Raw genomic sequence first — 220,465 nt, forward strand, 5'->3', positions numbered from 1 at the left:
AATACCTTCAGAATAAAAGTAGTGAAATTTTACCAAGTTTGCGTCACTAACAAAGAAAACCAAACCAAAAATATTGGTTGACTGTAGTTTCCAAAATAGCCAAGATATAGAGAATTAATCAGAGACTTTATCATATACTTTGAAAGCACCTAACCAGCACTTTTGTCACTTCTGATTCATCTTATCAAAGTATGTAAGATTTAGCGCATTTAATCTGTGAGACAGATAATGTCTAAAAAACTGCAGATCAGTGTAACCAATCCTTTTCAAATGTGTACTTTTCCAAGTCATATAACAAACTCAAGTCAGAACATTACACATAGCATCACATTTCACATCTGTGCACACATTTCTACATAATGTTAGAATGTAAATGTTAGCCTGGACCTTTAAACTGCAGCCATTTCTATTTATATAATTGTACAGTTTTAATAATTATGTACCTCAAATTTACAGACTGCAACTAACAGTGATTTTATATGCATATCCTTTATTTTTAGTAATTCATTTATTGTGGTTATTGTTTATTCAAGGTAACTTAAAAATAGTTAGTTGCCCAATGGATAACTTTTTTCAGCAATGGTCCACAATCTAAATATAACCTGAAAGGGGCATTAAAAAGGATGAAATAAGTTTACAAGTGTACTAGAAACAAATGTAATTGTATCTTTTTTTTTTTTTTTTTTTAACCTCAATGTTTTTGCGTGACTGACTCAAGTATGGAATTTTTGTCCATTGCTGCAATCACATTATTACTATGAACCAAGGCAACAGCTTTGAATATACATGTTTTTTTTTTTTTTTTTTCTTTTGACCACGGAACACACTATTCCAAAGGTTCACACACATAAAAAGTGGTGTGAACAGATTAGCAGCCACCCAGCTACTCCTCCATTCTTCAAGCCTGAAAACTCCCAATTCACAGAGCTGAGACGTAACAGCAAATTGAGCTTGGGGAATGTGGCTTTGGTTTTGTTTGCTCTGGCCAGGAGATGAGCTTGACTGCTCGTTGCTGCTTGCTAGAAACCAGAAGAGTGAGCGAAAGGAGGGAAGAGGGAGAACGGGAAAGAGAGGCAGAGACAAACAAGCCTGTCTTTTGTTGTCTGAACGTCAACACACTAAAGTAAAAATAATAATGACTTGAGGATTGACATATTAAATTTCAAGCATGATTCAAGCATGTATTATTTTCAATAAATTATGTAGATCACATACAAAGACTAATGGGTGAAAAGCATATTTATTTAGGATTTTAATGAAAGCTACATCTGAAATTTGAAAGCATCATCTCACATTAACCCTTTCATGCGCAGTGGTCACTCCAGTGGACAGTTATTCTACAGCTGTTCTCTTGTATATTCATGGATTTTTGTTGTTCTTTTCGTTGTTGGTTTTTTTTTTTGTTTGTTTTGTTTTTTTTTAGACATATCTTTACTAAAGTTTTAAGACACTCCATATCTTTTCTGACATGAATTGGTATCATCATGTAGATCTCTCCTGAGCATAAACCCCCAGAATCACAAATCCTCCCCATAGTTTTCACACAATTTATCAGTAAATACATGTTTCTGTGCATCAAAAATTAAATGTGTGGTGTCCAGCTGCCAGTTTATGAAAAATAGGTTCATAAGAAATTGTTTTCATTATTAGTTTTTTTAATGTATTTTTTTTTTACATTTTTTAAAATTATTTTTATTTTATTTATTTATCTTTTTTTTTTTTTTTTTTTTTCCAGAAGAAAATTTTCAATCGCATTGTTTTTTTCATGCCTAAAGAGGAATAAAAACACTCAGGAAAAAAATTTTGAATAAGGTTCTCACAATTCATGCATGAAAGGGTTAAAACTGAAATGTCAAATATATTTAATTGGAACTTTTGTAGCATCACCTGTCCTAGTGTTTTAGATTTTAGACTCCTTCTTTGTAGGAGCACTGTGAGTATTGCCTTGTATTATAAAAATCTTATATGACAAATGTTAATGCTTTTGAAAGCATGAACTTACAAGAGTTCCTTTGTGTTTTCTGTTTTCCCTCATCACCCGTAAAGTTTACAAGGTGTTGTCAGTGTGCAGGTGGCATCCCCCTCTCTTCATAAAAATGGGGATCTGGCAAAAAAGTGAAGCTGCAATAAAAGTCAACCCGAAGCACTTGCACTCACAGAGATTACTGAATGTCTGGTTTTCTACACATCACTGATGTGTGTGAGACATTCCACACAACTAAACTGGGGGAATTTTGGCACTGGTGTGACTGACAAGACACAAATATGCCTGATAATTTAAAAAGATGGCTTTAGATGATAGTGTCTTCTTTTCTTTTCATAAGAAAGGCATGGCAGCAAACTCTGCTGTAGGTTTTTCTACTTAGAAAGACAATGCTGTAATCAGTTGCATATGGTTTTAAAGAGGGAGTGAGGGAAGTTAGCGGGCAGGGACACACTGCACTCTACTTTTTCTGTGGGAAATTAGGAGAACAGAAAAACAAGCTTAACATGAGAGTGCGAGACTTCACAGGCAATTGAAAGCCATTCACCCTTCTTATTTTGCATATTGTTAAATCCTGCCTAATTTGTCAAATAAAGACATCTATGCAACGACACAGAGAACACTTGAGCTCTTACAGAGAAAAGTGGAGATAGAAGCAGATTGAGATAAGCACACAAACAGACGCAAAGACAAGTGTATGGGTCTAGTCTCAGAGTGACTTGAAATGGAGCCCTATGATTTCCTCTGATTTGCTCCTTCCTCTTTGGCCTTGTTGCTGCGTCTTGTAAATCATTCTCAATTCACTGAAACAAGCCAGTTGGATTAGCTTGGTTTAGATCATAAACATTTGCAGCACGGACCACCCAGGGAGAGAGCAGAGCGGGGCGACCGACCCAGTGTGTATGTGGGCGTGTGTGTGTGTGTGTGTATACAGCCTCCCTCTACGTTTTAGAGGTGGGCACTGCAGCACATACACACTCAGATCTCATCTCACATATATGCATTTGCACACACACATACACTTATACCGTGGTTTGTGTTTGCGCCACTTCCAGGGCCAGTACACTGTGGGGCCCTCACCGCTGCTATGGAAACCAAAACAGGCCTGTTCACCCAAAGTCAAAGATTAACACACATACACTCACACACACACGCTCATAGATAAAGATGTCTGCCTTTATTGCTGCTTAACAACATTACATTCACTGGTTACTCTTAATAATTGTACTGATTGTTTTGTCCGTGTATTAAAGGTTTTGCTATTTGATAAAACTGACCAATAAACAATCATCCATTTGATATGTGAGACTTTATAAGATGTGTGTCTGGAGTAAAACCCCAAAAAACAAATTGGTCTTGCTCCTTTAGACCAGCTGTAAAATGTTAACCATTATAGGCCCAAACAACTGCGATACAAAGCATGTTTTCCAGAGACTTTGATAAATAAATGCATTTTTTCTCCTTTAAGTTTAACAGTCTGCATCACCAGACCTTGAAATTCATTCTTTTTCACTTGAGCACAGTTGGTGTAATTCTTCTCTTGTTTCCCTCCACATGCGAGAGGATTTCAGAGCCAAGCTGGTGTCAGAACCAGGAAATATCTGGGTTGGGTTTTGAGGAGCCAGAGTGGGAAAAGCTGGGCAACTCCCTGCTACAAGGCGCTGGCACGTTATACTATGAGCTGCTTGTCGAAGGTTGTGTCTGTTCGATCCTCTAACTGTGTTATCCTTTGTACCTGTTGTTTTATTCTATTTTTATCCGAACATATGGCTACCAAGATCATCTTTCGGTGTGTTCTTCTGAATTCATGGAAAACATCTAGCATTGTATTTATTGCAATAGGATCTTATGATACAAATCCTTAATCCATAAAGACCCAGTGCTACTTTTATGTCCGTTCCCACATTAATTTTTCTCTATATCTAACCTTTCTAAAGTGATTTATCACCATTGATTAAAATATTATCCTCCGTATTTTACATTTCTCACTGTGAATCATGTATTTTCCTATGTTTAATTTCTAGTATTTCATTTAGATGTTCATAAATCCCAAGGTTATTATATCTCATCAGAGACAACTGAAGAAAAAAATGACTTTTTCAGTAAACTGTATCATTAACTGAATATAAAACAAGTGCCTCCATCCACTGTCATTGATTCAACTCCATAGGTTTTACTGGTGAATCAATGTTGTAGAAGATGATGGTGTTACCACATTCACTACAGAGCCTCTGAGTGTCCAAATGGGTCATATTTGATGACCATGAAAAGATGACAAACTGTATTTTACTCCACTTATTTACATGGGTTGATACAATTATTGGATCAACAGGTATTAAACAGTTTAGATGAATAAATGACTTTGGACGCCAGTGGATATTTGGGTCTTTATGGGTTACTCAAAGTAATGTAATTCCTGCGTAATTGTATTATTCATGACAAACAGGTGTTTCAAAATGCCTCATATTAGGCTGTCTGATATTCAGGCTCTGCTGTTAGTGTCAATTGTGTATTAGTGTGGGAATCAGACTCACACAGTTTGATAGATGTAAGGAATTCAATGAAGAAGGAAGAGAAGGGAGAACACATTATGAGAGTGATTTGATGAAGAGACGAAGATGTACAAGCGTAACTGAGATAGGAAAATAGAGGAGAGGAATCTTGGAATCGTGGCTTGACCACACAGCAGCAGCAGCTTCCCGGACTTCAGTGTGTGTGTGTGTGCGTGTTTGTGTGTGTTTGTGTGTTTGACCACAGTGGTCGTGGGACCTCCCAGATAGTGGACAGTCGGTCAGACAGAAAGTGACCACAGAAAGACGCACACAGTCTTGTTGTACAGATAGATCAATATAGTGGATGCAAACTATAAACATGACATTATTTTCATTTCTAAGCTTCTTTTTATTATTATTATTATTATTATTATTATTATTATTATTATTATTATTTTTATTTATTTATTTATTTATTTATTTATTTTTTGGCAATATTATTTAAATCCATCATTTACAGTGAGTCACAACAGTAAAACTTGCTGACCTGCTCAGTACATCATAGTATTGCTGATATTATTATCTGTTGGAGTCTGCTTTTGTTATGCAATAAAACAAGCATTTATTTTAGTTATTATTTTCTGTGTCAAAATCTTGATAATGATACTGCCAAGGCAAAACAAAATTAACTGGAGAATCAAAATGCCAGTAAATGAGATGTTATTATGAAGCACGAAGTGGAAAAAACCTCTGAAACCCTAAAAGAAAGTCTTCTTTTGGGTCTAGCATCAGAGAGTTAAGACCCTTCAATAAATCACCTCTGTCTCCTTTTGAAATGTTTCATGGGTAAGCAATGACTCAGCAATGGGTTTCGTTCATTTTATATATAAACCTGTCCTGTTTTATGGACAACACACCCAAAATATTTGGTCATGTTTGATCTCTTTCTATCTGGTGGCCTACATGTGCAGTTAAACTTTCCTTCTCGTTCAGCAAAAACACTGAGCGCACACGTACGTACGCACACAGAGACTCGCATTTGTGCGCGTACGTATACACGCGTACAAAAAAAATCTTCTTTTCAACCGAAATAAATGTTTATAGCATTCCAAACATTTTGTGTGTGAGACAGTATGTGTGGTCCTGTCTGCACCTAGCATGAGGTTTGAGGTTAAGGTGTTTGTCTGCTGATGTGTGAGCTGAGTGTGTGTGCGTGTGTGTGTGATGTGTGTGCGTGTGTGTGTGTGTGTTAAAAAAGAGAGAGACAGAGAAGATGGGATGACCTGAGGAACACCCATGTCTACCTCTGAAAAGTTAGTCTCTTTAAAGGAGAAAGACATTGAAAAAGGAATTGAAAAGTGGTGTTAGTGGATTTGATGTGTTTGGACACTGTGACAAAGTGCTTAGAACACACTTGAGGTGCTTATGGTCGACAAAATGTGTTTTAGAAGAGAAGCGTGTAAAAAACAAAGTAATAAATTTAACAAATTTTTTCAGAGTGACAGTACAAAATAGTGGCAACAATCAGAACTGTTTTTATAGAAACAATAGAGAAAATTATACAAATTTAGGGATAAAAAAATAGAAAAGAAAAGGTATTTCTTCATGCTTCTCAGGCTTTGTATCTCTACTGTTGATGTTCATGTACAATATATTTATGCTTTGTTATTACTTTGAAACCTGGTTAACTGTGCATCTGCCTATTAGAACTGTCAATGCGTCTTTACTGATTAAATAAAAGTTTAAAAAGTTTGTCATTAGTTCTACACACCAATATAAAGTAAATTAAGTTTATTCATGTAACACTTTTCACAGACAAAAGTTCCACACAAGAGACAAAATACAGCATCAAAGACAAGCACACATAATAAAAACATATTTTTATTATTGAAAGTTTGTTACCCATCATTTCTTACCAACTCTTATGGGCATGAGTAAACCCAAAGTGAACCATGTGACCAGTTTTCCCTTCACTGGAAGCATTTATCGTAAACTCTACCGCAACTACAGCTACGAGGCCACTGACAGACACGAACATTCACAAATCCGACGGACGGAATTTAAGATGTGGACATCATATAAGAACCGTATAGGGCCATATATGGAGAATGTTTTCCTGTTTAGTGAATATAAAACAGTTTCATGCTGTAAAGCAATAATAACCCTGCATCTGTAACAGTAAAGCCATTCACTAACAAACAGCAACACCTTTCCAGAGTTTTACAAATCTCTGTTATTTCCCCAAAGGACTGTTACTCCAGGCTCTATAAAATGTGTGGAAACAGTTGTTTGCAGTTAGAGACCATTATACCAGTAAATGCCACTACAAACACACATACATGTGGGCATATTCGCATGCACAAGACCACACACACTTAATGCAAAGACACATAACTTATTACAAATGATACAACTGGTATAACAAATGATACAAGTACACCGCTCAGCTACCCCAGCTGCTTGTGCCAACATGTGATCCAAAGTGTGTAACATAATTTGAAGACTTTACGCCAGGGGTGTCAAACATACGGCCCGGGGGCCAAATGCCCGCCAAAGGGTCCAGTTCGGCCCCTGGGATGTTTTTGCCAAGTGCTAAAATTCCACAGTCTTGAACTGAATTAAGCAAAAAAAAATAAATAAATAAATAAAAAATAGCTTGAATCGAGGAAAAAATCTTGAATTAAGCCAAAAAAAAAAAAATCTTCAATTAAGCCAAAAAAAATCTCAAATTTAGCAAAAAATCTTGAATTAAGCCAGCAAAAATCTTCAATTAACTTTAAAAAAAATCTTGAATTAAGCCAAAAAAAATCTTCAATTAAGTTAAAAAAAAAAATCTTGAATTAAGCCAAAAAAATCTTCAATTAAGTTAAAAAAAAAAAAACCAAAAACTTGAATTAAGCCAAAAAAAATCTTCAATTAAGTTAAAAAAATATATATATATCTTGAATTAAGCCAAAAAGAAAAATCTTCAGTTAAGTAAAAAAAAATCTTGAATTAAGACAAAAAAACTCAAATTAAGCAAAAAATCTTGAATTAAGCCAGCAAAAATCTTCAATTAAGTTAAAAAAAAAGATGTTGAATTAAGCCAAAAAAAATCTTCAATTCAATTTAAAAAATCTTGAATTAAGCCAAAAAAAATCTTCAGTTAAGTTAAAAAAAATCTTGAATTAAGCTAAAAAAAAATCTTCAATTAAGTTAAAAAAAAAAACTTGAATTAAGCCAAAAAAAAATCTTTAAATAAGTAAAAAAAAAAAAAAATCTTGAATTAAGCCAAAAAGAAAAATCTTCAGTTAAGTTAAAAAACAATCTTGAATTCAGCCCAAAAAATCTTCAGTTAAATTTAAAAAAAAAACAACTTGAATTAAGCCAAAAAAAATCTTCAATTAAGTTAAAAAAATTAAAAAAAATCTTGAATTAAGCCAAAAAGAAAAATCTTCAATTAAATAAAAAAAATCTTGAATTAAGACAAAAAAAAAAAAAATCTAGAATTAACAACAAGTATTTTTCTTTGTTTTAGTGCAAAAAACCCCCATTAAATTATGAAAATGTTAACATTTACAAACTATCCTGTAACACTAAAATGTGAATAACCTGAACAAATATGAACAACCTGAAATGTCTAAAGAAAATTAAGCACAATTTTAATAATTTTTCTCCCTGTTCCTCAGTGTTTAGTGTCTTTGTAGATCTGATGCATAATGCACATGTAGAAATGATAAGTTGAGGAATAATATTGTTGAAATTGCACTAAATTTTCATATGTTTTTTTTAATTGAAATTTCACTTTTTTCAGGTTTTTTTTTTTTTTTTTTTTTGATCGTTTATAAAAATAAGTATTTTCATAATTTAATGGGTTTTTTTTTACACTAAAACAAAGACAAAAATTTGGAGTTGTCATTATTTATAGGTTATTATGTTATTATTTTACTGGTCCGGCCCACTTCAGATCAAATTTAGCTGAATATGGCCCCTGAACTAAAATGAGTTTGACACCCCTGCTTTACGCTCTTTCACATTCTATTCATTTGAAGCTAAAAGGTGTACGTTTCTGAATATTTGTTGATGCTACAAATTAATTAGCGATGCCAAACATGTGTTTTCTGATTATTTAGCTTATTTTTGTGTGCATGTCGGTGATTGCTAGTGTGTGTTCCTATCCACATCTGCATTCCTTAGGTTATTAGTTAATCAGATGCAATTTTAATCATGATATTCTGATGGGAAAATAAATAGTTTGAGCAACGTGGGCTTTGAGATATGGAGTGAATGTAGCTGTAGCTGTCAGTTTTTCTGTACTAAACACATTGAATTGGCCCAGTTTTTTAACACACAGTTTGGTTTGTAGCTCTTCTAACGATGAGAGACAAAGGGAGGAAAGAACAACATCTAAATGAGTGCTTGGTTCTTGTGAGAAATAGTGCCACTTTCTGTAAAGGTGGGGGGGACTAGTCTCATTTTAAGGCTTAAGGAAAAGACAGTGCATATGCCTGCACATACACACACACATACACACATACACATCTGGTCCAGATGTTGGGAGGATTTTGTTTCAGTAAAGGTAGTGCAGCCTCACATCGGAGAGAAGATAAATCACAGCCCCTGGACAGCAGTGAAGACACTTTTAGAGGCCTTCGTAAACCCACCGCATGCACTTTGTTCCCATATGGCAATATTCACAGATGCTGTTTGGAATGACACTCATACACACAGCAGAAGGACGCGAGTAGTACACATGGCCAATTATTTTCAATGCTACCCATCAAATTTTATTTTCTTCTCTGAGGGAGAATATGAAATAGAAATGCTGCACCACATTAAAACACAACATAGGTCTGAGAGTTTTTCTAAAAGTCACAAATACAACAGAAGTGACAAACATGTAATTTGTTATACACTACCGGTCAAAAGTTTTAGAGCAGCCCAATTTTTCCAGTTTTGTATTGAAATTCCAGCAGTTCAAGTCCAATGAGCAGCTTGAAATGGTACAAAGGTAAGTGGTGAACTGCCAGAGGTAAAAAAAAAAAAAAAAAAAAAAAAAGGTAAGGTTAAACAAAACTGAAAAATAATGTACATGTCAGAATTATGCAAAAAGGCGAACAACAAATGGGTTAACAACTTAAAGCAGTTCTGCAGCAATGAAGGTTGATCAAGCCTCGAAAGTTGGTTGACTCTCGGAAATTTGTCTTCTGATTCTGTTGTGTCTTTGGGTCTGCCAGACCTCTTCCTGTCAGCATTTCCCCCAGTTTCTGAATGCCTTTGGATGGTGAAGGAAACTGGACTTACTGACACCTTGACTTTCTTGGCAATTTCTCTGCAGGACAGACCAACATTTTTAAGTGTTATGATGGTCTGTCTCTCTTCTATCGCTAATTGCCTTTTCAGTAACACACTACTTTGTGCAGTCCAATACTGTTCAATTAATGCAGTCACAACGGTATGGTACCAAAGTGTGTTCCAACACTACTTTTATGCAGACAGAGGAGGTTGGAAGTAATTCAGAAACGTTGGGACACCTGTAGGAATTGGTAGCACCAACTTCCAGGCTTGATCAACCTCCATTGCTGCAGAACTGCTTTAAGTTGTTAACCCATTTCTTGTTCGCCTTTTTGTATAATTCTGAAATGTACATTATTTTTCAGTTTTGTTTAACCTTACCTTTTTTTTTCTTCCTCTGGCAGTTCACTGCTTACCTTTGTATCATTTCAAGCTGTTCATTGGACTTGAACTGCTGGAATTTCAATACAAAACTGGAAAAATTGGGGTGTTCTAAAACTTTTATAGTGTATGTGCCACACTACTGGCAGACCATCTACAAGTGGGTTGCAGACCTTAGAGTGGTTTCTGTACTTCTAGAGCCACATCATTACAAAATATAGCTTTATATCCTGTTTTTATTGAAAGCACATTTGGTTTGTCTGTTACTGTTTGATTTACTTATTAAGTTTTTCATCACCTGGCACTTGGACTTGGATTTTGCTACATCATAGATCCAAACAAGGTCTCAGCGGTGATGAGACAAACATTTGTATGGAAGTGTACACAGTAACTACTGTGGCTGTCTGTGGGTTTCTGTTTAAGTCATTATTTAAAATGAAGTGTAACCACAAAGCCATTTGAATGAGGTGCATGACAGTAATTATTATAGCAAATTATTTGTAATTTAATAGCACTTGGAATGTGAATCAGTTGTGAAAGATTAATAAAAGGGAAAGATTTTTATGTTGAAATATGTTGATTAACCCTTTCATGCACGAATGATGAGAACCTTAATCAAGATTTTTTTCCTGAGTGTTTTTATTTCTCTTTAGGCATGAAAAAAACCCAATGCAATTGAAAATTTTCTTATGAAAAATAAATAAATAAATAAATAAATAAACAAAAACTATATAAAAAAACAAAAAATAAAGTAAAAAAAAGACATACAACTACTACTACTACTACTACTAATAAAAATGATCTTATGAACCTATTTTACATGAATTTGCAAAAATGTCCATTCAGCTGGACACCTTGCATTTAATTTTTGAAATGAAGAAACATGTATTTACAGATGAATTGTGTGAAAACTGAGGGGCTTGTAGTTCTGGGGGTGAGAGTATGCTCAAGGGAGATCAATACAATATTACCAATTCATGTCAGAAAAGCTATGTAGTGTCTTAAAACTTTAATAAAGATATAGGCAAAAACAAACAAACAAAAAAATCCAAGAATACGTAAAAGAACAGCGGTAGAATAGCTGTCCACTGTAGTGACCAGTATACATGAAAGGGTTAAATGATTCTCTCAGGTTTGTGGCGTAGCAATGTGATATTTTTACCTGAAAGTGCAATGTATAAACTTGAGCTTTGCCTCCCAGATGTTCCATAGTCTGATACATGGGTATACAATTGGACAAACAGACCCCAAGTTGTTAATTGCTTTACCATTTTGGTGTGATCAAAAGTAAGTGACATCCTTTTATGTATTTTTCCACACTATCGGTACTTGCAGGTGCTGACATATCACTCCTTCTACTGAATATTAGTTTATAGGAGACACCATAGTGGACCAGGCTCAGGTTTTCATTCATGTGGCCGACTCAGACTCACCATTGTGGTTTGGTGACTGGCAGCAGTTTCCTGGTTTTGACCACTAATATAGTTGTTCCTCCTCATCTTGATATGCAGCCTTTTGTGCAGTGGAGGGGTCATTAATCATATCTTCAAATGTGGTTATTCACACACGTGCACACTCATACACACAGCTCCTACGTAGCTTAGTCTAATGCAAAAAAAAAAGGAGTTATTTCCACATATAGTCATTTCAGTGTATTTTTAAGGAGTACATTATAATTAAGACAATGAGAGAATTACGTCACTGAACTTTTCTCAAGATTATAATGATATAACATGTCACATACGCAGTGGATGCTAATTTTAATCCTATGTCAAGTACAACAAGAATTTATTTTTACTTCTCCCTTAATTCTGCCCAAATTGAACCTAAGGGTGAGAACTTTTGGTAACACTTTACTCATTCTCTCTACCACTGATGAAAGTGTGAAGTTACATTTTCAGAGGTGAGGGACACTTAAAGTCTTGGTAGAGCCAGTGAATGATCCCCATCTGCTGGTCCAGGGTAGGTACTGACAGTCACTGGTACTGACTCAAAAGAAAATAGTCAGACTGATCTCAATTCTCAGTCCTTACAGACAGGATGGAAGTAAAGCTCAGATGCAGCTTTATGTATTTTTTATTATATCATAACATATGTACATACTGTAATATTGTAATAACTGTCAGATGAGGATGAGATGAAATGTGTTTAAGTTTTAGGAAATGTAATGAAGCAAAAAATATTTCATTGAAAATTAGTTTTCAGTCCTGAGTCAGACCTCTTGTAGTTCAACTAAAGATTTATTTATTTATTTATTTTTAATAATTTTCCAGTAACTCATTGCCTTGGGGGTTGTACTGATATAGCACCATTTGCAGGAAAAAGATTTGCATTAATTTTCTGTGTACTTCCTATTTTCCGAATTCTGAATTATGAAGAACTGAAAGAGAAGAGTCACATCGTATTTGGAGTATCAGCTGCTAAACAACCCTTAAATACACACAACACTAGCTTTCAGTAATGATTTAGTTTCAACAAATTAATGCACACCTTCAATGTACAAAATGTTTGAATTAGCCTGCAGCAAAAGAAAAGCTCACTGGCTAATTATTAAAACGTGTGTCCTGTCTGCTCCAAGGGGGATTTTCTCTGGACATGATGTGACTGACCTTGTTGCTTTCAACCCATTCACACTCCTGCCTTGCTTCACTGGTGGATGTCACAGTGTCACCCACAGGGATGAGGGAGAAAGAGAAAGAGAGAGATGGTTGGTAGACATTCCTGCACTGGCTGCTGCTTACAAGTTCGGCATAAACCACACACACAATACCCTCCTCCCTCCAAACACACACACACACAAACACACACACACACACACACACACACACAAACACACACACACACACACACACACACACACACACACACACACACACACACACACAGCAAGTCATAGCATCCTCACGTAGATCCCTGGCAAAGCCAAAGCGATGCAACTGCTGCTCCATTGTCAAACTCCTTAACTCCCTCCCTCCTTCGACCACTCTTTCTCCTTACCCCCTCCCTATCTCTACCCCAATCCCTGTTTGCTGGCCCCACTCTTTTCTCCTGGTTGTCATGGAGATGGCTAACAAAGCCATCACTTTTACCAATTTCCTCAGAGACAGGTGCTGGCACAATGACTGCTTCCTCGCCGGCTGAAAGGGGAAGGGGCAAGAGGGGTCCATGGGAACTCCAGGCGGACACTCTGAGGGCTGTCCAAGTGTCCTCCTCCCCGGGCCCTGCCGAGAAAAGAAGGCTAATTTGTTGTCCCTGTTTTCCCAGGGAGGGGGGATGCAGGAGGAAGGAGGTGGGGAGATGAGGCTGGGGGGTGGAAGGAGGGCGAGCGAGTAAGACAGAATAAGATGGAGAAAGAGAGAGAGAGAGAGGGAGTGTATGCAGAGGGGTGTCCACCAGTTTTCAAAACAGACCGCCTAATATCGGTCTCTTCTCGCTTTCTCCTGCCAATGGGTGGTGAGGTCCTTCTTTCTCCTCTTGTTCCTTTATCTCATCTCGTCTCTCCCATTCTGCTTCTACAACTCTTTGGGCGTGGAAACAATGGCGAGTCATGGCATCATGACTGCAAGATGTTTCAATTTAGCTTTCAGCAAGCAGTCACTTTCCTCTCAGTGTGGGGCTGTGTGTCTGTGTCTGTACTTGGATTTTAATGTTTAGTGACAAATGAGCTGAGCCGTTCTTCAGCAAAATGGTTTCTTTTTCTTCCTCTCCATTTAGCTGACTAGAAAATCAAATCAGATAAAGTTACACCAGCCTGTGAAACAAAGTAAAGTATACTGACTTAAAAAAAATATTTATCACACTGGAAGAAAAATCCATGGCACTCTCTTTAAACATTAAAATGCCTTTCTTACCATGGCATTGTCATATCTAGACCTAAAAAACACTTCAATGCATTTCAGCTTCAAGTCTTCATCAGGAAGTCAAAGAGGAGCCTGAAAAACTGTAGGTTCTTATATAGTAGGGTCTAACCAATAGGAACATGTCATGGTAATAAAGGCATTTTAATGTTTAAAGAGAGTGCCTCGGATTTTTCTTCCAGTGTGATAAATACTTTTTGAATCCCTTTTTCCAAAGAGCACCTCGAACAAACTCTTTTTTGGTCCAAGAAGCATTCCTTCCCAAAAATTTTTGATATTGACTTAAATGTAGACTTGCCTTTTTGACATTACAGATGTGACAAGGATACAAACATCTGGATACTCATTTAACCTTCTGAATAATATATGTAAATGAAGTTCTGAGGTAGATTTTCACATCTCTGCTTGATAAGCTGATGTTTCCTTTGTTTACAGGTTGCATTCAGAGCCTCGCTGACACTTTGAAAGAGAGGGATGTCTGTTGGCACAGCTACAAAGTATTTATTGACCCTCTGAGGAGAAAAGCCATGGTCTTTCAGTTTACAGGAGGTGAATGTGCGTGTACGTGTTAACATGTGTGTCTATGCGTCTGCTCATGCCATTTTGCATGTGTATGTGTGGGTTTGTGTATGCAGATGTAGGAGCCGCCGTTTGAATAGACCATACAAACTGCTTTGTTGGTGGCACAAAACTTTTTGAAACAGCATGTAAAGCACTTACCTTGTCTAAAGGGCATGCCATTCAGCCCTAACGGCTGTTATACTGCGCTCTGTGTCAGAGTGTGTGTGTGCAAAGTTTTATTCAGGGATCTGCAACAGACTAGTGGCATATCCAGGCTGTTTCTATACCTCTTACCCTGTGTATGCATGTTCCCTTTATGAATTTTATAGTAGGTACTGGAGGGTCAGCAAGTTTTACTGTGAAATAATAGTTGATCTTCTTTTATTACTTTTTATTTATATTTTATTATATATTTATGTTCCTGCATCCCCCCAAAGGATTAAGTAGTGACAGAAGAATGAAGGAATCAATCAATTACGTTTGTGGCTCATTTCAGAATTGCGGGTACATTTCACATGGAAACAGAAAACAAAAATTGGGAGTGTTTTTTTTTTTTTTCATGAAACTTTTGTATTTCATAGAACACACTTTAAATTTAACTTTTCTAGTATTTGCTGAGCTTAAACCTGTAACATTTAAAACTTTTAATATGAAAAACAATGTAGTTGCAGAAAAATCTGTCAACTCTGTTGCAGAGAAATTGGGTAGAATACATAAAATTAACAAATGTCAAACAATTTAAAGAATTGTTTTTCCTTAGAGATACTGTGTCTCTAAATCCATCAAGTAAATTTTTGGTCTGATTAGATAAAAACTTTTTGTTTTGGAGTAAAAATATCAACACATTTAATTGACATGTTGCCGCGAGGGCGTGCATTTTCTGTAAACATACCTGTAAAAATGAATAAAATACTTTGAAATTTCATTTAGGAAGAATGGTAGTTAGGGCACAGCTTGCAATAAGTTTGTTAATGATAAAACATATTTGATAATAATTTTTTAAAGCAAAACCTTAAACAAACAGAGTTGACATTTATGTTAACGGAGTTGACATGAATAACAGAGTTGACCACCCATAGTTAAAACCAACAACAATAACATTTCTGCCTGACTCTGAAACCTTTAAAAACATTTAAAAATGTAGAAAGGATTTTAAGTATCTTTCCTGACACAATACGTGATATCATATGACGCATTCACTCTTCTTTAGTTTCTTGGTATTTTTGTAATATTCTATATCAGCACATCATGAAAAAATAGGACCAATGGCCCTGTAGTTTACCAGCCAAATGAAAAGCTTTGGGAAATGTATCCAGATGCCATTTATTATCACCCAGTTATGTGTATTTATTATATTACAGAAATAGCCCATGTTTTGGTCATATTCCAATCAGATCTGTAAAAAATTCAAATTCCGACTTGATATCATTGATACTGATTTATTGTATCAATCCACTTCCTATCTGTTATAATGGGAAAATTTTTCAAAGTCGCACCAAATCCAGAATCAGATCCAGATCCAAATAATTTCACTAACTTTGGTTGACATCATCATAAAGAAGCTGAATGCCAAGTTTGAAGTCAATCGGAATTGTAGTTTCAGAGAAGAAGACGATTGAAATTTTTGTAACAGACAACAGACGACAGATGACGACGACGCCGGATGCCGCATGACGACAATAGCTTATGGCCGGTAAGCTAAAAATAGGACCAATGGCCCTGTAGCTTACCGGCACTTCCTATGTCTTATAATGGGGAAATTTTTCAAAGTCACACCAAATCCAGAAACAGAGCCGGATCCAAATAATTTCACTAAGTTTTGTTGACATCATCATAAAGAAGCTGTATACCAAGTTTGAAGTCAATTGGAATTGTAGTTTCGGAGAAGACGACGATTGAAATTTTTGTCGACAGACGACGACAGACGACGACAGACGACGACAGATGATGACGACGACGGAGGCCGCATGACGACAATAGCTTACAGCCTATCGGCCGGTAAGCTACAAAAGAGTTTTTTGAACCACTGCAGGAAGTTTATGTCTTCGTATTTGTTTCTGCATTTTTGATCAAGGGGAATCGGACACATGTGACAGTCTCTGGAGGCATTCTTGGTATTTTCTTACAGCGGTTGTTTTCTTTGTCAGCAAAAACTTTAATACACTACATCATTGCAAATACTTTGTAGATATCTTTAAATTTTATACTTAAATCTTTATACTTTAAGAACGTTTATTTCCTTCCTCTCTTTCTTTTGCATTGTTTTTTTTTTTTTTTTGCATATTGCTGCTGTATACTATTAAATTTGCCAATGGTGGGATCAATAAAGTCTTGTCTTGTCTTGTCTTATCTTATCTTATCTTATCTTATCTTATCTTATCTTATCTTATCTTATCTTATCTTATCTTATCTTATCTTATCTTATCTTATCAGTCAGAAGTTTGGACATTTTCATGACTATTTACATTGTAGATTCTCACTGAAGGTATCAAAACTATGAATGAACTCATATGGAATTATGTAGTTAAAAAAAAGTGTGTCATGACTCAAAACAAGTTTATATTTTAAATTCAGCAAAATAACCATCCTTTGCTTTGATTATTGCTTTGCACATTCTTGGCATTCTTTCAAAGAGCTTCATGAGGTAGTCACCTGAAATGGTTTCCAGTCTTGAAGGAATTCCCAGTGATGCTGAGCACTTGTTGGTCATCTGTGGTTCATCTCATGTCATTTAAATGAAAAGGTGAGTCCAAACTTTTGACAGGTAATGTATATTTATATTACAGATAAATTATTAAACAGAAGACAGAATTAGGGCTGGGTATTATTTAAAAAAAAATTTGATATCAAACTATTTACCAGTGTTTAAATGGTTTAGCTGAACTTGTCTGTTTCAGCGACTACCCTGGCATCTTTTCATTCAAAGTAGTTTTACAGCATGAGTAAATTAAACAAACAACTCAGATAAGAAAAGGTAAGGGTGGTATGAAAAATGCAAATCAAAACGGAAAGCAGTGACATTAAGATTTGCATTCAATGTATTTCATGTTTCATCAGGTCAGCTTCATTTCATTTGTAAATATAAATCCATTCATGATTACAATGAAAGTCAAAGTAGCTTTTTTGAGTTGCATTTTCCACACTGTCCTAACCTTGTCTTATTTGAAACTACATCTACCACAACTTAAATTTATCTTTGAACATGATGTCCTAAAAATGACAGGTGTCAAAGACATATCATAATGATTGTTTAACCCATAAAGACCCAAACAGCCACTGGTGACCAAAACCATTTACTGATCCAAAATGTTTAATAACTTCTGAACCATTGATCTTATCAATCCATGTAAATAACTGGTGTTTGTCATCTTTTCATGGTCATCAGATATGAGCTGTTTGGACGTCCAGAGGCTCCATAGTGAACGTGGAAACACTGTCATCTTCTACAACATTGATTCACCGGTAAAACCCATGGAGTTGGATCAGTGACAGTAGATGGAGATCCTTGGTTTATATTCAGTTAATGATATACAGTATTTGCTAAAAAAAAAAAAATCAACTTTTTCTTCAGTTTTCTCTGTTTCTGATTCAATAACCCTCAACTTTACTCTGAGCTTTAATGAACATCTGTATGATCAGTAAATGAAATATAGGAAAATGCATGATTTATAATGAGGAAACTCAAAATAAAGAAGATAATATTACAATAAATGGTTAAAAATCACTTAAGATGGTTAAATATAGAGAAAAAAATTATTTAGGAACCTCTACAAAAGTACCACTGGGTCTTTATGGGTTAAATGAACTAGTTTTCATGCAAACTATCTATAATTGACCTTTAGCTTGAGGACAGGACACATTTGCTGTGACATCTTTTATGCTCAGCAAGGCTTATGCAGTGTCAAAATAAACATCACAACATTATTTAATGTCTAAGGTCGCATTAATTTTGACTAATATCCTGTTTTGATGATGGCAGACTCAGATCAGTGGTTAAAGTCTGCTTCATCACATCCCAAAAATGCACAATGGGGTTCAGGTCTGGACTCTGTGGTGGCCAGTCCACAGGTGAAAATGATGACATGAACCACTATACAAATATTATCCTGATGAATCCTGGTCTCATCATCTTGAAGTATTTCTCATGTCAACAGGGAAAAAAAACACTGATGTTCAGACCTGGTGATCCAGTATATTCAGGATTCAGCTGACCTCATTACATAGACACATAACATTAATGAATCTAGACCTGACCAAGTGGACTAACCCCAGATCATAATAGAACACCGCCCCCATGGGCTTTGTACTGTAGGCACTAAGCATCATGGGTACTCCATCCACTTCTCTTCTCACCCTGCAACCAATGTTCTAGAACAGGGTCAGTCTGGACCATGTGAGCTTTTTCCATTGAAACACAGTCCAATCTTTATTTTCTCTACCAGTCTGATGTTTTTTTAAGAACTGAGAAGTTACTCGCTGCATCAGTTAGAATTAAGATTCAAGATTCGATAAGTTTATTGTGATATACACAACAGTACTGAGCAATGAAATTCTTACTTTGTGAGTTCCCTTCACACAACTAATGTAAACAGTTAAGCTAAACTAAAATAAAATAAAGGAAATTAACTTTACAGGGTGGGGAAGCAAAATTTACAATATTTTGAGGCAGGGATTGAAAGACAGTGTATGACCCGTTAGTTTATTGAAAGTCATGAGAATTTATTTGCCACAAGAAAATTTACATAATAGAAAATGTTTTTATTCTATGTGTCCTCCTTCTTTCTCAACAACTGCCTTCACACACTTCATGAAACTTGCACAAGTGTTCCTCAAATATTGGGGTGACAACTTCTCCCATTCTTCTTTAATAGTATCTTCCAGACTTTCTCGTAATAGTTTTGCTCATAGTCATTCTCTTCTTTACATTATAAACAGTCTTTATGGACACTTCAGCTATTTTTGAAATCTCCTTTGGTGTGACGAGTGCATTCGGCAAATCACACACTCTTTGACGTTTGCTTTCCTGATTACTCATATGGGCAAAAGTTTCTGAAAAGGTATGGATAATAGTGTTAGGTATGATTATGACATCAATATATGTTTGGTTTCAAAACAACTGACGTAGTGCCTGCTGAGAAAAACAACTAAATGTTCATTGTAAATTTTGCTTCCCCACCCTGTACAGTTAAAACAATTTAAACTAAACTAAAAAACACAACATAGGAAATAAAATTGTACACTAAGCAAGGAAAAATAAATAGGGAAAATAAAATGAAGCAAGTACCCTGTGAAAAGAATAATTGTATCAAGGTGCAAAGAAAAAATAAAGATTGATTGATAGTGAAAGATACAAATACTGTCACAGTGCTAAGACGTTGAGTGAAAATATTATTATTATTGTTGTGTAAACTTGCAGGTTATGATATGAGGTATGATATGAGTTTCGGTCAGACAGTGCTTCAGTATGCTGATGGCCTGTGGATAAGAACTGTTCCTTAGTCTGGTTGTCTTTGCTTTCACGCTCCTGTAGTGTCCTGTAGTGAACACTTTATGCAGAATTAAATAATCTGTTCCAGCTGAAATATATTAATCACTGTGATAATTATCCAATGGGAGGATCTAAACCCGGGGTGTCAAACTCATTTTCTTTCAGGGGCCACATTCAGCCCAATTTGATCTCCAGTGGGCCAGACCAGTAAAATAATAGCATAATAGCCTGTAAATAATGACAACTCCAAATTTTTTAGTGCAAAAAATAACATTAAATAATGAAACTATTTCTATCCAAAACAAAAAAGATGTGAATAACTGGAAAAAAACTGAAATTTCAGAAGAAAAATACGTACAATTTTATCAATATTATGCCTCAACTTATGATTTATACATGTGCATTATAGATCAGATCTACCAAGACACAAAACAGGCAGAATATTGTAAAAAAAAAACTGCACTTATTTTTCTTTAGACATTTCAGGTTGTTCATATTTGTTCAGGTTATTGACATTTTATTGTTAAAGGCTATCAGAATTTAATGTTCTTTGCAATACATCAAAGAGAAAAATTGGTCTTGCCACTATTTAGAGGCATAATATCACATTATTTTTCTCACATTAAACCAAGAAGAAAATTTGGAGTCATTATTTCTAGGTTATTATGCTGTTATTTTTTAGTTTGATGCCCTTGACCGTTCATATCTTCAGGGTAATTTTTGCATTTTGCACTTTGTAAATTCATCTCGAGGGCCAGATTGGAACCTTTGGCAGGCCGGTTTTGGACCCCAGGCCGCATGTTTGGCACCTGTGATCTAAACTATTAGCTGTGTCAAATTTAGGTAGATAATTTATTTTATTCAATTTTGTTTTATTTTTTGACTTGGCACTGTCTTTACAGCTGTCACTACAGTTATTCTCACAGAACTTGGTTTATATTTCCACAGTGCACTTTCTTACAGTTTTGATAACACTAGGGGGCGCCAAATTCAGACTTTAAAGTTGATCAGGTTTCACTTGCAGCAGCCAATAGTTCTTACTTCCCCTACATGGGCAGAAGTGGGTTTCATTTAATTTATTTGTTCAGATGTGTTTTGTTTTGGCTGACATTCAGAAATTCTAATGATTCTTCCTCTTCTAAAAGGATGATATGTATCGTCATGGGATGTTTATAACGGGTGGTAAACTGTTTACATGAGAGACCAGTAGGAAGTTCCCTGTCTATGGGGGGAAATCCTTGTATGCCATGCTGAGATCTGTGCACATTCATCAGTATGACATGAAGAGTGAAATACTAGACTCCAGGGGAGTCACTGCCAAGGCAATGGGTAAAACATGAGGCCATAGTTTCCACAACAGAGCCATTAACAAATTTGACCTTCTCTGTGATAACTCTATGTAAAAAGTTGAACATTTTAAGACAAAGTAGAAAGTTGTTTCATAGACAAAACAAGTAAAAGTAGAACTGAGAAGCAACAAATAATCAAATTACAGACTTGAGCTTATAATATAGGTAAAATTTCAAGAATTAAAGAGCTAAGATACAGGGTGACACAAAAAAATGGGAACTTTTTAACAATCCAATAAAACCAAGAGTGATGGAAGAAAAATATTTTGTTCATAGTAATTGAAACCTTAAAACATGCCATTTAAGAAACGATGGAATTTTCATTTTTTAAAAATTACTTCCTGTAGATGGCGTCCTCCTGTACGAATGCATTCTTGAAATCTGCTGTTGAGATTCCTCATTGACCGCTGCAACATCTCAGCTGGGATACTGTGAATTTCATCCTGAATTCTCTGTTTTAACTCATCCAGAGTTCTTGGTCGAGTCGTGTACACTTTACTCTTGAGATAGCCCCACAAGAAAAAATCACAAACGGACAAATCTGGCGATCTAGGGGGCCAGGGAACGTTACCGAATCTTGAGATCACACGGTTACCGAACACTTCTTGCACAGCCGCCAATGGTTACTAAAATGGGGGTGTGTTTACTTGCTCAAGGTCACTGTCTCGCAGTGCTGCCACTTGCTCATGTCTGCCAATACGCACTTCAAAAATTCCTGTTTTTTTGGGTCACCCTGTAATTTAAAAAAAGAAAGAAAATTCCATCATTGTTTCTTAAATGGCATGTAAGGTTTCGATTACTATGAATAAAATATTTTTCTTCCATCACTCTTGGTTTTATTGGATTGTTAAAAAGTTCCCGTTTTTTTGTGTCACCCTGTACAAATAATTTGTAAGATATTTAGAGTAAAAAAAATTCGCATAAGCATGCTAGATTTTAAAAAAAAAAATATTCCAAGGCACACTGTAGGATTTGTGTAAAAATGAAATGCATTTTTTACTTCATGGCAATCTTTTAAAATACAGCCAACATGTTGCGACCTCTGGTCTTCATCAGGGCTTTTTTCACTAGTGAGTTACACACCTTCATACAATCACTTTAATGACCTGAAGGAGGGAGGCATGAGGGGAAAAAAAAACAAAACTATTTATATGCATACATACACACATACGAACACACACATACATATACATACACACACACACACACACACGCACACACACACACACACACACACACACACACACATACACGTACATACATACACACATACAAACATACATATATACACATATATATGCACATACACACATATATACAAAAAAACAATAATAAAAAAAAAAAAAATAATAAAAATAAATTAAATTAAATTAAATTAAATTAAAAAAAAAAAAGTAAATAATAATAAAAAATTTAAAAAAATCCCACACTCCTAAAGTTAGGTCCCACTATTAGTACCACATGCTCAAACACAATACACTTTAAAATCTTGTTTAATTCATGTTTTCTCATTACCAATCCCACATAACCAGATATCCCTCATGGAATAACACTTTACAGAAAAGGAGAGAGGTCCTTATCTCCATTGAGGCCTGGATATTTTGTTGCTTGCAGTTCTATAATCCAGAAAGTCTCCTGTTGGAGTAATCTTCTTACACGGTCACCTCCTCTGATGTCCTTTTCTACAACTTCCAGAATGACCGCTTTCAGTGTGTTGGGGTTTCCATGTCCCACCTCCATATAGTGTGATGCCATAGCATAATCAACATTTGTTGTATTTTTTTAAATCTAGCATGCTTATGCAGATTTTTTTTTTTTACTCTAAATAGCCAGACACACCACAAGTTTCCAAAGAGCACCTGTGGATAATCACCAAGAAGACCCAGCAGCACTTCCACTCTGTTGGATTATAATTTGTAAGATATGTTTTAATTAGTGATTTTAACTATAAAGTGACTAATCTCAGTCATAAAATTTCAAACTTTCATGGACTGATCACCCCCGTTCACAGCTGGTATTCACCGTAACATCACCTCCAACCATGTGACTCATAGTTCACTGGCATGGTTGTGACATCTTCACATATTTTACATTGTGTGAAAGGTCATCTGCCGTAATACCACTGAGCTGTCACTTCCCCTAATAACCTTATTATAGCTCAGCTGTGGAACGGGTGTCATCAGTGCCATTACAGTGTATGCCATATTTAGATACACTTCCATGTGTCTTTCTCTTTGGTCTGTGACTTTTTGGGATTACTGTAACACTCACATGGCAGAGTTTTATATGAAAACTGCTGGTAATTTCAGGTTGAAATTAATTAGAGGCTAAAATTACAATAAACCACATATTCAGAGCAAATTACTCTAAAATAATTAATTAAGACATTATTCACACTTCTTTTAGTAGTCCTAAAATAATCTGTGGTTCAAAGATGATTCAGTAATGACTCATCTGTCTACACAAAAAGGAATAAAAAAAATGACAGATTGATTAATGACTCTCTTCAAGAAATTCTCCTACATTTTTTAGGAAATAATTGAGACAAAAATTACCCAATGGACAGATTTAAATTTAGTCCATTAGATGTCAGTATATCACCACTGAAAAAATCTGCTGCCAGGTTTGCCATCCAAACCTCAGAAAATGGCTTACTTATTATTTATTTATATATTTTTTCAATCCCAATCCAAAATTTATATTATTCCAAGAAACATGTTAATATGGACATCTGTGGGTTTTGCTAATTTATAGAATAAGAATTTTTCTCTAATGGTTCAGTCATTTAATATAAAACCTGAAAAATGTATTTATGTGTTTTCTAATATTATAATCCATTGTACAATTGCTAAAGTTTATTCAAAACACATAAATGAATGTAATGAAAATCTACCCCATTGTTTTTAAAAACCACCCTGAACTGTTTATTGCTGTTGTCATGCATCATTTCTTTTAGCATAACTTCCCTAAACCAACTATGAGGAAACCAGTCATATGGCTCATGTCAGAGGATTCAGGTCATGAGGCTCTTTTTTGTCCAAACATTTATCCATGACTATTGTAAAGCATCGTTAAATCATGAGCTGTGTATTTTATATTGTTTTCAGGTCATTACTTGCAGACTGTAATTAACAGACTCTGATGTAAATCCCAAAGTGGGAAATCATGCACAGCAGGAAGACGAAAAGGAAACTAACAAACTCTCTGATGCTTTTCAAAGGAACTGCTTCAGGCTTTTCCTATTCATCATGTAAATGTAGACTACCCATGGTAATAGAGGAAACAGTTTGTTTTTTATCCATTAGGGGGAACCATTGTGTTAGTCACCGCCCTGTCTGGCCAAGTGTACAGCTGTGATCCATCCCTCTCCTCCTCTCTTTCTCACTGCTTCCTTTATTGACAGAAGAAACAGAGATGGTCTGATCTGAGCTGGACCCCAGATACACACAGAGACGCATTTGTAACAAACAACAGTCACATGTGCAAACACTGACTCTTTGGGCTGGTGCACATCCTTTGGTCCTCTGTGGGTCTTGTTCCAAAAATGTATTTTATTTGCTCCAGTGAACCAAAGTCTGAAAGGGCTCACCAGCTATGGCCAGCTGTTTTTATCTACAGTAAGATGACAGAGTCAACTGGGAGACCAGCACTGAAACATGTGGATCATCACTTCATCAGTTACTATCTCATTATGACTTCCCTTTATACTTTGTATGCATTTTAATGAGTCTCATGAATGCTACCACTGCAGCTGGCCTACATACAGTTTGCCTTGCATGCTTGATCACTCTCAGGCAATTAATATTCACGAGTTCACTGTTTTCGGTAAGTGACCTGCCAAACCACAGAGTCAGATAAATAAAAATAAATACCCACTGTCAGCTTGTTTCATATAAAGACACAGGAAACAATAAAAAGATGACAGTTCTGGGTTATATTTTAGGTAATAAAGTACTCCATACACTCATAAAGCTGAGTTTCTGTGCAAGTGATTGCACACATCCCAGAATATAACAAAGAATTTGAAACAAGCCGAATAATACTAATATGTAATACGAAACAGACACAGAGTGGCATCCATTACCAACACTAAGAGCAGATTTTCTGTGGATATTTATATATTTGTGGTTGTAAGAAAAGAAGATTAGTGAAATATCTCTTCTATGCTTTTATCATGACATAAGACATGAGATCCATTGACGTCACATGCATTTGCTTTAGAAGATACAAACAATACAGAAGAGCTAAAAAAATAAAAATAAAAAAATAAAAAAAATTAAAAGCTTTGGCTTGAATATATGTCATTATATTGTTAATGTTAGAACTATTGCCTTCTTTGCTCTGACCCTGTAGAGTGAGTCATTGTTGGAGACAGTGCAAAGCTAAAATAGCAGCATTTAGTCAGTCACCCACAAGAGACTATGTGGATGGCTGACAAGACGGGGCAGAAGTAGTGTGCACTCACCTTTAAGCATATCTTTCAGTTTTACCTCTATTATGTGTAAATGCGTCTCCAACTTTACTAATCCTGTATTAGCCGAGCATCAACCCATTACTGTTTCATAAATTTAATTGTGGCTTTTTGGCACATTGAAAGTGACTTAAGTAAAGAATGGCAGCAGGTTATCCACAGGAAATTGGCACTTTAGTAAAGTCCAGATGCATTTACGCCTGTGGAATAATCTGCAGACTTAGCGAGGTGATGTAATCAGTGATGCACTTGATGCTTTTAATGTGAACATCTGTGTTTCAAATTTACCTTTTTACTTTCTGCTTTTAATCTATTCATATCCTGCGTCAATGTCCTTCTTTTATTTATGCATTGTACTATTCCGGAAAAGTACACGGCAGGCAAGGGATTCACACACAGGGAAGCAATAACACACACACACACACACATACACATACACACTTGTGGAGCACACTCTTGATATTCACAGTATTAAGCGCTGCAGATGTGTCAGGCAAAAATAGTCAACGATGGAGAGAGGAACAGGTTTATTTCTGGGGAGGATTTTCTTCCCGGGAGCTCTCTGAAGGGCCAGTGCAATTTGTCTGGCCCAGAAACAAACAAATTTATAACAGAAATGTCTTCTTAACCCCATTTCTTCGGATGCTGTAATTGGGGGAAGCTGCCTGATGCACATACTCTTCACAAATACACATTGTGAAGCATATAACTACACAGCTCCTGATGCAATAGCAGTGATTAAACAGGGTAGGGGGAATCATCATAAAGCGGAGAGCATAAATTAATCATTCAGTATGTGACATTCTGTTTCATATACCAACAGGATACAGACTTGCTGCAGTGAAGAGTAACAAAGCAAACAGGAAGTCAGTGCTTTATTGTCTGGAAATTTCAGAGAATTTCACTGCTTTACAGTTTTCACCACAACTGCTGTTATTGCACCTCTATCAGTCAACCGGGGCTTTATTTGTACTATATGTATTGTATTTGTATTACTTTTTTTTTTTGGCATTTCATTTCTGGGAGTTGGAACACCAAGCATTTATTTGTGTTTTGTTTAGGTTTGCCCTAAATATGAGCTAGTCCTGTGTTTGATATGTAGATTCATTCACTGTATGCTTATTCTACTGTTTAAAATAACTGTTTCTACCCGTCAGAGGATTCCACCATACAATGATGCCCCTGTGTATGAGGGAGGCCCTGCTAACACATTAAATGTCTACGCACATGTATACAGCCTCTCTCTCTGTCTTACTCTGTGTCACTGTCTCACACATACACACAAACACACACTGCAATCGTTGGGGTAGATTGATCAATCTAACAGCTCTGCTCCGCCATGCTCTCTCCTCTATTATCCAACAACTGCAGCAGTGAATAGAGTGCGTGTGTGTGTGTCAGTGGGCTCTTTATGTTTGTGTGGATCCTCATACGTATCTTTGTGCCTTATGTGCATCTAAAACAACTGAAAGTGTTTTATCTGCACTCTTCTCTTTTACTTTCTTATTATAATGTTTTACTGATTATGTTTCACCTGTAATTGTGTGTTTTTAACCCTTTCATGCATGAATTATGGGAACCTTAGTCAAGATTTTTTTTCCTGATTGTTTATATTCCTCTTTAGGCATAAAAAAAAAAACAATGCGATTGAAAAATTTTTCGATTACCTTATTTTTCAGGGAGTTAAAAAAATGTCCACTCAGCTGGACACCATGTGTTTAATTTCTGAAGCAAAGAATGCAATATCAAAATGTGATATTCTGTGAGAAAAATATGAAATAAATACATTTTTAATGCTGCTAATCTGATGTTTTCTGTCATTTTAACATACTCTAATACTAGTTATTACTCACTTCATGGAGATAATATGCAAAAAAACAAACAAACAAACAAACAAACAAAAAAACACTCAAACATATCACTGCAGATCAGGTTTATCAAGAACAGCAAAGTTACTGTAATGGTATGAATGTCAGTGTACAGAATGATGAATAAGCGTCCAGTGTGTTGGCTGATATGGAACTAAAAAAACAAAACCCATGAATATGTAAGAGAACAGGTGTAGAATAACTGTCCACTGTAGTGACCACTATGCATGAAAGGGTTAACTTGTCTCTTCCATTTTTGTTAAGCACTGTGAATTGCCCTGTGTATGAATTGTGCTATACAAATAAATCTGCAAAGTTATATTATGATATGTAGTATTATGTTCACAATTCCCATGGTAAAATACTACTTGGGGAGTGTCCCATAAAAGGTGCAGATTTGGGACAGTTGCTATGCGCTTCCCGGAGAGTTACAAAATCTCAAATCTGTTGTTTGAATATATTAGTAGCAAATCCTTTGCAAGATTACATTCACAAATTTCAGAGAAACTGTGACAGAAGGATTTTTCACGGGAGGAAATAAAGCGTAATAATGCCGTCATGCCTTTCGTAGCCTATATTCACTTCATGTCACCGATTTTTCTTCTAAAACCGTGGTTATGTAATCGAGGGCAAACAATTTTGTCATATGTCCTCATACAAATGTATTAAAGGCTTTTTGCAATGCTCTAGGGAAGGTTTAGCCTGCCTCTGCGCCAGCACTGTGTTCATAAAGCACAGCTTTCACAATGTCCTATCTGCTGTCATTTTCCATTTTTGGATGCACCCATTCTGCTGTTATTTTACATAATGCTACACTCGTGTTGGGTAACAATTTAATTCATTACAGCACATCCGGCACTGCTGCAGCTGATTTTTTTTTTACACTGATGTATTGAATATTAATATAAATCTGTTCATCTCCATAGTTGGTACTTGATTAAAAATGGTGCTGCCAAAAATAATCCTCTTTTCTTCAATTCTCCCTGACCTCCATCAGGTGATGACTTACCATATAGAGTAGCTGAGGCTTTCCCCATGGGATAATGGTGAGAATACAGGCTGCAATATGAAAATCGATCCAGCATCTTTAATTTCAGTTTTCCGTGTAAAATACATTAATAAGCCTAAACAAAAGTCAGTTCTACTGGATAATTATTTCAGTCATTAATATGTTTCAGCTGCAGGTTCTTTAACCTTAACTGCTGGAGTGAGTAGCTTCTCATTTCTTAAACAACCATCAGTTTGATAAAAAGCATAAAGTTTGGACTGTGTTTCAATGGAAAAAGGTAATGTGAGTGATGGGTGCATTGGGGTGAGATGACAGGTGGATGCAGTGATTACCCATCATGCCTTTTGCCTGCAGTACAAGGCTGTGGGAGCAGTGTTGTGATCTGGGTTGGCCAGATAGGTTCAGCAAAGTTATGTGTCCAACAGGTAGTGATGGCGCGAAATTTGGAACTATCCCCAGAAAGTAGAATGGAAGGAGTATTATAGAGCATAAGAGGCCATTTTCATCATAAAAGACCTTAACCCTGTTGAGAATCTTTGAGATGTTCTGGAGAAGACAACGTTTGGACTCTCCCATCATCAACACAAGATCTTGGAGAAAAAAAACAATGAATTTTGGATAAATGTTATGACATTTATTATGACATTGCATGAGGTTTGTGTGGCTTAAACAATGTCACAGCACAGTGAATGTGTTCTGAAATCAATAAAAACTGTGTGTGACTTTTGTTTTGGCTGGCTGGTATAGAGACTTTGAATTATTTCTAATAAATATGACATATACCTGATATTTGGCATCATTTTCTTTCTTCACTTAGAACATCAAGTACATATTTCAAATCTCAGACTTTGTAAAAAAAAAAAAAAAAAAAGTCTTATGATGATTTAGAAACAGTGTTGATCATGATGACGCACCACTTGTTGTGATTATTATGTAAGACACTGATGCTTCTGTAGAAGGTGTAGTGAAAAAAAATTTTGAAAATTACCCATGCACAATTGCTCAAACTCATATAGACATTGATTCATGCAGATATGCACCTGACGTCTGTAGTCAGTTTCAGGCAAGGCAATGCAACATGTTGTGTTTCCTGAGAGCTTTCTTTTTTGTTTTTGGTTTGAGATTCAGTCCTAACGGTAATTGCAGAGCACAACTGTGAGGAAAATTACAGGAATTCGCTAAAAAAAAAAAAAAAAAAAAATTGCAAATAAAGTGGACACATATGCCGTGCATGAGTGGATGACGCCTTTGAGAGTTAAATTATATGGCTGCAGTCAAATGAAAAGCTTGTGTCTTTGACTTTCATGGTTTCTCATGGGGTTTGTCTAGCGCTGGAGGAACGCTGACCCACAGGGGACATTGACGTAATCATTGCTTGAAATACTCCTCATCTCACTCACCTATTTGTAGATACTCATTCAACAGATCTGCACTGAATAGACATCTTAGGGTTCGATCCATTTTCTTTAGAATGCCACAAAGATCAAAGAAAGATGAAAAGTCCTTGGCCCTTTAAATACCAATCTAGTTGTAGCTGTCACTGATCAAATAATCATATACCACAATAAACTCAAGCACAAGGCACAAAATCTGTCAGCGTGCAGGATCTTCCTTATTTTTAAGATACACAAACATACTTCAGAGGTCGTAAGGATGATTCCATTGCAGTTTTGGGCGGTTGCTCAGTTTGCCTTCTAATCTCATTGTCTCTCCATTGGCCTCTGATCTTTGGCATTTTTGACATTCCAACCATCTGCCGGTCTCTCATTTGGCTGGCAGTTACTCCAGCAGTACTAAACCAAACAGAAAGAAAGAAAGAAAGAAAGAAAGAAAGAAAGAAAGAAAGAAAGAAAGAAAGAAAGAAAGAAAGAAAGAAAGAAAGAAAGAAAGAAAGAAAGAAAGAAAGAAAGAAAGAAAGGGTAGATCTACTCTTGATTTTACTAAAAGTGTGTTTTGTCACTGACTTCTGTACTAAACTGTAAAAAACACCACACTGAAACATGAACAGTCATGTGGTGGGTACAGTGACTTGTCATTTATGTTCCTCCAACACCGTGTCAATGCCAGAGACTGAAATTCCTTTTTTTCTGAAACACAATGTAATGTAAAAGCGAGAGTCGGTGGGAGGATTCGAAGGTGGAGGGGCAACAACAAATAGTTAAATCTCATTTCTAATGCGTTGCCAATACAAACATCAATACTCTCGATGAAAATAAAGAGTGATGAGTAATGACACACTGCTGTAGCGTCATACTTTTTTCCATAGAGAAAGGTTATGTTTGTTTCCTCTCTGGTTTGTTGAAGGTGAAAGCAACACTGTGGTTAAGGGAGGGGGGGGGCAGGATGTCTGTTCTATCACTTTCACAATCTCTCTCTTTTTCTGCTTTTATGATTTCTCTTCCATGATTTCATTTTTTTTTCTTCATATTATCTTATTAGAAATATTTTCACCCCATCTGACTGATTAAAATAGTGCTTTTTGTTTTGGATTATTGTCTGAATATACTGTATATGATCACAAAATACTAAGGCAAAGACAACATTTCAACATAAAACATTAAAACAAGACTATATAGGAGAAACACTTCCAGCAGCTATAAAAGCAACTCTGGAATCTAACCATTTAAATCTTGACTTTTATGTGTGTATCTAAAGAGGTAATATGTAGAATTGATATTTCAGCAGGAGACTGCACACCAGACTCACAACTACCAAAACCAACAACGAATCAGCACTATGTTTCCGCAGACTGTATTACTCACTACTCACTACTATAAAGCTCATTGTTTCCACACATCTGGATTACGGGATTATCAACTTTTCCTTTTCAAACAAAAAAAAAAAATCATAGTTGGTTATTTTGACAGTTAGTCAAACTAACACTGGGTCTTATAATGGTAAATGGACTGAACTTATATAGCGCATTATCTACACCTTAACAACCGTAACTTTACAATTCCTCACATTCACCCATTCACACACACATTCATACACCAGTAGGCTGCCAGGCTCTACTGGGAGCAATTTTAGGGTTCAGTGTCTTGCCCAAGGACACTTCAACATGTGGACAGTTGGAGCCAGGATTTGAACCACTGACCCTTCGGTCAAAGGGTTGTGTCAGCTGATAGTTTACATTATAGCTCTGTTAGCTTAGCTCCGTTTTTAGACAAACCACAAATCACCTCCATTTTCTGTACAGTTTGTGTTGTCAATAGGTGCACTAAACACCTGTTTAAAATCATTCAAACAAGGTCAGAACTGTTACAGTTTAGTCTGAAGATAATAACATCTCTTTATCCTGTCATAAGCCTCATAATAATTAAAGTCAGGGGTGCCGCTACCAATTTTGGGGCCCATGAAAAGTAAACATTGTGGACCCTTCATAAAATTCAATATCTTGTCAATCTGTCGGGGGGGGGGGGTATTCTTGTCATTTAGAGCTGTGTCCAGTGGTCAAAACAGCAAAACACCAACAGTGCTTCTAGTTTTTATCACTTGGTCACTTTTTTAGACTCTACGCATCTTTTCTTATTGGTTTTCATTCCATCACTTTCTGATGCTTTGGTCAAGGGCTCCGTAATGTTAGTTTTCGTCATCATGGCCGGCAGAGTGACTCACTACTCCCTCTAGAGGTCACATTAATCCATCAGACCGCTGATAATATTTACAGTTCATATCTCTACAATCCAATACATATTTGGCACAGTATTTGGCACAGTTTCATAGGTCCTTATTCTCAACATGCAAATGATCATTTTAGGCTATTTTTAATATTAATATTAAGGAGAAATATTGCTTGCAGCCCCTTTACTCTTTAGCAGGCAAGTGACTATTTTTGGTCATTTCTGCATACATTACAAGACAGTGACAGCAACAGTTACAGTGAGGACAGTGAGTCAACAATCTCAGGTCCAGTGTGGTCTACAGGGTCTGTAAGGTCCACCTCTGCATGAACAGTGAGTGTAACTGCTTTGTTAGGTACCATGAAGTAATGGTACTAATGTAAGGAATGATGTTCAAAGGGAAAATGTGGACGTGGGAGGTGTCTGGATCAGGGTCAAAACACAGTAATGTTGCCATTCCAACATTTATTTCAATATAAAGTAGCTCATTGTTTTGGACAATCCGTTACGGTCCAACCAAAGCAAAAATGAATTTAAAAGTAAAAATGTGGGTCTTTTAGCAACACTAATCTGTCAAATTGTCGCTAAAATATCCTGTCGAAGAGATTTCAAATACCGTGTTTTAACCCATCAGTACTTATGTTGTTGTAATGTTCAAAAAGTGATGTTCTAATGTTCTAAAATACAAGTTCCTTTCACTTTACTTATGTTTTTCTTGTATTTTTAAATATACCCCCTGGATTTTTTTATTGCCACATATGGGAAGGACCCAAATATGGTAACTTTATTGACCTTGATTTTCTACATGACAATAAAAATTTTGAAAAATTTCAGAAAAGTAATAAAGTCTTGTTATGTCCTCCAATAACACACTACAGTTTAAATGTTGAATTTCAGAGTAATTCTATGAGTGAACTATAAAGGCTTACCAAAATAAAGAAGAAAAACTGTTGGATGATTAAAAAATTAAGTAGTAGGAAAAATGTTTAGGGTTGTGAAGGATGTTTTTTTGTTTCTTGTTTTCTCATTCAAATTAAATGAGCTGGAAAATGCCATTTTAGGATGCTGTGGTTGTAAATGTAGCATTTTGTGATTCACTTCTAAGTACTGAAATCCTCATGTAACACCTAGACAGAATGTATTGTAATGAGTATTCAGATATCTATAAAGTACAAACCCGTTTTTTAGACCACGGGCGTCAAACTCATTTTAGTTCAGGGGCCACATTCAGCTAAATTTGATCTGAAGTGAGCCGAACCAGTAAAATAATAACATATAAATAATGTCAACACCAAACTTTTCTCTCTGTTTAAGAGCAAAAAAAGTAAATTTACATTAGGAGAAGGTTTACATCTACAAACTATCCTTTCAAACAATGTGAATAACATGAACAAACTGAAAAAATAAGTGTAATTTTAACAATATTCTGCCTCAGTTTATCATTTAAACATGTACATTATAGCGTACAGATCACAGTGGATCTACAAACACAAAACATTTAATAACAGGCAGAATATTGTTAAAATTGTACTTACTTCTCTTAAGACATTTCAGGTTGTTCATATTTGTTCAGGTTATTAACATTTTTTGCAAAATTATACTTTGTTTAAGTGTAAATACATGAAAATATTTACATTTACTAAGAGAAAAATTTGGAGTTGTCATTATTTATATGTTATTATGATAGTATTTTACCAATTTGACCCACTTGAGATTGAATTTGTCTGAATGTGAAATCTGAACTAAAAGGATTGTTAATATCTTAGTGTAACTCTTGCATTTCACACATTCATGCCAAGGGCCAGACTGGATCCTCTGGCGGGCCGGATTTGGCCCCCAGGCCGTGTGTTTGACACCTATCTTTTAGACAGTAGCCAGGATCAGTTTATCTCCACACACCTATATGACAAACCGTCTGATCATTTCATCTGGTAATAATTGTTAGAAACGCTATCAAAGGTCAGTTTGTGAGGAGTGTTTTTATACAGTAATCCTAAATGACACATTTTTATAGCGGCACTTTTAAGACAACCAAGACAATGACTATACACATGCACAACCCTGCAAGTGCTGAATCAAACCACAGGGCAGAGTCTGACTTCCTCTGTTCTGTTTACAGTGGCAGACAAACAGATTGCAGCACATTTCAGTAGCCGCATCAAGTGCATATTCTTAGTGTGTTTTGCATATTTGACTATAAGAGTGAAAAGTGAAGAGAATATTACAACGACAGAAAAAAGGAAGTGAAAAAAGCACCAAAAAAGGCACCCACTAGCTGTAAGCATAGCACCTATTTACAAGAATTAAATGATATAATGTGAAATGTGTGAGCGTGACATAGTAAGACTCAGACTGAAAGACACAGAGACAGAGAGATAAAGTGGAGGAGGGACAGGAAGAGAGGGAAGAGGAAAAAAAAAAAGGGCTGGGGTTTCCTTGCCTCTCCCTTCAGCAGTCTAATCAAGGTAATGACGCAGACACAGACGATACCACACAACACACACTCTCTCTGACACACAATGCGATCGCCCCAAACCCTCAGCCAGCATTTTACCGACCGCCCACGGCTGCTAGACTGCATCACACTCTCCCCTTCTTCCTCCTTCCCTCTGGGCTAGTTTCTTCGCATCTCTTCGTTTCTGTCATTTCATCCTCTCTGCTAACCTTTTGTATCTGACTTTCTCCCTGCAGTATTTCTCTTCCCCTCCATCAGCTGCCTGTGTTATTGCTTGCCTCTCTTTCAGTCCATTACTGCATTCATTTATCTTTTATCAACTCAGCCTTCTACTTCCTCCAAAATGGTTTAGGTGTGTGTTTGTGTGAGCTGGTTCTTTTTATTTCTGGGGTTATTCATTACAGAATAGCAAGTAACTGCAGTTCTTAAATGTACCTGTTAGGGAACATACCATTAAACATTTTGAGACTCAGACATCAATTAATAAATGATCATCTGAGAATATGTTGACCTTAGTAATACATAAATCATTTGTTTAATTTGCCGGGTGATGAAAAAGAATTTCAATGGACCAGATATTTTTCATTTGGTCACTTACTGCTACATCACCTTTAACCTTTAAAGGTTTTTTGACTCATTTCTGTGCTTGACACAGTTAAATCTCTTTGTATCTGGTCGACAAATGGAAAAACTCAAGCCTCTGCTCTCCAGGATGGAACATTTTGAGGTAACAAACAGGTCATGTGGTAGTGTGGTGGTACAGCTCGTCTCATAGACTATTTCAGCTGTAACAGTGTCATATTTTCCTCTTTATCAAGGAGTTACACCACTATTCTGGACACAGGAGAAATTTTCTGGGGTCAAAATTTTCTAACTGAGGTTTATTATTCCTATTGTTGATGAAATATTATTAGTGTCCACATAATCAGAGCTAGTGACTGTGTAATGGCAGAGATGCTGTAATCAGAATGGGTTTGTATTCTTGCAACATACTCTATGTAGCCACACAGAATGCTTTATTGCTGTTTTGGGTGTGTCAGATGATGAATGGTTTTTTGTGGTATGCCTCATGTTCTAATTCAGTGAATTTATTTTCTCCAAGTTGAGTAAGAAGCGCACACCAACATTATAATAACCTTCATAAGAAATCTTTTCATTAAGCAACTTGAATGTCACTGTAATATCTTGTCCAGTACATAGAGACTTTAAAGGGCATGTGATATTTCTACTTTTAAAATACTCAAATATAAGACTACAGTATCATTAAAGTGTTCAGAATAAAGTTATGTCAAAGAAGCCAGTGTATTGGAGTAGAGATATGCATTGAATCTGCTCATGTTGACCGTCCAGTGCATTTACGTGACCACTAGAGGGAGTAGTGAGTCACTGCCAGTCCCACATGGTGAGGAAAACTAAAGACTGGTTTATACTTTTCGCACGAACGTGACGTGCGGAAAATAGACGCGGGGATTCGGCACAAGAGTACGCGTGGTGCGTTTATACACCGGGCAGCTCCGCACGGCATCTATTCCCAAACTGCAGGGGGCAGTGTGCCACAAACGCATGTCTATCACAGTAAAATATTAGAGAAGAAGAAAATTCATCAGTTCGTTTTCTGTTTTCACATAGTTATCAATAAACTTACTTCCTCCAGAGGGAAATTTGTGTCTGTTTCCCTGTGTTTAATAAAATTCCAGAGCCAGCTCAACTCTTTCAGAATCCGTGGGTTTAGTGGGCTCCCCCCTGGGTCTCCACTTCTCCCTTTGGTGGTCTTTTTAGCCTTTACATATCTGTCCCGAATGTTTTTCCAGTTTTTCTTTGCCCATTCCTCCTCTTTGCCGACTGTAGCTGCAGTTTCCCACCATGAATTGTTCACCACTCGGCTGTCGCGGTGGTCCCGGTGTGACGAGTCATACCAGTGCCTGTACTTCTGTACTTCTACCACCAGGAGCTCCTGAATGTCGGCCATGTTGTCTGCGCGTCTCTTACAAATTTTCTGAGGTGCGCAACGTGGAAAGTTTACGCTTGAGATGAGCCGCGCAAAGGGGCAGGGCTGTGAAAATGACGTCAGTTGACCGTGTGAAGCCGCGCAGAGCTCGCTGACGTGGTAAGCATAAACCAGCCTTAACACTGCAGGGTCTTTAACCAAAGTATCAGAAGATGACAAGTTCCAACCACAAACCATATGGAAAATGGGGGTGATTTGTGGTTTTCTGTCCAAAAACAGGGATACCCTAATAGCTATAATGTAAACTATCAGCTCACACAGTAACCTGAGTGTTTTATTAGAAAGAGAAAACTTGATAATACGATATTACATTTGTGTTCAGTGTTAAACATTGAGCTTTATAGTTTATTCAGTGAGTGATATAGTCTGTGGATACATAGCATTGAGTCACTGGTGGTTTTGGTAGGATTAAGTGTGTTGTTGTGTGACACCTCCCATCTACTGATATTTAAGAATACCAATATGACATACAACCCCTTTAAAAACACTATTATTTAGTAAGTGTTAATCATGATGACACACCTTTTGCTGTTTTTACTACCCTGCCCCCTGAACGGGAGGCAAGGAGTATTGTTTTTGGTTTGGGTTTGTTTGTTTGCTTGTTGTTAACACTCTAGCAGCAAAACTATTGGTTGAATTCATACCAAATCAGGTTTATAGATTGCCAGTGACCTAGAATAGATGTCATTACATTTTGGGAAAAGTAGGTCAACGTTTAAATTTTGTATGAATTTTTCACATCTTTTTTTTTCCCCATTAACTTATAATGGGTGAAATTTCATATGTCTGGATCAGCAAAGCTTTTGGTTGGATTCATTCCAAATTGGGTTTATAGATTGCCAGTGACCCAGAATAGATGTGGTTACATTTTGGGGAAAGTAGGTCAAAGTTTAAATTTTTCATGAATTTTTTCAACCTCTCCCATTTACTTGTAATGGGCGAAATTTCAAATGTCTATAAAAACATCTATTTTGTTTCAATTTACTTCAAATTTGGCACATATATAGAGGCAGTTGATATGCTGACATCACAGAAATGATGATATCAGCTAGATCGATGCCAAAACAATCTACAATACAAGCGAAGGGCAGGGTTTGTTGTGCCTGGCACCACTCGTTTCCTTTAGTTATTAACACTCCCCTCTTGTTACATTTCAGTTTCTATCTGACAATGTTTAACTTCATTTAATACTAGAATTATGTTAACCAGTGTATAGTTTATCTTATCTATCTTTGGATTGTTGAACAATACACTGTATATAAAAAATCTGTCTGCATCTGTGTGTTGGTGGTGTGGGTTGTTTTTTCTGTTTATTATGCCATGAAAATAAAAAGAGGCTCTTTGACATACATCACCAGGGCCAAACGGTTCTTTATGTGTCAAGCCACTCCACAAAGCTTGTACATAGCATAAACAAGTGCCACTTTACCTTTTTGTAATGACTGTGATGTTGCTATTGTTGTACATACAGTGTTATTTACAGTACACTGAGAACTTAGAGTTGATCATTACCTTGGAATAAACCATCACTGATGTCACAGTCATAATAAACTTTGATAAACAATGTCATTAAAACAAACCTGTTTGTCTGAACTTAGATTAATATTCTTCAAAGATCTTCCTACAATGTCCGATATAAAGTTAATAATTATAATCCACTTCCTAAGATGTCATATCTTTACACAAGCAATAAAAAAAGATAACACAAGTTTCTGTTTGACATCATTGGCTTTTAACTTATCAGCATGTAGGCAGTGCCGCCGCAACACGGTAGGCAAACTAAGGGGGGCCCCTCAGGACGGAGAGTAAAATACCAGATATCTGTCCGATTTAAATTACAAAACAAGGAAATGCAGTTGTGTAAAGAACATGCACGGTAACCTAGGAACAACATAAGAACATCTTTAGATGTGCGAAAAGAAAACAAAAACTCCAGTTGAACAAAATCAAAAACAGTTTAAATCATGGACTCTGATTTTCCTCAAAATTCAGAAATGCCCCCAAGGAGATTCACAAAAGACAATTACATGATAACCATGAAAAATGGAGAAAAAATCAAGAGGTTTATTGCTTATTGCTTATTGTACTTATTGATTATTGCATTAGCACAAGCTAAAATCCACAAGCACTTCTAAATATTCTAACACTGTTATTCTTGTTGTGTTGTGTTTTATTATTTTCTTTATTTTTTATTTATTTCTTTAAGTGAATATCTTTAATTGTGTAAAGGGTTCACATAAGTCTTTGACATATTTTTGATTGCCACGTTTTTATAAATCCTAGATAATATTTTGTTACATATCTTTATTTGCACATTATTAACCAAACTTGAATGAATAATCATTGCTTATATAATCATCACAGTACGTGCTTTTATGTTTGGGGTTCAGGGTGGGATTCCCAAAGAATTTAATTGCTCCTGGGGCCCCAAAGATCCCTTTTTGCCTAGGACTCCAACTGTGTCAAACAATGGCTCTGCATGTAGGCTGCAACAGAAAAAAGGAAATTAGACTTTTAAAACGCACCTAGTCTAAAAACCTAGTTACACATACTATTAAATAATAGTGACTATGCTGGCCTACTGTACAAGTGCTTAACCCCTGTAACCCTCTTTTAATCTTTTATCGCTATTTACAGAGTTCTAAGTGGGCGAGACACAATAGATTATGTGTTTACATGTGATCCTCAGTAATCACACTGAGAAAGCCTTTGTTTTCTGGCTAAATACTTTTATATAACATTACTGCATTAGTTCAAATCTCTCTCCCTCTCTCTCTTATTTTATCACAGTCTAAACTAGTTACTACCTGTCAAAGTGTTTTATTGGCCTGCTGACTGCTCTGCGCTGCGCTACTTGGAATACATTCAAAGTGTCTTCAGCCCTGATAAGATCTGAACCATACAAATCATTCACAGTAATATTATATTGTTGCACATATTGTAATTCCAAAGGAATGTTTGGACAGTTATGTTGTAAAAAACCTTGAACTCGTGGGGATTTCCAACTTAATATCCCCGGAAATGGAACAGAGAATATGATATAAAAAGGGAATTTGTGAGTTAAGGAACACACTCAGTATGAATATCACAGAGATTTTGCCCAGCTTTGATAGAGATTATTGATATTTTACATCTGCAGATATGAGTCCTTTCACACTAACTGAAACAACAAATTCAATTTGGATAGATTTGTGGGATTTTTACATAACTGATAACACAAAGATACATAACTTATCACAACGCATAGGATAGAAATCCACCCCACACAGTTTTGTTCATCTGGTTATGTTTTGAGAAGAATTTCTGTTTCCATTTGGTTCAGGCCTGACTGAACACAGGGTGATTTCATGATTTCAATGTAGGCCAAAAGAGGGGGCTATGGAGATGTCCAGACACTGGAAAACCTCAAATCACATGGAAAATGCAGGGACATAACTCATAGCTGACAAAATAAGAAAAAAAAAAAAAAAGAAACATTTACCATAACATAGTTTCCAGAAATGAATTTACCATGGAATCTAAATGATCCATAGAGGGTTTTTACATCCCCTATTTATAGACTCATTACCATGATGAATTATTTATTTACTACAACAACTCAAGACTGGTGAAGCTTTCAAATGTAAAGCTTCTAATTAGCATGATCAAACGATTTGCAGCAACTGTTCAGGCGCCTAAAGTTGGACACACAGTAAAAGAAATAAGAAAACATAGTAAGACTGAAAAGAACACATTCAGTTTCCACTGACCGGAGCAGATTCTGTCTTAGACAATCAGATAACAGCACAAACCTAACAACTGAGACTTCTACAACACAACACATTCAATAATGAGTGGTCGGTATCTAGGAAAATCTGTCAACTGTTACTAGTACCAAAACAAACATAGGGGGATGGAGAGATTGTAGTAAAACCTGATGCTGATGTGATGTATCTCCTGTATCTTGTTTCTGTATATGTAATATTTTATAGTTGTTCATTCTCCTGTTCATCATGTGTTTACCACTGCTCACCTGAGTAATACCATCAGTCGCTAGCATCCATTGCAAATTTGAAACATGTCTAAAAAAAACAAAAAAAAATATAAGTGTAAAAAAAACTAGCATTTGGCCGGATCTTAAGACTATATATTTAGATATTTTACATAGCATGACTTTATGTGCCAACTGTAAATACTGTCTAAGTCTGACTGAAACAGACTGAGTCCAATTTTGCATGATCACTTGTCATGTCAAAATCCATAATCAACCAGACAGTTGTGTGTGCCCAGACAGAAAAAAAATTTTGATTCTTAATAAATCTGTGACATAATACCTATGTAGCATGTGTTAGACTTGCAAAAAACCCATTAGAATAGCAAATAGGCAAAGTGCTGAATAGGCAAAAGCACTGCATTGTTGTACGAGATACATGACGCACACGTGCACGGAGGAACTTTTACCCAAACAAGAAAGGCCGTACATGCACACGCTAAACACACCAGACACGGTCATGAGGGGTGTCTGCATTTAAAACAGCCGTATCCCTCAGAAGTGTGCCAAAGAGCTCGAGAGAGAACAACAGCAGAGATTAACGGAGTGAAAAGAAGCTTCTCTCCTCCCTCTCCGCACACACAACCCTGAGCCCTGACCTTTGAAGGAAGGCGACAGATGGGTCTTTTTCTTTGGCCAGGTCCCTGCTGACAGCTGTCCAGGATATGGGGAGGTGAGGTAGGCTGCAATTTGGGGCGGGGGCTGAGGGTTGCAGGGAGACGGTCAAAGGTCAGCCATTCCCTGGAAGAAAGAACTGAAGCATAGGCAAATTTATATGGACGTGTACAAAGCACACACGTGCAGGCCGGCCTAATCGTACATTCATGTAGACACATCCATATTCATTCATTTCAGTCTGTCTCTGTCCACTGTTCTCTGTCTGTCCATCTGCCTGCCTCCTTGACTCATAATCATCATCATCATCATTTCGCTCTCTAATCAGGCTTTTGTTTTGCCTGAAATTAGTCTGGGTCCCTCCCCCATGTGCTCCCAAAATACAGGGTATATCCAGTACTGATTATCGGATTTGAGCCTTGTAACTTATAGGCCAGTGTTTTTCAACTTTGGGGTTAGGACCTCACTTGGGGTCACCTGAAATTCAAATGGGGTCGCCTGAAATTTCTAGTAACTGATGAAAATAAAAATAAAAACTTACTTATAAAAAATATATGGTGAGTACATAAAAGACATGACAAACTCTGAAGCTGAAACTGAAGCACTGTGGTACTGTTTATCTTCCAAATGTTCATTGTGGTCAGTTTCAGATGCTGCAGCTCTTTCATAATTCACAGTTTGAGTTCTTGTTTGTTCAGTATTAATTGTCAGCCTTGTAAATCCAAGCTGGACTGACCGTACATATCCTGACCAAAGAAAAAAAAATTCTCACTTTGTGCAGTAATCTACACCTGGCTTTTCTGCCTCCGTCCATAATAATATACATTATATAGACTAAATTTTGTCTAAATTTATAAAGTTTATTTGCAACACACTATAGCAAACTATTACATGATCAAAAACAAATTAATTTTAGCAAAAAAATGTCTCAGTTTTTAATGTCTGGTGTCGCCACAAATTTGTGATGTTAAAATGGGGTCACGAGCCAAAAAAAAGGTTGAAACCACTGTTATAGGCCTTTGTGTCTTCTCGGACATTCAGGTCATTCCTGTAATTCAGGATGCACAGAGCTTCCCCATGTGCAGGGATTTCCCTTTTCTCCGGAGTGGACATGTCTGAGCATGTATAAGAGGGAGAGAAAGGGGGAAAGAGAGAGAGGTCCTTATAAGGAAAGCCTTTGCCTTAGTTATTGTTGGAGCTCTGCTTTCAAACCGTTCAGTTGTTTGCTGTCAGTTTATACCTCAGAGGATTTGTGTTTCTTCTGAGTCTTCTGACAGATAGGCAGCTTCAGTTTACCCTACCCTGCGGTTAAAGGAGGTTTGATAAGCACTAGACAGAAAAATATAAACATATAATACTTCTCACATGTTGAATACGCTAAAGCCCTATTCGCATGAGACCAATATTATCCGGGGACTTCTGGTAATTTGTAATAACAGCGGAGGTCATCTGTTATCTTAATCCAATGAGAATCTGTCATGTTGTCAAAAAGAGGCCATATTAGTCTGTATGAATCAGTATTGAGACACATTGTCGGCATACTTTGCTCTATTGTGTACTATTTCAGTATTGTATACAAACAGAGAGGGAAATAAAGAGAACTATGAAACCAAGCAAATGAAATTATAGTTTGCAGTAATAATGTTAGTCAACTGTCAGTTCAAAGAAACTGATTAATAATTAGAGAAGAAAATGAAATCAACTGTAAGTGAATCAGAACAGTTTAACTCTGGCTTTTACCAAAACTGAATAATTCATTAGTTTAAGTTATTTTTTAAAGTTACTCGGTGACTACAGCTGCTGCCTCTGAAAAATGGAAAACCACTTTTATTTAAAAAAAAAAAAAAAAAAAAAAATACTGCACAGGGACTAGCTGAGAACTTCCTGTGACCCAAATACTTTATATACTGTACACTGTTTGTTTTTTTGTTTTTTTAACATAACTTCTCAGTATGTCAGACACAAAAAAAGCTGAAATTAATCATTTTAGTAAATTCTGTGCCCTCTTTCTTGCTTTCACTATTCTAGGGCCACACCACTTCCTGTTTCTGTTTTTGCATTCTGCGTAATTCATGACACTGATCTACAAAACAGCTTTACACTGAAATTTCCATCCTATGTTGTTAAGAAGGCTAGACTCAAACAGGAAAGAACAGAAAAACACACTGAAAACCTCATGCGAGTGTTTCTAATCAGAGACACAGATCCTCCGATGACTGTTTTCGTACTCACAATATCACTTAAAATCAATAGTCACTTTTGTATTAAGCCTGTTTTACACAATTTGTGTGGTGAAGTGTGAACATAGTCTATCACTGAACCTGTGTTTTTTGCACCTGGCAACAGTTTCTCCATAAGAAACTCTGATAGGCCCACTTCCCTCTAGCTGCATTACTAATATATCTGCAGTGGAAAGTAAGCCAACAACTCTGCAGATATTCTGGTTAAGACTAAAGCAAACTTACAAGAAGTCTACATACACACAGGACTACACTGCTTCCTGTATGGCAGTCAAGTCGATAGTCCCTTTTACACAGCGCTTCTGTTCCGGGAATATTTCACCTATATTCCAGAATGACGTCTGTGTAAACAAAATGATGGGATCATTTGGTGCCACCCAGGGGCGCCGCTACCAATTATGGGCCCCATGAAAGCATAATCGTTGTCGACCTTACAGAAATTGACTATCTTTTCAATTTGTCGGAGCGGGGCAAGTGAGGGTGGGGGTGTGATCCATAAACAACATCACTTATGATACAGTGAAAACAAAAACGAACCTTAACATGCTTTCAACATTCGCCTCCCGACTTCTACACTTCTGTTATACATCGGATCTTACATGAAATTTTCACAACTTCTATATTCACTGGGCCCCCTCCACTGCTCTATGGGCCCCCACAAATACTTGGCCCCATGAATTTGTCATGTTTACCCTCCTTATCAGCGCCCCTGGTCCCACCTCTGTCACGGCTCTGTAACACCTCTAGAAGTAGTAACAGAGCTTTGATAAAGGTGGAATTATGATTCCGGAACGCTATGTAAAAGGAACACCTCTCATTCCACAACCAAGGTGTGACATTTTGACAATGTTTTGCATGTGCAACCCCTGCACCGGTGGGAACGAGTGTGGGCTGTGTACAGTAAACAAACATAGCAACACAACCAGAAAGATGTCGAACTGGGGAGATGCCAAGTTCCGCAAACTGTTGTGGCTCTGTTCATCTTCCATTGTTGCTTTGAAGGCCAATGCCACAATGCTTGGGGTATTTCCAACGCACATGCTATATATCACACTATACACTGTGCTGTGTCACTGCCCCTTTCATTCCTGAATGCAGGTCCTCTGTGTAAAAGTCCAACCTGTCTCACCTCTGTTAGTCCTTTGGCTTGGTTGTGGAAATCAGTCAGTGGTGGGTAAAAGGTGGAATCACCATCCTACCTTTTTTCCAGGATCACTGTGTAAAAGTGGCTAGTGTATGCTTGCTGGGTGACTCATTAGCCATACAACTGACTGCCTGTTCCACCTCATCCACCCTCATCCACCTTTCTCTCATATGTTTTCTTTTCTGTATCTGTCTCTGTCTTTTTGCTTGAGTATTTGTTCTTTGTTTGCCCTTTTGTATTAACTCCGTATCTGTTTTTACAACGTTTGTTGTGTGTTTGTCCCTTGGCTATTTATTGTAAAGTATGTTTGAGTACTTAGAAAAGTGCTATATACAACCAATGTCTTATTATTATTATTATTATTATTATTATTATTATTATTATTATTATTATTATTATTATTATAACAAATGAAAGTGGGTGTCTCATGATTTGTGTATTGTTTTTAACAATATGTTGAAAAGACAACACACAAAGACGTGCACACAAATTTTGCTGTTCTGTTTCTGCTCTGTCCAATGCCACACAGCAAGACTTTCACTTGAAAACACCTGTGATAGGTTTGGTGGTATAGTATATTAGTTTAGGGCTTTATCTCATAAAGCACTGTGTATGCCTGTGTGTTAGACATGTATTAGTATTCGCATGTGTTTTCAAGGTGTGTATGTGTGTGTTTTGTGGGTGTGGAAGACGGCCTTACTAGAAGTGGATTTCACTTCAAAGGCCTGAGATAAAACAGGAGGTTTATATAATAGTAAAAAAAAAAAAAATCCAGAGGGAGCACATAGAGAAGGTCAAACAAGGTTCTTGCTGAATTTCTTTCACCACAGTGTTGATGTTTTAAAACTGCCTGACAAGGATGAGAGAGATAAAGCCTCTAAGACATGTAGGAAGACAGTGAAAGCAACAATACATCAACGTTCTTACTGAGAAAAACAGCTGCCTCAGTTGCCAGGATTATATAAGTTAATGACTGATAATAGAAACACAGAAAGCTCACATCCTATTTGTAAAAATGCATGGTGAATGGACTTACATAGATAATGCACTTATGTAAGGCCTCTCTACCTTTGTGGTAATGATACTTCACAGTTTCACATTTGCCCATTTACACAAACACACATATTCACACACTTAGGGATCAGTGTCTTGCTCAAGGACACTTTGACATATGGATAGGGACCAGGGACTGAACCACCAACTATCCAGTTTATGGACGCCCTGTCTACCTACTGAGCAAGAGCCACCCCAGCACCTACGTGCACTTATTACTGATTACTAAAAAAAACCCAAACAAACCTAACCCGTATATTTAGTGTTTCACTTTATTTACCATAAAAACTACTTATGTCATACTATCCTCTTGAAATCTTAATTGGAAATATTTTGATGCCTGTTAAAGACACAGATTATGTATTTATTGATGAAAAAAACCTCTGCAGACTCCTTTTTTTCATATTTAAACTGTAATACCATTTCAATACCATTGCTGTTTCTATTCAATGTCATCGCACTTACATTATAAAGCAAATCCAGTTTTTGTTCAACATCTTTTTTTTTTTTTTTTTCAGTGACCATTTGCTGACTAGAAAAGCTCTTGGAGAGCGCAGACTTCTGCCAAGGCTGATCAAACCTGCCCCCCACCTCTCATCACCACCAACATTTATTCATTTGTTCCTTGTGCCAGTATCAACATTTCCTGAAAATTTCATGAAAATCCATCAATAACTTTTTGAGCTATCTTGCAAACAGATAAACAGATAAACCCCAATCAAAACATAACCTCTGCCGTTACACTTGGCTGAGGTAATAATTTAAGCATGGGACCTGTTTTTTGTACCAAACTGCGCGACATGTTTAACTGATATTTATCCGACAGACGCTTGGTATTGATTGGCCTTGATCCCCTGTGAACCTCTTAAGGCTTGTCCTAACCTGGAAATCCATATCAGAACCAGTGTGCCACACACATAGATAAATGAGATCAGAGTCATGATTAAAGAATCTGCTAATACTGAAAACAGAGAAGAGTTTAGCTCTTAAATAGTTTTATTTGAACAGGTGGTTTGCTATCCATTACAATGCAGGACTGTTTTATGACTGGGCTGAACAGGGATTCACATAAACACACAACAGTAAGACAATAATCACCCTTCTCCTCTGGCAGTACAACAGATGGGAAACTACAGACGTCTCTCTCATAGTACAGATAAAAGTGATGATTGATATACATCCTATGCATCCTCCACAGACACAGTTCCCACAGAACACCAATAAGCCCTACCTGTCACTGTAATCCTGCATCCTTGCTGAACATAATACTTCTTGTAATTGATGCACACTTGAGAGACATACACATCTTCTCAAAACAAGTCAAGGAACAGGTGGCCTTTCAGCCAGCATGCAGTTAAATACTGACAAACATGTGACCTTCAGGACCGTAGTGAGGGCACAGGAGCATGGGTTTGTATTTTCACTTTCTTTGTTGGGCAATGTAACTTATCTCTATGGTTAGTTTTATAATAAACTTTGCAAATTGAATTCAGGTTTTTAGCTATTTCTGTTCCAAGAATGCCCAAAGGGTTTATTGCAAAGGTACTGCATTAATACATATTCATATGTGCAGAAATAACAATGGTAGTGAAAGGAAATTAACCCTTTCATGGATGGTGGTCGCTAGTGGACAGATGTTCAAAGGTGTTCTCTTGTGTATTCATGTGTTTTATTGTTTTAATTCCATATCAGCCAACACAGTGGACACTTATGCATCATCCCATACAGTGTAATGCATAACATTACGGTAACTTTGCTGTTCTAGATAAACCTGATCTGCAGTAACATGTTTGAACGTAAAGAAAAAATCCTAATTCCTAATTTTAAACAAAAAGTTGGTGTTTTTTTGCATATCATCTCCATGAAGTGATTAATAACTAGTATTAGCATATGTTAAAATGTGAGAAAACATCAGATTAAAAGCTTTAAAAATGTTTTTATATCATAGTTTTCACACGTATATCAGTAAATGCATGTTTCTTTGCTTCTAAAATCAAACGTGTGATGTCCAACTGAATGGATGTTTTTGTAACTCCATGAAAAATAGGTTTATAAAAAAATTCAATCGCATTGTTTGTTTGTTTTTCATACCTAAAGAGGAATAAAAGCACTTAGGAAAAAAAAAAAAACTTGATTATGGTTCTCATAATTCATGCATGTAAGGGTTAAAGTTAAAAAATGATTTGATGCCTTTTTTAGTCAAAATGTAAAAATAGCATTTCAGAAGCAAAAGTATCACACTCGGCAAAAAGCACACTTTACCATCCATTGAGTTAAAACAGCTGGTTTAGTAGTGCATCAACACATTCCTCTGCCTCTCCCCCTCTATCTTGTCCTCTCAGTCAGGCATACTAGGAAGACAGGTGTGAGCCTATTGCCTCCACACATGCACACAGCCGGGACTGGGATTTCAATAATGTCATTCAGTGGAGTTGAATAGGAGTCAGTAGGGGCCCTGCTCTGTCCTGTGCCTCTGGTTGACAGACGAGCAGCCGTGTCTTTGTGCAGAGCCGAGGGGCCCCGGATCATTCAGCAGCAAGGCGGAGGTGGAGGAGGAGACGGTTGGTGGGTTTATGGGGGTTTTAGCAGTGGCAATCACCGGAGCCTGTTGTCACTTAGTGAAGACAGAAGGAGGAGGAGGAGAGAAAGGAGGAGGAGCAGCGGCGGTTACGGTTTCTAGGACTGAAAAAGTGGCAGCCGTCGAGGCTTAAGGTCATGTGTCAAGTCGGTGTTCACTGGTTTTGCTGCAGCAGATGGAGTTTTTTGGTGTCTCTACTTTGTCAACTTTGTCTACTTCTGCTGTTCACCGATAGTTCATACATTAGCCTGTTACTTCCCCATTTCTGTTCACTTTGAGTCAGTTTAACCCTTTCATGCATGAATTATGAGAACCTTAATCAAGATTTTTTTTTTTTTCCTGAGTGTTTTTAATTCCTCTTTCGGCATGAAAAAAAAAACAATGTGATTGAATTTTTTTAAAAATCAACCTATTTTTCATGGAGTTACAAAAATGTCCACTCAGCTACACCATGAATTTTATTCTTGAAGCAAAGAAACATGTATTTAAAACCCAATATCATAAAGTGATATAAAAACAGTGAAATGAAACCATGTTTAATGCAGCTAATCTAATGTTTTCTCACATTTTAACATATTCTAATACTAGTTATTACTCACTTCATGGAGATAATATGCAAGAAATAAATATTAAGAATTGATTTCCACTCAAGAACCAATCAAGAACAGCAAAGTTACAATAATGGTATGAATTGCAGTTTATGAGATGATGCATAAGTGTCCACTGTGTAGGTTGATATGGAACTAAAACAACAAAACTCATGAATATACAAGAGTAAACCTGTAGAGTAACTGTCCACTGCATTGACCACTATGCATGAAAGGGTTAAGGCCATCTTTGCCCACTGGCATCTATAAGTGAGTTTGTGTGTGTGTTGTGAATGTGTGTGTGTGTGTGCAAAGTAGGGGAGGGGTCTCTTTTGCTGATCCCACCTGCTGAGGACTATACAAGGCTTTGCAGCGTCGAATTGCCACAATGCCCTAAAGCTGCTGCTCCTGCTGCTGCCTTGCAGCCTGTTTCTTTCAGGGATCTTTTTTTTCAGCCTTTCTGCTGCATTCCAAATACACACTCCACTAAAAGGATCCTAAACTCAGTCTGTCATGGGTCATATGAATATTAATACATGGCACAGGCGACTGCTGGTGCTTCTTGAGCAGCTCCAGTGCATCCCCCCATTACAGAGCTTAGAATGGTTTAGTAAATCCTTTGCTGCTTGTGGTAAAGCCTCCTATTTAGTTAAAAGGTCAGTGAATTACAGCAGTTGCCAGTGCTTCCACATGAAATGTTTAATGATGGCAATCGCACTGCAAATTACAAGACACAAATATGGTAGATATTACCTAACAATAAAACTGCACACATATAAAATGTATCACTGGGGTTTTTTTTACACTTCCTCTGCCTGGTGATGATGCAGCAGTTCTTCCTATTAAAGCATTCATGCATTTGGTTGTGTAATGCATTTCTGTCAAATAGCAAAATAAAGCAGTTTAATAATGAGTGACGTCTCTATTTAATTGTGAGATGTAGCCTAATCTTTTGTTCTTAGTCATTTCATTAACAGCTGTCTATACTAAGCCTCACAGGTGATTCACAGGATGAGTCATGAAGCTTTAAGGAGTGACTAAAAGCAACAAAATGCAGCAGCTGTGGAGGTCTCACTTTTTAGAAATTGTTTTATTAAAGATATGAAATATTTAGACACCTGACTGAATGAGGGCTTTGCCTGCTGAGAGAGGTTAAGTAAAAGAAGAAAAGCAGCACATCCTGAGCAATCAGTGGAACAAGGACAGCTACTTGACAGGCAGCCTCTGTTCTTACTTGTGTTAACACAATCGCCTGTGTGTGTTTGTGTGTACATATGCAGACACAGACATCAGCTTTTGAAGATGATGACAAAACACGCAGTAAGTCGGGCTTGTTAATGGCTCTAATGTCGGGATCAACTGACATAAACAGGATGTGCATTTAGACGTTGATGGACTTACGTATATGTGTTTTCTGTAAATCAACTGACTGCAGGAGTGAACACTTAGTCCTGTGCTAAAATAGCACTCAACTATGTTTTCAGTCATTTGTGTTTGTTTTCTGTAGCTATTACTTTAAGTACTGAATGAATTATGCAACCATAGGTGAATCAAGTGCACTGAGAGCAAACTGATCCATTAGCCGAAGGATGATGATAGTGAGGATGACAGGTGTGGCGGTGGTAACCCTGTTATGTAGGCAGATCACGTCTGAGCTGTGACATCATTGCACCGCTCTCCTTCTTCCTCTCTCTCCCCTTTCCTTTTCTGTCTCCACAGCTTGCCCTCTACTTGGTATTCTGCTGCTTCCTCTATTCAGAGAGACACAGCTCTATTCCCAGCTCACTGTGAGTCTGAAGTGGGAATGAGGGACGGAAAAGTGAGAGTGAGATAGGGAGAAAAGAGTGAAAGTGCATGAATGAAGCAAGATTTGGCAGTGGAGTGAAGGTCAAATCATGACAAAAGTAGTGAAATGATGAAAGAAGGTTAATGCAGAGATGGAGAAAAATGAGAAGAAGCAATGTAAGAAAGAAGAGAAATGGGAAATAGAGGGATGGATGAGAGACAACAGTGCACCGTGGCCTCTTAATTTTATTCACCAAAGAAATACCTCTGGGAACTGCCTGTCTGTGTCTCAGTGCATGGGTAGTCAGCTGACTGCTGGTTAAAGAAGCCATTACACACCTCTTGTCTCATGTATCTGTCTCTCTCTTACTCACAGCAGTTGGCACAGCAGATTCTCTGAGCTGAAAGAGGCATGATGCACTTTCGTTCGTACTGTCCTCTGTCATTATTCATGCATTCCCTTTCATTCTACATCCACTTACACAAGAGTACTAATAGTTTTCGCTACTGTGCATCAAGTGTGGTCTTACAAAAGTTCAACCACAAGTAACGGACAACAATGTGAACTCTAATCTTAACCCATAAAGACCCAAACAGGCACTGGAAACCAAAACCAACAATTGATCTAATATGTTTAATACCTGTTGATCCACTAATCCTATCAATACATGTAAATAATTGGTGTAAAATGCAGTTTGTCATCTTTTCATAGTCATCAGATATGACCCATTTGGATGTTCAGAGGCTCCGTAGTGAACATGGAAATGCTGTCATCTTCTACAACACAGGTGTCAAACATGCAGCCCTGGGGCCAAATCCAGCCTGCCAAAGGGTCCAGTCCGGCCCTTGGGATGAATTTGTGAAATGCAAAAATTACACCAAGATATTAACAATCTTTTTAGTTCAGGTTCCACATTCAGACCAATTCAATCTCAAATGGGCGGGACCAGTAAAATACTATCATAACAACATATAAATAATGACAACTCCAAATTTTTCTGTTTGTAAATGTAAATATTTTCATGTATTTACACTAAAACATAGTATAATTTTGCAAAAAATGTGAATACCCTGAACAAATATGTACCACATTAAATGTCTTAAGAGAAGTAAGTACAGTTCTACAATATTCTGCCTGTTATTACATGTTTTGTGTATTTGTAGATCCACTGTGATCAGTAAGTTATAATGAACATGTGTAAATAATAAACTTGAGACAGAATATTGTTAAAATTACACTTATTTTTTCAGTTTGCTCATGTTATTCACATTGTTTGACAGGATAGTTTGTAACTATAAACCTTTTCATAATGTAAATTTACTTTTTTCGCTCTAAAACATAGGGAAAAGTTTGGAGTCAACATTATTTATATATTATTATGTTATATTGTTATATATGATATATTATTTTACTGATCTGGCCCACTTCAGATCAAATTTAGCTGAACTATAATGAGTTTGACACCCCTGTTCTATAACATTGATTCACCAGTAAAACCCCTGGAGTTTGATCAGTGATTGTGGATGTAGATGCTTGTTTTATGTTCAGTTAATGATAGATTTGACTGAAAAAAATCACTTTTTCTTCAGTTTTCTCTGTTTCTGATATAATAACCCTCAACTTTAATGTGAGCATTTTTGAGCATTTACATAATCAGTAAATTAAATATAGGAAACTAGCTGATTTTCACTGGAAAAATGCATAATATAGAGAATAATATTATAATAAATGGTGATAAATCACTTAGGAAAGATGAAATAGAGAGGAAAAAATGATTTGGGAACTGACACAAAAGTTGCACTGGGTTTTTATGGTTTAATTCAGTTCAAGACACAACATTTTTTTGTGTGTGTGACCCAAGGCAGAGCAATATTTACACATTCAGAAATGCAAGGATGTAATAAATTGTTACTCTCCTTCAATATTTGTTCATTCAGAAATACAAGGAAAGCATTACACTCATTCATTAAGGAACAGTGAGATACTGCTGTACTGTTACCAGTAAGGGAATGTGTATTGGCCGTCATAAATCATTCTAACCTAATTTTCATCCTGCATAGATCCACTGTGACAACAGATGCATGACGTACTTTATCCTGGGTTTTTATTGATTATGTGTCTGCTGTTCCCCTCAGACTATTGATCTGGGTGGGGAAACTCATGGCATTTCTAAATTAACATGTATGTTGGGAATTTAACTCAAACTGTTGTATTCAGCCAACATGTAAATTACTTACAGACAATAAAAGGGATTGTGACAAATGCGGGACGTTATAGGAGCAACTGGTCATGTTCAGGGCTGTCATTACAACATAGTATAATTAAGTTCCGTGTAACCAACCAACCAACCAACCAACCAACCAACCAGCTTAGTGAATTTTGTTCGGTGAATGAATAATAGGAATTCTGATTAAGGTCAAAATGAATAAAGTCAGGCTGAGAATTAAAAGTTGAGTGCTGAGTTTTATTGGGGTCACAATGTGAGGAATGGTTTGATCACTCAAGCATAGCTAACAACATTATGGAGAATAAAATTGGCGATTCATTAACCTCTACAAATCCTAAGTTTGAGATTAATTAGAAAATCTTCAAACACACTGAAATATGATAAAATGCATTGTATTGTATGGTGACTACCCCTTTTTGTTCTCTAAATCTAAAACATGTGCTTGCTGACACTTCAAATAGTTATACTTGTGCTAATATTTTCTGTAGGATTCAATTATTGAAGAAGGTCTGTGTACTTGTTAGTGAGGTGTTTTGGTGCAGGGGAAAAGTACGGTGGCCCAAAGGTGCAACAGCCCAAAAAAATGATCCACTATAAGAAAAAAAAGAGAACAGCCCAAAAAATGATCCACTATAAGAAAAAAAAGAAAACAGCCCAAAAAATTATCCACTATAAGAAAAAAAAGAGAACACCCCGAAAAATTATCCACTATAAGAAAAAAAGAGAACACCCCGAAAAATTATCCACTATAAGAAAAAAAAGAGAACAGCCCAAAAAATTATCCACTATAAGAAAAAAAAGAGAACAGCCCAAAAAATTATCCACTATAAGAAAAAAAAAGAGAACAGCCCAAAAAATTATCCACTATAAGAAGAAAAAGAGAACAGCCCAAAAAATTATCCAATATAAGAAAAAAAAGAGAACACCCCGAAAAATTAGCCACTATAAGAAGAAAAAGAGAACAGCCCAAAAAATTATTCACTATAAGAAAAAAAAGAGAACAGCCCAAAAAAATATCCACTATAAGAAAAAAAGAGAACAGCTGAAAAAATTATCCACTATAAGAAAAAAAGAGAACAGCCCAAAAAATTATTCACTATAAGAAAAAAAAGAGAACAGCCCAAAAAAGTTATCCACTATAAGAAAAAAAAAAAAGAGGACAGCCCAAAAAAATTATCCGTATAAGAAAAAAAAAGAGAACAGCCCAAAAAATTATCCACTATAAGAAAAAAAGAGGACAGCCCAAAAAATTATCCACTATAAGAAAAAAAAGAGAACATCCCAAAAAATTATCCACTATAAGAAAAAAAGAGAACAGCTGAAAAAATTATCCACTATAAGAAAAAAAGACAAAACATCATCCACCTTTTCAGTTAAGGGGGCACTGTTTACCTGAAAGGTCTCTTGTTTTAAAATTAAGGCCACCACAAAAAATACAATCATAGGCTGAAAATTTTTAAGGTCTTCAGCTAATGTGGCTAATGCTAACGAAGTAACCAACCGGAAGTGGAGGTCGGTGCGCTAAAAATAAAGTTATTTTAAAATAGTGGATAATTTTTTGGGCTGTTGTCTTTTTTTTTCTTATAGTGGATCATTTTTTGGGCTGTTCTCTTTTTTTTCTTACAGTGGATAATTTTGTGGGCTGTTGCACCTCTGGGCCACCGTAGAAAAAGCTCTGTCCAAATATAATAAAAATAACAATGTTTTAATCAGAGTATTCCATTATGTGATGCAAAAACATGGCTGATGCTGTCGGTATTGTTTGGATGCAAATCAACACAAGTCATTTTTTTTCATCATCAGAGCATTACAGTCTACAATGGTATTGGGTATTTTGATGAATATAACTGTGTAGTCTAACCTTTAAAGTAATGAGGGTGACATTAACTTTCACGTATAATACCTACGTCATGCGTGTCTGAATGCTTCATCTTACTGACCTATTCACAGCTGCTCTGTACTTTTCCCTCTTCCTTTTTTTTTAACCAAGAAGCTGTAGGTGTAGAGAACTTCAGAAGTCCATTTTACCAAACACATTTTACTAACGTCTATAGCTCCTGTCTGTTAAATTTGTGCAGTGCATTCTGTATTTTCTCTGACATGCTCTCCTTTTTCATACAGCGAGTGCCAGAGTGTAGTGGCAAGATACTTGTCTGCACTGAGAAGTTGTGGGTGTACTTGTCAAGCGGAACATTTTATTTTCAGTGGGCAGTTTTCTGTGACTCATAACAATCTTCAAAATGTCCCTATCCTTACATAACTTCTAAATATTCTTTAGTCTTCACAGAACACAATCTGAAGATTTCCTTGAGAGTTACCACACACTTTACTGAGGATAATAAATCATATAGTTATTCTGGAGGGAAAACATCTGTATTTATCTTGAGATGAAAACAAACTCTTATCATTATTTCCTTGCACACCCTACTCATCCTGATTCTATCCTCCCCTTTTTGTGCTTTGATAGACTGACACCCCTTCCAGAGTGTAAAATTCTGGGATTGGTCTCCAACTAATAATTTTTTATTATTATTTCAAATCAAATCAACAATATCTTGCACTTTTCAACAAGATTATTTTTTGCAGTTATTTACAAGATAACTGTAGCATCTATCACAGTCAAGGCCTGAAATCCCAATTCCCATCCCTGGCCGAGGAGTTCACTTCGGCCATTTGCTGATGTCTGTCATAGTTTACTATACTGCAGACTCGGAACGAAGCAGAAAAACCTTGAATGAAAAGCTGTAATGACAACATCTGTTATTTCAACTCTACACCACCTGCATCACCTGCTGCCTGAGAGAATAGCTGTGAAGAGTTCACACAAGCCACCAGCATAGAGTACTGACTCTACAAGACACCAGGCTCGAGACTGAGCTAGAAAGTGTTAAATACAAACACACCGACCCCAGCAACACACACCCACATATCACTCCTTCAGTAATAAAACAGTAGGGGGCCTAGTGCACTGTGAAAACTGCAGGGGGTCTGATCTCAAAGGACAACACTGAAAAAGATCACATGGGACAAAATGCACACAAAGCTTGAAGAAGTGCCTATCTATATCTACAGGGTGTCCCATAAGTCTCCATACATAGGAGACATAATACATTCCATACATATATGGTTCTAACATGTATTTCTTTATATTTCTTCTTTATAGTTCTTCAGCAGTGGAGGACACGTACTGAAATGTGTTCCCAACAAAATGGCAGTCATATAGAGCATATTATATAAATAAAAATGGTTTATGTCAAGAAACGTTTATTTTTCCTATGTATGGAGACTTATGGGACACCCTGTATATCTATATATATATATCTATAAATCTATCTATATCTATATTTATATCTAAATCTAGATCTAGATATGGATATAACTCCAGTAGTGATCGGAGCACTAGGGGCAGTGACCCCCCAGCTGAGAGGATGGCTCCAGCAGATACCACGAACAACATCAGAGATCTCTGTCCAAAAAAGTGCAATCTTAGGAACAGCTATGATCCTACATGTCTCACCAAGATTTGGTTTCTTCATTCAGATACTTACCAGAATGATAAATATATGGCAATTCAGTCACAAATGAAACACTGTGCTCCAATAATACCAGAATCAGAATTTTTGTTGTCATTATACACAATGAACATTGAAATTGAGTCGAATCTAAGACTGTGCAAAGAAAGCAAGGCAGAAATGGTTTCCTTTCTCTTTTTCTAATAAATAGACAATATAAAATATATACACTGTTGCCTATAAAGTTGTTTTCAGATACATTCCTCCTTTTATGCCTATTTATACACATCAGTAATCACTTTTGATCATTCTCAAAGGTTACATACTGAGTCCAATTTGTACTTTATTGCACTGCATTTATTAATGCAAGAAAAAATCACATTGTCACTATCATTTCATGAGAAGAGGTAAAAATACAGTGTATAGGCCTATGTATGTATACATGTGTATAAAAACAAGAAATGTACATTTAACAGCAGTACTTACATGTCATATTGTACAGTTGAAAATGACTGAATTCATTGTCCTATATTTGAGTTAAACTTGAGCTGTGTTGCAATAGTTTTACATAAGGGTCAGGCTTTTCAAACAGATATTCGATTTGCACAATTTTGGAAAAGGTGCATGTCTGTGAGGGGTTTATTGTTGTCTTTCCTCTTTTTTTTTTTTTTCTTTTTTGCATACAACTTCAAAACAGGTTGCTCCTTGCTACTGTTTTACTACTTGGGACTCCAGGACTCAGCATGGGGGTGGATTCTCGTGGTAAAAAAAAGCAAGGACCTAGTTTCTGGAGAACACATTAGACAGAGGGGTGAGGGCACCAAGGAGGTGCAGCTGAGCAGCTGGTCAATGGAGAAAACAGTGAGGACATTTCTCAACTAAATAACCATGAAAGAACTACAAAGGAGCCTTGTCTCTTTCTCTCTCACATTCAGTTTAATATGTAACAGTCTGGAATCCAAGTACTGGCAAATAATGTTGCTTAATATAATTTAACCGTTACTTCCCGTGTGATTAATTATCGAAAATGTTATCACAGATGCACAACCAAATACACACATGAAGGCATATGCATGAGAAAAAAAAAGCTCTGGAGGATATGAATATGGATTAACAGTGGGTGACTCACCAAGACACTCATAGTGTGATTAAGGGTTGTCACATTACCATGGCAACACATCCTGTAATGTGCTACAGCCTCATTTCTGTGTCTTTGTGCATGTGTTTGTGTGTTTGCTTGTGTGTAAGTGGGTGGAAGGTGACAGTAATGGTGACACTTGCCCCAAATTGCACAGACTCAGGCAGCACATATATTTTCAATGTGACACAGGAGCTATAATGTTCACTGGAAAGAAAGCACCTATAAATAATTAGTAATTTACTGATTTCCGATTGCACCTTGATTATAACTGTATCTATGAATCACCTGAGATGCAAATTGACATAAAATTACCCTTTTATTGGAAAAAAAACCCAAAAGCATTGCCTTATATGTACATTTAACATTAATATGAAGGAAATAAATGACCAAATTAAATTGTGGTGTTGAACTGAAACCATTCAGGCTTCATATTAGGTGGTAGTACATACAAATATGGATGCATGTGATTAAAAGAAATGCCAGCGTATGTGAATGTGGACATGCAAAGCTCATGCACTGACACATGACTTCTTGTGTTGACCGTGTGTGTCCTATCTGACTACAAACTCTGTCTCACACACACCAGTTGTCGATGTAGACAGCCTGTGTGTGTGTGTGTATTTGTAAATATTCACACTGTACGACATGTGATTTATACACATGTGACGTGATTAAAAACAGCTGAGCAAGAACAATAAATTCCACCGGAGTCAGATTATACAACTGCGGTGGTAGGAACAGCTTAATTAATGACAACCTTTTATGACACAGAAACTCAGACTCACAAATACTGAACCACACATACTCGACAGACACAGATGAAAGACAGATATTCACACCTAAACAACATTTTCACAGATTAGCTCCAAATACAGCCGCTCACAATGGACAAAGTTTCATCCTGATAAAGATTTGTCTGGAATTTCTGCAGCCTCTCACAGTGGGAGTGTTGCTTACAAAAAAAAAAAAAAAGTGTAAAAGAACATTTTCGAGCTTGACACAGACTGATACAGACTCTCTGAACTTAGCTCTGTCTAAACCCACACTCAGACAGTGTCGTATAAAGTACTGGAAAGTCACACTTGAGTAGAACTACAGGTACCCCACCAAAAATTACTTTGGTAGAAGTTCAAGTCACCAACTGAAATGCTACTCAAATTAACTCTTTATCGAACAAGTGACTATTTTTGGTCATTTCCGAATACATCACAAGACAGTGGTAGCAATAGTTGCAGTGAGGACAGTGAGGCAACAGTCTCAGGTCCAATGTGGTCTACAGGGTCTGCAAGGCCCACCTCTGCATGATCAGTGAGTGTACCTGCTTTGTTAGGTACCATGAAGTAATGGTACTAATGTAAGGAATGATGTTCAAAGGGATCATGTGGATGTGGACAGGGGTCTGGATCAGCACTTACGTTGTTGTAATGCTCTAAAAGTGATGATCTAATGTTCTAAAACACATGTTCCTTTCAACTTACATGTGATTTTCTAGTATTTACTTCTTGGATTTTTTTTTATTTTTGCCACTTATGGGTAAGGAACCAAATATGGTACCTTCATTGACCTTTATTTTCTACACGGCAATAAAAATTTCACCAAATAAAACCTAATAACCACCTAATAAAGTCTTGTTACGTCACACTAAGGTTTAGTATTTCTATAAGTGCCCTATAAAGGGTTAAAATCTATCTAGTATTCACTGTACTTAGGTAATCTCCACTTAAAAGTACTCAAGTAATAAAAGTAAAAGTACAAGTAAATGTTAATAACATCCAAAGACAGTCAGGATTTGGAATATTATAAAGTTTTTCAAGGATTTTATAAGAGGTCAAAATATTGAAAATGATGCACACATCACACACTTCAAAGTGTGAACCATCGTTCGCACTTGTGCATTATACAATTAGCCAACTGACAAATCAGCTTCCTGACATTGTTGCAGTCATTGGGAATCTCAGCGGTGAAAACACCAATTTTTCTTTCATTACCCCGCCCCCCCAAAAGGGGAGCCAAGGGGTATTGTTTTTGGTTCAGTTTGTTTGTTTTTTGACACTGTAACAGCAAAACTACATGTTGAATTCATACAAAATTGGATTTATAGCTTGCCAGTGACCCAGAATAGATCTGATTACATTTTGGGAAAAGTAGGTCTAAGTTAAAATTTTTTATGAATTTTTTAAAAATCTTTTTTTTCCCATTTACTTGTAATGGGCAAAATTTCAAATGTCTGTAGCAGCAAAACAGTTGGTTGAATTCCTAGCAAATTGGGTTTATAGATTGCCAGTGACCAAGAACAGATGTGTTTACATTTTGGGATAAGTAGGTCAAAGTTGAATTTTCAAGAATTTTTCTTTTTTTTTTTCCCATTTACTTATAATGGACAAGATTTCACGTCTGTAGCAGCAAAACTAATGGTTGAAGTTATTCCAAATTATGTTTATAGACTTTCAGTGATGCAAAATAGATGTGTTTAGATTTTGGGAAAAGTAGGTCAAACTTCAAACCTTTAATGCATTTTTAAAATCTTTTTTCTTCTCCCATTTACTTATAATGGGCAAATTTTCAAATGTCTATAAAAACATCAATTTTGTTTCAATTTACTTCAAACTTGGCACACATATAGAGGTAATTGATATGCTGACATCACCACACCCATAGACATGATGACATCGGCTGGACTGACGCCTAAATTAGCTACAATACAATCGAGGGGCGGGGTTTGTTGTGCCTGGCACCACTTGTTTATTTTTTGTAACAAGTAACGATACTGTGCATTAAGACTATTTCGGAGTAGACATATGCAGTTGAGTTAGGAAATGTAGAGAGGAAAAAGTGAAAGCAAACAGAATAAAAAATATTCAGTAAAGTACAATTTCTCCATACACATACTTGAGTACAGTAGTGAAGTATTATTACTTCATTATATACAACACTGCACTCAGAGTTTTATAGTCATTGTCTGTATGGTTGTAAATATGAAAAAAAAACAAAAAAACCTCAAAACTAATTTGTAGACTAACAATAAAGATCAGTCATCAAAATGATTTACAGGATGATGTGAAAACAGGAGTAGGTGTTTGCTATTCTGCTTATCATTTTTGTTTTTATTTCGCATAATAGTTACTATGACACTGTCTATCAGTGGTGGGTGACAACAAAGCCATGATAATTATGTAATCCATTGTGTGTTACTGCTGTCGCTCACCTAAATTGTTGTGTTGTACTCAAATCTTTGGAGTACAGAAAACTGAACTGTGCCTTAAACATGTAACTGTATTCTGGCATTTGCCTAAGTTGGTGTCTCAAAAACACAAGCATTCTACAAACAAAGAATTCAAATGAGTTTCCTGTAATTTACAGGGATAATTTAAGGAGAGAGAGAGAAAACAAAATGAAAGTTGACCAGTAACTGAATAGGAATGTGTTTGTGGAGAATAACACGAGTCTATTCTTTGAAGGTTTACTCCTGTAAACAGGCCCAGACCGTGTGTTTGTCCTGTGGAGATGATCTGGATCTAATGACATTCAGATTTCCTTTAAAATGTATCTAGATTCATGGTGGTCTTAAAGTTTCTTTTGTTTCTTTTCTTTCTCTCACTTCCTTGTTGTGATTCCTTGTTCTCTGAATAAGACAAGTGCATAAATAAGTGTAACAGCAAGTGAAAACAAGTGTAATTTAAAAAAAAAAAAATATATATATATATATATATATATATATATATATATATATATATATATATATATATATATATATAGATAGATAGATAGATAGATAGATAGATAGATAGATAGATAGATAGATACAGAAAGAAAGAGAAAAAGAATAAAAACTTTCCCAAAAACAAAACATCACAGTAAGTGGGGGAAAAAAAAAAAAAAAAAAAAAATTCAGAGTCGCTACAGGCCCTCAAATAAAATTGAATAAGCAACAACGTCAGCAGACAATGATAAATACCAGACTTATCTGCCTGTGGTCATAAATGTCTGCTGTTCCACCTCCAGGTACTTTATAGTCATGTATTGACATTTACTGATAACTTATGAGCGGTTTTAAATGCTTTTAGTTTTGTTTTACATTTGTGCTGGTTGTTAGTGTCTTTTAAATGTTGTTTCCTTCCATCATCTTACAGTTTTTGTCATCATCTCCCACTGTTTTGTTTATACAGGGAAATACACCTTGGTAAATCTTGCAAAGATTACAGGAAAAGTGGTAAACCCCGCCATATGCTGAGAAACCTTTGGGTCTTTCACCAACACACCAACATACAAACCTCCACAAAATGACTACACAGTACACAAGAACCAATTGATTTAAAGCATGGTTTTCAAGGATCCCCTCATTGAAAGACGTATTATGAATACACACAGTGGGTTGTTCTGATGATGGGACAGCCCCGCAGTTTTTTTAAATATATCAAAAGATGTCATGAAAAGCAGCAGAGGCTGTGGTGGGGAGATCCAGACGTAGATAGTTGGGTGTTTCGCTGACTAAAAGAACTATTGTTGTCCATCCCCCTCACTCACTTTCTAAATAACTGGTGTTTATCATGTGTTAAAATGACTTAGCCAGATCCTCTTTGTAGAATTTCCCAATGTTAAAAAACCTAGGCTCTGAAATAATGAAGTGATGTCATTTTCCATACATTATTCTGCAATTCAGTCACAGACAAATCTTACCGGAAAATTTAAAACTTATTTCTGGCATCATGGATATTATTTCTACCCAAAAATAATAAATGGCCCTTAACCCATAAAGACCCAAACAGCCACCAGCAACACAAACCATCTACAAATATAAACTGTTTAATACCTGTTGATCCACTAATCCTATCAATACATGTAAATAATTGGTGTAAAATTCAGTCTGTCATCTTTTCATGGTCATCACATATGACCCATTTGGATGTTCAGTGGCTCCGTAGTTACCATGGAAACACCGTCATCTTCTACAACACTGATTCACCAGTAAAACCCAAGGAGTTGGATCAATGACAGTGGATGGAGACACTTGTTTTTACATTCAGTTAGCTATATATTTGCTGCAAAAGTAACTTTTTCTTCATTTTCCTCTGTTTTGATATAATTAACTTTAAATGTACTCTGAGTTTTCATGAACATCTACATGAACTGTGAATTAAATATCGGAAAATACATGATTTACACCAAAAAATGTGAAATACAGAGGATAATATTAGTGTTTAAATGGTGATAAATCAGTTAAGAAAGGTAGAACTAAAGAAAAATCCATTTGGGAACTGCCACAAAAGTAATACTGGGTCTTTATGGGTTAAATAAAAACTATTTATCATTAATGACATCCTAATGATTAACAGTTTGAGTAGCGATGGGAATCAATAAGAATTTAACGATTCCGATTCCATTATCGATTTTGCTTATCGATAAACTAATCGATTGTCATCGGGTGAGGGAATAAAAGAGTACAAACAGGTGTGTTTGCATTAACTGTCTTTTATATTTCCATCTGCACAGAAAATATAACATATACAGTATGTACAAACAATAATAACAGGTGGCGCCAGGCCCGGTTCGGGGGGGGGCAGTGAAAGTGAAACTTAAGACGCTTTACTAATTCCTCTATTGCCACATGTCTAGGCGTCAAACCAGTTTGACTTGGCTTGGCTCATTTCCCGTTGTCTTGCACCTCATTTCCTTTCCCTTCTTACCTTCGGAAACTTATATTTGAGGGGATACGACATTTGTTACCCTAACCAGAACCGGAACTGGGCCTGGCGTTCACTCTGCCGCTACATTCACAAGTGTCGCTAAGTAGCGTATCAAATATGTGACATTTCTGTAAATGAATCACATGCTGTGGACAAATGTTGGAGCATGTTGGAGGGATTCCACCCTTTTGAAGACATGGAAGCTTTGACAGTGTTAGAAGTGGACCTGGTGTCGTCTTTTTAGACCGTTTCTGCCTCGACGCCATGTTGGCTACGTTCTGAACAAAACAATGCAGCAACAATGCGTACATGTGACGTCATCGCACTTGCGCAACGAAGGCGGAATCAATAAGCAGAATCCTTTAGCAGGCAGGCAAATGATTCCAAGGAATCGAGGTACTGGGATCCGGTTCTCAAAAAGAACCGGTTCTCGATTCCCATCCCTAAGTTTAAGGCACCTTGCCAATATTATGTCAGTCAACTGTGTTTAAAGGTTCAATATATAAAGTTTGTTGGTTTGTTGGCGTCTGTTTGACTACTACTTCACAGGATAGGATAGATACTTTATTTATATTTTGGAGGAAATTACAGCAGCAGCAATCCCATTAAATTGTTTGACACCCATGACTGTTAGCTAACATTTCCAGTGTAATTTTTGGATTTCACAAATGGGACCGTTTTGGCCCACAGGACATATGTTTTGCCGCATTTCCACTACATGGAACCAACTCGACTCGGCTCGACTCGACTCGGGTACCAGATACTATTCCTGGAGACCATTTCCATTACAGGATACTACCAACTTTACAGTACCTGGATGTCATAGCGATGCGGTGCGTTACTTCCATGTCGTCTGCTCACAGAGTTGCTGATAAACTCGCTCGTTGCATGTTGTCTCGTCAAGCTCATGCTGAATTTTTACGTCGGCCACCAAAGACTGAATCTCCTGACTGAATGGTGCAGTTTTGTGGGCTATTATCATGTGGATTAACCTACCGTTATATTCACTGTAAACTTCCGAATCTGTTTTTTGTAAAACGGCGGGTCACAGAGACAACTCTCTCACCAATCAGTGGTCTGCAGTGTGTACACGTCACGTTTTAATTTCTGCTCCCCAGTCTTGGAACCTCGGCGGAGATGATACCAAAAAACTAGTACCAGATTCCATGTCATTTTTTGTAATGGAAACGTAAAAAGGCCAAGTTGAGTCAAGTCGAGTCGAGTCGAGTCAAGTCGAGCCGAGCCGGTACCATATAGTAGAAACACGGCATTTGACACTTCTGGTCTAATAGTTTGGGTTTTCTCTGCCTGTCATGGAAATTTCATCCTTTCATCAATACCAGAAATGCAGCAATCACTATCCTCATTCATATTTTAAAATGCCATAAATAATATAAAGCTTGGAAAGCCAGCAGTTAGTGCTGATGTACATACACAGAGTTGTTTCTCTGGAAATGATAACACCGTCTCGTCTGATTGCCTTAGCTGGAACTGGCAGATTTTCAGAACCCTGTATTTGCTGTAGTTGCAAGTTTTCACCTCATCTTGTCATGAATCTTCAGACTGAACCTTTAATTACATGTGCCATTGCAGTACTAAGTTACATATCCTCGAATAAATCTTCTATAATATTTGTTGCTTGGTGATTAATAGCTACCTTTAACAGTTCCCTGTTACGAGGCAAAGATTGGGATGAGGTCCAAAATCTCGGACAGATAAAAAGACTCATTTTGTTTTTTGCTGAAGGCGCTCAGTGGGTCCAAGACCTCGACTATAGTAAACAAAGTCAGACAACTCCTCTAGCTTTAGGCACAGAGTAGCTACAAATATAACACAATAATCCCTTTATCTTGGCTTATTGAGTTTGCTTCCAGTCAGACATGTTGTGGGTATTCCCCTTATTCCTTCAGGATTATACTACATTTATATTATCTCCTCATGAGTATTGTTGAGAGCTTTAAAAAAACACATTCTCCTTCCAGACGGTAAAGTATTCTGCTGCCTTGACGGCCACCAAATACCAATGCCAAATTGTGCTGATTTAGTGTAACACTGTACGTCACGACATCAGTTGAACCGTATTATGAGATGTAAATCATGCTTGAGAGTTCCTGTCTCATTTATATTTCTATGTAAATTCACAAAAATGGGGACTTTATCAGCACTCCTGTCTCATCTTTCTTTTCTCTAACTACCTGGGTATAAAGGGGGAATTACATCGCAGGTACTTCCCAGACTGTAAATCAAACATTTCCCTTTGTGTTTCCAAAAATTAAAGTTAATTCTGAAATAAATCTTTATTTGAACTCTGACACATTGTCTTAACAAGAGCTTTTCTTTTGAACTGAACTTTGTGTCATGGTGAAACTTCTCTTTTGTGTGAATGTGTGTGTGTGTGTATATATATGTGTGTGTGTGTGTGTGTGTGAGTGTCTTTTTCTGTGTGTCAAATAATTCACAGAGTGGGAATTCCCCTCTTATCTGTCAGCCGGGTCTGGAATCTCTTTTTAGCGCTAATGTTTGTTTGGGTTTGAACAGAGGGAGAAACTGTGAAAGAGAAGAGGGAACAGAAACATGGATGAAAAAGGAAAGTGTGAACTGAAAATATGCTTTTTTTGTCATGTTGATAATCGCTGTATTGTGGAAACCTCCATTACCACAAATTTTTCATCTCTGTCATGTCTTTTCTCAAATGTCATGGCTTGGAGCAAGAAATTAATAAAGCTTCTTTGGAGTTTTGTAGACAACCCCTACATACAAATGAACACAGCACAAAGTGTTTCATTGAGATGTGTGAGGGGTCCTTGGGTGGTTTGTCCTACAACAAGCTCTTATTCTACAACAGACTGGAGCTCAAACATACTTGAAGTAGGAGGCTTTTCAGTGTTGGGATTGTTTAACAGTGAAAGTAGCCTTCAGAGATTTTATGGTGCGAAGAAAACAAGGCTTGTGTTGGCCCTTACGAAAACATTTTACTGGATAAAAGAGAAACATTTAGCCGAATGAGGCTGGGCCGCAATCTGACTTTATGATCTTCTGAGCCGCTTGATCAAAGAAGCAATTATGTTCTACCAGATATGCAGATATTTGAGGTAGTTCCAAGCACATCACTTCTGTGTTTTATGGAAACCACACTGTGTCACAGATATTGCTGGTTCTGTAGAAAATATCCCCCAAACCATATTTTTCAAGCTGAAAACATACCCCGTATAATTCCCTTGTGATTTTAGCATATGACCATCACATGTACATTTTTTTATTCACCCTGGAATCATGTGGGATTTTCCATGTACAGCTAAAAAAAAAAAATCACACTAAACTGAATTCAGCATTAAAGGTCATGCTTGACATACAACGCAACTTTTTGACCTTTATTTTACCACGCAAGACAAAAAGAACTGCCTTTTTTTTGCGATGTCAGCCTGGAAAGTGGTAGGAAACGCTCAAATGGGGGAAGGAATAAGAGGAAGGATGAAACCAAACAAAAACAATGAACAGTCAAACAGACAGAACCAATGCAGTTAATCAGACAAGAATACCTAATCTGCAGAGTCAGTTTCAGATGAACATAAGAAGGCCTTTAACCCTTTCATGCATGACTTATGAGACCCTTAGGCAAGATTTTTTTCTTGAGTGTTTTTATTCCCCCTAAGGCATGAAAAAAACAATGTGATTGATTTTTTTTTTTTTTCATAGAATTACAAAAATGTCCATGCATTTAATTTTTTGAAGTAAAGAAACATGTGTTTAAAACCCAATATCAGAAAGTACGGAAGAGAATTAGGGCCACTGGAAAAAAATACAATAAACTAAGGTCCAATATGAATTTCTTCTTGTTATTATTATTATTATGAGAAAAAAAAGTCAGAATTCTGAAATTAAAGTCAGAATTCTGATAAAAAGTCAGAATTCGGAGAAAAAAGTTAGGATTTTGAGATTAACGTCAGAATTCTGAGGAAAAAGTCAGAATTCTGAGATTAGTCAGAATTCTGAAAAAAAAAAAAAGTCAGAATTCTGACAAAAATTTCAGAGTGGACGCATAAGCGTCCACTGTGGCTGATATAGAACTAAACTGACAAAACCCATGAATATACAAGAGTACAGCTGGGGAATAACTGTCCACTGTAGTGACCACTATGCATGAAAGGGTTAAAGCTGTTAATAAGAAGTAAAACATTTACAGGTATCATTAAAATTGCTCTTAAGTGCTGAAGAGCTGAGACAGAGGTAAATTAATCAAGTTTTAGTGTTTTATGTAACAGGGTCCAGGAGGCTGCAGCACAGTGAAAAGACAACCGAACAAAGGATGGGCTGAATTTAGGGGAATTTACTCCGTTGTGAAGAAAAGACTGTCTATTGTGCAGATACCGATTGCAGTAGTTGGTGTAGATTCAGGGGTTTGTGTCCTAAAAGAGCTTTATAACTGGAAGTGAATCTATGGATAGTATTGTGTTTGCAATGACAGCCACTTAATCAGAGTGTTTTGAGTGAAACATTTGTAATGTATTGCGTGAAGTTTATGAAAAGTTCCTGTATAAGCCGGTCTATAGATTGTGTCCCCTCAGCAAATAAAGGCATGTTTATTTCAGCAATTAGTAATTGGCAGCAGATGTACAACAGGAAGGATTTCTATTTAGAAAAACAAGTTTTGATTTAACCTTTGACTGCACTATGGTGGCATGGTGAGGGAAAGACAAAGCACTGTCTATCCCCAGTATTTATAGTGTGTAACCTGCTCCAGGGTGATTCCAACTCTGGTGGTGATGTCCAAGGTGGGAGGGGACATATCAACAAAGCTATTGTTGTTAGAGATGTGAAGGAAGCAGATCCACTTTCATGACAACCTCCAAATGCTCATGAAAGCCAAGTAAAATAAGGTCCAAAAAATGGAAGTTATAAGAAAATAGAAGTAACACTGGCATACTAATATTTTGAATTTTTGAGCCTTTATTATAGTGTAGAGGGATTACAGAAGACAACATATCCACATGAATAGTTAATGGTAATGTGTGGGTGTAGCCTTAATTTTTAAAAATGTTTCTAATTTTATGAATGCTGGTACTTTACATCTGACCCAGGGACACCAGTTGAAAAATAGCTTTTTTGCTAATACTGGCAGATTTATAGAAATGGTCATTAATGTGTAATGTCCCTGCTAAATAAACAAACAAATAAATAAACAAATAAATTAATTTAAAAAAAAAAAAAAAAAACTTATATCAGTACATCAAATATAAGGGCGCTGTGTACACTCACTGAAAAAATTATTAAAAAAGCAAAAGTCATCAAAAACAAGTGTTCAGAGAATGCAAACCTCCACCAAGCACCCCGAACGGTGTGCATGTGTGGATCGACTATTTATTTTTAAATTAAACAGTTTCGAGGTTGTTCCATACAGCAGAAAAAGTTGAAGCTTGGTACCAGTCATGTGTATGTCAAATTATATTAAATTCCAATCAATATTTGTTGACTTACAATGAAAAATGTGTTGTAAATGGGATTTTCAATGTTAAATTGAAATGTCCACAGAGTCCACATTCCACAGTGGATGTGGGCAATTTTGTGCCAGATACAAGATATTGTTATAAGCTACGGGTCTATCAAATTGGAGGCTAATTGGAGTCGTTTTGAATTTTTTATGAATTTTCAAAAATTGTTCAATGATGAGAGATAGGAAAATTTGAGATTTTGTGACCTTGCTGTGACCTTGAAGTTTGGCCTACTTGGCCAAAAATTTAATGGGTTGGTCCCAGGGCCTAGGCCTATCTGTGGGTAAAATTTGGTAGAGATGGCTGGAATAGTTTTCCCGTAAAGTTGCAAACAAACAAACAAACACACAAAGCAAAGTGATCACAATACCTCCTGGCAGAGGTAACAATGGTTATGTAACACTGGTCTACAAGGAAAATGCTTCCAGAATAAAAGTAAAGAAATTTTGCCACATGAGAGTCACTGATAAAGAAAAATCCAGTAAAAAATGCTGGTTGGCTGAACTTTCCAAGATACAGCCTTGGGTCAAAATGTGAAATTCAAGAATTAACGAGAGAATAGTTTTGACTCAAAAGGAATATTTGTCTCAGAGCTACAAGATCTACCTCAAAACACTGTCTGCACATTAGAATACATTCACTTTACAGGTTCTATTTAGTGGAAGATTTATAAAACTGTTATATAAATGTACATAAACCAACATATATGTGTAATAACACTTAATCATATACCTTGAAAACATCAGCAAACCGTCACTTTTGTCATTTATTTTCCAATTAATCTTATTAAAATACGTAACATTTAGCACATTTAATCTCTGAAGCAAATCATTTCTAAAAAATTGTAGACCAGTGTAATCAAGTATTAACTCCTGTGTGTATCATGTGACTAAAACAGACAGAAAAGAAAACATGGAATGCCTAAAAGCACAGTTTTTGTCAGTACAATGCCATAGCTATTGCTGTAAGAACTGAAGTGATTTTGGTTATGATCAAGAAAACATGGAAAATGTCTAGATATCAGTTCTGAAATTAAACTCTTATGAGCTATTTTGTTGTTATCATTATATTTACCCAAACAAATGTACCTTTAGTAATACCAGGCATTAAAATGAACAAAGATTTAAAGAAAACAAGGGTGGTCTAATTTTTTTTTTTTTTCCGCGACTGTATATCTGTAATAAATTGAACACTAAAACATTAGATGCTGTGTCTTGTCTTTTGTTAATGATGCTGCTTATTCACGCTTTAGGTTTTGTTGTTGGTCATGTGAGGGCTGTCATATGAGTGGAGCTCCTTCTGAATGATCTCATTCAGCAGAGGATGAGCTGTCCATCTTATGCTTCTTATCACATGAGTGTAGCTGACCCCAGTGTGGTCTGTTTGGTGACTTTCATATGCTAAAAGTCATCAAAGTCAGATCATGAATGTGGTGATGATGGCCAAGCAAATACACTGAAAACACAGCACTTTACTTTCTATTAAAACTGTCCAGACATTAGGCTAAAACAGATGTCTGAGATGCTGATGTCTGAACTATAATATGGACTGATATGCAGTAATCAACATGAACTGCCTCTATAGATATAATTAATCATCAGTTTCAAGTACTAGCTCCATTAAATGCCTTTAGAAAACTTAATCCAGGGCTTCATTGCATCCTCTGCATCACTGTCTTGCGGCCATCTGTTTCCAGGCTCTGTGTGTTTTTGTCTTGTCAGCAAAGTCTCGCTGTAGCAAAGACATTAGTGGATTAACACACAAGGTGTCTCCACATAATTCAAGGGTGTGGACATGCTGCTCCTAAAATGAAAACACAATTCATGGGAAACTGACAAAGTGAAATACAGTATTGAGGAAGTAAAAACATGAGAGCAGCGATAGTTTTTATAGTACTGTAAACATGGGAGTAAATTTAGATTTATGATGAGCTTTTGTTCACACCCTTAGACCCACACCCTAAATTAAAAGACAAGAAGTAGCATGTAGAGTAAAAACAGAACAAAAAACATCACATATACAGGCGCGGAAAAAATTATTAGACCACCCTTGTTCTTTAATTTCTTGTTCATTTTAATGCCTGGTATAATTAAAGGTACATTTGTATGTACAAATATAATGATAACAACAAAAACCGCTCATAAGAGTTGAATTTAAGAGCTGATATTTAGCATTTTCCATGTTTTCTTGATAATAACCAAAATCACTTAAGTTCTTACATTAATATCTATAGCATTATACTGCCAGAAACAGTGCTTTTAGACCAGGGGTGTCAAACTCATCTTAGTTCAGGGGCCACATTATGCATTTTTCCAGTAAAAAATCAGGTATTTTCCTATCTTTACTTTACTGATTATGTAAATGTTCATAAACACCCAGATTAAAGTTGAGGGTTATTATATCAGAAACAGAGAAAACTGAAGAAAAAGGGATTTTTTTCAGTCAAATCTATCATTAACTGAACATAAAACAAGCATCTACATCCACAATCGCTGATCAAACTCCATGGGTTTTACTGGTGAATCAATGTTATAGAACAGGGGTGTCAAACTCATTATAGTTCAGGGGCCACATTCAGCTAAATTTGATCTGAAGTGGGCCGGACCGGTAAAATTATAAAATAACAATTTATAAATAATGTCAACTCCAAACTTTTCTCTATGTTTTAGAGTGAAAAAAGTAAAATTACATTATGAAAATGTTTGCATCTACAAAATATCCTTTCAAACAATGTGAATGATATGAACAAACTGAAAAAATGTGTAATTTTAACTATTATGCCTCAGTTTATCATTTACACATGTACATTATAACTTATAAATCACAGTGGATCTACAAATACACAAAACATTTATAACAGGTGAAATATTATTAAAATTGCACTTACTTCTCTCAAGACATTTCAAGTTATTCAGATATTATTGCAAAACTATACTTTGTTTTAGTGTAAATACATGAAAACGTTTACATTTACAAAGGGAAAAATTTGGAGTTGGGAGTATTTATAGGTTACTATGATCCACCTGAGACTGAATTGGTCTGAATGTGGAACCTAAACTAAAATGATTAACATCTTAGTGTCATTTTTGCATTTCACAAATTCATCCCAAGGGCCGGACTGGACCCTTTGGCGGGCCAAATTTGGCACCTGTGTTTTAGACATTCCATGTTTTCTTTTCTGTCTGTTTTAGTCACATGATACACACAGGAGTTAGTTTTTGATTTTGATTGTATAACCATTGTTTTTGATGACTTTTGATGGTCGAATAATTTTTTCTGCGACTGTACGTTAACATATGCATTTACAGACATTTACATGTAAGACTTACATTTGTTATCTCAGTCTCACATGCAGTACAGGCATACTTTCACTCTGAATGGAACTAAATGTGTTTACATATTTGTTGATAAAATAAATATCTGCTCACGTGATAATTAATAACCTGATTTGTATAAAAACTGTATGATACTGACATTGAAACAGCAGTAAAGTGTAACATGAGCTGCAAATGAATGAATCTTCTTACACCACGGATGGAAAATCACATTCAACTGTGTTAGTTTGTTTTTATTTTGCTCTGTTTGTTGCTGTGTGGGCACTGTATATGACTTCCTCTACACCTGACAAACAGGAAAGCATGCATTTGTGCGTGTGTGTGCAAGACAGGATGTAATATAATAATAGTTAATCTTTCCACGAAGTACAGCGCACCCACTATAGCCCCCCGTGACTTTTCAACTCTATAAATAGTTTTTTTCTGGTTATGCATGCATGAGAATATTGTGTAACTGAGTAGATATCTCTTTTAAGTGCCCGCCCACAACACACACACACACACTCAGACAAGCGAAGGACAGTCACAGTTCTTAGTTGGCTCAGCGTCTGAAATGTGAAAGCTGTCTGGACGGCAACGTTATGATTAGAATATCAAAAGAACCAAGAGCAGCACTGGTGTCGGCTCACTGTTTACAGTCTGAAGCCGCCAGACAATGTTTTATGCAAGTCATGCGTTTAACTGTATATGTTTCCAACCCATATTTCATTTATTTTGGAGTAAAAATCGTCATGTCTTGGTATTCAGACTGATACTAGAGAGTATTGGAGTGTTAGAACAAGTTTTTAGAAAGCTTGTGTAAATCAATTAATTTAGTGTTGGGTTATAATATTTAGAATATGGCATAGCTAATTGCTTGAGTCAACCAGGATGTACTGTATTTCTAGACAGGACCACCTGGAGTTTCCTTATGAGCAAGTATTAATTTAATTTCTCACCAAGATACACTGTTTGTATCCTAGAGGCTCAGCAAATCTGACTGGGATAAATAATTGTATATTTACATTATTTTTGGTTAAAAAACAGTGTTTCGATGACACATACTGATGTAAATAATAATGATAACAATAAAATCACACTCAGAAAGCAAAGACTTCAACAATATTCTTCTTTTATCATATTAAAGCACAAATAAACCACATATTATAACCTGTGTTTTCTTCAATTTTGTGTAAAACTGTTCAAATGCCAGACTGTAAGAATAGAATAGAATAGAATAGAATAGAACTTTATTATCATTGTTCCAATACAATGAGAAACAATTAAAATAAAATAAAATAAAATAATAAATAAATAGATTTATTAAACTATATAAGTAAAAAAAAAATTGAAATAAAATTTTGTAAAATATGTAAATAGAAAGACTACACACCTGAATATCATGAAGGCAGTATCATCATAACTAAAGACGTCTGCAGCTTCAACAGGCCTGGAAGTGAAGTAATTTTTTTTGTTTGTTTGTTTGTTTTTTTTGCCTCTTTTAATACTTTTTCATTTAATTCTTGATCAATGGATTGAAACATGCAGTACATGCCTTTTTAGTGTTGTGACATGTGTCGTACGTGACAAAAGATGCAGTCCAATGAGCTGTTTCATATAAATCTAGACTCTCCAAACTTGGAAACAGATGCTCCACACTGGCTTGACTGACTCCATTTATTTGCTCATCACTGTTCCTGTGTGGTCCAGATGTTTCCTCATTCTCATTAATTATATTTATTATAGTTATCATTATAGTGGCTGCAGTATGTGATTCACTTGAGTTGGAATGGCATTAAAAACTTTATAGTTACAAGTTATTGTTCATTTGATCTCAATAATTCCCCGTTAGCCTCAGATTCTGTTAAAGATTTTTTTTTTTTGTTATTTGCTTCAAAAATCTGTGGGCAGCTTTTATATAATCCTGCAGACAGATGGACAGACAAACAGGAGCGATCACTTACCACCTTTCAGGAGGTAAATATGAGCTGTAAAATGACAATAGCAGAAAGAAACCAGGAAACAGGTTGTGGGCGACACCGAAAATGACCTGGGACTATTTTTGTGTGAACAGACGGCACCTCCTGAGGGACACGTCATTTACAGGGTTAGATGGGAAAACCATAAAAATAAGAAAATCATATAGGAAGTGAATGTGCAGAAGTGAACAATGCATTAGGATGTACCGGGTCTGAACACAGAGTCGTGGGAAGGGAAAGAGTCTGATGAAACTGATGCAAATGACTCAGAAAAACTTGTTCCTGAGAGAAAATAAGCATCAGCTATGAAACCCTTCAAAAGCAAACGCGTACCCACACACACTCACACAGGCCTTGGCTTGTGGCCTTGGCTGGAATTCATATGAGGAAAGAACATTACAATGGCCTCTCTCTCTCTGACACACACACACACACACACACACATACACACACACACACACACACACTGACGGGAGCAGGGGAGAGAGAAAGCTCTTGAGAAAACAGAAGTTACTAATTAGGTAAAATTGTTTCACAGCAGTTAGATGCCTGGCTGAATTCTTTCTCTCTCTTTGCCCTCATCTGTCTCCCTCCAGATGTTTGACTTCCTGATGCACAGACTTTGGTTTTAGTGCTGTTTCATGTTCTGTTGTCACAGCAGGAGATACTGTGGCTGATCATTAGTGAGGATGAATAATGAGCAGCTGAAACACCAAAGGGAGAAGACAGACACTGAGGGAAAACAGGAAAAAAAATACATTAAACAGGAGATACTGGATACATGTTTCAACCTGTACAGAAAATATCTTGGAAAACAAATGAAAGTTGTAGATGAGAGTTTTCCAGTGTTGAGGATTTGTATTTATATCTATTTATATCTAAATATTGCTTTCAGGCTGCTTTAACATAATTGAAGAGAGTGAGAATATATGATTTAGTAGGTTTGGAAACAACTTCACTTTCTTTCCGGAATCACTTCAGTGCTTAATCACTTAAACATGGATAGAAGACTTATGTTTAGCTGTGGATGACATTCTCCTTTGTGCTCTTAATGGGAAGCAGAGGGGGGGGGCTCGTAAAAGGAAACACACATTTCCTGCAGCACCGCTGTGTGACGTACGTAAGTGTGTGATACACTCTTTGTAGCCTTAACAGGCAGGAATGTGACATCAGCAGTAGGATCCCGCATAGAGGATACGCCTCGGCCAACGCAAACACACACTCAGACAAATTTCAGCCAGAAAAATATGTGGCCAAGTGTCTTCCTCCTCTGACTAACAGTTAATGTCATCTATTTTGGCCTAGTTCAGAAACTTTGTGAATAACAACCGTGATATGATGATTTTTCCAAGAGCAGAGTGGAAAAAGGGGAACATGATCATTCCAAGCTTCCGTCAAACAATTGTTCTTTTTTTTTATTACAAAACTGTCTTAAAATGACCTATTCAGTCTTTTACAGGAAACAAATCAGTGCGAAGGAAACTATCACATCAAAAGAAAGTTACCAAAAAAAAAAAAACAACAACAAAAAGGTCAGGGACTACAAAGAAAATCTGAGGTCTCCTATGTTCAGTTTTATAGGTTGGCATTGTTAACTGATACCCAGCCGGTAAAGTTTAAAAGCTCCCAAACCATCAAAGTGGGCTGTTATTTCACCGGCGGTGGAGCTTCGATTCTGGAGAGTCCCAAACCTTCTCTGCTCTTCTGGTGTGTCGCAGATGTATCCTTCCACAGGAAATCACCTCAGTTTTAGAAGTGGTTGGGTGACCTCACATTGAAAACACATGTGATCACTGCCACATCGTATTTACAGAAAAGGAAAAACAAGCTAAAGGGCTGATCTTATCCTGTTGACCTGTTATAACTAAAAGGTGATCCTCTGCCAATACAGATACCACCCATGACGGATGAGTGGTTCTTTTAACTTTTCAGACAATTTGATTACAATAATTATATTTACAGCATGTGTTAAAACAAAGTATTACACCAGATCAGGCCTGGTTGACTAACAGCCCAAGGCCCAGATATGGCCCACAAACAGCAGTTTATAAATGAGCCTGGTGTAAAATGTGATATAAATAAAACTAAGGTAGCTCACTTCTGAGCCATTTATAGACATGGGGAAACTACAATATGAGCTGCAATAGTATTACACCTGCCCCTCAGTGAAGCCTGTTGGTCAAGAACTTCAGGAAACAAAAGGAAACCTCTACAGCAGTGTTTTTCTACCTTGGGGTTGGGACCCCATGTGGGGTCACCTGGAATTCAAATGGGGTCGCCTGAAATTTCTAGTCATTGATAAAAATAAAAATAAAAACTTACTAATAAAACATATATAGTGAGTTGAGAGAGACAATCCCAATCCATAAAAGACATGACAAACTGTGAAGCTGAAACTGAAGCACTGTGGTACTGTTTATCTGTCAAATGTTCATTGTGGTCAGTTTCAGATGCTGCAGCTCTTTCAGAATTCATAGTTTGAGTTCTTGTTTGTTCAGTACTAATTGTCAGCCTTGTAAATCTAAGATGGACTGACTGTACATATCCTGACCAAGGAAAATAAAATTCTCACTTTGTGCAGTAATCTACACCTGGCTTTTCTGCCTCCGTCCATAATAATATACATTATATAGCCTAAATGTCCTCTAAAATTAATGTTTATTTGCAACATAGTATAGCAAACTATTACATTAAAAAACAAATACATTTTAGTAAAAAAAAAAAAAAAATCTCAGTTTTGAATGTCTGGGGTCGCCAGAAATTTGGGATGTTAAAATGGGGTCATGAGCCAAAAAAGGTTGGGAACCACTGCTCTATAGCTTCCATGTGTGTTGTTTAGACACTAGTTATTAACCACTATCAGGGGTAAAACATCCTGATCTATCTGTCTGTCTCCAGTTTGAAAGTAGCCTATGATTGTTTGGATGTCTTGATAACATAAGGTGGTCTATTAACTGACAGTCTGACAGCTACTATTCATCTTGATTTCTACATGAATAGACATGCATTAATGAGAAAAATGCCTCATGTCTTCAATGATTTTGTATGGCTAGTTTATTATATCATATATTACTGTTATACTGTAAGTTATATAATGTCAAGCTACTTTTATTCTGTGGCTCATGAATCCCCCATAATTTTAATATTTGCCTAGTATTTAATAATAGTTACAGTTGAGATTGAGGCTGAATAGACCTTCTGTAAATGCACTGATGAATAAATTTACATTTTCAATAGGGATGCGCATAAGTAATCGATTAGTTGATCGGTCACAATAGTGAGCATAGTCAGCTTCTTTTTTTAGTCAACTAGTTTTTATTTGGGGTGGGATGACATTTATGCGTTACTTCAGATGCAAAACCAGGGATTCTGAGACTGTTTCTGCTTCGGAGTTTTGCATATGTTAATTAAAGTCTGAAAAAGTGCTTTAATAAGTGATTTTTTTTTTTTTTTTTTAATGGAATTATGCATTTTAAAACATTTCCCTGTGGTCTTCATAAACTGTAAATGCTATGCTTGGGTCTGAATTCTTCATTAATTCAATTCCACAGGTCCATCTTCAATCCTATTTCTGAGTAATGGCACCAGAAAGGTCTTTTTTGAGTGCTGGCCCTTTAAATGCAAATGAGCCACTTCATGCCCCACCCCCTCCAGGGTGTTGGCTGTGCTTTCTACCCTGTTCAGCCACTTATGTTCATTTATACAACCAACAACTGAACACTTAAGGCAGGGGTGTCAAACTCATGTTCTTTCAGGGGCCATATTCAGCCCAATTTGATCTCCAGCGGGCTGGATGGGTAAAATAATAACATAATAGCCTATAAATAATGACAACTCCAAATTTTTTAGTGCAAAAAAAAATAACATTAAATGATGAAATTATTTCTAGTCAAAACAAAAAAGATGTGAATAACTGGAAAAAAAACTGAAAAATCTGAAGAAAAATAAGTACAGTTTTATCAGTATTGTGCCTCAACTTATGATTTCTACATGTACATTACAGATCAGATCTACCAAGGCACAAAACAGGCAGAATTTTGTTTAAATTGCACTTATTTTTCTTTAGACATTCCAGGTTGTTCATATTTGTTCAGGTTAATGACATTTTATTGTTAAAGGATATCAGAATTTAATGCTCTTTGCAAGAAATCAAAGAGAAAAAATTGGTGTTGCCATTGTTTAGAGGCATAATATCATATTATTTTTCTCACATTAAACCAAGAAGAACATTTGGAGTCATTATTTCTAGGTTATTATGCTATTATTTTTGAGTGTGATGCCCTGGACTGTTAATATCTTCAGGGTAATTTTTGCATTTTTGCACTTTGTACATTCATCTCGTGGGCCAGATAGAAACCTTTGGCAGGCCAGTTTTGGCCCCGGGGCCACATGTTTGACACTTAAGGTAATCAGTTTGAGGTTTGGACATATTTTCAGTACGGACTACAACCGCTGCTGCTGACAAACAATTATGTCGTACTCGAACAAATGTTCGTCAGAAGTCTTGGCCTTATATGTGCAAACTATACCTAGTTATAAAATGTAAAAAATTATGCAGGAATTAAAACAGGTTGGAGAAATCCACTTGATTTTTGCTGGAATGAATATAAAGATAGCTTTGCAGCACCTGGAGGGTTCAAATTCAAACTTTTGGAACTTTTAGGGTCCAAATACACAAATAAATGAACCAAAGACTAATAAAAGTAGGTTTAGCAAAATATGACCCCTTAATGTGTTTTTTGTACTTGTGGTTCATGCACTCCTTGGTTGGTCATTCATTTCTGAACCCGCTTTATCCTCACTAGGGTCATGGGGGTCGCTTGGAGCCTATCCCAGCTACATAGGGGCGAAGGCAGGGTACACCCTGGACAAGTTGCCAGTTCATCGCAGGGCTGACATACAGAGACAAACAATCACTCTCACATTCACACCTATGGGCAGTTTAGATTAACCAATTAACCTATTGGTTGGTCAGTTTTTATTATTATCATTTTTATTATTTTGGAGGGCAAATGTTAATGATGTCACGACTATGGGTTGATTATTTAGCTTTAAAAAGTCACTGAAATGCTTGTCCCTGTTTTTAAACTCAACATTGCAAAACAGTAGAACACAAACTTGTGACGCTAGCCGTCTAAACATGTTCTAACACGTCGGAGTCACAGTCACTCCGATGCGCTGTGTGAAACTGTTTACAATGACAAAGTGACCTCATTTAGATCAGATCAGGGACACTCTAAATGCCAGTGTCTCATCAGTGATAATTGATGACCCACGAAAGACGGTTAATCATCAGTCTGTGATGAATTTGCAGTCACTGTGATTTGAAAATATTTTAAAAAAAGAGTAACAGAATGACTTTGCCAATGGTGCTGAAAATGCAATCATTCTGCTGAGAGAAGCTGGCGCATTTCCATTTAGGTAGAGAAGGTGTACAGCTAAGGAAAGGATAAAATGCTGAGATTGCTGCATCTAAAGAGCTTACTGATACTGTGTTTTCTGCTGCCGGGTGATACAGTATATTTCCAGGGTATATCCCAAACTCTCACCAAAGACACACAAGTTCACCTCTACTTATTTTACACTTGATTTATTTATTCCTTTTTGTGCTTTTCTTTACACAATATAACAATATAAATAATGATTTCACGATCTTCACGTTAACGCATTAAATTGTGACATCTCTGCAACCTTGTTCCTGACTGTTCTTGGATCTGATTTTCTGTCCTGTAATAGGAGCCGCTGCCGTTCACATTATTTACGTAGATCTTTATTTATTTTAAACAAACCGTTGAAGTTGCTGGAAGCCAGGCTTCCTTTGGATAAGTGGATTTTTCCCAGAAAAGAACAACCAGATGGTGTTTGGTAAATGTTAGCGCGTTCATAAATGGAATATGTGTTTCGTTACGTAAGGAGGGGCAAAAATGACACAAGATTTTAAGCTCATCAAATGGATTTATATATTAGCATTATCCGTTAGCACTGAATCCTCTTGTTGAAGGAAGGATATGATAAATTTTCTTGACATATTATACCTAAATATGACCATTTTATTAGTTGATACTATAATAAATAAGCATTTGTAATTAATCCCTTGCATGTATGTGTGTAACTGATTAAACATCTGGTTTTATAATGTTCCATTTGCAGCTGAAACTCACAGTACAATCCTCTGTTCAACAGTATAGACACACAGAGAATCTCATTTGAGCCTCTGAGGTAAAAATTGGCTGAGAGGGAATGAAATGAGCGCTACAATTAAAGATGAGGAATCAGCACATTTTGGCCTCAGAGTCACAGTGAAGCAGCCTTGTGATGTCTTGCTGCTGCCCCAGTTTCCACTGTGCAATGGGGAGGGAAGTTTGACGACATCTCCTCTCCCTCTCTGTGGGGTTTCATACAGTGGCTGCCAAGTCAGTCCTGTCTCAGTCTATCTGAAGGCTGTTGTTTTTTTGTATAGATTCTCTCACACATGACAAAACAAGCCGCTAATAAGGCTGCATTGGCTGTCGTTGCCTCTGATTCATGGTTGAAAAGAGCATCATTACAACAGCAGGGGGTGCGGCGTTGAGCCAGGCTATACGTGTGACTAAAGGGAGTGCCAGTGCTGAGCTTGTAACTCATTTTAGATACTGTACGTGTATGAATGTGTATATGTGTTTAAAAAAATACAACAAAACACTGTAATATGTGTATTCATGAATATATGTTTAAACAGTGTGCTTTCGTTAGCCTCATAGCATAATTGCTAAAGTCATATTTTTGGCCAAATTGTGACATCTGCATAAAGAATCAACAATATTAGGAGAGTAAAGCTACATAGATATCACAATTTGGCTAAAAATATGACTTTGGCAATTATGCTATGAGGCTAACGATTTGCTTTTTATTTCTTATTTCTCATACTTTATTTGTATTTTTTTTATTGTGACTTCTGAGGAAATTGTTACCAAATTGTTTCTGTACTGCACAGGTGTCAAACATGCGGCCCGGGGGCCAAATCCGGCCCGCTAAAGAGTCCAGTCTGGCCCACAGGATGAATTTGTGAAATGCAAAAATTACACTTAAGATATTAACAATCAATCCACATACAGACACGTACAGTCCAATTAGATTTCAAGTGGGTCAGACCAGTAAAATATTATCATAATAACCTATAAATAATGACAACCCCACATTTTCTCTTTGTTTTTTTGGTGCAAAAACAGGAAAATAACATGAAAATGTTTACATTACCAAACTATACATTTACAAAAAATGTGAATAACCGAACAAATATGAACAAATGGAAATGTCTTAAGAAAAGTAAGTGCAATTTGATCAATATTCTGCCTTTTACTAAATGTTTTGTGCGATTGTAATGCACATGTGGAAATGGTAAACTGATAAACCGAGGCAAAATATTGTTAAAATTGCACTTGATTTTCTTAAGACAATTCAAGTTGTTCATGTTTTTTAGATTTTTAAGGAAACTTTGTAGATGTAAACCTGATCATAATTTTAATAATTTTACTGTAATTTTACTTTTTTCACTGTTATTATTTTACTGGTCCAGCCCACTTAGGTTCAATTTGGGCTAAATGTGGCCCCTGAACTAAAATGAGTTTGACACCCCTGCTGTACTGTAACAATGACAATAAAGTTCTATTCTATTCTATTCTATTCTATTCTATTCTATTCTATTCTCCTGTCCTCACTAATGTAATGAAAACAACTGTAAATATTTTCAACACACTTTCATATTACACCTGTAATTGTATTGGAGGAGCAGGTTACATTTCAATAGAAAGCTAAACCCAAAATTGAATGTTCAGAAAATAAAAATATTCCAAGTCCGATCCTTTGGTTGGACACCTAAAGGTCAGTGTTGAATGCAATTTTATTGATTACTTTTTAAGTACATCATGGCCTGGCTCCAGATTATAGTTTTGACCTTTTAACCCTGTATGGTGGTCTTCTGTCCATCCCTGAGTCCAGGCTGAAAACTAAAGGGGACTGAGCTTTCTTAGTTACTGCCCCAAAGCTGTGGAATTACCAGTCTGAGGAAATCAGGCTGTTTGAGGCAGTGTCTACTTTTAAATCTCTTCTTAAAACATACTTTTACCAGAGGGCATATCCTGCCTTTATCCGAGCTAAAAGCTTATTTTATCATTTTTATGTACTGTTTTAATTCTATTACCCCCTGTGTTTTATTGTTTTGTAGTTCATCATTTCCTTTCTAAAGCAATTTGTACTTTTTTTTCCTGAATAAAGATTATTATTGTTGTCCCAAACTATGCCCCTGTTTATATTCACTGAGATGAACTTGTATTCATCAAACTCAAATGAGGGCTTTGAGCACTTTTTAAACAGATGTGACCAAAATGTAAATGGAAAAAAAAAGTAATGTGATTTGACTTGGAAATTTGAGATGTGCAACTTTTGAGCCAAATTAAACTACCTTAAAAAGTGTCAATGGCCATTTGTAGGCAGAAATTTAACTATTCTTCTTAAGCACTCATGACAGATCATGCTTGTTACATGACACTCAAGAGTCAGACTCTTCAAAGTATTCATAGGCCTTAAAAAATGTGTTTGAGATAATCCAACTTTCTTAACAAAAATGTGTTTGAGATAATCTAACTTGCTTAACAAGTTTTAGGCAGTCATGTGTCCTATTGACGTCACAGCCTGTAACTTTTTTTTTTCTGAAAATGGAACGTTACACCAGATACTATACTAATGGATATGCATGTAAAATTCAACTTTTATTAAAACACAAAATATCTCCAATAATTTTGGAGGATAGCAGAGAGAAGACAGGAAACTGATAGAGTGGATATTTTGTTTGAGACATGTTTTCTTGCAGTTACTTACGAATGAATTCCCTGTATTCATTTATTCGACTTGGAATTTGTTTGATAGGAGATAAATGACAACAAACGTGCTAAAAAGTAATGTGTCACAGTCAGTGAAACGTGCAGTTAAGTCACGTGAAATATTTACATGAACTCATGCTCGTATCATGACCAATCTGTTAGAACCAGATGCCTGCTTATTCCGTCATCTTCGACACATGTTGGATTAACGCTCAGAGTCAAACAATGAGCACAAATTAAATTGGTTTTCAATTAACTTTATTTTAATCCCATCTTCCCCAAATACATTACATACAAAAGGTGATCGGAATTGAACATTTCCTTGTGTCAAGACCGTAACATTTGCACATCAATAAATAAAAAAAACATGTATAAATTAAAAATAAATAACAGGACATCATGTGCCAAAAAATAAAGACTCTTCTGAATTGGCAGATGGCTTTTACACAATGTTGGGTTTTTGAAAACACAATACTTGTACGTAACACTTGCATTCCAGGTCACAGTTTTTAGGATACAACTCTGGGTCAAGAAAGCAATGTAAACCGATAAGGATTACAGTACAGTACAACAAGAGTACAATGTTTTCTTTTTTTTCCATAATAGATATTACTGGGATATACATTTATGATAACAGTTGTTCTAAAAGCTTATACCAGGTAGTGAGAGTGTAGTGCTATTGGACTTACTCTTAGACTTCCTTTCAAGTATAAAAGTAAATCCCACCTGTAAATCCCATCTAAAATCTTGTTTGTATCCAGCTTGACATTCACAGAGAGTTGTTATTGCACTATACAGACATCCCTCAAAAAGGCACTTTTATATCATCCCCCCGCCCCCCCCCCAACCTTCCTCATTCCCAACCAACAGTTCTGTTAACCAGCACATGTGGCACACATATTAAACTACTGTGAAATTAAAATGACTACTTTAAAAAACAAAAATGACTTTTGGCATATAGTTAAAAACAAATAAAATATGTATAACAAGTGGTAGTAAAAAAGTCTTTCTGATGAATTTACCAAAAAAAAAAAAAAATTGAATTAAAAAAAATACAGTGCAAAACTGTGTTGCTCCCATAGCCCCTTTAGTATGTTGTGTACCGCTGAGTGAAATTTGTTTCACTACCAAACAAAAAAAAAACAAAAAAAAACAAAAAAGTGATGTTAGAGAAGAAAAAGCAATGACTATCCAAACCTTAGCATCATTATCATCATATAAGGCCAGGAATGTTTTTGTGCATGTGAGGTCTAGGTCGTAGTGTGATCCTATAGCTGGCTCATGTCTTTTCTTAAAAAAAAAAAAAAAACAAAAAAAACAAAAAACAAAATGTGTGCGCACCAAGTCCAAAGAGGCCAGAAACCAACCGAGGGCAGGAGGGTCTCGCTCTCATTAAACCACAGATTTTCCCCAAAGCATCTTTGCAAGATCACACTCTCAGTACAAGTCAACATTGCAAATATCTTGCTGCTAAGATACTTTTGGGAACACACCCTAAAAGCAGTCCAGCTGAAACATTATCCAGGATCTGTTGCAAGCAATTGGGACAATTTTAGTGTTTAGATACCTTTGAGAAACCATGCCTAAATGATCAACTACCAGGGGAGGCCGAGAGCTGCAGGGTTGGCTGGTGGCTTTGACTGATCCAGCCAAGAAGCAGTGGTTTTCAGTGAGTGAGAGAAGGTTATTTGGAGTTTGGGTTTCATTCAGGCATCCATCTGTGAGGGATCCATCATTACAGGCCAGGTGGGAGTAAGAGTCTTTTAGGTATTAATACCTCTGAGGCATAAGCTGGCCAGGCACAAACCCTTGAGGCAGATGTTGCGTCGGGCAACGTCCTGACTCCTTGATGTTCAGTGTTCATTGACCCTTCAACACAAGAACTTGATAATCAGCTGCCTAAGCACCAATCCAGACAAAAATATTGCTCAGAAAAGTCGAGCAGCCTTTCGTCCATCAGCTGACTAAGAATCAGCCCCTCTGGCACTGCCTTGAAAGATTGTACCAACCAGTCAGGCTGCCTAAGAAAAAGTGTTAACTAGTCAGGTTGCCTCCAAGGTACCCGTCACTTCAGACAGCCTGGGAGGCACTCGGCTGTGCTCTCAGGCATCGGCGTGGTGCTGGAGCAGCTGGACTACATATCGGAGTCTGTGTCGTAGCTCAGATGTGCAGCCCAACTCGGTTAGCATGCTGAGGAGGTAAGTGTATGAGACTCGTTCTCGGCTTATGTAGGTAAGCAGGTAGGAGTCGTCAGATGATTTGCACAGGATGATTTTGGTGTGGTCTGTGTAAAAGTTAACCTGGAAGAGAAAAAGAACTGGATGAAAACAAGGTCCACAACTCAAGAGGACTTCATTACAAATCTTACCAAGTTCAAATTCATATAAGATTTTTTTTTTTTACTGTATATTGCTGTGTAAAGTATGTCTAGAAACCGTTTTAGTCTGCTCCTACCTGCAGAGTGCCATTGTTGAAGAGCATGACAAGGGCGTGGTCAGTCTTCACCCACTGGAGCAGCAGAGGAGGAGGACCAGAAACCTGTTCCTCACAATGCAGATCTCCGCCCTGAGGGGAGATGGAAAACATTTTATTCATCTCAAGTTCGGGTTCATTAATTACAAGGCCTCTCTCAATGCAGCCTTGAATTGCTGATCCATCACCATAAAACATGAATAGTTCTCCATTTCATTAATCACATTAATATAAAAACGTACAGTCCTCCTGCACTTTTTCGTACCTCCATAAGGTTCTGTTCCATGTAGTTGGCCATGAGCTCTACAATTTGTTTCTGGCTGCGAAGCTGCTCAGGTAAAGAGCTAGCTGGGAAAGTGAAGTGTTTGTTGTTGGTCAAGCAGTAGTGGACTGTCCTATTTGAAGGAAAGATGAAAAATAATTAAAAACATCAGTGACCATTGGGAAAGTAGAGTATTTAAGCTGAATACAATTATTTAAGAAAATCATTCTTGTATTGAAAAGTCTGTATTAGGGCTGAACGATATGGAAAAAATTTCGTATCTCGATATTCATGCCAGATATCTCGATATGATACAATATGACTACGGGTTTGGTGAAAACCAAGCATTTTTCAGAAAAATGCAAACATCATAATACAAAAGAATGTGGAAAGTGCAGTTTTATTTATAAGAACTCACTGCCAGTCATCAACATTAACATAAAGTACAAATAAATGAAATTTATTGCGACTTCCAGAGCTGTACATGCAGGGCGAGCACCGGGGAAATCTATATCGTTTATATCGTTGCTTTTTCGATATTAATATCTTGAATGTTCATATCTAGATATCGATATGATAATGATATATCTTTCAGCCCTAGTCTGTATCACACCGTCTACATGATGGTACTTACTTGCGCTGCTCGCAAAGACTGAGATGCGTCCCCTCATTGAACAACACACCAATGTTTTGGTTGGACAGCTGGTAGCCAAATCCGTATTTGTTGGAGTAGTCGACCCATTTAGTCACCCACAGGAACGACTGTGGCCGAGACAGACAGGGTGGGTTTCTGGTAGCTGGAAAAAAAGAGAGAAAATTCTTTTTAAAAAATGGTTTCTATAGAAAAAGTACCGCCACATATGATGCGTAAAATATATGTAAAGAATGTAATGCAATATTAATAAGTCTGTGAAAAAGCATTTAATATAAAACCCTTTGAAATGTTAATAAAAGCTATATAAAAACTACAAAACCACTCAAGGTTATATGAGTCAGCAGATACACAAGAGAAGTACAGCACTGCCTGAGGGATGAACAGATGTCTAAACCAGACTTGTTTTTAAATCACTTGTTAAGCTATGCTTCAGAAATGGAGATTATTATTCTGGACAGGCATAACACATACAAGTAGGATTGTGGTGCATTGCTTTGGGTCTCTAATATTTCTCAATCTTGGCATTTAGTTTCATCACATATTTAATGGCCAAAATATTAGCATCATTAAACTGACAAAATATCCAATGTCTCAGTCAGTTTTGGGCTCTTACCTGCAGGCATGGTGGCCAAGCAGCTGTTAAGAACTTTCATGGCTGCTTCAGAAACAGCTGCAGGGGTCAGGACATCCTCACATGCTGCAAAGAAAAAAGGGAAAAAAAAAAAAAAGTCAAAACACTGCTCGCAAAAGGAAATGAGTAAAAAGGACAAAAGAACAATGAATTGTATGCAGTCAGAGAAAGCATCAACATACGCTCAGTGCTGCTGGCCATGGTGCCCTTGAAGGAGCGGGAGATGGATTTCCTGGACTCCTCCTCAGCAGGAGTCTGTTCCAGAGGCACAGAGCCGACCACCTGCCCAGTGGGGGAGGGCACCTGAGTAATAGAAAGAAACATTTAGCCCAGTCACGACATGAGCGACTAAGCACTTATTTCAAAGAACAGCATCAGCCATTGTGTCAGTGTTTTTAATGTGTTTACTCCCTAAACAAAGTCAACTTCCCCAAATTGTGCCACAGTCTGAACTCTACTCCGTTTTACACTTTTTTAATCTCGTGCATCTTGCCTCCGTTGCACTGGGGTGAAACTAATTTTAGCGTCACAGCTTCCTTTTGTACACTTGCAAGCCTGGTGCAGGTTTCAGACAGTTGATAGTGTCATTTAACCACAACCTGTTTTTTAACATGTCATCGTGGCAAGTATATACACATACCCGCTGACCTATTTAAAGTTAGCATGTTTTATGAAACCTGCAACACAAATTAACAAGGTATTATTAAGCAAAAGCATTATATACGGCTTAGGCTTCCTAGCCACATCCTGGTTCATCAGCAAAGGCTTATTATCAGGCTAACAAAGAAATATTTAGTTCAAAGAGTAAAGAGTGCAGTTCCTTATTTGGTTCTATAAATAGCATCTTTACCCGCCTGATGAGAGATTGGGCAACGGAGCTTCCTGCTGTTGAGGTATTTAGTGTCTGTGGGCTTTTTAAAATCAAGGCAGCTATTTAAAAGGAACACCTAAATAGATAATATCTAGTAGGATCAGTTACGTAACAGAACACATGACGCATTTGTCATATTTGTTTCAGCTGATTGTTGATATGGGGTCAAATGATGTATGAATGAGAAAACGCTGATTTTATTTAGAGTTAATATACAAAATCACATGAAGAAATCGAGCTGTACCTCATTGGGCCCCACTGTTTTGTAGCTGATCTGCCGGTTGATGGAGCATTTAACGATGCCCGACACCAGCTTAGAGATGTCTTTGTCATCTTTTTCCTCGCATGGAATCTTCTCCACTGCAACGACAACAACATTCTTACATTGAGGTCATTTCATTTTAAAACATGAGGAGGTGATGAATACAAAGAGCAGGCACAGGAGTTCGACAACATGCCTCAAACTGAAAGCTGTTTGGTTCTACACTTTACATATTATTTTCTTATGAGACAAACCAGACTAACCTGTTGTCAGGTGCTAAACAAGACACATGTGAGGAAGACATGAAACTAACCCTGTGACTTTCAGAAAATAATGAACTCATCTTCTAGCGGTCAGTCAGGCCTCTATGCTGCTGCTGGTGCTTACCTTTTGCTTTCTTCTTGCCAAAGAGGCTCTTGGCCATTTTAGTGAAGAATTTCTTGGCAGGGCTGGGAGGGTGGAGTTCTGGCACCATCACACAGCTGCTGGGAGGGAGCTTATCAGGAGTGAAACCCTAGAGGAAGACAAAGGGGAGAAGGTGAGGAAGACAGACAGTATATGGGGCTTTTTTTCTCTCGTCTTTACAACAGCAGTGGGATTCACTGTCTATATTGGTAAAAAAAAACAAAAAACATAAATGTACCGAAGCCTATAAATGTAAGACTTGAGCTGTTTCTTACTTTGGTGAAAAATTCATGGTTGAGGATTTGATCGAGGGTGAGTCTGTCACTGGGATTCTTCTGCAAGATGCCTGAGATGAGTTTCTGTGCAGCAGGGGAAAGCGTGGAGGGCAGGTTGTACCGAACTTCCTTTATACATTTGTACGTCTCCTTTAGGTCAAGAGTCTCAAATGGAGGGTTGCCGCACATCAGTGTATACCTGAGTGAGGGGGAAACCATGGCAACCATTAGCCAGCATAGAGGAATAAAAAAGATCCGGGCAACGTCACACAGTGATGATAACTGGGATTTGAAGGAGCTATTCACACAATTACCAAGTGACAAAAGACAAGTGAATATTTAGCAAATGTCTCTTTTTACAAATAAATACAATAAAGCCTTTAACACACACATCTTATTTCACAATAAAACTATTAAAATTGTGAACTCACATGACACATCCCAGGGACCAGACATCAGACTCCGTGCCATGGCCCTGTCTGTTGAGCACCTCAGGAGCCAAATAATTAGGAGTCCCACAGATTGTTCTATAAAAAATGAAAACAGATAATACATTTAATATTTCTAAGATGTCATACTTCCCTTATAAGGACATTTCATAGTGATAAGTGGTTAAAACATTTTTCCTGCAGTAGTCATTCCACAGGAAGGTGTCAAACAAGTATTGAAACTGCTCTATGTGCTACATTCAACTGCCACTTGGAAACCGGTTCAGTTAGGTACTTACTGGAGGAAAGTAGTGGGAGGAAGAATGAGCTTAGCAACTGACGTAATGGTTTTAGGTTAATGTGCATTGTGAAAGCCTTGAAGAAAGCTCAGACTAAAGTAAAAGCTCCTTTTTGTGATGAACAAAAACTATTATTTGAGAAAACATGTATACGTTTCAGAACTTTAAAATGTATAGTACTAGTTATTTGTCTATCTTCAAGCATCTCGCTGCAGACATAATAAGAAAATAAAAATTAAAAGTAAATAAAGATTCTAACTTTTTCCTCTGCTCGACTGTCTCCAGCTTAGCAGCGAGGCCAAAGTCTCCCAACCGCAGCTCCATGTTCTCATTGACAAAGAAGTTGCCTGAAAGAGACAAAAACATTTGTTGAGTCAGCATTCCACTGATAACATGTGCGTGCCCAAAGTCCCAGCAGATTCCTGGGATGCTTTTGTGAGTGAACACATTTCAGTCGTGTGCTCGCATACCTAGTTTGAGATCTCTGTGCAGGATACCTCTGCTATGGAGGTATTTGAGGCCGGATATGATCTGTCTGAGGTAATATCGCACTTCTGGCTCTGTGAGTGTATGTCTCGCCTTCCAGATGTGTGCCAGGGACTGTGGGGACACAGAAATGAGTTAACCGTCAACCTCATGTCCATCAGTGGGACTGTACAAGAGTGCTACACATGTCACACATTTTGAGTTTTTCCCACATGTCAGTGCCCATGACTATAGATTAATATATGGACACTTAGTGGCTACAAAAAAAAAAAAGAAAAAAATATTCTCAATGGTGTATTCCTCTACTGTAGCATTACACAAGTCATGGTGCATGGATACAGATGAAGCACTTCCAATCTATTCGAGCTGCACTAGACATTTGTAAAGACTCACCTTCCGACTGCAGAGCTCAAGGAATATGTAGATGTTTTCTTGATCTTCAAAATGATGGGAGAATTTCACCACATGCTTATGTGACAGGGTTTTGTGGAGCTCAATCTCATTTGTGATCTGTGAAAAAATACCAAGTGACCATTATGTGAGCATGTTTTGGCTTATGAAAAGGCCTCTCTGCAGAAAACCCAAACAAACATGCGTAAGAATATATGTACCTTGTCCCTCTGGTGTGGTTTGGACACCCTGCTCTGTGGAATCACCTTCACAGCATACATTTTGTTGTTGGAGAGGTCCGTCATCTCATAGCATCGAGCAAAGCCTCCCTTTAGGGGGAACAAACATGATGACTGGTTAACAGAGCTGCAGGTTGAAAACCTGCAATTGCAATAACATGCCTCTATTGATTAGAAACACTACAGCTGTATGACAGTTAAAATGCTTTTTCATCAATAGAGGAAATATGGTGTTCATGCACAGGAACATAACACACAGGGACATAAAGAACATTCATGGACAAACATGATCAAAATGATTGAATATAATCAAAAGCCTCCATCGCCAACATTTTATAGCCAAGATAAAACAATTTAATATCTTTTACTGCCTTAGATTCAATGATAAGCATTTAAATTCGACGCCAATCATCCCAAACACCATGTTTACGGGTTGTTATCAGTGCATTTCTATGCTCAACTGTGGCCTGAGATGCAATCAAGACTATACGCTTGAGGACGTGAGGGATGAAGCAGACAGAGCTGCTGCATTCATTAACCATGAAATTGACGGAGACGTTTCCAGCTCTGCGGCAGGCAGCAGAGAAAAGCCTTGGCTGGATGCCCGATGCAGCGTATCGATGTAGAGCAACATGTTGATACAGCCGCTCCATTCATGTACCACTATATGCCATTAAAAAAGCCCAACACTCATGTACTGCCAACCAGAGGAGGAGGAGGAGGGGATGATGGGGGAAATCAGCAAGACCTTTACAATCATCAGTCACATAAGGGCGATAAAATATGGGAATTCTTGCAAATATATTTCGCAGGGGTTTTATTAGATGTTGCCAATCATGTGCGCACCAGAGCCGGGCACACCTTGCGTCTGATTCATTCAGCAATGACGCGCACAGTAGGGAGAGATTGGCCACATCTACCACGAGGTCATTCCCTTTTTTCCCGCATTAGTAGCACACCTGGAGAATACTTAATAATCACTACTGATCACAGACACATTCTGAATCAAGCGCAAATAAAACAGATATTCACTAAGATAGAAGTCTAGACCCATGTGCCACCTCAAAAAACACACAGGAGTATGGAAGATGAAATTCATGTACCTTCCCCAGAAGCTTCCCTTTACTGTAGGATCTGCCCGTCTTGGAGTCTGTCACCACCTGAGCCAGCTCTGGTTTGGTTTGTTCGGGTTTATTCCTGCTGGTCTTCACCGGGGCTGAGGACTGTTGGGGTCCGCGCTCCGGAGCAGGCTTAAATAAATCCGCATTCATGGTGTGACACGAAATACGCTGCGCCGCGGTGAAACAGCCGGTATCCATGTAAAACAGCGGTGTGGCTGATCAGTCCGTATATCCCTTTCGCTGATGTCTTTCTTTTTTTTTTTTTTTTCAGCTGTCGGTTCTGGTGCGTACTGAAGGGTCCGCCTCAACCAACTGTATCCATCTGGCGTGTCTGCGCGCGGCGCCGTCTGACTATATAGGCGAGCGGCGACGTCACGGAGCAGGAGGCGGGGGGAGGTGGCGCACCGGTGGAGAAAGTCCAGACTATTTGCTTAGACAGAGTCTCAATCATAACAGTATCTGGAAAGTCAGGAAAATATGAATGAAAGGCCCCAGACGTTTTAAAGTCACGTTGGTGGGATCATGCGTTAGTGGTGACACAGTGGAGCCATGAGGGGCTTTCACAGGTTTACTTACAGCACACACAGGCTGAAGGTCCCTGCAGACAAGGGAACCTCCCAAGACACTTTATTAGGATCATCCATGAGCTTCCACCCCAGCATGTATATCCTCTTGAGACCCAGCAATGCATGTTCGTCCTCTGTAGGGGACAGGTTTCAGTGATTTATTTAAAAAATAAATAAATAAAAAAAAATGTTGCATTACGCTGTTTCTCATCAAGACAATTATTTACTAAAAAAAAAAAAAAAAAAAAAAAAAAAAAAAAAAACACAAAAAAACCCACAAACAAACAAACAAACAAACAAAAAACAGTTGCATTGTTGTTTCTAATCAAGACAATTAATTACTTAAAAAAAGATTAAAAAAAACAAAAACAGTTGCATTGTTGTTTCTAATCAAGACTATTTACTAAAAACAAAAAAGATTTAAAAAAAAAACAAACAAAAAAAAAAAACTGTTGCATTACGCTGTTTCTAATCAAGACAATTATTTATTAACAAAAAAAATGAAAAAGGATTTAAAAAAAAACTGTTGCATTATGCTGTTCCTAATCAAGACAATTATTAATTAAAAAAAAAAAAAAAAAAAAAAAAATCAAAAAAAAAATCAAAAAACTGTTGCATTGTTGTTTCTAATCAATGCAATTATTTACTAAAAAAAAAACAAAAAACAGTTGCATTGTTGTTTCTAACCAAGACAATTATTTACTAAAAATAAAAAAGATTAAAAAAAACTGTTGCATTACGTTGTTTCTAATCAAGACAATTATTTATTAACAAAACAAAAAAAAAAAAAAAGGAAAAAAGGATTTCAAAAAACTGTTGCATTATGCTGTTTCTAATCAAGACAATTATTAATTAAAAAAAAAAAAAAAATCGAAAAACTTATGCATTGTTGTTTCTAATCAAGGCAATTATTTACTAAAAAAACAAAACAAAACAAAAAAAAAAAAACTGTTGCATTGTTGTTTCTAATCAAGACAATTATTTACTAAAAAAAGATTAAAAAAAAAAAAAAAAAACCTGTTGCATTACGCTGTTTTTAATCAAGACAATTATTTATTTAAAAAAAAAAAATCAAAAAACTGTTGCATTGTTGTTTCTAATCAAGACAATTATTTACTAAAAAAAAAAAAAGGTGAAAAAACAAAACAAAAACAGTTGCATTGTTGTTTCTAATCAAGACAATTATTTACTAAAAAAAGTTTAAAAAAAGTAAAAAAAAAAAAAAAAAAAACAGTTGCATTGTTGTTTCTAATCTAGACAATTATTTACTAAAAACAAAACAAAACAAACAAACAAACAAACAAAAAAACAGTTGCATTGTTGTTTCTAATTAATACAATTATTTATTTAAAAGAAGAAAAAAAAAAGCCAAAACTTTTACTTTCCTGGGTCTCAGAAACATATCGGAGATCCTTTCATTCTGTATTGTTGCATGACACACTGTTATGTTCTAGCAGGGAGTCTGCAGATGCATGAAGATGTGTACCTTCCTGACCCAGTGACTCACAGATCTTGCAGACTGTAATACCGCAAATGCATGAATGTTGCAAATTTGATGGAAAAATCACTAATTACCCTCAAAACATCAGATCCAGTAATACCAGTAATGAAAATATGACTCATTGTTTTAGACGGTTAATAAAATTGGGAGGAAATGCTGACAGGGAAATTCAGTGTTCTGCTAAAATATCACGTACAACTTCACCTGTACGTGCAAATGTCCAGTGCAGTTGTTTTGCTGACAATCCATCAAACGCATTACCTTGTTTGACAGTGAAACAAAAAAAACTGAACAATGTTGCCACCTGGTGGTAGAGTAGTTTAAAGGGCTCATATTTTGCTAAACCCACTTTTATTAGTCTTTGGTACATTTATTTGTGTATTTGGGGACTCTAATATGAAATATAAAATCAAAAAGTTTGAATTTGAACCCTCCAGGTGCTGCAAAGCTAACTTTATATTAATTCTGGCAAAAATCGAGTGGATTTCTACAACTCGTTTGAATTCCTTTCATGCATGAATTATGAGAACCTTAATCAAGATTTTTTTCCTGAGTGTTTTTATTCCTCTAGGAATAGGCATGAAAAAAAAACAAACAAACAAACAATGCAATTGAATTTTTTTTTATGAATCTATTTTTCATGGAGTTACAAAAATGTCCACTCAGCTGGACACCATGCGTTAAATTTTTAAAGCAAAGAAACATATATTTAAAACCCATCACCATAAAGTAATATACTGTGTGAAAACTATGAAATAAAAACATTTTTAATGCAACTAATCTGATGTTTTCTCACATTTTATCATACTCTCATACTAGTCTTTACTCATTTCATGGAGATTATACATAAAAAACCCAAAAAACTTTTTGTTTAAGAAAATTAGCTGTTGATTTCCACTCAAACATGTTAGTGCAGATCAGGTTTATCAAGAACAGCAAAGTTAAAGTAATGGTCTGAATATCAGTGTAGATTATGCATGAGCATCACTGTGTTGGCTGATATTATAGGAAAGTGAAAATTTTGGGCTTTTTTACATTAAACAGTCATCTTGATTAGAAACTGCATGATGCAACAGTTTTTTCAGATAAATTTTTAAAATCATTTTCATTTGTTTATTTTTTAACGGAATGTCCTTCGCAACAAACAGCATTTTTTTTTAGTAAAACTGGCAAACTTTTGTCCCCTACAGAGGACAAATATGCATTGCTGGGTCTCAGGAGAACATGGAACTAAAACAACTAAACCCATGAACATAGAAGAGAACAGCTGGAGAATAGGTGTCCACTGTAGTGACCATTATGCATGAAAGGGTTAATTTGTCAGGTCTGTAACTAGTGATGTTGCAACATTTGCACATATAAGGTCAAGACTTCCGGTAAATATTTCTCTGAGTACGACATAATTGTTTGTCAGCAGCAGCGGTTGTAGTCCATACTGAAAATATGTCCAAACTTCCAGCTGATTACCTAAAATATCTGAATGGATGTGCCAAATATCTGAACGGATGTGCCATAATTTTCTTCAGTTAAACAGAGAAAAAACTTAAGCAGTCGTTTTCGGACTTAAGGAGGACCATCTTAAAATCAGCATGCAGCTCCAGTCACTTTAAAAACCTCAGACCAGGTCAGGAATCTGGGTGTTGTCATGGATTCAGACCTGAATTTTAAAAACCACATAAAAACAATTACAAAGTCAGCTTACTATCACCTCAAGAATATTTCTAGGATTAAAGGACTGATGTCGCAGCAGGACTTTAAAAAACTTGTCTATGCATTTATCTTTAGTGGAGTTGACTACTGTAACAGTATCTTCTCTGGTCTGCCTAAAAAGTCTATCAGACAACTGCAGCTGATCCAGAATGCTGCTGCTCCAGTCCTCACTAATACAGCTGTATATTGTGACCTGAATGTGCACATAAGCAACATTTACTCATTAGGTTTTGCAAAATAATTCAAACAGAAAGTTTGGTAGTTTACATTTTGTATATTGACAGGAATCTGTGTGACATTTTGAGTCGTTTCAAGTAACATGCGTAAATAAATACTGAAGATTTGGAGGAGTAATGTTTAATCATGTCATTATTTTGTAATCTTAATACGTTATAGTAAAGACACATGAGTAATATTCACTCTTTAGGATTTGCTTTATGATTTAAACAGTAAGTTTGGTTGTTTACGCTTTGTATATTACACATTATTATACATTATACAGAGGCATCCCTGCCTATCTTCAAGAAGCTCCTGAAGACCCAGCTCTTCCAGGAGCACCTCCTGTCCTAGCACTGGCAGACATTCCATTTTAAATATTTTAATGAAGTTCTTCCCAGGCTTATCACAGATTTTCCCAGGATTATCTCTGGACCTGCTGCGGTGGTCCTGCCTCTCTCCTGCCTTCATCATCATCACTCACTTATCCTCAACTGCCTCCATGTGTCTCCCCCTACTCCCCCCTTCTCCCCCTCTCCCCCAGTCTCTGTCTTTATCGCTCTCTCTTTCTCTCTTTCTTTACCCTCTCTCTTTAACCCCAACTGGTCAAGGCAGACGACCATCCTCCAGGTGTCTGGGTCTGCTCCAGGTTTCTGCTGTTAAAGGGAAGTTTTTCCTTCCACTGTCACCAGTCACAAGTGTTTGCTCCTGGAGGATTCTGTTGGGTTTCTGTAAATTGGCTTAGAGTCTGGTTTTGACCAACTCTATATATAAAGTGTCATGAGATAACTTTTTGTTGCGATCTGGCGCTATATAAATAAAATTTGATTGATTGAGTGATTTAATTGGTTTTCCCCTGTAAGTCGCTTTGGAAAAAAAGCGTCTGCCAAATGCATAAACATAAACACATAAACATATTGACAGGAGTCTGTAAGACATTTTGAGTCATTTCAAGTAACATGCGTTTATAAATACGGAAGATTTGGAACAGCAATGTTTTATCTTGTCATTATTTTGTAATTTTAGTATGTTATAATTACAAGAATAAAATTATTTTACTTGTAACTAGAGATTATAGACTGTGTCAAGATGTCTAACATGTTGCAATTGCCAAGAGATATATTCCTACAATACCTATGTCAATTTATGATAAAACGAACTGAAAGAGTAGCAGAAAATATTGAACTTTTGAATCCCCTAATATCTAAACATGTAGGCATCAAAACATTGTAATGGATGTAATTCTAGCATGAATATGCAATATATTCTGTGTTCTATCAGGAATATGCAATATATCACCAGAATAGTTGTCAGACATACATATTTCTTAAAAGTTTATTTGCTGCTATGAAATTTTTTTGCGAAAAGGTTAACTTTAAGACATGCTGTCCTTATATCATATGTCAATTTTATTGTGATAAAGATACAAAAACAAAATGATCATATTTGAAAACTAGAGATTCTAGGCTTTTTTCTGATGTATAATTGCCATGGGATAAATGGCTACAATACCTATGTCAATTTGTGGCAAAAACAAACCACAAGCAGTGGAAAATATCGCGCTTCGGAGTACCCTAAAAGATGACGTCAAAAAATACACTGGGAATGAGTTACTTTAGTGTTACCACTTAATTTCTCATTTAGGACATCACAAAGGTTAAAAAAAAAAACAGGTGACATTTTGTTGTCGGGGGGGTGCATGGTAGGCTATCCTGGCTCCCGGACTATAAGACCAAGAGAGTGGACCACATCAGTCCAGTTCTGAGGTCTCTACACTGGCTCCCTGTCTCTTAGAGAACAGACTTTAAAATTCTCTTGCTGACACACAAATTACTGAATGGTTTAGGCCCAAAATACAAGAGACCTTCTAGTCCAGTATGAACCATCCAGACCACTCAGGTCGACTGGTGCAGGTCTGCTCTGTGTTCCCAAAGTCAGAACTAAACATGGAGAATCAGCGTTCAGTTTCTATGCTCCGTATATGTGGAACAAACTACCAGAAAATATCCGGTCTGCTGAGAGTCTGAGCTCTTTTAAGTCAAGGTTACAGACTCACCTGTTCACTGCTGCCTTTGACTAAAAGGCTTTTAACTTTTTAACTTCTATATTCTCCTTCGAAACTCTGCACTGCAACTTGCTGTTTTTAATCACCTTTTACGGTTCTTTTCTGGTGTTTTAAATCTTTCTTTTTCCCTTGTCGTATTTCAGTGTCCTGTGTGAAGCACCTTGAATTGCCTTGTTGCTGAAATGTGCCATACAAATAAACTTGCCTTGCCTAAAATTTTCAGTTGTTGATTGAAAGGGACAGAGCAGCAGTCAACCACCTGGAGGGGGTGGGGCATGAGAAGTGGTGCATTTGCATTTAAAGGGCCAGGACTCAAATAGACCTTTCCGGTGTCATTATTCAGAAATAGGATTAACTAGAAGCACTCGGAGAGTGCAGACCTCCGCCAAGGCTGATCAGTGGCCCCCCCCATGGGCCCCCCCACCCCCGATCACCACCAAAATTTAATCATTTCTTCCTTATCCCATTTCCAACAAACCCTGAAAATTTCATCCAAATCTGTCCATAACTTTTTGAGTTATGTTGCACACTAACGGACAGACAAACAAACAAACAGACAGACAAACAAACAAACCCTGGCAAAAACATAACCTCCTTGGCAGAGGTAATAAAGATGGACCTGTGGAGTTGAATTAATGTATTCAGACCCTAGCATAGCATTTACAGTTTATGAAGACCACGGGAAAATGTTTTAAAATGTATAATTCCGTTTTTAAAAAGCCAAATATCACTCCTTTAAGACCCACATAGCTATAATGTAGGATGGTAATGAAGATATGATTATAATAGTGTTCAACATCCTACAGTCACTTTCCAAATCAGTAAGACAAACCAAGAACATGCATCATTCTAGTTGTGAAGACACCACACAAAAAGCACAGAGGCAAGAAGGGCCGAGTCCAACAACTGTATTGATGAGAACTGCTAGAACAACATGAAGGCAGGCACCATCACAAGTACAAACAATCAACCAAGAAACATATATTTTTACATATTCACAAAGACTGAAGCAAAAAATGACGACTTAAGCAATCCATGTCAGTTAATGAGTGGTGTACTTTAGAATACATGTACAAGTCAAACGTGGACCCATGCATTAATCTGTACCACAGTTTGGACGTATTACACAGGACTGATGTTTGAAGGTTTTTGATCATTTCATCAAATGGACACAAAACAATGGAATGGCATGAAGTCTAAAAAACTGGTTGTCTTGACTAGAAGATGAATGCATGTATATGTCAGATATCATTTTAGTTGAGCTGGTTTTATTTCTGAACAGGAACACAATTACCTTTACACATCTGATCTGATTCAGAGCATTTAACACTTAACATCTGATTTTACAAAAAAGTGGATTTATTAGTTTATTTGGGTCATACCTAACTTATAATGTTCAACCCTATAGTCACTTAAGATGCAGCCCCGACAACTGTCACTTGGTCCAGTGATGGAAGAGATGTGATTATAATTTAGAAGTCCATCATGTCTCCTCCTTTCATTTTCTTCTCTTGGGACTCTGTCCAGGCTTTGTTGATGGTTCTCTTCATCTCGTCATCTCCCTCAGAGTAGATCTTCTTCAGCATGTTCATCAGGCCTTCACTGGGGTCTGAACTGTCGTCAGTATTTGGTTTGCTGACGAGGAATATTATCAAGTCAGGTTAGGGCATATGTTAACTGATAATTGCACAGTATCTATGCAAACTAATTATTTGAAAGGACAAGTAAGGGGTTCAAAACAAAAAAATCTGCAGGATTTTCTAACTTACTCCTTTTCTTTCGACTGCTTTTCCACCTTTGTTAGGCACTCCCACTTCTCCGTTGTCTGTTTCTTGCACATGACCAGGACCATGTCTGTTTTTATCTGATGAGAAGTAAAGACAATCATATTAGTCATGAAATCAGTGGGAGTTAACCAAAAAAAAAAAAAAGTGCTGGGAGGCAACATAGCATTAAACTCATTTAAGACATCAAGAACAACATGGGGATCTTGCTTAGTTACTGTGGAGATGTAGTGAATTTTGCAGATACAATAACCAAACCATAACTATGTACTGCGTATTTCAGTTTGCAATTTCTAGAACAATTCTATCACAATTCTGCCCCCTAGTGGCCAAATTTCGGGTCTTTTTAATATCAGCTAGTCTTACTGTTGGACTAATCCTGCCATTGAACATCAAAAATCCTCCCCATTACGTCAACGAACAACCTCCAAATGCTGAAAATGGAAGGTTTTGACATGAAATAATTCTGTTTATGTGCCATTTTCTTTTGAAAGGATTTAGTAATTTTTATTCATTAGCCTACACTATTTTACAAAAGCCTTGTTATTACATCCCAACATGACTGTGTAGGGCTTTTGCTACCATTTCTAAGCTGAGGTGCAGCACCAACATCATTCTGGGAAGCACCTGTGTTTATGTGATGTAAAACTCATGTGGAGATATTTAAAACCACACTCTCCTCTGATCTAACAGTTGGTCCCTGGTGGACATTGTTTTTTAAGCTTTTGGATATTGTTTTTTATTTGTTCTATTTTCTCACCAGTGGGACTGAAATAATGTTCCCAAATTATGTGGAATTGTTTATCTTTGAAAAAATGCTTTAAACCAGACAGCACCTAGACCCTCTGAAAGAAAAAAAAAAACAAAAACATTAACCTAAAGAAATACACATGACCCAAACAACTCACTGATTTTAACCCTTAACTCTTAACTCTTAATTTCCAACATGAACAAAGTAAGTCAACAGATCTGTCTATGCAAGATTACCTATCCACGAGTGAACACCACTATCTGTTTTCAAACAGCTTTTAGTGCACAATACATATACGGTACATCATCAAATGGTGGCTACAAGCCCTTTTTCTACCTCAGCTACAAAAGGCAACTAGCGTTTATTTCAAACAGGCTTGTATTGTAGTCCTTCACATCTCTCCACATAACTCTCTGATGCTTCATTCTGATCTGGTCCCATCTGACCTACAATAACTGCATATTGCTTGACACGGTTACTAAAAGGCCAATACTTCCTCCAAACATTTTGAATTAAAACCCTTCTGGTGTTTCACTGCACAGAAACCCTTAATTTCTTAACAGGGTTTTTACAATGACACATTTACAGCAATATTGCAACCAAAAATATCAATCAAAACAACAGCACCGAGTCAGGTTGAAGACTGTCAAACATAATGCACACATATACTGAAATATTCTGTTACATAATGTAGGTGTTGAAAGTAGCAGGATTATATTGCTGAATTTATTAAAGTGATAGAAAATGACCATGTTTTTTTTCCATTTAATTCCTGAGGCAACACTGTATTATCTTGTGTAACAGGTCTAAAATGTAATAGTACATTTCAGCATAATGGAGATTTAGAAATTGATTTAAAGGTAAATTAGCAGCTGTGGGACCTATTCAATTTGTCAGTCCATCACCATCTAATAAATTCATGCCACCCTGCACTGAATAAAGCAAACTATCTTTGAATAGCTTTATTTACCTTTTTATAGCTGTCCTTTTCATCAATTGGATATAAAAGGTTGAGAATGGTCAGCTGGTGGTTCTTCCCATCAAGACTCTTTACCAGTACAGAAAATGACCTGAAACAGATTTCGAGAAAATACTCAGTAAATTATTTGCACCATATGAGTAATACTAAATGCAGGTGTACTCAGTTTGCCATCCTACCTTTCACTGAAGGTGATTTCAACATTTTCCGATGGTATCTTGTGCACATCCTTCAAGGTAATGTAAATTTTTACAAATTTATCCGACTGGTCCCATGCTGTAAAGTAGAAGTAACAGTGTGAGTCACGCTGACACTATATTTATATACAGTACCTTCACAATTAACTCACTCAAAACACTGGCACTATACCATAGTTTGTGATCTTGACTGTATATGCTGATTTGGTCGCTGCTGTTGGGTCTGCCTCTCTCCTGGCCTGTTGCTCCTTTTGTTGCTTTTTGACTGAAAGTTCCTTCTCCACCTTCTTCTGCTCCTGTTTCAGCAGCTCTTGAACTCTCTTTCTCTCTGCTTTCTCCAGTAAGGACCCTAATTCGGACAAGTCTGCCTCCAGCTGGTTGATCTGTGTTGTATAACCAGAAAGGACATGAAAAAAAAAAACTTACTGGTAACTACACAGCCAGTTCCAAAAAGTTTATTTTAAATACTGAAGCTTAATTTTTAAAATTTTATGCAACTGCAAGAAACTATCATTAACTGCGTTGGACCCCATTAACCAGCTCATGATGAATGAATGAATGAAAAATGGTTTAAAGAATTCCCATTTTTTGTCATTCTTTTCAAAGCAGTGAATGGTGTACTTAAACAGGGTGATGGACTGTTACAACAACTAATTCTAAGGGATGTTAAGAGGTGAGGTGAGTTTTTTCTTATTTCTAAATTGCTGAATAACTTCTAGAAATAGTCTCCTGAAAGGGTGTAAATTATATACTTTAAAGGTTTATAAGGATAAAAAAAAAAGAATAAAATGGGAAGAGTTGAAGCAGAAATTGCATAAGCTGCCATGTCCAGACACAAGGAATTGTAACGTTCTGAAAATGCATTCAATCATGCCACTCAATCTGTGGCATGATCAGAATGTGCACAGCTGTAAATAGTATATATAGCTTTTTTTGATTTGTCTTTATTTGGATTTTGCACTTTCTTTTGCTCTTGTGTGCTTTGCTGCTAAAAATCTGGAATTTCCCCTTGTGGGGCTAATAAGAGCATATCTTAACTTATCTTAAGGTCTTCAAAGGAAGACAATGAGGGGCTAACAGGGTTGTGGACTAAACGTCATATGATGAGGGAAAAGGCTATTTCACTGACTATAAATGGGATAAGAGGTAGCTTAACCTCATCATCAACATATTTTGAAATTTATAACCTATACTCTAAGTACATATTGATTAGGTATCATGCACTTAAGGCATGATGACTTTTAATGTAAACATCACTAAAATGGGAAAAAAAAACGTTTGTCAGCTATTGCTATCTTTTTTTTTTGTCAACTATTGTTATGTGTCACTGTCTACGTTTCAAGGATGACGTAATATGGTGTAATAAGAACGTGGCTATATTAAGGAAAATATGAGTAATTAAATATTGGGCACAGAAATATCAATGTATAACAATGACGGACATGTAAAGTCTGTGAATAATCTAAATAAAGCCCATAGTTGTAAATACTTCCTTCTTTACGCGACTTTAGAAAACTAATTAGCATTGACGTTACCTACTGTTAGCTAGCTGTGCTCACATCGCGTGCGTAGAAGAACATTCTGGCAACTTCTGCAATAAGAGTGCCAAGAAAATGTTCAGTGACGTAAATACGCCTAGCTTTGCAACGTTAGCATGAGTTAAAGCTTATATTTTTAAAACTTTTCACATTGCAGGTCACGAAAACGTCACATATTATCTGAAACTACAAAAGAAACTTAGATAAATCGGTGGCTAGCTAAGCGGTGACAGGCTAACACAGACTGAAGTCAGAGGACTCAACAACAGTGATCTACCTGCACTGCAGTGTTTCACAGGATAATATTAACAAACGTCTGCATAAAATGTGCACTGTACCTGCTCGGTTAGATCCATGTTGGCCTTGTGTTGATGAAAGTGAGAGGAGACACGTCTGACTGGCACAGCTCACATCAGGTAGAACCACACTTGAATAACGTTCCTTTCGCCTCCTGTTTCTTCTTCTACGTTTTTTAGTGCGATGTAAGTCTGCCAGTACCGCCATCTACTGGACTAAGTATAGCATTGATAACACTGGGTTACAAAAAAATGTTTTTTGCAAGTTGTCTAGGTTTTTTCAACTGAATTAGGACCATTTTGCACCGCTAAATCCAAAAATGACATCTGCTTTTCTCAATCAGGTCAGGTTTTTTTGCTAATTTGATTTTGAAAAATTTGATCTTCTCACAAAATTGATTACATTTTTGTGACTTTATCAGTTGATTTTTTTATTTACAGGGTGGGGAAGCAAAATTTACAATGAACATTTAGTTGTTGTTTCTCAGCAGGCACTACGTCAATTGTTTTGAAACCAAACATATATTGATGTCATAATCATACCTAACACTATTATCCATACCTTTTCAGAAACTTTTGCCCATATGAGTAATCAGGAAAGCAAACGTCAAAGAGTGTGTGATTTGCTGAATGCACTCGTCACACCAAAGGAGATTTCAAAAATAGTTGGAGTGTCCATAAAGACTGTTTATAATGTAAAGAAGAGAATGACTATGAGCAAAACTATTACGAGAAAGTCTGGAAGATACTATTAAAGAAGAATGGGAGAAGTTGTCACCCGAATATTTGAGGAACACTTGCGCAAGTTTCAGGAAGCGTGTGAAGGCAGTTATTGAGAAAGAAGGAGGACACATAGAATAAAAACATTTTCTATTATGTAAATTTTCTTGTGGCAAATAAATTCTCATGACTTTCAATAAACTAATTGGTCATACACTGTCTTTCAATCCCTGCCTCAAAATATTGTAAATTTTGCTTCCCCACCCTGTAGTTCTCACCCAAAATAGGTTTTAAGAGAAAAAAAATCATTTTCTAACAGGATTCCTGTTAAGTACAATGGTGTATTCACCGCAGATGTAGCAGAATACGTCAGGCTTATTTTTGCAAGATCTTCTAGTCGAAGCCATTTCATTCACCTGTAATATTAAAAAAAACAATCATAAACTGGCAAAAGTAAAATCTTCAGAACTCATTTATTGCAAGAAATATGAAAGAATTTTGTATCATATGATGTGAAAATGCCCATAAATGTAAGCAAAAATGTTAAAAAGCCAATATATAGCATAGTTCAGAAAGTTGACCTGATTGAGCAAAATTAATGTGATTTTTGGATTCAGCACACCAAAATGATCCTAAATCGCTCAAAAAAACTTCAACAATAAATTTGTTGTTGACCAGTGTAATGTATTACTGCTGGTATTTAATGTGTATATACATTTACACAAAGGCAGTTTAAACATAAAATGTTCAGTACTTGATCATTAGGTTTCTTTTTCATTTTTTTCACTTCAGAGAAAAGTTGTACAACTTGTTTAAATGGTGTTGCTGTGTGATAGAAGCTTTGTGTGACTGTACAAAGTCTATTTACAGTGATATCAAAATAGTTGATTATCATGAGCAATTTAATGTGTTTTCAGTATTTTTTGTGTGGCTGTAACCAGTTCTCAGCTTAATTTTTGGTTTGTCATTTCTCAAAGACAGACGCTTTCACTGAATATGAAGTCATTATAATTGACATCTACTACTACTACTTTCTCTTTAGGTGTCACCAAAGTAAATCATCTGCTTCCATCTGACCCTGCCCCCTGTATCTTCTTCTTTCACACCAACTACCTGTATGTCATTCTTGACCCTATCCATAAATCTCCTCTTTGCCCCATCATCTTTCTACCAACACTCACTATCCATTCTCTGTACATGTTCCAACCATCTCATTCTAGCATCTCTCTTTGTCCCCAAAACGTCCAACCTGAGCTCTCCCTCTGATGAGCTCTTTCCTAATCCTGTCCATCCTTGTCACTCCCAAAGAAAATCTCAACACTTGCTCCTCTGCGTCCAGCCATCTGTAACCCATACATCTCTGTTCTCACTACTATCCTGTACACCTTTTCTTTAATTCTGGTAGATGCTCTTTTGTCCACTTGACTCCTGACACTTTCCTCCATCCATTCCCCCCTGCCCGCACTCTCTTCAGCTCCAATCCAACCTCCCCATTCCTCTGAACAGCTGACCCCTATTGAGTGATGTATGAATTGGTCAGAAGACCATCACAGACAACCAGGACAACCATGTGCTGTAATCTGGAAACTTCTACATCAGTTTTAAAACGGTAACTTCTTGTTGTAACTGAAGGTCTAAAAAAGATTGGGTTCCTTTAGTTTTGCTGGTATTAAATATGACTTGCCTGCTATAAAATACTTATACACCATCCAACTAAAGATAAGACAAGTGAATTACAATACATTCAATCATAAAACAAGCAGATAAAGTACAAGTATTTTATTTATCCATTTTTGTGTAAGTTACATTGATGCTTCATATAATTTTCTCTTTAAATACAATGCATTTCTGAATTTTAACATCTAGAAGAGCAACAGGAGACAATGAATAGATACACTTAGTCAAGGCTGCAGAGAAATGTCCAGTTTAACATATTAAAAAAAACAGAATATGCTGTAACCAATATGAAGCATGATTTTGCCTTTTGCAGATTTTGAAAGGCAAAGACAAGCCGGTGTGTTGAGTTGCTGTCCTGTTCCTCTGGTCCTAAATGTGGGAACATCGTATTTGCCTTTATTCAATCTGATCATAAAGTCCATTGAAGTCATGTCACCATCTTGCCCGTAGAACCCCAGACATCTGATTGTGGTCGGCTAACTGACGGAAGACAATTCGGCTCAGGCGCCACCTCCGCTTTACTCCTCGCGGTCGTGATGTCATCACACATCTGTTGCGTATTCTCACAGGGCAGCTGTCTCGAGGTAATTCTGCAATTTCCTTATCAGCCACCTCCTGAAAAATATTTTTGTTCAGGAAGTTTGTAAGTGCATTTTCAATAATAAGTTATAACTTAAGTTCTTGGTTTTCATGTGTCAGTGCTGTCCTAATATTGCTGAAGTGACAAAGTTTACCATGGTATAAAAAAACGATGGTTATCACACGCGCAACTAGACAGTGACTCTCACTGGTGGGTGCACTTTATTCTCTCCCATTTAAGTTGCTCAAAAGGAAATATGCTTTGATTTAATCATACAGAGAAGGCTCTACTCCTTTCATTTCACTGGCTTTTCTGTTTATTCTAGTAAAACTATCAGAGGATTTCATCGCATCCACAAAATTAAAGAAATAGTAATTGCTAGTGATGATAGGTTAGCTGTATTTAGTCCACTGATGACACACAAGTTTAGTATTAATAGAAAATAGAACCCTGAATCAATCAACAGAATATATAGACAAGACGGCTGGAGAACAAAAATGCTGTATGTACCACTCCATTACAGAACTGATAAAGTCAAGTTAAGTTGATGGTAAAATATTAAATGTTTTGCAGAAAAAAAATATGTTTTCATTCTTTTCTGGTTTCTTGTAATGTGAAAATCTGATATGACTCAAACCTTTCTTATGACACTGAATTACCAACAGAGCACTTAATGAAAGAATGATAACTCTCCAGACATTGGGTAGTGATTCTAATGCTTTCCTGTCTTGGGAGTATTGACACAGACAGTACATCACATGACAACTCATAATGAACAATTAATTAATAAACCTGAAGCTGTTTCGGTAGGATGGTGTTCTTCCTTATTGCATTGATCCGTAGCCTCTCATCTGCATAATCAAAGGCCATCTGTCTCCTCTTGACGTCTCTCAGCATCCTCCAATCAACATAGTATCCCCTCACCTGCTCCAAGGCCCCCCAGCAGCTCCGTAAGGCCTGCAAACAGTGACCCACAACATTTAATGATGAGGAGGCAATGTCTTGAATAATACTAAACTTTACATACTGGTCATAGACAGGTTATGATCTGAATAAATACCTGCTTTCAGAGAAGAAAAAAAAATCCTACCAGCATTATGGCTGGTAAATATAAAATTAATCAAAGATCCACTGAAACTGAAAATGTGATAGAGATGAACACTTTAAATAACGTTTTGTTACTGTTTCAAGTCAGAAAACAAGAGTCATGAAGTAATTAAAAGATACCCTCCACTTTTCAGAGTTTGCATAACATATGTAGCACTCAATGCCAAATGTCATTAATTGTGTCTCTGTTAATAAAAAATATAATTAACTAACAATGGCATGCTGACTGTGCCTTGGGACAGAGATTTTTCTGGAAAAACATCTGAGATAAAAATTGCTTTTCCAATAGTGTGTGATTATTTTATCTTGTGAATTCCCCCTGGAGTCAATAAAGTTTATTTGTATATGTGTAACATCTGATAAACATTTCCATGTGGTTATGCTTGTATGAATATTTACTTGCAGTAAATCATATGTCTGTCTCTATGGAGCGCGAATGTCATATTTATATAATAAACTTCGAGATCAATTAATCGTCCATGAAATCAATGTATTTTGTTAAGTTTAGGTACTAAAATTACTTTTTATCTGCTTAGTTGATCATCTAACATATATATTGCTGAAATAAATATTAACCAAGAAAGCTATGAAGGTAACCCACCACAGGGTTTAATTAAACTCGATTCAACGAAGCTATTGCTACCAAAACTAAACAATTACATTTCTTGAAAGTCGTTACTATTAACTGGGAAATAAACATCGTTTGGTGTAAATAGTTTGATAATGGTTTTAGCCATGTAGCATGAGCTAGCTACCATGCTAACGGTCCCAAAAGAGAGTCCAGATACGTAATCAGTGCAGGTTTTATTTTGGTGGCTGTCACCCACACACTGTAAAGCTATGATTAAACTATTAAAAAGCACTACATAAAATGTGTAAATTGTAGTTACCTGCTTAGGAGCGCAGACAGAAGTATAGAGGGCATTCCACCCTAAACATGCTATCCTGTGAGCAGCCATAGTGGAAAGTCTTCTTCTGTGTTTTTTTTTTTTTTTTTTGTTACAACCAGTGACACAGACTTTGGCGCCACCTACTGGACTCGGATATGACTCATCATAAACATGACTTTAACTTGATGATTTCAAGGCCATGTCATTTCTTTAAAATATCATATAAAATATTAAATATTTGTCTTTTTTTGTTGGAATGTAGTTCAGTACATGTTTCACTGTTTCCTGCTACAGTATTCACATTAAGGATGGATTATGCTTCTTTATCTTAAAGGTTGTCAAATCAGCTCTTTTTTCTCTATTTACAGATGATGATTTTTACCAGCGTCTGTCTGTCTGTCTGTCTGTCTGTCTGTCTGTTACCAGTCTAGTTTATACTTTGAACAAAATTTCTTGATAACCACTACCCGTCAAAAGTTTTAGAACACCCCAATTTTTCCAGTTTTGTATTGAAATTCAAGCAGTTCAAGTCCAATGAACAGCTTGAAATGGTACAAAGGTAAGCGGTGAACTGCCAGAGGTAAAAAAAAAAAAAAAAAAAAGAAAGAAAAAAGAAAAAAGGTAAAGTTAAACAAAACTGAAAAGTAATGTACATTTCAGAATTATACAAAAAATGCAAACAAGAAATGGGTTAAAAACTTAAAGCAGTTCTGCAGCAATGGAGGTTGATCAAGCCTCGAAAGTTGGTGCTATCAATTCCTACAGGTGTCCCAACATTTCTGAATTCCTTCCAACCCCTCTGTCTGCATAAAAGTGGTGCTGGAACACACTTTGGTACCATACCGTTGTGAGCATTATTTGAACAGTATTGTACTGCACAAAGTAGTGTGTTATTATAAAAATGGGAAAGAGGAAAAGGCAATTAACCATAGAAGAGAGACAGACCATCAGAACACTTAAAAATGTAGGTCTGTCCTACAGAGAAATTGCCAAGAAAGTCCAGGTGTCAGTAAGTCCAGTTTCCTTCACCATCAAAAGGCATTCAGAAACTGGGGGAAATGCTGACAGGAAGAGGTCTGGCAGACCCAAAGACACAACAGAATCAGAGGACAAGTTTCTGAGAGTCAACAGCTTGGTGATAGGACTCTCACAGGACAACAGCTTCAAGCACAGCTCAATAGTGGTCGTAGTAAGCAAGTCTCAGTTTCAGGTGTGAAGAGAAGACTTCCAGTTGCAGGTTTGATCAGTCCATAACACCTTCTTCCAGTCTTCAGTAGTCCACTGGTGGTGTTTCATGGCCCAGGCAAGCCTCTTTTTCTTATTCTGAAGTCTCAGCAGTGGCTGTCTTGCTGCAACTCGACCCATCAAACCTGCAACTGGAAGTCTTCTCTTCACATTGGACTTGAACTGCTTGAATTTCAATACAAAACTGGAAAAACTGGGGTGTTCTAAAACTTTTGACCGGTAGTGAATATGATTGATTTTGACCAAACAGTAAAGAGAAATGCTTCATGGACCTCCAGGCAATAATGAAAAATAGTAAAAGAAATAGTGTTATGTAACTTTGAGCTTCAAACTTCTTTTTTTTTTCTCAAGGTTTTTGTAGCACTAGATCTTGACATGATGCATGCATTTATGTATTAAAATCAATCAATCAGTCAATCATATATGCAAAAAAAATACAAAAACCAAGGCACTCTCTTATAATATTAAAATGCCTTTATTAATTATGGCATGTCTCAATGGACCTCACTGAGCCCCGTTTCAGCCTGCTGGCCTTTGTTTGTCCACCTGATAAAGGCCAGCAGGCTGAAACACGTTGGGGCTCAGTGAGGTCCATTGAGACATGCCATAATTAATAAAGACATTTTAAAATTATAAGAGTGCCTTGGTTTTTGTATTTTTTTGCATATATGATTGACTGATTGATTGATTTTAATACATAAATGCATGAATCATGTCAAGATCTAGTGCTACAAAAACCTTGAGAAAAAAAAAGAAGTTTGAAGCTCAAAGTTACATAACACTATTTGTACACATGTCTTGCAGATTTTAACTTAAGCATTGCCTTACAGTCTCCAAAAAGCTTGAGTGAATTTAAATACATTTGCATAATTATGCTGGGAATGGTATGTTGTTATGGCGGGTTTAGCCTTGGCAGAGGTTTGTTTTCGACTTCTACTTCTCTTACTTTTTATCATTTCTTACACTGTTTTTCTTGTCTGACAGCCCATTTGAAATGGACCATTGTACTGGATTCAGAGCCTTTTGTCTTCTGTCTTTTGTTGTTTTGACTTCAGGGCTCAAAACATATGGTAGCTCAAAGTTCCACTTTAATAGTTAAAAAAAACAACCTGAAAGTTCCAAAACACAAAAGTAAAAAAGACAAATAAAACAATGAAAATATCACCCCTGACCAACCCAAAGTATGAAACTACTGAAGCTTTATGAGTCATCTCTGCAACTTGTCATTCTATTCTATTCTATTCTATTCTATTCTATTCTATTCTATTCTATTTTATTCTATTCTATTCAAGATTTTAACATAATTAATGAAAACCCAGGTTATACAATGTGGCTAATGTGTTTTAATATGTTAAAAGAAGCATATTGTAGAAACCTGTTATAATGAAGATATGGAGCCAGCTATTTAAATAACTTCAGATATAAGCTGTTTAATGAAATTAAGTGATTAGAGGTTTTTTTTTTTTTTTCTTGAACTTCTAGAAAAGTGCAAGTAGACTACAATTTGTGCTATGAATCCTGTTGAACCAGTCACTTAAAAACTGAGACATAAAGTCTTCGTCCCCTGTTAGAAAACCTCAAATCCAAGAGGTGGCAGTGTTGGTCTGCGGGTAAAGCTAATGTTCTCCCTTCTCAGCCTCTAAAAGAGCACTTACATCCTTAATAGACTTCACATCTAACTGGACACTTTGTTGAAACCCTTGTTCATCTTTTCATCACTGAAACTACTCACAAGTAGACTTTTTATTTCAGGTAAGTACTGTCATAAAATGCTGCGCTGTATTTTTTTTTTTTTTTTTTAAACATGTGAATCAGCAGGATACTGTCTTGCAGAGTTTTTATAGAAAAAAATAAAATAACAATAGCACCAGATTCCATTTAAGTTATTTAAAATGTTTCCTTACTGTTCTGGAGCCTAGGGGAGATGCGTTCTTGGGTAAATATTAACACATGACAAACTGCAGACAGTGCTTCCTCTATAAAGAGCAAATTATGCAGGCTGAAAGCACTGTACAGGCCATTGTGCTTTGAATTATATGATAAATGATAGTAAACATGTCAGTGGAGGGGCTTCATGTGGCTTAAAATGCTTTGATTTGTCATTATATAGAGTACACAGTAACTTTTGACTGAAAAATAAGACGCAAGGACGTACAAAAGTATTCCCATTTTTCAAAAGTGAAAAACAAATGGGTTATTTTTAACTTAATTTTGCTGACTTAGTCTGCATCAAATCATTTCTGATCACTGTAATTGCAAAATTACACAGCTGTCAACTAGAGAACAATGTTTTTGTTCAGTTTTTGAAATGTGCAAAATGCCACATTGTCATTTGACAGCAGCAGTGGATCATAGCTAAACTGATGTGTAGCCCACAGATGGGTTTGGCTCCGAGTTCAAAACCTCAAATAGTGGATTTGAGATCACCAGAAGGCAAAACCATCCCATGTGTAATTTCTGCTCACCGTTGAGGATGGAGATGTCAAAGGCTGTAGACCATCTTAAAGGTCACCTCCTATATTTCCATTTTGTAAAATATATGACAAATGCCAGGCTGCCAGTTCTGCCAGCGAGAGTAAAACAACTTTGCATTGGTTGGCAAAGGATTTCTTAACCGTTCTTTTATCAGACTTAAAGCAGGTTGAGTGGAACAAACTGTGACATGCTTTTTAATTCAGTGATGCTTTTTATCAGTGCCACATGCAGAATAATGAAATATAAAGGCAAAATAGGAACATAATAGGAACTGTGATGCAAGTAATTAATTAAGTGTTGAACATTCCGGAGTGACAGCGTTGTTTCTTTACCTTCAAACAAGGCACTTTGACAGTTTGTCACATACTCACTTTAAACAGCTCGACAGCTTTCGACAGAGTGAAGAATGGCAGAACCTACCATCCGTTTGGCTCATATGTGATAGAGTGAAAATGGCAGTCAGACCAATTAGAGCTGTTGTCTGTAGAGTCCAGGCTGGTTTGCGTAAAGACATGATGAGAACCATCTTTGTAACCTCACATTTCGGGCCACTGGAATGAAAATGATTAAATGTAAGCAGTTGAAGCTATTTTTTGAAAATACAAAATCATGTTAAGAAACAGAAGTTATTGTGTCCTGAACGGGGACACATTGTAGCTAAACAAAAGCTCTTTTTCCCCACAAATAAGAACCAGACTGACAACCATCCCCTACCAGCTACCCTCCCTGGTATTCATCAACTTCACCTTCTGCTGTAGCGGTTTGGGCATCTCTTCATCCCACACTAAACAAAATGATGAAAGTAAACAAAGATCCTCTTACGACCTCCAATATACCCCACAGAGATAAAAACACAACGGGAACTGGTGTGTTTTCTATTCGTATGGTTTGATCCAGACACAACACAGATGGAAAAGTGAAATAATACAAGCTTCAGGTCCCTGGGTTTTTTTTTTTGTTTTTGTTTTTTTTTACCTTGGATTGATTAAAGTTAACAAAGAAGACAGTGAAGAATGACTGCGATAAAGAAGCTTCTACCTCTTTATAAGACTTTCCCTCCTTTAACGGTACTGTCCATGACCCGTGAATATAAATAATTCAAAGATCACATTATCGGGCTGCATCAGAAAGGAACGCAATGGCAGTGAAATATATATATTCATAAAACTTAACAATGTTTAACTTTGGCCGCTTGGAGAGATGTAGTCGCAGTTGGGGCTGTTCAAGGCCATGATTGAAGTGTATCACATCTGAGCGTGTATTCCTCTGGCAGTTAAAATATTTGAATACATTTAACAGTGTTGTCATTTCCAGCTGCCAAAGCAAAAATGTTCCATATTTCTATATCATAATAAAACCTTATAATAATATGGAACTATAATGTGATGTAGCAGAAAGCAGAGATTCCATGCCATTAAGAACCTGGGATTAGCCAGCCTGTATATTTAGATTTTAATAACCAAATCATGATTTATCAGTTATAAATAAATGTCAGTTTGTCTCTGCAGAATATATCCAGATATACAAATGTAAGCCTTTGCAAATGTTACAATAAGATGAAACATTTCTTTCTATATCATGAACAAATAGAAAGGATGTTTAACTCTAGATGAGGGGATATTAAACACTTAAAGAGTCAATTCAATGCTGAGATAGTCAACAAATGATCTTTATATACAGTGTAAATGTTACACTGACAGTAGTATTGAAATTTTGGTGTCATTTTAACTCACAAAATTGTTAATTGTGTTTTACTCTATGTGGGAGATGCTTGCATTTAATACTAAGTAATTTTAAGTGTTAATCAGAAATTATTATTAATTCTTTCTAAATGTTAAACTTATTTCACTCCAAGTGTTGGTTGAGAAATGACATTTTTCTTACCCAACACCTTAAATATCAGTAAAGAAAAACTTTTCAGAACAATTACAGTAGTAAATTCTCCTCATCCATCCACATTTAAATACTTTTAAAGGTGGAAAACTTAACACTACAACATCTGCATTTGTACAGACTCTTCTTTCTTTTACATTTTTTCTTTTTTTTTTTTTTTACTTTTTACATCTTTTATGACATTTTAGTCTCCTTTCCTGTTTTGCCTTGTTATATTTTTTTACAGCTCTCCATGTCCCATAGTGTTGGTGAGGTATACACTTATAAACTCTTCCAGCAAACAACTGTCTTCTATTTTGATTGGGAAAATTAATTCACATACAGCAGGGGTGTCAAACTCATTTTAGTTCAGGGGCCGCATTCAGCTAAATATGATCTGAAGTGGGCCAGACCAGTAAAATAATAACATAATAATATAGAAATAATGTCAACTCCAAAATTTTCTCGATGTTTTAGAGTAAAAAAAGCAAAATTAAACAATGAAAATGTTTACATCTACAAACTATCCTTTCAAACAATGTGAATAACATAAACAAACTGAAACGTGTAAGTGTAATTTTAACAATATTATGCTTCCGTTTATCATTTCCACGTGTTCATTATAACTTACAGATCATGGCGAGTCTACAAATAAACAAAACATTTAATATCAGGCAGAATATTGTTAAAATTGCACTTACTTCTCTTAAAATGTTTCAGGTTGTTCATATTTGTTCAGGTTATTCACATTTTTTGTAAAATTATACTTAGTTTTAGTGTAAATACATGAAAATATTTACATTACCAAGAGAAAAAATTTGGAGTTGTGAGTGTTTATATGTTATTATGATAGTATTTTCCTGGTCCTGCCCACTTGAGATTGAATTGGTCTGAATGTGGAACTTGAAATAAAAGGATTGTTAATATCTTAGTGTAATCTTTGCATTTCACAAATTCATCCCAAGGGCCGGACTTGGACCCTTTGGCAGGCTGGATTTGGTCCCCGGGCCGCATGTTTGCCACCTGTGACATACAATATCATATTATTGCTATACATTTTGTTCTGCCGGGCTGTGACCCAATGAAAACAGCTCAGCGACCCATTTAGAGTCATGATCCTCATTTTAGGAAACAAAATTCTATACAAATATGGTTCGGTGACTACAGATTATGTAAAAATATTACACCATTTCGAGGAAATGACAATGAAATGCATACAGTATCCAGCACAAAAAGAAAAAATGTATCAGTAATGCATTTGCTGTATTTCTGTCACAGAGTAAAATAAATAACTGTTTCGCGTTACCATGTCATAAACCTTGTAAACGGAGCCACAATTTTCAAGCCTTTGACTGGTCCATTATTCTACACCGGATGTCTCTCGCAAACGTTTCTGCAGAATGAAAAACTAAAGCACATGTTACAGCATTTAAAGGTGCTTTAATAAATCATCGACAAAGAAAGCCATTCATGCTAGATTTTTGATCATGGAAAACTCATGTAGCAGTCAAAGTATATTTAAACACCCTGTAAGTGTACCTTGGGAGTAACTGAAGAAGCCAATTTAGGAGAACGAATAGCCCCTGTAGTCCTTAATAACTAAGCACTCATGTTGAACAAAACAAATAGTGAACTACTATAATCTCTGGCTCCATTACTCTAGCAACACAACATTAATCTGGCGTATACACACAAACATATGTTGCCAGACACTGAATCAGCAGTCTTTCTTATCCATATAGTTGTGATAGTGTTTATTATACAGTTACATAGATGGTAGAAGTTTCTATTATTTGTACTAATAGTTACAGTAGTAGTATATCCACTGTTAATACTTGTACTTGTAGTAGTAATATCAACATTTATGGACATTTGTTCTTGCAATTTGTAATTATACTAGCAGCAGCTGTTCTACTTTTTAACAGTTCAAGTTCAGTTTGCTGTGCATCCATTGCATCCATGTGTCTCCCCCTACTTCCCCCCTTCTCCCCCAGTCTCTCTCTCTCTCTCTTTTTCTCTTCCTTTACCCCAACTGGTCAAGGCAGAAGACCATCCTCCAGGGGTCTGCTCGAGGTTTCTACCTGTTAAAAGGAAGTTTTTGACCCTCAAATTGCACAAATATAACTTGCACGTAAAAATTTACTTAATGGAAAAATGACAATTTTGCCAAAAGTCAAATTTTTCGATTAAAAGTTTTTGAGCTGGCAAGAGGTGGTTTTTCGGGCATAGCACAAATGGTATATCACGCAAAATTGCAATGGAAAGACCCTTTTTCGCAACTAGAGTCAGGTGAATTTAAAAAATGGATTTAGTTTGAGATAGAGGGGTAATATATAATAATAATGTATATATCTGTAAATCAATACCATATTTACGTTCGTCGCCATGTTTATGGAATGACTTCTCGTGTCATCTCGCGATAATAAATAAACAAATCATCGCATTTATGATTTAATGGAAAAACCAACATTATGCATTTCTGTTTTTCCGACATTTAGTAAATATCTGTAAAGTTTTGCGCAGATGTCCAATGGAAAAGCGACTAGTGTCACCAGTCACAAGTGTTTGCTCCTGGAGAATTCTGTTGGGTTTCTATAAATTGGCTTGAGAGTCTGGTTTCGACTATATGTAAAGTGTCATGAGGTAACTTTTCTTATGATTTATAAATATAATTGGATTGATTGATTGACTGATTGATTGATCTTTAGGTATCACAATGAATTCAATTCCAAGTCAGCATGGGAAACCTCTCTACTCTTAGTAATCAATGCCCATTTGACCCAGATACAGCTCATTTACGAAGAGGCCATGACCTGAGTGACTGACGGGTCCGTGCTACTCAGGCTTCAGGAATGTCTACTATTCCCTCAGGAGAAAAGAGGAAAGAGCACAAGGTCAGATTCAAGGTGGGCACACAAGCAGGTTAAATTCCTAATGAATAAGTCCATCTAGTATCAGGGCAATAAATCACACACAAATACACGCCTTCCAGTTCTTTCAGAGATCCTTTGTGAAAAGCTGTTGGCTTTTTCACAAAGGACAGATCAATAACATAAAAGCACTCCACCGCAGTATTTGGAATAAACTGTCATCATTAAATTATTAAAGCTGAAAACAGTGAACACTACTGTGCTATGCTCACACCATCTGTTTTATCTTGTTTTCTTGCTCTGGCAGACAGATTACCAACATAAAATTATCAATCACAATATTGTACAACTTGGAATGGAGTCTTTTGGGTCAAGTAAAAATGATGGGTCCCATCTGCAGGTATGTTGCATTCACTTATCCTCAGCCAACGAGGAAAACAACTCTTCCACTTAGATACTGCATGCATGGTTTGTACTAAAATGTTTGCACACATGGTTTAGCATTTTTTAAATGTAATTCCTATGGATAAACATTTATTGAAGTGTGGAATCTCACAAAGTGGTGCATAATTTTCATTTTCTGCTTAGATGTTAAAGTCACAGTCAAAGGAAAACAGCAGAAGCACTTGATGACGGTACAGTTTTAGTAGAAGTGGAAGTGAGTGTTGGTGATTTTGATGGTAGAGAAAAAGACAGAATCAAAGTAAAAGAGAGACAGAGTGGGACAAAGACACATCTGTGATTATACTTAGTAATGGGACCACCAACGCTCTAGGAAGTGTAGTCCACAAGCTTTGAAAACAAATCTTTTTTGACCCAGGAGAGTCAGGTTAAGCCTAACTCCTGGTGCTGCTTCATGAAGCTGAAATCATTTCTTTCATTTTAGTTTTAGGAAATATTGATTCATATGACCGCTTATTTCCCTTGTAATAACACACATAGGAAATTAGTTTCTTAAATCTCCTGAAAGAGCAAGTTGTACATGGTGTCTAAATTATCACTGTCACTTTTTCAGTAAATGGGTACCATTTTTTCTTTCTTTTTTTTTTTTTTTTTTTACCAGTGGGAGTCCTGAATGTCTCGCTTGGTCCTTTAGAAGCAATCTTAACTTTGATTTCTGTCAGAGGAAGTCACTTAGTCTAATAACATTTCACAGTGAAGTAATTTTTCTGAAAAGAAAAACCAATGCAGATAAAAGTGCACATATTTCCAGAGTTGTACTGAATTTTTTTTCCTTAATTGCTTTGATTGTTGCCAAAATCAATTCCCTGGATGGCTGCTTTTGTGGAAGCAGCAGCAAAGTGTATTTATTCTCCAGAACAGTCTTAAACAGCATAAAACACTCCCCATAAATGCTGGGATGATGTCATTCCAGGATCAGACAGCATGACGTCAGCCTGATTAATGTTCGACCTGACAGCGACAGACGCAGCATTTAAAAGATGGATTTGCAGAGAAATGAGGGAGACAACAGGAAGTAAATAACATTTTGATTGCCCCCTGGTGGTGGGTGGTCACTGTAAACTCTAGGTCATAAACCCTGCACCGTCATTATTGTTAGTGAATTGGACATAGGCCAGGATTTACATTAAAAGTACACACCCAACAAAGGGGTGATTTATTTGTGCTGGTGCAGTTTTCATCCATTATTTGTGTTCACACAGCATCATTGTGAAAAATTTGAGAAGTTATGATGATATAAAAAGTGGTGGTTGAAAGAGACACATATTATGAGACAAACGTGATGTTGTTTGACATAGACACATCTTTTACCAGCTTTATGTATTTGTGTGTGTGTGTGTGTGTGTGTGTATGTATGTGAGTGGGATTTAGGGGGATCAAACTGACAATTATAGCATAATATTCATAATTATGGTGTCATCTGCGTGTGATCGCCAGAAAATAAGGCTGTGTTTTCATACACAGCTGAAGTCCTGTTCCTTCTGTTGTGCTCCATAGGACATAACTTCAGAAAAAATATAATCACAATCAAAATCAAAAGCGAGACACAAATAATAAGAAATGCTAAGAAAGTCACTGTTTGCGATGAAGATAGGTAAATAACATCTAGATTTGTTTGAAATATAGATGGACTCTTGTTGCATGTGATAAACCTCGGCTCTGCATATTTCACATCAAAAAAGTTTTAAAAGAAGCTAAAATCTCAACAGTCTGGTCATGTCGAAGCTGTGGAAATATCTTCAGCAAATCTGAACAGATCATGGAGAGAGAACGTTACAACGATGATGCCTCCGTGATGTTCGAGTGTGTAGTCTTTCTAATTACGCATTTTTACAGTCTGGTGGTTAAAGAGTTTTACAACAAATTGCAACCTTCTTGACTTGTAAAATTACCTTTAAAACTGACATCATGTGTATAAATGATGCCATATGTGTGCTATGTGCAAATGCTTGGTACTCTGTGTGTACATTAAGATGATTAAAATGCAGACTCGGTTTCAATTTGAGGATAATGAAGCAATAACCTCAACTTTTATTTCTGATCCCACTTTAGCCTCACTAGGGTCATGGGGGTCACTGGAGCTACAGGTGGGGTATGCCCTGGACATGTCACCAGTTCATCACAGGGCTGACATATGAAGACAAACAATCACTCTCACATTCACACCTATGGGCAATTTAGATTAACTGAATAACCCAGTGGTTCCCAACCTTTTTTGGTTTGTGACCCCATTTTAACATCATAAATCTCTGGCGACCCCAGACTTTCAAATAAACGTTAATTTTAGACGACATTTAGTCTATATAATGTATATTATTATGGACAGAGGCAGAAAAGCCAGGTGTAGATTACTGCACAAAGGGAGAATTTTATTTTCCTTGGTCAGGATATGTACAGTCAGTCTAGCTTGGATTTACAAGGCCAACAATTAATACTAAACAAACAAGAACTCAAACTATGAATTATGAAAGAGCTGCAGCATCTGAAACTGACCACAATGAACATTTGAAAGATAAACAGTACCAGTACCAGTGCTTCAGTTTCAGCTTCAGAGTTTGTCATGTCTTTTATGTATTGGGATTGTCTCTCTCAACTCAACATGTAGTTTTATTAGTAAGTTTTGTTTTTTTTTTTTATCAATTACTGGAAATTTCAGGCGACCCCATTTGAATTCTAGGTGACCCCACGGTTGAAAAACACTGGATTAACCTGTCAGTGCATGTCTTTGGATGGTGGGAGAAAGCTGGAGTACTTAGAGAGAACCCATGCAGTCTCCACACAGAAAGGTCCCATCCATCGACTGGTGCTGGAATCAAACCCACGACCTTCTTGCTGTGAGGTACGAGCGCCATCCACCAAGGTTATTATCGTTAATGAAAACTAATGAAATGACGATAACTAGAATTAAAAAAAACATTTCCGTTAACTGAAATAAATAAAAACTATAATTAAAAGAAAAAACAATAATTAACTGAAACTGTATTGTGTGCTTACAAAACAAACTAAAACAAATAAAAATTATGGATAAAATTCCCTTCGTTTTCGTCTTTGTCAATGTCGGATTGATATGATAGCGATTTATTTTGCTCTAGCAATTTTAGCTGCTGGCACCATATGATATTTAAAGGTCTGTCACTTCTTGTCACTTGTGGTTTAGAGTCGCCTTCTGGTCCTCACTCTACCTGGAAACATGGAGACTAAAATTGGGAGAAAGTAGCAGAGTCCTGTCTGGGATTTATTTGAATTCGACGGCAAAGAAGAGAAAAGATATCAAAAAACCTAAAACTAAACTAAAATTAAGCATTTAGAAAAAAAATGAAAACTAATAAAAACTAGCAAACCTGCTCTAAAAATGAATTAAAACTAACTGAATTAGAGAAAAAAAAGTCAAAACTAAATAAAACTAAACTATAATGAATAATCCAAAACTATTAGAACCCTGCCATCCACTGCACCACCACAGTACCCTCAACCTTTTTAATGTTTAAAATTCAAGCAGGATGAGAAAATGACTTGTCTCTCATCATTTTTCCCCACAAATAACATCCAACATTACCTTAGGAAAAGCTCTTGATATCTACTGACTTCTACGTTGCTGCAGTGCATCTATAAGATGTTTTGAAGCCGCATAAGTTCTCCTACATTGTTTGGAAGGGCAGGTGAGTGGTGTTGAGTTTAGTTGCAATCTGCCTCCTCGCCACTAGATGCCATTAAATTCTACACAATGCGTCTTTACATCTCACCTTGTCTGTCTTCATGCCAGAGGAAAAGGAAACCACAGCTGAGTCCCCAAGATCAAAAAGCATAAGTAGCACCCGGTAATGTCAGCATATGGACTAAGGTCAAGTCTCCACATGGTATTTCATAACAGGTTGACCCGACCCTGACGACTGGTATCCACATCAACCCAGGAAGCGCTGTAACAGCTGCTGACAGCTCATCTGTCAGACTGCTGCTTGACTGGCCTTGTCTGGTCCAATTAGTGTACTTCCTAATGTGCTTCATTGGATTCATAGAACTCCTTAATTGTCGTTCTGATGACAGGCCAGTTTTACTTTCTGAATTATGCCGTACATAGTCTGTTATTTATTACTGGAGTTAGTTTTGAGGAAATGTAGACAATAATAGTGTTCTAATGTTATGATTTTCAGTTTTGATCTCTAGCAGATGTTTTCTCTACTCATGTCACCGCAGGTTTGAATCCAGACCACAGCCGTAGCTACGTATCATTTTCAGATAATTTTTGGTGTTCTTTACAGAATGCTGTCTAGCAAAACAGAAGGCACATTCAAAATTATCCTGAAAACCAATCAAAATGTCATGTGCGCCAACTGTTCACAGTAGATGAGCAATATTAGCCAATAATCACAGCGTGAATGTGAATTTGCTCAACATATGGGGCCTTTCCTGTACGTTTATGTCTGTGCGGTTGACAAACGCATAAAACTTAATTGTGGTGTACACTGGGGACAGCAGACAGACTATGGTTCCTGAACATGTTGGGTATCTGTGTGTATATGTGCGTTAATGTGAGTATGAGAGTACCCGCAGGTTTGTTCGTATGTGCACAATGTGGCAGGGATCAAAGAGAGCTGAACACAATAAGAACCTTGAAAAGACCACATTCACCAGACGTCCATATGGTATTAGTTTGTTTTCCCTTAAATGAGTTAGACTTTATCTGCATTGCATCCTCTAATCTGATCCGCCTTCCACCAAACTCACACATGTTCCGTTTACGCTGGTAAAAAATGAAAACAGACCTGATCTTTCACAACTATAAACATGCAGAATCTGGAACTGAAGCCAGGTTGGATCTTAACATTCATTGTCATGTGAACACAGAAGAAGCATTTTGTACTTAATTGTTATGTTTATATGAGAGTGGAAAAATCAGCTTCTTTTTACCACAATGATGGAAAATTGTCAGCTCTGACTTGGCTGTGTTAATGTATCCTAATAACCTGCAGGCAAACCAGTCATTGGGTGAGTCTTTAAACACATTTTATGTGTTAGATCTGTGTGTGCATTTGGATACATCTGTCAGTTCCCATTTTGCATACATCTCATCAGACTGTGGCTCCCCTTCAGATCAAATCAGCTCTCTCAATCAACAGTTTCCAGATTCACAAGGAAACACGCAATCAGCGATGTTTCAGTTCCCCCTCGAGCAGCCTCTGTATGATTAAATATACATGTAGTTCAAAGGATAGAGTTAATGTGCTCTTTGTATATTTACTTAAAATGCTCACTGTGGGTTAAGGTTTACTGAAAGTGGCTGTTACAGTGTATGTGGTTCTTATACATTGCACATATGTATAAAGTATGTATGAAGTCATGTCTAATGCCATCAAATTGTATTTAGTCTATTGTGGTCAGTATCTCAGACATATTTATATAGAGCATCCCTCTGATAGAAGGTGTGACAATAAATTCAGTGCAAGACTTTAAATATCTATATTTTTTTAATCACCTGTGAACCTGAAAACACCAGAACCACAATATATATTTTATTTGTCCTTTTAAAAACCCACCCACACCACATTAACCTTTTCATGCGTGAATTATGACAACCTTACTCAAGATTGTTTTAATTCCTCTTTAGGCATGAAAAAAACAATGCCATTGAAATTTTTTTTAAATGAACCTATTTTTCACAGAGTTGCAAAAATATCTACTCAGCCGGACACCATGCATTTAATTTTTGAAGCAAAGAAACATTTTTTTACTGGCATACTGTGTGAAAACTATGGAATATTTTTTTTATTTATTTATTTATTTATTTTTTACCTGTCTTGTCCAGCATCATAACAGCAGAATGGTAGTCTGGCTACCTTTTTGTGCTGAACAAATTTGTTTTGTCAAGGGAAACTTCAATGAGGCTCCCCTTGATATTCTACTGTCTTTATTATGAGTTTTGTTGAATCACATTTTGATGCCAGACCTGACAACAAAACATGTATTTACTGAGATACTGTATGAAAACTATGATTTTTTATTTTATTTTTTTTAATGCTGCTAATCTGATGTTTTGTCATTTTAATGTACTCTAATACTACTTATTATTCACTTTATGGAGATACTATGCAAAAAAAACCCCAAAAAAACCTGTTAATTACACTCTAATAATAATAACAAACAATTGATTTACACTCAAACATGTTACTGCAGATCAGGTTTATCAAGAACAGCAAAGTTACAGTAATGGTTCCAATGTCGGTGTATGGGATGATCCACTGTGTCGGTTGATATGGAACTAAAACAATAAAATCCATGAATATACAAAAGAACAGCTGTAGAATAGTTGTCCACTGTAGTGACCAGAATGCATGAAAGGGTTAAATGATTAATAATGCATTAGATTAGTCCATGACATCTTTTCAGTGTCTCATGTATCATATTAACACTTTAGACAGTTGAAATTCCTTTCCAAGCTTTACATACCTTTGGTTGTTTAAACTAGAAATATATGGGCATCCGGAGGAAAGCTATTTGTCTTGGCTAAAAAAAACAAGATGATTGCAAAAAGCTGCAGCCAGCGTAAAAGAGTGGACAGTAAATTTCTCCTTCTGTTTAGCAAGCACTCCAACCCAGATCCAGACTCTGCAAAACAGACCATGTGGGCAGGAAAGAAAATCTAATAGAATAAATGAATACAATAAACAAATTAGTTACTGAAACACAGAATCGTTCAAGTTCTTACAAGATTTCCAGCTTTTTATTGTTTACTTTAATGCGGTTTTGATAGAAATGAAAGAGGTATTGTAAACTGTTAAAAGCTGAAAAATGATTTGACCAAGACTCTAAACTGAGAATTCTTGCCAATGTTTGATTCCAGTTTACTGTATTTCAAAGACGGCAACCTATTAAGGCTTTCAACAGTGCTTGTCCTCTTAAAAGAGCCACATTTCCCACCACAGGTTAGCAGAAAACCTATAAAAATGTCCACAAAATGTTCCAAAGGACGTCTGCAATCATCTGAATGGAAGTCTGAATCTCATCATTGTAAACCAGATCAGAATTTTTAGCGGAACAGGTTTGTTTATCTGGAATTTAAGGGATTTTGCACCTTAAATTACAGATACTGATGACTTTAAATGAGATGGATCCAGCATTAGTTTTTTGGTTGCTTGGTCACTGAACCCCAGTTAAGACAGAAAAACATAGTCAGAGACTGTCTTTGCTTATAATGATGTTTTCCTCAAGAAGATTTTGGTCTCATTTTTGTCCCTCATACTTACACTTTTGTGGTTAAAAGCATGGGAAAAATGTAAACCACAAGCCATAACAATCTCATTAAACAGATGCAACCTTTTAAGAGGTAAATAGTGTCTTATTAGTGTGTATTTTCCACTGTCATCAGCCAAAGATCAAACAAAGGAATTTATTACAATGAAATATTATCATTGAACATCCGACCAGTAATTTGCAGATAATTAAATACCTTTAACGTCTCACAGCAAAGAGAGGGAGAGTAGCTTTTTATCAAACAGAGGCTATTTTAACAGGATCATTCACAAACCAGTAAGTGAGTTGATCTTTCAGCATGAAATGATTTGATTCGATGCTGTCAAAGTCACCTTTTTTCAGTGGTTTTCAATTAAAATATTCAGCCCAGGCATTAGAACAATGATAATTATGAAGGAAAATCAAATCGGACCATCTTTTTCCCAGGGTAAAAATAAAGTCCAGGCAGACATGCATGACATGAAAGGAAACACAATCTAAAAACTGCCCTGCTGTGAGGAGTTCTGTTACATCTGCTGCTGGTGCGGGGTACGTTTCACAGCACTGTCAGAAACTGAAGCTCACTTACAATGGGGAATGAACGGTCACATTTGTCTAAAAGTATAGTGACATGCATGGCGTGTTTTCTCGTTGTCCCATGAAGCACTGTAAATGTCATCACATCCCACACAGCATGTTCTCACGAGACCATGAACAAAGCTCACCGTGGTAACTTTTACATCCTATGTGATTTTTATGCCCATTGAAGCAGAGGATTCCTCCTGTCTTACTGACATTAAAAATGATTTAGATGAGCGCTTAACCATTATATTTAGCATCCCCGTTATTACCAAACAGTTGCAATACTGCAGAATGCATAAAGTAATGCAACAAAAAGGATGTGCAAGGATGAGATTGGTCAGCAACTAAGGACCAGACTGAAAATGATCTGTTTTGATGTGATAAATGTTCCTCAAATGAATAAAAAAAAAGCAGTTGTGGAGGGACGTCAGCTGAAATGTAATACTTGTTGACATCTGTGACACACTCGACGACAAGTTTGCAATTGGAGCTTGTGGGTTACACACACACATGCACACACACACCTACACACAAACATACACATGCACAAACATGCATATATTTATATTTAAATGGTGCTTATTTGCTATTAGATGCATAAAAAAAGCTGGTTATCAGTAATACATGTAGTAGTTTTTTATGTTACTTTAATTTGTCACAGTATGGCAGACATACTGCTGTTTATACATGTACATGACTTCAAACTTTAGGCTGTGAAATGGGTTTTAATTTGTCTTTTCCCACCAGAGACTGTCTTTTGTCACTTTTGTCATCTGTCACTTTACCTTTTCATCTCCTTTTTTTTTTCTGATTTCCATTTAAAAATCTGACCCTGGAGAGACCTAGAAGCACTTTTATTAACCAAACCAACTCCCAGCTCAGGGACTTTTTTTTAGATGTTATTCCCCAATCCTCTAACCTTGTTTCCTGTCATCTCTTCTCTATCACATACACAGGCACAAAATGTCCAAAATATTAGACTCCAATATTGCGATTCTGAGTGTTTTCAACTTCTACCCTTGCAAAGTCAATTAATATAACTGTTTATTTACATCTTGAGATGTCTTTTCCAATTTTAGCTTGAGGAAAAATAAAAATAAAAAAAATACATTAATAAAACCCTTGTACTTGTTAAAAAGAATCTACAAAATTAAATTCAAGGCAACTAAATTAATCTTCGCAGTCTTTGTTGTCTGGGCATAATGTAATTGGAAGTGTCCCAGTTTTTGTTCTTTGATAATGGAAATAAGTCAGTTTGGTAGAAAGCTCTGCTGCGGGACTGCATTTGAAGCTGAGCACAAGGACACAGGTTACAGAGGAGATATAAACCATCTGTGAAGAATATTAGGAGACATAATAGTCCATGTTCCTGGAGAATCAGAGTGGCTTAAATTAGCACACACAGTATCATCCCCACTCACTTTAATTCTGTGTCAGTAATGGACACCTAGTCTGTTCAAAACACTCCCATCATCACCAGTGGAAACACAAAACTATATGACCTAGGGGTGTAAGAAAATATCGGTTCTGCAATATATCATGATATTTCATTTCATAATACTGTATTGATCTTAAAAAGTACTGTATCGATATTTTTAGGTATTTATTTAAATGCAGATATTGTGGAGGTTTATTTTTGTGTTTTTGTTTTTTGTTTATATTTTATTTATGATTATTTAAAACTCTTTTATTAAATAATGTTCATTCCTTTGTTGGGATTGCACAAAAATAATGTTCTGATGTTAGTTCTTAACTAATAGAATATAAACGTTTGAACAGGATCTTAAACTGTAATGTCTGTAAAAAATAATTTAAGTGATCAAATTAAAAATATGTGTTTAGTATTTGTGCATATTTCGGGTGTAATTCAATTGTTCAAGGAAGTAATCATTTAAAAAAAATAAATAAATTGCCTTTTTAACAGTATCATGATATATCGTGATATATGGTATTGTGATCCTAGTATTGTGATTTGTATCATATTGCCAGATACAATACACAGCCCTAATATGACCATGACTCAGGGGTTGGAAGTAATGAACATAACTATATTTCAGGTCTGTGTACTTGACTTGAGTATTTATTTTACTTCCCTCATTTGAGCACAAATATCTGTTTTTTCTATCAGGTACCTTTTTAACCCTTTCATGCATAATGGTCACTACAGTGGACAGTTATTCTCCAGCTGTTCTCTTGTATATTCATGCGTTTTGTTGTTTTAGTTCCATATCAGCCAACACAGTGGATGCTTATGCACCATCCTATACACTGACATTCATACCATTACTGTAACATCACTGTTCTTGATAAACCTGATCTGCAGTAACATGTTTCGGTGTAAATCAATTGTTATTTGTTAGAAAAAAAAGTTGTTTTTTTTTTTTGTTTTTTTTTTTGCATATTATCTCCATGAAAAGAGTAATAATTAGCATTAGAATATGTTAAAATGTGAGAAAACATTGGATTTTATATCATTGTTTTACTATCAATTTCTGATATTGGGTTTTAAACACGTTTCTTTACTTCAAAAATTATTGGACATTTTGTAACTCCATGGAAAAAAAAAAACAACTTGATCACATTGTTTTTTTTGTTTTTTTTTATGCCTATGGAGGAATAAAAATACTCTAGAAAAAAATCTTAACTAAGGTTTTCATAATTAATGCATGAAAGGGTTAAAGCAGCTTTGTTGCTTCAGTTTCAATGCATCTGAAGGAAGGGGAGTTATTTTATAGTTATTTTATAGTATAAAAGGCCAGTTTAAACCTATTTGGAAGAACCACTAAAACAGAAACAATGCATTGACCAGTGCATTGACAAATGTTGTGACATAACCAGACTTGGTAAAAGAGAAATTATGGCTTTTTTAACCCATAAGGACCCAGTGAGAGATTTGTGTCAGTTCCCAAATGAATTTTTTTCTGTATTTTACCTTTCCTAAGTGATTTATCATCATTTATTATAATATTATCCTCTGAATTTAACATTTTTTTCCAGTGAAAATTATTTATTTTCCTCTGTTTAACTGACTAATCATGTAGATGTTCATAAAAGCTCAGATTAAAGTTAAAGGTTATTGTATCAAAACAGAAAAAACTGAGGAAAATGTGACTTTTTCAGTAAAATCTCTCATTAACTGAACATAAACCCAGTGTTTCCATCCACTGTCATTGATTCAGCTCCATGGGTTTTACTGGTGAATCAATGTTGTTGAAGATGATGGTGTTTCCACGGTAACTATGGAGCCTCTGAATGTCCAAATGGGTCGTATCTGATGATCATGAAAAGACGACAAATGAACTGTATTTTCCACCAATTATTTACATGTATTGATAGGATTAGTGGATCAACAGTTTAGATCAGTAGATGCTTTTGGCCGATGGATGTTTGGGTCTTCATGGGTTAATGAGATGTTTGAGAACGGAAGAAATAATAGCAACCAGGATAAAGTTCAATTAGCACAGAAACATTTGGTATAAATAGTCCTTTTTTCCCTCTTTATCCTTCAAAGACCTAACGTGACCTGATCTGAAATGTTTAATAACTTTTCAACCTCTAATCATAGCAATACCTTTAAATAAATCTGCAGTTTCTCAGCTTTTCCCTGGCATCAGATGTGCCTTATTCAGATGTTTAGAGACTCAGCAGCGAACATGGAAACGCCAATTTCTGCAGCATTGATTCAATAAAATCCATGTAGTTTGACAAGTGGCAGTGGATGTAGGCACTTTTACATTCAGTTAATGACATATTTTTGCTGAAAAAGTCCCTTTTTCTTCACTTTTGCCTGTTTTTCTACAATAATCTTTCAATTTACGGATCTTCAGTGAATGTCTACAAACAGAAGAACACCTGCTTTCAATAAAAATTTACAATGCACAGGTTAATATTATAATGAGTGGTGAAAAATCACTTACTCAGCTGTCACCACAAAAATTGTTCTTTAAAGAAAGTAAAGAATAAATACTTCTGGGTTTAACCGAGCCTTTTTAACACAAGTGTCTGTACTTCTGCTTGAATAAACATTGAGTTTAATTCTACCACACCTGAAAAAAAGAAAAACAGATTTTTCACATGGAATTGCTTCATTGCCAGTCATATATTAGAATATTACTAATCTCATTTCTCTCCTCATCTAGGTACGTTACGTTGAACATGTCTTAACCCATAAAGACCCAAACAGCCACTGGTGACCAAAAGCATCTACTGATGTAAACTCTTGATTAACTGTTGATCCACCAATCTTATCAATACATGGAAATAATTGGTGTAAAATGCAGTTTGTCATCTTTTCATGGTCATCAGATATGACCCATTTGAACGTTTAGAGGCTTCACAGTGAGCGTGGAAACACCGTCATCTTCTACAACATTGATACACCAGTAAAACCCATAGAGTTGGATCAATGACAGTGGATGGAGACACTTGGTTTATTTTCAGTTAATGACATATTTTGCTGAAAAAGTCACATTTTCTTCAGTTTTTTCTGTTTTTGATATAACTCTCAACTTTAATCTGAGCATTGATGAACATCTACATGATCAGTGAATTAAATATAGGAAAATAGATGATTTTCACTGAAAAAATGCAAAATGCAGAGGATGATATTATTTTAAAAAAGGGCAATAAATTATTTAGAAAGGTTAAATAGAGAGGAAAATTAATTTGGGAACTGACACAAAAGTCACACTGGGTTTTTATGGGTTAACCTAGAATGGTTTAGGAAAAGTATCCAGAGGCACCAACTGATATAAAAAAGTGGAAAACACAACTCAACATTTATGATTTGTTTGCAGTTTAATAATATTGTGACATAATTTATGTTCAGTTATTGATATATTTTACTGAAAAAGTCACTTTTTCTTCAGTTTTCTCTGTCTAATATAATATCCCTTAACTTTAATCTGAGCTTTAATGAACATGTACATGATCCGTAAATTAAATATAGGAAAACACATGATTTTCACTGAAAAATATACAAAATACAGCGGATAATATTATAATAAATGGTGATAAATCACTTAAGAAATGTTAAATATAGAGGAAAAATTCATTTGGGAACTGCAACAAAAGTAGTCCTGGGTCTTTATGGGTTGAACACATGTCTGCACTAAGCGCAGAGACTAAATTAACGCTGACAATCCAATCTGACTATTGTTCTGACAAAATGTTGTTCTTCATTAAGTATTTAATATATGCACATAATCACTGCTGACTAAAAGGATGTAATCTGGTTCAACTTTGGGACCTCACATGAGTTGTTTACTGTGTGTTCTGTTTATCACATTGAAGATAATTGCATTTAGATGAGTCATTATTATAAAAACCCTCTATCCATTAGTTTACTACCCCTGAACAATGCAATACCAGTGTCAGGTGATTTGTTTGACAATAGAAATGAAAAAGGTCAAACTGCATCATCTGTGTAAAAACAACCACACATGGCCCCTCAGTTTCAGCTCTAGTGTCACTTGAACAACCCGACCACCCCCTGTGTTCATGCAGAAATCTGAAACCTAAGTTATATATTTAGAAACAAACAGTCGGTGTAAACTATTGGCAACCTTGACACCTGGGGTCTTTGGTCACGCTGAGAGATGCTGAGGTTTTCTTTCTTTATTTATTCTCTTATTGCAATTCGTTCTATATACTAGCAAAAAACTGAAACAGAATAGATTTGTTTTTGTGTTATTTACAGTAAAGTGACCATAATATGTTCCGGGGGGTGAAGTTTTTTGAACGCGAAGCTTGTGGTTTTTCCTCTCGGCTTGAAGACGTTAGCCTGCTATGCGCTCCCACAGCACACTCGGCAGTGGCCTGTTTTCACAGAAATAACGTGAGAACATTTCAGAGAGAGGAGTGCGTAAAAGTCAAATTAAATCAAGACTTTTTGGTTTCTAACTGCCAATCACGCAGCAAAAAAATAAATGATAAATAGACTTGAGTTTGTTATTGCTGTTTTTTTGAGTTGGAACCCAAGGGTTGCCATTCCCAGAAAAATGCCCTGAGTCCTTTTTTATTTTTATTTTTTTTAAATGTTGCTAACAAGAAGTATATGCCTGCAGCATGTTTTTTTTTTCCAAACTCTCCTGTACATAAATTCTGATCTTTAACCCTACGTAACTTTTCTTTGCATATGTAAACTTTTCAATTTGCTGTAAAATAGTGTTCCTGACTTTATTGGGTTTCCTGTTTAAAACCATTCCCCTTGTGCTAAAGTGATTAATTTCAGCGTCTTCTGCTACAGTCACTGAAAACATACAAGAAAATTGTTATAAAATAGAAAAGAAAGCATTGAATGGCTAGAGAGGAGTAATTAGCTCCTGAGAGGAAAAAAGAAAGGGTACTGGTGGTGGTGGTGGTGGGGTTGATGCTGCTCATTATTGCTCACCTCCGCTCCCTATGCCCTTTTCATTCAACCACAGGAGAGGAGGAGGAGGTAGAGGAGACACTCCCAGACGAACTGCCCATGGCCCTATAGGCATTTGGGAGAGATTTTAACAATTGAAGAGGGAGAGAGAGAGCAAAAGTCAGCAGCGGTGTAGAAGTCTTTGAATCGTTGGCTGCTGCTTGTCAACAGGTGGCAGAAGGAGAAGTTTGGGAAAAGAGAAAGAAAACAGAGGAGGATAAAGTTGGAGACAATCCTCAAGGGTAAGAAACTTTGGAACTTTGTTAGATTTTTCAATGATGCTAAATTTACTATGATTTTTTTCTTTAAGCAATGTGTCTTTTTTATATAATTTTAGTTCACTGACTTCATAGTTTGGATACATGGTGGTTTTAAAGTTAGATTCATGTTTTTTTTTTCTCTCTCTCTCTCTCTCTTTAATATAGACTACTCATAATTTTTAATGAGCTTTTTTTTTTTTGCAAGACATGGCTCTTATTCTGCATAATCCCTTAAGAGAAATGTGTTTTTGTCTTTATTTCTATCCATTTTTTTTACACACTATAAAGTTATTCCTGTGATTCATCTCCTGTCTGTCCATCCAGTGGGTTAAATCTCCTGTAGTTCATGTTGGTTACAGCTACTCTATTGTCAGACATGTCAGTCCAAAGTTTAACTTGACACCTGGAATTTATCAGGTGTCCCAGAACTGTAAATGTTCTTGTCTAAGTTTGGTTTTGCCTTGCAGCACTTGCCCTGAGAAACTTGGGGAAGTCTTGATCAGGGATTGTAGATTAACATAGCAGACTCTTTGAAGTGTTTAATTCACTTCTGGAAATAAATGCGAACTATATATGATGTCTTGAATGTAATTGTTACGATTTTACATTCACAAAAACCACTGAAAAGGTTGTGTTTCATTGTCTTTTTGTGCTATTGATTTGTCTGAAACACTAATCTACTGTCTGTATGACACTGTGAATAGAATGTAAATTAAATATTTTCATGAGCTTAAAAAAATATGTCATATAGCAGCAGTTATCTCCTACTGATGGAGCTTTTATAGCTTTTATTTGCTTCATAAATACATGCACTTTATTATTTATAGTTTCTTTATCCAGCTAATATTCACATTGACTAAAAGAGATAATTAATAGTTTGCTAAATATAATCTTACACTACCTGTCAACAAATCTGCCAACACTAATTTTCTGCCGGAATAATAACATCTATTTAGCTATAAATATTTATAATGACTCTGCGCTGGGGTGATAGATATTCACACAGGGCTGTTGATCCACTAGATTTACCTTTAATGCTACTGTACTGGCTCAGGGAATACACAGAAGCCCTCGCTAAATGAACTACAGATGTGGGCCCTCAGCCATGCCAAAAGATAGAGAGAAAGAGAGAAAGACAAGGAAGGAGAGAGAGAGAGAGAGAGAGAGAGAGAGACCCACAGTCCTGAGTGGGTGGTTTGAGAAAAGTGTTCAGATTGCATAACGTGACTGCTTTCATGGAAATCTCACAACTCCGCTTGAGGATGTTTTTTTCTCATTTACCTAGTCTAGATTGAAAATGACCCCCCCAATGCATGAAAGGCACTGAAAACATGTTTATATACTTGAAGACTGTAAATCTTTCTTGAATAGTCTGTTTTATGAAACACAGAGCACACAGAGTGTTTTGTTTCTGCTGTTTTCAGTGAGTTAGACTTTCATCCAATGCGGAGGTGGATCTGAAGAATCAGGGTCCTTCTCTGGGTCTCCTCGTGGTCTAGTTTGTAGCAGAAAGGCAGACGCGGTGATGAAAATATGAACTTTGCTCTCAGTATTGCTTTCAGCTTTATTACATCCATTTATTCTGTGAGGAGAGGAAACATCTACAAAAATTGCTAAGTTTGCAACCACACAAGAAGGCATGACCTTGCAGCTCTTCTTTTTCAGCCCACTCCACCGCTCATCCTCCGCTTTGTTGGTCTGGTCCGGTGAGAATTGTATTGAGATGAAACTTGGTGAAACAGCCGGCCTTTTGTTTGAAGCCTAATGGCTCTCGAGAGAGGAGAGGGTAGAGGTGCACAATCTGAGAAAGTCTTCGGCTGCCGTTCTGTATCTGTACTCCCAATACCATTTTTTTTTTTTTTTTTTTTTCTGTAACTGCGTGTCTTTGTTTCACTTGTGGCCAATCCTTCTTTCCATTTCTTTTTTCTGTGCCCATTGTTTAGTGCATATGCTGTTTTAAGAGCTCTAACTGTGATTTAAAGAAACATATAGTACCTACGCACAATCTTTTCAACCAACGTCAGAAAGTATTCAGTGAAAGGTGTCTGTGGATCCAGACAGTATTGTCTGTGGGTGATTAAAGCTGTTGTTAATTTTGGGGGCAATCCCCCCTTTTCTCTGTAAACTATAAATGAGAAACAAGTGTTTCACACACATACTGTATCCACATGTGCACAATGCACCACTTTTGCTCATATAAAGGAGTGAGCACACATCACAGGTAGTCAACAAACATTTTACAGGCCCATTCACATAGCTCCGCTTTGACACAGAGAAGTTATTGTCAGGAAGGAATTTTTAACTGTGTTTATGGACATGTTGAATTTTACTTGAGTCCATTTGAAAGACAGGCTGAAATGCGATCTGGATATGGAGAAACATAGCGTTCATGAACTGGAGCCGTTCTGTTTTCTTGCTTTATCCTGCAGTTATACTGAGCTAATAACTGTTAAACTCAGCTACCTCTCTATTAGTGCACCATCCATCCATCATCAGTAGGATATTAATTGCCACCTTCTATTCTGTTTACTTTATATCTATCTTGATCAGCTGATGTCTGTTCATCCATTTGTCATCCATTTAGCAAATCAGTCATCTGTCAATCTCTATATTCATCATCTCTTCATTCACCCATCCATTAATGCATCCCTCCATTCATCTGCCTCTTCTTCTGAAATTCAGCTCCATTTTCCTTCCCATAGTCCATTTCCTCTCTCCATTAATCCCACCATCTGTCTCTCTTCTCCATTCTCCGTAGTCAGTAGCGGCCCTCCGCTATGCTTGGAAGGTTACAGTGCAAGCTCCTCCAAGAGAAATAAGAAAAGCTTCTCAAAACAGTGAGCATTAAATAAAACCTTGACAGGGCACTATAAACATGCTTGTTAAGCATCTCTGAGCGCCAGTGCTCAGTGCCATTCTACATAGCTTTACTATACCGTCCATAATGTAGCTAACTGTTGAACTGTCACTGGTTCATATACACTCCATCATTCTCCGTCTCACCCATTCACTCTCTATCACCCTCTTCATCTTTCTCGCTCTGTGTTTTTTTTTGTCTCACTTTCCATCTGCCTCTCTCCATCTCCTCTTTATGTCTCTTTTACTTCATCTCTGGACCGTGCTCCTAAGTCTTGGCCATTGATAAAACACCCACTGAAATTTAGGTTTTGACCACCACATGAGGTCAAAAAAGAAATTTCCTAGTGATGTCATTGCTTGGATTTCATGTTGAGGCAGAATTCCCTGACCTCAAGCTTTAGACCAGCAGTGATCAATTAAACAGCTAAAATAACCAAACAAGGTCAGACATATTGAGTTTGGACCACTTAGGGACAGGTTATGGTAATTATATGTCTATTCATCTCCCATAAAAAGGCCTGGATCGATTTCAATCACGTCACGACTTGAGTTACATCCTGTGTAAATCATCAGAAGGAAGATTCGCAGGCCAAAATTTATTTTACTGAAAGCAAATGTGTCCAAAAGTTAAATAGCTTCCCACCTCTGTTTTTATACCTTTCTGTTCCACTAAAACATCAGCTATCATTATTTATTCATGAATCCTACTGGGAATCCCTGTTAATTTGATAATGTTATCACCACGGTGCCATAAGGACTGAAGTCAATTTGTGGACATTTTAATGATCTGGTCATTGTTCACACTGTGCCCAGTGGGATTTCGAGGATCTGTTTGTCATTGGATTTTATCCTTCTTTCTCCATCTGTTTTATTCTTTGATGCACAGTGAGCACTGTTTTGATTACAGTGGTTTCAAACTAGTTAATTTCTTCCCCCGAACTGTAAAACATGATTAGAAAACCAGTGAACAAAACAGAAAACTTTCAGACCAGACAAGTAAAATTAACATTCATCATGCTAATAAATTCCTTTTCAGGAATAACTCTTAGCTGATTTTCCATAAAAGTGTATGCATTTACTGTACATGTACTCTTGCTGCATAGTTTTCCAGTTGTCGAACATCACTACAAGGCCACCAACACTCTAGTATTTTGCTTTCAGTTATTCTGTAGGAGGCATTGAGTTTCCAAAGACCACACAAGCTTGACACATTAGACTAAAAGTTTGTTCTGCTGCGAATTAAACTTTTACACCAGGATGGGAAATTCAGAAAAAGAAAAAAAAAAAAAACCAACAGTTAAAACAGAACTACTACTTATTATAAGTATGTAATTTGGTCTCTAGAAAACCCACAGCAAGGACTTAAGTTCACATGACATCAGTGTCATTAGGCACAATGACATCATCAAAGATGGCCTGAACTTCTTGATATACTGAAACGCCTGAGTGGGCAAAATTAATAGCTTGAAGCAACAAAACCTCTGGCAAAGTGATGACTGTTCACTTTCTACTGCACCAACACACACACACATACACACCTCGGTGACATAATGGTTTAAGTTTCCTCAGATTAAATATACAGCAGCTTGCGCCATTAAATGCAATGTAACTTATGTACGGTGCAGATTGTATTTCTGTCTTCAAGCATTGACTGGAAAGTACAAAGTCTGACCTGCTTTCAACCCGGAGGCTGAGGTCCAGTGAGCCGTGACGGGCAATCTACAGTTTCAGTACAGTTACACAAAGTTCATGCCAAAGATATAATCTCAAAAAATACTATATACCTTTACAGAGAAAATGCTGTCAGACCTTGTTTTCAATGAAGACAGACCATGGTTCCTTTAATGATCCTCTTTAGCTCTACAACAGGACCATTAACCACTTAACAACTTTCCATTTAACATTTTCAACAGCCCATCTTTCTGTATGTTCTCTCTATAAGCATCTGTGTTCTTTCAGAAACTGACAGTGGTCTGCTCTAATTTTGTCCTACAGCCATGACCACTAGACTCCTGTGGAGGGCCAAGTGTCTGCTAGCCCTGCTATGCGTCATCTCATCACACAGTTCTGCTGAAAACCATCCAGACCCCTCGGTCCCAGAGCAGGGAGTCACCTTCAGCCATGTCTATAAAATCGACATCCCAGGGAGCTCCGGTTGTAAATTAGAGAGTCAGTCTACGGATGATCAAACAGGTCATAAACAGCAATACAAAAGACATATTGTAAATACAGAAAACCAGATGATCAGAATTCAGCTTCAGTACAATAATAGTTTGACATTGATTATTACTTTGGACAATGATTATTTTTCCTATTTAAACATATTTCCAATAAAAATGATAAGTGCTCTAAGTCTAATGTTGAATTTTGTCATATTTTTTAGGTCTACAGACACAGACAACAACAAATGGAGACAATGACATCATCTTTAGACACAACATCAGGTTGCAGACACCCAAGTGTGACTGTGACGAGTCAGAAAGCTTTAAGTCACTGCTGTACAGAGTCAACGGGCTGGAAGAGGAGGTCAACTACCTGAAGACCCAATGTGCTCAGGGATGCTGTGGAAAGGGTGGTTCTGCAGGTACACAATGCAACAAACAGTTAAAATTGTATAAATTGTATGATCAGTGTGTCTGTTTAAGTAGATTATTTGTGATTTTGTGCATGTTTTTTGCCAAGTTTATAGGATGACTTTGTTACCAGTGTTGTGCAAGTTACTTCCAAACTGTAGGCTAATAGATAACAAATTACTTCTTAATATTATTTAAAAGTAATCCCTTACCTTACAATATTTCTGTCTCAGAATTGTAATGTATCACACAACTCCTGTATTACTTTTGAGTTACATACAAACTTTCGTCATAAATAGTGACCAGGGCTCTCAAGCTTCACACACTGGGCGTAAGACACATGCATTTCAACCCGTTCACACGCTCTCGCCACACCTTGTATTTCTCATGCAGAGAAATGACCAGGATAACGCCCACCAAGTTGCACTGTTTGTTTGTTTTTGGTTTTTTTTAGCAGTAGAACAGGTAGGAATCAAGCGAGTTCCCCATAAAGTTCAGGAGGCACCTGCCATGCACCAGCTAATAATAAAAAAAGAATATAGCTACCGAACAGCCAATCAAAAAATAGCATTGCTGTATCTGGGTAAGACTGAGATACTCCCGCTACATCAACATTACAGAAGAGGACAGCTGTCACATTGATCTCGCCAAAGTACAATAAACAACACTAACATTATCTTTCTTACACATGCACACACACACACACACACACACACACACCTGCACTAAGAAATGCTGAATCAAGTGACACTTTTTATTTGTATTTATTTAATTATTTATTTATTGGTTTATTTAATAGGGACCATGCAAATTTATGAACATTGCTGTACAAAAAAATACACCCATGTAAATATGCCAGAATTAGTAAAAATAACTACTTTTCATCTGCAGTCCCTGGGCAGGTGACAGAAACAAAATATAAAACAGCCAACATCAATACATCACTGGTTTGCTATGTATGATGATGATGTGTGTGTGTTCGTATGATGTTATGTGTCATTTATCAGATCAGACCCCCACCCCCACCCCCACCTCAACCAAACCCCCACCCCTACCTCCAAAATCTCACTCTGAACTCAGTTCAAAACTTGAGAGCCCTGAAAAGAGATAGGACAGCCTTGGGACACATAAATTTGCAAAGCACACGTGGACGGATAGCTCAGTAACGCTACAGTCTATGATGTTCGAATCCCAGCAGGAACACTTGTTTTTTTTTTTCAACATTTTACATGTTCAAACAGAGGGTACGGCACCAAGGGCACTGGTAGATAAATCAGCAATTGATAAAGAATTCTAATTAGTCATAGAAATGTTAGCTTACCTTGTCATTGCTGATCACAGGGAACATGCTAACTAGTTTCTGTAATGCAGGGTTAGGGTAAGTAATGAGCATATGTCACCCACTGGATGAACACCAACAGGAAATAGAACTTTCCTGCCATATTTTTGATTTCTCACTGTCTTGCTATTTATTTTTATTATTTTCATTTGAGCAGTAAAATTATGGGTGAAAAGTGTTTTGTAACGCAAGCACTATTGAACATGTACTGAGTTAAATATGACTGAAAATTGATTAGTAATGCCTTACACTACTGCATCCTACTATGTAATGCATGTTTCGGCCCTGCCCCGTGTCCTCGTGTGTGATCGATGTTGCAGCACAGGAGGGCGTACGGGTACAATGCCGCTGTTGCACCACAGGAGGCTGCTATCGTACAATGGCACCATGGGTACAATGCTGCTAGTTACAGCAAAATGTAATTCACTACTGTGATGCATTACTTTTGTAAAGCTTTACTCCCAACACTGGTTGTTACTAGTGTGTGCATATAATCAGTAAAGAGAAAGTAAAGCAGATTGCAGATAATAACCTGGGAAATCAAGAGCCGGCAGTACTAGTGTAACAGATTGTTCTATGTTGGTGAGATGTACTCCCCTTTTGGTCCCTAGAGAGTTACTGTAGTTATCGTAAAGCAGTGGTTGCCAGAAAGCAGGGTTGTAAAAAAGATGTAGTGACACAAAACATGGTGAAATAAACCCGCACCTGTGGCTGGACATACAAGACTCCTGTGTGCCGTTTATTACTTAGCTTATCACCAAGTATAAGTTAGGTGCATAAAGACCGTTCGGTTACACTAGTACACATCTAGGCCTATTAACCAAACATCTTCCTACTGCTTTTTCTCCTAAGGTGTGGATACAAGCTGCAGCGGCCACGGTACCTACCAACACGACTCCTGCAGCTGCCTCTGTGACCCCGGATGGGAAGGCCCAGACTGCTCTGTGTCCACCTGCCCAGACGATTGCAATGACAATGGCCGATGTGTGGATGGGAAGTGTGTGTGCCACCAAGGCTACACAGGAGACGACTGCAGCCAACTGATGTGTCCAGATAACTGCAATGACAAGGGACAATGTGTAGATGGGAAATGTGTGTGTTTTCCACATTTCACCGGTGAGGATTGCAGTGTCCAGAAGTGTCCCAATGACTGCATCGGGAATGGCAAGTGTGTGGACGGTCAGTGTATCTGTGATGAAGGCTTCTTTGGGGAGGACTGCTCATTAGGTAAGCTAATATTTAAAGGCTTCTGTTTTTCCAGAACGTAACATAGCTAGTCCAGATACCGTATTTTCCGGACTACAGAGCGCACCTGAATATAAGCCGCACCCACCAAATTTTAAAAGAAAAAAAATATTTGTAGATATGTAGGCCGCACCTGACTATAAGCCACAGGTGTCCACGTTGTAACATGAGATATTTACACAGACAGATGGTAAACAGAAAGATTATTCAAATATTTACAGGGTGGGGAAGCAAAATTTACAATGAACGTTTAGTTGTTTTTTCTCAGCAGGCACTACGTCAATTGTTTTGAAACCAAACATATATTGATGTCATAATCATACCTAAAACTATTATCCATACCTTTTCAGAAACTTTTGCCCATATGAGTAATCAGGAAAGCAAACGTCAAAGAGTGTGTGATTGGCTGAATGCACTCGTCACACCAAAGGAGATTTCAAAAATAGTTGGAGTGTCCATAAAGACTGTTTATAATGTAAAGAAGAGAATGACTATGAGCAAAACTATTACGAGAAAGTCTGGAAGATACTATTAAAGAAGAATGGGAGAAGTTGTCACCCGAATATTTGAGGAACACTTGCGCAAGTTTCAGGAAGCGTGTGAAGGCAGTTATTGAGAAAGAAGGAGGACACATAGAATAAAAACATTTTCTATTATGTAAATTTTCTTGTGGCAAATAAATTCTCATGACTTTCAATAAATTAATTGGTCATACACTGTCTTTCAATCCCTGCCTCAAAATATTGTAAATTTTGCTTCCTCACCCTGTATTTATATACCTTAACTGCTTTTTTCCAAACAGTGCCTGTAACATGGCAGTAAAATGGCAGTAACAGCTGGTTAAAAAACCCAGAAACATCATTGATTGCTATCTTCATCTTCCTCCTGCACATTGAAACCACTGAAGTCGTCTTCTTCAGTGTCGGAGTTGAACAGCCTCAGAAAGGCTCCGTCACACACCTTCTACGTCTCTCTTTCGTTGTCGCTCTGAATGGCACTTACATGCAGCAGCTCTATTTCCTTCTTGGACTGCTAGATCGATTGCTTTTAACTTAAAAGCTGTATCGTATGCATTTCTTTGTGTGTTTTACATGATGAGGGTTTGTGCATGACACGCAAAATGATTGCTAAAAGTTAAGCTTAAAACTTCTCCTCTTCTCATCACCTCTTCCACCTGTCTGTCTCGCTTTTGCGCTTCCTGTTAGAACGCCCCCTGGAGGCTGTTAGCCCGTCAAAATCTATACTTGAGCCGCATCATTGTATAAGCCGCAGGGTTCAAAAAAATAGTGGCTTATAGTCCAGAAAATATGGTACTCCAGAGCTTAACTTCAGTCAACATATTGTAGCTGTGCCAGAGGCCAGAGAGCCCAGGTTCATCAAGTCAAAGTCTGAACCAGCCCATTTTGATGAGCACAACTCCTCATCCAGGTAGATGGGATAATTGTTGGAATCGCTTGTGTTAAATGAACAGGTTGGAACCAATACAGGGCAGGACTTTGACCTGATGAACCTGGGATTACCCACCTCAAAAATAAGGTGATGAAGTCAGGATGTATTTGGGGATAAAGTACAAAGTGGGCATTTCTTCTGTGTATCACAACCCATTTGATTTGATGACCAAACTGGGAGCTTACAGAGTGGCATTTCTTCCTTTTCCTATTCATATTTTGCATCTTTATCTATACCACAGCTGGTTGATACAATGAAACCAAACTTTATGTATGGGACTGTCCATAAAATTCCCAACTGGGGGGCACTAAAATGAGCTAAAGCACCGTTTTGCTAAGAATGTTTGATATATTGTTATGTGCAGTGATATCTTTGGATCTATCATGTCAACTAAACTGGTGTGGACAAATTGGGTTTAATCAAAAATCTTTTTTAAAAAATGAATAAATAACTCTAGGCCTACTCGTCTCCAAATGTGGTACAGATAATCCTCAGACCAACCCCCAGAAAGCTATTTTCTGTATATTTGAGTTTTAAAAAATGTTAATCCATTACATCAAAATCAAAGACAAATGAGCAACAGGACACAATGTCATATTAATTAGACCCAATCTGTGGTCATTAACATAAAAAAAAGACGTGATGCCATGCTTTTGATCAGATGAAGTTACCGTGACGTGCCACTGCCCTGCTGCATTTGCATCACAGTCACTTAATAATTTAGATATCATATTCCCCAGATTTGTTTGACCAGTGTTCCTCAGGGGATTTATTATTCACATTACATCTCTTTTATACAGTCACCTCTTTGGCTCTGCAGACATTAACCAGTAAATATTAACTTTTATCTCTTTCAAAACACAGATGTTATAAGAAGCTCTGGGACCATTAAAATGTTATACTTCCCCCTAACTGCCAATTCACCTTGATGTACCCTCTGTTTAATCGGAGGAGTTGGTGTCTGTTTGATTTGTGTTTCAGTATTCACAGCTCATGCATGAATAGTAATATCCATTTGCACAGGTTTAAATAGATATCAGTGCATTTAGAAGTTCACTGACTTCCCGAGCTAGGGTGATTATTTGGGTTTACAGCTATCATTGAAGTGTAAAACTCTTAATAAATGAACAGATTCACAGAAAATTTAGATAAGTTCCAGGTATTAAAAAAACCAAAAACATATCCCTCAAAAAGCAGAGCCATTTTGGGCAATTGTAGCCAGCGAGGTGGAATTCAAAGAATCTCCTCAGCAGTTATTTCAGATAGCTGCTGATGGGGCCGTTTCAGTGGGATGACCCCATGACCGCTGGCAGCTCTGGCCTCCAGACAACTTATAACATCAAGGTCACAAAATGCCACCGTATCAGTCTTCTGGAGCTTCATGTAGCTTCAAACCTGAAGAAAAATCATCATCTTTCCTGCTAAATGCACCACTCACCAAACCACTATTACTGCACTGCCTCAGGAGCAGAGTACAAAATTGCATTTTTACAGCAATTTGAGGCCAGACAAGCAGAAAGGTGAGCAGCACCTGCCAGGCATGGACAATTTAATTCACCGAGTTCACATAGAGATTGTGACAGTAATTTTTAAGGACATTGCATGATTTATCTGCAGGTGAGTGGCACAAGAGTTTGCTATGTCAGAGTTCCCATCACTTGGACTTCAAAAGAAAAAGACTTACTTCCCAGACCACTTTAAAATCCATCTTCACTTGTCTGGGATTTTCTCCTCAACATATAAACAGCTTTCAGAGCACTTGTTCCAAAGTTCAGTCTCAGATTTGTAATGCTTGCCGTGATTGGATTCCCAGAAGGACAGTCCACCATCAATTTGAAGTTCTGAACCACAGTTTTAGAAACTTGACTTGTGTATGAGTGGTTCAGTCCATACAGAGGCCGGTCAGCCCTCAAACTCTTGCTGGTGATTTAGTTTCTCCTAGCTCTGCAGACTGTACTCTGCAGAGGTGCAGACAGATCCACAGCTTCGTGTGTAGGTGCTGTTGAACTGATTCCAATGTCAACAGTGGCACCGTGTCAGAGGAAAAGTCAGGGAGGAAGAGAAAGTGGGAGGTAAGAAAAAAAATATACATTGTGTTGATTTTAGGTGGTAATAATAATAATGGTAATAAGCACCCGGAGGAGATGAGCACAGAAGCAAAACAATAAAGGCGTCCTTTGTTTTATGTGGATACTTGCCATTTCAACACCTGGATGATGGATGTCAATCCCGGGGTGACGACACAGAGGAGACTTTTGAAGAGATTCTTTTAATATATATACTGTACGACCAGTATCGGACAGTGCCACTGATGCTAATAAAGCCTCAGTTATTTTTATTTATCTCCAACATTAAAGACAGATGCCATGTAGTGTAAAAATCACAGCTAAGTCAGGGGTGTCAAACTCATTTTAGTTCAGGGGCCACATTCACCCCAATATGATCTCAAGTGGGCCGGACCAGTGAATTAATAACATAATAATATATAAACTAGAAGCACTCGGAGAGCGCAGACCTCCGCCAAGGCTGATCAGTGGCCCCCCCCTGTGGGCCCCCCCACCCCCGATCACCACCAAAATTTAATCATTTCTTCCTTATCCCATTTCCAACAACCCCTGAAAATTTCATCCAAGTCTGTCCATAACTTTTTGAGTTATGTTGCACACTAACGGACAGACAAACAAACAAACAAACAAACAAACAGACAAACAAACAAACCCTGGCAAAAACATAACCTCCTTGGCGGAGGTAATAAAGCCAACTCCAAACATTTCAATGGGTTTTATAGTGGAAAAAGTAAAATTACATTATGGAAACATTTACATCTATAAACTGTCCTTTTTAAAAATGTGAATAACATGAACAACCATGAAAAAACTGAAATTTATTAAGAAAAATAAGTGCAATTTTAACTATATTTTGCCTCTGCTTATCCTTTGTAAATGTGCTTTACAACTTACAGATCACAATGGATCTACAAATTTACAAAATATTTTGGTAACTGGCAGAATATTCGTAAAATTGTACTTACTTCTCTTATCACATTTCTAGCTTTTCATATTTTTTGTGAAAGGCTAGTTTGTAAATTTACACATTTTCATGTAATTTTCCTTTTTTTTTTACACTAAAACAGAAGAAAAATTTGGAACTGTCATTATTTGTAGGTTTTTATGGTAGTATTTTACTGATCTGACCCACTTGAGACTAAAGTAGGGCTTTTTATGGCCCCTAAAGTAAAAGGATTGACCGCTAATATCTTGAATGTAATTTCTGCATTTCACAAACTCATCCTAAAGGCCAGATTGGACCCTTCGGTGGGCCGGATTTGGCCCCCCGGCCGCATGTTTGTCACCTGTGTCTTAAGCAATGAAAATAATATTGATGATTAAAGTCCTGTCCACATCAAAAGGTTAAAAGGGGAGCATTAATCCATGTCTAAACAGATAATCAGAGGTGAAATAGTGTGATATAGATGAGATTATCCAAATGGTCACAGTGGATGCTTACAAGATACATTAACGCAGTGCAGACGGTTTGGATTTAAGGTTCTTATTGTTAGATGACTGTCTCAGATGGGCTTTCTTTCATGTGTAGTCAGTGAGATTATGTTCAATATAATGCAGCCGTTGAATTTCTGCTTGAACCATATTTGGTCATTTTCTAGTCGAATTTACTGAAATCTGATTAAAACGGCGAGTGAAGATAATTAAAAGTAGGAGAGAAATTTAATTGAATTTTGATAGAATTCCCTCCGAACAATGGTAATCTTGACATCTTAAGTATTCACAAATGTCCTTTCGGTCTTATTTTTCTCCTTTAAATAACATTTTGCTCCTTTTCAATAAGGGATGATACAATCCCCATTAGCCTCCTCTTTTTCCAATATTAATATGTTAATTTATTCACCACAGCACTTCTGAAATATCAAGGGTAAAGATTGTTGATAGTCATGTCTAGAGTAGCATCAGGGGAATATTAACTGCTACTGGATGGAAAAGAGCTGCTGCGATTTTAGAAAAACATTACACTTCCTGGATTTGCCTTGTGGAATAGCATCTAAACCTGATGTGAATTCCTTCCCTGCCAAAGTTGGTGAACTCCTTCACCACCCGTTTCACGTTTTTCCCCAGAGACGTGCTTATGTTTCTGTACACTGTGCTTAACTTCTTTAAATCTACCACCATCTACCATTTATTTAGCTGCGTTACAGCCACAGAAAGTTCTTCTTGTTTGCGGAAAGCCTCACTCCCCAACACTGCTGACTTGCTGTCTTCTGTTTTTGGCTGCTGTTTCATTATTGTACTCCCCTGTAGTTATATACCTTCTCACTCGCCCCCTGCCATATTTTTTTCCATCATCTCCATTAAAGAACTTTGGCCTTGTATTATAAGGTGACCACAGAAAAGCAATATCTTTTTCTCAATTTCCATCTCAGGTTTGGGAGAAAAACTGCTTTGCTTTTGCCTGCTTTGCCATTTCTCTTACATGGTGTAAAGGGAACAAACAAGGGAAAAATAAAGGCTACAAAAGTGACAAAAGTTGATTGAATTTATTACTATAGCAATATTTTGCTTTGTGCTTTTTCCTAAGTTTAAGACAGTTTATATGTATATATTTCAATTAAATTTCAGGGTTGACTTTATTATTGCCTCAGTATCAGCACAGTGTTTGCTTTTATTTTTTATGAAGTGCGTTTTAAATGATGTGTCCTTGTAAATGTTGGTTTATTCTAATATTAAAAGACAGTTAGTTTTGCAAGTGGGAGAAGAGGTACTTTTACAGGCTATTTTAAGATTAGCTGTTTTTTTTTTTACAGTCACAAGTTTGTTGTTAATTTTGTGGTGTTGCAATGCTACCTTGATGAGAGGAAAGAAAGAAAGAAAGAAAGAAAGAAAGAAAGAAAGAAAGATAGAAAGAAAGAAAGAAAGAAAGAAAACAGGCAAAAAAAAGAATCTATATATTACATTATATTACAGATTCCTCAAACTTCTAATCAAAAACTGCATTTTCACTCAAACAAGATAAAAACCTCCAAACTAGCTCCAAACAACTGGATAAACTGGTTCTAGTTTCAAAGATACAGTCTAGATGTAAGATTCTGAGAATTAATGAGAGAATAGGATTTACTCAAAAAGGAATGTTTGTCGCAGAGCTACAGATCTACTTCAAAACAATGTCTGCACATTCACTTTTCAGGTTCTTCCAGAGGATGATTTAAATCTATTGTCAAAAAGTACATAAACAATATATATGTAATAACACTTTATCATATACACTGAAAACATCAACTAACAGCACTTTTGTCATTTGTTTTCCATTTCATCTTATTAAAGTATGTAAGATTTAGCACTTTTAATCTCTGAGGGAGATAATAATAATAAAAAAAAAGTATACTAGTGTTATGATAATAAATAATACAAGTGTGTGACTTTTATTTGTTTTATCTTCTGGTTGTGATTTGGATGCTATTTATCCTATTACTATGCATCTGTTTTTATCAGTTTTAGTTTATCTTGTATTTATTCTTATTTTACTAGTTTTAGCATATCTTGTATTTGTAACCACAACTTTTTACAGCACTTTGGGCACTTTGCATTATTTTAACCCTTTCATGCATGAATTATGAGAACCTTAATCAAGATTTTTTTTCTGAGTGTTTTTAGGCAAAAAAAAAGCAAAAAAAAAAAAACAATGTGATTTATTTTTTTTATGAACCTATTTTTCAAGAAGTTACAAAAATGTCCACTTATCTGGACACCATGCATTTCATTTTTGAAGCAAGAAACTGTGTGAAAACTATGAAATAAAACATTTTTAATGCAGCTAATCTGATGTTTTCTCACATTTTAACATACTATAATATTAGTTACTACACACTCAGATAATGTGCAAAAAAAACAACATCTTTTTCTTTTCAAAAAATGTTAATTGCAGTCTAATAATAATTAGCAGTTGATTTATGCTCAAATATGTCACTACAGATCAGGTTTATCAAGAACAGAAAAGCTACAGTAATGGTATGAATTGCAGTGTATTATGGGATGGTGCATACGCGTCCACTGTGTAGGTTGATATGCAAGTAAAACAACAAAATCCATAAATATACAAGAGAACAGCTGTAGAATAGCTGTCCACTGTAGTGACCACTGTACATGAAAGGGTTAAATATGCTATATAAATAAACTTGATCTTGACCTAAATACAAAATATAAGGTTCAAGTATAAACAGAGAATACGAGGATAAAATTTGATCCAAAAATAAATCAAGTGTGTCTCCTTCCTCTGTCCATGTCCACCTCTGTCTCTCAGTTCTTGGTCCTCAGGGTTTACGACTGGTCCGAGCGACTGACGTGTCTCTCCTGGTGGAGTGGGAGTCCGTTCGAGGGGCGGAGTATTATATTCTGACGTATCATCCCAAAGGCGATGAAGGCGCACTAGAGCGGGTAGGTTTCATTCGATATTTGGTCACACTAATTTGTGAAATCAAACATGTAGTGTTGCATAGAACATCTTATTTTGTGTCCCTATGCTAGGTTCAAATTCCCAACACAGAGAACTCGTACCTCATCACAGGCCTGACTCCTGGGGTCACCTACATTGTCCAGGTGTATGCCGTCATTAAAGAAATCCAGAGCGAAGCAGACAAGATTGAGGCTACCACAGGTTAGTACACGCCCAGATCGGATGGTGTAAACATCACAGACGCATTCAAAAGTGTGTTCCTCTAAGTCATTTTCAGAAGAAGTTTAACATGTCCTGAACTGCGCAGTGTTGGCCTCAAATGTGTCTGCGATTTAGAGCGAAGGCACATGTGACCTAGTACAGACTTATGTGTCAGGGAGGCCAGTGATGCCCTGAGGTGTGGCGGATTAAGGCTGAGTATCTGCTGGGGTCAAATGTAAACACACGTGATGAGGCATGAAAACAGTAAAATGTCAAGCTCTTAAATGTTAAGAGGTAGGAGGTGTTGCAGATTTAAAATTAAGTATACACACTTTGTCTTTTAATTCTACTTTCTTTTTCATCTAACTATTTTTAGCTATGGACACCCTGTATTTATTTATTTAGTGTCGATAAGGTATGACTGTTTCTGTGGAGCGGTGACCGTATCTATCTATCTATCTATCTATCTATCTATCTATCTATCTATCTATCTATCTATCTATCTATCTATCTATCTATCTATCTATCTATCTATCTATCTATCTATCTATCCATCCATCCATCCATCCATCCATCCATCCATCCATCCATCCATCCATCCATCCATCCATAAGGTTATACTTCCTTCTACTCCTTTTCAACCATGCAAAATTCAGACTTGCATGCACTTGAAGATAGATTCTGTTCATTTAAATGTTATTTTGTTTTTGTCTTAGTCTGCCTCGTTTTGTTTTATTTTGTTTCTTTCCATGTTTGAAATAAATGAATATCTATCTATCTATCTATCTATCTATCTATCTATCTATCTATCTATCTATCTATCTATCTATCTATCTATCTATCCATCCATCCATCCATCCATCCATCCATCCATCCATCCATCCATCCATCCATAAGGTTATACTTCCTTCTACTCCTTTTCAACCATGCAAAATTCAGACTAGCATGCACTTGAAGATAGATTCTGTTCATTTAAATGTTATTTTGTTTTGTCTTAGTCTGCCTCGTTTTGTTTTATTTTGTTTCTTTCCATGTTTGAAATAAATGAATATCTATCTATCTATCTATCTATCTATCTATCTATCTATCTATCTATCTATCTATCTATCTATCTATCTATCTATCTATCTATCTATCTATCTATCTAAGTAGAGAGAATAAAAAGATTGACATGTATAAAGTAATGAGTCGTTGTAGATTTATGCGATAACAGCTGAAAGAATGCAAGTAATATATTTTAGAATACTGTGTCACATTTGCACTCACACATATTGAAGCAATCATAGAAAATCAGCGAGTAGTTGAGTGAGATGAGGAGAGTATTTTCTAACATTTCAGTTCATTTTGTAAAAGTAATGACCACCTGAAGCCTGTCATTACTAAGTGTTTCATTAAGAGTTGGTTTGTTAGTGATTACACTTTAAGGAAATTACAAGGAAATGGGTGTACGGATGTGTTTAATGGAAATGTGACTTTCTCACAGATGTGGTGGGACACAGATGTGAACAGAATGAGATTATGAGAGACAGACTTGGTGGGTAAGAAGTAGACAGACCCACAGACAGACAGACAGACAGACAGACAGACAGAGGCTGGGTAATGTGTGGTTGTTTGCCTGGTTAGTCATGGAAATGTTCACAGAGCGTGGCATTCCTGTATGGGCACGAGAAAACACGCCATGTTCTGACTTATGGGTGTGTGAGGGATACACAGCTGAGGCAGATTGGACGCATAGTTTTCACCTCAAATGATGATCTACATCAAAAGAGGGCTTAAGTGTTTATTTTGCCTTTCCCCTCCAAGTAGAATAAAAATGACAGCTGTTTTTATTTGATATGAGTTGTCTTTTTGCACCACATGCTGCAACCATAACACTATTTGAACAGCGAACACATACTGGTTCGATGTTGGATACCTTCCTCGAGTTTATTGTCATGAACTTGCTCTTTCACCTTGTTGTCTATTTTTAATGAGCTGCTTCTGTTGCTCCTAGACGTATCAGCCATCAATGATATCCGAGTTCTGGGCCAGACAGAGGTCTCCATCCAGGTGGACTGGAAGAACCCCCAAGCTCAGATTGACCACTTCAAACTCACACACACCAACCCTGCAGGACAGGAGGAGGAGCTGAGTGTACAGATGAGTCAAGAGGCGCGAACCAAACACACTATTGTGGGTACGTCATGCAGAATATGCTTAATATACACACATAGGCATACAACAGTGTTTTTCAACCTTGGGATTGGGACCCCACGTGGAGTCGCCAGGAATTCAAATGGGGTCGCCTGAAACTTCTAGGAATTGATAAAAATAAAAATGAAAACTTACTAATAAAAAATATAGGGTGAGTTGAGAAAGACAATCACAATCTGTAAAAGACATGACAAACTCTGAAGCTGAAACTGAAGCACTGTGGTACTGTTTATCTTTCATGTTCATTGTGGTCGGTTTCAGATGCTGCAGCTCTTTCGTAACACTGGTCTACAAGGAAAATGCTTCTAGAATAAAAGTAATGAAATTTTACCACATGAGAGTCACTGATAAAGAAAAATCAAGTCAAAAATGCTGGTTGGCTGAACTTTCCATGATACAGCCTTGGGTCAAAATGTGAAATTCAAGAATTAACGAGAGAATGGGTTTGACTCAAAAGGAATATTTGTCTCAGAGCTGCAAGATCTACTTCAAAACACTGTCTGCACATTAGAATACATTCACTTTACAGGTTCTATTTAGTGGAAGATTTATAAAACTATTACATAAATGTACATAAACCAATATATATGTGTAATAACACTTAATCATATACCTTGAAAACATCAGCAAACTGGCACTTTTGTCATTTATTTTCCAATTAATCTTATTAAAATACGTAACATTTAGCACATTTAATCTCTGAAGCAAATCATTTCTAAAAAATTGTAGACCAGTGTAATTCATAGTTTGAGTTATTGCTTGTTCAGTATTAATTGTCAGCCTTGTAAATACAAGCTGGACTGACTGTACATATCCTGACCAAGGAAAGTAAAATTCTCACTTTGCGCAGTAATCTACACCTGGCTTTTCTGCCTCTGTCCATAATAGTATACATTATAATCTCTATATGTTGTCTAAAATTAATGTTTATTTGCAACATACTGTAGCAAACTATTACATGATGAAAAACAAATTAATTTTAGCAAAATAAAAAGTCTCTGTTTTGAATGTCTGGGGTCACCAGAAATTTGTGATGTTAAAATGGGATCACAAGTGAAAAAAAGGTTGGAAACCACTGGTATACAATAAATGTGTCATGGCTGCACTTTTGTATTGCATCGTATTATTGAAATAATGCATTAAAATGTGAACCCATATATTTATATTAGACATAATTCCCACATCAGCTTTGCAATAAATGCAAATACAGGTGTAACAGTTCTGATGTAACAGACTACCATTTAACCCTTTTAAAACTGCCACTATAGCAGGCCGCCTTGGTGTCTTCATGTTTTCTTTGCAATAAAAATGTCAGAAAATGTCTTTTTTGCCAATTCTTTTACACCTTTATTTAGAGGAAGAACTTAACTTTCAATATCTGGTCATTAATTATCGTTATTATAAATAATAAATGCTTAAAACAGTGTTTTTTAGTGAAAAGCAAAAAAAAAGACTTGAAGTTTTTAGCATATTTATTATCAGAAACAATTGTAAATGTCCAATAATGAAAGTTTTTGAGATTGCAGAAAAAATTTTTTAAACTATTTTACATCTGCTCAAACATGCTTTTTGGTCTTCAACATTCAGTATCTAGATTATGGCCTCATATTTTTTGTTATTTCCAGGTGTTTTTTAGCCTGTGTGGAAGTCTCTGAAATAGTTCTTTCTGCTTGTAATAGAGTCTCACATTGCTGCCGTAAAGTGTTATATAGTGTTGGAAAGTTCAGGATCTCAGCTTTCCGGTGCTGGTACGGTTCAGGAGTTACAGTAATTTGAATGCTGTAAATTGCAAAATGCAGCACCGGTGAGATTGTCATTATTTCTTGTGACAGTTCACTTGCACTAATAACATATTTATTATTATTATTATTATTATTATTATTATTATTATTATTATTATTATTATTATTATTATTAATAATAATAATACATCAGTTTTATATAGCACTTTTCTAAGTACTCAAAGATGCTTTACAATAAACAACCAAGGGACAAACATACATCCAACGGGTAAACAGATACGAAGTTAATACTAAATGGTAATCGAAGAACAAATACAGAGACAAATACTGACAGAACAAAAACACACAAAAGAAGGTAGATGAGAGTGGAGGAGGTATTTAGCATATATCTACTGCTATTAGAGCAAACAGTTATAAAGCTTTTGTATCCTTGTATCAGTATAGACGTTTAAGGTTTTAGTTTAAGGTCAGGAGAAGGTTTTATGTTTAGTTTTAGAAATATCTTTGTCTTTACTCTTAGGATTTTGTTTAGTCTTAGCTGTCTAGATGTATTACTGTGTATTTTACTACTTTAAAGGCCTAGATAAGTTCTCAGGGTGTCCCGTTTCACAAATCGGCTTGGTATTGAATCACTAAGTTTGTACTAAATTTGTTTGCAGATCTAACTAAAACTGTTCTTGTTCGGGCTTTCATCACAGATTCTATCTCCAGCATATATAACCTAACATCAGTTTAATGAAAGGGTTAATTTTTCTCTCAGATTTTGATGGAAAGCAGCAACTTTTGAAAAGAACCAAATACAATGATGATTTTTTTTCTCCGTCATCATTACATTACTACTGTTATTCATGATGATAATGTTGTCTCTATTAAAGTTTGAACAAATGTGTGTCTCCTCAGGTCTGTTTCCAGGAACAGAATACCAGATCTCTGTTCAGGCCATTAAAGGAGAGACTGAGGGAAAACCTTCTTCTGTCGTTGGAATTACAGGTCAGCGTCAACACGTCACTGAACTTAATCTTAAACTGGTCATAATGTGGTTATAGATCAATGTTTTGGCGAAATCAATAATTGCCCATCTGTCAGCAGGATTATTCAAACCCTGCTGCACTGATTTTCATGCAACTTGTGGGAGGGTTTCGGTTACGGGTCAAGGACAAACCCCTTAAACTCTGCCAGAGCCATAAAAAAGAGGTCAGAGGCTGGAGTGTTGTTTTTTCCACTTTCTTTAACACTGCAGAGCCCCAGTTTAACCCATAAAGACCCAAACATTCACTGGAGACCAAAGTATCTACTGATCTAAACTGTTTAATTACTGTTCAACCATTAATCCTATTAATACATGTAGATAATAAGCGTAAAATGCAGTTTGTCGTCTTTGCATGGTCATCAGATATGACCCATTTGAATGTTCAAAGGCTTCGTAGTGAACGTGGAAACACCGTCATCTTCTAGAACATTGATTCACCAGTAAAACATATGGAGTTGGTTCAATGACAGTGGATGGAAACACTTGGTTTATGTTCAGTTAATGACATATTTTTGCTGAAAAAGTCACATTTTCTTCAGTTTTTTGTGTTTTTGATATAATAACTCTCAACTTTAATCTGAGCATTGATGAACATCTACATCACAGGTGTCAAACATGTGGCCCGGGGGCCAAATCTGGCCCACCAAAGGGTCCAGTCCAGCCCTTGGGATGAATTTGTGAAATGTAAAAATTACACTAAGATATTAACAATCCTTTTACTTCAGGTTCCACGTTCAGTCCAATTCAATCTCAAGTGGGTCAAACCAGTAAAATACTATCATAATAACCTAGAAATACTCACAAATCCAAATTTCTCTCTTTATAAATGTAAATATTTTCATGTATCTACGTTAAAACAAAGTATAATTTGACAAAAAATGTGAATAACCTGAACAAATAGGAACAATCTGAAATGTCTTAAGAAAAGTAAATACAATTTGAACAGTATTTGCCTGATACACTTCATGTGTAGTTGTAGTGATTTGTAAGTTATAATGAACATGTGGAAATGATAAACTGAGGCAGAATATTGTTTTGTTTTTGTTTTTTTCTCTTTTTTTTTTTTTTCTCTTTTTTTCTTTTTTTTTTTTTTCTTTTCTTCTCTTTTATGGGCTCAGCTGGCTGACAGGCAGCTGTCTGTACCGATAAGGCAGCAGCCAACACCAACTGTACTGTATTTGTAGTGATTTGTAAGTTATAATGAACATGTGGAAATGATAAACTGAGGCAGAATATTGTTAAAATTACACTTATTTTTTCAGTTTGTTCATGTTATTCACATTGTTTGAAAGGAGAGTTTGTAGATGTAAACATTTTCATTGTTTAATTTGACTTTTTTCACTCTAAAACAGAGAAAACTTTGGAGTTGACATTATTTATATATTATTATGTTATTATTTTACTGGTTCGGCCCACTTCAGATCAAATTTAGCTGAATGTGGCCCTGAACTAAAATGAGTTTGACACCCCTGATCTACATGATCAGTGAATTAAATACAGGAAAATAGATGATTTTCACTGAAAAAATGCAAAATGCAGAGAATAATATTATTTAAAAAATGGTAATAAACCATTTAGAAAAGGTTAAATAGAGAGAAAAATTAATTCGGTTGCTGACACAAAAGTCACACTGGGTCTTTATGGGTTAACCTAGAATGGTTTAGGAAAAGTATCCAGAGGCACCAACTGACAAAAAAGTGGAAAACACATCTCAACATTCATAATTTGTTTGCAGTTTATTAATATTGTGACATAAGAAGAAAAGTGGAGTAGAGGTCTGGGCTATCCGGATGCATTTTTATTTATCACTTTGTTAAAAAACATGAACTGAAAAGGCTTTGAGACTGGCTGTCTCTGAATATTTGACACTTCAAATGAAAAATTAGGCACTTGTGCAACTTTAAGGAACAGCGGGGATGTCTATATTCCACTTTGAATTTAGTGCCGGACCAGAGGCACATTAGCTCCTGTCAAACCACCCATAATTCACCAGCGGTCAGAGCTTAATAGGAAAAACACAAAATCTTTCATTCACAATATAGACGCACCATATGATCCCACCTGGTATTACCTTTCACTCACAGCCAGTGATAATATCATAATGAGCACATTGAGTAAGAGGTACAATTATGGGTTAATGATGGAAGACAAGAATTTACAGCCTAATAATGTGGACGGGGTCTGATGATTGTGGCGTGCTTGGTCACTGAGGGGAAATATGATCTGAATTGTGTAATGACCACAAGATGCTCCCTGATGGTTGAGGTGAGAAGGTCCGTCTGGTAACGTTGGGGTTTTTTGTCTCGCGGCATTGATATTTGGTCTAAGTGAGATTTGGGACTGGTTTGAGAACGTGCGGAAGAATTCGTTTTATAGTTTAAACAGCTGGTCCTGACATTCATCTGCCTTAAAGTTGTTCTTTAACTGACTGACAAATACTCCACAACGGCACGACAGGTCTTCAGTTACTCCCATTATTCTGCTCATTTGGGCTTTTGTTATTTTATTCTTCTATGTCTCAACCTCTCCCTCTTTTCCCTCCTATTCTTTTCTCCTCCGCCTTCTTTCTTGGCTTACCCAGTTCAAACGCAGCCTCCGAATTGATGGCTCTCTGTTTTTTTTTTTAGTTAAACCCCCGAGGCAGCCAATTTAATGGTTTTTAGTCATCAGTGTTAGCTTGGTATTTTCAAGACTCACCTCTTGTCTTCTGAAGCCAGTCAGGTACTCAAGAGCTCCTGTCACAGCTAATCTCCTTGTGTGTGTGTGTGTGTGTGTGTGTGTGTGTGTGTATGTGTGTGTGTGCCACCCACTTGTGTGGTAACAGCATGACTGTGTGTGTGTGACTTTGCTAATCTACACCAGACAGACAGTGACTTGTCTCCACTCCAGTAGCTACAATCCTTCATTTTAGGTGTTGCACGAAAAGGCTTAGAGGTGATTGAAGAGGATACTCCTCAGCTCTGTTTGCCAGTGAGGATGTGCTGGTTTCATGATGACTGGCATCCCCCAACAGAGACCAGAGTCACCTATTATCTCACTGAACATGCTGCTCGCCATGGGCCACTGTGGTAATATGCAGTGAAGGATGAAAAGAACATAGGCAAGAAATATGGGAAAGACATTGAACCAGGAAACAGCACAAGCATTAAGGAAAATATAGTGAGAGAGAAGGGGAAAGATTAAAGATGGAGATATCCAAAAGAATCTGAGCTTTGTCCTTAGAAGACTTCACCTCACTTTATTAAAATTTTTCTACATTTTCTCTTCACTTCCACACGGCCTGATCACAATCAAGGGTTCCAGAAAGGGTGCACATATAGATAAAAAATAATAATGCTCTATCAAAAAATCAGACTGGCCATTTTATTTGTCTGATATTTCTCTTTTAAAGTCCAAAATATTTTTGTATTATGGTGTCTACTAAAAATTTCGCAGACTTGCCCCTGTCAAATCAGAAATTATTCAGTGTACCGACACTCCAGCCTAATAGCCTCCATATTTAATGCCTACAAAGATATACAAATGTTTCAGCACTCAGGATAATCATGCATTGTTTACTGCATAGATGTCGTGTCCAAAGCATGCGTGCTGAAAAATTCCATATATTGACAGAAACAATAAAATCAGACCCACATATCTGATATGGTGTACGGACATTACTTAGTGTACGGACTCTACAAGATTGGAATGGAAATCTGGCTTACCACATGGTCGCATCTCTGTTAGATCTGTAACTAAGTCTTCCTGGTACAGGAGGAAATAAACATTTGTGAACAAGTTATAACAATATAACTATCTATAAGGCATATACACCATATTATTGATGGAAGTATATTGGTGTAGGGACACTACATGAATTTTGGTGAACAACGCACCATTAAAAACATGCGGTTCGACGTAAACATCCGTTTGACACATTGTTACCAAATTTTCTGCAGCCAGGGAGCATACCAAAATCTGTCTAGTTGTGCATATTTAGTCATAATAATACTGAAATAACAGGTTCCCATTCTATTAGTACAATTAAAGGGCTGTAAAAGAAGGGTTTTCAGAACAAAATGGTTGATTGTCTTAATACTGAAAATCAGAATTGATAATCAAACAGCTGTTCAACAAAAATGATCAATAAATGAAAAGCAATGTGATGTGTGTATTTTGTAATAAAAAAGACACAGGAGTTGAGTAGTAATTACTTATTGTGTTACAAAACAATTATTTTGCTCTCTTATAACAATAAAATTGTGCACGTGTTTTCACGCTCATTGGGTCACCATTTTATCAGTTTTTATCCAATTTTCATCAAATTTGGAGGATTGCAAGATCTAGTAATAAGATGGCCAAAGAAACATTTTGGGAATGGTTTTGGGGGTATCTTTTTGCAATACTGATTAATAACTGATGCAAATATACTTGTACACCTCGATTGTGATCAGGCCGACTATTTTTCTTTCGCTCTTTGCTTTGCTCTGTGTTTGTTGGAATCATAATGTGTGTTTCTATAAATGTATTGCATGGGTATTTTGGAATCTCACACTAGATAGAGAAAAATGTGTAAAAACATTCCAAGGAAATGTCCCACAAATGTTGTTCACCTTTTGGTTTTTATTGTTTTTCACAGAGGAGAACATACACATAGAGGAAATAAATTCTGCCATAGTGAATATTTGGCTAAATTTAGTGACTGATCGGCAGTCTGTTTTGTCTTCCCAGATAGTTTGTTAAACTGTGAAAACATTTCTGGCACAACAGGTGGAATGAACTGAAGAGGAGACTCCCATCCATGAGAAAAATAGATCACAATTGTTACAGATGAAAAAACAAACAAACAACAGAATACACATTTACTCTAGTTATTAGAGCCATTTGTGACTTTGCCCATAAACTTGTTGGTGGCACAAAAAAGTCTAAAATTATTCACTCCAAACCAGTTTATGAAATTGCATCTTATTTGCATTTTCACTTCTTAAAACTTTGCTTCAAATGTGCTTGACATTTCATGAAAACACAGCTACTGACTGAATATAAATAGTAGACGGAGGAACCATCACACATTTTTGTAATAAACTGTCGTTTTGAAGCCAATAGTTTGAGATTTGTCTGCCAGCATTTTGGCTTTTTGGACCCATAAGAGACCATATTTGGACAAAAGGGGTGGAGCCTGCGATGTTAGAGGTGAGATCATGCTAAGCACTAGCACACTGCGGAAAAAAGCAAATTTAGACTTGTTAAAAGAACCGATGAACCACAGCTAGAGTTGAGCTGTTTGTCAGGAAAAAAAAAATGTTTTCTTAAATAAGCCCAACTGTGAAAGTCTGCGGGCGAGCAAGCTGTCATATAGACCTGTCAATCAAAGCCTGACATGACAGACCTCACAGCATCTATTTAACAGAGGGATTAAAAAAAAATAATAATAAAGATAGACTATCAGATAAAATGGATGAGATGAAAATGAGTTCTGGAAAAAAAGAATTTAGTTTTTTAGAGAGAAGTTTGTAATGGCTTCATTTTGGAGTGAAGGTCTCAACCAAGGTTATAATAGTTTTGGATTTTTAATTATAGTGTAGTTTTATTTAGTTTTGACTTTTTTTTCTAATTCAGTTAGTTTTAATTAGTTTTTAGAGCATGTTTGCTAGTTTTTATTAGTTATCGTTTTTTTTCTGAATGCTTAGTTTTAGTTTAGTTTAGTTTTAGTATTAGTTTTAGTTACGTCATATATTTTATCTTCCTCACCATCCTATTCAAAGAAATTAGTGAGGTGTGAATCAGCGGGTTACTCTGGACACTTTACTTGGGGGTTGGGTTAGGGCGGCTCATTGACTGAGCAGAGACACAAACACATGTTCATTATGATGTATAAATTCCCTATAGTGGGATGGGGGTGTGTGTGTGATCCATACACAGCATCATGTATGTGAAAACAATGCGAAGATGTGCAAAGTGTGAGAGTAGATGCACAAAGCAGCCAGCAGTTTAACCAGATAGAAACATATATAAACCCGCTAACCAGCAGTTAAACCAGATAGAAACATATATAAACCAGCTAACCAGCAGTTAAAGCAGATAGAAACATATATAAACCAGCTAACCAGCAGTTAAAGCAGATAGAAACATATATAAACCAGTTAACCAGCAGTTAAAGCAGATAGAAACATATATAAACCAGTTAACCAGCAGTTAAAGCAGATAGAAACATATATAAACCAGTTAACCAGCAGTTAAAGCAGATAGAAACATATATAAACCAGTTAACCAGCAGTTAAAGCAGATAGAAACATATATAAACCAGCTAACCAGCAGTTAAAGCAGATAGAAACATATATAAACCAGTTAACCAGCAGTTAAAGCAGATAGAAACATATATACACCAGTTAACCAGCAGTTAAAGCAGATAGAAACATATATAAACCAGTTAACCAGCAGTTAAAGCAGATAGAAACATATATAAACCAGTTAACCAGCAGTTAAAGCAGATAGAAACATATATAAACCAGCTAACCAGCAGTTAAAGCCGATAGAAACATATATAAACCAGTTAACCAGCAGTTAAAGCCGATAGAAACATATATACACCAGTTAACCAGCAGTTAAAGCAGATAGAAACATATATAAACCAGTTAACCAGCAGTTAAAGCAGATAGAAACATATATAAACCAGTTAACCAGCAGTTAAAGCAGATAGAAACATATATTAACCAGCTAACCAGCAGTTAAAGCAGATAGAAACATATATAAACCAGTTAACCAGCGGTTAAAGCAGATAGAAACATATATAAACATATATAACCCAGTTCATCAGCAGTAGACCACACCTTAGCAGATCTCTCATATCTTAATCATCTCCAGTTCCATTATTAGCCAACTTTGCTTCATTTCAGTTCAGCTAGCTGTAGCTAGTAACATCAAATGTTTTTGAACATTCTAACAGGTTCCATACCTCTGTAATTGGATTAGTTTTCATCCTCCTCTTTTCTCCTCTTCTAAACTGTGCAGTTCAGGGCTTGGAAGGCCTTTTCATGGTGATAAACTCTCCTGTTTTTACCTGGATGCTTAGTTCAAATACCTGTCTGTCTCTGTCACTCAAGCGCACACACAGTGAGCGCAAAAAAAAAAAAAAAGAAACCCAACCCCAGGCATCACTAAAGTAAATCCCAGACAGGACTGTGCTGCTGTGTCCCAGCTTTAGTCTGTATGTTCCAGGTGGAGTGGGGACCAGAAGACGACTGGAAACCACAGTGACCAGACATGACAGACTGTGTAGTGTCCTATGGTGCTGCTAGCTAAAACTGCTGGAGTGAAGTAAATCTATTTCATATCAATCCGACATTGACAAAGACAAAAATGAAGGGAATTTTTAGATATAATTTTTATATGTTTTAGTTAGTTTTGTAAGCTCACAATACAGTTTCAGTTAGTTATCGTTTTTTTCTTTTAATTAGAGTTTTTATTTATTTCAGTTAACGAAAATGTTTTTTCAATTTTAGTTTTCGTCATTTCGTTTGTTTTCGTTAACGATTATAACCTTGGTCTCAACCCATTTTGTTTTTGTTGGTTGTAACTTTATATGGGTCCTCAGTGTCATTTAGTTGTTGGAAATGAAAATGGAAATGTTCCTTGAACCTCTGTGCTGTTTTTCATGACAAAATAGGGGGGAAAAAAGTCACTTTGATGACATGAAAAAATATTAACCCAGTCGTTTTTTTTATAAGATGACACAACAAAAGATTTTAATATTATAATTAAAAGTGCAGAACAAGTAAAAGTATTCAATATGGTCGGAAAAACTGTTAAAACTGGAGACTGAAGTGAAGTGTATCCTCTATTTCCTGAATGTTATGGTATTTGATATTCAATGCTGCCTATATTGTGGCTATATTCTGTAAGTTCCATTCCCTTATCCTCTGGCCTGCTTGGAAATGGTTTGTTTGTGCCAAAATACACAGTGTAAATGTTTGTGTGCGTCTGTATGAATGTGTGTTTCATTACACTGCTGTAAAGTTGCCATGTTTTACACCATATTCTACTTAGATCTGACATCTCAGCCTCAATCCTCCCACTAGATTATAAGGTACATAAACACAACATTCCTCTGCTGCTGTTGCTGATTAGGATTCAATAAAGCCACCACCAAGGCTTATATAACCAAGAGCAGATGGCTTCGTTTTAAGTTGAGGAGATGAATGTTGAGATTTAATGTTATCTGGTTATTCTACAGCACCTGGTGTTGTCCAGTGGGAGTATCCTGTTGGCTGAAGCTTGTCCATCACAGTCTTTTGAGTGAACGTTGTACAGTAGATGTCAGGAAAGTGATAAGTGAGAATGTGAGAAGGGACATTTTATAAAAGTAATGAGGATCCATGAAGGACTTAGAAGAACCGAAACCCACAAACGGTGTATCTAACCCCTCTTTGTCTGTTTATTTTACTGGAGCAGGAGACAGTAGTTGCTTTTCCATTGGACATATGTGCAAAACTTTACCGATATTTACTAAATGTCGAAAAAACAGAAGTACATAATGTTGTTTTTTTTCATTAAATCCCAAGTGCAATGATTTGTTTATTTATTATCGTGAGATGACATGAGAAGTCATTCCATAAACATATCAACGAACGTAAATATCATGTATATTCATTATTATTATATATTATGCCTCTATCCCGTACTAAATGAAAAAATTATGGTGTGTCCACACATACCGTGCCATGTTTCTTTTAAAACTCTTCTTCTTCCGTTGTTGTAACGTCCGTCAACATCTTTTTATTCACGTGACTCTCGTTGCGGAAAAAGGTCTTTCCATTGCAGTTTTGCTTGATATATTGTTTGCGCTATGCCCGAAAAACCTCCTCTTGCCAGCACAAAAACTTTAAATCACAAAACGAGAGTTTTGGCGAAATTGTCGTTTTTCCATTAGGTAAATTTTTACACGCAAGTTATATTCACTCAATTTGAGGTTCAATGGAAAAGCTACTAGTGTTGGCCCAGTAAATATATATCCACTGGCCCTGTAAAGTCAATGCAGTTTGTGTCTTTTGTCACTCTAAGGCATTGTAGAAACAGTGTTCAGTGTCTTTCCTGATGTGATACATTTTTCAAGGGGTTTTCACACTGGCACTAGGTGATGTGTGAACTTGATGTGTCACAATATCCACAACAGCACAGATTCCTGGCGTCCTTTCAAATACAGTGTGACACACAATGGTGACAAATAATTTTAAACCCTCAAAAGCCTAAACAAACACCAAAAGAACAGACAGATCTGAAATCTTTAATAACTTCTCAACCACTAATCCTATCCATACTTGTAAATAATTCCAGTAAAATACTTGTTGTCAGCTTTTCAGTGGCATCAGATATGTTTTTTGGGATGTTCAGAGGCTCCGAATATGGAAACAGGGTCATCTTCTATGGTACTGATTCACCTCAGTAAAATCCATGTAGTTTGATAGAATAGAATAGAATAGAATAGAATAGAATAGAATAGAATAGAATAGAATAGAATAGAATAGAATAGAATAGAATAGAATGTCTTTATTGACATTGCATAGGTACAACGAAATTGAAAGTGCAATCCTCTTTAGGTGCCATAGAAGCATAAATAATATATAAAAAGTATAAAAAGTGAAAATATAAAATATAAATGTGATGAAAGGCAGGGGTTGTAGACGCTTTATTTTTTATGGAAAAGTCAATTTTCTTTTGTTTTTGTTCAGTTTTGGTATGTAAAGCTTTTCTATTGACTGTGAGTCTTTATGAACTTTAACATGGTCAGTAAATTAATTGTAGGAAAATACCTGATTTTTGCTGAAAATGCAAGATGCAAAGGATAATGTTATGATAAATCACTTAGGAAAGGTTAAATATGAAGAAAGGTTGATTTGGACGTCACTACAAACATAGTTCTATGTCTTTAAGGGTTAAATATACTGAAGTTGACATACATTACTGTGCATTTAAAAGAATGTATAAATTCACTATAATAACAAAATATTGAACATTATCTGAATAAGTGAAAATGTAGTTATAGAAGAATGCATAAAATAAGATGTTACTCTGTACTGCCTATTTGTAATTAATTAATTCATACAGACTATCATGATTAGGAGATATTATCACATTTAGTAATGATTGCATTTGTAGTAAATAATGAAAGTGCATAAATATTATAGTTTGTGTGTGAGGTGACTAAAAAAATGTATGTGAATGGTTTGTATGGATGCTTTGTGTTATTACAAAAATATATAGAAAAAAAGTAGGTTAAAGCAAAGGAAGTGGAATTAATTTAATTATCAGTTTGTTAAAAAAGGGGTGGGAGTCTATAAGTTATACTTCTTCCCACTCCTTTTTGAGCGCCGAAAATTTAGTTTGACCATGTTGTATGGTTCTTTGTTATCTGATTCTATGTGCTCGAAATAAAAACTACACTAACACTAACATTATCACATTCAACTGAACATGGATGGATGTTTTGTTTATTTATGTGCTTTATTCCAGTACATGAATACTGGTTCTTGCTCATTTGGATCAGTAATGAGAGGGCATTATATCATGACTAAATAGGTTTAAATTTAGGCATGTACAGTTCTGCCATATATTAAGTGCATTTATAGTGTATATAAAGTCAGCTTGCCAGCAGACAAACCGACATATAAAACTGACACAGAGTGTTCAGAACAACAGCACCTTATTGACACTTCCTGTATTTTTCATTGGCTTCCTGCACAGACATACTGTAAGGCTCCCACTGCACAGTGAGGCGTTAAAGCAGCGAGGCTGTGAATGATGAAAGACTGCCCATTACTGTATGCCTTGTGGTCAAAACCTCTGCTGAACATGCCACCTGTAATGGATAAGCTGTTTTCCAAATGGTTTGTGTTCTGTAGCCCGCTAGCCACTGTCGCTACACAGCTAGTGGGGTAGAACGTCTGAAGTTACTCAATCCATCATACACTGTAACTTCAGAGCACATGCAAGGCAGCAGAGGAAAAAAATGCATGGAAAAAGATCTAATAACATAATATGTCCAGTGTTCCAGCTTACTCTGGAAATCTTATAGACTGCAGATTACGAAGTAGCACAAGTAATGCTCTAAGAATGTCATTACTGATCACTTATGACATTTGATTACATTATGATTTCTTATCTAAGTGTGTTTTTAATTGAGCAATAAAACCTCAAAGTCAAAATGATGAGCTTAAACCATGCAATATGAATCTCACAACAGTACTTAACATCAATTACTGTCAAACTTCATTCAGAGTACAGAGATGTTAAAAGCCTTTTAGGATTTCAGAAGGAAAATATTGTTGAACTTTCAGCAGAGAGGTGTTTTTACTCAATGACAAAACATTGGCATGGCCTGCTACTGATAAGATACTAACTATATTAGGATGTAACCCCTTTGTAATCACCAATATTTAGTCAGAAAGTGTATTTTTTGTCATAACTAACTGACAACAACAACATTTCATGCACTCATTCATTCATTTTCTGAACCACTTAATCCATGGATGTCAAACTCACTTTAGTTCAGGGGACACATACAGCCTAATATGACATATAGTGCGCAGGACCAGTAAAATATTAGGATTAAAAACTTATAAATTACATCAACTCCAAAGTTTTCTCTGTTTTAGAGTGAAAAAAGTAACATTTCATAATGAAAATGTTTATATCTACGAACTATACTTGAACATAACATAAAAATATATGAACAACCTGAAAATTCTTAAGAAAAATAAGTGCAATTTTAACAATATTGCACCATAGTCTATCATTTATACATGTGAATCACAACTTACAGATTGCAGTGGATCTGCAAATACACAAAACATTTAGTAAGCGGCAGAATATTGGTAAAATTCCACATACTTCTCTTAAGACATTTCAGGCTGCTCTTACTTGTTCATATTCACATTTTTTGGAAAAGGCTAGTCTGTAAATGTAAACATTTTTGTGTAATTTTAATTTGTTTACACTGAAACAAAGAGAAAAAATAGCTCCTTTTGCGGGCAGGTTTTGGCCCCCGGGCCACACGTTTGACACCTGTGACTTAATCCATGAGAGCAATGTAGGGATACTGGAGCCTATACTGGCTACCAATGAGCAAAGGCAGGGACATTTACATTTATTCTATAATTTAATAACAGCAGCTGCATTACATGTCTCCTTTACATTAAATATGTCAAACAGTCAAGGCAGCACTTAAGTATTTTGTTCAGAGGGTAGTGGAAAAACAAAAAAATGAAGAAGGAAACCTGTGCCCTAGAGGAGAGTAACATGTATTTAAGTTTAATTCAAACGGTTTGGAGCCAAACAACAATTTAAGTTAATTTGTAGAGAGGGATAAAAAACAACGGCAAACTCAGTATTTAAAGTGTCAAAGGTTTTTAAGTTTTTGTAGTCATTTTATGCTGTCTGACAGCTGTAAACCCAAATCCATTTATTTGGTCTGCTGTGAAATGTGATCATTATAGTTGTCATATTAGGTCGTGTATCACAGACAGAAAGTTGTTAAAGTGTTTGCAAATGTGCGTGTTCCTAAATGAATGCTTCTAAATGATGGGAATATAAAAGCTTTTGGAGCTCATTGAGAGATGATCTTCTGAATGACTGGGAAACTCAGGCCTTGAAGGAAAACGAACCCTTGTAAATGAAGCGTTATGAATTATTCTCTGGAAAATTACGTGTTGACTCATTTTTACTCAGTAAGTAATGATATGATTTTGATTGAGTTATATTATGTCGTTTTTAAGTTAGGCTTAGGGATTCATAGAGTGTTTACAACATCCATTTTCAAAGTTCTCAGCAGTTTATTTTGGTAAAAAATAAAATAAAATTGAACAATAACATTTTTACTTGTATTGTTCTGATAATTAGTCTTATAACAATGAGACTGAAAGACTCACCATCTGTGATTGTATTCATTAGGTCTCATCTCTTAAGTATTTACTTAACATGTGTTTTATTCTCTTTATCCATGTTTGCACACACACATATATTACACTGTCTGTCCATCCTGGAAGAAGAACCCCTCCTCTGTGGCTCCTCCTGAGGTTTCGACCATTTTTCCACTCTATTAAAGAGTTTCTTTTGGAGGGAGTTTTTCCTCCACAAACCAAAATGGCCAGTTTACATAGTCAAGATGACATTATAAGACAGAGATAGCAGTAAAATAATTATTTGTGCAAAGAAAAAAAAACACATCAAGTTGTTCATGTTCATACTGCAGGTAAGAGTAGTGCAAGGCTGATGTCATCTTTTTTTTTTCTTTAACAACTTTATCATTTTTCCATATCAACAACATGAATATCATTAAAGCATTTATGACAAAAGTTGTGAACTTGCCCCCCCATCCAGGTGGCATCCCCACAAATACATCCACATAAACACACACGTATCAAAAGGGCAAACAGAACACCAAAAAAACCCTAAAAACTGAAATATGCTTAAGTACCTAGACCTCTGGCATGAGAAAAAGTGATCTCATCTTTTTTAACCCAGAAAGACCCAGTGCTACTTTTGTGGCAGTTCCAAATAAATTTTTCTCTATATTTAACCTTTCTTAAGTGATTTATCACCATTTATTATTATATTATCCTCTGTATTTTGCATTTTTTCAGGTATTTTCCTATATTTAATTGACTCATCATGTAGATGTTCATAAAAGCTCACAGTAAAGTTGAGGGATATTATATCAAAAACAGAGAAAACTGAAGAAAATGTGACTTTTTCAGCAAAATATATCATTAACTGAACATAAACCAAGTGCGTCCATCCACTACCATTGATCCAACTCCATGGTTTTAGTGGTGAATCAATGTTGTAGAAGATGACGGTGTTTCCACGTTCACTACGGAGCCTCTGAATGTCCAAATGGGTCATATCTGATGACCATAAAAAGATGACAAACTGCAATTTACACCAGTTATTTTATTGATTGGTTTAGTGGTTCAGAGGTTATTAAACATTTTAGATCAGTAGATGCTTTTGGTCGCCAGTGGCTGTTTGGGTCTATATGGGTTAATGTAGCATCAGTCTGAACAGTCAGATCAGAATTCATGTAACTTTTATGTCACTTTAAATGGAGATTCATTAAAACTTTTCACTCGAGAGAGTCACTTATATGTTACGAATTAATCCAAATGCAAGGAAAAAATTAGTGCGTCAGTAAAATAAATCCGAAATAATCATATCTGACAGTAAAACATTGACAGAGATCTTTTTACTGCACAATTAATATTGAATATTTAACTTATATCAGGGGTGTCAAACTCATTTTAGTTCAGGGGCCATATTCAACTGAATTTGATCTGAAGTGGGCCAAACCAGTGAAATAATAACATAATAATATATAAATAATGTCAACTCCAAACTTTTCTCTATGTTTTAGAGTGAAAAAAGTAAATTTACATTATGAAAAGGTTTACATCTGCAAACTATTTTTTCAAAAGACGTGAATAACATGAACAAACTGAAAAAATAAGTGTAATTTTAACAATATTCTGCCTCAGTTTATCATTTACACATGTTCATTATAACTTACAGATCACAGTGGATCTACAAATACACAAAACATTTAATAACAGGCAGAATATTGTTAAAATTGCACTTACTTCTCTTTAGATATTTCAGGTTGTTCATACTTGTTCAGGTTATTCACATTTTTTGTAAAATTATACTTTGTTTTAGTGTAAATACATGAAAATATTTACATTTAAAAAGAGAAAAATTTGGAGTTGTCATTATTTACATGTTATTATGATAATATTTTACTGATCCTGCCCACTTGAGATTGAATTAGTCTGAATGTGGAACCTGAACTAAAAGGATTGTTAACATCTTAGAGTAATTTTTGCATTTCACAAATTCATCCCAAGGGCCGGACTGGACCCTTTGGCGGGCCAGATTTGGCCCCCGGGCCGCATGTTTGGTACCTGTGACTTATATAAAGTTTTAAATGCAAATCCTTTACTGGAAGAGGAGTATTTTTACTGTGTGTATTAACACTTTTACTGAACAGAATGATCTGAACATTGCTATTGTGCATGTTGTTCACTACAGAATGAACAGCCAAATAAAAAAAAAAGTCCAATCTGAGCGGTAAATCAGACTCAGCACTAAGGTTCACAGATTTAACGCAGCTGTTGAGTCAACAAATACCTTTTTTTTTTTTTTTTTTTTAAATGTATCTAACTCATGACTGACCACAAGTACAGGGAAGGGGAAAAGCCAAGGAGTGAGACAACATGATGGTATGGAGACAGTTGCATAGCTCCTTACGTCTTCTGGATGTATCATCAATCAGTGTTGATGATGCAGACTGCTTGGTGACACAAGACTGACCCGAGCAGGAGCCTCGGAGGAATGATCTGAAATGATGATTGCTTTTACATTTCCCCTCACTTCCTCTTCATCTCTGTTGGGTTTTCTTACGATGCCTCTATGCGTCCATCTCTTTTATTTTCTCTGTCTGCCTCTGTCTCTTTGTTGTCCTCCGTCTCCTCTTTTTGACGTGCATCCAGACTCCCTCTACAGACTAAAACCCATTCAAACACACGCACCACCTACTGCTCCGCCTGCCTCTTCCATATGTCTCCTGTGATACCTCCAGCCCATTGACTCTACAAATAGAGGTCCTGTCTGCACATGTTGTCCCCCTCCCTCTGCAGCTGGGGCTCAGTAATCAGGACAAGACAACGGGTTATGTGTGATGATGTTTTTTTGAATATCTCCACAGAGATACAGATCCTCTGTTGGGTCATTTGTTTTTTTCAGAGATGGCAGTTGGTGTCATTCCTGTGTAAACATATACCTAAAAGTGTTCCTCGCACCGTATTTCTTTTTTTTATGTCATGCAACTACAAATTGGTGCTGCTTACTGTCACCTGCTGTTATTCCAGCATTTTGAGATGATCCCTACAGTATCTGGTAAATTTTTTTAGCACTAAAATATTTGATATATCTGTAAAATTTCACAATTCTTACGATTTCTGAGATTATTTATCTCAAAATAAGGGTGCCAGGCACAACAAACCCCGCCCCTCGCATGTATTTGGGCATCGATCATGCATATTAATTATCTCTGTATATGTGCCAAGTGTAAATTAAATTGAAACAAAATTCATGTTTTTATAGACATTTGAAATTTTACCCACTATAAGTAAATGAAAGGAGAAAAAACCCCATAAAAAATTCATAAAAAATTTTGAACTTTGACCAACTTTTCCCAAAATTTATTCTGAGTCACTGGCAATCTCTAAACCAGGGGTGTCAAACTCATTTTAGTTCAGGGGCCACATTCAGCTAAATTTGATCTGCAGTGGGCCGAACCAGTAAAATATAAACATAATAACCTATAAATAATGTCAACTCCAAAATTTTCTCTATGTTTTAGAGCGAAAAAAGTCAAATTAAACAATGAAAATGTTTACATCTACAAACTATCCTTTCAATGTGAATAACATGAACAAACTGAAAAAAATAAGTGTCATTTTAACAATATTCTGCCTCAGTTTATCATTTCCACATGTTCATTATAACTTACAGATCACTACAAATACACAAAACATTTAATGTCAGGCAGAATATAGTTAAAATTGTACTTACTTTTCTTAAAACATTTCAGGTTGTTCATATTTGTTCAGCTTAGTCACGTTTTTTGTGAAATTATACTTGTTTTTTTTTGTAAATACATGAAAATATTGACATTTACAAAGAGAAAAATTTGGAGTTGTCATTATTTATATGTTCCTGTGATAGTATTTTACTGGTCTGACCCACTTGAGATTGAATTGGTCTGAATGTGGAACCGGAACTAAAAGGATTGTTAATATCTTCAGTGTAATTTTTGCGTTTCACAAATTCATCCCAAGAGCCAGACTGGACCCTTTGGCGGGCCGGTTTTGGCCCTCGGGCCGCATGTTTGACACCTGTGCTCTAAACCCAATTTGGTATGAATTCAACCAATAGTTTTGCTGGTATCGTGTTCACAAACAAAGAAACAAACCGAACCAAAAACAATACCCCTTGCCTCTCCTTTTGGGCGGGGGGGGGGGGGGGGGGGGGGGGGGGGGGGCGTAATTATTGATACTGTAGCATACATACAGTTGGAGTAGAGTATATAACACAAATAAAATGTCTTAAATTGGACAAGAATATTCACATTATGTCTCCTAGTAACAGACATCTCTTCCCTCTGCCTAATTAAATTAGTTATATAAGCTTGTGCAAACATAAGAGACAACTTATTTTAGCTCCAAAATCTTCTTTTATTTGGATATTTCTTCCACTACTTTTTCAAGGTTCTGGCTGTTTTGTCCGATTCCTGCCTCCTCCAGCTGCTTTCTCTTTTTTCTCTACCATGGGCGCAGGTGGACAGTGCCTTTTGTACATCTTCATCTGACGGATCAATGAAAGAACTCTTTTTTTTTTTTTCCTCTTTTCTTTGCCTGACCTTTTTTCTTTAGACATGGATGCTCCTACAAACCTAGTCACCACTGAAGTCACAGAGGACACTGCCACAGTGTCATGGGATAAAGTCCAGGCTGAAATAGACGGATACATGCTGAGCTACATCTCTGCGGAGGGCACCAGTCCTGAGATTCCAGTTGGTCGTGATAGAACTTCATACACTCTGGTTGGTTTGAGGCCAGGAGTTCTCCACACTGTATTTATCTGGGCTTACAAAGGAGACAAAGGCAGCAGGAAGAGCTCAACAGAGGCTGAAACAGGTAAACTGTGAATAGAAGAAAAGACAGATGATTCAGTCTGTGTGTCTGCTCTTACAGACTTAGTAGATATTATTCTTTAAAAGGCTTATTGTGGAAAATTGAGTGCTTATGTGCTTATGTGAAGTTTATGCTGGAGTTTGTGTTGTGCTCGGATCATGTATTAACAGTAGCTGATTTTACGACTGAGTCAGACAGTATAAACACTGATTTCTATTATGTGAAAATCCCACTCAGGTTCATCAAGAGTTCTTCAATACGCCCCGTCCGCTCAAACACTTCAACATGTAAGAAAACGAGCATGTGCTCTAAGTAAATGGTCACAAATGGATGCTTCTCTTGAACATTTTTATTGTTCAATACAAATCAGGACATAAAGGATAATGATGACACAAAACATGAACTCTAGCATTTTCATCCTAATTTTACTCAAAGTCTCACCAGTGTCCTGACATCTCAAGTGTTCACAGGCGCTGTTGTGCTTTTGTGTCTTTTGTCGACAGCTTGGGAATAGACTTTCTCAAGTTCACTACCTAATGCTAATCATTTCATTTAGATCAGGGGTGTCAAACTCATTTTCTTCCAGGGGCCACATTCAGCCCAATTTAATCTGAAGTGGGCTGGACCAGTAAAATAATAACATAATAGCCAATAAATAATGACAACTCCAAATTGTTTTAGTGCAAAAAAAATTACATTCAATTATGCCAATATTTACATTTACAAACTATCCAAACAAAAAGGATGTGAATAACCTGAAAAAAATGAAATTTGTTAAGAAGTATAAGCACGATCTTATCAATATTATGCCTCAACTTATCATTTATACATGTGCATTACAGATCAGATCTACAAAGGCACAAAACATTTAGTAACAGATAGAATTATAAATATTGTTAAAATTGCACTTAATTTTCTTTAGACATTTCAGGTTGTTCATATTTGTTCAGGTTATTCACATTTTATTGTTAAAGTATAGTTTGTAAATGTAAATATTTTCATAATTTAATGTTTTTTACACTAAATCAAAGAGAAAAAAGTGGTGTTGTCATTATTTATAGGTTATTATGATATTATTTTTGGGTTTGATGGCCTAACTTGCATTTTGCAAATTCATCCCGCGGGCCAGATTGGAAACTTTGGTGGGCCGGTTTTGGCCCCCTGGCCGCATGTTTGACACCTGTGATTTAGATCTTCAGTGTTATGTTTTTCAATGCAATCTTCTTTTTGTGGTTGTAAGACGTTAAAAGCATCAACACCAACATTTTGCACTTAGCACACTAACCCTATTTTGCCGAACAGCCAAAAGGGAAATCTGAACTCACACTGAAAAACATGATTTACCATAATTAGAGTGGACACCTCATTTAAAGGCAGTTTAGTTTAGCCTGGAGCTACATGTCCTTAAAGAAGTTTGAAGAGTGCCAATTTTGCTTAGTCAACAAAGCCAGCTATTTTGTTTCTCCTACGCTCTTCTGCCTCTTAATCTGTTGTGAAGGTTGGCAGCTGTTGCTGTCTGCTTACATTTCTGTATCTTAAAGGTGAGTGGTTTTGAGACCTGACTGGCACATGTCCAGGTTCTCTGCTTTAAACTCAGTTTAATGAAGGAAAACCTTTTGGATGTCTTGGAATAATTCACACTCCAAAGAAAGCAAAAACTAGCTGCTGTTGTGTTTGCAATGACACCACTCTTAAACACTGACTTTATAAACATTTGACATGTTCTGAAGACAAATGAGAACAGCAGCACATGTAAATGCACACAACAGGTGTGGGTGTGGATGGATCATTTTTAAGCAGGAACGCCAGAAGACCTTTACTGCGTTTAGTTAGATGGGCTACCTCGCCTGTAGCTGCTGTGTTCGTTTTAATATCCTTTATATGGTTTGTGTTTCCTTTTTTCATATTTTGTAGTAATTTTCAAGCTTTTTTCATTTAGATTCAAATTTCATTTTTTTCCTGGTCCTTTTTTGATGAGGGAAACAGACATGTTACCTTCAATAACCCCACTCATACGTCAAACAGCAGGAGCTCACATGCATGGAGTTATCGGAGGGGGCTTGAAACTCACTTTACTGCAGAAACCATGTTAAATTTATGATCGAAATCAAGTAAAATGTACAAGTGCAATGGGGAGGATTTATTCTTATTCTTATTCTTATTCTTATTCTTATTCTTATTCTTATTCTTATTCTTATTCTTATTCTTATTCTTATTCTTATTCTTATTCTTATTCTTATTCCTGCCATGATAAGGGGCAGGTGAGCAGAGATGTGTGAAATAATTTATTACTTGTTAAAATCAAAGCTAGGTTCAGTGGTTCAGTTCACCACCAGCTTTGAGATTCACAGTGGTATAAATCACTCTTAGAGAGAATGTGCAGAATATTTATGTCCATTTGCCCAAACATCTCATGATAATTTCACGTGTTAAAATGAACACTGCAAACTTTGTCCAAACCCTCTCCTATAAAGGGCTTTAGTCATTTTTAAAACATTCTGTCTAAGAGTGAAGCAGCAAGTATTCACGTAGGATGCATGTAGAATTAACTTTAATGCAGAACCAGTGAATTTGTGAAAACAAATCAGTGATTCAGATTTGTTTGGACAGTTACTGTGTTCTTCATTATCTGCTGTTTGCAGTAGTTTTAATTCTACTATAGTTTGCATGTTCTTCTATTAATATAGTTCACAGTGCACTCATTGTCCATCAGTATAACATTTTATCAAACTTGGATTTGAAACTCAGCCAAATTTCATCCGTCCTAATGGGTCATAATAAAATAACTTTTAGAACAATTCTCTCTAATTAAATATAAGGACATATTGGGTAAAAGGACTGAAAAAAAACCCAGTTACAATCTTTCACGCTTCTTTGATCCAAGTTTGATATTACTCATGTGCTTTAGACGTTTACACTAACAAACTCCCCATGCAGACCTGGATGCTCCTTCCAATGCCTTGGCCCATGATGAAACCGAGTCCAGCTTCACGGTGTCTTGGGATCATGCCTGGGCAGATATTGATGGCTACATGCTGACCTACAGCTCCTCTGAGGGCTCTAGTGAGGAAATCCCCATTGGGCCTGACAGCACCTCGTACAGGCTGACTGGTCTGAGACCTGGGGTCCTCTACACTGTCTACATCTGGGCCGTCAAGGGGGACAAAGCCAGCAGGAAGACCTCCACACAGGCTGAGACAGGTCTCAAATCTATGGATCTCTGTTAAAACCCAAAACACTTCATTATCTGTTTGGCTATTGACAAATTTAGCTTGAAATGCTCATATCATCATTTTAAACATTAGAAAGTTTAAAAGGTTATCTGGGTGTGAACATCCTGTTTGTTAAAGCATTGACATTTTTTCTGCAGGAAACCATTTAGTTTTACAAACTAATCAGAGAATTGTAAGTGAAAAATCTACGTAGATTCTTCAGCAATAAAGTCTGGTCAGTGTGACTGAGCAGAATTTTGGTATTAAGAAAAACACTTCACCTCGTTCAAGCTTTAACCTCCTAAGACCCAGGAAAGGTCAGCACAGTACAAGCTTTTTTTGTTTTTTATTAAATAAGTGCCTGTATTGGAAACATCTTGATGCAACAGTTTTTTCAGATGCAGTTTTTAAATTTATATGGAATTTCCTTTGTGGTGGACAGTTTTCTTTTCTTTTTTTTTTTTTTTTTGTATAAAGTTGTGAAACCCTTGTCCACAAATGTGGACAGAAAACCCATAGCTGGGTCTCAGGAGGTTAAATATGCATACTTTGGATGATCATATTTAGTGAGAAAGGAAAACATTTTCCCCGAGTGTTTAATATTTAACAACAAAATAATACATTAAAAGCATGAAAAAAGATATTTTAGATTAAATGATGAAATACAGTAATCTGCAGATGGTTTCAGATCTGTTGATAGTGTTTCTCCAAACATTCTCTTAACCTTCAGGTTCTGTGGGGGGGCATCAGAACTCACTCTCTCATTTTTTCTATTGATCTGTTATTCCACTCATCTGTATTTTGGAGTTCACGTCAGTAGTGTTTTAACAACCTTTAACATCTTCCTTTAGAACTGGATGCTCCTGCTAACCTCTTAGCTCAAGATGTAGGAGAGTCCAGCTTCAGCGTGTCCTGGGATCAGGTCCAGGCAGACATTGACAACTACATCTTAACATATAGCTCCTCTGAGGGTTCCAGTGCAGAAATCCCAGTTGGGCCTGACAGCACCTCGTACAGGCTGACTGGTCTGAGACCTGGGGTCCTCTACACTGTCTACATCTGGGCCGTTAAGGGGCGCAAAGCCAGCAGGAAGACCTCCACACAGGCTGAGACAGGTCTCCAACACTAGACTTTGTTAAATGTTAATGTAATACGCAGGGCAGACCCACTGTGTCCATGAGTGGACTGAAATATTCTTTATATTAAATGTTTTCACATCAGATTTAATACATCTTATAATTATAGTGATACTGACAAGGTAATCCCCTTGTTAAATCCCAAACAAACCAAAAATCTTTCACATGGTAGACCGATCACAATCTATTTGTTTGTTTAAAGACGTTTTCCAACATATTCATCAGCCTAACTACCTGACAACTGCACATTCAGTTTCATAGGGAGCAGCAGAGCAGAAATCTTTCCCCCAATAACTTTCTCCGCTTCTTCCTGAGCAGTCAATGCCAGCGCATGGGTCTAACCCCTCTGGTATTTCCTGGGACTACCCTGGGAGTACATTTAGGGCCTTTTTGTCAAAGTGACTGAAATACTTCCGCTGGTTTGCCTGGAAGAGCAGTTATCATTCTTTTTAGAACAATAAACTCATCACTCCTTCACGCAAACTGAGGTCATACAACATGTTGGACAACCTCATATTAGTCTGTTGTATCTGGCATTTTTTTCAAGTTCATGACCATAGAGGAAGAACGAGTTGACGGTTGTTTTCAGAAATTCAGAACTTTGGCTCTGTTGTCTTTTCACTACCACATTCTGACATAATGTCTGCGCAAATTCAGCGTGCAACCGGTTTCACTGTGGGTCATTTTCTTAGATTAAAATCCTAGTGTAAGCTTCTCCTTGGGCAGCTGCCTTTAATGCCTCATCAACACTAATTCAGATATTTTGTTTCTATGTTTGGATCTGTTGTTCACACACGACAACAATGTTTTAGAGTTTAACTCATAAAGACCCAAACAGCCACTGGCAACCAAAATCATCCACTGATATAATAGCTTCCGAACACTTAAATCTATCAATATGGTGAAATAATTCAGATAAAATGTAGTTTCTCATCTTTTCATGGTCATCAGATATGACCCATTTGGACGTTCAGAGGCTCTGTAGTGAATGTGGAAACACCATCATCTTCTACAACATTGATTCACCAGTAAAACCCATGGAGTTGGATCAATGACAGTGGATGGAGACGCTGAGTTTATGTTCAGTTAATGAGAGATTTGCTAAAAAAAGTCAGTTTTTCTCCAGTTTTCTCTCTTTCTGATATAATAACCCTCAACTTTAATCTGAGCTTTGATGAATATCTACATCACAGGTGTCAAACATGCAGCCCGGGGGCCAAAACCGGCCCGCCAAAGGTTACAGTCTGGCTCGTGGGATGAATTTGCAAAGTGCAAAACATATTAACAGTTAAGGACATCGAACTTGAAAATAACAGCATAATAACCTAGAAATAATGACTACAAATGTTCTTCTTGGTTTGATGTGAAAAAAATAATATGATATCATGCCTCTAAATAATGGCAACTCCTGTTTTTTTCTCTTTGATTTATTGCAAAGAACATTAAATTCTGATATCCTTTAATAACAAAACGTCAATAACCTGAACAAATATAAACAACCTGGAATGTCTAAAGAAAAATAAGTGCAATTTTAACAATTTTCTGCCGGTTTTGTGCCTTGGTAGATCTGATCTGTGATGCACATGTATAAATCATAAGTTGAGGCATAATATTGATCAAATTTTTCTTCCTATTATTTCCTCTTATTTTCCTTCAGAAATTTCAGTTTTTTCAGGTTATTCACATCTTTTTTGTTTAGATAGTTTGTAAAATGTAAATGTTTTCATAATTTAATGTTATTTTTTTGCATATAAAAAATTAGGAGTTGTCATTATTTATAGGTTATTATGCTATTATTTTACTGGTCTGGCCCACTGGAGATCAAATTGAGCTGAATGTGGCCCCTGGAAGTAAAGGAGTTTGACACTCCTGATCTTCATGATCACTAAATTAAATTTAGGAAAATACCTGATTTTCACTGAAAAAATGCAAAATACAGAGGATAATGTTAAAATAAATGGTGATAAATCACTTAAGAAAGGTTAAATAGAGAGAAAATTTCATTTGGGAACTGACACAAAAGGAGCACTGGGTCTTTATGGGTTAAACATCTTCCAAAGTGAATATTCTTTGAAAACTATGATTTGTGTGTGAACAGGGAAAACAGACGTCACATCCCAATTTCCACGTGACTATTGCCGTGCGGTGTAATGAACATGCACTAGAAGCATCAGATATGGCTCATATAGGCTTAGAAGTCAGTGTATTACCTGCAGCCCGTCACTCATTAGACAGACCACAATATAAAGTCAAAAACTATGCTTTTTCTGAGCATTTTCTTGTGTCCATTTTTGCCTTCTAGTGTGTACAGAGATATTTTGCAAAAAAAAAAACTGGAGATAATCATCCTTCAGAAAAAAATATCTGTGTTTGTGTGGACAGCAGATTAATCTAAAAAAGGCCAAGACACCTTTTGATAGAAGAGGAGAAAGATTGTTTCCAAAGTGATTGTATCACTCACCGCTGTTGTTTACCAGTAGAGATTACAGCTGCAGCAATAACAAGCGCTGTTCCCATTTCACCTACAGCTCAATACACCTGCTCCCATGATATTTTGCAAAGGTACAAGAAAAATGTACCCAAGAGTTGACATTTTCCTGACATAGATTCCAGACATTTTCAGTCACCCTTCAGTAGGGTTAGTCTACTGAATATGAGCTTTTTATCTCTGGAACTTGAACCAGAAGGATCACTAGACAGATAATGAGTATCAAATTTCTGAATTTCTGAATCATGTAGATACCATAAGCTGGTAATGAGCTTGACTTTGACCTTCAGATGCAATTATTCTTAATGGCCTACAACACCAAAACCTACTCTCTATTTGCCCCTTCCCCAAGAATTGTGACCCCAGTTCTGGTTTTGTCTGACTATTAATCAGATCACAGGACTGGGCTCCTATGGACACACTCTAGTTCTTGCTGTTATATATATATATATATATATATATATATATATATATATATATATACATGCGAGTGGTTGCTCCTATTGATCTCTTAGCCTGTGATAAAAAAAAATAAATAAATAAAATGCAACATCATAGCGTCATGTGGATACGTTTGGCTGAGATTTGCATTTTATATATAGCTGCTAGAGGATATTTCATTTTATTTTGATTAAAAAGCAAATGAGGCTGACTCATTTATAGTATATTAAAGGTGCAATGTGTCGGATGCAAGGGGATCTGTTTGTAGAAATAGATTAAAATATTCATAATTATGTCTTCATTAGTGCGCATCACCTGAAAATAACACACACATTGGATCTGCAGAGGGTCTGCCTTTGTAGCAGCTACTGTTAATGGTACATGTTTAGAAGGATTACGAGTATTCACTTGACAGATGTCTTAAAATCCTACATAATGCACCCAAATGTATTTATTAACAGTCTTCTTTGACTGTAGATGTCTCTTTTTTTAAATCTAATGTTATGTAACTAATATATGAAGAAACGCATGCTGTGCAGGACATCTTGTAGTTTGCATCAGTAACCAATTAACAAACTCCACTAACATCTTCCTCTAGACCTGGATGCTCCCGCTAACCTCTTAGCCCGAGACGAAACAGAATCCAGCTTCAGCGTGTCATGGGATGGGGTCCAGGCAGAAATTGATGGATACACCCTAAGCTACAGCTCCTCTGAGGGCTCTAGTGAGGAAATCCCTGTAGGACCTGATAGGACCTCTTACAGGCTGACTGGTCTGAGGCCTGGGGTCCTCTACACTGTCTACATCTGGGCCGTCAAGGGGGACAAAGCCAGCAGGAAGATTTCTACAAATGCTGAGACAGGTTAATACACATGAAACAGGCAGGATTTTGTTTAGTAACATACAAATTCTTTGGTTTATGAAGATTCTTTAACATCCAAAAAGGTGGAGTGTGTTGGTAGCAAGGTTATTATCGTTAATGAAAACTAACGAAATGACGAAAACTTGAATTGAAAAAACATTTTTGTTAACAGAAATAAATGAAAAATATAATTAAAAGAAAAAAAGATAACTAACTGAAACTGTATTGTGTACTTATAAAACTAACTAAAACGTATAAAAATGATGGATAAAATTCCATTCGTTTTAGTTTTTGTCAATGTCGGATTGATATGAAATTGATTTATTTCACTCCAGCAATTTTAGCTGCTGGCACCATATGACACTTTACGATGTGTCACTTGATTTAGAGTCGTCTTCTGGTCCCCACTGTACCTGGAAACATGGAGACTGAAGCAGCAGAGTCCTGTATGGGATTTATGTGAATATGACAGCGAAGAAGAGAAAAGATATGAAAAACTAAAACTAAACTAAAACTAAGCATTTATAAAAGACTAAAAGCTAATAAAAATGAGCAAACCTGCTCTAACAACTAATTAAAACTAACTGAATTAGAGAAAAAAAAGTCAAAACAAAATAAAACTAAACCATAATGAAAAATCAAAAACTATTATAACCTTGGTTGGTAGCATTAAATTATACTTCCACCATGTGGTGTTGTGTTTATAGCGACTAAACTTTTTTAAGATATTAAAGATTTGTATCAGTGAATTTATTAAAAAATTTAATTACTTTTCTTCTGCGTGCCTAAATGTGTAATCAAAAGAATAAATTAAACTGGATATAGAAGTAAAGGTTACCTTAGGGCAATATAACAAACAAGCAAGCAAACAAGTTTTCACGCTGATTTAATGAGCTCACACATCAGAATATCTCCAGTCAGGGTCATCTACATATGTGCAGAAGTAGGTAAATGAAGAAGATATTATAAGAAAGGTGTCATTCGGTAACGTCTACATTGGAAGTTCTAACAATAATGTACAGTGCCAATAAAAAGTATTCACCCTTTTACTTTAAAACACAGGTGTCAAACATGCGGCCCGGGGGCCAAAACCGGCCCGCCAAAGGTTCCATTCCGGCCCGCGGGATGAAAGTGCAAAAATTAACCTGAACAGTCAAGGTTGTCCAAATCATTTTGGTTCAGGTTCCACATACAGACCAATGTGATCTACAGTAAAAATAACAACACAATAACCCATAAATAATGACAACGACAAATTTTCTTTGTGAAAAATTCTGTGGAAAAAATTTAAGTGAAAAAAATAACATTACACTGTCAAAATATTTACCTTTACAAAATTGTTCTTTCACAATAAAATGCAAATAAATACATAAATAAAAACAAAGATGAACAACCTGAAATGTGCAATTTTAACAATATTCTGCCTGTTAGTAAATGTTTTGTGCATTTATGGATCCACTGTGATCTGTAGTTGTGTTAATAATAAGAGATGGAAGATTGTAGAAATAGTTCAAATTTTAGTTCCAAACTCCAAAATTTAACAATATTCTGCCTGTTACTAAATGTTTATGTAACATTGTGTATAAATGTACATGTATAAATAATAAGTCGACGCACAATATTGTTAAAATTGCACTAATTATTCAAATTAAATTTCAGTTTTTTCAGGTTATTCACATCTTTTGGGTAAAATGTATATATTTTCATAATTTAATTGGAGTTTTTTTTGTACTAAAACAAAAAGAAAAACTTGGATTTGTCATTATTTATCGGTTATTAAGTCATTATTTTACTGGTCTGGCCTGCTTGAGATCAAATTGGGCTAAATATGGCCCCTGAACCAAAATGAGTTTGACACCCCTGCTTTAAAACATGGAATCATGGTCAATGTAATCTATTTTCCTTTCTCTCTTTTTTTTGTTACACGAATTTACAACCAAAAAAAAAAAAAACCACACACAGTAATGCCAGGTAATTCAAAATACATATAACATGAAATAAGTGATTGCATAAACATTAATTCCGTCCAAATCAGTTTTTAATAGATGCTCATTTGGACACAATCACAGCACTTAATCTGCATGAATAGGTCTTAGTCAGGCTTCCACACCTACACACTGCAATTATTCTCCATTCTTTGCAAAGCTGCTCAAGCTCTAACAGGTTACCCAGAGATTGGATGTGGACAATCTTTTCCAAGTCTTTTCCAGGTAGTAGACAGAGGTCTGGGTTTTGACTCCAGAACATTCATCTTATTGTCTTTAAACCGCCTCTCTGTTGTTTTCTCTGTTTCTTCAAGGTCATTGTCTTCCTGGAAAATAAATCTTCCCCTCAGTTGTAGTTCTCTTGCAGACTGAATCAGATTCTCCTCCAGAATTTCCTTATATTTTGTTGAATTCATTTTACTCTGCACCACCATAAGTCTTGCAGGGCCTGCTGCCAAGAAGCATCCCCACAGCATGATGCAAATGCCACCATGTTTCACTGTGGGGATGTTGTGTTTGTGGTGGTGTGCAGTGTTTTCTGTCTGCCAAGCATCCATTTAGTGTAACGACCAGAAAGCTCCATTTCTGTCTCATCAGACCAAAGAACCTTCTCCCATTTGACCTTCGACTCTCCCACATATTTTTGAGTTGAACTTCCTCTTTGCTACTTTCTCATAAAGCTTTGATGAGTGAAGAACCTGGACAATAGTTGTTCTATGCACAGTCTAACACAGGGGGGTCAAACTCATTTTAGTTCAGGGGCCACGTACAGACTAATATGATCTAAAGTGGGCCGGACCAGTAAAATTATATAAATAATAGGATAAGAACTGATAAATAATATCAACTCCAAAGTTTTTTCTTATATTTTGGAGTGAAAAAAGTCAAATTCCATAATGAAAATGTTTACATCTACAAACCGTACTTGAACATAACGCAAACAAATATGAACAACCTGAAAATTCTTAAGAATATAAGTGCAATTTTAAGAATATTATGCCGTAGTTTATCATTTACACATGTACATCACAGCTTACAGATCACAGTGGATCTGCAAATACACATTTAGTAACAGGCAGAATGTTGGTAAAATGTCCCATACTTCTCTTAAGACATTTGAGGTTGTTCACATTTTTTTTGTAAAAGGCTAGTCTGTAAATGTAAATATTTGTGTAATTTTTACCTTTTTTACACAAAAAAAAAAGAGAAAAATTTTGTGGTTTTCTTTATTTATAGGTTATTCTGATAGTATTTTACTGGTCTGACCCACTTAAGATTGAATTGACCTAAAATGATTTTAACATCATTGATCGTTAATAACTTCAGTGTAAATTTTTGCATTTCACAAATTCATCCCACGGGCTGTATTGGACCCTTTGGCGGGCTGGATTTGGCCCCCAGGCCGCATGTTTGACACCTGTGGTCCAACATCGCAGCTGCTGAAGCTTTTAACTCCTTCAGCATATTCACAGGTGTCTTGGTGTCCTCCCTCTCTAGTCTCTCGACCTGCTCCAGATACATTTAAGTGTGCCATATTTCCATTTCTTAATGATGAACGTAAATGAACCTCAGAGGGTGTTCACTGCCTTGGATATTTTATGTGTTGTATGGCATCAAGATGAGGCCAGATAACATTGTACACATATGTGAAAGTATTGTAAGTGCAAGAGAAGCTTTGTAAACCAAAAATATATATTTCTTTTTAAATATGCACCTACAGAACTTATTTTGCTTTTATGAAACGCTTTCTGCATTTACAAAACTTTTCTGCAGTTACAAAACATTCTTGCCTCTTTTTGACATGTGGGCGTGGTTAGATGAGAGGCGTGTCCAGACCTGGTCTAGACAGGAAGCAATATTACTGGTGATGGACAGACATGATCTCATTCACTACAATGGAGCGATTGCGAAGTACCACCGTAATGTGTCTATTTCACCTTAAATAACATCACTTATTACAGGGGTGTCAAACTCATTTTAGTTCAGGGGCCATATTCAACTGAATTTGATCTGAAATGGGCCAAACCAGTAAAATAATAACATAATAATATATAAATAATGTCAACTCCAAACTTTTCTCTATGTTTTAGAGCAAAAAAAGTAAATTTGCATTATGAAAAGGTTTACATCTGCAAACTATCTTTTCAAAAGATGTGAATAACATGAATAAACTGAAAAAATAAGTATAATTTTAACAATTTTATGCCTCAGTTTATCATTTACACATGTACATCAGAACTTACAGATCACAGTGGATCTACAAAGACACAAAACATTTAATAACAGGCAGAATATTGTTAAAATTATACTTACTTCTCTTTAGACATTTCAGGTTGTTCATTCTTGTTCAGGTTATTTCCATTTTTTGTAAAATTATACTTTGTTTTAGTGTAAATACATGAAAATATTTACATTTACAAAGAGAAAAATTTGGAGTTGTCATTATTTACATGTTATTATGATAGTATTTTATTGGTCCTGCCCACTTGAGATTGAATTGGTCTGAATGTGGAACCTGAACTAAAAGGACTGTTAATATTTTAGTGTAATTTTTGCATTTCACAAATTCATCCCAAGGGCCAGGCTGGACCTTTTGGCGGGCCAGATTTGGCCCCCGGGCCGCACGTTTGATACCTGTGACTTATTATTATCCGGCAGAGTAAAGTTAGTTCTGTTCTCAAAACCAGTTCAGAGACTGGTAAACAGAACCAGTTTCGTTTACAGAACTCGGAGGCCAGAATGTTTTGTAACCGCAGAAAAGTTTTGAAACTGCAGAAAGTGTTATGTAAAAGCAAAAAAAAAAGGGGTATATAGGAGCAAAAAAAGTTTTGTTGGTGCATTTTTAAAAAGAAATACGTATATATTTTTGGGCTGAATCCCAATTCACCCCTTGGCCCTCCCCCTTAGCCCTACCCCTCCATTTTGCGCATACATGTGAACAGGTACTGTTGTCACGATTCTCAATTAGATGGAGGAGAAGGGCTAAGGCGGAGGTCTGTATAGCCCTCGAAACGGAGATTTTTCAGGACCACACTACAAACAGAGGGGTAGGAGAAATTTCCCATGGTTCTGTTCGAATATACACATCCAACACAGCCAAAATGTACAGCAGTGTCATGAAAGAAACACACAAATATACGTATTTTCTTCGCAAACAACTTAATCATTTGATCAGCTGTTTTCAATGTGTTATAGATCACATTTCTGCAGTTTATAGCTGATAGATGCAAAAAGATGACCAAAGGCCATGCAACAGAGATGGTTACAGCTGCTGACGGCATGGTGAATACTTTTGGAAACAAGTTTTTGCATCTGTTAGTTGTTTTTTATTTATTTATTTATTTATTTATTTATTTATTTACTTTTATTCTATTTTGAAAGGTTTTTGTTTGTTTTTTTTACTTTATTGAAAACATTTGAGTATACAGTACAAAAATTCAAACAAACAACAAAATGTCAAAAGGGAAAAAGCATTTGAACATAGAAATTTAAGAAAATAATGCATAGATGTAAAGATACAAAGCATAATATACAAATAGTATAAAAAAGTAAATAAATAAATAAAAAAAACAAATCTGACAAATATAAGTAAATAAATACAACAGAGAGTTCAGTCAATATTAAAAAATTGTTTATAAATAGCCAAGGTGTACGAGCTTTTTTGATTATAGATAAATTCTAAAGATTTAATAGAATTTTCAAATTCCAATAGGAAGATTTTAAAATTTGGGTGTGTTTTAGTATATTAGTTTTTATGTATATGAAATTTTCCAAATAAGATGAACAAATTTACAACAAATTCTAAATTGTGAAAATCATGTTTAAAATATGTAACCACATTTTGGGATGTTCTAGTTTTTGCATCTGTTAATAGCGGTACTGATGACTGCTGATGACGTCATGACATCAGAAAAGGTTGCAAAAGGGTCGTCCCACTTCATAGGAGAATGGTTCAACCCCTGACCCTTGCAGCTTCGTTTCAAGGGTTAGTGTCAAGTGCAAGGGCCGAGGGGGAGGGCTAAGGGGTGAATTGGGATTGGGCCTTGGTTAACAGAACTTCACTTGTGCTCACAATACTTCACGTACGTGCACAGCGTTATTTTGCCTCATCTTGACGCCATAGTGTTTTGCTTTTCAATAATATTTTCTCTGAGCTGTTGTTTTGTGTTCGCAGTGTAATAGAGAAGTTTCATGTGACGTTTGCATACATTAAGTCTTGCTGCGAATCTTGGAGGCAGAAGTCACGCCGAGTTCGTAGCGTGGCAGCCTCCATATTCCTCTCGCTGACAGAACAAAGCAGTGACTGCCAGTGTGAATAATCCTGTCGTCTTGCTGTGCCGTTGGTTGTCAGAATAGAAAGAGCACACAGAAAGGTTTAATCTTCTGTAGAATTCCTGCTGGTAAACATCCCTTCCACTACAATCGGCAAAAGTTATGGTTGCAGGCATTAAGACATGAGAACTGGTCTGAGGAGGAAATTAAATTGTTGCTCGTCTGCACACTTTAGCGATGCGTAAGCGGCCATTGTTCACGGACTCGTGTTTTTGCCTCCGAGTTGCACGCGCATCTTAATAACGTCACTGTTGTTAGTAAACATTGACACTCATCTATTTGAGTCAGGAATACTGATATGCTCAGGTGAGCTGCATTTCACTAGCTGTGAGACTAGTTAGTTAGGTCTCAAGGTGTGAATATTTATACAATCACATTATATATTTCTAATTAATTGGCATTATTTTACAGAAATTACTTTGACAGGAGTTTTTGTGGGGAAAATTTGTGTCAAATAGCCAAATTATATTGACTATGATTACATTTATAAGAGCAATTAAATGTGAATATCTTTTAAAGGCACTGCATTTCTTTTTGTTGTAATATGTGACAATTGTTCTGCCAAAATTAATGCACACAATAGATTAAGTCAGGGGTGTCAAACTCATTTTAGTTCAGGGGCCACATTCAGCCCAATTTGATCTCAAGCGGGATGGACCAGTAAAATAATAACTGTGAAAAAAGTAAAATTATATTATGATCTGGCTTACATCTACATAGTTAACTTAAAAATCTGAATAACACAAACAGCTTGGATTGTCTTAAGAAAAACAAGTGCAATTTTAACAATATTCTGCCTCGGTTTCCCTTATGAAACAAAAATATATGGCAATATATTGAAAAATATAATGCATTATATTAAAAAATACATTTCCATATGTGGGAAAGTAGTGCGTATATTTTCCAATATACTGCAATGTATGCTTTAATCATATATAGCTCCAGATAAAACATATATTGCAATGAAGACAAAAACTGCCCTATATTTTTACACATAGTTTTATTGAAACTCAATTTCTTTCCATTGACACAAGTTTACATAAAGCAGATATTTATCAACACTTACATTAGTTGGTATGCATAGTAACATATTTCATGAAAATATGCATTGTGATATACATGAAAAAAGTGTTAACTGATAAAAGATGCCTTCTTAGTCATTTTGGCAACATAGGATGAAAAAGATGTACATATATATATATATATATATATATATATATATATATATATATATATATATATATATATATATATATATATATATATATATATATATATATATATATATATATATATATATATATATATATACACATATATTTTGAAGTGTATTACTAAATACATAATTACATATATTTAGTAATACACTAGACATTATATGTATGTATACTGTATATGCATACATACATTATGAAGTGTATTACTAAATATATAATGACATATATTTACATATATAAGTAAATATATTGTCATATGTTATATGTTTAAATATATGGAAAGTGGCAATTCCTTATGTATTTTTCAATATATTGTAATATAATACACATAAATTGACACAATATATTATTCTGTATATTTTAAATATAAATATATATTATACAGTAATATATTTTTTCATTCAGTAATATATTGACAGTCAATATATAGAGAAATATATTTTCTTTGCATAAGGGTTATCAGTTTATCATTTACACATGTGCGTTACACTCGCACAAAACATTTAGTAACAGGCAGAATATTGGTAAAATTGCATTTACTTTTCTTAAGACGTTTCCAGTTGTTCAGGTTTGTTCAGGTTATTCACATTTTTTGTAAAAGTATAGTTTGGTAATGTAAACATTTTCATGTAATTTTACTTTTTTACACCAAAAAAACAAAGAGAAAATGTGGGGTTGTCATTATTTATAGGTTATTATAATAATATTTTACTGGTCTGACCCACTTGAAATCTAATTGGACTGTATGTGTCTGTACGTGGAACCTGAATTAAAATGATTTTGACACCATTGATTGTTAATGTCTTCAGTGTAATTTTTGCATTTCACAAATTCATCACGCGGGCCAGATTGGACCCTTTGGCGGGCTGGATTTGGCCCCCGAGCCACATGTTTGACACCTATGGATTAAGAGAATAGAATAGATTATTATAATAGATAGATAAAAGATTTGATCGTGCAAACTGAGGGATGCTTCTTGGTGGTTACAGTACAATAGAGCGCTCTCCTGCAGCTGTTACTACGTGTGAAATTTATGGGACTTTTGGTAAATGTACAGTAACATGGGCCTTTAACATCTATCAAACTGACAGTACATTAAAAACAGTACTTCAGTCAAACCTCCGGAAATCCATCAGCAACCTTGTGATTGGACCTTTGATTTATTCAAGTGAAAGTGTGTGTATGTAAAGCAAAAAAATTACCAGGAATTACAAAACTCCTGTAGTGGAAGGAAATGTTTCAGGTCAGGTCATGGGGTATGTCTCACTGAGGGGTAAAAATAGCAGCGGTAACACATGGTGAATGGGTTACAACAGCAGGGTCTTTGTGTGAGCCAGATGAAGTGTAAAATCACCCGGGAGCTGGATCTTTTTCAATTAGGCAGCAAATGGCCAGAGTTTTGGATTATAAACTTGTCTCGTCGTAACTCATTAGAAACTATCAACTGCTGCAGAGTAAAAGGGTTCGGATGGGAAAGACTTTGTGTCAAATAATATCATCTGGGACACATAAAAGCATGTGTTGTTACATTTGTGACTTTATTGGATCTAGTAACAAGCACCATTAATGTGTCAGGTAAATCGATGCTCAAACCAGCGTCACTGCTTTCAGATTTTTAACCCTTTTCAAACCAGATCGCTGGATAATTCCATATGTTGTTTACATTCTGGTAAAGCATCACTAAAAGTAGATCTCGTTAATCATTTTATTCTGTATAAATTATTTAGATTCACCTTAAATTTCATATTTTTCTCATTTTGTCAGCCACGGGAGGTCGATATTCCTGATGCTGCGACACTCAGACGAATAATCGTGGTGTCTGTTTCCGAACCAAAGCATTTAAATTAGAGGCTGACTGGATAACAGCCAGTTTATCTGGAGAGGCAAATTGTGACTCAGCAGGCAGAGTTTCTGATGTTGTGCTTCAGGTGGAAAGAGGCTGCACAGAATGCAAACTGGCAGATGTGAATGGAACAATTTCAGGAAGATGAAGGGAATAAAAAAAAAAAAAAATGCATGCAACACAGAAAAACAATGATTGTAAAGAGAGACAATGCTTTGTCCAAAAACTCAAGCACATCAAAAATGAGAAAATAACATTTCAATGATTTCAACATCTGTTCAGCATCTGTTCAGTAGAGATGACCTTTGTTCAGACATTGTTTCTATTTTGCATTATTCCAAACTGATATTTTTTCAAACAAAAATAATTACTTATTCCAAACTGCAACTAAGAAACATACTGCAATTCTGTAATCATCCTTAAATTCACCCCAATGTACATGTTAACCTGCAGACATTGATGCTCCCAAGGACCTAAAGGCTACGGATGTGACGCTGGATTCGGCCTCTTTGACCTGGACTCCTCCACTGGCAGACATTGAGGGCTACATCCTCACCTACAGAGATGAAGATGGTGCTATGGAGGTGTGTTTAACTCACAAATAGGGCTGTGTATTGGCAAGAATCTGTCGATACAATACAAATCACAATACTAGGATGACGATACGATATATCACGATATAACATGATACTGTTAAAAAGGCAATTTTTTGTTTGTTTTTTTAAAATTATTGTTTCCTGGAAGAATTGAATTACACCAGAAATATGCAGAAACACTAAATACATTTTTATTTGATCACAACGGGATCTAATGCTATATCACAAAATTTTCCTTTGTTAAAACGTAACTTATGTTTTACAGATATTACAGTTTAAGATCCTGTTCAAATGTTCATTTTCTATTAGTTCATAACAAACACCATAACATTATTTTCATGCAATCCCAACAAAAGAACTAACATTATTTAATGAAAGAGTGTTAAATAACAATAAATAAGATATGAACAATACAGAAAAACCAAAATAAACCTCTGCCATATCTGCATTTGAATAAATACCTAAAAATATCGATACGTATTTTTTTTAATATCGATACAGTATTGTGAAATGAAATATCGCGATATATTGCAGAACTGATATTTCCTAACACCCCTACTCACAAACATACAGACAGATAAGGGTCAAAACACAGCAATGTCCCATCAGAGAGTGAACTTTAATTGACTGTCACTCCAACATTTATCTCAATATAAAGTAACTCCTTGTTTTGGATAATCCCTTTATGATCCAACTAAAGCAAAAATGAATAAAAATGTAAAAGTAAAGTAAAAATGGGGTCATTTAGCAAGACTCATCTGCCAAATTGTCTCTAAAATGTCCCGTCAGAGAGATTTCAAATACCGTGTGTTTGACCCACAAACACAATTGCACATTCATATGTATTTGGAATGTGATTTTTACACTAAGAAGGTAGTTGGAAAGATTTTTTAGCTCTGTTTTTTAAGTGTTTTCTGACATAATTTATGTAGCAGCATGAATATATACAGACATAGTGTATATATTCGGTATTGTAGGTGTATTTGTTTGTATGGTAATTGAGTTTGACAGTGTAGGAGGGTGGACAAGTCTTCTTTTTAACTGGGTAAAAGCAGAGCTACAGCTGAGTGCCTCAAAGCAAAAGAGGATTCATTAACTATGCAAGGCTAAATCAATGCCACACTTTTCTCTCTTCTTTTACAGTTTGGAATAAACAGAGGCCGGAAGTGCATGTTAGCTGTAATCTATGTGGAACGCTGACCTCTTGTGGCCAAAAATACAATTAAGAAGCAAAGTGAAGCGTGTAGATAAGAATATTTAAATAGAACAGGATACTATGAAATGGTTTCTGAAAAGAACTGACAAGTTCTTTTTATATCTGTAATATGAATTGAATGCATTATCATCTCTAAAAGTGGATTTCATGAAGGTAAAGACCTTGGATTCCTTGCAGTGTTCAGTAGGATTAAATGCAGGTTTTATGTGTTATTGTCAGACTGTTGAAAACCAGCTCGGTGCCAGGGAAAACAGATTTGCTGTTTCCAGTCTGGAAATGGGGAAGAAATATATTGTCACCATCATCGCCTATAGAGGGACTAAACGAAGCAAAGTGGTAGAGACCATCTTCAAAACAGGTCAGACACAATAGAGCTCTTTATGCTGTATATTTCCTGTACACTGGTATTTTCTTTCATGCTACATACTGTTTTCCTAGTTGGGCTCTTGTACCCCTTCCCCATGGACTGCATTCAGATCATGAAGAATGGCATAACAAAGAGCGGCATCTACACCATCTACGTCAACAATGACCGCTCCAAACCCATGGAGGTTTTCTGTGACATGGACACTGATGGAGGCGGATGGCTGGTACAAAAACATAGATAAAAATATGGAAACTTACCCTTAAAAATGCCATGACACTGCTATGTATGCTCTGATAAGAATACTATTGTCAGGTGTTATTAAACAGGGTTGTCCCAAAAAATGTTACAACATTTCATCACCTAATAACTTGTTACCCCTGCCAGGAGGTATTGTAATCACTTTGCTTTGTGTGTTTGTTTGATTGTTTGTTTGTTAGAAAGATAACTCAAAAAGTTATTGATGGATTTTCATGAAATTTTCAGGAAATGTTGATACTGGCACAAGGAACAAATGATTAAATTTTGGTGGTGATTGGGGGGGAGCAGATCTGTCTTGGTGCAGATCTGCGCTCTCCGAGTGCTTTTCTAGTTTACAATTTGTTTGCTCTTTTTGTATAATCATTTTTATTGTTCTGCTTTCAGGAATATACATGCTATTTACTGTAATAGAAAAGGCATTCTGTGTATTGAAGTATGCCCAAACTCAGTCAAATGTAAATGCATAAAGTGAATTTGTTAGAAAATTTCATAAACAAGTGCCAACATGAAAGAAGATTTGGACGTGGCATAAAAAAATTCAAGAGGAAGGGTGTTTGTGTCGGAAAGAAGGATCTGGGTTAGGGTCACAAGCGGTGCACATGTTGAACATTTGTAATAACTTTTGAACATTATAAAATAACCATCCCCCAGAATTTTTTGTTTGAAATTTGTAGAATAAAACATTTTATGTCCAAAATAAATCCTATTAAGTATCATTTCTCCTGACCATGTAGTCACTCTGATATGGACATCTCAAACTGGAAAAGCACTCGTAGAGCACAGACCTCTGCCAAGGCAGATCAGCCCCCCCCCCCCAAAAAAAATTTCATCAAAATCCTTTCAGAGGTTTTTGAGTTATCTTGCTAACAGACAAACAAACAAAAAATGCACCTCCCCCAGCAATCACCGCCAAAACGCAATAATTTATTCCTTGTGCCAGTATCAACATTTCCTGAAAATTTCATCAAAATCCATCCATAACGTTGTGAGTTGTCTGGCTAACAGACAAACCCTGATGAAAACATAACCTCCTTCTTGGAGGTAATGATGTACATTTTTTTGGACACCCTGTACTGTTATTATTATTTCACATCACATTATTATTTATTCTTTACAGTGGACAGCATTTATTATTGCTGGCATTTTGTGGTGGGCAGTTTCTTAAACCATTTATGCAGGAGCTGTCAGTGAAAACCCTCTGCTCACTGGTTTCAGGTGCTGCAGCGTCGTACCACCGGCAAACTGGACTTTATGAAACGCTGGAGACAGTATATAGCTGGTTTTGGAAACATGACAGATGAGTTCTGGATTGGTGAGCATGCCTTTGTTCTCCAAGTTTCCTGCAGACACTGAAACATGCAAATGGAATTAAGCAATGTGGCATTTCTTTTCACTCCTCCTCCCCATTTTTCCTGTCTTCCTCTGTGTCCCTGCAGGTCTGGAGAAGATATACGACCTCACCAACACCCCCACCCAGTACGAGCTCAGGTTTGACTTGGGCTTTGGCTCGGAGAGAGCTTATGCTGTGTATGACAACTTTAAGATTGCCCCCCGTCAAGCAGAAGTTCAAGCTCACCATTGGCAAATACAGCGGGACAGCAGGTGGGTCTTTTGCTCTGAAAATCTTTTCAAGATTACAGGCAGTACAAGAGATGTAGGGTTGACAATGTGTGCACCTTTCGAAGCTTATATTTTCAGTCTGGTACTCAAATAGATGGAGTGAAATGATGACAAGGATAGCAATAGAAACGGACAAGGTGGGAAATATAGGGGTTTTCAGCTCAGGCTGCTGAGAAAGCAAATATACACCATCAGTGGGTGGAATATTTGCATTAGAAACTTATATTAACTGTGTTATAGACAGTGGCTCTGTGGGGAAGGCACTTTCAGAAGGAGGCAGGTTTTTAATGGGCTTTGATGCCAGATAGATACAGACACACAGCAAGTGGGACGCTGTCTCTACACATACCACAGTGTGCTGAAACAACATATACTGCACTACTGTAGCTCTCTATTTTTGGCATTTTATTAAAATTCCTCCATCAGGGAGCAGATGGAGGCAGACGGACTGAACAGGAAAATGTGGAACTATATTGTGGGTTTTTTAAAGTGGCTGAATTGTGCAAAACCTGCACTTTAGAGTTTACATAGCACTAATTATAGTTGTTGATTTGTGTGAATGATCCCTAGGTGATGCTATGACCTACCACCAAGGCCGGCCCTGGACCACCATTGACTCTGATAATGACATCGCCCTGGGTAACTGTGCTCTGACCCACCGCGGAGCCTGGTGGTACAAAAACTGTCACCTGGCCAACCTGAACGGCAAATGGGACGACAACAGACACAGCATGGTGAGTGAGTCTGTTCACATGTAGCTCAGTGGATGAAGTCTGGTTAATGTTATGCAAATATTTCTAGCCATTGTTTTCAGTTTCCTTTATAAGAATGCAAAGCAGATTGCAGATTTCTGCAGTGGATGTTCAAATAAAGTGGCTAAAATTTGCTTAGAGGTCTTATTTCTGTCTTTGTGCATAAGAAATCAATATAAGTGAATCCCTAAAGGAACTTTGTGTTGGTAAATGCAAGTTCTGCAAATTTACAGGATTTCAGTTCTGTTGCAACATGTTGATGGTCATATGAACTATGTTTTCAGGTCAAAAATGTTCAATTTCATCACAATTAATGCTATATTTTCTTGTCACAAATGGCCACGTTATATTTTAACTGAATTTACCTGAAAAACAAATATTCTATTCTTTTAGATTCCCCAGTTTTTCTTACAAGATTATATACTACATATCACATGTTTTATTTTTACAGGTTGCAATATGGAGTATGGTGCTTATCCATCCTGCTTATGTTACGCCAATACATACATTAGGAATGTCACACGTCACTTTTTAAATCAACAGTTTTCTAATAATAAGAATTTTTATAAAGAAATAACAATTCTATATTGTTATTTACTCTTTAGTATGATGATAAACTATACAATAAATAATTATGATCCTAGTTTTTGCACAGGGATCATTTCTGGAAACAGTGACATGGCTGCAGAGCATCAGTATGATGGGATCTGTAACAACCATGTCACATCCGTCCACTGCCACATTTTGTGTTTTTGTGTCAGCTGTTATTGTTTTAGATCCACAATACTAACATTTATGAATAAGAGGATAATCAGCAATAGTAAGTCTATAAGTTTATTACTAATAAAGTACTGGTACTGACCAGATCATCATGGGTAATGTCATGTCTGTCCACCAGCAAAAGTTTTCACATACACGTGCTATTCAAAATCCAATATTTCTGAAAATATAGCTTCCACTGTCAAATAATATCAGTAGTCTGTGCACAAATGTATTAGCATTATTTCAACACAGTTCTATGCATTTCTTACAACTTTTTTTTTGACAAAAATGGCCACTCATTTGACCCCCTAAGTAAATTTTAGCCCTTATACAAATATTTCTAACCATTGTTTTCAGTTTCCTTTATAATAATGCAAAGCAGATTGTAGATTTCTGCGGTGCATGTACAAATAAAGACATATTTAATCAGTTGTACTGTTAGATTATGCAAACAAATTCTCTGGTAAAACACAGCAGATTTTGCAGGTTTCTGGTGTAGTCCATGCCCCCACCAGTAGGGGGCACTGACAGTATTAGGAAATGGCAGATTAAACCAAACTAATACAGTATATAGTGTATTGGTATTAGAGAGATGCAGCTGCTATGACCTGACTCTCACATTAGTGAAGTTTTAACATTTGATTTTTCTGTTGAGAACATTTGTGATGGTCAAGAAATCACTATCCATTATACCATTTTTATCTCCATGAAGTTAACCCTTTCATGCATAGTGGTCACTACAGTGGACAGCTGTTCTCTTGTATATTCTTGGATTTTGTTGTTTTCGTTCCATATCAGCCAACACAGTGGATACTTAAACTGCAAAAATCTAAATCTGACCAAGTGTATTTGTCTCATTTCTTGTCCAAATATCTCATCACACTTAAAAGCAGACAGAATCACCTACAGAGGAACTTTTCACTGAGATATAAGAACTGATTCATAGACAATGGATCTGGAAAATCTGATTTCAACAAATCTGAACATGATCATTTTCACTTGTTCCACTGGCAGATTTTTTTGGCTTGAATTAAACCAAAAAATGTTACTCTTTAGGTGATTATGTGTCATTTTAAATGTGATGAGATATTTTGACTAGAAATAAGAAAAATACACTTGGTGAGATTTTGATTTTTACAGTGCATGCACCATCCCATACACTGCAATTCATACCATTACTGTAACTTTGCTGTTTTTGATAAACTTGATCTGCACTAATATGTTTGAGTGTAAATCAGTTGCTTGTTATTGTTATTAAACTGCAATTAACAGTTTTGTCTTATTAACAAATAGTTGTTTTGGTTGTTTTTTGGGTTTTTTTGCATATTATCTCCATGAAGTGAGTAATGACTAGTTTTTTGTGTATGCTAAATGTGAGAAAACATCAGATTATCTGCATTAAAAGTGTTTTCATTTCATAGTTTTCACACAGTTTATCTTAATAAGTATGTTTCTTTGCTTCAAAAATTAAATGCATGGTGTCCAGCTGTGTGGCCATTTTTGCAACTCCATGAAAAATGGGTTCATAAAAACAATTTCAATCGCATTGTTTTTTTTTAATGCCTAGAGGAATAAAACGCTCACAATAAAAATCTTAAGGCTCTTATAATTCAGTGTATGAAAGGGTTAAAACAGCCTATTGTTCTATATGAAGAAATTTGTATAGTTTCATTTTCACACTTCAAATAAAAATAGAAGCTAGTTATTAATCACTAGATCAGGGGTGTCAAACATGCGGCCCAAGGGCCAAAACCGGCCCACCAAAGGGTCCAATCCGGCCCGCGAGATGAATTTGTGAAATGCAAAAATTACACTGAAGATATTAACAATATCAAAGGATGTTAAAATAATTTTAGGTCAATTTCATCTGAAGTGGGTCAAACCAGTAAAATACCGGACTATCATAATAAACTATAAATAATGAAAACTACCAATTTTTCTCTTAGTTTTAGTGTAAAAAAATAATAAAATTACACAAATGTTAACATTTACAGACTAGCCTTTTACAAAAAACGTGAAAAACCTTAACAAATATGAACAATCTGAAATGTCTTAAGAGAATTAAGTGTAATTCTACCAATATTCTGTCTGTATTAAATGTTGGTGTATTTGTAGATCCACTGTGATCTGTAAGTTGTAATGAACATGTGAAAATGAGAAGCTGAGGCCAATAATGGCATAAATTGTTAAAAAATTGCACTTTTTAAAAAAAATAAATTTCATTTTGGTCATGGTTGTTCATGTTTTTCCACGTTTTTTTTAAAGGATAGTTTGTAGGTGTAAAAAATTTGATAGTATACAGTAATTTTACTTTTTTCACTCTAAAACATTGAAATTAGACATCCAAATTTTGGAATTGATATTATTTATGTATTATTGTGTTATTATTTTAATCATCATAGGTCATTTTGGGCTGTATGTGGCCCTTGAACTAACATGAGTTTGACACCCCTGCACTAGATGGAAATAAACTCAACTGCTGTGGCTGCTACAGTGTTTCCTACTGATAAAACATGATTAAGTTATTAGAATAGGTCAACACTCCTGTAATATTTGAGATCCTGTAAAAAGATACACTTAAAAAGATAAGTAAAACCCAGACCAGGAGGCAGTTCCCTGGTCACCGATCAAAGACAACCTCACCTCGGCCCACTTGAAGTTGTTTTGTTTTGGATTGTGGAGGTGAAGCAGAAATGGCCTGAATCCATCAGAAGTGATAAGAAAACACATTTCTCACACCAGCTATAAACCATAAGTGTTTTTTACCAGGCTGATAGGGTAACAACAACAGTTATTATGTCTAAGGGAGACGGATAGTAAGGGAAATGCCGGGGGATTTCTCTGCTCTTGTCGAGATTTCATCCATAATATTGCTGCTGCAGATGTCTCCCGCTATGTTTGTTGTTGAAATGCAATAATAGTCAAAACAAGTTTGTACTGACATGAAATGAAGCCGGGGGCTGGTATTTATTAGTGTTTGTCATTTTCCTTGTCTGTCATACCACCTGCCTCTCTCTCCTTCCTCTTTAATCTCATCTCCCTCTAACCATTTTGCTCCCCTCCACTCCCCTCCCCCCCTCCTCCCCCCCCCTCCCCCTCCCCCTCCCCCATTTTCTTCTCTATTTTAATCTCCTCCTCCTTCCATCTACTGTCCTACTGTCAGGGAGTTAACTGGGAGCCTGGAAAGGACACCTGACGTCCCTCGACTTCACCGAGATGAAAATTCGACCCCTTGGAGCTTTATCCAGCAAAAAGAGGCGATCGTTGATGGGCAGGGAGAAGAGCAAAAGCACAGTCGTCAAAAAGAAGTAGAAGATGTGGAATCTTCTGGAGCCACAAACACTATCATTGTTGAGCCGCATTATGTCATAAATTCCCATTATGTAATAAAAGTTAAAAATGTAATAAGAATGTCGCATCCTCTTGTAATAAAGCCGCATTATGTAATAAACTGACGCATTTTGTAATAAACTACCTCAATGTATTATGTGGTAAATTTTTTCTCATTATGTAGTACGTTATTACAATTTGAGAAATTTATTACAAAATGCACTTGACACATTTTTATTTTCAGGAATATGGACTGGAGCTTATCTCTGTGACATTAATCGATAAAACACACAATAAATGTTTGCTGTTCAATCTGAGGGTGTCAATGAACATCTTTCCAAGATCATAAAATACTGTATCAGACACAACTGACATGGCAATAGAATAACAATGTGCTAAATTAATCTTTAAACTGTGTGGTTAAAGTTCTGATTACATTACCTGTAGCTCCTGTGACTAATTTCTTCTAAACTGCTCTGAAATCATATTAATTTGGATTGTTATTACATAATGAACCACGTTATTACATTTTTTTAAAAATAAAAATATGTCAAGTGCATTTTGTAATAAATTTCTCAAATTGTAATAACTTACTATATAATGTGAAAAAATTTACTATATAATGCGTTGACGTAGTTTATTACAAAATGCGTCAGTTTATTACATAATGCGGCTTTATTACAAGATAACGTGACATTCTTATTACATTTTGAACTTTTATTACATAATGGGAATTTATTATATAATGCGGCCTTGTTAACCTTGTTGAGCCACGTTATGTAATAAATTCCCATTATGTAATAAAAGTTCAAAATGTAATAAGAATGTCACGTCATCTTGTAATAAAGCCGCATTATGTAATAAACTGACGCATTTTGTAATAAACTACCTCAAAGTATTATGTAGTAATTTTTTCACATTATGTTGTAACTTGTCACAATTTGTGAAATTTATTACAAAATGCACTTGGCATATTTTTATTTTCAGGAAAATGTAATGTGCTAAATTAATCTGTAAACTGTGTGGTTAAAGTTCTGATTCCATTACCTGTAGCTCCTGTGACTAATTTCTTCTAAATTGCTCTGAAATCATATTAATTTGGATTGTTATTACATAATGAACCGTGTTATTACATTTTTTTTAACAAAATGTGTCAAGTGCATTTTTTAATAAATTTCTCAAATTGTAATAACTTACTACATAATGTGAAAAAATTTACTATATAATGTGTTGACGTAGTTTATTACAAAATGCAGCAGTTTATGACATAATGCGGCTTTATTACAAGATGACGTGACATTCTTATTACATTTTGAACTTTTATTACATAATGGGAATTTATTACATAATGCGGCCTTGTTAACCTGCCATCACGCTAGGTTGTGTTTTTTCTTTCCATGTTGGTGTGAAGGAAGGAGTTGGGCCTGACCTGTTACAGAGCTCTGACCACACGACCGCTGATCGACATGACCCCGGCACCTCAGTTCTATGAAAATATGTAAACGATTCAAGCCAAGAGAGAAATGCTCATGATATGAAAGTCGTTCCGAAAATGTAATTGTTGACAGAAATGATAATGTAATGGTAATAAACTCCTGTTTCAGTGACTTCGGTAGAAACAGCAGATTTGGAAGAAACTTTGAAATGAAAATTCTCCAATTATTGCTTTCAATTTAACTTTTTTTGGTGTGTGTAATATCTAGGCAGCAGCCCAGACTATTTGTATTATATTTGTTTATTTCATGTCTTATGAAGTAGCAGTTTGTCCTGTGTGTAATAGTATTGTCATATTAACATAAATGTCGGGGGAAAAGGAATAAAAGGTGTGTTTGTTTTGCTCATGAATGCGGTGTAAAGAAGCGTGTGAGTGTCCTGAGTTTTTTTGATGATAAAGAAGGCTGGCAGTGGAACATTAGACTGCCATTTTACCTCAAACCCTATCACATCACATTATGTTATGGCGTAGAAACCAGAGCATAACAATGGATGGGTCACATCACTCCTGCTTTTACATTCATATGATCCAGACAACGCTTATCAATCAAAGTGATGCGTCGCTATCAAACGTCAATAAGAATTAATTTCCGCCCTCGTCCTCAGGAATTTAATGACCAAAAAGTCTTATTTCCAATTTGGAAAGCTGACAAAGATTATTAATTTTGTTTCGACTTTGACTTTATTACATAATTAGTTTCTTACACTTTTATTCAAAACTCTGTTGGCTTGTGTGACAAGGACAGAGCACATCAATCAAACTCCTCCTAATCTGTCAGAATCGATTTCTCATTCATGGTCTTCATAAATTTGGCTTTTTTCCAACAAAACATCTGAGGTTTTATTCAAGTCCAGCCTCGGTCTGGTTTTTCAAGGTCAGAAATGACAACTAATGAATTAAAATCTAGTGGAGACTGTTACTAATTGAAGCATCAAACTAAACTTTTAGATGTTAATTTCTATTTATGTCACACATTCAACATTTCAGTAGCTGTATGGGCTAATTCTACTGTAGAATACACTGAAAAATGACCATTTATAGTTTTTAGAATAAAGAATTCTGCAGTTACAGTATGTGAATCGGATTGCAGACATATGAACTGGATCTTTTAACACTGATGGGCCGAAGGATTAATGTGAACACTAGATGGAGCGGTGAATAGAAAACTAACCCAAGGAGACTTTGACCAAAGGATTAGAAAGTCATGGGACTTTTTGAGAACCTGTTAAAAAAAATGTTGGAAACAAAAAAGTTATAAAATTTGAAAAATATAAGTATTTATGTTGTTTTTCACCACTGCAGGTGGCGCTAACGTAAATAAACCATAACATTTCTTCTACATGTGAGTTTGATTATGCAGCTTATGGAAGCATGAATAAGTGTACTGTTGTATGATGTTAGGTTTGTCTGCTGTTCAGACTGAACTGTGACTGTTCTCAACTTGTCTGGATGATTCCAAACAGATCTTTCGTACAACTATTGACAAACAGAACACAGATGGAATGTGGTTTTCGGGGGCTGTTTTCTGTCAAAAAAATAGTTTAGTTTAGTTTAGTTTAGTTTAGTTTAGTTTAATTTCATATAGTTTAATATTGTTTAGTTTAGTTTAGTTTAATACAGTTGAATATTGTTTAGTTTAATATTGTTTAGTTTAGTTTAATATAGTTTATATTGTTTAGTTTAGTTTAGTTTAGTTTAGTTTACTGTAGTTTAGTTTAGTTTAGTTTCATTTAGTTAATTTAATATAGTTTAATATTGTTTAGTTTAGTTTAATATAGTTTAGTTTAATATAGTTTAATATTGTTTAGTTTAGTTTAATATAGTTTAGTTTAGTTTAATACAGTTTAATATTGTTTTAGTTTAGTTACTATAGTTTAATATTGATTAGCTTAGTTTAATATAGTTTAATATTGTTTAGTTTAGTTTAGTTTAATAGTTAGTTTAGTTTAATGTAGTTAATATAGTTTAGTTTAGTTTAATATAGTTTAATATATTTTAGTTTAGTTTAGTTTAGTTTAATATTGTTTAATATTGTTTAGTTTAGTTTAATATTGTTAGTTTAGTTTAATATTGTTTAGTTTAATATAGTTTAGTTTCATATAGTTTAGTTTAATATAGTTTTGTTAAGTTCAGTTTAATATAGTTAAGTTTTAGTTTAATTAGTTTAGTTTAATATAGTTTACTTTAGTTTAGTTCAGTTTAGTTAAATAGCTTAGTTCAGTTTAGTTTAGTTAGTTTAGTTTAGTTAGTTGTTTAGTCTATGTATTTATTTCATTCTTAGGACAATGAAAAAGAAAATTTGCTTTTACAATGTCAGCAAAATGACCACATGACTGAAAAGGAGCAGAAAGATAAAATAATCAATCTTATGTTTTTTGACCCAAAGTACTTGTGCATATGCAGTCATAATTTCAAACCCTTAGCTAAGCACAACACAGAGCTACATGTAAACTATTGGCGAACCCTGCTAACAAAGATTATAACAAACAGCGTTATTTTAACCACCTGAGTTTATGTTTAAAGGAGAAAATTTGATGATACCATAATGCAGATGTGTGCAAACACTGAGCTTTACACTGATACTGTACTTTAGTGGAGACTGACCCCCTTGTTGACGATAGTTTGGAAGATCAGTACAACATAAGCATAAATAAAGGTTAGGTTAGAGGTTAAAACTCACTTTAGTATCCCCATGGGGAAATTCAGTCTCTTAGCAATTAATATTAGTAAATGGCACATAAGGAGCAGCGACCTGGACCAACTTGGGGACCAAATCCAGATCATCATTACTTTGGTAGTGGGACAGGAGAATTAACCCATGAGCATCTGATGTTGATCCCAGGGGAGATCAGAGGACATGGAGAAAGCCCTCACTGCATGAAAAGAACAGGCAAAACCAATACGCACTGTACTGCACCGGACTTCTAACATAGCTAAGGCTTTAAGGAATATGTAATAAGCAAAAAAAACAAAGAGCATTTACTCCAGAATTGCTGTTGTAACACAGAGTAAATGGAACCATGCACTAAATTACAACCCCATTACTGTACTCACTGATTATTTCCATCCAAACCTATAGTGTTATAACAGTATACAGGGTGGGGAAGCAAAATTTACGATATTTTGAGGCAGGGATTGAAAGACAGAGTATGACCAATTAGTTTATTGAAAGTCATGAGAATTTATTTGCCACAAGAAAATTTACATAATAGAAAATGTTTTTATTCTATGTGTCCTCCTTCTTTTTCAATAACTGCCTTCACACGCTTCCTGAAACTTGCGCAAGTGTTCCTCAAATATTCGGGGTGACAACTTCTCCCATTCTTCTTTAATAGTATCTTTAAGAAAGTCAACATTGCTGTGTGAGTTCTATTGGTAGCATGTTCTAAAACGCCCCAAATAGCAGAATCCAGAGGGTTTAGATCTGGGCTAGAAGGCGGCCATAACATGATTCCAAAAAATTGCTAAAGTTGGATTTGTTGCTGTTGTCAACAAGTGTTTTGGTGTTCTTGTGTAAGATTTTAACTTCAAATCATATTTTACTGCATTTCTAACGCTCTTGTTGTCTACCTCAAATTCAATTGCCATTTTTCTTATGGATTTGGTTAGATCCTTTAGGATTTTGGATTTGAGAGCTTTAATAAAAGCTTTGGTACGGTTTTTGTTGCTTCCTCCACTTCCAGACTTTCTCGTAATAGTTTTGCTCATAGTCATTCTCTTCTTTCCATTCTAAACAGTCTTTATGGACACTCCAACTATTTTTGAAATCTCCTTTGGTGTGACGAGTGCATTCAGCAAATCACACACTCTTTGACGTTTGCTTTTCCTGATTACTCATATGGGCAAAAGTTTCTGAAAAGGTATGGATAATAGTGTTAGGTATGATTCTGACATCAATATATGTTTGGTTTCAAACAAATTGACGTAGTGCCTGCTGAGAAAAACAACTAAATGTTCATTGTAAATTTTGCTTCCCCACCCTGTAAGGCAGGGGTCTCAAACTCATTTTCTTTCAGGAGCCACATTCAGTCTGATTTATATCTCCAGTGGGCCGAACCAGTAAAATAATAGCATAACAACCTATAAATAATGACAAAATTTTTGTTTTTGTTTTAGTGCAAAAACCTCCATTAAATTATGAAAATACTTTTATAAACTATCCAAACAGAAAATATGTGAATAACCTGAAAAATCTGAAATTTCTTAAGAAAATAAATCCAATTTTAACAATATTATGCCTCAACTTATGATTTATAGATGTGCATTCTGGATCTGATCTACAAAAACACTAAACACTTAGTAACAGGCAGAAAATTGTTAAAATTCTGCATTATATTCTGTAGACATTTCAGGTTGTTCATATTTCTTCAGGTTATTCACGTTTTATTGTTACAGGATAGTTTGTAAATGTTAATATTTTCACAATTTAGTTTTATTTTTTGCACTAAAGCATAGACAAATACGTGAAGTTGTCATTATTTATAGACATGGTGTAATATTATTTTTTCACATCAAACCAAGAGGAAAATATGGAGTAATTATTTTTTGTAGGTTATTATGCTATTATTATTTTACTGTAGATCATATTGTTCAGTGTGGAACCTGAACGAAAATGACTTCCACAGCCTTGACTGAATTTTTGCACTTTGCAAATTCATCCCACGGGCCGGATTGGAACCTTTGGCCGGCCGCATTTGGCCCCTGGGCCGCATGTTTGAGACCCCTGGTATAAGGTTTGTATTACACGAAATTGAGCAAGTATTTTCAGGATTAGACGATTGCTTATCAAATCAAATCAACTTCACATCATCTTATAACAATTTTTCACCTAATACCGTATCATAATCTGTAGACGGCAGCAGCCCGACTGTCTGGACATGAACCACTTCAGCACTATCACTGAAACTGTGGGAAGAGACAGAAACCCATTAAACACAGAACATCACACACAAAAGGATGCGGATATAAGATCTATTCAAACACCACAGTAGCATTTCTGGAATGTTATCACTTCACAAAAGATCCAAATGAGGGTGAAACGAAAATCTTTAAGTGTTATTCATCAAATCTGATAGAAATTTGAAGAAGCGCTGCCAAAAATTTGGCATCAAATATTTCTAGCATAGCATTTCATTTCAGGTTTGAAATGAAATGTCTCACAAAAGCTCATTGATGCAAAAGGCCTTTTCAGCCACAGTGATTGCAAATTACTTTAAGGAGATTGGTTCCTGCCATTGCTCTGCAAGGCAAGTGGTTTGCTTAGTGCCAGAATAAACAGAAAGGAGAGAAAGAGTTTGCCCTTTTTTTTTTTTTTTCTCGGTCTTGTGTGAGTGTATGGGCCTATATTGCCTGTGTCGCTTTGAGCTGACACTTAAGTGTATAACTCGGGTTCAGTCTGATGTATTTTTTCCATGAGGGAGCTGGGCAATGTTGTAACAAGGGAGTGTTTGTTTAAAGAGGAGTGTGAGCAACTCATGGAAAGAGAGGAGGGAGAGGAGAGAACAGAGGACATGACAGGAGCGAAGCCTCTTTAACGTTGTGCTGCAGAGACCTGCCCTCCGAAGACATGAAGTACATGGTGTATGATTAATCCAGCGTAATGAATTTAAAACTTAATTTAACTTCTATTTCATAAGAGCTCATCTATCACTCAGAAAACAAGAACTCCAGACTCACCCCACGGTTATGCTCTAAATCAAAGCCTTATGAGACACATTATGAAGCAACTGAGTGACTAAAGTGTTGTCAGCGTGCTAGTTGTTGTTTACATTTTATCACGCCATAGTTAAACATATCAGCACCAAAAACATTGTGTCAGGGAGTTGGGAACTTTTTCCAAAGATGGCAACTCATGAAAGATTATTTCAAAAGCAAGACCTTAGGCGAAAGTGAAATAAATATGTTTACACGGTGAGATTTAAGTCATGCTAATGCTTTGCTTGACAATAAACATGTCATGCAACTTAAAGATCAAGATCCATGAAATGGAATACATTTGCACGTCTGAGTGTTAATTTTGTCTAAGATGAACCCCTCTAGTCAGAATGATTACTTGCATTAAATGTTCCTCTGCTACGGTCATCAAACCGATGACAAAAATCACATGTTTGTGAGGATCACTGGAGGCAGAAGTGCTTATGAACTGCAGAGCTTCAGCAGGTTTTAGTTTTGTTCATTTCCACAGTTAACACCATTACATTTCCATCTTATTTATTTATTTTTCCATTATTCATTGCGGTAGAAGCGGATAAGAACGTTACTGTTCAGAACCGTGTGCAGCAGATGTCATGGCGTATGTGAATGCACCACAGACAAATTTAGCTCTTTGTTGTTGTTTTTGCACAGTTAGTCATGGCTTCTGTGGTCTCTGTTAGCAACGTGAGCCAGCACTCTGCAAAAACCAGGAGCTTTGTTCATATTGGGGTACACATGCATCAAATCTTGATCTTTGGCTAACTAAATATTGGATATATATTGGATAAACTGCCAGATTTTTACAAAGTTTTTATCCAACAGCAATAAGACTACTAAACAAAAGTTGAGGGGGTGAAGTGAAATAATGGAATGTGCAATTATAGATGTAATATTGACCCCTCCATTGTGCAATATTTCTTTTTTTTTTTATCTTTACTAACTATTTATTTATTTATTTTAGTGCAGTTTTTAATATTTTATCATATATATGGGTTATTTTTAGTTGGTGTTTTTAGGATTCATTTTTATTTCATGCTGTGCATTTTGCTATTTCGTTCTTTAACAGCATCTGGGATGTTTTTATTGAATGACAATTAATAAATCTGAATCTGAATATTTGAGAACAAGTCTCACGGCAGCCAGAATTAAAAAAAAAAGAAGAAAAGAAACTTGTGCAACACGTGACAGGCTCACACACAAAGATAATCACCTTGTGTCAAAACTCAAAGGCTCTGTTAACTTCAATTTATACCAGAAGTAGAGAGATGAGAATCCACAAAGCTAGAAAAATACTTTATTTCTCTCCCTGTCATCTTCCACATTGTGCTCTCCTTCATCCCTGTATCTCTATATGTTGGGATAAATTATGCATGCAGAGCAGTCAACAAAGCCCAGCCAGGCACATAATTTTAAAGAAGAATCACTTCAGCATTTTCCAACAGGGGAACAACAAAAACATGTCCTATACACAATGTCATGCATAATTGGATGGGATCAAAATGTGGCGCTACGATATAGAAAACTATCCAAGAAAGGCAGATTTCAGATTCAGACACATGACAAATCCCCTCATTTCTTTCCCCTCTGATCACAGTAAATTGACATAACATATATTTTTATCATATTCTGCACATATTTGCCTTCTGTGGCTGATTTACACACTGTAGCCCACAGGTGTCAAACATGCTGCCTGGGGGCCAAAACTGGCCCGCCTAAGGTTCCAGTCCGGCCCGTGGGATGAATTTGCAAAGTACAAAACATATTAACAGTTAAGGACGTTGAACTCGAAAATAACAGCATAATAAGCTAGAAATAATGACTAGAAATGTTCTTCTTGGTTTGATGTGAAAAAAATAATATGATATCATGCCTCTAAATAATGGCAACTCCTGTTTTTTTCTCTTTGATTTATTGCAAAGACATTAAATTCTGATATCCTTTAATAATAAAACGTCAATAACCTGAACAAATATGAACAACCTGGAATGTCTAAAAACAAATAAGTGAAATTTTAACAATTTTCTGCCAGTTTTGTGCCTTGGTAGATCTGATCTGTGATGCACATGTATAAATCATAAGTTGAGGCATAATATTGATCAAATTTTTCTTCGTATTATTTCTTCTTATTTTCCTTCAGAAAGTTTCAGTTTTTTCAGGTTATTCACATCTTTTTTGTTTAGATAGTTTGTAAAATGTAAGTGTTTTCATAAGTTAACGTTATTTTTTGCATATAAAAAAATTGGAGTTGTCATTATTTATAGGTTATTATGCTATTATTTTACTGGTCTGGCCCACTGGAGATCAAATTGGGCTGAATGTGGCCCCTGGAAGTAAAGGAGTTTGACACTCCTGCTGTAGCCCTTTGGAAGTGGGACTCACAAATACAACCTTACAGGTATGAATGTGGAAAACAAATTGATTTCATTAATGCAAACACTTCAGTGTAATACACATTTAATTGCATCCAGCTGTAAAAAAAAAAAAAAAAAAAAATTAAAAAAATGAAAATAAAAACACCCACGAAAGTCATAATGAGCATCAGTAACTCATGGTCAGCTGGTGAAAGAATGCAGCCAGAGGGGAAACTGAGAGGGAGTGAATTAAAAATATATCATTATGTATGCATGCCAGAATAATTGCACATTTTTCATAGAAAGAGAAAACCATATTTCTCCAGCTTCTGACATTTTCTTTATTGCGTATTCAAAGAAGCAAAGTTCTGCTTTACAGATGATGCCAAAGACGAGCAAGTCTGCAACGATTGGTGTTCAAGCGCACAATGCTCAAAATCACCAGACTGGTTTTCAGATCTTTCACTATGAGCCTCCTGCTGCGACTCCCTGCCTGGGTATCAGATTCATCCTTCTAATCGCCTCTCAAAACTCATTTCTCTGTGAAGGCATTGTGTCTTGATATATTTTAATAATTATTTCACAATTTCATCCTCGCTGTTCGATGAGGAATGCATTCCCCAGTTACAATGAATAGAAACTGTCTGTGAAAAACACAGACCGCTCTGACATGTTCAGCCTGTCCCTGCACGTGTTGATAATATTATTTTAGAAGCGATGATTAACAATCACACACAGCTTCTTTTTTGTAGGGCGGACTTTCAAATTAAGCAGAGCGAGTTCACTTTCTGTCTCTGAACGGGCAGTGGAAGAGACAAACCCCGTTTTCCACATGGGGACAGATCTGTCTGAGCAGTAATGAAATGAGTGGGGCCGGTTTTCCCAGCAGCACTTGAGCAAGAGGATCAGCTTAGTGCTAGTGTAAGCTAATGCATAAAGATGATGATACTGCTGAGATGCCTCTGCTTAATTGGGCTTTGAAATGCCATACACTCGGAAAATAAGTGAGCCTTCCAGCACGAAGACAAAGTTATTAGATTATTTCAGAGATGCTTTTTTTCTTGATTATTTAGGCGAGTTAAAAGACCTGCTTTGAATTCTCTTAACCCCTATTTTTTTTAATTTACTACATAACTTCGAGGTATACTCATGTATATTTGAAAAGTTTGCCATAAATAAAAGTACATATGCTTTTTTAAAGCTTCAGTAGGCAGAAAAATCTGCAGTATCCTTTCAACATATTGTAATTTAACCCATAAAAGACCCAGTGCCACATGAAATATTCTCTATATCTAACCTTTATGCGATGTATCACCATTTATTTATAATATTAGCCTCTGTATTTTGTATTTTGTCAGTATATCAAGTATTTCCCTGTATTTAATTCACTGATCATGAAGGCATTCAAAAAAGCTCAGATTACAGTTCAGGGTTAAAACAGAAAACTGCAGAAAAAGTGACTTTTTCAGTAAAATCTCTCATATACTGAACGTAAACCCAGTGTTTCCATCCACTGTCATTGATCCAACTCCATGGGTTTTACTGGTGAATCAATGTTGTTGAAGATGACGGTGTTTCCACGTTCAGTACGAAGCCTCTGAATCATTCTTAATTGATTTACCATAATTTATTACAAATATTATCTTCCGTATTAGGTTTTTTTCCAGTGAAATCATGTATTTCCCTATATCTAATTTACTGATCATGTAGATGTTCATAAAAGCTCAGATTAAAGTTGTGTTTTATTATATCAGAAAAAGAGGAAAACTGAGGAAAAAGTGACTTTCAGGAAAATATACCATTATTTGAACATAAAAAAAAAAATGTCTCCATCTACTGTCATTGATCCAAACTCCATGAGTTTTACTAGTGAATCAACGTTGTAGAAGATGACAGTGTTTCCACGGTCACTACGGAGCCTCTGAACGTCCAAATGGGTCATATCTGATGACTAGGGGTGTTAAAAAATATCGGTTCTGCAATATATCGCAATATTTCATTTCACAATACTGTATCGATATTAAAAAGTACTGTATCTGTATTTTAAGGTATTTATTCAAATGCAGATATGGTGGATTTTCTTTTTTTTTTTTTCTTTATTGTTTGTATCTTATTTATTATTATTTAACCCTGTTTTATTAAATAATGGTTATTTGAAGTATCCTAAAAGCACTTTTTACTGTTTTTACTGAGAGTGGCAGATGTTAGTTCCTTTGGAAACTAGGAGAATTAGAAAAATTTTGTGATATAGTATTAGGTCCTGTTCTGATCAAATAAAAATGTGTTTAGTATTTGTGCATATTTCTGGTGTAATTCAGTTCTTCCAGGAAACAATCTTTAAAAAAAAAAAAAGAAAACAAACAGAAATTGCCTTTTAACAGCATCATGATATATCATGATATATGATATAGTGATCCTAGTATTGTGATTTGTATCCTATCACCAGATTTTTGCCAATACACAGCCCTACTATTATTAGTATTAGTATTTTACACCAATTATTTACATGCATTGATAAGATTAGTGGATCAACCAGTATGAAACAGTTTAGATCAGTGAATGATTTTTGTCACAGGTGGATGTTTGGGTCTTTATGGGTTAAGTGTAGGTTTCTGCAGCTCTTCTTAGTCCTGTTTTCAGACACTCAAATTCACATGATGCATGTTTTTACAGCTTTAATGACCAAGCGCTGTTATAGCTTGTGATATTTTGGCTTTTCTTTTCAGTACATTTAGAAGCCCTTCAAGCCACATGTCATGAGTTTCGGCTCTCAACAATTTGCTTTTGACACCTCTAGCCACAGGAAATGACATGAAAGGCTTTTAAGATGAAAGACGTTTTAGGTGCTACTTTTATTAACTGCTTGTACTGTGTGACTTTTTACTGTTTATTTCTGTCTTAGCTGCGGTCTTTCTGTAGGTTTGGTGAGCTCGAGAAAAATCTACCCTCAGTCAGTGCAAAGGGAGGCTGTATTTTAGAAACGTAGAGCTGATTCCTGCCTACTGTAGCTTCAACGTATATAATCCAAATGCTGCTGTGTTTATTAACATCACAGATAAAAATAGTGTAAAGCACCAGAGGACATTAATCAGGGGTGTAGGAAAATATCAGTATCGCAATATATCACAATATTTCACTTCACAATACTGTATCGATATTAAAAAGTATTGTATCAATATTTTTAGGTATTTATTCAAATGCAGACATGGCGGACGTTTATTTTTTGTTTTTTTTGTTTTTCAGACTCTTATTTCTATATTCACATGGGAATTTTGTTCTGTTGTTTGTTTGCTGCAAAAGTACTATTGTGATACTGCAGGTCATAAATGTAGTTTTTTTAAATCGATAACGCTAATTATGGATAATTCAAGCATCCTAAAAGCACTTTTTACTGTCTGAAAGAGGCAAATGTTAGTTTTTTTTTTTATTGGGAATGCACATAAATAATGTTCTGATGTTGGATGATTCAGGGACTGAACACTATGTATTCTTTTCGCAATCGAATACGAACATTTAAGCAGGATCTTAAACTGTAATGTCTGTAAAACATTATTTATTTATTTATCTGTGTGTTTTTTGTTCTGGTAAAGCCATTTATTAAAACTTTATTAATCCAAATCCTGAACTATAAGTTTTCCAGGAAATAATCTTTTAAAAAAAGAAACAAAACAAAAATATCCCTTGTTAACAGTATTGTGATATATCGTGATATATCGTATTGTGATGCTGGTATTGTGATTTGTATTGTATCGCCAGATCTTGCCGATACACAGCCCTAACATTAATGCTGCAGGTAGAGGTTACTGCGTTATTAGAAGACTTACTCATAAATTGCATGTTTTGGTTTTTTGGCGTTTGTGTTAACACCATGATTATATTCCTGTCCTTAAGGCTCATTGACAAGAAAACTGAAATATTCCTAACAGTCAAATAAGCAAGCACTGTTAAGCAAATAAAGCCAGACAGGAAAGGAATCAAAAATAGGAAAGTTTTACAGTATATCTCTGTGCTTGGAGTTTAATTTTTCCACCCGTCTGAAGTGCAGGTTAAATGTGAAGAGTAGGCAGCATTACAGTCATCTGAACACTGGGCAGTTCTTAAATTGCTCTCTCTCCCAAATGCAGAGGCAATGAATTTCACATGGGAGCTCCAAGAACAAAGTGCTCTCAATAACACTGAACTCTTCTCTCACACAAACACAAAGACACACACACTTATTCACCAATGACACAAACGCTCGCGCTAACACACACACATACATACGCATCTGCAGGAGTGTGCCTCTGTCAGCATATATCTTCCTGTATGTACCGTGCACTTAATACATCATACAAAATGTTGTAAACATTGTCATAAAACTTATACAACACTATGAATACAAAATGAAATCTGTACACTGTTAACATATATCAACCAGATATGTGCATACGTGTCCTTCCCTTATTCTCAGCCTATTTTAGCCTCCTTTTTAAGTCCAAAATTGCTCTGTCTATCACTTCTTCTGAGTCAGCTGGTCTAAGATCAGCGACCTGTTACAAATAAATTCTCAGACCATGGCCAGGGCGACCCGATCAGGCGTCATCGGCCCCGTCTTGACAGAGATCCACAAGTCTTCGGTATTGGACGAATTTTTTTTCTTTTTCGTTTCTGACCTTGCGGTTGCCATGGAGTCTCCACAGCAGCAGCAACAGCAGCCGTTGGCATGGCGACAGCAGCAGCAGTGGCAGCACACTACCACAGTGGTGAGGAGGACCAGCAGGGGAAGAGTTAAAAGGACCACCAGGCAGACTGTGTTATAGACCCCCTGGTTGTGTTTGTCTGTAGCAAAGCTCCAGAGCTGGTTGAAAAATTCCTGGATGCTGTCTACTTTCCCATCCATGGCTCTAGGATATGAAACTGTGACTCTGTTTAATTGAGTCTGTCTGGCAGTGGTGAAGTTTATATAAATCCCTCTCACAGTTGTGAAGTTTATAGGACTGTAAATATGCAAAGTAGACTGTGTTTGACACCAAAATAATTAAGAAATGTTATTAATTTAAGTTAAAAGCTCTTGCGGTTTTAGCTTTAACAACTCACAATGTCTATATTTTTCAGTCCATCCCAGTGTTTAGCACTTACAACAAATCCACCGGGTCCAAAAGCTGTCATGTCAAACACCATTTAACTCAATTCTGAATGAAACTCTTAAATGTGCTCATGTTTCCGACTTAAGACGATCTGAGTTGTGATAGTTTGCCCCGAGTCACAGCTCTTTGTGATACGGGTGTGATTCATACATGTGCCCAGGCTTGCATTGTTTATGTTAAACGGAAACACCAAGAACATGAAATATGCATCCTTCCTTAAGATGTCCATTGGGCAGTCACAAGGCCAGAGCACATTTTAAACAAATCCACAAGACCAAAAGCTCCTTTGTTTATGGAAGGATTTTCTTTGAAATCACTCTTTTATGATGATTCTTATCTTGACGCAGGAGGAAAAAACCCAAAGCCTCAATAGAGCCAAGTTTGTTTATGTCGCTTGGCATTCCACTGACATTTTTCGTGCTCTGTCCTCCAGAGTCCTGTTCTGTCCTTTTGCCCCTTGCCTCTTGGTTTAGTTTAATCCAGTTCAGTTTGGGTGTGCCTGTGAGTAGAAAAAAAAAGGAAAGTAAGTATGGGTACGAGAAATTTCGTTTTTCCCCAGACAGCCTGTCTTCGTCCATCTTTCCCTTCCCTGCCTCCAATCCATCTTTTTGTCTTTAACATCTTTACTCCTGCTCTCCCTCTTGTCAATGTCAGCGTCAGATTTTCAGCTTTCCCCTCATTAATACTGCAGAGGAGTCATTCAGGATTCAGGGCAGATCCCTGAGAGTCCCACTGTGGAAGACAGGGGCAAAGAGAAAGAGAGAAAAGGAGGGGGAGAGAGAGAGAGGATGGAGGGAGATTGTGTCTGAGGAGAAGTGGAGACTCAGATAGAGGTAACCAATCTTTGTAAGAGTCCCACTGAGAGACAGACAGCGACAGAGTGTCAGGAAAAAAAGAGAAAGGGGAGAAAGATAAGCTGGAGAGAGACCTGCTGCAGGAGCTTCATCTGAATATACTCAGCTAATGGCTCCCATCGGAGGAGACGGGTGGAATCAGGCCTCAGTTTTCATAAATGTCTGATTGTAACACTTTCCTCCGGCCTCAGATGAAATCTCCTCTTAACAGCTCTCCTAAAGAAGAAAACATGAGGTGCATTTCCTCCATTCGTGAACTAAATCTACAAAAGCCAGACGCAGAACTATAAGTTAATATTGCTCCTTTTTCTTTAAGAATATAAGACGTTTGATTAGTCTGATGCCTCCAGGCCACGTCTTTATTCAAATAGTGTTAAACAACTATGGTTTTTTTTTTTCCCTCCAAATTATTTCAAACACCATTTGACTCAAGTTTGTCCCTAAGAGTCTTTCTATAGCTCACGGCAACGGAGCTTCTTTGTATTCTAGATGCAGGAAGTAGAGAAGATTTTCATCTCTCATTTGCTGCTACTTAGGCAGAGAGAGGAAGATGCACCTGCAAGTGGAGAGCAAATAGATTTAGCGTGGCTGTCGCTGTGCGTTGAGTCTCATGTGTGAAATTGGTTTACCCACAGACAGGCTGCTAACTTCCCCGCTGTTCATTTGCTCAACAGGAAACGGAGCTCTTAAAGCTAAGCAGCACCTGAAACGTCAAAGTGAGACTATAGTCATGGGCCTTTAAAAACGGCACTCAAAATAAATCACCTCGTTAGAGGCTTGGCCTGCTTTTATTTGCTTATTTAGTGATGGTTTTTTTTTTTTCTTTTTTTTTTCTGTTTGTTTACTTTTTTCTTGTATTTTTGGAGGTGAAATTATATCTAAGTTAAAAATAAGGTCACAAAAGCACCTGTGACTTTTAGGTCAAACAGTTATTAACTTATACGTTTGGCCAGTGTATCTTTTGGGTTTCAGGTGCAAGTAAGATATTTCATACTTACATCAATACACCCACATTAGGATGTGAGCCCTGTTAACCCTTAAAAGCCTAGAGTTATTTTTATGGCAACTTTCAAATGAATTTCTCTCTGTATTCAACTTTTCCTAAGTGACTTATCACCATTTATTATAACATTATCCTCTGCATTTTGCATTTTTCAGTGAAAATCTGGTATTTTTCTGTTTGCAATTTACTCATCAGGTAAAAGCTCACAGTAAATTCAAAGGTTATTATATCAATACATACAAAACTGAAGAAAAAAACAAAATATATCATTAAATGAACATAAAAAAAAGTGTCTACAGCTACAGTCATTGGTCAACATGGATTTTACTAGTGAATCATTTTTGACAAGTTTCCACATTCAATACAGACTTAATGAATGTCCAAAAGAGTTATAATGCCTTTAAAAAGCTGAGAAACTACATTTTACCTGAATTATTTAAACATGGTAGTATTAATGATCAAACATTATTAAATGTTTTAGATCCAACGCTTTTGGTCTTTGAGGGTTAGAAGGTCAACATATACAGTCATGGAAAAAAATTATTAGACCATCAAAAGTCATCAAAAACAATGGTTATGCAATCAAGTACTAACCCTTGTGTGTATCATGTGACTAAAACAGACAGAAAAGAAAACATAGAACGCCAAAAGCACTGTTTTCTTCAGTACAACGCCATAGCTATTGATGTAAAAACTTAAGTGATTTTGCTTATTATCAAGAAAACATGGAAAACCTCTAGATATCAGCTCTGAAATTAAACTCTTTTGAGCTATTTTTGTTGTTATTATTATATTTGTCCAAACAAATGGACCATTAGTTGTACCAGGCGTTAAAATGAAAAAGAAACTGAAGAAAACAAGGGGTGGTCTAATAATTTTTTCCACAACTGTAAATCAAACGGTTTGTGAAATGACAAATTGGACTCAAAACTGGATCTTTCTGCTGCAACTTGCCTTTAAGACATCAGTAAAACACTGCAGCCTCTACTCAGGATCCTAAACATTGTTATTTCATTATTCTTTCTTGCTATGGGTACATGTTGTAGTGGTGAAGTTGGCTGAGCTGCAGCACGTCTGTGATGTCACCGAGCCACTTCTACACCAGATGAAAACAATGTCAACACAACAAGCCAGAGTCACCAAACAATAAGTCTAAGGAAGCGAGACCAAAGCCAGGAGCAGTGTGGGGGTGTGAACTGGAGATGACTAACAATGTATCAGTGGTAAAGTCATTAAATGGAATGAATAAGTCACTGCATGTTACGATAATTATAATCCTTGGCTGGGAACATGGGGATCGGTGTATGTTCTGTGTAAATGTGGGTGGAACAAATACAGCGTAATATAAACTGTATAATTTTCAATAGAGTTTGCTTCACGCTTGGATTTTGAAACTTTCATTGAGGCAAACACATTGACTGCCACCTCTGTTGTGTGTTTCACAGTAGGCCGCTTTAGAGTAACTGAAGGTGTTCACACTTTAGCTATTGATGTATGTCTGAGCGGAGATTAGTGTGTGATTTAGCGAGCGTAGACTACAAAGAACAGAATTACAAAATTAAAAACATAAAAGATTTAAAAAAATAAAGGGGAATTTTTTTCCTTTTAATATCCCCAGGTTGTATTATTTCAATGACATGCCATTCTAAGACGCTGCATGCTTGAGTACTTCACTTTCTCATGACATTGTGCTCTCCTGGACCCATTCACATACAGGAAAAGGCCATTCCTGGGGCACACAAAGCCAGGAAGGGGCTGAGAAAAATGTTATGATTGCACTCAGTTAGCCCCTGCTGCTTTTTAAGGAACATATGCGACCTAAAATATAAACTTGTGACAGAAGGCAGGACAGGAATATTTAATAAGTTGCCCTGAGCGTACAGTCACAGCACGCCCCCCATTAGATCAGATCAAATACAGCAGAATACAGTAGATCACAGGTGTCAAACATGTGGCCCGGGGGCCAAATCCGGCCCGCCAAAGAGTCCAGTCCGGCCCTTGGGATGAATTTGTGAAATGCAAAAATTACACTAAGATATTAACAATCATTTTAGTTCAGGTTCCACATTCAGACCAATTCAATCTCAAGTGGGCAGGTTTCAGTAAAATACTATCAAAATAACATAATAATGACAACTCCAAATTTTCCTCTTTGTAAATGTAAATATTTTCATGTTTTTACACTCAAACAAAATATAATTTCATAAAAAATGTGAATAACCTGAAAAAATATGAACCTGAAATGTCTGAAGAGAAGTAAATACAATTTTAACAAGATTCTGGATGTTATTAAATGTTTTGTGTCTTTATAGATCCACTGTGATCTGTAAGTTCTAATGTACATGTGTAAATGATAAACTGAGGCAGAATATTGTTAAAATCACACTTTTTTTCAGTTTGTTCATGTTATTCACATTGTTTGAAAGGATAGTCTGTAGATGTAAACATTTTCATCATGTAATTTTACTTTTTTCACTGTAAAACACTGAGAAAAGTCTGGAGTTGACATTATTTATATATTATTATGTTATTATTTTACTGGTCCGGCCCACTGCAGATCAAATTTAGCTGAATGTGGCCCCTGAACTAAAATGAGTTTGACAACCCTGCAGTAGATAAACATGTTCCATTTGATTTGACTAAAGCAGCAGCAAACAACTGAAGATGAGAGCTTAATTTAGACACACTTTTTTTTTGATTTTCTGCAGAAAACATAAGCTATCTTGGATCATTAGTTGCTGCAGATTCACATGGGTGAATACAGGCCTGGTGATATTCTAAAGAAAGTGCAAGTCCAGTACAGTTCAGACTGGTGTCAACTTAACACTGAGTGGTTAAAATGAGAGAGAAGAGGAGGATGAGTAGGAGGTCAGTCTCTCTCAAATGAAATCCATCATCTTTAAATGTCCAACAGAAAATGTTCCCTGCTGAGGTCCATTTAGAGTCGACAGCCGCTCACGTTTGACGCTCCAATTGTAGAAACTCAAGTGTAAAAGTTCAACTGATTCATTTTTCTTGCTTTTCCTCAAATGAGACGTGGTACATTTGGAAGAAGGAGCAGAGGGAGTCGCACTCAAAAGGCAGGAAGAAACTTATCATCTTATCTCTGTACCTTGTCAAACATCCCGTCAAATTAAACCACACCGCAGTAGCAATTTCCTCTGTATTTCTGTCTGTTCTGTAAAATAAAGCATCAGCTGCTTATATAAACTCTAACCACTAAAATGAAGTATCTCATGTTTCTGGCGCTCTTTCGGAGTAACACCTTACCCTTTAGGCCTTTTTTTAGCAGCGGCAGGTCAAGTCTCCCTCTGTCTAATCCAGTCAGCTGTTGAAACTTCTGCTGGTTCTGTTTTGGCATCCGGCTTCTTCTCTGCTCTGGTCCCCCTCACCCAGACGTCTTGACAACTCTTCACTTTCTGTTCCTGTTTCCCTCTCTACCCTTGTTTCCCGTCCTCCTCCCCCCTCCTCCCCTCCCTCTTTCTTTCTTTCTCTCTCTGTGTGCGTGTGTTTTGGTCACAACGTCATTTCACCCTGCCCACTTTGTGTAAGAATGGGCCCTCTGTCTGTGCTTATGTTCCATGCACGCTGCTGTGGATTCTTGCGGTAGCTTTACTCACACATGATGTCAGAGCAGAGGTAAACTGACGAAGAAATGAATGAAGCCAACTATTGTAGCATTCATAAATGTGTCTCAAAACTAAATCCCTTTTCATCTACTAACCTTGCAATGTAGCTTAAACCATAAGGAACCAGTGTGACTTTTGTAGCAGTTCCTAAATGAATTTTCCTCTCTATTTAACCTTTCCTAAGTGATTTATCACCATTTATTATAATATTATCCACTGAATTTGGCATGTTTCCAGTGAAAATCATCTATTTTCCTATGTTTAATTGACTGATCATGAAGATGTTCATAAAAGCTCAGAGTAAAGTCAAAGGTTATTGTAAAAAAACTGAAGAAAAGGTGACTATTTCAGTAAAATATAGCATTAAATGGACATAACACAAGTGTATCCATCCACTATTATTAATCCAATTCCATGGGTTTTACTGGTGAATCAATGTTGTGGAAGATGACGGTGTTTCCACGTTCACTACGGAGCCTCTGAATGTCCAAATGGGTCATATCTGATGATCATGAAAAGTTGACAAACTGCATTTTACACCATTTATTTACATGTATTGATATTATTAATGGATCAGCAGTTTAGATCAGTAGTTGCTTTTGGTCCATGGTTGATGTTTGGGTCTTTCTGGGTTACGTTGAGGGTCGCCTCATTTTGCAAACTGGTTTGAAATTATAGTGTAAAAGAACACATCTCCACCCATGTTAGAGTTCTAAAACTGGACTGAAAAGAGGAAATGAAAGTCAAGTTAAGTAAGGAAGAACGCAAGGTTTAAGAGTTAGATGCAGATATGAGTCATTTCATGCGTGTACAGGCAAATTTGAGGTTTTCATGCACATTGACCTCATTTTGTGGAGACCAAACCAAATCCCAAACCTCACCTTAACCAGTATTATATCATTATAAGTGTTAACTCTCATATTCACTGATTTATTCTGTGGTTTCCAGTTAAATGTCCCCACAACGAATGTGACTAAATAGGTTTACATCCTTATAATCTAAGAAGGACATGACCGCACATGGACACAGAAACATACACACACATCTATGCTGCCTGTGGCAACGTGGTTGATGTCCTTTCAGTTCAGTCAAGCAAAAGAGGATTTTATTCAAAGAACAAAAAAAGGAAAAAAATCTGTGCTGCTGACATGAAATAGCAGTCTCAACCTTTCTGTTCCACAAAGGAGGAGGAAGTTACAAGTGAAGTGCACAGAGTTCATGTGTGTGCCCACATACAGTACTATGTGTACGATGTGAACATACAGTAGGTCTGACACATGACACTGAAAAGCAGATCAAGTCAAAGAGACAGGCAACAGAACCACTGTGAGTTTCCTTCAAAGAGTACTCTGAAATTCAACATTTCAACCTCAGTGTGTCATTGAGGGACCGAACAAGACTTTATTTTGTGGATTTTTTTTTTATTATGTAGAAAATCAAGGTTAATGAAGTTATCACATTTGGTTCCTTACCCATAAGTGGCAAAAAAAAAACCAAATCAATAACTATATATAAAAAAATACAAGAAAAATACATATAAGGTGAATGGAATATGTATTTTAGAACATTAGAACATCACGTTTAGAGCATTACAACAGGGTAAGTGCTGATCCAGACACCGTTATCCCTTTGAACATCATTCCTTACATTAGTACCATTACTTCATGGTACCTAACAAAAGCAGGTACACGCACTGTTCATGCAGAGGTGGACCTTACAGACCCTGTAGACCACATCAGACCGGAGACTGTTGTCTCACTGTCCTCAATGTAACTGTCTTGTAATGTGTGCAGAAATTACCAAAAATAGTCACTTGGTCGATAAAGGGTTAGCATTAGCCACTGCTCTATTAACTTCTGTCTAACAGGGTAACAGTATCAATCCAACTGTTTGATATTTAAAAAAAAAAAAAAAAAAAGAAAGATAGGGAAAAAAGTGGATACACTTCATTTTATTTAATAATTAATGAAACGTTTCATTTCAGATGCAGCCTGATTCTTTTTGGAAAATAGTCAGACTGCTTCTGCTCTGTGTAACTGGGGAAAACATCTCTGATAATGTTGAAAACACACTTTCTGACCATCTGACAGGCCGAACATGCAGAGTGTTTTCTCATAGCTATGGGCCATGGTTACATGAAAATTGATGAGACAAGTCTCACCATGTCTGCAGGTGTGTCTGAGCCATCTTAGACAAATAGCAACCACCCACCAACACACACACACACAAACACACACACACACACACACACACACACACACACACACACACACACACACACACACACACACAGCAGGATACTCTTTAACTGGCAGGGTGTGTTCCACACTAAAGCTCTATCACAGCAGCTGTTGAGGTACTACAGCGTCCGTTCAACCTCGACTCGTTGATTAATGACCTCGGTGTAACACCACTTTCCCTGATGGAAATCCCTATTCAAGGTACTTTATATGAAAATGATTTCACTATATATTCCATTTGCTGCTTTTGATGGCACCTGCAGATGTAAGTGCAGAGGTCCTGCTGTATGCACCCATATATACTGTACATATATCAAGTAAAAATCTTCAATTACATTATTATAGTTAAGGAAAAATTAGTAAAACCAAAACTAGAGATGAACCTCTGGTGATTCATCTAACTTGTAATGGTAACCTGTGATCCTTATCTCATGTGAATCAAACTTTTATGTAGGCCTAATGTACTAAATACAAATTCCACTGCATATTAACGATCCTATTTTAGCAAACGCAAACTATTTTCTCTTTAAGGATAATGGAGGCTGCACTGGTGATGATAATCAAAAATGTTAAAAGTGTCATAGGTGGAAATTCAGGAGGTTCATGTCAAAATACAATATAGAAACTCACTGAAAGAGCAAACTTCCATCCTTTAGAGAAGCGACTACTCAAAGATGATCAAATGATAGTGTGCATGACAGCTACAGTAAAGAATATTTTACTACATTTCAACAGTTTTCTGTATATGATGAACCCGCCTTAGACACCAGAACTGGGAAATAAGAGTGAAAAACAGACTGTGACTTGCAAGTCCAATGTTAATACTTGTCCATGTGAATAGCTTAAAATGGCCGTAAACTAACTAAAAGTAAGATGAAATGAGTTATTTTCTTGAAGTAAAAATTAAACTAAAACTACTTTTGTACTTGTAAAACATAGCTTATTAAAGAAATCAAAACCCACTCTGTAAGTGTGAATAAAAATGATGAATGATGAAAATTCCACATC

The 220,465-nt window shown here is 36.3% G+C and overlaps 5 protein-coding genes across 5 annotated transcripts; 1 reads left to right on the forward strand and 4 right to left on the reverse strand.

Annotated features, from left to right (window-relative positions):
* Positions 1 to 83,298: 83,298 nt before the first annotated feature.
* Positions 83,299 to 92,189, reverse strand: plk3 (polo-like kinase 3 (Drosophila)). The gene is made up of 15 exons (XM_030161121.1): positions 91,836 to 92,189; positions 90,715 to 90,822; positions 90,497 to 90,613; positions 90,088 to 90,217; positions 89,877 to 89,964; positions 89,322 to 89,417; positions 88,891 to 89,089; positions 88,598 to 88,724; positions 88,193 to 88,308; positions 87,260 to 87,380; positions 87,060 to 87,143; positions 86,426 to 86,588; positions 85,795 to 85,924; positions 85,512 to 85,622; positions 83,299 to 85,357 (listed from the first exon to the last, which is right to left on the reverse strand). The coding sequence occupies exons 1-15, from the start codon at positions 92,049 to 92,051 to the stop codon at positions 85,160 to 85,162; spliced, it is 2,004 nt and encodes a 667-aa protein (XP_030016981.1). The 5' UTR covers positions 92,052 to 92,189; the 3' UTR covers positions 83,299 to 85,159.
* A 6,615-nt stretch (positions 92,190 to 98,804) lies between these two features.
* cacybp (calcyclin binding protein) lies at positions 98,805 to 103,625 on the reverse strand. Its single transcript, XM_030161198.1, has 6 exons — positions 103,499 to 103,625; positions 101,795 to 102,005; positions 101,605 to 101,701; positions 101,417 to 101,516; positions 99,681 to 99,775; positions 98,805 to 99,546 (listed from the first exon to the last, which is right to left on the reverse strand). Exons 1-6 carry the CDS (start codon positions 103,514 to 103,516, stop codon positions 99,384 to 99,386), a joined length of 684 nt encoding a protein of 227 aa, XP_030017058.1. The 5' UTR covers positions 103,517 to 103,625; the 3' UTR covers positions 98,805 to 99,383.
* Positions 103,626 to 105,940: 2,315 nt separating this feature from the next.
* mrps14 (mitochondrial ribosomal protein S14) lies at positions 105,941 to 108,520 on the reverse strand. Its single transcript, XM_030161437.1, has 3 exons — positions 108,431 to 108,520; positions 107,226 to 107,390; positions 105,941 to 106,468 (listed from the first exon to the last, which is right to left on the reverse strand). The coding sequence occupies exons 1-3, from the start codon at positions 108,497 to 108,499 to the stop codon at positions 106,286 to 106,288; spliced, it is 417 nt and encodes a 138-aa protein (XP_030017297.1). The 5' UTR covers positions 108,500 to 108,520; the 3' UTR covers positions 105,941 to 106,285.
* A 23,160-nt stretch (positions 108,521 to 131,680) lies between these two features.
* tnn (tenascin N) lies at positions 131,681 to 198,926 on the forward strand. The gene is given in 21 exon segments (XM_030159573.1): positions 131,681 to 131,814; positions 136,687 to 136,884; positions 137,075 to 137,275; positions 139,456 to 139,830; positions 147,607 to 147,740; positions 147,831 to 147,960; positions 149,954 to 150,136; positions 152,796 to 152,885; positions 170,388 to 170,651; positions 173,586 to 173,849; positions 174,712 to 174,975; positions 188,618 to 188,748; positions 190,196 to 190,334; positions 190,415 to 190,566; positions 191,817 to 191,913; positions 192,038 to 192,156; positions 192,158 to 192,203; positions 192,792 to 192,955; positions 196,899 to 196,911; positions 196,914 to 197,084; positions 198,417 to 198,926. Coding segments are annotated over 19 exon segments (3,096 nt in total). The 5' UTR covers positions 131,681 to 131,814; positions 136,687 to 136,688; the 3' UTR covers positions 197,048 to 197,084; positions 198,417 to 198,926.
* Positions 198,927 to 210,889: 11,963 nt separating this feature from the next.
* On the reverse strand, positions 210,890 to 217,018 carry kiaa0040 (KIAA0040 ortholog). Its single transcript, XM_030161415.1, has 2 exons — positions 216,859 to 217,018; positions 210,890 to 212,230 (listed from the first exon to the last, which is right to left on the reverse strand). Exon 2 carries the CDS (start codon positions 211,482 to 211,484, stop codon positions 211,152 to 211,154), a length of 333 nt encoding a protein of 110 aa, XP_030017275.1. The 5' UTR covers positions 211,485 to 212,230; positions 216,859 to 217,018; the 3' UTR covers positions 210,890 to 211,151.
* Between the last annotated feature and the right edge of the window lie 3,447 nt (positions 217,019 to 220,465).

Source organism: Sphaeramia orbicularis, chromosome 17 (genome assembly GCF_902148855.1).
Source record: "Sphaeramia orbicularis chromosome 17, fSphaOr1.1, whole genome shotgun sequence".
In the NCBI taxonomy this organism is placed as follows: Eukaryota; Metazoa; Chordata; class Actinopteri; order Kurtiformes; family Apogonidae; genus Sphaeramia; species Sphaeramia orbicularis.

What these genes read in the sequence shown, in the direction of transcription:
- plk3 (XM_030161121.1), bottom strand. Translation starts at nt 92,051, where the DNA reads ATGGATACCGGCTGTTTCACCGCGGCGCAGCGTATTTCGTGTCACACC. An exon ending in AAGGGAAGCTTCTGGGGAAG is followed by an intron (nt 90,823 to 91,835) that starts GTACATGAATTT and finishes TTCCCCCTAAAG; the next exon opens with GGAGGCTTTGCTCGATGCTA. An exon ending in CTTGGCCACCATGCCTGCAG is followed by an intron (nt 86,589 to 87,059) that starts GTAAGAGCCCAA and finishes CTTTTTTTCCAG; the next exon opens with CTACCAGAAACCCACCCTGT.
- cacybp (XM_030161198.1), bottom strand. An exon ending in GAAATCACCTTCAGTGAAAG is followed by an intron (nt 101,517 to 101,604) that starts GTAGGATGGCAA and finishes AATCTGTTTCAG; the next exon opens with GTCATTTTCTGTACTGGTAA. An exon ending in AAGCAGTCGAAAGAAAAGGA is followed by an intron (nt 99,547 to 99,680) that starts GTAAGTTAGAAA and finishes ATTCCTCGTCAG; the next exon opens with CAAACCAAATACTGACGACA.
- mrps14 (XM_030161437.1), bottom strand. Translation starts at nt 108,499, where the DNA reads ATGGCTGCTCACAGGATAGCATGTTTAGGGTGGAATGCCCTCTATACT. An exon ending in CTGTCTGCGCTCCTAAGCAG is followed by an intron (nt 107,391 to 108,430) that starts GTAACTACAATT and finishes CACTGTTTGCAG; the next exon opens with GCCTTACGGAGCTGCTGGGG. An exon ending in TCCTACCGAAACAGCTTCAG is followed by an intron (nt 106,469 to 107,225) that starts GTTTATTAATTA and finishes AATATTTTTCAG; the next exon opens with GAGGTGGCTGATAAGGAAAT.
- kiaa0040 (XM_030161415.1), bottom strand. Translation starts at nt 211,484, where the DNA reads ATGGATGGGAAAGTAGACAGCATCCAGGAATTTTTCAACCAGCTCTGG.